Below are 231,700 nucleotides of genomic sequence, written 5' to 3'. Positions count from 1 at the left end.
TCTACCTACCCAGTTGGTTCTGGTACTCTGGAGAATCCTGATTAATACACACTCTACCCATTAGACTCCTTCCAACCCTCAGGTTCCTGCGTCCTAAAACCAGGCACCTGCTTTGTCCTTGCCCACCTCACCCCCACCACAGGAAACCAGCTCAGTCTGGGTCCCCCTCGCCTCCCTCAGCCCAAGACTAACCCTCTGACCAGCCCTGTCCCGCCTTCCAAAGTTGTGCTCGAGTCTCAACAAGAAGTAACTTCTGATTCCCCGTCTTCCTCTCATCTTGAATGCAGACACGGGCCTTGTTGGTCCCAAGTCCTAGGTGTTCCTAGCTCGACAGTTGCTTTCCTGCCCTCCTGTGAACTCCACTTCTTCCAGGCTTGGTCTTAGTTTCCCAGGATTATGATCATCTAGTACAACCGGGTGCCGTGGCACCAAAGTGCGTTATCACTACATGCGCTTGGAGCTGAGGACACCCAGGAGGCCAGGTCCACCTTTAGAATGAGCTAACACAGTGTAAGGAACTCTCAGCTTCCCCTGCTTTCCTGCTCTCCTTTTTTCCCTCCTTATTTCTTTTCCTCCCACTTTATTTTCCCAACGTCATCACATGGTGTATAGGTTTGCTATGGTCACAAGAATACCACATAATAAACTATCCCCAAACACAGCGGCTTAAAACAACAATCATTTTTTTCCCCCTTTGGCTCTGCACAAAGGCTGGGGCAGTTCTGTTATTCTAGGCTGGGGTTGGCCAGATAACTGTTTCAAGCTGTGGCAATTGCAGCAGCTTTGACTTTTCCCTGATGGTCTGAGGGCAGATGGGGTAGCTCTGACCCAAGTGGGTTCATTCTGGAGTCCAGCTTGATGGGGAAGCAGCTGCCTAGGGGAAGTTCTTTTTATGGTGATGGCAGAAACCTATAAAGCTTCTTAAGGCCTCGGCTTGGAATCAATATGCTGTCACTTCTCTTCCATTCCATTGGCCAAAGCAAGTCACACAATCAAGCCGAAAATCCGAGAGTTTAGAATTACTGTGCCCAAAATGAGGCTGTGGCAGGGTGTGGATACAGGGAGGGGTGAAGACCTGGGGCCACTGAATCTATCTGTCACACCTGGTCAGTGTTCAGTCTGTACTATTTATCCCACACGCTGGCTTGTAAATTCTCTGGGTTTTAAATGTGCACCCAGGAGCATTTAAAACTATTGTCTGCAAGGATTTCTTTAACTTGATTTCCTCAGGAGATCATTTCTAGCTGCAGAAAGTACAGAGGGCCAGGCTGCCTGTGGTACTTGAAAAAAAAAAAGAAAAACAGAAGAGCTTTTTCAGAAAAAAAAAACACACATAATCTATCAGCCCAGAGCCGGGGCTTTTAGGATCAGGGCTGGGGGCTCCATCACCATGAACTAGAAACATCGATTAGCAGATTCATTAGAATGCAGCTGCCAGGACTGAGGCCAAGGATGAGACCTCTGGGTCAGACCAAAGCTTTCAATTCATCTGCAAGACTGAAGGGAAAAGATTAATAAAAAGCTGTATACCAAGAGCAGTCCACACATTATCTCATTTAATGCTCACGACAGCCCCGTAAAGTCACTTTTTGAACCCACCGAATAGAGCACTTCCATCTGTGCAATTATAATACCTCTCCCTGGGTAATTACTTGAATGGAATTTTGTAGAGTGTGATGCAGTCCATTTCCCAGCATCACTGGAAAATTATGAAACACAGGTCAAGCCCCCTCACCTGTGGGTTATATTAAGAAGCTTGCTTAACAGAAAATCCAGTGTAATGTCACTCATTACATGCGCAGGCAGGGTCTCCAAGACAACCTGCAACCCAGAGGATGAGGCTGCTCTGTGGTTCCTCCCATTCCCTTGTTGACCTCGGTTTTGGCTCCCCAGGTACCATCCCTGGGATGCTCTGTGCCTTGGGAACAGGCAGACAACCCGCCAGCTCTCCTGGAAGAACCAGGGACCCTCAGAGCCCCCAGTTCCACGCCTTTCTCTTTCCAACTGCGTTGGTTGTCACTTGGGGCTCTCTGCCAACAGAGCAGGAGCCGCTCACTCTTCAGCTGCCTTTGGTCAACAGCTTTTGGAGACTGGGGAAGAGAGGGGTGGTGGGGACACAGGGCAGGCAGAAGGAAGCACTGGCCTGTTTCCTGCTCTTCTCCATCATTTTATCTTCTCTATTTCTCCATTTCTCATTTGGCTATAACTGGCCACCCCTTCCTTTCCTTTCACCCCACCAGGAAAGAGAAAGTAACAAGATACTGTTTTCTAGTTGAGGAAACGAGCTTCCAAAAGCTTTCCCGAGGCCACTAAGGCAGGCAGTAGAACTGAACTTGAACTTGGAGAGGTAGGAGGCTCCACCCTGCACGTCCCTGCCCTCACACCACACTTAGGTATGCTTATCACAGAGCTTCTCACAAAGATCACCTCGTGGTGGGGAGTGGGTAAAAGATTCCAATTCAGCAGGCCCGGAGAGGGACCTGTGAAAGTGAAAGTCGCTCAGTCATGTCTGACTCTTTGCAACCACACGGACTGTACAGTCCATGGAATTCTCCAGGCCAGAATACTGGAGCGGGTAGCCATTCCCTTCTCCAGAGGATCTTCCCAACCCAGGGATCGAACACAGGTCTCCTGCATTGCAGGCAGATTCTTTACCAGCTGAGCCATCAGGAAAGCCCAGAGAGGGAGCTGGGAACCTCCGTTTCCAACAAGTTCCCACGTGGTGCTGATGCTGCCGGACCATGGACTGCACTTTGAGTAGCCAGAGTATGTGTCTGAGCTTAGTTGCTCAGTCATGTCTGACTCTTTGAGACCTCATGGACTGTAGTCCGCCAAGCTCCTCTGTCCATGGGATTTTCCAGGCAAGAATATTGGAGTGGGTTGCTGTGCCCTCCTCTAGGGGATCTTCCCGACCCAAGGATCAAACCTGGGTCTCCTACACTGCAGGCAAATTCTTTACAGTCTGAACCACCAGGGAAGTCCAGAGTACAGTGCTTTACTTTAAAGAACATCTATGTGTATTATTCCTCTCTCCTTTTTATTTTTTTTAAAGCACAGAAGTTCTTTTTATTTAAGCAAGTTGATACGTATGCATTGGCAGAGACAGCTATGCAATTTACATAACATCTCCCTTGTTTTAAATGGCAACATATGTGGTTACTATATCAAAAATTCAGCAGTTTTGCTACAGAAGTTTTAAAAACCTTACCTATTTGTCTAGATTTGCATGTTTTTCAATATTTCCAGCAAAGCAAACCAGGTATTATTCCTCTTGATTCTTGCTGCAACCTGGCAGGGCTGGGAGGGCAGGAGCTAGTGCATTTATATTTTAAAGATGAGGAGGCTCAAGTCCAGAGACTTGGCATGACGTTTCTGAGGCCTCCTGGGTAGCCGGCAGCATCAAAATTGGAATCCAGGCTTCCGATTAGAAACCTGATGCCAGGTTGGCCACGCTGCTTGGCTACTAAGACCTGTGTGAAGCTGTGAATCCCAGCCTGCTGGTAAGCCCTGCGGCTGCTACAAACACATATGTGTTTGATGTCACCCATGCCCCCATCTCTAAGCTCAGCCTTGAAATTGTGGTTATTGTCCTATTATTCCTAGGTCTCACTGTTCCTGGCCTAGTGAGGTGCCCCAGTAAAGCGAAAGACTTCAGAAAAGTTGTGTGTGGTCGTGAGTGGAGAACACACATATCTCAGAGGGCAGAGATCCCAGTTTCCTGTGTGGGATCAAGTGTGCTTTGTGGGCTGTCCTTGGCAGTGGATATGGGACATATAAATTATACATTGAAATAATAGAGGCTGCTGAAATCTGCCAGAAGGTCTGTGATGGCAGAGATGGTGGACTTCTTTGCTGGGATGCCGTGAACTGTGCCAAGGGCACCCAGAGAATTCAAGAAGGGTCGGGACGTTGGGGCCAGGCATTCAACTTCTGGGCTTGCTGTCAGGAGGGAACCATGCTTTTCTCCACGGTAAAGATTGCTGGCCTTTAGCAAAGGACCAACATACCCAGAGATGCAGATCTTGGGCAGGAAAAGAAGGACAAAAAGGGTCCATTCGATGAGTGATGACTTCAGCCCCAGTGACTGTGTGAATGTTGTGGTTGGAGGGGTGAAGGTGAGAGAGTCTGAGAGCCCAGCCCATCCACTGGTCAGCTGGGGAGACAGAAGCCCATAGACAGGGGTGCCTGCCTGAGGTCACTCTGCTTGTTGTGGACAGTGCCAGGGGGGTCAGGGTAATGGCTTCTCAATTTAAGTCTCAAGTTTTTTCTGCTGTTTCACCTCTTTGCCTTTTCATGGGCCAGATCTTCTGTGACTTTTTTTTTTTTTTGGCTATGCCACAAGGCTTACAGAATGTGAATTCCCCCACCAGGGATAAACCTAGGCCCCCTGCTGTGGAAGTGCAGAGTCCTAACCATTGGACCATCAGGGAATCCTCTTGTGTGACTTTTCTTAAGCAGGACAAGGGGCTCTGGATTAAAACAGGTGACAGGACTTCCTTGGTGGTACGTGCTAAGTGGCTTTAGTCATTTCTGATTCTTTGCAACCCCAGGGACCGTAGCCCGCCAGGCTCTGTCCATGGGATTCTCCAGGCAAGAATACTGGAATGGGCTACCATGCCCCTCTCCAGGGGATCTTCCCAACCCAGGATCGAATCCGTGTCTCTGATGTCTCCTGCATTGGCAGGCAGGTTCTTTACCACTAGCACCACCTGGGAAGCCCTGGTCAGACTGTGGATAAGAATCAACCTGCTAATAAAGGGGACTCAGTTCATCACTCGAGTGAGCAGTTTCAATCCCTGGTCCCGGAAGATTCCACATGCCATGGAGTAACTAAGCTGGTACTCCACAACTACTGAAGCCCACGCACCTAGAGCCCATGCTATGCAACAAGAGAAGCCACGGCAATGAGAAGCCCGCACACCACAGTGAAGACCCAGTGCAACCAAAAAATAAATAAATTATTAAATAAAACAGCAGGGCAGCAGTCTTTAGAGACTGGGAGAGAAGAACTCATTCTGGGGGTATACATGAAAAAGAGGCAAAATCTCGGGCATCAGGGAGAGACACAGTCCAACAGGTTGTCACCTCTTTTAATCCTTGTGCAGGACTCTTTTCTTGGGCTGCTACTCAGGAGGCATTTCGATATGCCTTGCATTAGACTGTTTATTTGTTGGCCCCTCAGTTTGTCAGTCGAATGAGTGGATGAACTGTTAGCACAAGTCCTCATCTCTGCCAACAAACCTGATTTGACTTTACTGTCTGCCAGCCAGGTCCATGCCTGGTACTAATCACCAGAGACCAATGTCCTGGTCTCTGCCTTCAGTGACCATTGTTATAACATTCTTATGTAAATAACATGACTATTATTATAGCTACAGTTTCCACAGCAGTGCTATTCAAAGGGCCCACCAGCTTCTGCAAAAGGAGTTTGCACCATAACTTAAATCAACACGCTATTAACTCCACTGGGAAAAGTCTTCTTGTAAAAAAGAAACCTCATCAATAGCCTAAAACATGTACTTAGCAAAGAAGCTGAATTATCCTCTAGCATGAGGTCCTGTCTCACCATGGATCCTAATAGTAATTGTGGGTGACTGGTCTATGGGTCACAGATTGAGTGGACCTGTTCTTGAACACTTTTTCAGGCACACAACGAAACACTAGACGTGTGTATATACACACATGTATAGGGGCTTCCCTGGTGGCTCAGTCAGTAAAGAATCCATCTGCAATGCAGGAGACCAGGGTTTGATCCCTGGATCAGGAAGACCCCCTAAAGAAGGAAATAGCAACCCACTTTAATATTCCTACCTGGGAAATCCCATGGACAGAGGAGCCTGGTGGGCTAGTCCATGGGATCAGAAAGAGTTCGACTTGACTTAACAACTAAACCACCATACACATATACATTTGTACATGTGTGCATTAATTTTATTCTTTAGGTTATGTGGTAAAATTGACTTTCCCCTGCTTTTAGTGTATAGTTCTATGAATTTTGACACATGTATAGGTTCATATAACCCCCACCATAATGAACTACAGATCCATCACCCCAAATTCTCATCTGCTATCTCTTTCCAGAGACCTTCATACCCCATCCCAAGCCCCTGGCAACCACTGGAAGGCCAACATAAGAGGGGAGCTGACTCAGATCCTGCAGATGAAGGCAATATCTTAGGCCAAAGTCTGCGAGGCTGCACAGAGTAGAGCTGAGTGAGAACAACCTCCTATCATCATGCCACTTTCCTTAAGGGCAGAACGTGGAAATTCTGCTCACACCCATCTGCAAAGGATTCTAGGAATTAAGGTCTTTCTTCTGGGTGGCCCTGGTCACAAGCTTCTCCTGCAAGATAGGAGGGGTGACAATTAGTCTCTCTTATAACAGGACTTCCCATGTGGCTCAGTGGTAAAGAATCTGCCTGCCAATGCAGGAGATGAGGATTCAGTCCCTGGGTTGGAAAGATCTCCTGGAGGAGGAAATGGTAACCCACTCCAGTATTCTTGCCTGGAAAATCTCATGGCCAGAGGAGCCTGACAGGCTGCGGTCCATGGGGTTGCAAAAGAGTCGGATACGACTTAGCGACTAAACAACAACATAACAATGAAGTTCAAGAAATGTTTTGTTTCTTTGAAATTGAAAGTCACTCAGTCATGACCGACTCTTTGCGACCCCATGGACTGTATAGTTCATGGAATTCTCCATGCCAGAATGTTAGAGTGGGCAGCCTTTCCCTTCTCCAGAGGATTTTCCTAACCCAGGAATTGAACCAGGGTCTCCTGCACTTCAGGAGGATTCTTTACCAACTGAACTATCAAGGAAGCCTTTTTTCTTTATTTATTAAAAAATAGTAAATGAAGCAACTGATAAAGGATTAATCTCCAAAATATACAAGCAGCTCCTGCAGCTCAATTCCAGAAAAATAAATGACCCAATCAAAAAATGGGCCAAAGAACTAAACAGACATTTCTCCAAAGAAGACATAAAGATGGCTAACAAACATATGAAAAAATGCTCAACATCCCTCATAATCAGAGAAATGCAAATCAAAACCACAATGAGATACCATTTCACACCAGTCAGAATGGCTGCTATCCAAAAGTCTACATGCAATAAATGCTGGAGTGGGTGTGGAGAAAAGGGAACCCTCTTACACTGTTGGTGGGAATGCAAACTAGTACAGCCACAATGGAGAACAGTGTGGAGATTCCTCAAAAAACTGGAAATAGAACTGCCATATGATCCAGCAATCACACTCCTGGGCATACACACCAAGGAAACCAGAATTGAAAGAGACACATGTACTCCAGTGTTCATTGCAGCACTGTTTATGATAGCCAGGACATGGAAGCAACCTAGATGTCCATCTGCAGATGAATGGATAAGAAAGCTTTGGTACATATACACAATGGAGTATTACTCAGCCATTAAAAAGAATGCATTTGAACCAGTTCTAATGAGGTGGATGAAATTAGAGCCTATTATACAGAGTGAAGTAAGCCAGAAAGAAAAACACCAATACAATATAATAATGCATATATATGGAATTTAGAAAGATGGAAATGATAACCCTGTATACGAGACAGCAAAAGAGACGCAGATGTATAGAACAGTCTTTGGGACTCTGTGGGAGAGGGTGAGGGTGGGATGGTTTGGGAGAATGGCATTGAAACATGTATATTATCATATGTGAAATGAATCGCCAGTTCAGGGTCAATGCATGTTACAGGATGCTCGGGGCTGGTATGCGGGGATGACCCAGAGGGAGGATAAGGGGAGGAGGGAGGTGGGAGGGGGGTTCGGGAGGGGGAACTCATGTACATCTGGGGCGGATTCATGTCAGTGTATGGCAAAACCAACCAATATAATATTGTAAAATAATTAGCCTCCAATAAATATAAAAATTAAAAAAAAATAAATAAAAAAAAATAAATCGAGTCTGGCCTGGCATCGCCTTTGTCAAGGTCTAGGGCAGGCTGACTGCCTACCATGGGGCTCCCTCCAGTACACCCCGGCTCCGCTGTCCAGAGTGAGCCCTGGTGTTGATCATGGCTTCCTCTGGCCGTGCTGTTGGCCAGGGTGCCGACTCTGTTCTCTGAGGGGCACTGTGGCTCTGAGGAGGGGACAGAAGCTACCCCTTCCCAAGGACTCTGCCAAGGGGACCCATGCCCCAGCCATGGTCTTCACTGAGCATCTCCCCGGCATCTCCTCAGCCACCCTCAAAAGTTCGACGTTCTCTAGGAAACTCCAAATCCCACGGGTTCCTGACATACATTCAGGGAGTCTCAAGGTTAAGTCTTTAAAATGAGTATCAATTCTTAAACTTATCCTCACAATGATCTTCGTGTGTGTGTGTATATATATATATATTCTTCAAATCATATTTTAAAACAAAATTCAGAAGAGCCTTAGGGAGCCTGAACAACCTGTGTTATTCTACTAAACCAAACAGCGTAAGGTGTACAAGATTTAGCAAGTGTGCTTCGTCGCTCGGTCGTGTCTGACTCTTTGCAACCCCATGGACTGTAGCCCACCAGGCTCCTCTGTCCATGGAATTCTCCAGACAAGAATACTGGAGTGCGTTGCCATGCTTTCCTCCAGGGGATCTTCCCCACCCAGGGATCGAACCCAGGTCTCCCACATTGCAGGCAGATTCTTTACCGTCTGAGCCACCAGGGTCTCAAACAGGGGACTGTCAAGAAACAAATGACATAGTTAATTTGGGTAATTTCAGAAGAATTTAATAGAGGAAGCACGCAGTACTTTGGGACTAGTAACATCAGAGGACTTGGTGGGGGGATGTTGGAGAGGAGCTGTTACCAGGCGGGGCCTTTTGTAGCCTCGGGGAAGGCGCTGGGAGAAAACAATTCCCTGACAACACCCCCCCTCCCTTCCCTCTCCTCCTCCTCAGGGCTCCTCACTAGCTGAGCCCATAGGGAAGCTAGAGTCAAGGGTCCAAGTCCTGCATCCTTGGGCATCAGCCTCCATGGACAGAGCCTGAGTCTGGAGAGGCTCATGGACAGAAGGATTGACCGTATTCAGCAGAGTCAGTGATGGAGGACCGGCGTAATAGCAAGAATTGCCAAGACTTCCTCAGAGCTCCCTTTGCACCAGGAACTATTTCAAGGGCTTCTCGTAGGTTAACTCATTTGATCCTGCAGGGCAATGAGCCAAAGACACATAAAGCAAGATGAGGCTTCAGGGGCATTCCTGGCAACTTTTGATTGAAGAGATGAGGGAGGAGGTGGATTAGATCTTGTCCCAGAGGGTAGAGCGGCTTGAACAGGACATATTTATGTTGAAATGTCCAGATCAAGGCACAAAAGAGGAGCAAACACTCCTGGATCAAAACGCACAATTTATCTCATGGGCCAATACTGGGGAGTGGCATTTTGTGTGTGGCGGTAGGGAAGGGAGTAGTAGGTAGGAGGGTTTGCATGTTCAGGCAGGACTGGCATCAGGAAGAAGTCACTGCCCCACCACAGACATCCAGCTCTCTTTAATCACACTCTGCGAGAAGGTCAGGCCAGAAGAAGGAGGCCTTGAAGATCACTGATGCCAAGAGTAGCCATCATTATGAATCTTCCTGTGTGCCAGATGCGTTTATGCCCATTTCCTCTAAAAATCACCACAGTCTTGCAAAGTAGTTATTATTGTCCTTTTTTAACAGATGGGGAAACTAGGCCCAGAGAGGGTTAGTAAGTTGCCCAAGGCCACACAGCTAATAGGTGACACAGCTGAGGTTCAATTTCAAATCCAATGAGCTTCCAATCAGACTGTGTTGCCATCTATCTCTGAAACAGAAACACAAAACACATGGAAGTGTAGAAAACTGACAGAACCATGTGCGTAAATGAGGGGAGTATCCAGATTGAGGAGGAGAGGAGAGCTGAGAATATCTGGGTTTGGGACTTGCCTCGAGGGCCAGTGGTTAAGAATCTACCTTGCAATGGAAGGGACATGGATTTGATCCCTAGTCAGGGAACTAAGGAGAAGAGGGCATCAGAGGATGAGACGGCTGGACAGCATCCCTGATGCAACGAACATGAACTTGGGCACACTCCAGGAGATGGTGAGGGACAGGGAGGCCTGGTGTGCTGCTGATTTTGGGGTCCCAAGGAGTTGGACCCAACTGGAAGATGAACAACAGCAGGTAACTAAGACCCCGCAAGCCACAGCCAGAGAGTCTGGGTGTGGTAACGGAAGATCCTCCATGCCGCAACGAAGACGCCAGACAGTCAAATGAATAAACGTTTCGTTTTGTTGTTTTTTTCATTATCTGGGATCATTCTAGAAAGAAAGGAGGCCGAAACTGACCTTTGAAGGACAAGGTGGATTACCATTACTGAAGAAAAGGCAGAGTCTTCATGGTGGTGGAACAGTATAAAGGAGTGCAGGAAGGCAGGAGGGAGGGTGGTTTCCAGCACAAGCACGGGTAGTCGGCCTGGTGAGAGCAGGGGCTGAAGTGTGGAAGGACTTCACAATAGAGAATATGGGGGCCGAGACTTTGGACTGACTTCAGTGGGACTTGGGCATTAGTTCAAGTTCTTGAAGAGAAAAGTGACATGATGAAAGCCGTGATTAGGGAAGATTAAAATCCAAGGCACACAGTTTACCCCCATGGACAGGCCTTGGAATAATGCATGTAAAACAGCAATAGAAGTTAGTAAGAATAATAGTCATGACACGTGGCTTTTAAGCACAGTCCTCGTCTAAGTTTTCCCTCTAGAATTGGGTATGTTTTTTAAAAGGCTGTCATTCAAAATGTAGCTATCATATGAACTAGATGTGTTTTGTTTTGTTTTTTTCCACTTTCTGAAAATGAGTTTACCTGATACTTGTATTATTTTTATGAAAAACTACTGCCCCCAAACAAAACCTATGAGAGCGTGTATGCCCACACAGGTGGTGCTAGTGGTAAAGAACCCACCTGCCAATGCAGGGGCCATAAAAGATGCTGGTTCGATCCCTGCATCAGGAAGATCCCCTGGCAGAGGGCATGGAAACCTACTCCAGTATTCTTGCCTGGAGAATCCTATGCACAGAGGAGCCTGGCGGGCTATAGTCCATAGGGTCGCAGAGAGTCAGACACGACTGAGTGACTTAGCACACACACGTGCCCACACAGCGTGTGAAGAGCCCTGTTGTTGGACAACGGAGATGGTGGGCGCCAGCCCTGCCATCTGCCCCTGACTTGCCTGTACCCTCGGCAGGTGCTGAATAGGAGGGCCTGCTCTGAGGAGCCTCAGGCTTTGATGGTTAGCATAGGCCTGGTCTGCCAGACACTGCTTAGACCCTTAGTGGAAGAGATCCTCTTCTAAGACATGGTAAGAGCCTGGAAGCTGGCTTTGAATTCGTTTTTTGTAAAACTTCCAATCAAAGTTACGCAAACATAAATGAAATTACCCTAGGGCTCAAGGAATGAGCAAGCTAGAGAAAGACATGACCAACGGCTGAGATGGTCAGTGGCCATCTGAGATGTCTGAGTAACTTACAGTGCAAGTCCATGGTTATGGCGTACCCACCAAATGTGAAGCTCTGTGCTAGGTACAAGAGAGATGCAAAAATGACTGAGGTCAAGAGTCTGCCCTCAAGTAGAGAAGCCACAGTTGTGGGTTCTTGAGAGGCACCTTCTCTGATACACACACCTGTCCCATTGAGGAGTAGATCCCTTATTTGGGGTCTGCAGCCCTGTGTGTTTACCTTGGTCACATTGCTCACCACACTGAAAAGTTGTTTGCTAACTTATCTGTCTCTCATGCGTCGTCGCTTGGATCTTAAAAAATTGACTGTGCAGTAAAATGGGGTACGGAAATGGAAAGCCAGCCAAGGGACTGGAGGAATAATTTTGAATTATCTTGAGACTGCTTTCCTGAGAGAAGTGATTCATGGAACATCCTCTCAAAGCTCAGAAAGAAACCATGTCATGCACTTCTGGGTTCTGGTGTGACTGGAATTCTGGGAAACTGCAGCCACCTACAGGCTGAAGGATGCTCAGCCATCTGGGACAGGCTGGCTGGCGGGGGCAGGGCTACCTTGACCCTCTCACTCCCAGGGGAGAAGATGCAGCCATGTTTGCACTAGTTATTGTTCTCCTACACGGGGAGTGGCTTAGGGGGATGACAATTATCGCTGTGGGCTTCCCTGATAGCTCACTTCGATCATCACTGTAGGAATATTGCCCCTCTCTCTTCTGGTTCACTTCCACCATGGTGTCCAGGCCTGGGTATCCATGCTTGCCCAGTGAGACGGCACGGTACTTGAAAGAGGGAAAAAGACATATAATGAAAGGGTACCACTCAGCTGGTAGGCCTTTGTGGGTTGTCGGGTGAAGAATCGTATTTCCTGCTCCTTCCCTTCACACGATCTCAAGTTTTCCTTGACTTCTCTGTTCTTTCACCTGGTTCTGGAAAATATTCTTCAGGCCTCTGGACAATTATAGACTAACTGTATAGGTGATGAAAAACACAATCCCACGTTTCGTTCTCCAATGCTAAGTTCACTCTAATTATGTGGGCATAATGATGTTGACACAAGACCAGAGTGGTCACACGCATACCAGGCAGTTGTGGTTTCTTAGCAACAAACCAGAAACTGTGTTAAGTAGGTCTTGTTTGTGTATGGGTGCATGTGCTGTCAGAACTGTAGTGACTGCTGCAGGTAAATGGACATTTCGTTCATGGATCGATTTCTTCTTGAGACTCTACTGCAGTGCAGTCGCCTGACAAAGAGCCTGAAAGATAATAGTAGTCTTGAAATTGATTCACGGATCTGGAGCTAACTGTAAGAGAAAAGCATTTTACCTGTTTATGCTTGCCATTTAATGAGTGCTGTGCTTTGAGTTATAACAATTTGCCTGAAATGGCATAGAATATCCATTTGTAAGATCCACCTTAATTATTTTTCATTCTTTTTTTGAAAAAATATTTATTTATTTGGCTGCACTGGATCTTAGTTGTGGCACGTGGAAATTTTTTTTTTTTTTCAGTTGAGTCATGTGGGATCTAGTTTCCTGACCAGGGATGGAACCCTACATTGGGAACACAGAGTCTTAGCTACTGGATCACCAGGGAAGTCCCCACCTTAGTTTCTAAATCCATCAATCCCTCCCATGTCCTGTTGCTGGAGTGATCTTAAGGACATGCCTTATTTCCACTTCACCTCCTGTAATAAAGATTCAGGAAGGAGAAGACACAAGTCCCGTGTCACTTAGCTCGTGAGGGGCAGGACTAGGCTTCAGACCCAGATCAGCCCACTGGGTCATGTCTGTGGGGTTTGGGGTTTGAGACGTGAATTACTGTACTGTGAACCCTCAAAGATGGCAGCCTTTGGGATGGAACTCTAAGGAGAGTGTCTGTGAGGTATTTTATTACTCACCTGGAGCCTAGCATCAAAGGGTCATTGTTTTGCAAGGCTTCCTCCTGGATCACGATTCCCTGGGAGGAAATAAAGCCAGACTCTCGATTCCACGGTGCACATTGCCTGTTCCCTCACTGGCATTCTGGTTATTAATAGTATGGGCTGAAGAGCAAACGAGTGAGTGAGTGGTTCTAATTCCATGCATAGCCAAGGTTGATGCTTGCCATGCAAACTGAAGCAGAACATAATAGTTTCCATTACCCAACAGTCAGGAGATTATTTGACTGTAAACCACAGTGTTTTGCATGTTACCAGAGAATTATAAATTCTCCTTGTTCAAATTATTGTTCTCAGCGATTATTGTGGTGACACAGGAAGAGAGACGGTACTGCCCCGTCTTATGAAACAGCAAGCTGGCGCGAGTCAGGAATGAGCCTTAGCAGGTGCTGGGGCGAAACAGGTGCCAGCCGACTGCCTGAGGCTCTGTTTGCCAAGGCAAACGCTGTCACAGCACACAGCGTTAAAGAGCCTCATGCTGTCTTGCTGAGAAACTGTGTGCATTTGATCCCAGCTCAGTCTGTTTCACCCTGAATGTGGGCCCTTCAGATACAGGCTTACTTTTAAGGTGCTTTGAGTCTTTTGGGCCGCAGCACCTATTTATAGCTGGGTCTCCAAATTTACATGAACAAAGGCTTTGCTTCACCTCCTCCACCCAACCCGCACCTGCTGGAAGCACCTTATAGTACATTCTGCATCTCCAACTTGTACTCGGATGTGACGTCTGGAGAAGCTAGTAGATCATCAGTCATGCTCTCATTTGTGTCTATTCATTAAACATCTTTTTCCTCTTATACTACATACTCATCAATTTCTTGCCAAGTGCCAGACACACTGGGAGATATAGAAATGAATGAAGACTCACTCATGGGACCCAGTACCCTCGTCTGTGGGGCAGATTTTATCAAAGATTTTCAGGCAAAGGAAGGACCTTTACAAGTCAGCAATGCCAGCTACTTAATACTGAATATTACACATTACTGTCTTTCAAAATCTTTCCACTACTATGCCTGAAGATTTTGTTTCTCCTCAATAAATGGACAGAAGAGCCTGGTGGGCTTAGAGTCCATGGGGTTGGAAGAGTTGGACACGACTGAGTAATGGATTTTTGGTATCCCCTCTCTCCCCTATTCCTCACTGGGCTTGTCTTTCATTCCTGTCCCCCAAATGATTCAGGGAAGACCTCTGATGGCTAAAGATTTATTGAGGCAATCTCCTGAACAGGGAGCACCCACCTTAGGCATTACTTCTTGTCCTGTTTGTCCTTTTAAGGGGAAAGTGTGAGTAGTATATGGGCTTTTCAGGTGGCTCAGGGGTAAAGGATCTGTCTGCCAGTGCAGGAGCTGCATGTTCGATCCTTGGGTTGGGAAGATCCCTGGATGAGGAAATGGCACCCCACTCCAGTATTCTTGCCTGGAGAGTTCCATGGACAGAGGAGCCTGGTGGGCTGCAGTCCATGGGGTCATGAAGAGACACAACTGGGCAACTGAGCATGCATATGTAAGTTAGATCACACACTTTCTCCTCACCGCCATTTCCACATTCCTGCTTTGCCTAAGAAATGACTCTTGAGTAACTAAAATCACTTTTTGTATCAAAATGCGCATATGCTCATTACATGAAGCTGCCCTTGTTAACAGTTTGCATATCTTATTTCTCCTCTTCGGTCATAAGTTCAAGTAGGTGGGGGTTGCATCTCATTTTCACCCCTTTTGCTCCTGCTTCACTCCAAGCATGGTGTTAGGTGAGCAGAGTGAGGCTTTATAAATATTTCTATTAGATCAAATATGTTTTTTGCATGGGGTTTGAATAAAGGAGTCCTTTCCTTTTTGCAACAGAGTTGGGCATGCGGAACAGGAACCCAAACCAACTTTCAACTCTGCTTGTTGAAGGAACTGCTGAATAAATTCAAGGTTAAAAACACAGACAAGCGGGAATTCCCTGGTGGTCCAGTGGGTAGGACTGCGCTTCCACTACAGGGGGCCCAGGTTGATCTCTGATCAGGGAGCTAAGATTCTGCAAGCCGTGCCACATGGCCAACGTAAAAATTAAAAAGATTTAAAAAATAGTAAAATTAAATTAAAACATGAAATAAAAACACAGACAAGTAACAAATATGTGATGTGGCCAGATTTACACTAAAAGGGGTTGCTGCTCAGTCGCTCAGTTGTGTCTGACTCTTTGTGACCCCATGGACTGCAGCACATCAGGCTTCCCTGTCATTTTACCACTTCCCGGAGCTTGCTCAAGCTCACATTCATTGAGCTGGTGATGCCATACAACCACCTCATCCTCTGTCGTCCCCTTCTCTTCCTGTCTTCAATCTTTCCCAGCATCAGGGTATTTTCCAAGGAGTCACTTCTTTGTATCAGGTGACCAAAGTATTGGAGCTTCAGCATCAGTCCTTCCAATGAATATTCAGGACTGATTTCCTTTAGGATGGACTGGTTTGATCTCCCTGCAGTCCAAGAGACTCTCAAGAGTCTCCTCCAACACCACAGTTCAAAAGCATCAATTTTCGATGCTCAGCTTCCTTATGGTCCAACATTCACATCCATACATGACCACTGGGAAAACCATAGCTTTGACTAGATGGACCTTTGTTGGCAAAGTAATGTCTTTATTTTCTAATATGTTGTCTAGGTTGGTCATAGCTTTTCTTCCAAGGAGCAAGCATCTTTTAACATTAAAAGGGGACAGTGGAGCCATAAGCAGCTGGGTGGCACTGCTTCCCTTCACAGCTTTGAAATCCAAATTGTAAAACAAAATATTGTGCTGGCAAACAAATGCAGAACCCAACCTCAGAAACCAATAGATAAGGGAAGCTTGCCTCTGTCCACACACCGTGTTTAGTTCCTCTGCTACTAAGCATGCACCAGTGTCTCATCGAACCTCACTTACCAAACACAAGTTCAAAGAAAAAGTTAAGAATTTCAAGATGGTGACATGAGACCATGAAACCTCAAGCTGGGGGCTCTTCTGAGCACCAGGCCCTCTCTGTGCGATTGTCCAGGCTGCAGGCCTATGAAGTTGGCCCTGTCTAGCAGATATATGCATGCATGCTAAGTTGCTTCAATTGTGTCTGACTCTTTGCGACCCTGTGGACTGTAGCCTGCCAGCCTCCTCTGTCTGTGGGATTCACCAGGTAAGGATACTGGAGTGGGTTGCCATGCCCTCCTCCAGGTGAATCTTCCTGACCCAAGGATTGAACCTGCGCCTCCTGTGCCATCTGCATTGCAGGCAGGTTCTTTACCGCTGAGCCACCAGGGAAGCCATGCTAAGTACTCAAATGTTTGGTTAATGAATGTACAAATGTTACTTCTTAAGCACAGGCTTCATTAACCAAAGCTCAACTGTTGGCATTATTCTATGATCCAATGACAATGTGTGTGGGGAAATTCTCTCACACACCCACCAAATGATTCTCCTTGATTCCAGCTGTGTGTCCTACAATTCAACTCAGTTCTGATGCGATCTACCTCAAGGTAGCATCAGATTCTACAGATTAAGGACTCAGCCCCAAAACACTGCCCCCTCCATTACTTCAGATGCTAATCACAAGTCCAGGTTGTCATGAACTTCCCCAGTGTCAGGTGGTTAAGACTGTCTTCCAATGCAGGGGGTGTGGGTTCGATCCCTGGTCAGGGAACTAAAGTCCCATATGCTGCAGAGTGGGACCAGATCTTTTAAAAAAATATGGGGGAAAAACAAGTCTAGGTTGTCACCAGTGCTTCTGACCCATCAGTGATAAATCAGAGGTTCTCATGACCCCCTCTTCAGACTCGATTAATTTGCTATAGTGGCTCACGAAACTCAGAACAGTTTACTTCATTTACTGGTTTATTATAAAAGGATATGATAAAGGATACAGATGAACTGCCAGATGGAAGAGATGAGGGCGAGGGTCTTCTCTGCTCTCTCCTGGACCACTCTCTCCCATCACCTCCTCCTGTTCACCCATCTGGAAGTTCTCCAAGCCCCTTAGCATTAGGACTTTAAGGAGGCTTCCTCATAGAGGCATGACCAATGACTAACTCCATTCCCACCTTCCTCCCACTCTGGAGGACAAGGGGTGAGACTGAAAATTCTAAGCTTCTAACCAATGCTTGCTCATGCTGGTGCCCAGCCCTCATCCAGCAGCCCACCCGCAGTGTCCTCCAAAGTGCAAGAGGCGCTCCTAGTGTTTTTATCACTTAGGAAATAAACAGGGTTTTAGGAGCTCTGTGCCAGGAACCAGGAGCAGAAACCAGTGTATGTATTTTCTATTATCTCACAATTGTCTATTAATGGCGGACATAATAGAAAATTAATCTCTGTGATATTGAAAAAACTTGCTGAGCCAATCTCTTTTTCTTATGAAATTTGTTAATCAGCTGCAATACCGAGTGGATTTGAGTTTTACCAGTTCTGTCTTTTGCTTGAGAGAGGCTGTCCTCAAGAGAGAGGAAGATGGGAATTGATTTTGTTTTGCTTTCAGTTAATTTTTGTTTTTAATTAAGTTTTAAAAGAAAAGTAAGAGCACTATTCTATTTCTCTCTATGCATGTGTGTCTTGAAGAAAGGTTCAGATACACCTGACACCACTGTGTTTAAAAGTCAAAGACCCATTCACCTGTGGGTCTGTCTCCAGATGGGAGGATATGTTATCTGAAATGTACAGGCTGCTAGGATGAAAGTTGATGGACTGACAATATTAGATTTATTTTTAACTGGGCAAGGGGAGGGAAGGGGGGCATGAAAAATTCATGGTTGGGAGAAGCAAGTTCCCGCAAAGGAAAGATGAATGTTCTTGGTGTCAGACTTTGATATATTAATAACCACTCTGGTTCAGAAAAGCTCAGATGAACAGTTTGTTGAAGCAACATTACTACAATACTTTGGGGGCCCTCGAGGCCTTAGGTTTTCCGGTGTATTCATGTTTAGATGCTGCCAAGGTGAATAAATGCCATTCAGAGGTTGGAATGCATTTTTCCCAGTGGGTAGGTGGGGAGGAAGTCAAATGACAGACACCTGGACTCCTAACTTCATTTTTAACACTCCTAAATGAAGATCACTGTTGATGAAGAAACTCAAGAGAATCAGATTTACATGACATTTATGTATTCATTCAGCCAGCATTTCTTGAGCTCTATGCAAGGATGAGATGGTTGGATAGCATCACTGACTTGATTGACATGAGTTTGAGCAAACTCCGGGAGACAGTGAAGGACAGGGAAACCTGGCATGCTGCAGTCCATAGGGTAGCAAAAAATTGGACATGACTTAGCAACTCAGTTCAGTTCAATCGCACAGTTGTCTCCAACTCTTTGTGGCCCCATGGACTGCAGCACAAGTTTCCCTGTCCTTCACTGTCTCCCGGAGCTGGCTCAAACTCATGTCCGTCGAGTCAGTGATGCCATCCAACCATCTCATCTTCTGTCGTCGCCTTCTCCTCCTGCCTCAGTCTTTCCCAGCATCAGGGTCTTTTCCAAAGAGTCAGTTCTTTGCATCAAACGACCAAAGTATTGGAGCTTCAGCTTAGACATCTGTGTTTCCAGTGAAGACTCAGGACTGATTTCCTTTAGGATTGACTGGTTTGATCTCCTTGCTGACTTAACAACTGAATAACAGCAAATGCCAGGTACTGTGTTAGGTACTGGAGCCTTGAAGCAAAATTCAGCTAAGTCCTTGTCCTGGAGAAGCCCTCAGTTTATCCTGAAATGAAAATGTGGTGGATAGGATGGGGGTGGCCATGGAGGTCTCCCAGCTGCTGGTGCCTGGGGAAAATGACCATTCACATCCAGAGCGTCCGAGGAAGTTGTTCTACCCCACAGAGGCTGGTAAGCTGAGTTGTCATGGGAACAGATTAAACAGATGGAACGGGTGTGAGGGCCCCAGCTGTGAGTGTACTGTCTCCTCCTCCAGCCTGACGCTGCCTTGCTTACTGCCGAGACCATTTTCCTGGATGTTGGATTTGGCTGGAGAAGAAGAGCAGATGGAAGGGGGCTGCTGGGAAGGGGAGAGGATAGTAGAGACACTACAGATTCACACAGAAGAGCAAATAAAATTTAGCATAACACTTATGGGACCCTTATCATGTGCCAGGCATGCCTGCAGCCCCATCTCAGCTGATTCTCATCAACACTCTGGCAGTTCTCCTTCCCCCATTACAGAGGTGAGAAAACTGAGGCTCAGATGGGCTGTAGATAAACGGTAGGCAGCAGAGGTGAGATTCAAATCTGGGACTGTCTGATTCCCATGTCTGAGCTCTTAGCACCCAGCTTCAGTAGTTCTGAACTGCAGGTACAACAATGAACCTGGGGAGTGGAGGGGGAAGGGCTAAAATGCAGAGTCCTGGGCCCAGTTCCAGACCTGCTGAATCAGAATATTTGGGGGGCTGGGGCAAGGGATTAGAATATGAAGGGATCTTGGGGGTCTTGGAGATCTGAGCGGTACCTACAGAGAGGAAGTGACTTTCCCCAGGTCCCAGGGTGAGTTGGGACTAGGATCAAGATCTTCTATACTAGCTTATATGCTTGTTCTCAGTCGCTTCAGTCATGTCTGACTCTTTGTGACCCTATGGACTATAGCTGGCAAGACTCCTCTATCCGTGTAATTCTCCAGGCAAGAATACTGGAGTGGGTTGCTATGCCCTCCCCTCCAGGGGATCTTCGCGACCCAGGGATCGAACCCGCATCTCCTGTGTCTCCTGCATTACAGGCCGATTCTTTACCGCTGAGCCATCAGGACTTAAAGATGTGAAGTGGGGTGTTCAGAGGAAACCAACAGAGGATACAGTGGGCTGCCCACTGAAAGTTGTCCTTCATTTAGGATAATAAGGCTCCATCTAACCGGTGCTCCAATCAAGAAAAAGAAGAGAGAAGCCCTAACCAGTGCTTACTATATTTTCTTTCCAGCATTAATGCCTGCAAGGACAACCCATTTCCTAGCCCAGTCACCAGGGTAACCATCACCCCCACCTTGACAGTCAAGTGCCTCCGCAGGCTCTTGCACCCACATCCAGGGCCGAGAGACCCAGCCCTTTAATCAGCCTCCCGCTGCCTCTCCAGACAGTCAGCAGCGTCAGCTCCCTGTTCTCAGGGCCCATCACCCCATCCCGGGATCTGCAGACACCCTTCCCCATGCTCACACGCTGCGTTCTGCTTCCCTCGCCCACCGCCTCCCAGGAGACAAATGTGTAGTCTGCTTCTGGCGAGTATGATCACCTCTGGAGGGAGGAACCTGCCTTTGAGTTGGGGCACAACCCAACACACCCGGCCCACACATGAGAAAAGAACACCCGCTCCCAGAGGAGGAGCGCTGTGGCAGTGAACACCCTCTCACCCTCCAGAGACAGCTGAGGGAGTGGCTGGAGTTTGGAAGAGTTGGCAAAGTTGACGATCAGGCCAGTTGAGGGGCAGAGGCAGTTAGTTAATAGTGAGGAGGACCGGGTGGGGGGAAGGTAATCTGAGCACCCAAATCCTGCTGCTAATGAAACAGTTCCCTACCTGCCCAACCCCAGAGCTTTCTGTTGAGGAAATGGGACAACCCCCTCCTCCACTTCCTCATCACAGTCACCTGGAGCCTGCCCTTGCAGGTGATGATGCTGCCTGCCTGTTCAAGGACCGGCCAGAAAACTTCCATGAGGCTGGGCTGCTCATGGGGCCACGAACTCCCCCTCAGGACTTCAAAAGGATCGATTCCATCTAGCCCACCCAATGCCCTGCCTGCTAGGCTGCATGTCTCGGTCTGACCTCCATCCTCAATGACTGCAGCCCATCAATGCTTCCTACCAGCTCTATCCTGACCTGGGTGGCGGACACCCCAGCTGTCGCCCTCCTCACTGTTCCTTCCCTTATCTTCCTGCTTGGACACGTCCTAGGCCATCTGAGATTCTCTGCATCTTGGCTGTCTCATAGGCTCTGAGCCACTTCAACCCTAAGGACCAGAGATGGCTGTCCCGATGACCCTACTTTCTTGGTTCCCTGCAGCCTCACAGTTTGAAGCCTTCATAGAATTGAGACCTTCCTCCAGAGGACTTGGGGCCTGGTGCCCCCAGAAGCTGCTGAAGGAACCAGGTGAAACCATTAGAGTGCCAGGTGACACAGCCAACTGTGACCCATAGAAGGTAGACGGCTGGGGGAACTGATTCTCACAGCAGTTCCCAGGCCAGGTGTCTGCACAGCCTGTCAGGAGAAGGTCCTCTGTGACTGAACACCTACCTGGCTGTGTCTCTTTGTCAACTGGTGGCTGACTGGGCAGCACAGTGCCTGTATCTGCTTCCCTCTGTGCCCCATCTCGCTTCACTCCCCTTACTTGGGCTGCCCTAGGGCTGTACCCCCCCAAGGAAGTGTGTGCTAAGATTCAAATAGCGCAGAATTCTCATTCTATGTTATCTAGCCTAATTTCCTCACTTGACAGAGGGAGCTGAGAGCTAGAGAAGTTCAGTGATTTCCCCAAGTTCACAACTAGTTAACGGAGAAGCTCTGCCTATTTATCACTTGAACAACTAATTAAGAAGCACCTACCATGTTGCAGGGACAATTCTAGGCACTAAAGATGCAGTGGTGAACCACATGGGCAAAGTCCCTCCCTTTATAGAAGACAGCGTTTGAGTGGAGGGTTAGAGGGGAAAGGACTGTAAAAGAGATGAATAAGCAAAATACTCAGAATGCTAGACGGATGAGTGCTGGTAGTGGTGATGGTTGGGTATTATGAGCTGAACTGTGTTCTCCAAAATTCACATGTTAAGTCCTGACCCCTAATACCTCAGAACATGACTGCATTTGGAGACAGGGCTATTAAAGAGGTGACTGAGTTAAAATGAGGCCATTGGAGTGGGTTCTAGCCCAATAGATGTGTTCAGTCTCTCAGCTGTGTCCGACACTGCAACCCTATGGACTGTAGCCTGCCAGGCTCCTCTGTCCATGAGCAAGAATACTGGAGTGGGTGGCCATTTCCTACTCCAGACCCAACATGCTTGGTGTCCTTTTAAGAAGAGAAAATGTGGGCACATAAAAACACCAGGGATGCCTACACACAGAGCAAAGACCCTGTGAAGACACAGCCACCTGTAATCCTCAGGAGAAACCAAGCCTGCCAACACCTTGATCTTGGACTTCTAGCCTCTAGATGGAGAGACAGTACACTTCTGTTGTTTAAGTCACCCAGTCTGCAGTATTTTGTTGTGGTGGCCCTAACCAACCAAAACACTTTCATAAAAGGTGTGCTGAGCTGGCTTCCTTGAGAAGGTAACATTTGAGGAAAACCCTGAAGGATGCAATGGCGGGGGCAGCTTCTGAAACTCCGATGGAAGAGCATCCCAGGCTGAGGGAGCAGCAGGCTTCAGGGCTCTGACGGGCCTCACACCTCGAGTGCCCAAGGGACAGCATGGACACCAGTGCTTGCAAAAAAGCAGAGTGGGTGAGGGAGAAAATGGAAGGATGGGAGATCAGAGATGTGATGGGATGTGGGAGGACGTTCTCTGCAGGAGGTGGGGAGTTGCTGCAGAGTTTAGAGTGGTGGTTCTCAGTTGGGAAGAAGAGGGTTTGGGTCCAAATCTAGCAAGTGTCTGAAGGTATTTCCAGGGTCATAACTGACAAAGTGTGAGGAGAGGGTCAGGATCAGACAATGGCACCTAGTGGGTAGAGGCCAGGGAGGCTGCTAACGCACACGATAGCGTTTTGCTCCAGCTCCCAAATAGAGAGCTTCCCTGCGGGTCAGATGGTCAAGAATTTGCCTGCAATGTGGGAGACCCAGGTTCGATCCCTGGGTCAGGAAGATCCCCTGGAGAAGGGACTGGCAATCCACTTCGGTATTCTTGCCTGGAGAATTCCATGGACAGAGAAGCCTGGTGGGTTACAGTCCATGGGATTGTAAAGAGTTGGACACAACTGAGCGAACTGTCACTTCACTTTCCAAATAAAGAATTACCAAGAATCCCATAGTAACAAGGTTGAGAAGCCCTGGTTTAGAGCATAGTATCATACTGTGTTGCTAACGACTTCAAAAGAAGAGCAGAGATTCTCTGGAAGGCCAGTGCTTAGGATTTGGAGGTTTCACTGCTGTGACCTGGGTTCAATCCCAGGTCAGGGAACTGTTAATAAAATCCTGCAAGCTGCACGGCATGGCAGAAAAGAAAAAGAAGCAGCAAAGGCTCCATTAATCCAGGTGACTTGGCCCAGGGTGGCAGATATTCTGCTAAGCCTGGAGTGCTGCAGTTCATGGGGTGACAAAGAGGTGGATACATCTTAGCGTCTAAACAACAACAATGTCAATTTAGTGCTCCCTGCCCTATTCTCCCTGCCTCCTCCATCTTTCTCTTACCACTTTCTCAACAAACATTAACAGAAGCCTTGCTATCTGTTAATCGTTGTGCCAGGTGCTGGGCAGATTCTAACAGGTATAGCCTAGTAGGAACCTGACCTAGTTCACCCAGATCCAAGCTGGTGAGAAGGGAGCTGTTCCATGAGGCAGGTGCTGACTTGGGGATAGTCCTGTTGGGGCTATAGGTGGACCTCTGCGACCACTGTCAGCAGTTGCCATCTACTTACACATTAAAGAAATCACAGAATGAGCCCAGGGTGGGTGATAGCTCCATGTAGCTAGCTGCACAAGCCCAGAACTTGGAAATCATCCTTCATGCCTCTGTCTCCCTCCCCCTCCCCCTCTAATCCATCCCCAGCTACCTCCAAAACCTTTCTTGAATCTGTTCACATTGCTCCATCTCTATCATCATGACTCTAGTCCAAGCTCCTATCATCTCCTACTTGGTCTCTCTATTGCCACTCTTGCGGCCCTAGAATCTTTTATTCGTTAGGACAGATGGGCTATGCTGCAGTAACAGAAAACATGAATTCTCAGTGGCTTAACACAATAGAAGTTTATTTCTGACTTATGCAAAAATAGTTGAGGTGATCCTCCTCCATCAGTCTGCTCCCTGTATTTTTTCCATAGCAATTATTATAGTTTGTAGTTATCTATTTAATTATATGACTTATTGGATCAATTTCTATTGCTATCCCTAGGGTATGTACTCCTTGATGGTAGGACCTGTACCTGGCTTGCTATGAATCCCTAGACCTAGAACAACGCCTATAATATAACTATGATTAATGCTTAATATAACATATAAAGTAGAATCTTGAAATATCTTTTGAATGGTTGGATGAATGCAGTGGCTACGCTATGACTGGAAACCACATCACCTCCCATATCTAAAAAATTCTAAAATACTTCATGCATAAAACATGATATGGAATACATAGGTATATTTCAAGCCTAACAATAAAACACTCACATATCACTACCCAGTTTAAAAAATAACACATCAGCTGGGACTTCCCTGGGGGTTTAGTGGTTAAGACTGTATTTCCACTGCAGGGTGAGCTTCATCCCTGGTCTGGGAACTAAGATCCCACAAGCTGATTTTGGCGCAGCTGAAAAATTGAAACAAAAAATAAATGTGTCACTAACATCTATGTGCCCCTCCCTGATCACATCTCAGTCCCAGAGATTAACAAAAGGCTCCATTTTTTATCCATCATCTCCTTTTATTTATCAACATTTTAACTACATGGGGCTTCCTATGGTGCTAATGGTAAAGAACCCACTTACCAATGTAGGAGAAATGAGACGTGAGTTCAGCCCCAGAGTCAGGAAGATCCTCTAGAGGAGGGCATGGCAACCCACTCCAGTATTCTTGCCTGGAATCCTGTGGATAGAAGAGCCCGGAGGGCTACAGTCCATAAGGTCGCAAAGAGTCAGACAGGATTGAAGCGACTTATCATGCATGCGGTTATTACATATAGTATTGCTTTTGAATGTTATATAAATAGTATAACACTGTATGTAGTCTTTGGAAATTTGCATTTGTTGTTCAACACCTTTGTGAGATTTATTTTTGTAGAATTACATAGTTGGGGTTCATTTTTACCATCACAGTTTTCCACAGTGTAATACAATTAATTTATCCTCCTGTTAATGGGTATTTGAACTGTTACCAGGTTTTTGCAGTTGCAATTTGTACTGCTGTGAACTTTCTTGTACATATCTCTGAGCAAGTGTGTAAAGAACTCCTCTAGGGTACACAGTACATACCTTGAAGAGGTAAATTCCATTTTACAAGTCCATGCCGTGGCTTCCAAAGTGTTTACACCAATTTTCATTTCCACCAACAGTGTGCAAGAGTCCCCTCCATTCTACATCCTTCAGACACCTGATGCCGTCAGATTTTAAAATTTGTGCCTGTTCTGTGGGTGTCTACATTTGCCTTCCCCTGATTATTACTGAGGCTGGGCTTCTTTCCATAGGTTTATTAGTGAGTTGTCTTTTGCAAAATGGTTCCTCATATATTTTGCCCATGTTTCCACATAGTTGTCTTCTTACTGAGTTTTTTGGAGTTCTTAATTCTAGACAGCAATTTTTCTATGGCTATTTTATTGTAAATATCCTTTCCTGGTCTTCAGGTTTTCTTGTGCATTTTGATGAAACGAATTCTAAATTTCAAAGTAGTTAACACTTATCAATCTTTTATATCGTGCATTTTTTTTTTGTATAAGAAAACTGTCCCTGATGTCATAAAACTATTATTCTATATTTTCTTCCAAAAGTTTGAAAGATTTGTCTTTGGTATTTTACTCACCTGAAAATGATTTTGCCTATGGTCTCAATTAGAAATCTAATTTAAATAGTTTTCTCATTATCACATTATAATTACATTAGTTTCCAATGCTGCTGTAACAAATTACCACCAATCTAGTAGCCTGAAAAACACAAATTTATTATTTCACAGTTCTGGAGGTTAGAACTGGGTTTCACTGGGTTAAATTCAAGGTGTCTGTGGGGGCTGCACGCCATTTCCCCCTGGAGAATCTAGAAGCTTGTTTTTGTCTTTTCCCAACTACCCACTTGTGCTCTCTTCCACCGTCAAAGCAATGGCCAGCCAAGTTTCTCTTGCCTCACATCACTCTGACACTGACCTTCCTGCCTCTCTTTCACTTGTAAAGACTCTTATGATTACATTGGGCCTACCTGGATCATCCAAGAAAATCTTCCCACCTCAAAATCTTTAAACTAGTGACATCTTTTGGGTTTTCTAGGTGGCTCAGTGGTTAAAAAAAAAGAATCTGCCTGCCAAGCAGGAGACATGGCTTCGATCCCTGAGTCAAGAAGATACCCTGGAGAAGGAAACGGCAACCTACTCCAGTATTCTTGCTTGGGAAATCTCATGGAGAAGCCTGGCTGGCTACAGTCCATGGGGTCGTAAAGAGTTGTGCATGGTTTAGCAACTAAACAACAACATCGGTCACATATTTCAAGTCCCTTTTGTTGTGTAAGGTAACAAACACAGTCACACATTAGAAGATTAGGATATGGACGTCTTTGGGACAGTTTCATTCTTCCTCCCACAACAACTGATTCAGCACAATGTATTTAATCTTTTCTGAACCTGGGAACAGAGGAACACTGATCTGGTGGTAAAAACAATAATAATAGCAGACAATGAACGCTTGCTGTGTGCCAGGAATTTCTCTAAGGACTGTACGCATATTACTTCATTTAACTCCCACACGATTTTGTGCTAAGGACCAGTTCTATTATTTCTGTCTTTGGCTTGCCTGGTGGCTCAGCTGGTAGAGAATCCGCCTGCAATGCAGGAGAGCTGGGTTCGATCCCTGGGTTGGGAAGATCCCCTGGAGAAGGGAAAGGCTACCGACTCCAGTATTCTGGCCTGGGGAATTCCATGGACTGTAGAGTCCATGGGGTCTCAAAGAGTCGGATACCACTGAGCGACCATCACTTTCACTATTTCTGTCTCATAGATGAGTGAAGTGAGGGACAGCTCACAGCTCTTGCCCACAGCTGGAAGCGGCAGAGCCAGGACTCGAACTCAGGCAGCTGGGATCCAAAGTTCATGTACCCAACCACCATGGTGTTGTTCAAGGGACAGAATTAATAAGTAAACCTAGCTCCCCTTAGCTGCTCATGCTTAAGTCACAGAACTTCTCTGAGTCTTAGTTTCTTCATAAAATTGGAAAAGTAGTCCATCTCTTCTGTACCTCACATGGCTACTCTGAGGAAACATTAAGACAAGCTATAACAAAGCAGTTCAGATAAGGAAACGAGGGCTACAAGAGTCATTCCACTGCATGTCACTGACAGACTCGGGACTGGGACTCAGGTTTCCTGGCAAGGTGGGCTATTTCCACCACATGGTGGTAACTATAGCAGACCCAACTCTTCAGCATGAATATTTTCACTTCGCCAACCTCCTGTCCATGAAAACTGTGTCAGTGTATTCAACTGTTCATTAAGAACGGCCTCAAGTCTCAGAGGAGAAGGCAATGGCAACACGTGTCGGTACACTTGCCTGGAAAAACCCATGGACGGAAGTGCCTGGTAGGCTGCAGTCCATGGGGTTGCTAAGAGTCGGACACGACTGAGCAACTTCACTTTCACTGTTCACTTTCACACATTGGAGAAGGAAATGGCAACCCACTCCAATGTTCTTGCCTGGAGAATCCCAGGGATGGGGGAGCCTAGTGGGCTTCCGTCTATGGGGTCACACAGAGTCGGACATGACTGAAGTGACGCAGCAGCAGCAGCTGGGAAAATTGGCTTAGCATGCGCAGAAAGTAATACTGAATTCCTATTTGCAGTACATAGGAGGTGAACTCCAGATGAATTAAGACATGTCTTATGTACAAGTGTGAAACAAAAGAGGGGAAAAGCTAGTAGAATATTTTGCAACCATGAGTAGGAGAAGATCCTCAAACAAGACCCCAAAAAGATTTTCACAAAGCTGAAATGGCATGCATCTGAGTACATCAAAATAGGGACTTCCCCTACACAGTAAGAGAGCAAATATCAAGCTAAAAGGATGCAAGAAAGACTGGGAGATACTGGTAATGTCCAAGGTTGACAAGGGGCTAATATTCAGAATATATAAGAAACTTACCTGCCTCCTGAGAAATCTGTATGCAGGTCAGGAAGCAACAGTTAGAACCGGAGATGGAACAATGGACTGCTTCTAAATTGGGAAAGGAGTACGTCAAGGCTGTATATTGTCACCCTGCTTATTTCACTTATATGCACAGTACATCACGAGAAATGCCCGGGTGGATGAAGCACAAGCTGGAATCAAGATTGCCGGCAGAAGTATCAAGAACCTCAGATAGGCAGATGACGCCATCCTTATGGCAGAAAAAGAAGAGGAAATGAAGAGCCTCTTGATGAAAGTGAAAGAAGAGAGTGAAAAAGCTGGCTTAAAACTCAACATTCAGAAAACTAAGATTGGCATCTGGTCCCATCATTTCATGGCAAATAGATGGGGAAACAATGGAAGCAGTGACAGACTTTATTTTCTTGGGTTCCCAAATCACTTCAGATGGTAACTGCAGCCATGAAATTAAAAGACACTTGCTCCTTGGAAGAAAGGCTGTGACCACCCTAGACAGCATATTAAAAAGCAGTGACATTACTTTGCCAACAAAGGTCTGTCTAGTCAAAGCTATGGTTTTTCCAGTAGTCATGTATGGATGTGAGATTTAGATAAAGAAAGAAAGCTGAGCACCAAAGAACTGATGCTTTTGAACTGTGGTGTTGGAGAAGACTCTTGTGAGTCCCTTGCACTTCAAGGAGATCAAATTTGTCAATCCTAAAGGAAATCACTCTTGAATATTCATTGGAAGGACTGATGCTAAAGCCGAAGTACCAATACTTTGGCCCCGTGAAGCAAAGAACTGACTCCTTGGAAAAGACCCTGATGTTGGGAAAGATTTAAGGCAGGAGGAGAAGGGGATGACAGCAGATGAGATGGTTGGATGGCATCACCGACTGGACAGACATGAGTTTTAGCAAGCTCTGGGAGTTGGTGATGGACAGGGAAGCCTGGTGTGCTGCCATGGGGTTGCAAAGAGTCGGATACAACTGAGCAACTGAACTGAACTGAAGAAATTTTTAAAATTCATTCTGAAAAATAATAGGAAATCTAGCAGAAAAATAGGCAAAAAGTAGTTCACGGAAGGAAAAACATCTTTATAACTCTTCAGTTCAGTTCAGTCGCTCAGTCGTGTCTGACTCTCTGCGACCGCCTGAATCACAGCACGCCAGGCCTCCCTGTCCAACATATGCAAAAATAGTTAGCACTAATCATGAAAATTGGGCTTCCCTAATGGCTCAGTGGTAAAGAATCCACCTGCCAAGTAGGAGATGTGGGTTTGATCTCCAGGTCTCGAAGATCCCTTGGAGAAGGAAATGGCAACCCACTCCAGTATTCTTGCCTGGGAAATTCCATGGACAGAGGAGCTTGACGGGCTATAGTCCACGGTATCTCAAGAGTCCAACACCACTTGGAGACTAAACAAATCAAGAAAATTAAAATGTGGTACTACTCCTGTAGGACTCTTTGCAACCCCATGGACTGTAGCCTCTGTCCAGAGAATTCTCCAGGCAAAAATATTGGAATGGGTTGCCATTTCCTTTTCCAGGGGATCTTTCCAATCCAAGGATAGAGCCTGGGTCTCCTGCATTGCAGGCAGATTCTTTACCATCTGAGCCATCAGGGAAACCCTTACCAATGACAGATTAATACAAATTGGGACATAATACCAACAGTTAATGTACAAAGTGGAGAGACAGGAACCTTCCTATCTTCATTGGTGGAGTGCAAAGCCATCCTAGAGAGTACCAGAGCAGACTGAAACCAAGCATTGTAGATTCTATGAGCAAGCAACTCCATTGTTTTTCCTCTCAAGGTCCACAAGAGACACATGTAATACCCATTCCAGCATTTCTGTGATAACAAGGTACTGCTGACAACCTGTTTATTATTTAAAGACTGATAAGTAAAATGTGCTAGACTCCCAATTCAAATACTTTTAAAGGACAGAATTAAGGAACTCCTGATATAATAAGCCCCACCGATAGCTCTCTTAGACATTATGTTGAGGGAAAAACGTACAGAATGAGTTCTTATCACAACAGCATTCATGTATATTAGAAATAGATACTTAAACCAAAAGCACTCTCTTCCGAGGATATATACATGTACTGGGACACATCAAACGAGAGAGAATGCATACACGAGGCGAGTAGGGAAACAGGACCATGGAGAGGGAATGAGTGGAAAATAATAAAAAAGAGAGACAGGTCCTGCTGACTGTCGGGCGCTGAAGAGTATGATCAACAAAACTCGTCTCTGAGGTCCCCCCAAATTGCCCCAACTTCTTCCATCGCTTCCTACTCGTAGCAGAATCAAAATGCAAGCAATTCAACGTCGCTGCCCAGACTTGGGCTCTTCTCCATTAAGGACCTACCTCTCTACCTTGTCAAGCACCCGTTTCCCTGCACTCCAAGCTCTACTCTGCACTTCCTACAACCATATAGACGCCCAGGCTTCAACCCGAAATCCGCTTACTCTTATTTCTCTTGGAAAAATCCTGCTATAAAATTCAGTTTTAAGTGTCTTCAGGAGTCCTTTTTCTGACGGCTGCCCTCACTACGTTAACCCCTCTCTGACTGTATTCCCAGATCACCCGTCCCCAACAACCCAGCACACCCCAAGTTCTATGTGCTTATATTGGGTACACACCCCTCCCCCAAGGACAGATCAGAGTTACCCAGCTCGTGCGCTGGGGTGGGCGGTCCCACGGATAACCGCACCACAATTCCGGCAAGTTAACCAAGATCCCAACCCACCTTCCCCTTTGTTTCCCTCACTTATTGGTTCATCTCCGCACCGGGTCTACCGAACCCAAACCGCCTCCACCGGCAGCAGCAGGTAGGAGGCTCTGCGCATGCGCCACGGCTAGGGGCGCACTCCGTCGGGGGCGGGGCGAAGGGGCGAGGAGGGCGGTGAGGGGACGCGGCGCGGCAGTTGCGTCCGGCCCGCCGGCCGCGGGCGCCCGGGAGGGGGCGGGGCCGGCGGGGCCTCGGCCCCGCCCCCACAGCCCGCCCGCGCGCCTCGCCCCGCCCCCTCGCCCTGGCCGCCCCGCCCCCTCGGCGGCCGCGCTCCCTCTCCCGCCGCCCGCTGGCCTCCCGCCCGGCTCCAGCGGCGGAGAGCGGGAGAAAGTGTTGCTGGTGGGCGGCCGCGGGGCTGTGAGCGTTCGGCATCCCGGGACCGCTCCGGCCCGGGCGGCGAGGGGGCCCGGCGGTCCATGCATCCGCCGTCGCCCGCCGCCGCCGCGATGGATTTCAGTCAGAACAGCCTGTTCGGCTACATGGAGGACCTGCAGGAGCTCACCATCATCGAGAGGCCGGTCCGCCGGAGCCTCAAGGTGCGCCCCGGGGAGGAGGAGCTGCCCGCAGGGCGCCAGGCGGCTGGCCCCTGCCCCGGCCCCCGCCCGTTCGCGCCGCGAGGCGGCCGGGACCCTGTCAGAGCCCTGCCGCCCGCCGCCGCCCCGCTCAGTCCCCGAGGGCCGTGCTGCCCGAGCCCCACCGCTCTCGGGCCCCTTCTTCGACGCGGCTCGGCTTCCCCCAGCCTGACCCCCAGCCCTGAGGTGCGGGCGCCCGGGGCCAGCCCGCGACCCCGCAGACGCTCTGGCTTTTCCAGTGGCCCGGCCCCCTCGGGAACGGCCGCCGAGCCCCTGCGACTCGGGCCAGCCCGGCGTCCTCTCCCGCGCCGTCCCTCCCCTGCGGCCCCCTGCCCCTGGGCCCTGCGGGAGCTGCCCCTCGCAGCCGCAGCCCGCGGCCTCCCGCGGCCTCTCCTTGGGGCCCCCCTCCCCCCGCCTCAGCTCCCTGGTGCTGCTGCCGCCCGGGGTCGTGGACCTAGTCCCAGTGTCCAGTTAACACGGCCCCGACTGTCCCCGCTGCCTTTTCCAGAGATACCTCAGATCCCGTTCCGCGCCCCTCCCCCACTCCGTCCGCATCCGAGCAAGCCCAGGGCCCCCACTTCACCTCCCAACCCACCAGCACCCCTCCTGGAGTCGTCCTGCTCTCGGTCTTCAAAGCCCTCTCGACCCTTTGTCCCGATCCTGAGTCACCACGTGTCCCTTCCTTCCAGTCCCTCCAAGACTCTTAGCAGGGACCCTGCTCCCCAATCCCCTTAGGAGAGTCAGCCTCCACTAGGCACCCCCCCACACACCTGCCACTAGCTCCCCCACCCCGCAGAGGCATCTTGCTTCCCGAGGCTCCAACCCTCACTGCTGCCAAACCTAGTTGACCGACCACCGCCCCCCCACCCCCGCAATTCCTCCTTTAGCTCTTTTCACTCCCACCTGCCGCAATATCTTTGATTTCTTTCCAACCCCAGAGTTTATTCCCTTCCCTCCCCCAATCCAGATTTCGTCTTTCTCATTCTCCCTCCGCTGGCTGCAGTCTCCATCCCCCCCGCCCCTTTTAAGCATTTCCTGGGATGGAAATGCTGGCGAAACACTCTTAGATATTAGAGATGAAAACTACGTACATATTTTACATATGCACATACAATTGATTTCAGCAAGGTTCTGAAGCCAGTGTGTTTCTCAGGCTTCAGTCTAGAAGTTAGAAGAGTAAACAAAAGAAAAAAAAGGCCCCAGAGCCCCGCAAACTCCAGCACCTAAACCCCACTGTTAGAGATATCTGTGATTTGAGGGTGGCAGACCCCTTAATTAGTTTTCAAGGGTAATGCTTAATTGCGAAACTTTTTCATTAGTCTGGACTCATATAGAGTCCCTGGAGGCAAGACTTGAGCTGATGCTTGTGTGCATAATTTGTATTTTACACTTGACAGACACCAGAAGAAATAGAAAGATTGACAGTGGATGAAGACCTCAGTGATATTGAAAGGGCTGTTTATCTGCTCAGGTATTTCCTAAAGTCTTTTTGTGATAATTCCTTCTCTTTTCCTGTGGCAGCATCCACAAATAATTTCTGAAATGTCGTGTTACGGTTATGTTCAGATTTACTTAACCACTTGAACAGAGTACTTTGCATGTACAGCACTTAATTTGTCATAAATTAGATTTAGATGTGGGCTTATGAATTTCAGAACTGAAATCAAGTAAGGTACCTAACTTATAGAATATTGCTTGAAGGAGGAACAGAACAACTCATGGTTTGAGTTAAATCTCTTTAAAAAAAAATCTTGCAGCTTTGGTTGTGTTCACATAAGAGCTGATAAATCTAGATGAGACGTAAGAATATTCAGTGATTAATTTTAAGTTAATTGTAGAGTTTGAACTTTATCTGGTATTTACAGAAACAAATCCACAAATATGGTATTTCAATTTTTTTCCTCAGGATAACCTGTTTATATTGCTTTTGCTATGTGCGCTTTATAATTTTGCCTGAGAGATTTTAAAATTTAATTGAGTCTACTCTCACTTAAGGTTCATCTCATAAGCTCTACAGAACTGCTTACGCCAAATGGTTATGACAAATATTTACAAGATTTCTTTCAGCTATTTAAAAAATTGTGCTGTGGATTTAACTTTAAAAGCTAATGTGAGCATTTAATGAATATATAAAAATACTAAAGAAATAGGAATTTTCCTAAGGTATTTTGTGTACACTGTTTTAACATTTTTCTTGCACAACATTTCTTTTTCCCCTTTTGGCAACTTAGTTTTCGCTTTTGTTTTTTGGAATCAGATTTTGAAAACTGGTACTATTGACCTCCTTGGAATATTTGTTATCCTTGTTTCCTTAGTTCAGGTCTGCTTTGCCAGTTTCAGGTACTGGCAAGTTTCTTGTTCTTTTCTTGTTTTATAGATCATGTTTCTAGTCCCATGATATTCTTTGAATGACTGTTTTTTTCCCCCCCTTTTAAAAAAAAGCAACCCTCTCCTTGACTTCCATTTTCTTATTTTGACATCTTGGCTTCTGGTCTTATTTAAGTCAGAATTTTAGCATGCTTATAATTTAGACCATTCTCTTCAATAATTCTGTCACTTTAAATGTTATCGGATCTTATACTTTATGTCGATATTGTTTCCTTTCCTCTTTTGGTGATTTATCGTAGCCTGCTCTCATCATTTCTATTTATTTTATTATTTAAAAACATTTTTGTATTGGTGTATGCTGCTCCTGCTATTTTGCTTCAGTCGTGTCCAACTCTTTGCGACCCTGTAGCCCGCCAGACTCCTCTGTCTGATTCTCTGATTCTTCGCCCCATAATACTAGAATGGGTTGCCGTGCCCTCCTCCAGAGGATCTTCCTGACCCAGGCATCAAACCAACATCTCCTGTGTTGGCGGGCAGGTTCTTTACCACTAGCGCCACCTGGGAAGCCACTTATTGGAGTATAGTTGATTTACAGTGTTGCATTAGTTTCTGGTGTTATCTACCTATTTATTTTAAAATAAAATGGTTTTATTTATGTATGAATTAGCAGTATGTGTTTTTGATGTTTCATAGAGAATGCTCCATTTAACCTGTTTTGATAATTGTGTCATATTTGAAGTACTTTATTCCTTAATGATGAACATATCCAATATGGTGAACAGAAGTTGTAAGCATCTGCCTTTTCCCACAGTCCTCTTGTTTGGAACAGGCAGACAATTGGTGAAAATTGGGTAAGCTTCTTTTAGCATACAGCAGTTGATGATGTGAAGTCACTGCCTACTTACTCCTGCTGCATCCTCTCCAGATAAGCGCTGGCTTACAATTAGGAAACAGAGAGCCTTGCTCTACTTACTTGCGACAGTGGATACCTCATTCTAGGTATCTGTGACAAGGCTTCTTTTTGAGGATAGCTTATTTTCTGTTTTGCTTTTATTGTTAGAGAACCAGGTCGTCTAAGTTGTCGGTGGTTCTCGGACACAGGACATGAGTTTCACCCAATTCTAGAACTTACAAAGCCCTTACAGAGACAGATGGGGCCTCTCCTTCTTAGGCAAGAGAGTTTGGAAAGAAATCTGATACTTCTTTAGTTTCTTGTGGCTCATCTACCTTGAAGAAGGTTTGCAAGGTGACTCCAAAGGCAAACACTAGTTTGGTTGTGCATGGATCCTCCAGCCAAGTTCTTTTTTGTATTCCTGCCATCTCACTCCCTCCTGGGGGAAAGTGGGGTTTCACCTTTAGGACAGCTTCTGAAGAGGGAACACGAGGCCTGCCTGAAAGGTTCTTTCTTCCCTGGGATTCAGGGGAAGGGTGTGGGATTGTCTTATGGACGTGTTCCAAACTTTGCCTCTGTTAAAGCTGTTAAAGCCTCTTGTCTCACGTATTGAGCCTTCTATTTTAGATGTAATGTATTCCTTTTTTTCCTATTTGTACTTCCCAATGCTGTAAAATCTAATACTTTTTTTTTTCCTATGATTTTCAGGTTTATTTTTGAGTACATTACCTTTTCCTCTGTTTTAGATATTCTCTACCCAGAATTTTCCTCCTTGCTTTTGAATGTCAGATTTGTTTTTTTAGCTGTCTTATTTTTGTGTATTACATCTATTTTGTAGATTATGCTACCTTAGAATTCAGAGTCAAATGTGTAAATATCAGTAGGAAATGCTTTATATTTGTGGGGGTTCTGATAGCATTTAAACTGAACGTAGTGTCTAAAAAGGCATTATATTGGACTGCTGTCCAATGAAAACGAAATTACACTGTTCATTATCTTACCCTAAAATATGACAGATCAATTATTAATGCTGTTTTCATAATTAAATTTAGAACATTACACTATTTGAAGATTTGACACAGATGATTGTGTGGTTTTGCATAAATGGGATGCTGCTGTACCTGTCAGTGGCGTTTAGCTGTGAAGCAAAACAACTTTCCTAATAGTCACAGCTTGTGGCTTAGTCAAAATCCTATCACAGCATCTTCTAGTTCTCTCCCTTCTTTGTGAGTTTGGTGTATATTTTAGAAGTGTACTTAAAGCAGTGAATGGATTTGTAAGAGAAGGGTCCTAAGTTTGTAAACTCAGTTTCCATTGGGTAAACCTTTACTCACATATCTAATTGCCTGCCAGATAAATTTCAGATCCTTAATTTGGCATAAGTGACTCCATCTTAGCTGTGCAATGGGATGTCTCATTAGGCCTTCAGCTTTTCTTTTTAAAAGCTTGATTGAGATGTAGTTCATATGCCATTTTTAGTTGAATGGTTTTGTGTTTTCACACAGTTGTGGGTTCGTTACCACAATCAATTTTAGAACATTTTCATCATATCAAAGATAAACCCTCTACCTGTTAACAGTCATTTCCCTGTTGTGTTGGTATTTTTGCCCAGTCTTCCCAGCCTCTGGGAACCAGAAGTCTACTTTCTCTATGGATTTGTCTTTTCTGGGCATTTTATATAAATGAAATTATACAATATGTGGCCTTTTCTGACTTTTTTCCCAAGGTTTTTCCTTGTTGTAGCATGTGTCAGTACTTTTTTTCTTTTTGTTGCTGGGTAGTATTCCACCATAGGGGTATATCACGTTTTGTTTGTTCATTCATCAGCTGATGGACATGTGAGTTATTTCCACTGAGTCTTTCCTTCTTGAAGCAGTCCTGTTGCCCTGTTCGCTCTTACTCAGATACATCACGTTCATCCTTCACTGCTCTTCCCCTTCCCTGGAATACCTTTCATTATATTGACACCTCTCCAGCATCTTCCATTGCCAGGATCCAGCTGTAGTCTTGAATCTTCCATAAGACCTTTCCTGTCTGCTGAAACCACCTGGATCTCAGGCTTCTCTGAGCTCCCATATCAGTTAGTGGCTGCATACCTTGGTATTCCTTAACATAAAAGTGTGCATACGTATGCTTCAATAGACTAAGCTCTTGGAGGGCAAGCTGTGTTTTATTGTTGTTGCTGTTTTGGTTCTTTCTTATTCTTTGCTGTGATATAAGTATATACCTCTTAATGGAATAAGGTGTATTTATTTACTTATTTTAAGATGACCGAAAAATGCCTGGTGAATTCAGCAACTTTTGATTTTTTTGTTTTGTGGGCCATAGAATCAGATTTAGGGTGTATACTATTCTACCATTTACTGCCTTTGTGACCATGGGCAAGTGATTTATGGTTGTTAACTCCTAGTAAAATCTGTTAAGTGGAAAATAGTAATTCTTGTTTCACAGTGTTGTTGTATTCTGTGTAGAGCCCAGACACCAAACGGGAACCCAATTAATATGAATTTCCTTCTGTTTTCTGTACCATGTCCCTAATTCCTTGCTACTTACCTGCTCAAGATACTTTTCAGACTTTTAAAAGAGGATAGCAGTATTAATTTTGCCTTCCAGTAATCAGATAAAGTAACAGGCAAGTAAAGTGTTATCAACAGGTTTGTGATAATCTATTAGCTTCCTTTGCTAATAGTATTTTTAGATACTGTATTTTTAATAATTAATTAATTTTTTAATTTTTGGTTGCATTGGGTCTTTGCTGCTGCTCATGGGCTGTCTCTAGTTTCGTCAAATGGGACCCACTGTTTGTTGTGGTGCAGGGGCTTCTCATTGCAGTGGCTTCTCCTGTTGCAGAGCATGGGCTCCAGGCCCACAGGCTTCAGTAGTTACAGCATGCAGGCTCAGTAGTTCTGGCTCACAGGCTCTAGAGTGTGGCTCAGTAGTGGCGCACAGGCTTAGTTGCTCCGCAGCATGTGGGATCTTTGTGGACCAGGGATCGAACCCATGTCCTCTGCATTGGCAGGTTTACCTCTTTACCACTGAGCCACCGAGGAAGTCCCCTTTGCTAATAGTATTTACCAGAATCTTCACATATTATAATTGTTTTAAACTGATGATAAGATCAGCCTGTTTAAGCAATATTTGCTATTTGTATTATGCATTAAATGTGTTGATTTGTTAATGTATCTAAACTAACTTTTATGTTGCTTTCTTTTACAGTCACTTTAAAACCATCTGTCACTTTGCACTGTGAATTTTAAAACATTTTGCACTTTGCCTTTTAGGGATAGTCAAGTAAAGTACATCTTTAGTTTGGAACTTTTTCCCTTCTGCGCTCCCCTCTTTCCCTCCCACCGCCTGCCTTTTAATTAAGAAAATAGTGAGTGCTCCCCCTAGTGAAAGCACAGACTGAGAATTCTGCCAAATCTGAAAATAAAAACCTGTAAACTGTAGCTATTGCGAATCACATCCTGGGAACTCTTGCACTCAAGACTAGCAGAAGGCAGCAATGAGGTCATGAGGAAGAAAGAACTCCAGTAATTAGCTTTGCTACTGGCTTGCTTTCGTTGTTTTGTCTTTAAAAAGTACTTAGCCCATTTGCTAGGCAGATGGGAAATGTGTGAAAACCTCCTTTGTATGCTCTTATTTCTAAGACTTTCTATACCTTCACACTTCTTTTGCCTTTCCTATTGTCTCGATCTTTTCATTTTTGATCCCTTCTGCCATTTAGTACTGTTTTGGTGAGGTGGGGTGCTTATGGGATGTGTGTGTCTGTGTGAGAGACAGAAAGAGTGTGTGTGTGTGTGTGAGATGAGGGTGGAGGTGGGTCTTGAGTAGTGTGCGTTTCTCTGTGTGTGTGTGTGTGAGATGAGGGTGGAGGTGGGTCTTGAGTAGTGTGCGTGTCTCTGTGTGTGTGTGTGTGAGATGAGGGTGGAGGTAGGTCTTGAGTAGTGTGTGTGTGTGTGTGTGTGTGTGATGAGGGTGGAGGTGGGTCTTGAGTAGTGTGTGTGTGTGAGATGAGGGTGGAGGTGGGTCTTGAGTAGTGTGTGTGTGTGTGTGTGTGTGTGTGTGTGTGTGTGTGTGTGAGTGTGAGATGAGGGTGGAGGTGGGTCTTGAGTAGCCAGAATTGCTTATCCGGTTTTCTCCACTGTTGTACATGAGAGACACATCACAACTTTTAATACCTCACAATTGAGATGAATAGTTGGTAATTCCTGGAGTTGGTTAATGTGGGGAATCATAGAATTGATAAATAATTTCAGTATTTCATTTTAGTGTAAAAAATACATTTGTTTGCCAGAGTTTTGTTGTAGATCCATTGCCTTTTGAGTCAGGGTCTGCTTAACACAGTTCATAATCCTTTTTCTTGCATGAATACTTCCATAATACATTTACAGTGTCAAGGTCAGGTCTCTTTAAAGCTGAGAATTTAAAGATGCTTTTGAAGCAGTCTGAAAGTCTGTTTTAGCTTTTTATGATCTTTTTTGCTCATCTTTTTCAAGTTGTCTTGTTCTTCCTAATTCAATAACAGTTTTCTTTGGCAACTTTGAGTTTTTCTAAAACTTTCAATTTAGTTGTCATAGAAACGACTCTTCGCATTCATATGTTTATGTAATATTTAATTAAATTATGTAATTGCAGTGTCAAGTAAATTGGGATAAACTGGTCTGAGAACAAGTACAGCTGACTCTTGGTTACAGCTCACCTGGCTAGAACAGAAGCGTGTGGGTATTTCAGAAAGCAGTCTATCAGCTCTAAACTCTCAGCTTGCCTTTGCCAGGGAGGTGGAGAGTTATTGCTTAGCTGAGAGTCTTCTAACACCTTGTTGAGAGATATATGATCCCTTTTCAGAGCATGCGCTGTGATGGCCTTGCTTTATCCTTGGATACTCATAATATTCTTCTCGTCTCTGTATTGAGTTGGTCTATGGTCTGGTCTGCTCTTCTTTAACCGTTCTGCACTAAAAAACAGAAAATAATGGATTAAGAATCTCAGTTAAAGAGGTACTATCATAAACATATAGTTTGTTTTTTAAAACAAACTTTTGGAGCATATGCAGAAATGAGCTCACATCATAAAATACACAGCTTGTTATGCTTTCACAAGTTCAGAAACACCCGTATAGCCAGCATCCAGATTAAGAAACAGGATGTAACCTGTTGTCTAGTTGTGTTAGCCTAGTAGCCTGTCTTGTACCCTTGCCCAGTTTCCCCCATTCCCTGCAAAGGGTATCAACTATCTTAACGTCTAACAGCATAAGTTAGTTTGCCTGGTTTGGACTCAATATAGTAACAACCATGGAATGTACAGTTTTTGTTTAGCTACTTTTGCTCAACCTTTTAGAAAAGAGATTTGTCCATATTGTTGCATGGAGAGAGAGACGTCCATCCACACGGCTGTGTGATTTTCTGTCGTATGAACGTGCCATAGGTACTCTTGGTGCACATTTGTGTTCAGAGTTCGGCTGTTATGAATAATGCTGCTACAGACATTCTTTACAAGTCTCTTGGTGAAGATACACGTGCATTTCTTTTAGTTATGTTCACAGACCTAGGACTCCTGGTCACAGCATATGCATATGTCCCATTTAGAAGATACTGCTACACCATCTTCCCAAGTGCTAGCACAGTTTATACTGCTTCCAGCAGTACATGAGTGGTCTCACCCTATTTTTTTTAGGAAACAAAAGTGACAAACTTTTTAGTACAGAAATTTCTAGTATATCAATAATGAACTGCCTACGTAATAGCCCATATAATTATCTGTTATTCTGTATCTGATTTACTTATGTCATACAACTTTTTCTTTCCGTGTAAGAGAGTTTTCATGAATTTTTACACTTAGCTTATAATTGTGCTAGATGGCTTGGCTAGGAGACTCTTGGTTATTAGAAGGTCTTCTTTCAAGGGTGCCACCTCTAGTTGCTGTGTTTTTTAATGATTCCAAGGGTCCTATTTTTAAAAAAATCGTCCAAGTTATCCATTGTGAAAGTGATGCACAAATTTCTTGCATTTGTACATAGAAATAGGAGGCATCTTCATTTTCGCATCCTAGGATAAGCAGGATCACTGTTTCACATATTCAGAGGCATACATAATGGATTCCAGCTGTATGTCTTGCATCATCGCTGAGGCCTCATTACTTAAGTCCTTGGCAAACCTTAAACTCCCTGTTTTGGAAAAGTACTAGGTCTCTGAATCTAAGGGGTTTGGAGATTATTTCCCATCTCCTTTTGCTTATCTTTTGCTATGAGAACAACTATGGGAGGCATCTGTTTCTTTTTCTTCCTATTTACTGAAGCTTCTGAAGGCTCTCTGTGACATCAGTGGAAAGCGGAATGCTCTCATGGGATCTGCAAGAAAAGCTTAAAAATAAAGAGTAAACTATTTTCATCAATGTAAAGGTGACCAGTATAATGTCATTGGGAAGACCTAGAGCTTAATAACAGGATGCAGTTGTGAGAGATTTGAGCAGTTTTCATCTTGTTAATATAGCTGTTTTTTGATACCCTATCTAAATACCTACATGTGGGACTTCCCTGGTGGTCCAGTAGATGAGATTCTGTGCTCCCAATGCAGGAGTTCTGGGTTCAATCCCTGGTCAGGGAGCTAAATCCCACATGCCTCAACTAAAGAGTTCAAATGCCACAATGAAGACTGAAGATCCTACGTGCTGTAAGACCCAGCACAGCCAAATAAATAAATATGAAAAAATAAATATAAATAAATAAAATACCTATAGGTTTCTATGAGGAAAACATACAATAATGTAATGCTAAAACAAATGCTTGAATGAAGATTCAAATAAAGTGCAGGTTAAGTTCTGTAACTGCAGTGTACCTATATTATGGCATATATATGTGTGTATGTTATAAATGTATATATATGTTTGTGTGTGTATATATTTATTTTCACGAACAATTAGTTCATACTGACACTTGAGACATAGCTAAGTGAGGCACAAGGAGACTAAATTTTGTCCCCAAACTTATCTAATTAGTTCCCAGTAAAAATTTGGGGTTTTATTGCTTTGCTCCCAATCTTGTTGTATAGTGGTTTCTTAGTAGTCACAATATTATTTAAAGTGTTGACTCAACCAAGTGGTAAAAATCATAACTCTTAGAATTAGGGTCACATGAAGGGAATTAAGGGCTTCCCCAGTGGCTCAGTGGTAATGAGGAGTGCAGTATAGGAGGCTGGTTCGATCTCTGGGTTGGGAAGATCCCCTGTGGGAGGGCATGGCAACCCACTCCAATATTCTTGCCTGGAGAATCCCATGGATGGAGAATTCTGGCGGGCTACAGTCCATAGGATCGCCAAGAGTTGGACACAACTGAAGCAACTGAGCACGCACACATGAGTGTTTCAATGATCTTTAAATTTATACCTCTTTCAACATAGATATTTTGCTTTTTGCAATGTCTTTTGCTGACCATTGTTGGCCACCAGGTGTGAGAGGCAAGGAGAAAGTGTTCTTAGTTCTCCACAGTCACCACCTTTTCGACTTTATAATATTGGTATGTAGTAATGATGTCAGAAATAATAGCAAAATCTATTATTCTGCAGATGTGTCTTACAGTGTAATTCCCCCTCCAAATCAGAGATGCTAATAATGGAGAAGGTTTGTAATGCAACTAGCAATTACTTTAGAATCAGTTTTATGAATTTAGGTTGTTGTTGTTCAGTTCTAAGTTGTGTCCAATCTTTGCCACCCCATGGACTACTGCAGCACACCAAGCTCCCCTGTCCACCACTGTCTCCCTGAGTTTGCACAAATTCATGTCCATTGAGTTCATGATGCTTTCTAACCATCTCATCCTCTGCCTCTCCCTTTTCCTTTTGCCTTCAGTCTTTCCCAATATCAGGGACTTTTCCAATGAGTTGGCTTTTTGCATCAGTCGGCCAAATTATTGGAGTTTCAGCTTCATCATCAGTCCTTCCAATGATATTCAGGGTTGATTTCTTTTAGGACTGACTGGTTTGATCTCCTGGCTGTCTTCAGGACTCTCAAGAATCTTCTTGGGCACCACAGTTTGACAGCATCAATTCTTCAACTCTCAGCCTTCTTTATGGTCCACCTCTCACATCTGTACATGACTTCTGGAAAAAACCATAGCTTTGACCATATGGAGCTTTTTCGGTGAAGTGATGTCTCTGCTTTTTAATATGCTATTTGGATTTGTCATAGCTTTTCTTCCAGGGAGCAAGCATCTATTTTTTTCCCATGACACTCTCAAAAGATTTGTATTTCATTCAAAGAGATAGCACAACAGCAAACTGGGAATTCAAATTAAAATACAAGATATATCATCAGAGTATGGATAGAAACTTTAATTTCATGGCTGCCCTCAACCATGCACAGTGATTTTGGAGCCTAAAAAAATAAAATTTCTCACTGCTTCCAGTTTTCCCCTATTTGCTGTGAAGTGATAGGACCAGATGCCCTAATCTTAGCTTTTTTTTCTTTTAAATTAATATAGCTTAAGACATGCAATATATTTATTGAGTACTTACTTTGTATTAGGCATCTCCTGGAGCATGGTGGCATTGTACCAGCAAATACTTGTGTTCAACGAAGTATTGATACTTGTTTAAGGAAGCAGACACACTTTTCTTAAATTTTAGTGGAATAGAAGTCATCTCTAGTTAATAAGTATGTTGAGCATTGAGAAGGCAGTATGTAGTGTCAGAAATACTTTATATTAAGACAGACCAGATTTATTCTCTGAGGCTGAGACTTGCTCATTTATCTATTGAGAAACCTAGGCTAAGTTTCTTGTTTGGGTCCAAGTCTCCTAATCTAAACTGGGAATAATAAAACCTACATTGTAGGATTGTTAAGAAGATTTGGGAATGTATGCGGAGGGCACAATGCTTGGTGTAGAGTCATGTTCAGTAAAAAATAATTGTTCTTGGTCTTTTAAATAAACTGCTGGCAGTACAGAACATCCTTTACTTTGGATATATAGGAAAATTCCTCTAGAATTCATGTAGTTATAAAATCTTGTCTCCCAGATGGTGCCCCTTTGCAGTTAATCCTCCACCCTGAGCCTGGGCAACAGATGATCTGCTTTTTGTCAGTATACTTCAGTGGCGAATTCTCCTGTAAGAGAACATAGGCATATGTTTTCCTATCTCTTGGCTAATGCCTGAGAATAGAATGCTGGTCATAGAATGAGTATATATTTTTTCATTCAGTTCTATTGAGGTATCAGTTCAGTTCAGTTCAGTCGCTCAGTCGTGTCCGACTCTCCGCGACCCCATGAATTACAGCACGCCAGGCCTCCCTGTCCATCACCAACTCCCGGAGTACACTCAAACTCATGTCCACAGAGTCGGTGATGCCATCCAGCCATCTCATTCTCCGTCGTCCCCTTCTCCTCCCACCCCCAACCTTTCCCAGCATCAGAGTCTTTTCCAGTGAGTCAACTCGTCGCATGAGGTATAACTGATGTCAAATAACCGGCACATACTTCAACCATATAGTTTGATGCATTTATATACACACACACGTGTGTGTGTGTGTGTGTGTGTGTGTGTGTGTGTGTGTGTGTGTGTGTGTGTGTGTATGGGCTTCCCTTGTGGCTCAGCTGGCAAGAATCTGCCTGCAATGCGGGAGACCTGGGTTCAATCCCTGGGTTGGGAAGATCCCCTGGAGAAGGAAAGGCTACCCACTCCAGTATTCTGACCTGGAGAATTCTATGGACTGTATAGTCCATGGGGTTGCAAAGAGCTGGACACAACTGAGCGACTTTCACTTCATATATATATATACACCCATAAAAGCATCATCACCATTAAGATGATGAACACAGCTGTCATTGCTCAGTGTAGTTTTGTGCTCCTTTGTAATGTTCTTCCCCTCCCTTCTGATTCCTCCCCCCCACCCACTCCAGGCAACCACTGATCTGCCTTCTGACACTACAGATACGTTTTTAATTTATAGGATTTTATAGAAATGAATCATAGTAGCTACTTTTTCATCTGGCTTCTTTTACTCAACATAGTTTTCTCAAGTTCATTCATGCTGCTGCATGTATCATTGGGTCATTCGTTTTTATTATTGATAATTCCATTTTAAAGATATAATCCGTTTTGTTTATGCATTCATCAGTCGATGGACATTTGGATCATTTCTAGTTTGGGGGTATTACAAACTAAGTGGCTGTAAACATTCATTTACAGATCTTTGGGTGGCCATGTGCTTTCTTTCCTGTGGTGAACAGCTGGAGAGTGGAATGGCTGGGTCATATGTGTATGCTTCCATTTTTAAGAAACTGCTGAACTGTTTCCAAGTGATTGTACACTTTTACCTTTCTTCCAGTAGTGTTTGAGAGTTTGGACTGCTCAATATGTATACTTACTGACACTTGGTATGAGCAGTCTTTTTGGTTTTAGGCATTCTGGTGGTATTACCAGTGGTATAGAGTAGTGGTATTCATTATATTTATAATTTGGATTTCCCAAATGATCAGTGGACATTGAGGATCTTTACATGTATTTATGAGTCAGACACGTATATCTTGTTTGGTAAAGGTATATTTAAGTCTTTTGCCTATTTGTTGGATATGAGTGCATGCCAGTTTGCTTCAGTCATGTCCAAATCTTTGTGACCGTATGGATGGTAGTCCACCAGGCTCCTCTGTCCATGAGAGCCTCCAGGCCAGAACACTGGAGTGGGTTGTCATGCCCTTCTGCAGGGGATCTTCCCGACCCAGGGATCGAACTTGTGTCTCTTAGTTTCCTACATTGGTAGGTGGGTTCTTTACCACCAGTGCCACCTGGGAACTCCCTTTAGTTGGGTATGTGCTTTGCAAATATTTTCTGCCAGTCTGTGGCTTACTTTTTAATTTTTCTAAGTGTACCTATCTTTTAGACAGCAAAGTTTCTTTGCTTTTCTGTGGTCTAATTTAGTGATTTTTTTCATTATAGTTAGTGCTTTTTGTGTTATATTTAGGAAATCTTTGCCAAATCTGGGTCATTAAATTTTTTCCTATGCTTTCTTTCAGAAATTTTGTGGTTTTAGCTCTTGATTTTAAGTCTACGATTCACTTCCACTTCAGTTTTGTTTGTGGTATAAGATAAGTGTTGAGGTTGATTTTTTTCCCCCACGTAGCTATAGCACATGGTAGAAAAGGGGCCAGAATCAGGGGACCTGGTGTCTCTGCAGTCACATTCAGGTCACGTAAGTTCCTTAAACACCGTTTCCTCTTTACTCCAGGTGATATGATGAGTTGTTGTTGTTCAGTCTCTAAGTCGTGTCCAGCTCTTTGCCACCCCGTGAACTGCATCATGCTAGGCTTCCCTGTCCTCACTGTCTCTCTGAGTTTCCTCCAAAGGGTCCATCTTGCTTCAGCAGGTGTCTTCAGTTCTAAGAAGATAAGGAAACGATGTTGAACCTCCGTTATTTGCTCCACTAGGCGGTGCTAAGGGATCTTCACCTTGGATAGGTGAACAGTTTCAGAGCTCTTTTTAAAAGGTCATTTTTGAAGAAGAAATTCATAATTCAGGAAAGTGCCTATGTTTCATTAAGGAGTAGATATAGTAGTATTATAATGAATCTGAAAATACCATTTTTTACCAAAAACTATCAGAGTAGAACAATATTTTCTTTAAAGAGTTCTGTAGATTTGGTTTGAATATGTTTTGGGCAGAATGAGAGTTATATGGCTAGCATAAAAATATTTACATATTCAGGTGAGCAATAAGGCTGAGGAGTCTGATGGGTTTAGAATAGTCATGAAAATTCTCTTGGTTACAAGCTTCCAAGCTGCATTTGCTTGGACATACTTTTCATAATAAACATATGAACTATATTTCCTTGCGTAATGGACATTCTTGAAGGGCGAAAGGACTCACAAAAGTGCAGCCTGGGAATGTCCAGCCTGGGAGAAGGCATCTCCCCTTGTAGCTCTGATGATAGTGGGGATGGAGAGAGACAATTTACACCTATGGTTGGTATGTATGCATATCTCGCATAATTTTCCAGTTGTTTGTGGGATTTTTACAGATATCTTCCTCTTTCTAGTCTAATTCTGTAATGGTCACAGACAGCACTTTGCTTGATGTCATTTCTTTTAAATATACTGAAGTTTGTTTTTTGACCAGAGCATGGGTCAGTCTTGGTAATTATTCCATGTGTGTGAATATGTGTTCTCCTGTTGTTGGGTGTACTATTCTATCAATGTCAGTTGGTCAAGTTGGTTGATATTTTTCAGATCTTCTATATCTCTAAGAATATTTTCTATTTGTTCTACTAACTAAAAGAGTAGAATATTGAAGTCTCTAACAGTTGTCTACTCCTTTCACAGATGTCATTTTTACCAGTAGTTCGTGTATTTTGATTTTTGTAATTAGTGTATATACCGTTAAGGTTGTTATGTTTTTCATTGAAGTAATCTCATAGCTATGTAATGTTTGTCTCTATTCCTGGATATATTCCTTGTTTGAAGTCTACTTTATCTGATATTAATATACTCTTTCCAGCTTTCTTTTGGTTAATGTTTACACAGTATATCTTTTTCTACCCTTTTACTTTTTTAAAAAAAGGTTTTTAAATTTTGGAATTATTTTAGATTTCCAGAGAAGTTACAAAGATAGTTACTGTATGCCTTTTACCAGGTTTCCCTAAAACTAACATCTTTACATAGCTATGGTATATTTGTCAAAACTGAGAAATTAACGTTGGTACAACACTGTTTACTAAGTGCTAGACTTTGTTTGGATTTCACCAGTTTTTTCACTAATGTCCTTTTTTCCGGTTTCAGGATCCAGCCCAGGATATTGCGTTTAGTTGTCATAGCTCCTTAGTCTTCTCTTGGCTGTTACATATTCTTAGTCTTTTCCTTGCTTTTCGTGATCTTGATAGTTTTAAAGAGTACTAGTCAGGTATGTTGTAGAATGCCCCTCAACTTGTGTTTGTCTGATGTTTTTCTCATTGTTAGATTGGAGTTATAGACTTTTCAGAAAGAGTATCATAGAGGCATAGACATGCCTCTCTCATCCTGTCATTTCAGAGGTACATGACATCAGTATGACTTATCACTGGTGATGTTAATCCTGATCACTTGGGTTAAAGTTGTATCTGCCAGATTCCTCCACTGTTTCAGTGGTGAGAGAGGACCTTTCAGCCTTGCTCCTGATCTTAGGGTGAAAAGATTCAGTCTCTCATCATTAGGTAGGATGTTGGCTGTAAGTCTCTAATACCTGTGTGCCCTGTTGTGTCCGACTCTTTGTGATACTATAGACTGCAGCCTGCCAGGCTCCTCTTTCCATGGGATTTTTCAGGCAGAAATACTGGAGTGGGTTGCCATTTGCTCCTCCAAGGGATCTTCCTGACTCAGATATTGAACCCATGTCTCCTACATCTCTTGCTTGGCAGGCAGATTCTTTACCACTGAGCAACCTGGAAAGCCTCTAATAGATATCATTAAGTTAAGGAAGTTTTTTCTACTCCTTCCTAATTTGCTGAGAGTTTTCATCGTGAATGGGTATTAAATCTTGTTGAATTTTTTTTTTTCTGAATCTATTGATAATATACATGACTTTTCTTCTTGAGTCCTTTAATATGGTGAATTACACTGATCAGTTTTCAAATGATGAACCAGCCTTGCATTCTTGGAATGAAATCTACTTGGTAAATTTTTCTTTTTATGTTCGTAGGCTCTATTTGCTACAATGTTTTTGAGGATTTTAACATCTGTTTTAATGAGAGATAACTGGTTTGCACTTTTCTTATAATATCTTTGCCTAGTTTTTGGTTTTAGGGGAATGCTCATGAAATCACTTGGGAGGTGGTTTTCTATTTTTCTGGAAGAAGTTATCTAGAATTGGTATTATTTCTTCCTTAAATGTTAGGTAGAATTCACCCATTAAACCATCTGGGCCTGGAATTTTATTTTTGAAAGGTTTTAAACTAAAAATTCTATTTGTTTAGTAGATATACGGCCGTTGGGCTCATTTATTTCTTCTTGAGTGAGTTTTGATAGTTTTGGATACTTAACTATTTCATCTGCATTGAATTTATGGGCATCAAATTATGCTATGCTAATATTCCCTTTTAATGTTTGTGGTCCAGTAGTGATGTCCTACCTATCTTTTATTCTTGATCTTGCTAATTTGTGTTTTCTTGCTTTTTTTCTTGTTTAACATGGCTAGGAGTTTACCAGGTTTTTTTTTTTTTTTTTTATGTGGATCTTTTCAAAGAACCAGCTTTTGGTTTCATCATCATTATTATTAATGTTTTCCTGTTTTCAGTTTCATTGATTTTATTCTGTTTATTATTTCCTTCATTCTCCTTGCTTTGCAGTTAATTTTCTCTTCTTTCTCTAGTTTCTTAAAGGGAAGCTCAGATTATTGATTTTTAGAATGTTCTTCTACTCTAATGTGTGCATTTTTAATGCTGTAAATTTCCCTTTAGCTGCATCCTACAAATTTTGATATGTTGTATCTTCATTATCATTTAGTTGAAAAAAATTTTAATTTATCTCAAGATTTCTTCTTTGACTCATGAAACTCTTGAGTCATTTAGAAGTGCATAATTTCATTTCCAAATGTTTGGAGATTTTCTGCATACTTTTTTGTTAGTGATTTCTAATTTAGTTCCATTATGGTTTGAGCATGTACTTGGCCTGACTTCTGTGACCTCTGCTTTTTCCCCATTACAGCTCTGACTTCATTTCTTACTATTCTCTTCTTCACTTGCTCTGTATGCCAGCCATCCTTGCTGTTCATTAAATATACCAAGTACACATTACTTCAGCGCTTTTGCACTTGCTGTTCCTTCTGCTTTAATGTTTTCTCAGATATCTGCATCGCTAGCTCTATCATTTCCGTCAGATCTTTCCTGATTTGGGTTGCCTACTTATCTCAGATAAGTGGCACCAGCATCAATACTTACTGTCGCAGGTTTAAAAATCCAGGAATATCCCTGTTCCTCATCTCTGCTATTTAAGCTGATTAAATCTTTCATTTACTAAATAGGAACATTCACACAGCTTATTGTAGTTTACTGATAGACACATTAGTAAGAAAACATTTGTTTAGTCAAAATGGTTTTCAAATATTGGATTAGCAGAAACTTGCTGGAAGGTCAAAAATCCCAGCATTTTACTCATTTCCTTTGGTATACAGGTGGGTAAGTAGACGTGGCTTCCTTTTTTTTTTTCCTTCAAGAAAAATATTTCTTCATGTTCTAGAATGACATATTTTGTTGGTTAGCTCTATATGTAAATATGGGCTTACCTGGTGGCTCAGATGGTAGAGAATCTGCCTGCAATGTGGGAGACCTGGGTTTGATCCCTGGGTTGGGAAGGTTCTCCTGGAGGAGGGCTTGGCAACCCACTCCAGTATTCTTGGCTGGAGAATCCCCATGGACAGAGGAGCCTGGCGGGCTACAGTCCATAGGATCACAAAGAGTCGAACATGACTGAAGTGACTCAGCACAGCACATACATATATATAAAATCAGGCTTCCTAGGTGGCATCATGATAAAGAACTTGCCTGTGAACGCAGGAGACGTGGGTTCCATCTCTGGGTTGGGAAGATCCCCTGGAGAAGGAAAGTATTCTTGCCTGAAAATATCCTGTAGAGAGAGGAGCCTGGCGGGCTATAGTTTGTGGGGTTGCAAAAGAGTCGGACATGACTTAGCCACTCAATAGCGATGTATATTAGTCTCTAGACTAATTTTGTATTTCTTTTTATTCAGCAGTGAAAGCTGTGTACAGCAACTTGAGTTTTTCTTTTAATCCCTGTTGCTAAGAAACAGAGCACAGCCACTAACCAGCTGTGTGACCTTAGGAGCATCATTTAACACCTCTGAATTGTGAAGTGAGGGAGCTGAACTAGTCATGCTGCTGAGACTCTTTCTTGCTCTGTGACTCTGTAAACTTAACTGTGCTTACCCTGGTTATCAGCTTTCCTCACGTGGTTAATCAGAGAAGGCAATGGCACCCCACTCCAGTACTCTTGCCTGGAAAATCCCATGGATGGAGGAGCCTGGTGGGCTGCAGTCCATGGGGTCGCGAAGAGTCGGACATGACTGAGTGACTTCACTTTCACTTTTCACTTTCATGCATTGGAGAAGGAAATGGCAACCCACTCCAGTACTCTTGCCTGGAGAATCCCAGGGACGGGGGAGCCTGGTGGGCTGCTGTCTGTGGGGTCGCACAGAGTCGGACATGACTGAAGCGGCAGCAGCAGCATGTGGTTAGTCCATCTATTTCTCTGCTCTTTCAAAAGAAGAAAATATACGTGTGAAATTAAGTAGTTATGAAGGAATCCATGAGCGACCTTAGTTTCGTTGTTTTATTTAAATTAGATTCTTGCTTTGTAGAGGTAGTATCCTGACTGTGGCAGTGACTCTTTGGTTAACTGTGAACACTAACTAGCTGGCTAACCTTGTGGTGCTGGCGAAGACTCTTGAGAGTCCCTTGGGCTGCACGGAGATCAAGCCAGTCAATCCTAAAGGAAATCAACCCTGAATATTCATTGGAATAACTGATGCTGAAGCTGAAGCTCCAATACATTGGCTACCTGATGAGAAGAGACTATTCATTGGGAAAGATCCTGATGCTGGGAAAGATCGAGGGCAAGAGGAGAAGCGGGCAGCAGAGGATGAGGTGGGTGGATGGCATCGCTGACCCAGTGGACATCAAATGAGCAGACTCTGGAAAGATAGCAAAGGACAGGGGAGCCAGACGTGCTGCAGTCCGTGGGGTCACAGAGGCAGATGTCACTTGGTGACTAAACAGCATCAAACCTTGAACTACTTCCATAGTCTCTGTGGATGATGGTTTATTCATTGTCGCAGTGTGAGGGATTGAATTAATATGTATGGGCCCTTTTCAGCACCAATCCATCATATCCTATCATTAACGTCACGGAAAAGGATTCACTGTTTTACACAGCTTTTACAGATTGATTTTGGGTTGACCAATGAGCTTTTACATTTTACAGTGGTTTGTATTTCTCCTGATGTGGTGCCCAATTTACAGTAGCATCAGTCAGACAAGCAGACAGAGTCTATGTATATTGTGTTAGGGACTCTCCTTCTACTGAGTCTGGAAGTGTCATATTCTCCGCTTCCAGACTTTGTATCTCTCTGGCAGAATTTCCAAGCCAGTGGCTATAGCTTGGGCTTTTCTCCCTGACTTTGGGCCAGTATGTTTGCCAGGTGCCAGCACCACCACCATGTCTCTACCAGAATGCCTTGCCGGCTTTTCAAACTCAACGTGCCCAAAACAGAATTCTTTGCTGTTTATCTAAATATGCCTGTACTTGTCGCTGGAGCCTGACCATCCTTTTAAATTGTGCTGGAGGGAGACCTGGGAATAATTTTATACTCTTCCTTTTTCTCTCAGTCATTAGTTTTGTATTAAGTCCTATTGATTTTATTTCTGCAAGAAGGCACTCCTTCCTTGCCACTCTAATTCAGATACACAGAATCAGAGTGCTTTGTTTTTATTGTTTTCTATTTCCAGAGCACAGTGACTGGCAAATACTGAGAGTTCAGTAAGCCTTTGTGAAATGATTGAATAAATCCAATCAGCCTGGGACCTTGGAACACACTGTTCCTTCTACTCTCTCACTTGTCGCTGATTCCTGCTCGTCCTTCAGGGCTTGACTTTTCAGGGAAGGCCTCCTTGACCTCCATGCCAGAAGTGTTCTTGTTAGTACTGTGGCCTGTTCCTTAATGGGTCTTTGCATACTTAGCATGATTTCATTGATTTTTTTTTTTTAACCTGTTCTCCTCTGACTGTGAAGCTGTTACAGGGCAGGGTTTGTGTCTGTCTGTCTATCACCATGTTCCTGCCAGGGTTCACCTTGGAGTCCAATATGTCATAAGCACTCAGTTCTGTATTTGTTGTCTGATACTTTCTCTGGCTAGATGTAAGACATCATTAGATTGTGCTGGAGACTCCAGAATGAGTGCCTGGTCCCCAGCAGCTCTTGAATAAACACTTACTGAATTATTGAACGTATCAGCCCACCCGTCTTCTATAGGTTAAGTAATCGGGTCTACTCCCTTCCCTACGATAGCTATTTATCATCCTTTCTGCAGGTGTCAGAGATTTGGCCTTATTTTCTCTATCTCTCTGTCTTTAAAAATAGCTGTCAGTTACTATTCTGTTTCTCTCCTGGGTTCTTAGCTTCCTGGATTGGCTGATATGTAAACCTAGTTCTCTTAGCTAGTCCCTTTCCATTGCTATGTCATATATCTCTATATTTTTAAAAAGTGTTTTAAAATGGATTTTTTTACTACCATCTGTTAATGGGTACATTAAGAAGAATAAAGGGAGATATTACAATGTTTCCAGGAATCTTCCAAGTTTGTAAAGAAAGTTATTCTTGAACTCATGTTTTATGTACCTTTCAGTATTCCTGTTATAGCTCAATATTTAGGGCAGATGTTGGTAATCTTCCCTTTTACTCTTTGCAAAACACTGTAGAACAGTGATTTTCAAAAAAATCTTTTTTACCATGATTCACAAGTAAGGAATACATTTAAAAATTGTGACCTAGTATATACATATATGTGTCTGTGTGTGGGAATTAGTATATATAATTGAAACTAAATTTTAACAATTATTATCCTTCTATGTATATTAAATTAAAAACATATCAAAGTTAACATGCAATATTACCCTGTTAATACTGAAATATGGAAAAAAACCCAAATAAAGAATAAATAAACAAAAATAAGGAAAAATTTATTAATGCAGCAGGTGTGTTTGCTCCTTGATAAGTTTATTCTACCCTAGAACAAGTGAGGAAAATGCTCATCTTGTATGCTGTTGTGAGACTTGATGTGGTCTGTAAGGGAGAGAGGAAAGGTTAGAGTAATTCTAAGACATGTCTACGGAGAAGCAGAGGGCAGTTTATACCTCTGTGGTTAAAAAGTGGGAGGGGAGTCGTGAGCTCAGGTTTTCATATGTGAAATTGAAGAGCCATTCAAGAAATGCTCTCTTTATAAGTTGTGGTACTGCTGTAGTCAGAAGATTGTCTCCTTTTCACAATGTGTGATACTTTCTGCTTACTATGTAGACATGGCTTTGGGATAGTAAAAGATAGATAGTGGAAATTATCAGTAAAAGAATTTATTATACTGTGAATATTGCTAAATAATTTGTGTGCACATTTTTCTCTTGAAAAAAAAAAAATATGAGTTTGCCCAAGTTCATGTTCATTGGACTGCAAGGAGATCAAACCAGTCCATCCTAAAGGAAATCAATCCTGAATATTCATTAGAAGGACTGATGCCAAAGCTCCAATACTATGGCCACCTGACGAGAAAAACCTACTCATTAGAAAAGACCCAGATGTGAGAAAGATTGGAGGCAGGAGGAGAAGGGGACTATAGAGGACGAGACGGTTGGAGGGCATCACTGACTCAATGGGCATGAGTTTGAGCAAGCTCCAGGATATGGTGAAGGACAGGGAAGCCTGGAGTGCTACAGTGCACGGAGTTGCAAAGAGTTGGACACAACTGAGAGACTGAACAACAAATGTTCATAGCATCAGTGATGCCGTCCAGCCACCTCATCCTCTGATGCTCTCTTCTCCTTCTGCTCTCAATCTTTCCCAGCATCTGGGACTTTTCCATTGAGTCATCTATTTGCATCAGATGACCAGAATATTAGAGCTTCAGCATCAGTCCTTCCAGTGAATATTCGGGGCTTATCTTCCTTAAGATTGACTGGTTTGATTTCCTTGCTGTCCAAGGAACTTTCAGGAGGCTTCTCTAGCACCACAGTTCTAAGGCATCAGTTCTCTGACGTTCTGCCTTCTTTATGGTCCAGCTCTTATAACCGTACGTGACCACTGGGAAGACTATAACCTTCACTATACCAGCCTTTGTCGGCAGAGTAATGTCTCCGCTTTTCAACACACTGTCTAGGTTTGTCATCACTTTCCTGCCAAGAAGCAATTGTCTTTGCTATCATGGCTGCAGTCACCATCCGCAGTGATTTGGAGCCCAAGAAGAGGAAATCTGCCACTGCTTCTACCTTTACCCCTTCTGTTTGCCATGCTGTAACGGGGCCGGATTATGATCTTAGTTTTTTTAATATCTAGTCTTAAGCCGCTCTTTTACTCTCCTCCTTCACCTTCATCAAGAGGCTCTTTAGTGATTATTTAGTGATAATATCACTAAATAGTTTGCACATTTTTCTCTTGCAGAATTATCAACTTGATGACATTTTTAGGCTGCCAGTCCAACCACTTATACTGGATGAAATGATGATTATAAGTGGTATAATAGCTCGAGAGTATGGTGGAAGTCTTTCTCTAATCTTTAGTAGGATGACTTTGGGGAAGTCACATTTTTTTTTTCCCCTTAGGACTCGGTTTCCTCAACTTTCAAGTAAAAAGGGAACCTTCTTTCACTGTTGGTGGGAATGTAAATTGTTATAAATACTATGGAAAACAGTATGCAGTTTCCTTAAAAAACTAAAAATCTACTGTAAGACCCAGAAATCCAACTGCTGGGCATTTACCCCCGAGGAAATCATATTCAGAAAGACACATGCACCCCAGTAGTCATTGCAGCATTATTTACAGTAGCCAGGAGATGAAAGCAACCTGGATGCCCACTGACAGGTGAAGGAATGTAGATGTGGTACATATATTTAATATACAAAGGAGTATTACTCAGTCGTGGGAAAGAATGACACTGGGTGATTTGTAGTGATGTTTATGAACCTAGAATCTGTCATACAGAGTGAAGTCAGTCAGAAAGAGGAAAACACATATTTTATATTAAGGCATATATATGGAAGCTAGAAAAAATGGTATGGATGGACCTATTTGCAGGGCAGGAACAGAGATGCTGATGGAGAGAAGGACTTGTGGATCTGGTGGGGAAAGGAGAGGGTGGGACAATATGAACAGTGCCATGTACCATGGTACCATGTGTAAAATAGTGGGAAGCTGCTGTACAGCACTGGGAGCTCAGCTCAGTGCTCTGTGATGACCTCGCGGGGTGGGATGAAGGGTGGGAGGGAGGCTTGAGAGGGAGGGAATCTATGTATACATATAGCTGATGCATATGTTGTATGCAGAACTACTACAACATTGTAAAGCAGTTTTACTCCAATAAAAAAATATAGTAATAAATAAATATATTGCATATATATTATCAAGAATAGCATGATAGTATATATAAAGCATCTTGCCTGACACATAGGCCCTCAAACGTTAGTTTTCTTTTGCCTTTCTCTGGTGCTATTAAAAATATAATTCGTTTCTCTGTGATTCTAAGCATGATGACTGTAAACAGAGTTGAATGGTTCTCTAACTTTGCAAGCTTTTTAACCTGATGTTTTGAAGATGTAACATTATTAAGGATTCAGTTTTATAGTACAACATGAAAATACACCACATTTGAAAAATTCTTGATGTCGTGGATTGATACTTGGCATCTTCTGCTTTAGATTCTTGAGTCATCTTTGTCTTCAAAGAAAGTTTTGTCTTTCTTGGGAGTTTAATTCTCTAAGGTAATCATTTAAAAAATTTTGTTCTTTTCATTGAAACAAGCTTTAATTATTTTGGGTAAAGAAATGAATATCGACTGTGTCCAGTTTAGTTTTCTTTGGGAACTCAGAGCATGGCCTGAGTGACATCTGTTTCATTGTTACAAATCCAAACACAGTAGTAGCTGCTTATATATTGTATTTGGGGTTTTGAAATGAGAACTGCAGTGATCCTAATCTAAATGGCAGGCTCTGTACATACAAATCATTTAGGATCCTACACATAGTCAGACAGTTAGCAGAGTTACGGTTCTTAGGTTACTTTCTCCAGTGGAGACTGTGTTATGTGGTCGCCTTTGGATAGCATCTGCTCCCTCCCCCTCTTTGCTTTCCCATTGGTTTAGGATTCGGTAAACAGTGCAGATTGTCCAACTCATTCTTACCGTATGACTGGAATTTTTAGCATGTGAGTCTGTCTTCCTTTTTAGATTTTGAGCTCTCACAAAGTTGAAACAAGGAGTAAGAACAGAGAAAGACAATATTGTCAGTATCTAGATCTGTTCTAACACGCAGCTTATTCTTTGTGGGCAAGGGCATGGGTTTCATGAACTAGCACAGACAAGCCTCATTTTTGGAGACCCAAGATAATGTTTCTGAAAGTGCTTTAGGCAAATATGATATATTAAGATATATCATATTTGTGGTCCTTTTCTTGCTCTCCCACAAATTGGTTATCGTTTTGTTTGCCTCTCACATCATTGAGTACTGGCTTTTTTTTTTTTAAATTGTACGTTTTGTAAAAGTACCATTATTATGCAGTTTTATCTTTCAGTGCTACATAGCTTGTGAGCAGGAATGGGATAGAGAAAAACAGATGGATGAGTTTGGTATTAACTGAGTGCACAGATTGGAAGAGAGGCAGTGTGTGTGGTGATCAGTGCATTGCTTTTGGAGTTGTACAGTCTGGGTAGTGTTGGGCAAGTACTTTCATCATTCTAAGCCCTGATTTCCTCATCTCTGGAACGGAGCTAGGGAAAGGGAAAGTGAAAGTTGCTCGGTCATGTCCGACTCTTTGCGACCCCATGGACTATACTGTCCATGAAATTCTCCAGGTCAGAATACTAGAGTGGGTAGCCATTCCATTCTCCAGGGCATCTTCCCAACCCAGGGATTGAACCCAGGTCTTCCGCATTGCAGGTGGATTCTTTACCAGCTGAACCACCAGGGAAGCCCAAGAATACTGGAGTGGGTAGCCTATCTCTTCGCCAGTGGATCTTCCCGACCCAGCAATCGAACTGGAGTCTCCTGCATTGCAGGCAGATTCTTTACCAGCTGAGCTATGAGGGAAGCCCTCATACTTCTAATAATACATCTCAAGTAAGGTGTTTATTAGCATAATGCACAGCATACAGTATATTAGATACTATTTTTATTGTAATTAGGAGAAGAATTGAAGAAGTAAGTTTATTGGTGAGAGTGCAATTGAAGTAATAGGGAGGATCAGACTGCCAAGGAAGAAAGTGACACTAGGAGGAATATTAGAAACTGGAGAATAAGTAGGAAGTGAAGGGCTTAGAAATGTGATGAGGGTAAAAGATGGATTTAGTAATAGAAAAATAGATGAGAAGTTATGGACAGCAAAGGAGATCACAGAATTTGAGGTTCTGGAGATGGAGCATTTCTGGGTGATGTGGTCCAGCCTTTGACAATGGTTGCTGATGTGGAGACAAATTCACTTTAAATCAACAGGTATTTTTGGAGCCCTTACTTTGTGCTGGTTACTGTGCTAAGCATCGGGGAAAGTAAAATTTGAGCCAGATTCCTCCTTCAGCTGAATGAAGTTGCCCATGACAGTGGCAGGACTGGGATGACAACGAAGACTGAGAAACCTTCTATTTTACCAAAAAATGCTTGAGTGGATTGACTTATTTTTCATTGGTTTAACATATTACTATAAAAGGCTCTCTGAAATAGGTGCATTCCCTCAATGGGAATAAAATAATTAGTAGCATTAATTTAAAAGACAGCTGTCCTAAATTTGTTTATTTCACTAGGTCTTTTTTTCCCCTCCCTATCTTTCCTTTTTAGCCACTAATGTACTGCTTAGATTATTGACCCAGTTCTTTTTAGTTTCAGAGGAGTGGTTTGCAGAGTGAGTGGGATTGTGTCCTTCTTGTTTCCGAGTAGGTATCCTAGAAAAGGAACATGCCACAAAGAATAATACAGTTAGGACAGAAAAGAGGAGCTCATGTTGTAGCCAGGAGGATTGTTCCCTGTGCCTTTCAGTTGGAAGTTGTAGGCTTTGAAGTGTAGGAAGCTTATTTTATAAAAAGACAGTTAGAAGTCTAGTATTGATCAGCATTTATTTTAAAGTTGCATATTCCAAAATCACATAGCGGTAAATTGAATTTTATATTGTTGACCTAAACTTATGCTGGTTATTTCTGGGTTCCTTCCGTTCGGTGATGGTAGCACGCATGCATGCTTAGTTATGTCCGACTCCTTGCGACCCCGTGGACTGTAGCCCGCCAGGCTCCTCTGTCCATGGGATTTCCCAGGCAAGGATACTGGAGTGGGTTGCCATTTCCTCCTGCTGGTGATCTTCCCCACCCAGGGGTCGAACCGATGTCTCTTGCTTTGGCAGGCAGATACTTTACCACTGATCCATCTGGAAATCGTGATGGTAGCATAGATCCATATGTGTTTGATAGAGATTATGATAATTATAATTTAAGTGTCCTTTTTATATTTTTTCATGTTCTATTTATAGTAAGCAGTGTCACCTGCAGGTTATTATGTGCTTTTATAATAGAGTTGTCAAAGTTGAATGGCGATCTGTGTGTTCTTTCTATTACTAGGTAACATGCTCGTTTTCTTGGAAGCCCAAAGAAACTTTAAGTTCTGTAACACATCTCAGTGTTGGTTATGCTGGTTTGATTTTCTCAGGTATGCAGTGTGCTCTTTTGAATCTTTTCCAATAATTTCTTTTATTTTTTTGGTTGTTTCCTTGCTTTGTCTCTTTAGGGACTCCTATTAAAAGTATGTTGGATCTCTTATATGTCAAAAAGTTCGTATGTTGTCATATGTGAAACGAATCAGCAGTTCAGGGTCAATGCATATTACAGGATACTCGGGGCTGGTGTGCGGGGATGACCCAGAGGGAGGTGAGAGGGAGGAGGGAGGTGAGAGGGGGGTTCAGGAAGGGGAACTCATGTACACCTGGGGCGAATTCATGTCAGTGTATGGCAAAACCAACCAATATAATATTGTAAAATTAAAAAAATAAATAAAAAAATAAAATGCAAAAAAAAAAAGTTCGTTTGGATATTCCATATGCTATTATGGAAAAACCAGACTGAACCCAATATATGACTCTCAAGTCTTTTAAATATTTTTTAATTTAAAATTTTTATTCTTTTTTTTAAGAAGTAATTTTTGTATTTCCAACAAATTTGGAAAACTCAGCATTGGCCACAGGACTGGAAAAGGTCAGTTTTCATTGCAGTCCCAAAGAAAGGCCATGTCAAAGAATGTTCAAACTACCGCACGATTGCACTCAGCTCACACGCTAGTAAAGTAATGCTCAAAATTCTCCAAGCCAGGATTCAACAGTACGTAAACCATGAACTTCCAGATGTTTGAGCTGAATTTAGAAAAGGCAGAGGAACCAGAGATCAAATTGCCAGCATCTGATGGATCATAGAAAAAGCAAGAGTTCCAGAAAAACATCTACTTCTGCTTTATTGACTACGCCAAAGCCTTTGACTGTGTGAATCACAACGATCTGTGGAAAATTCTTCAAGAGATGGGAATACCAGACCATCTTTCCTGCCTGCTGAGAAATCTGTATGCAGGTCAAGAAGCAACAGTTATAACTGGACATGAAACTACAGACTGGTCCCAAATTGGCATAGGAGTACATCAAGGCTGTATATTGTCACCCTGCTTATTTTACTTATATGTAGAGTATATCACGGAGAAGGCAATGGCAAGCCACTCCAGTACTATTGCCTAGAAAATCCCATGGGTGGAGGAGCCTGGTAGGCTGCAGTCCGTGGGGTCGCTAAGGGTCGGACACGACTGAGCGACTTCACTTTGACACATTGGAGAAGGAAATGGCAACCCACTCCAGTGTTCTTGCCTGGAGAATCCCAGGGACGGGGGAGCCTGGTGGGCTTCCGTCTATGGGGTCACACAGAGTCGGACACGACTGAAGTGACTTAGCAGCAGCAGAGTATATTATGTGAAATGCTGGGCTGTAATCAAGATTGCAGGGATTAGAAATCTCAATAGCCTCAGATATGCACATGACTCCACCCTTATGGCAGAAAACGAAGAACAACTAAAGAGCCTTTTGAAGAAAGTGAAAGAGGAGAGTGAAAAAGCTGGCTTAAAACTCAGCATTCAAAAAACAAAGATCATGGCATCCAGTCCCATCACTTCATGGCAAATAGATGAGAAAACAATGGAAACAATGACAGACTTTATTTTCTTGGGCTCCCAATCTTTGCACTTGGTGATTGCAGCCATGAAATTAAAAGGCACTTGCACCTTGGAAGAAAAGCTATGACCAACCTAGATAGTATATTAAAAAGCAGAGACATTACTTTGCCAACAAAGGTCTGTCTAGTCAAAGCTGTGGTTTTTCCTGTAGTCATATATGGATGTGAGAGTTGGACTATAAAGAAAGCTGAACACCAAAGAATTGATGCTTTTGAACTGGATGTTGGAGAATACTCTTGAGAGTCCCTTGGACAGCAAGGAGATCCAACCAGTCAATCCTAAAGGAAATTGGTCCTGAATATTCATTGGAAGGACTGATGCTGAAGCTGAAACTTCAGTACTTTGGCCACCTGATGTGAAGAACTGACTCACTGGAAAATGCTCTGGTGCTGGGAAAGACTGAAGGCAAGAGGAGAAGCGGATGACAGAGGATGAGATGGTTGGATGGCATCACCAACTCGATGCACATGAGTTTGAGTAAGCTCTGGGAGTTGATGATGCACAGGGAAGCCTGGCGTGCTGCAGTCCATGGGGTTGAAAGAGTCGGACTGAGCCTCTGAACTGAACTGATCAGTAGTGTATGTGTGTCATCCCAATCTCCCAATTCCTCCTAATGTTTATGATTTTTCTTTTCTAGTATATGGAAATATAGTTGACTTGTGTATTGACCTTGTATCCTGCCACACTGCTAGACTCATTATTAGTTCTACTAGCTATTTTGTACATTACAGTTTCACCTCTTCCTTTCCAATCTGTAAGCTTTTTGTTTTTTTTTATTGCCTATTGTTCTGACTCAAACCTTTAACACAGTGTTGAATTTTAGAAGCAGTAGATTCGAACATTCTTACCTTGTTCATGATTAGTGAGAAAACATTCATTCTTACATTAAGTATGATGTCAGCCATAAGTTTTTCACTGATGCCCTTTATCCAGTTAAAGAAGTTCCCTTCTGTTTCTAATTTGTTGGTCGTTTTTTTTCTTAATTGTAGTATAGTTGCTTTACAATGTTGTGTTAATTTCTGCTGTACAACAAAGTGAATCACTTACACATTCATATATATCCACTCTTTTTTAGATTTCCTTCCTGTTTAGGTCACCACAGATCATTGAGTTCCCTGTGTTATACAGTAGGTTCTAATTAGATATCTGTTTTATCCATGGTAGTATATATCGGAGAGGGCAATGGCAAGCCACTCCAGTACTCTTGCCTGGAAAATCCCATGGATGGAGGAGCCTGGTAGGTTGCAGTCCGTGGGGTCGCTAATGACATGACTGAGCGACTTTACTTTCACTTTTCACTTTCACACATTGGAGAAGGAAATGGCAACCCACTCCAGTGTTCTTGCCTGGAGAAGCCCAGGGAGGGGGGAGCCTGGTGGGCTTCCGTCTATGGGGTCACACGGAGTCGGACACGACTGAAGTGACTTAGCAGCAGCAGCAGATGATAGTTTTAAATCATGAGTGAATGTTGGATTTGTCAGATTTCTACATCTGTTGAGGTGTTCATATGTGTTTTTAAAAAAACATTGTCACATTGATCTTTAAAAAATTTACTTTTTATTTTGAGATAATTATAAATTCAGAGACAGTTGTGAGAAATAATAGAGTTAGCCAGGTCCGCTTCACCCCCATGGCTGTTCTCTTGTTCTTTGCGCATCCCCTGCCTGACCAGTCCCTGCTTCACCTACACCCTGCTTTCACCACTGTGCTTCCGCCTGCTGCAGCCAGCGATTGTTCTAATCCTTAAGCCAGAATGGCTCCATGCCCCAGTTTTATTCAAGGGAGACATCTGCCTTTGTGATGGTGGTTAACTGAGGGGCTGTGAGGGCAGTGCCCCAGCTGCTGTTTTCCCTGGCACCTGAGGAGCCAGCCTGATGTCAGTTCCCCTCTTACTGGCAGCCTCTTTCCGGGAAAAAGCAAAGATTGCTACCATGCCCTGCCTGCCATCTGCTGTAGATGGTGGAGTATTGCTCCAGGACCCTTTGTTTCAGCCGTGAAAGATCCCCTATCCAGTAAATCGCTTATGTCTCTGTCCCTGTCTCTGAGCTGTTTCTTCTGTCTTGAGGCTGGGCAACGTCAAGATTTGTTGGCCTGTGGGGTGCCGCCCAACACTTCTGTGTTAATATTTGGAAAACTGTAGTCTGGTACACAACCAGGATATTGACATCAATACAATCAAGACAGGTAGACTTTCCACCACCCAGAATCCCGCATGTTACCCTTTAGTAGTCATGTCTTTTTCCTCCTGCCTGCCCCCCACCACAAACTCTGGAAATCACCTAATCTTTTCTTCATTTGTATAATTTTGCTGTTTCAAGAGTGTTATATAAATGGAATTATACAGTATGTAACCTTCTGGGGTTGACTAGTGTTTCATTCGCATAATTCTCCAGAAATTCATCAGGTTGTTGCATCTGTCAATATTTTTTGTTCCTTTTTATTTTTGGGTAGCATTGTGTAGGTATGGATAGACTACAGTGTGTTTAACCACTCACTCATTTAAGGATGTATAAGTTGTTGACATTTTTTTGGTTCAAATGGAGCCACTCAAAACATTTATCCACATGTTTTTGTGTGAACACTCCAATACTTTGGCCACTGGAAGACTCTGATGCTGGGAGGGATTGGGGGCGGGAGGAGACAGGGACGACAGAGAATGAGATGGATGTATGGCATCACCAACTCGATGGACATGAGTTTGAGTGAACTCCGGGAGTTGGTGATGGACAGGGAGGCCTGGCGTGCTGTGATTCATGGGGTCGCAAAGAGTCGGACACGACTGAGCGACTGAACTGAACTGAACTGAACTGAAGTTTTCGTTTCTTTGGGATAAATGCTGAAGAGTACAGTTGCTGGTTGCATGTTTCATTTTCTAAGAACCTGCCAATTTTTTTCTAGAGTGGCTATATCAGTTCGTGTTTCCACCATCAATGAATGAGTGATTTAGTGTAGTGATACTTCATTGTGGGTTTACTTTACCTTATAGTTAACAATATTGAACTTTTTCATGTGCTTATTTACAGTCTGTATATCATCTTCATTAAAAAAGTCTCTTCATTCTTTTTGCCCATTGTCTAACTGGATTGTGTGCTTTTTTTTTTTTTTTACTGTTTGAGAGTTTTTTTTAATATTCTAGATATTATTCTTTTGTCAGGCATGTAGTTTACAAATATTTCTACTCCTCTATGGCTTGTCTTTTAACTCTTAAAGTCTTTCACAGCGTAAAAGTTTTTAATTACAATAAAGTCCATTTTGTCAAATTTTCCTTTTATAGATCCTGTTTTTGATGTCAAATTTAAGCGCTCTTTGCCTAATCCTAGATTTAGAGTATTTTCTCCTGGGTTTTTAAAAAGTTCTTATAGTTTTACATTTTATAAATTCATTTTACTGTGAGACTTAGGTCAAGTCATTTTGGTTTTATTTTTATTGTAGGTTTGGGTTTTTTGTTTTGCTTTGTTTTCTGGCGTACGGGTGTCCTCTTGCTGCTCTAGCATGATTAGTTGAAAAGGCTGTCTTTCCTTCTTTCCTTCATTGAATTGCCTTTGCACCTCTGTCAAAAATCAGCTGTGCATGTTTGTGGAGTGTGTATATATGTGGAGGTTGTTTCTGGGTTTTCTCTTCTGTTTCATTGATTTATGTGTCTATTCCCCTGCCAATACCATGCCGTATTGGTTACCGTAGCAATATAATAAGTCTCAAAATTGAGTAGACAGAGTCTTTCCACATTATTCTTTTTCAAAATTGTTTTAGCTATTCTAGTTTTGTTGCCTTTCCGTATACAGTTTAGAAAAATATTGTTTACATCAAAAAATCTTGTTGAGATTTTGATGGTAACTATATTAACCCTATACACCAATTTGGGAGAATTGACATCTTTATTATGCTGAATTTCTCAATCTATGAACATAGATTGTTTTTCTTAATTACTTAGGTCTGCTTTGATTTTTTTAACATTGTGTTTTCAGCATACGAGTCCTGTAATTTTGTTAGTGTTTCATTTTTGAGGGATTGTAAATGGTATTTTGTTTTTAATTTCAGTGTTCATATGTTGAATTTTGTCAAATATTCCTTCTGCTTTGATACTTTTGGTATTTTTCTCTTTAACCTGTTAATATGATGGATTACGCTGATTTTGAATATTGAACTAGCCTTGCATTCTTGCAGTAAATCCCATTTGATCATGGTGTATAATTCTTCTTTTAATGTATTACTATGTTTTATTTTTTAATATTCTGTTAAGGATTTTTGCATCTATATTCATGAGGGATATTGTTCTCTCTGTTTGGGTATTTTAATCTTTCTAGATTTTGTTATCAGTATAGTAAGAGCTTCTTAAAGTGCTTTCAGAAAGTGTTCTTTCCCCTTCTGTTTTCTGGAAGAGAATGTGTTAGAATGGTTAACTCTTAGTTAAATGTTTGGTAGAATTCTCTAGTGAAACAATCTGAACCTTGAGATTTTTTCCAAGAGTTTTAAAATATGAATTCAATTTCCTTAATAGTTGTAGAACTATTCAAATAATGTTTTTTGTATTGGATAAGTTGTGACAGTTTGAGCTTTTTGAGGAATTGGTCTATTTTGTCTAAGGTTTCCGTTTTATGTGTGTGGAATCACTTGTAGCATTCTCATATTACCCTTTTTGATATGTTCAGGGACTATGGCAATATCTCTTGTTTTAATTGTGGCATTGGTAATTTGTGTCTTCTCTCATTTTTACTTTGTCAGTTGTGCTAAAAGTTAATCAGTGTTATTGATACTTTAAAAGAATCAAGTCTTTGTTTCATTTATTTTTTTCTGTTGTTTTCTGTTTTTATTCCTTTGCTTGCATTGTGACTATTTTGTTCTCAAGATGAAAAATTAGATTACTAATTTGAGATTTTTGGCTCTTTTCCTCTTTCCTTTCATAAAGGTATACATTTATTATTATAAATATAATAATTTTATATTTTGTATTTCATTTTCACTCAATTCATTGTATTTTTAAAAATTGTCCTCTGACACAGTTATGTAGAAGTGTGTTGTTTCATTTCCAAGAATTTGGAGAGCTTTCTGTTATGTTTTTATTATTGATTTCTAGTTTGATTTCATTGTGGTCAGAGAGAACTCTTTGTATGAGTTCAGTTTTTAACAGGACTGTTTTATGGCCCAGGATGTGGTTTTTCATGTTGTGTGTTCTTTGAGCACTTGAGAAGAATGTGTATTTTACCGTTGTTGGATGGAGAGTGTTCTATAAAAGTTAATTAGATCTTGTTGGTTGTTGTTGAGTTCTATGTCCTTGATGATTTTCTGTTTAGTTCCATCAGTTGTTGGGAGAGGAGTATGAAAGTCTCCATCTAGCTGTGTATTTGTCTAGACAGCTTCTCTTTTCAGTACTGTAGTTTTTGTTTCAAATTATTTTGTAATCATATTTGATGAATACACATTTAGAATTGCTATGTCTTCTTGGTAGATTTCCTCTTTCATCATTTTATCATCAATGTCCCTATCTATCTCTGGTGATTTTCTTTACAAGGGTGTTGACTTTATCTGACCTTAATCTGGCCACCACTGCTTTACTTTGGTTTATATTTCTGTGTTATAACATTTTCTGTCCTTTACTTTCAACTTGCTGATATTGTTATATTTGAAATTAGTTTCTTATGGCTGCATTTAGTTGAGTCAGGTCCTTTAATCCACTCTGCCAATCCCTGTCTTTTAATTGGTATAGTTAGATCATTTACCTTTAATGTAACTATTTATTTAGGGTCTTAAATCTACCACTTAATTTTTTCCTGCTTTTACTTCCATGAAATATTTTGCCTTCCTATCTATGAGGTATTAGTGATCATATATTTTCCTAATTGCAAAGTAAGTAAATAAAATTTACTGAATGTTCATATTAAATATTTGTGACATCAGTTCATGCAATGAATTATCCATTTATCCATCCTTTTAAGAGACTTTTGCTAAACCTCTACTTTGGGCGAGGCATTGTCAGATGAAACATTACATTTTCAGATATTTCTCTCCTCTTTTAGTTCTTTAGTGGTCTGTTTATTTCTTATGGTGCTGTAGTAAATCATCACAAACTGGATGGCTTAAAACAACAGAAATATATTCTCTCACAGTTCTGGAGGCTGAAAGTAGCAAGTACTTTTTTAGCAACTGCTGCTGCTGCTGCTAAGTCGCTTCATTAGCAACTAGTAGTTGCTAAAAATAGCAACTGAGTCTGAAATCAGTAGCCACTGAGTCAAAATCAAGGTGTCAGAGGGCTCTGGGGAGGAATCCGTTCTTTGTCTATTCCAGCTTCTGGTGGTTGTCAACACTCTCTGGCTTGTGGCAACATCACTCCAGTCTCTGCTTTGTGGTCAGATTGCCTCCTATTTCTGTCTTCTCTGAATGTCTCTTTTAAGGACGCTTGTTATTTGGTTTATAGTCTACTGGATAATCCATGACCAGCTCTTTATCTCAAGATCCCTTTTCAAATTAAGATAACATTCACAGTTTCCAGGATTATGGTGTAGATATATTTTATGGGGGGGGCACTATTCAACCTGGGCTTCCCAGGTGGCTCAGTGGTAAATAATCTGCCTACCAGTTCAAGGCTGTATATTGTCACCCTGCTTATGTAACTTATATGCAGAGTACATCATGAGAAACGCTAGGCTAGAAGAAGCACAAACTGGAACTGAGATTGCCAGGAGAAATATCAATAACCTCAGATATGCAGATGACACTACCCTTATGGCAGAAAGTGAAGAAAAACTAAAGAACCTCTTGATGAAAGTGAAAGGGGGGAGTGAAAAAGTTGGCTTAAAAGAAAACTAAGATCATGGCATCCAGTCCCATCACTTCATGGCAAATAGATGGGGAAACAGTGGAAACAGTAGCTGACTTTATTTTTCTGGGCTCCAAAATCACTGCAGATGGTTACTGCAGCCGTGAAATTAAAAGACGCTTACTCATTGGACTCCAGGAGTTGGTGATGGACAGGGAGGCCTGGCGTGCTGCGGTTCATGGGGTTGCAAAGAGTCGGACATGACTGAGCGATTGAGCTGAACTGAACTGAACTTCTCATTGGAAGGAAAGTTATGACCAACCTAGATAGCATATTAAAAAGCAGAGACATTACTTTGCCAACCAAGGTCCGTCTAGTCAAGGCTATGGTTTTTCCAGTGGTCATGTATGGATGTGAGAGTTGGACTATAAAGAAAGCTGAGTACCGAAGAATTGATGCTTTTGAACTGGTTGTTGGAGAAGACTCTTGAGAATCCCTTGAACTGCAAGGAGATCCAGCCAGTCCATTGTAAAGGAGATCAGTCCTGGGTGTTCATTGGAAGGACTGATGTTGAAGCTGAAACTCCAATACTTTGGCCACCTGATGTGAAGAGCTGGCTCATTGGAAAAGACCCTGATGCTGGGAAAGATTGAGGGCAAGAGGAGAAGGGGACAGCAGAGGATGAGATGGTTGGATAGCATCACCGACTCAATGGACATGAGTTTGGGTAAAACTCCAGGAGTTGATGATGGACAAGGGAGGCCTGGTGTGCTGCGGTTCATGGGGTCGCAAAGAGTTGGACACGACTGAGTGACTGAACTGAACTGAACCAGTTCAAGATACACAGGAGACTAGAGTTTGATCCCTGGGTTGGGAAGATCCTCTGGAGTAGGAAATGGCAACCCATCCCAGTATTCTTGCCTGGGAAATCCCATGGACTGAGGAGCCTGACAGGCTACAGTCTACGGGGTTGCAAAGAGTCAGACATGGCTGAGTGATTGAGCACACACACATATGCACCATTCAACCAGCTGCAAGTAGTACTTTTATATGCAATTTTATTTTCCCTTTTTTGATCTTCTCCTCACCTTGGCATGGTTCTCCTTTTTCCCCTGCTTCTCTTTGCTTCTTGAATTTTGTCTCTTAAAGTATTCACTTAGAGAGTGATGAGAATAGTGGAAAGATTGTACTGATTTATATTTTGCAGCCTACCATACTGCAACAGTGGCTCAGTGGAAAAGCATCTGCCCTCAATGCATGAGACATCGGAGACGCGTATTTGATCCCTAGATTGGGAAGATCCCCTGGAGGAGGAAATGGCAACCCACTCCAGCATTCTTGCCTGAAAAATCCTATGGACAGAGGAGCCGGGCGGGCTACAGTCTTTGGGGTCGCAGAGTCAGACACGACTGAACGACTAAACAGAGATACTGCAACAGGGAAAAGACTTTTTTTTCACAGCAGGGCAGCTTCATTTAGTCAGAATATGCTGCTTATTAGCAGAATTTACAAACCACTGAAGCAAATAAAATAAAACTTGAAAACACTCTTTAAAAAAGCCATATTAAAGTCTTTTTTTGGCTGTGCCACATGGTATATGAGATCTTAGTTCCCCAAACAGAGACTGAGCTCATGACCTCTGCAGTTGAAGCATGGAGTCTTAACCTTTGGACCACCAGGGCAGTCCCGTTGTTAAGGCCTTATATACATCTACTAACAGATAATTCCATTTGGAGAGTTAACTAAAATCATTTTTACTTAAATAAATATTATGGCATCGGTAATTAACATTCAAATTGGTATCAGTTAAGGATAGGTGGAATTTCTTTCTGAGGTGACATCACATTTAATGACATCTGTTATCAATAACCTCAGATATGCAGATGACACCACCCTTATGGCAGAAAGTGAAGAGGAACTCAAAAGCCTCTTGATGAAAGTGAAAGAGGAGAGTGAAAAGGTTGGCTTGAGCCTCAACATTCAGAAAACAGAGATCATGGCATCTGGTCCCATCACTTCATGGGAAATAGATGGGAAAACAGTGGAAACAGTATCAGACTTTATGTTTTTGGGCTCCAAAATCACTGAGGATGCTGATTGCAGCCATGAAATTAAAAGATGCTTACTCCTTAGAAGAAAAGTTATGACCAACCTTGATAATATATTAAAAAGCAGAGACATTACTTTGCCAACCAAGGTCCGTCTAGTCAAGGCTATGGTTTTTCCCGTGGTCATGTATGGATGTGAGAGTTGGACTGTGAAGAAAGCTGATTGCCGAAGAATTGATGCTTTTGAACTGTGGTGCTGGAGAAAACTTTTGAGAGTCCCTTGGACTGCAAGGAGATCCAACCAGTCCATTCTAAAGGAGATCAATCCTGGGTGTTCATTGGAAGGACTGATGCTAAAGCTGAAACGCCAATACTTTGGCCACCTCATGCGACGAGTTGACTCACTGGAGAGGACTCTGATGCTGGGAAGGATTGGGGGCGGGAGGAGAAGGGGACGACAGAGAATGAGATGGCTGGATGGCATCACCGACTCGATGGACATGAGTTTGAGTGAACTCCGGGAGTTGGTGATGGACAGGGAGGCCTGGCGTGCTGTGGTTCATGGGGTCGCAAAGAGTCGGACATGACTGAACAACTGAACTGAACTGTTATAGCTATGTTTCAAGTACTTATGCAACTTATGTTGCTTAGCTTATGTTTTAAAAACAAGTAAGTTTTTGCATGAAAATGGTTTTTCAGAAGAATTTGAAGTATTTACGCCGCTGGAGTATCACAGATTGTTTTGGTAACACCTTAGTGATCTAATGAATGCTGTATCAAAAAGGTACCATATAAACACACCCTACTGACTTTTAAGAATATAGAGTATATATATTATTAAGTTTCTGGCAACTCGGAGTCAGTGGAGCTTAGTTTCACTGTACTAGAAGAAAGTTGTATGATTCTGCTATAGCTAATTTTGTTGCTGTCCCTGCTGTTGTTATGATTATTAGTATTTTACCGTAATGAAAATTACCAAATCTATTTTTATCAAGTATAGCGAACTGCCAGGTCATAGAGAAAAATGAGGTCAGATTTCAAAGTAAGTATTTAATAATGGTCTCAATATTTTTTCAGTAAGACGTGTGTAGATAATCATGTTTTAGCATAAACATAATTAATATCTCCATATATTTGTTGTAAGAGTTACCTAATGAAGTTTCAGCTCTGACTTAATTTTTATATCTAATTGATGCTTTTAAAGTTTAAAATTGTCAGAAGTTTGGTGTTCATTATTAAAAGCAGTTGTTTTCAAGTTAATCCCTGCTTTTTACAATGTAAATTATGATCACAAATTTATAGTTACAAATCTTAAATTTGTGTTTTCTTTGTAAGTGCTGGTCAGGATATCCAGGGAACAAGCGTGATTGCGAATCTTCCGTTTCTGATGCGACAGAACCCTGCTGAGACACTTCGGAGAGTCTTGCCAAAAGTTAGAGTAAGTTGCTGTGAAATAAGATTTGAATTCATCATGTTTTCCCAGTATTACGTTGTCATTGCCAGGAGAAAGTTTCAGAGCTTTGGATGGCTGATCTTTTGTACCTAACCATTGAGTGGAGGAAGTATTATAAATATTTTGAATTATTTTGAAAATATTCAGAGAACTTAGCTGATGGAAATGGAGAAATCTAGATCTTAAACTACAAAGTTTTCTCTAATCATTTTCTCAGTAGAAACATTATGTTTTCAGTAGCTCAAAAAAATCTTGGTCTTATAAAATCATAGCAATCTTGTTTGGTATTCTGTTGACATAAGTATATTATTAATAGTATTTCTAGAACATTGATAATGCGATTTAACTGATAGTCTTAATAGTCACCTTTTGGAGACTGCTCAAGAATCATCAAATAAAGATTACATTATGGCCACTGCAGTTTTAGTTTTATATTTAATTGCTTTGTAAATTCCTTCAGATTAGTTTTCCTGCTACTAATGAGATGTTTGATCTACTAGAACTTTCTTTTCTTTATTTAATATTGATTATTAATCACAATATTAAATATTTGATGCATGCTGTTTATTATTTATTTGTACCATATGCAAAGTGTTCTGTAGTATAACTTGAATGAACACAACAGATAATGCCTTTTGGGTCCTCAGGGAGCTTATCTACTAATAAGGTCAAGGAGGTTACATAGTACTGGGGATTCTGTTTGCAAACAGTGAGTTTTATAGACTGCTTTGGCTTTCTGTTTGGATTAACTTAAAAAATTTTTTCAAAATTAATTTATATGTGTTTAAGATACTGTTATTATGTGCCCTTGGGTTTTATTTTTAGGCATATACAGCATGCTTGCAGTGATGAAGATCAGGGACATAACATGTTATTTTTATAAGATGCCCACATTTCTATGCAGGCAGTATGGATGTGTTTTGTGTATATATATATATATATATATATATATATATATTTTAACTTATTATAGAGGTGAATGGAGAAAGTGCTTTTTTTAATAGTGCATGTGATTCAAAAGCAAAGGAAGCTTTTTCATGTCTGTTTTTCTCAGCTCATTCTGTAATTTCAGTGGAATTAAGTCTACACAGTCGAGGTTTAATTTCTCATTCAGCTGAAGTGATATTAACTGATATTATCTTATAAGTGATATTAACATACTAAGCTTGTTAGTATGTCACCTGGGAATACCAGTTAAACATTTGTAGAAGGGAACAGGTGTAGATCCTCTTGACCAAGGAGTTATTATGCATAAGCAAATTAGGTTTATATCTCAAAATATTGAGCACACTGTACACTCTGCGTTGAGCAGGCTGAATCTGGGCCAAGAGAGCATGCTGCGAGTTACAAGTTTCATAAAGCACGAATGAAAGGTGAAGGATAGACAGTGGTGAGCTTTAGAGGTCTCTGAATTATTTTGAAAAAAATTGTTTGCCGAGGAGTTCACACTAAAGTTAATTAAATACTAACATCTAAAAAATTTTAATTTCATGGAAGTGTATAAAGAATATTATATAGAGCGAATTTATACAAAGAGTCAAATGTTTCTGCTGAAATTATATAACTGAGTTATAGAGGATAAGATTTCAGTAAGCTTTTAAAGATATTAAGTTTAATTCATAATACAGAAGATTAACTGAATAAATGCATATAAGGAAAATGTAAACTAATGACTATATTATACTAAGAAAATCTTTATTGCTGAATGATTTAATTAATTTCTTTAATCAACAAGCAGCCATTTATTTAGAACAGTCATCTATCTTACCCTTTACTATAAAATGTAGAAAACAGTCCCTGATTAGATTCTGTATCAGGAAGACACAGAAACTATGGAAAACAATGAAAGAACAAGCATAGGGGATTATTTAACGTGTGGTTCTGACTTTATGTAAAAATACTGATGAATTAAGCAAATGGAAAAGACTTTTTAATGGGGGCAATAATACTGACTTTAATAGAGGGTTTAATGTAAAATGTAGGCAGCTGAACATTTAAGCAACTGCACCTCGAATAATAAAACTTATGTTTATGAGCAAATCATTTAAAATCATAATGTTCAGATATTAAGATTTATTGGTACTCATAACACCTTCTTTAATTCTGTCTTGCTTCTGTGAGTGGTGACTTCCAGGTGATACAAGTATGACAAAAATCGCACAGAGCTGCTTTATTCATTTTTGCATGGCCATATTCTCTTAGCTAATTTTATAAAAAAGCAATCTTGGCAAAGTGAGAATTTAGTAATAATGGCTTCGTAAATGTTTACTGACTGCCTCCCAATGTTCTACGCTCTGAGAAGACAGAGGTGAACAAAACAAGAACTTACCCTCAAGGAAGTTTTTTTAGGGGGGCGGGAAACAGACATTGAACAAGTGGGTGAGCGTAAAAAACAGAGTAAAGTCGGGAGGGGAAGTGGGGGAATTGGGAGTGTGAGGGCACTAACTGAGCATTGGGAGGTCAAAGAAGCATCTCTGAGGAACTGAAAGCTGAAGGGATGGGACAGGAGGAACAGCCATTTGAGGAGGTGAGAACAAGTGGTCCAGGCAGAGAGAGCAGAATGGAGTTGGGGGAACTCAAAGAGGTCGTAAGTGTGGTGGAGTCCAGTGGGTAGGGGCAGGTCGTGACTTGAAGAGGTTAGAGAGATGGTCAGTGACAGAGCGTGCAAGAGTCGTTCTTGCTTCGAACAGTGGAAGGCCTTGAAGACCTGAAGCTGGGCAGGACTTTGAGAAGGACTTACCCTGTTGACATTTGGCAGTGATCATTTTGCTAATTGTGTGGAGAGCGGATTGGAGTGGGAGGAAGTTGCAGCTCTAGTCCTTGTAGTATGTGAAGCTGGCTTGGAGCAGGAGAGCGAGTTAGGATGACAGAGAATGGTGGATATATCTGAGATGTATTTATTGAGATTGACGGACCCGGTGTGGGAAAGGGAGGAATGACTTCCAGATTTCCGGATTGTTTCTGCTGGTTTTGAGTGTCTTGGTTGATGGTTTATTACATCAACAGGGAAAAATAATTTGAATACTTACTAATGCCAATCTTCTATGATTGATTTACTTTTAGAGAATTTAAAGACATGAATAGTAAATATTTTGTGTAAGAAGTTAATTGTTCTCAAGATTCTTTTTACATTTATAACAGTAGTATAAAGCAGCTTTTTAGAACTCACACTGTACCTTATCTTTACCTTGAAGAACATCAGATAAAGTGATGCAGATTTTTCTGGCCTTTTGTACTGTAAAACTTCACCAAACAAAAGTATTTTTAATTCTGTTTTTGTTTTGTTATATAGCATTTGCATTTCGTCTTTATAATAACGTATTAACTTAAAAATGGCTTTTAAAACAGGTTGCCGTTTTCAGTGTTTTAGAGACGAAGGAATTTGAGGTTAAAAATAAAATGGCAGAAAGAGAGGCAGGATTAGAACTGAACTAATCGTAGTATTTTACAATTTGCTTTCTAAATTCTATCCAAAGTGGATAATGAATGATAGTGCAATTAGATCACTCATCTCAAGGTTACTTTAAATAAGAATCCAGAAAGGAAACATTTTGACCTCCAATTAAAATTCTCTGTCTAATTCTAGATATGAGACACTTCTGAATGTACAGTTGACCTTTCAACAGCATGGGTTTGAACTGCTTGGGCCCATCTTTACTTGAACTTTTTCAGTAAATATGTACCACAGTCCTTCACGATCAGGTTGTGGTTGAATATGTGGTTACCGAATCTGGGAAACAGGGAGGGTCCACTGTCAAGTTTTGTTTAGATTTCCCACGAAGTGGAGGGTTGGCACCCCTAAACCATTTTGTTCAAGGGTCTACTGTAATTACTGTATCCATTTTTAATCCTAGGCTATCTTTTGAAAAAGAAAACAGGTTTTTTCTGTGGTCTTTGTTGATTAAGTTTGAATTCTTCCTGTGACATATTAAGTTGAGTTAATATTGGATGTTAAGATTTGACTTGAACTTCTGGTTGTCTGAAAATGAAATAATTTGTTTCACCAGCATACATTTCTAAAATACTGTGGTCCTTTATAAAACTTAAAATAGTGATATCATTAACCATGTGATATCAGTGCCTTCTTTATAAATCAAGTGCAAAAAAAAAGTCTCTGCTTGTTGAGTTATTGGATCCTGTTATTGTTTTTTCACTTATTTTGGGAACCAAAAGATATGGCGTAAAACCATCTATTAGAATATGTGCAATGTCAGGAACAGATAAAGATAGCTAGCATTTGTTGAGGTCTTAAAGATGGGTGAAGCACTCTGTCAAACGTTTTACAACTCTTTGTTGATTCTTTATCTCTTTGAATGCCCATGGCAGTTCTATATGGGTCACAACTTAGGTCAGTTAACTTTCCCAAAGTCACAAAACTAGCGAGTGGTATGATGAGGTTTGAATAAGGAGTCTGACCCCCAGGTTCTTCCTCCAACTTCTATCCATTCCGTTCCGTCGCTCAGTCGTGTCCGACTCTATGCGACCCCGTGAACTGTGGCCTACCAGGCTTCTCCATCCACGGGATTCTCCAGGCAAGAATCCTGGAGTGGGTTACCGTTTCCTTCTCCAGGGGATCTTCCCGACCCAGGGATCGAACCCAGGTCTCCCGCATTGGAGGCAGACGCTTTAACCTCTGAGCCACCAGGGAAGCCCAACTTCTATACCGCTGCCTTATTAGGCAATCATGATGTCAATAAATATGCAATATGTCAGTTTAGTTCCTACGCCTTAGTCATCTCTCCTCTGATTACTGCAGTAGCCTCTTCACTGGACCTGTTGCTCCCTTTGCTCTCCGGAGCCCATTTTGCCAGAGGGATCTTTCCTTTATGTATTTACTTAGAAACAAGTAAATACATTTATTTATTTAGGAATGAATAAATAAACTTTGACAAAAAAAACTGTATATACTCAAAGTGTACAATGCAGTGATTTAATATACATTATACATTGTGAAATATGCACCCCTATCAAATGAATTAATGTATCCATCATCTTGCATAGTTAATTTTTTTCTTCAGAGAGATCTTTTAAAGATCTTTCAGGGAGATCAATCATATCTTTTCTTCTTGAATGAAAACTACTGAAGTGGTATGGTAGGCAAAACAGTTCCTACCACATCCTGGAACTATACATGTCACTTTCTTTAGAGAAAGAGCTTTTATAGATGTGGGTAAGGATCTTGACTGAGGGAGATTATCCTGGTGGGACCTAAATGCGAGCACATGAATCCTTAGAAGAGGAACTCAGAGGGAGGTTTGACCCAGACATGGAGGAGGAGGCAGCGTGAAGACAGAGGCAGGGACTGCAGTGTTGTGGCCACCACCCAAAAAAGGCCACCAACTGCCAGAAGCTGGAAGAGGTGAGTACCTGATCCTGACTAGGGGGGAGTGTGGCCTTGCCAACAATTTGATTTTGACTGAGTGATACTGATTAGGACTAATGGCCTCCAGAACGGTGAGAGAATACATTTCTGTTGTTCTGAGCCTTTCAGTTTGTGCTAATTTATCATACCAACCACAGGAAAGTGGCTCAGTGGTAAAGAATCCACCTGCTAATTGTAGGAGATGCAGAAGACGTGGATTCGATCCCTGGGTTGGGACAATTCCTTGGAGTAGGAAATGGCAGCCCAGTATTCTTGCTTGGACAATCCCATGGACAGAGGAGCCTGGCAGCTTATAGTCCATGGGGTTGCAAGGAGTTGGACACAACTAAGCAATTGAGCATGCACACAGAGGAAAGTAATACAAGTAACTTCTCATTTCAGATAGAATAAAACTCCTTACCATTCTCTAAAATGACCCTGACTAGCTTTCTACCTCACCTACTATTCTTTTCTGTTTCTCCCATCAGGACAGAAGTCTTGTCAGTCTGATTTATCACTCTGTCCCCAGAATGTAGAACAGTACTTGGCAAAAATAGGCACTCAAAAATAATTTTAAAATGAGCATTGATTGAGCTTAATATTCTGAGACAGTAAGTGTCTACCTGAAAGATCAATGATACATTGGCCTGAACCACTAATGACATTCTTGGATGAGAAGTTAAAACAGTCTATCAGTGGAATGATACGGTGCTGTTTCTAGGGAGACCTTTTTTGCAGGGAGGAGTAGGAGAAAGATACATATTAGGGAAGAGATAAAGGAGGCTTAATCATATGAAACTTGATTATTTAAGATCAGTATATGTGGTGCCCCCATCTTTTGATTCTGAAAAGATTTATCAGTTCTACTTTTCTCATAAGTTTCTCCCAATGTGATTATTTGAGTATTTTATATCTACTGAATAAAAGTAGATTTAAAAGATTTTATTAAAAAATTTTTATAGACAACCTTTATTATGTAAATAAATATATTTGTTACTGAAAGCTTTACCTACTCTAAGTTCTGTTACAAGTGGTAAAGAAATGTGGATAACCAAGATAATAAAGAAAAGAACCCTCCCTGTGGGCCAGGCCTTTGCTCAGCAGTTTAGATACATCCTCTTAATCTTCTTAACAATTCCATGCCATATATTTATTCTCATTTGACAGTTGAGGAAATCTAGGCTGAAAAAATTCAGTTCAAATATAATATTTTGTTTAAGCATACAATTATATAATTTATTCTTACAATACACCAAGAAAAAAAGAAATAGTCTTAACTAAAGGAGTTAAAGATCACAGAGATGATACACAGTGCCTTTGCCTTTGGTTTGTACTTCAAAAATAAAAGTACCCTCTTCCTCACTGCAGGTGATGTTTTCTGAGATAAGTTAAAAGTTAAGTTCTTGAGAAAAGGGGTTTTGTAAAGGCAACACGATTCTACATAATAAGCAGAACATGATGTTCCAGACTCCCTGCAGGTCGTAAAAAGCCCACAATAGAGTAGGTCTCTACTGACAGGCTAAGCATTTAAGGACACTCTGATGTGAAGTAAGGTGAAGAAGAAAGTGAAGTTATTCCTGTAATGTCAGATTGATGGAGAAAAATCATCAGGGTCAGAATTGATCTTATGAGGAGTTTTTACAGGAAAGGAAACATAAAGATTGTGTTACTTATTCTTCCAGTTCACTAAGAAAAAAAAAAGAAGTAGCATTAACCAAAGGATTTAGAGAGCATAGACAGATGGTATAAAATGACTCTTCTCTGGTTTATAGTTCAAAAATAAAAGTACACTGACCACAATGCATTCTGAAAATAATATCTGTGTTATATCTTTTTATGTATATCCATTAAGACAAAATAGAGTAACACCATTAATTCTTTGATGATAGTAGTAAATTCAATGAAAACATTGACTGTATATATAGTTGTTTTCTGGGAATATATAAAAATTACACAAACTAGTATTCTTAATAGATCTAAAATACTGCCTTTCAGCATGATAAATTCTAGTGGAGACCAGTATTCTCACTTGAATTTCCTAGTCATTCAATCATTTGTTATTTTTATCCTGCTGAGCTAGAACCTCTGAATTTCTTAATTAGAAAATCTTTTATTTCTGTGATAATGGGACCACTATTACTACTTGAATATGGTTTCTGACTTTAGGCATTTGGATGATACAAAGGATAATTTATGGATATGTTTATCTACAGTCCTTGCAAAATTATAAAACTAAGAAGATATTTACATATTGCACCGTAATAAAGGTCTTTGTTTGATTTAAAACTGTATGGATTTACTAGCCTTTTGGCAGTGTGTTGAGATAGATATCCTAGAAAAATGTTTCCATATCAGAACATCTTGACAGTCTGGATGAGGTCTCACAAACATTCTTTTAAATGTACGGTTAAGCTTGTAAGAGAATAAGGAATATTCAGGGCTCAGAAACAAAACAGTCCCATCCACTTCTAGTTAGGTATGTGCAGGAAAGCATCATTCCTGTTCTAGCAATGATGGTTTGTGTTCACAAAATTCACATGATTGTAATTTTTCTTGAGCCCATTTGAAGTGGTCACAAAGAAACAAGTGAATTCTACTCAGAAGAGCTCTCTGAAGAGCAATGGGACACAAGGATGCTGACTTTTGACAAGAGTTTCAGAGGAAGAAGTGGCCACCAGATAAAATTGTCAGGAAAAATCAGCTAAACTGTTAAAAAGTTTTTAAAGATCGCTATCGGTTTGGAATAGCTCAGAGCTCCAGACACAAGGGAACTTGGCACTCACTTGTGGACTCTTTGCCACACGCCCCCTTGGTCAGGGTAGGAGGCTGGAGAGAACCTCCCTTGGTGATGCAGGTGTGATTGTTTGTTGATTCTTACTGGGGAACCACCCACTTCCTCACAGTGATGTGCATGGACATATAGAGAATTTCAGCAGAAAGAATCGAATGAGAATGTGTGCTTACAGGATGACCAGTTACATTGCTAGCCCTGCTCCGTGCTATGTCTGCAGCTCCTTGGCTGTAACTAAATGGGTATTTTTCAATATTGGAATGTATATCATCAATAACAGTCCCTCAAAGGTGGGAAACCATGTCTTTGCCTTTTTTCCAGTTTCTCAGAATACTTAATATCATGTTGGTACTTAATAAATAGGAGTTTCCTGGTGGCTCAGTGGTAAAGAATCCTCCTGCTTAGCAGGAAATGCAGGTTCGATCCCTGGTTTGGGAAGATCCCCTGGAGAAGGAAATGTCAACCCGCTCCAGTATTCTTACCTGGGAAATCCCATGGACAGAGGAGCCTGGTGGGCTGCCATCAGTGGGGTCACAAAGAATTGAACACCACTGAGCAACTAAATAGCAACAGCAACTTAATAAATAGCTGTGACTGAAATTAAAATTATATTATCAAAATTAGACTTTCATTGGCTTAGAGGTTAGGATAGAAGGGGAAATAACTAACTAGGGAGAAAAGAAGGCATTACTTGCTTATAGAAATGTGTCACACTTTCCAGTGCCATCTCCCCCTGTAAACAGTTTATAATTTCTTTTTTCAAAAAAAAGTGTTTAATAAAGTGGAACATTTGAAATGGTTATTTATAGCTCTTGTGTCCATTAGTTATTTCTTTGAAATGGGCACATCCTTTTTTTGCAGTGTTTTAAATTTTTATTTACTGTTCAAGTGTAAATCGTGAAATTACTGATGAGTCTGATTTATAATGTGTGAAAACTGACAGTCGTTGCAGCTCAAAGTTCAGTTTCAGAACCATGGTCTTGAAATGCACTGATCTTTTTGGTGTCCTGGTGATTATGCACGGCTGGATACTTCACTGCGTGTTTGCAGTCATCAAGGGATAGTTTCTATTGGTACCGGTGTTTCCTTTTTTGGAAAGATATCTTCTGATATTTTTTAAGTGTACCTCCTCATGAACCTTGCTGATCACTGAAACAGATTAAAAGAAGGGTAAAGCACACCCTTTTTATTCCTGTCTGCCGCCGCCTCTTTATTTTCCCCTCTCAGAATTTGATTTTTGATGCTCTCAACTAGTTCTCCCCATCCTTCATCTAAGTGTGGAACATGGCAGTCAGTGATCAAGGAATGAATGAGATACTGTAGTTAGATCGTTAAAGATATTTCAGGGTTGGCGTTCCAATTATTCATATTTAAATAAGTTGTAAAGTCTTTTATAAATAGTATAATTATATAGTAAAAAGAGTTGTTCACTATTACTGTTAGGTACTAAAAAGTCCCAAACTGTGACTCTCAGAATCCCAGATATTTTATATGTCATAGGCTTATATATAAACCTGTTTTTATATTTTATTAAATATATTAAAATATAAATAATATGAGGTTAGTATTTTAATATCTGCCCTAGGTTAGTATTTTTTATTTAACTTCTTATTATTTAATTTCAAAATAATCAGTGATGTTATCTCTAAAAATATGTAAAGATGCTTTGTAATTTTAGGATTCCTTTACCTTTAACAGCAGTCTTTACAGTAGATATGTTTATCAGTTTTATTTTAAAAACTTAGTTTCCAAATATGTGGACCCAAAATATTTGCTCTTTTGGAATAAGCCAATGATTTATTTATGCTTCTCTATGTTGTGTATTGTAAAGAAAAAGGTCTTCTGGATGCATATGATGTGGGTTTATTGGAGGCAGCAGTTTCCTTCTCTGCAAGGACTGTATTATGTTGTCTACAAAATGCTTTCTTGCAGCATTCATGCTAACTAAAGACTGAATTGAAACACAGAAGTGTCTAGTACATTTTCCTTCCTTGAGTGGGACTCATTTTTTTAAATTTGAAAGTGTACCATTCACTCACTTATAAAATGTCTTATTTCATTTTTGAGGAATTTGAGTTGGAATGCCAGCCACACGATAGTATGTAAGAGGAACAGTAGCCGGCATTAAGGCATGCACTTAAGCAATAGAGGAATTTACTTTTCAGTGTCTTCCAAGGTCCATGAGGATGCACACTTATTTACCCAGAGAGTATGGATCTCACTATGTTTGTCCAGAGGGTGTGACTCTGTGGAGGAGAAACAGGAACTGGTAAGTATCAAGTTCTTATTGTATTATGTTTCAGGAAAATATGTTTAGAAATCAATTGAATTTTAGCATTGATGAAGTCTCTTAGTCTGTGCTGGTTTCTTAACAGTGGACAGTCCCAGATGTTGAAGTCAGCACAACAAGAGAAAAACCCAAATCCTGATAAGACTTGAGGATTTTTCGAAAATTAAATGCAAAATAGTTGGGGCATATGTTGCTGCGGGAGTCAAGACTAAGTAATACAGTAAGAAGATGTGAAGTTGGAGAACTCCTCCTGTTCCTCCTTTGCATAAAGTTCGCACACATCCAAAACCCAGGACCTTAATGACTTTAAGAGGGGCAGAATCACATCTCTTGGAAGTTAAAACAGCAGACTCATGTGAACTGGAATGCATACTGTGGCCCTCACAATTTATTTAAACATTTCTTTGCAAAGTGCTTTCTGTTTCTAAATAAAAGCTGTGCCTTCTGAAATCTGTAAATGATGTATCCTGGCCACATCAAATCTTCTAGAAGTGTTTTTCAAATCCAGAATTCTTAGTTTGGAGCAAATGGCTTTTTTGGGAAACAGTATGAGAGGGGGATGTAGGAGGGTTATTTCAGAGACCAGTTGCTACTCTGCTTTACACCTTATCATCGCTTCTCTTTTTCTTTTCAGCCTGGAACTCTTAAGATACATAATGGAAAAAAACTTGTGAAATGACATGTGTGTGTGTGTGGTACAAAAGTTTAAAACAAAATGCAACAGAAATCAGCCACCCTAACATGTGATCAGTTTTCTGGGAATGAACCCCACCATGTAGGCGTCTGCCAAGTCTCTGACACTACCACCTACAGACTCAGGGTTGATGTAAGCCATGCCTTAGTAAATGGTGACGAGGAGTATAGAGTCTGCGAAGAATAATTCAATCCTTGGCTTTGGCATTAGGCCAACAAAGCTTAAGTCTTAGAGTTGCCGATGACAAGCATGCTGGCCTTGAGCAAGATGCTTGACAGCTGTGTGTCTTTGCCTGCTGCTGTGGAATGACATATGTTATCTCCTAGTCTTATGACTGGCAGTGGTCCCACCATGCTGAATTAAGGACTCTGGGTACATGGTCTAAATCACGGTTACAGAGGCACTGGGGTAGGAAAAATGGCAGGAACATCTCCATAATGACATGATAGAGAATTGAGAATATATTTCTATATTATCCATTTTTGCTTTGCCTTATATCTAATTCTCCCAATCCCTAATCTTTAGGACTTACTTCAAAATCTCTTGAAGCCACCTTTTAGGAGATGTGGACAAAGTATGTGAAGGGAGAGAGCCACAAGAGCAGGAAGTTTAGGTGAAAGGGTAAGAGATATTCAGTCATCCAGCAATTACTCACTGAATGCCTGCTGTGTGCTGTAGGAGTTGGGGATACAGTGGTCAATCAGACAAAATCAGACAAAAAATTCTGCAGTCATGATGCTTGTGTTCTAGATGTGGGAGATAGACTGTAAACAAATGACTGTGTTCTATGTTGGATAATGGTGATGATCAACCCAGTTGGGTCATGGTGAGGGCTGGGGCGGAGGGATGGCTTTCAGTTTAAAATAGGATCATCAGGGAGTGGCTCACTGAAAGGTGAGGAGAGTAGAGGCTTGAGGGAGTTCAGAGAGCCGACTGTGTGGAAATCTGGGAAAATAGGGAATTGGGAGCAGATCTTTGTAAGTCATTGAAAAGGTTTTGACTTTTCCTCTGAGTCAGTTGGAAAACCACTGGAGAGTTTTGAGCAGAAAAGTGACATGAGCTGACTTTAGAAGAATCTCTCTGGCTGCTGTAAAGAATGGATAATAGAGAGACAGTGATAGTATCAGACACTGATTAGCAGGTTATTGGAGTAATTCAGGCTGGAGATGATGGTGGTTTAGACCATCATGCTAGTGATAAAGGTGATTGATGGTCAGATTTGGGGCAGGATTGACTGCTCATATGATTATGGGAAGTAAGCAACAGAAAGGAGTTAAGGATAACTCCAGAGTTTTAGGGTTGAAAGTTGGAAGGACAGAGTTATCATGTATTGTTTACTGAGGTGGAGAAGATAGGAGGAACAGGTTTTGGCGAGAGATGGGTTCAGGTGATGAGACACCTACCAGATCCCCGAGGGTGGTGTAGAGGAGACAGTTGGATACACAGTGGTCATTATGTCAATGCTCAGTTTGCACAAGTTGGTAAGTCATAAAACTTCTGTGTAAATGATTTAAATCAAATCTTTAAGAAGATGAATCCATATCTATGTTTTATATATTAGGAAATAATGCAGAAAGACTATTTTTCCTAAGATCGCAGATATGAAACTTTGTTTTATGGATACGAGTTCCACATTGTTCTACCAAGTTTATTAGTTATAAAAATAGGCATTTAGGGGAAATTCCAGTAGTTACCGTAATTAATTAAAGTAATGCTTTTAGCTCTATCTATGTTATGCACACCTACATAGTTTTCTAGAGAAATACAGGTGAGACCTTGGTGAGGTTTATATGAAAGATAGGTTTTCTTTTGTTTTACTCTTTGATGTGTTAAACTATTCTAATGTAGACTTTGACTTTAAAAGGTGAGTGGAGATGGTTATGAATATAACTAATTTTTAAAAACATTCTTATAGTAAGAAAAATTCCTTTTTTAAAACAGTTTACTTCATAGTAATTTGTGTTCTTGTCACTTGTTTAAAGGGGAAAATACATTTTCACAATCATAAGTGTATTCCTTTTTTATAGTGAAATGCATAATATTTATTTTTTGAAGCTGAAATACAAGTAATAAAAACACATGCAATTGTCTAAGTTTTGGCATTATTGTTTTCGGTGGGGTGGCAAACTGTACAATACAAATAGGAAAACAGAAACTGAGATCTGTTAAAAATGCCAATTCTATTATCTAAAGGTGTATGTACTTTTTATGATCTTTATGCAGCAAAGCAATGGAGTGTTATAAATTATCTAAGACATTTAAAACTTTATGTGGTCTAATGAGTTAAACAATCAGGAGCAGATTAATGTAGTTTTCTTAAATAAAGTATTAAGAAGAAGTACCTATCCTTAAAGGTCATATATAGTTATTTTGTAGAATATGACTGTTTGATTTCTATGACCTTGGATTTTTAAAAAATTATAACTTCTGATCTCTCATTTATGTAATTACAAACTCTTTCTGATTATACAGGAAGCCCTGCATGTTGCAGGGGTGGAAATGCAGTTAACGGCCGCAGTGTCGTTTTTGACCATCCTCCAGGACGAATCAGTGTCGGCTCATACATATGCCCACTCCTTCCTCCAAGTCATCCTGCTGCACCTGGAGCACAGGGACGCAGGTCAGGGGCCTGGCCTGCTTCATCCTGCGTGCACTCATTGTTTCTCGCATGTGGCTGTGATGTTTGAGTCATGGAGGTCTGATGACTGTAATGAGTGAGGCCGTTCTCCCTAAGAGTTAGTTGGTCAGTGGTGTGACTAAAATTCATGATGGCTCCTTTTGGACAAACTCACAAAATTAAGTGCCGTTTGAAGCCTGAAGACCCATCTGTTCATCTTATAGTTTATGCTTTCTTCTTAGATTTGCTTCTTATACAACACATAGTATTATAGTATAAGGAAAAAGTACAACTTTGGGTTACCCCTTGATATTATTTTTAAAAATACCAATGTTTTTCAGATATTGACTAAGACAAACAGAGAAGCTACTTACAGTAGCAATAAAGATAATTATTGCTATTTTACAATTAAAGTCTGTTGTAAATATTAATGACTAAGTTGAAACTGAATTTGTGAGATAATTAACTTATGTTTTGTCTTTGTCATTCAGGTGTCAGCAACGCATGGCTGGAAACTCTTCTGTCTGTGATAGAAGTATTGCCCAAAGATACCCTAAGGCATGAGGTAAAACTTTTTTTATATAAATTTTAATATTTAAGTTACTCTAAGGTTTTTGTTTTTTGATAAAAATGGTATTTCAAAAAGAATAGAGTTATTTCCTACTCTGAAAGCAGCACATATTCATTATAGAAAACTTGAGTGGTAGAGAATATAGAAGGAAGAAAAATCATGATTCTGTACTTTGCTACCTTTAGCATTCTGATATATTTTCATTTCAGAATTTTTTCCCTGTATATGGTTCTATTTGACATGTTAGTGATCATATTGAATTTATACATGTTTTTCCTTTAGTATTATTTTCTTTATTATTTCCTCATATCACTCATTTGTAGTAGCTACAAATATTTTACTTATTTATGAAATACTTGAGCCTGTTTTCAGTGTTTTATTACCAAAGTCAGGCAATAGTGAACATCTCCATAGAGCTTCTCCTGTTTTTTTGGACAATTTCCTTAACTGTAACTTGCATAAAATGGAATTATTGGGTTAGAAGGCATTACTATTCTTAAAACTTTTGACTAGTAATATGAGAAAATGCATGTGTGCCTGGACTTTCATCAGCAATAGCATTTCAGTTAAGTTTATTTATTTATTTGGCTGTGGTGGGTTTTGGTTGTGGCATGTGGGATCTAATTCCCTGACTCTGGCCCCCTGCATTAGGAGCACAAGAGTCTTAACCACTGGGCCACCAGGGAAGTCCCAGAAGTTACAGTGTTTTGTTTACTTTAGGGCAAATATAAAAAAATTATATGGAACAAAAACAAATTTCACAATCTCTGACAATTACCTTGCTTTTTTCTTTTGAAAAATGAATGTTTCACACCTGTATGTACATATAGATCATTAGAGAATTCACCGTAAGCTTTAATTCAATTTTTTGTGTGCCTGATTATTTTTGATTGCATGATTTATTGTGCATTCTTAATAATCCAGAAAGTGTAGTGATCCAGGTGATGAACAACCATGGACCTAAAAATGTAATTGAGGTTCTGTAAAAAATATTTAGGATATTAAAATGTTCTTTGAAGAAAATAGCTGACATTAATATCAAGAATATATAAAGTTTTGTAAATTTGTTCTCTAAATCTTTTCTTTAGATTTTGAATCCACTCGTTTCCAAGGCACAACTTTCCCAAACAGTCCAGTCTCGTTTAGTTAGTTGTAAAATTTTAGGAAAATTGACCAACAAATTTGATGCCCTTGCGTGAGTATTTGTACATAATTTTTTGTCTACTTTATTAAATTGACTTAATAGGTTTAATAATTATATTTGTACTACTCCATACTGTATACAGTTTGCTGCTAAGTCACTTCAGTTGTGTCCAGCTCTGTGCGACCCTATAGACGGCAGCCCACCAGGCTCCCCCATCCCTGGGATTCTCTAGGCAAGAACACTGGAGTGGGTTGCCATTTCCTTCTCCAATGCATGAAAGTGAAAAGTGAAAGTGAAGTCACTCAGTCTTGCCTGACTCTTAGTGACCCCATGGACTGCAGCCTACCAGGCTCCTCCATTCATGGGATTTTCCAGGCAAGGGTACTGGAGTGGGTTGCCATTGCCTTCTCCTGTATACAGTTTAACTGACTCGAATTTATAGAATATAGAAATCTCTGAAATCTACTATTCAGATGCATTTCTTCTTGATTTGTCTTTTCAAAATCAGTAAGGGTAACTTTTTTTATTTCCCGCATTAGTCATTTCCATCATGTACCTAGTGTAGTTTTGAGGATAGCATGATATTATCTTATAGTCTTTAAAAATTGATAAACATGACATAAAGATAGATTTCTGCTCTTTTCCATTATTGCTATGAATTCATTATGTTGAATAATTTATCTTACTTTGAGGTTTTATGGAGATTGTTTATAATTTATTTGCTACCCTCTGCATAGATGATAAATACCAAGTGGAAAGAATGGAATGTTATGTAATTATGACGCAAGAGTGAGATATAAAATTGAAGAATATTTTGGTTGATGGCTGCTAGAATCAGATAGTCCACTTGCCTGTAGCCTTTTATCTAGCTAAGATGTTTTAGCTGCCAATTCTAAATTAACCCTTATTTTTAAAAGATTCTGTCATTATTAAAAGTAGCTGTTAACATGCAAATGTAGTCACATATATAAATATACATTGTAAACTGTTGTTGTTCAGTCACTCGGTCATGTCTGACTCTGTGAGCCCATGCACTGCAGCACTCCAGGCTTCCCTGTCCTTCAGTTTCTCCTGGAGTTTGCTTAGACTCATGTCCACTGAGTCGGTGATGCCATCCAACCATCTCATCCTCTGTTGGCCTCTTTTCCTCTTGTTCTTAGTCTTTCCCAGCATCAGGGCCTTTTGCTCTTTTCGTCAGGTGGCCAAGGTACTGAAGCTTCAGCTTTCGTGTCAGTCCTTCCAGTGAATATTCAGAGTTGATTTCCTTTAGGATTGACTGGTTTGTAAACTATAAAGCTCTATATTAAAGTACATTGTTACTAAGCTAAGGTTTTCAGGATAATTTCTTGAAATATTAATTACTCTAAAATACCTATTTGCATGTTTCTTTCTTCTCTCTCTTAGCATTAAAAGAGAAATACTTCCCTTGGTGAAATCTCTCTGTCAGGATGTAGAACATGAAGTTCGGTCTTGTATGTGTCGGCAGTTAGAAAACATAGCTCAGGGCATTGGGTAAGTATCCTTTCAATTTCTGGTCACATCTTTGTTTCTGGATTGTCAGACATGCGTATCCTGTTCCGTATTCCATGAAAACAGGCATTTATTTGAAGAACTAAACTTTTTATGATCTTTAAAAGTGATCATGGTAAGTACCTTCTGACGTGTTTGTGTTAAGAGAGATAAAAGTGAAGCTTGCTTATTTCATTCACCTTTTTGTTCCTATGTTTTACCCCCTTTTGACATCATGACAGGGTTAGATTGTAGTTACCAGCATCTAGACTGTGGATCCCTAGAAAGGCAATTGGATCAGGCTGTCCTTCGACTTCTATTCTGTATACTTCTGGCTGTGAGACAAGAGAATGATAGTCTCATAAATCGACTAGTTTGGGCAGTGTACAACTTACATCTACTTCCTGAAAAAATTCCTCACCTGTAATCCAGTATGCTGAGAGGAACTAATGAAGAGGGAAAATGTTTGCATCATATGTGTAGGTCCACAGTGATGCCTTATTTCCATTGAACTTTTTTGAAACAGCAAATGAGCAAAGAAAATGAATATTATGCTTCATAAAGAATAAATGCAAGTGGTTAATACACATATATTCAGCCTCATTGTTCAACCATGTTAGTTGTCACAGAAATACATTCACTTACGACTGAAGTGACTTAGCAGCAGCAGCAGCAGTGAGTATATATTGAGCAGCAACTGTAAGCTGTATAAGTGATGATGCAATTACCATGGATATTTCGTATATTTAAACTGTCATTCTTTTCTAGCCAGACTGCAAGCTCCCAGAGAGCAGGAGCCATATCCTCATGATTTTTCCTATTTATACAGCATGCAGCTCAGCAACTGATCCTTAATCACATTCTTACTAAAGATTTATTGATTTGATTTGTTTTCTTCTGTTGCTTATTGTGCAGGACAGAACTTAGCAAAAGTGTGGTGCTCCCTGAATTAATAGAACTTTCTAGGGATGAAGGCAGCAGTGTGAGGCTGGCAGCCTTTGAAACTTTGGTTAATCTGCTTGACATATTTGATACAGGTGAGTTTCCATAGCTTTGCTTCTGAAAGCATTTTGTTTTCCTGTTCCGTGTCACGAGTAGAGGAGGAAGCTGGCTGCAGTATAGTCAGTCTTCCTGATGAGAGTGAGGCGTCCCTTCCCCTCTCTCTTGCTGTGGTCCTTCCTCTGAGTGCTTTCTCCACTGCCACTTTCCCCCTCCTGGCACCTGGTGGTGGTGTATATTCCCTACCCCTCTCTCTTCTCTCATCAGCATGTACCTGACTAGTGTGGAGAGCTCATAAAAATTTGTGTTGGTGGGTTAGCTTTTAACTTGCTCAACTAACTGATCCTAAGACAGATCTTGACTGAAGCAATATCAATATTAGTTTCCTCTATTTTATATTTTAATGCTAGAAATCTCCTGGTCGCAAGAAGAGAAGTCTGGGCAGGGTATTTGGGTGGGAATCAGTAAGGAGGTGTTTCTTTGTGTTATGCAGATCAAGTCAACGAGATGATTAGTTGCTCTTGTGAGTGTGTGACTAGATTCTTAACGAATGTTGGACATTAGTTTTATCCGTGCAAATTGACTATTTTGGTAGGGTGTAATTTGAAAGGACAGATGTCAAGTACTCAGGTGCAAAACACTATTGTGTAATTGTAGGATTAACAATGTTTTAACTGAGCTAGGAGAATCTCTTAAAAATTATTGCCATGTGGACAACTATGTTGTGTGGATGTTCAGTTCAGTTCAGTTCAGTTCAGTCGCTCAGTCGTGTCCGACTCTCCGCGACCCCATGAATCACAGCACGCCAGGCCTCCCTGTCCATCACCAACTCCCGGAGTTCACTCAAACTCATGTCCACAAAGTCGGTGATGCCATCCAGCCATCTCATTCTCCGTCGTCCCCTTCTCCTCCCGCCCCCAACCTTTCCCAGCATCAGAGTCTTTTCCAGTGAGTCAACTCGTCTCATGAGGTGGCCAAAGTATTGGAGTTTCAGCTTTAGCATCAGTCCCTCCAATGAACATCCAGGATTGATCTCCTTTAGAATGGACTGGTTGGATCTCCTTGCAGTATAAGGGACTCTCAAGAGTCTTCTCCAACACCACAGTTCAAAAGCATCGATTCTTCGGCGATCAGCTTTCTTCACAGTCCAACTCTCACATCCATACATGACCACAGGAAAAACCATTGCCTTGACTAGACGGACCTTGGTCGGCAAAGTAATGTCTCTGCTTTTTAATATACTATCAAGGTTGGTCATAACTTTCCTTCCAAGGAGCAAGCGTCTTTTAATTTCATGGCTGCAATCAGCATCTGCAGTGATTTTGGAGCCCAAAAAAACAAAGTCTGACACTGTTTCCACTGTTTTTCCATCTATTTCCCATGAAGTGATGGGACCAGATGCCATGATCTTTGTTTTCTGAATGTTACAGAATAATAATTTAAGCCATGTGGTGCACCAGAGGACTAAACATAGCAGTACCTGAGAAGCGAATGAATGGCTGTCCGTGTCTTAGTAATGGGGCGCCCCTAGTCACCCAAGCTAGAGCCAGAGACCATCTGTGATCTGGGACCTTTCCTGCCGCACGCTCGGCTGTCACAGATCTGTCTTAGCGTGTGTTCCTGGCTGTATTTCCTGCTGTTCTTTCCTGCTTCTCGTGGCTCTGGTGCTGCAGCCCCACTTGCCATTTTCTTGGCATTCCCAATTCTTTCCACCTCCAGGCTCTCCGTGTTCTCTGTTTCCACTCTTCCCTCTATTTTCCTCCTAGCCAGCTGCTTCTCCTTTCAGTGCCCAGTTCAGATCCAGTGTTCTTGCTGACAGCTTCTAAATCCCTTTATACCAGGGGTTGGCAGACTATGGCCTGTGGGTCAAATCCCACTGCCACCCGTTTTGTAAATAGAGCTTATTGAAATGCAGCCATGCTCATTTGTTTCTATATTGTCTCTGGCTATTTTGTGCCCAAGTGACAGAGTTGAGTACTTGTGACAGATAAACTACAAAACCTAGAATATTTGCAAAAATAGTTGCAGACTTCTGCCTTATACTAACTATTTAAATAATGATCACATTGTCTTATGATATTTTGGGGGCTTGATTGCTGGTCCGAATTTCATAAGTTCAGAAACCATTTATCATTCACTTTTCTATTTCTGTTAATGTTTGTTCTCTAAGAAATTCAGTAAATGTTGGATGAATGTTACTTAGTAAAAACAATAGATACGTTGCTGAAATGTGATGATAATAATAGCAGTAATAATAATACCAATAATCCTGTTAAAATGTTACTTAGTGTTGTCAGACCCTTAGTTTTGTTGTTGTTCAGTTGCTAAGTCGTGTCTGACTCTTTGAGATGCCATGGACGGCAGCATACTCGTCTCCTCTGTCCTTCACTATCTCCCGAAAGTTTGTTCAAATTCATGTTCTTTGAGTCGGTGATGCTATCTAACCATCTCATCTTCTGCTGCCACCTTCTTCTCTTGCCTTTGATCTTTCCCAGCATCAGGGTCTTTTCCGTTGAGTCAGCTGTTCGCATAAGGTGGTCAAAGTATTGGAGCTTCAGCATCAGTCTTTCCAATGAATACTGAGGGTTGATTTCCTTTAGGATTGACTGGTTTGACCCTAATAAAGTAGTGATTCTTTTCTGAAAGTTTAAGAGAACTGTGGGAAATTCAGGGAGTATTTGAAATCAAAACTGAAATATTGTTAATATCAGAAACTTATGAGTAAGCAAACACTCAAAGAATCAAATCAGTTTTTTAAAGAGTCACATAAGAAGTAAAAGTGAAGGCATTCATTATACAGAGTGTAATATGAACTAACTTTTAAAATATATCAAAAAGAAATGATAAAATGCAGTGTGGTGTGAGTCTGCATGACTGTAAGAATGCCAGCACTAAGCGAGAACTCTGGAGTGGGCTGCTGTTTCCTTCTCCAGGGGATCTTTCCTACCCGGGGATCAAACCCGCAGCTCCTGCATTGGCAGGAGGGTTCTTTACCACTGAACCACAAGGGGAGCCCACAAACTCTTCAGCCTGACTAAAGTTCTTGATGATTTCCACTCACTTCTCACTTCCTCTTTATATCATACCTCCATCATCATTGTTGTCAGATATTTTCTGTTACTCTGAGACTAACATAGTAATTTTTCTTTCTGAAATTTGTGTGTATACAGTAATTTACACATTTGCAGTGTGGGCAACTGGATCTAAACTGTGTTTTATTCTTGTTTTTCAGATGACAGAAGTCAAACTATACTTCCCGTAGTGAAATCATTTTGTGAAAAATCTTTCAAAGCAGATGAATCAATTCTTATTTCTTTATCTTTCCATTTAGGAAAACTATGCCATGGATTATACGGTATGATATGTGCTAAAAATGTCAAGATTGCAGAGAATTTTTCCTTTTTCTTTTACCTTAGTTCCTAAACTGCAGCTCTTCAGTTGTAAAGCCTACCCTATAAGTATGTAACAGCTTAATGACTTTTTCACTGATAGAACCTATGTGAAAGAACAATGGCAGAGTGAAGTACGCATAGTCCTTTAAATTTCTGAATATCTTATCTTTTATATTAGTTGACATTTGATCATAGAAGTTTAGGTATATTAGCTATTGGTACATAGTAAGTATACCCTTATTAATTTTTTTGAATGATTAGTATATCACATGAGCAGTTCAAATTAGAATGTAGAATAATACCTATAACTCTTGGCATTTTTGAGGGTGGGATGATTTGGGAGAATGGCATTGAAACACGTATGTTGTCATATGTGAAACGAATCACTAGTTCAGGGTCGATGCATGTTATAGGATGCTTGGGGCTGGCATGCGGGGATGACCCAGAGGGAGGATAAAGGGAGGAGGGAGGTGGGAGAGGGGTTCAGGAGGGGGAACTTATGTAAACCCGGGGCAAATTCATATCAATGTATGGCAAAACCAACCAATATAATATTGTAAAATAATTTGCCTCCAATAAAAAATAAATTAACTACAAAAAAAAATAAATGTATTACTCAGTTCTCTCTTATTAAAATAATGTAAACATTAATTGTAATAATCTAGCATAGTAAAAAATATTTTTATGTGGATTGTAGGCTTTCAATAGCCTGTTGAAAAAAGTATTTCAGTATTTGTTGAGTTACTAGCTCTCTAAGATAGTATATGCATATGGAACCAGTCATTGATCAAAAGTATTTGGGTTTATTTTGCTGTCTTTCATATTTGGAGTTTTTGAGTTTTTTTCTATACCACACAGCTCCTGGGATCTTAGTTCCCCAACCAAGGATCAAACTCAGGTCCCTGGCAGTGAAAATGCCAAGTCTTAACCACTTGACCATCAGAGAATTCCCTGAGGTCCCATTTTTAAGCTCCTTCTCTGCAGACACATGTGCATGTCTTTTCTGTAGGCAACTTTAAAATATTTACCGGAAATAAATAGTAATAATCGCTGCTGTATTATTTTGGTAATTATTCGTTAGTGGTATATACTGTGGTACACGCTGCAGAAATTAATGCAGGTATAATTCCTGCATCACATAGTTTATACTATCAAAATTAAAATGAAAATATTAAAATTAACATAAGGTAAAGACCCATTAGACTTCTTCACAGTAGTTACTCTTTTCTCATTATTACTTTTACTTATGATTTCCAACCATTTGTTTAAATATCTAATTATGTTTTTATTTGTTTAAATATTCTAATTATGTTTTTACTTTACTTTGCTTTTCTCTCTTTAATTTTTGTTTTCAAATAAAATGTTGATCAAAGGTTTTACATGTGTTTTAGGAATTTTTACTCCAGATCAACACTTGAGATTTTTGGAGTTTTATAAGAAACTTTGTACATTGGGCTTGCAACAGGAAAATGGACACAATGAAAACCAGATACCACCCCAAATCTTAGAGCAGGAGAAGAAATATATTTCAGTACGGAAGAACTGTGCTTATAACTTTCCGGTAATACATTATACATTTGTAGTGGCTGCACATTTTAATTATAACTTAAAATATGTGAATAGATGACGTTGAAAAATATTGCCATATTTGACGCTTATTGTTGCTGCTGCTGCTGCTAAGTCGCTTCAGTCATGTCTGACTCTGTGCGACCCCATAGATGGCAGCCCACTAGGCTCACCCATCCCTGGGATTCTCCAGGCAAGAACACTGGAGTGGGTTGCCATTTCCTTCTCCAATGTGTGAAAGTGAAAAGTGAAGTCACTCAGTCGTGCCTGACTCTTAGTGACCCCATGGACTGCAGCCTACCAGGCTCCTCCATCCATGGGATTTTCTAGGCAAGAGTACTGGAGTGGCTTGCCATTGCCTTCTCCGTGACACTTACTAGTTAGCATTATGTCTGGTATATATTGGTGTAATTTATATTTGTCTCTATGTATATATGTTAGAATTATATGCATGTATTTGGATCTTCCAAATATGATTTCTAACTAAATTATGATTCAGAGAACATGATTTCAAGTTAAGTGAAATGATTATGATATTGTTATTGATGCATGTTTTTCTCTTCGAAACTCATCTTCTTCCACCTCCACCAGGCCATGATTGTTTTTGTTGATCCCAAAAACTTCCACATGGAACTCTATTCTACATTCTTCTGCCTTTGTCATGACCCCGAAGTACCAGTCAGATACACTATTGCTATTTGCTTTTATGAAGTAAGTCTGAAAAAGTGATAACCACTTTACATTTGTTGTTTTTTACTTACGTGTACTAGATGATTTTCTGATGTATTGTACACTTCTGTTTTCAGATTTATTAAAAGATATTGGCTCCATATCTCTTTCATATTCTAATCCTAAATTTGGAAAAATTCTCATAATTCTGTTTAGAGTGTTTGCAGAATTCATTTACATATAAATGTTACATTCATTTATCATATATTAATCCATTCATTCAGTATATCTTGTCTTAAATTATACTATCTCTTACTTTAAGCCAGACATTGTGGTATGAACATGGCTGTAGATCTGGAAGTAAAATCAGTTTTATAATGCTTTATAATGTTTATATTTAGCATTGCACCTAAACTCGAGGACTTGAGAACAAATGGAAAATTGAGAGAGTATTTATTTAAATTTATGGCTTTTACCATGCATGGTTCATATTTTGTGGGCACAGCTTATATATTCAGCTGTTATGACAACTCTTCGTAGTATCAGAGCAAAAGTGAATTTTTTTTTTTTACCTTGCTGAGAGACATGTGGGAAACTCCAGGGGATGAACTCATGCCCCCTGAAGTGGAAGTACAGAGTCTTAACCCCTGGATCACCAAGAAAGTCCCACAGTGAATTTAAATTTTATGATAAATGTAATAACTTTTTAACCCTTGAGGCTGAAATTTAGGGCATGTTTCTTGAGTGATTGTAGGAAGTACATGCGTGCCATCATTGCCATAAACATGTATAAGCTATAATCTGTCGACTTCAGGACTGTCACATAAAAATATCTGAGTGGCTTGGGACTTCCTTAATGATCCAGTGGTTAAGACTCCATGCTGCTGATGCAGGGGCATGGGTTCGTTTCCCAGTTGGGGAACTAAGGTCTCACATGCCTTGGGGTGCAGCCAAAAGATAAAATTTTAAAAAAGAAATATAAAAAATCTGAGTGGCTTATAAAATATTTATTTCCTTTATAGTAATATTCTTATTCTCAGTGAGAATATTGTATCTCCTTCCTTGAACTGTGTTCAAAGCATTGTTAGGTTAGCTAAAACTATGTTGGATATCCATAGCAGCATTAGAAATGTTGCTTTAGATTCTTGACTATTGAATGATAGTCATTGCTTGTTTTTTTCTGGTGTGAATTAAATGAATGTTCTGTGTGCAAGGCCCTGAGAAAGATTCCCTTTAAATGATATAATTAATTAAAATAATTCATTGTTGAACAATTAAGTCATCTTTGTCAATACACATACAGGAATATGCTTTTGGAGGAGGAGAAATGGCAGAGGGCACTAGCTGGCTGAGTGAACTACTTATCTCCTATGTGTATTAAGGCATTTATGCTTGGTTGCTGCCCTGCATACTTGTATTTGTCTAGATTGGTTCATGAGATGGTTGCATGAGATTAGAGTCTGAGAAAGCAATATTTATGCAATATGAGCGTTTCTACTTAAGTTTATCTTTATCTCATGCCTTTACTATTTTATTTTTATTTATGTTTTATAGTGGACATAATGTGTTAGCACCATAGAAATAGGCGTGTTGAAATATATATACAAGAATATTTCACTAATAGAAGTGAGTTTGCAAATCATTGGTTTAGCTATTTGCTGGGGGGTTAGTTTCTGTATTCACCCAGTCATAGCATGGTGGTGGGTTAAGTTGATACTTGACTCCATAAATGAATGCTTAGTGTAGGTTTGTCCTTTTAAATAATGAAAATCCACTGGTGGATTTAAATTTTCCTGACAATGTTATTACTGGATTCTGATAATTACTCTAGTATTGTCCAAGTTTATTCTTGTTTTTGAGAAAGATAGTATTTTCAAAATACTTTCAAATCAAAAACAACCTTGTAGAGCAAAGATTTTTGAAATACCTTCTTTATCAGGAGCTCCCTTTTCAATTAAAACTTACTCAACTCTAGTATGTTAAAAAAATACTTAAAGGTAAAGTGGAACCTGGTGAATCTACCATTGTAGATTTTCACCATTGCTTGTCTGGAGGGGGAAAAAAGGTGGTTCATAAAGGAACTGGATTAGTCTAGACTTAAGATTGTGCTTTCCTGGCATCAGGGAAAGATTGAGGGCAGGAGAAGGGGGCGACAAGGATGAGATGGTTGAATGACATCACCGACTCAGTGAACATGAGTTTGAGCAAACTCCCGGAGACCGTGAAGGACAGGGGAACCTGGCCTGTCTCAAAGAGATGGACACAACTTAGCGACTGAACAACAACTCCCAACTCCTTTCTTGCTGATTGAAGTCTTTGATTGGAAAAGTCTTTGAAGTTTTGCTGGCTTAGGAGTTTGCTATGTCCCTGTGTGACTGCTGGCCTTCAGCAGAACTTGTGCCCTCTGGGAGCTCTAAACCAGGATGAGTGCTCCCCTGGCTTCGCTCTCTTGAAAGACCCTGTTGGCTGCTCTAAGACTGAAATATGGACTATAGGCACTCCTAGGCTAATTACTGATTGTGATAGGAAACTTATGATTGATAAATCCATTCTTCTACACCTCCCACCCCCACCTGTGCACTTCCCTACCTGCATGTGTTCATACACTCCAGCGTGTTAGGATGCAGACTGAAAAGCTTATTAGGTGTACAAATAATTTTTGCTAGAAATCTAATTTTATATTTATGTTGTAACCAAGTCTCATTTTGGAAGTAAATCTGACAGGGATTATTTTAAAAAAATTGTTGTTGTAACCTTTATATGTCTAGTACTCTCAAATCTGAGAGACTTTATTGCTACATTTTAGGTGTCTAAACTTCTGAATTCTGGAGTATATTTAATACATAAAGAACTAATAACATTGTTGCAAGATGAATCATTGGAGGTAATATCGTCTTACTGCCGTTTTTTACTTCTTTTATATCAGGTTTGAGTATATCAATGCCTTTCTTATTTTCCTGCTTCTTGGGGTTCATGAATTCTAATAGCTCACTAGTCCCGGAAGCTTAATTGATGAATGACTGTGTCATAGACTAGAGATTGGGAAGGTCTTTTATAAAAAAATGTTAAGTTTTAAAAAATATATATGTATTTGCTATGTTATGGAAAACTTTGGAAATGCCAAAAAGTAGACAGACAAAAGAGTACTTTTAGTTTTAATCACTATTTCTATTTAATATTTTCTTGTATGTTTTCATTTTCTGTTTTTTCTATATAAAGTTTTTTTACGTTTTACACAACTGTGGTCATATGTTATATCAATTACATTTTATATCTTTTTATTTCCCTTAGCATTGTGGAGCCTCTGGAGCACTTAATTTTGATGCTTTATCTAGTGTATCCTATTCACTCAAACAACTGCTGGCTTGTCAAAGCTCAGCTCCTCAACATGAGACATCTCTGAGGGTGTCGTCTGACTTAAACTGTTTTTCAAAAGTTGGGAGGCAGTTTTAAGGATGTTGTTAGGCTGTCTCGCATCGAAACTATTTGAATAATATCAAGAGGCAGACATACTAAACTCTTTTCAAAGGTAGTTTGAGCAAGTTGATTATGTTTCTAAGACTTTGTAGCAGAAAGATGACAGAGCAGGAGACTAGAAACCCCCAAAATGCTCTTTGGTGGTAACTACCCACTATTTCTGTGTAGAAGTTGGCATGTTACTTGATCTAAGATTAGAAAAACACAGCCATCACAAGAAAGGTAATCAGTATCTCTGTTAACAGGTACTAGATGCTCTCATAGATCATCTTCCAGAGATTCTGGAACTGATGTCTACTGGTGGGGAGAGCAGTGTTCAAGAAAATAAGGTGAACCCCTATGGATCAGAAGAGCTTCTGGGTCTTGTATGGGTGACCTTACTCTGCAGTGGTGTTGAGAGGAATCAATGAAAGAATGTATGAAAAACACTGAACACAGGGCTGGCCACCTAGAAGGGCTCAGTAAAAGTCTTTTGGAGTTATGTCAGCTTGAATTTCCTCTGCCTTTCTTACCACAGTCTTTATTTACTGTCCTTGGGGTTTACTTTCATATTTTCATTTTTTATTATCATTAGTTATTATTGTAAGAATAGCAACAGTGAGGACAAAGGGTAGGAATTTAGAATATCAGAGTTTGCTGATGGTGAAATAGAATACATTTTACTTTAACTGAAAGAGCTATGAATCTGCCTCTTTCAAAATTTTGTTGCTAGGAATCATAAATTTTACTTATAGATTTTAAAAATGTATTTGATTTTACTGAATAATTACCTCCCTGTGACAACTGCAGTGCTTCCTAAGTTCGGAAATGATTAAGAGTTTTCCCTTCCCCAGTGTATTGTAAGTCTGAATAATTTGGCTGAGTGCTGCAGTTGATGTATTTAATTATCTTTGATTCTCTTGCTGTGTTTTCTTCTTCAGTTATCATCCCTGCCTGACTTGGTTCCAGCTCTCACAGCTGCTGAGCAACGAGCTGCAGCCTCCTTAAAGTGGAGAACTCATGAGAAACTGCTCCAGAAATACGCCTGTCTGCCACAAGTCATATCAAGTGATCAGATCTATTATCGTTTCTTACAAAGAATGTTCACAATCATGATGACAAATGTGAGCCCAATGCCTCTTATCTGATTTTTTCTTGAACTGGCATACATTTTGGAATTAACCAAATTCTCCACATTCTTGAAATAGAACAGCAAGCTCCGTTCACGCCCTTCTGCCTGGAGGGGTGTTGTTACCTTTGCTTCCTCGCTGGGTTCTCCTTTGGATCAGCTACCCAGCTGAAGAGAGGGATGCACAGGGGAGAGTGTCAACACACTGGCTTCAAGCTTGATACAGTGCTCCAGGGAGAGTCTGGCAGGAGTCTCAACTGCACGGTGACTCCTGCTCTGATGTGCACCTTCCATGTGTCATGGCCTCAGCTGTGCTCTCACCTCACCTTAGAGTATTCCTTAAACCCCTTCATATTAGTTTGCTTTCTTTTTCCTTTTTTGGTTTCTTTTTCTTTTACCTTGTAACAGATAAAATTTATAGGAAAAACATGGATGCCCTTCTCGGGATAACCTCAAAATTAGAGTCAAAAGCAGGGGAAAAGAAAGGCTTGTACTCAAATTTCCCCATAGAGTAAACTGTCTGCCTTTTTCCCTTAAAATTCCCAGAGGGTCATTTAACCTGCAGTTTGATTATATGTTGACTATGACATCTTACTACCATTTTTTTCAAGTATACAAAAGTTCCACATAATGTGTATGTGTTAGAAACTATTTTTTAAAAAGTACTTTGAATTCTCATTGTTCTCAAAACAAAGGGCGATAATGAAATCTAGTAGCCATCTCAAAAACCCCAAATCAGTTTTAGCTTCAAAGATTAAAAAGAAGGAAAAAATGACATTACTGGTGTCATTTATAACTTAACTATAAAACAATAGGCGTATATCTTATGCTAATACCTCTGCTTGAAGTTTATTTCGTGTATCATAGCAAAGCCTAGGGGTTGAAGATTGTTTTATAGGTGTGAAGTGAAGTCGCTCAGTCGTGTCCGACTCTTTGCGGCCCCATGGACTGTAGCCCACCAGACTCCTCCATCCATGGAATTTTCCAGACAAGAGTACTTGGAGTGGGTTGCCATTTCCTTCTCCAGGGGATCTTCCTGACCCAGGGATCGAACCCAGGTCTCCCGCCATGCAGGCAGATGCTTTACCATCTGAGCCACCAGGGAAGCCAGTGTAGTCATTATAAAAAGTGATGCTGGCAAAAATAACTTCTTATCAGAGGATAATGCATGAATGCACCACATAGAAAATTTCACATAAAGTCAAGCAGAATTTATTGATGACTTTATTCAGCAATCAGCTTCTGTTTGCTGTGTTTCATGCACTGTTCTGAGAGCTGGGGATCTGGGTGTGAACAAGACAGATTCCTGCTCTAATGGACCTTGAGTTCTAAAGAGGTGATGGTATGGGAATTGATAAAAGGTAAAATAAAATGTATTAGCAGGAGGTGATAAGTCCTATGAAGCTTGATCTTAATTGATTGTCTCAACCTAATTACTAAGTAGTCATCTTTGTGTTTATAAAGCTAATAAGTATACAAAATTATTTCATATTTTTAGCCTGTCATATCAGGAAAGAGAAATAATTTACACCATAGTGTGAACAAGATACTTTCAAGTCTGAGGGGTTTGCTTTGTTTTCTTTTACAAGGAGGTAATTCTACACTTAGATATATGATTTACCATAACACATTTTCCATGGTCAATTAAAGACACTTATATTTCATTTCAGTGTCTTCTGGAAAAATAGGTTTATATTTTTAGTTCCATATCTAGTGGTCATAATATTCATTCATTCATTACTTAATAAAATTTATGGAGTGCTTACAATGTGCTGTGTACTGTTAGAGACTGAAAAGATAAAGGATCTGTTCTCACAGAACTTTAAGTTCTGTTGGAGACTGACAACACTCACATATTGGGTTGTCAAAAATTTCATTCAGGTTTCTGTTTAAGATGTTACAAAAAAACCCAAATGAACGTTTTGGCCAACCCAGTGCATTAGACACCAGGGATGAAAAGTACAATGAAGAACTAAAACACAGCGTAGAGGGGAAGAAAGTGGTGGAGGGTATTGTGGATGTAGTGGTCAGGAAAAAGCCCTCTCTGATCAAGAGGCTTGGACCAAGTAAGGAAGTGGCCATGTGGAAGTCTGACGCACAGGTGATCCCGACAAAGGGAGGAGTAAATGCAAAGATGTGATTCAGGGTGTGCTTGGTTTTACGAGGGTCAGCAAGGAAGCCAGTGTGGCGGTTGTTAGAGATGAGCCTGGAGAGGTCTTTGGGCCCACAGCACACAGGTGCTCGAAAGCCATGATGTAGAACAGAGATTATATTCTGTTAGGCAGGGTAAGGCTTTGGAAGGTTTTGGAGTAGAGGAATGAAAAAAAATTTAAAGATGCATGAAGGCAGAGAAAATACTACAATGAACTCTCACGTACTCATCACCCTGATTAACAGTTGTTAACATTGTGCCATATTTGCCTTTTCCATTTCATTGTGCTAAAAAGTTTAAATTATAGATGTCATATTTTGTCTCTAAGCATTTCAGTATTCATCTCTAGAAAAGGACATTGTCCTGTATAATCATGTTACAATTATTACATTTGACAAAATGAACAATTATCTTTAATATCATTTAAAATTCATATCAAAGTTTACCAATTATCCCCCAAATGGGTGTGATAGTTGTTTTATTCCATATAGGATCCAAGTAAAATCTATACATAGCCTCAGGTGGATATATTTCTTCAGATCAGTTCAGTTCAGTTCAGTCGCTCAGTCGTGTCCGACTCTCCGCAACCCCATGAATCACAGCACGCCAGGCCTCCCTGTCCATCACCAACTCCCGGACTACACTCAAACTCATGTCCACAGAGTCGGTGATGCCATCCAGCCATCTCATTCTCCGTCGTCCCCTTCTCCTCCTGCCCCCAACCTTTCCCAGCATCAGAGTCTTTTCCAGTGAGTCAACTCGTCGTATGAGGTGGCCAAAGTATTGCAGTTTCAGCTTTAGCATCAGTCCCTCCAAGAACATCCAGGATTGATCTTCTTAGTTTGCTTTTAATCCAGAACAGATTCCCTCTTTGCCCTTCCTCCACTTTTTCATGACCTTGAATTGTGGAAGAGACTTAGTTGTCCTGTAGACTGTCTTCATGGATTTACTTGATTATCTCTTCTCCATATTTGTTTTAAGCTGGAGGTTTGATAAGGGCTTGCCGAGTCTTAGATCAGATGTTTTTGGCAAGGATTCTTTATCAGTGCTGCTGTGTGTTTTATGTTGTGTCACATCTGGATGCCTATCCCTTTGTAAATGAGCTCGGAGTGCTTGTGCAGGCAGGGACATCTCTGTTAGTTAACTGCGAAATTGTGTTTTCTCCCTTGTGATCTGTGTCATAATCTGAAGCTGACACTTCAACACTGAATACCCAGTTTCCCAGTAACCTTTTACCCTTCAGTTTTAGCATCCATTGATGATCCTTGCTTGAATCAGTTATTTCATTAGAACTTACAAAAGAGTGGCTTTTAAAATTCTCTTTTCTTCTACATTGTTGATACCATTCTCAGGATAAATGCTTTTTTTTTTAATCCTAAAATATATTTCCTAATGTAAAGAGAGGATAAATTCTTATTTCTTTCCCTCTGTCAATTTTCAGAGTTAACCCAGTGATGATAAATTAATTTTGTTTTTGTTTTTATCCTTTCATTTAGACTCATCTTTTATATTGAACAATGTTTTAGTCAATTTCACTCATTATTCACGTGCTCAAGTGGTCGCAGTCTCTTTAAACTGACTTTTGTTTGTTTTGATATAATTACCTTTGTCTTTGATTTCTGGCCCCAAAGATATTACCTTATACTGTGAGGTATAAAATATACATAATTTATATTATTTCTGTTTCAAGTAATTAGTGTTTGTGCATTTGGAATTCTATTCAGTTCAGTTCAGTTCAGTCGCTCAGTAGTGTCCGACTCTTTGCGACCCCATGAATCACAGCACGCCAGGCCTCCCTGTCCATCACCAACTCCCAGAGTTCACTCAAACTCATGTCCATCGAGTCGGTGATGCCATCCAGCCATCTCATTCTCTGTCGTCCCCGTCTCCTCCCACCCCCAATCCCTCCTAGCATCAGACTCTTTTCCAGTGAGTCAACTCATTGCATGAGTTGGCCAAAGTATTGGAGTTTCAGCTTTAGCATCAGTCCTTCCAATGAACACCCAGGATTGGTCTCCATATACAAAATGAAAGAAAAGAGTAACATCCTTTTATTTAAGTTCATTTATCTAACATTCTTTTTCCTTATTTCTACTGATATTTCTGTTTATGTACATTTTTAAAATTTTCTGTTCTAATTTATAGTGAATATTCTTTTTTACCTTCAACAGATTAAAAGCACTGCATGAAATGGTACTAGATAGAATGGAAATAGCTTATATAAAATATGAGAGGAGGTAATAGGCAATAAATACTCTCTGAGCAATGTATATTTTTTCAACTTGAATTTCAAGCGTCCCTATCATGATAGTCTGAATCTTCAAGAACTGAATGTTATAATATATATTTATGTAAATCAAGATAGTGAATGTGAATTTATACTGGATACAGTATACCTGGTTGAGAGATTTTTCTCTAATGCATAGTTTGAAGCCATAGTAAAGATGGATGGTTGAATTTACTTAGAATTAAGGTTCTGCCCAGTTGGTGTGACACAAATCCAAAGGATCAAAGACTTTAAAATGCTAGTAAGAATAATTGGCGTGGTGTCCCTTGGATTCTAAACTTTATCTGTGTCATGGACCAGGGATCTTAAAGAATAGTATTATGGTGGAGGAGGCAGAACTAAGTGAGAGGAATTTGACATATACCTGGTCGTAGGGTCTCTGGATTTGAGAAGTGGCACATTTTTGGCGAGGTACCTGACACAGGGTGTGTACTAGCAAATGTTTGTTGAATAAATGAGTAACATGGTCTAGAAGTCGCTGAGGTGTATTTGGGGAGAATATCACTTAAGATGAGGTGGAAAGGAGATGTAAGTCAAATATAAATCAAATCTGGATGATTTGTAAGTGGCTCTGCCGAATTACTTGAACTTTGCAGGGTGATAGATGAGTTGATTTGCCTGACTGATAGCATTTAATTATGAAGACACTTCTACACTGATTTCAGAGGCAGACAGCACTGCTTTTACTTTTAGTCGATAACATCAAATTGATGTGTGGGGTCAAATTATTTAGAGCGTATACCATTAGATTTGTTTAATTGTCTTTCTTATTTCTTTAAGAACGTCTTACCTGTCCAAAAGGCGGCTTCACGAACTCTGTGCATTTTTCTACGTTATAATCGTAAACAGGAACAGAGACATGAGGTCATTCAAAAATTAATCGAACGTAAGTAATCACTCTCTCTCTTTCGGAGAACAGAAAGTAAATAAACTGGTTGGCCTTAGTTAGATCTGGCTTATGTTATCATATTGCTATGAATAATTAGGCCAGTATTGCTAAATATTTGTATTTGAGCTTTATAGGCTAATTTCTTTTTGTTTGTTTTAGAAATTTTTTACAGGATCAGATCTTTGATGAATGAAAAATTCATCTACTCTAGGCTACCTTTCATGAATTTCTACACTTGAGAAGTTAAAATTCTTATACTTACCATTGAAAGCTCAGTTTCTATTCTGATAAATACAATTTGAAAATAAAATACAAGTAGGCTATCCATGAATCTAATAATTTGTTTTGTGTTCTTATATTAAATATTACAGAATGTGGGTTTTGTTCTCTTGAATAGACTTGATAGTACACTCAAATGTGAATCTAGTGAGCCAAGGTGGTTTATAATGTCTTAAAAAATTGTCAGTTGACAAATGCAAATTTATTTTAATTTGCTATGGCCTAAAATCAAGACAAAACCTTTTGTTAAAGAATTAATTCTTGAAGCAGTGATCGACACCTATATATACTTAGTGAACTTGTTAATTATTGAGTACTTGCTTTGACCATAGTGCCTTAATACTTTTATTAAACTGTTATTCAGCATAGACAGGTAATGGGATTTTCTGGTTATTATAGTTTACCATTTTAAATATGGATCACCACTTAAAAAATAAATTAGAGCACATAAAATTCTGTTTAAGAAAAATTTTGCTCAATATACTTTAATCTTTTTCTTTTTTTTTTTTACTGTATTTTAATTCAATTTTCAGTTTTTAGTGGTAGGACCTGCCCTTTAGAATGTTTTATTTTGAATGGAGATTATATTTGGTTTTAAACATTAAGTATTTTGCTTTTGAACATGTGTGTAATAAGGGAGAAAAAATTATCCTTTAAATATTGACCTGAATTATTTTCAGTGATACTTTTGTTTATATATGATTTTATTTCAAAGCATTTTAAGAAAACAAGGGGAAGAAAACAGTTAACTTCATTGGTCAAAGATTTTGAAGTTAAACAGACCTGCATTTGAATTCTAGCTCTGTTCCTTTAACCTCTGTGAATCTCGGTACCCTTATCTTTTAGGAAGAATAAATATATGCCCATCCTGTTGGGCTTTCAGGATTTAATGAGATAATATGTATCAGTACTTAGCACATAGCCGGTAATCAAAAAATAGTAGATATGTTCCTTTAATATTTAATAAATGCTTATGGAATTGAATGTAATATTTAATAAATTTGTTTCTGTTTTTTATGCTTTCATTAATTCAGGGGTATATAATATGATTTTTTCCCCCTTATCTCTTGTTTTTGCTAAGCAAATTGTGGGTATAAAAAATCTGTCATGGGCTTTGTGATTTTTGTCACAGGAAATTTTCTGTAGGAAACATTAAAATGCAAAACTTTTTTGTTGTTGTTTCTAGAACTGGGCCAAGGAAAAAGTTATTGGAACAGACTCCGATTTTTGGATACCTGTGAATTTATTATAGAGATCTTTTCCAAATCATTTTTCTGTAAATATTTCTTTCTACCTGCAATTGAACTGACACATGATCCAGTAGCAAATGTAAGGTATGATACTAATCCAAGAATATATTTGAAAAAATTGCATTTTTTTAATGTATCTTATTCATGAATAAGAAACTGAGCTATTCAAAAGTGTTTTCTTAGTCTTGAAAATAATCAAGAACTTGTACTCATTTTGAAATTCTTGGTAGTCTTAATTGAGCCTCAGTAGGACTTGAAAGTGTGATCTTTTAACACTGTCTCAGGCCTTTAGTTTATTGGATTGACAGCTGTAGTCACAGCCAGACTGGCAGTCTTCTCCAGCCACGTGGATACACACACTGACATCAGAAGATTGAGTAGATATGATTAACTTATCTATCTTTTAAGCCTAGAGAAAAAAATAATTCAAAGTTGGCTTGGAGAAGTCTGTCCATTTTTATAAGCCCATTTATTCAGCGAAGAAGGGCTGTTTCCAAGTCTTTTTCTTTTCTTTTTCCTTCGTTCAGCTCTCTCACAGTTTTGAAATCCAGTAAATGGTAATTGGATTTGATTAATTAACTGTGAAGTTAAATGAAACAGTCCTGAAAATGGCTTGCTTGGAAATTGGAAAAAATGAATAAATTGTATTTTGCTTTTTTTCTCCCCAAATAAGCATATTAATTTTTTTAAAAAATTAGTGGTAAAACATACATAGCATAAAATTTACCATTTAAACCATTTTGTACAATTCAGTGGCATTAAAACTACCCACACATACACACAGTGTTTGAGTTATTTGAACATTGCATACTGATTTAAAAAGAATTTTAGACTGTCAGCCGTGAGTTGTCTGTGTTTGTGCTCTGTGTCGGTGTTCCATGTTTGAGGAACTCACGTCCATAGGAGACACAGTCAGAGTCAAGACTTCCTGAACAGGACGACAGAGCTCCCTACTGAGGATTCACATGCCAGCCACGCTTCATGCTCGTTTCATGCTGTGTGACATATGTGCATCTTTTATAAACAACTGATGTGCATTGTAGCCAATATGTAATCATTTAATACTTTTTAACAGAAAGAGTTGGCCAGGTAATAAACATAGACTAATAGCATAGTTGTTGAGAAAGAAATATACCAAGAAGATTTGTCAAAAGATGTTGAAGAGTTCAGCCTGAGAATGTTATGAGCATTGTTTAGGAGGAACAAATCTAGATATTGGTTTTATTTTGTAGAGAAAATACAGAAAACATAACAGCATTGGCTTTAGTATTTTGTGCATCTTCCCTGTGCTGTATAAATGAGAGCTAAGGTTTCCTTGACTTGAGATTTAAATTAAAGTGGTTTTAAGTAGGTTGAAAGACCCTGATGGCAGTTCTTTAGAATTTATCTCTTGGTAAATAGCTAATGGATCCAACCACATTGTAAACCTTTTGCAAATTGAAGTTATGATTCTAGAAAAGCAGATTCCAATGTGATGAATTATCCCTTATCAGACAGTTCCCAAAAATTATTTGAAAGGGAATGAAATCATCTCTACTCAAGTCAGTGTGACTAGCAGCATAGCATTGACTCTAAGAGAAAGCAACCTGTCAATTCAAAAACCAAATGAAGATGACTATTGTTGCTCTGTGAGTCTTGGTGGTTTTGTTGAGTCAGAGATCGTCGTATAGCCGTGTGTCTTGGTTCTGACTCTCCCGCCTGGGAAACTGCCAGCCAAAAAAAATGGGCCCAGCAACACCACGTACTCTTGGATGCAAAAGCCTTCGCCCAGCTCTGTAGAGATGGGTGGATAGAATGGAAGCCGCCATAGGCGAGAGTGGCAGGATCGTGCGGGTTAGAAGGAGAGTGGCTGGAGCCACACGCCCTGACCTCTGTACCAGCTGCGTGTCTGGGCAACTTACAGAACCTCTCTGCGCATCAGTTTCCTTGGTACTTAATTCATGGGGATGTTCTGAGGAGTAAAACCTGAGATAGTGTACATGCAGAATTTTGCTTACCTGAAAAGTGTGGTCCTTAATTTCGAGATCTTCATAATCTCCTGGGCCCAGGATTCTCATCAAGATAAATAATTGCTAAGGCTTGGGTAGCTTCTGTTGAATGTAGGTTTTCTAGATGTGCCTTGGGTTGTAAAGAATGAAGTGTGCATGGACTGCTGATTGTTTCTGTTTTTCCTTAAGTGAATGTTTAAAATTTAAATTCACCGAGTCTGGACGATATCAAGGCTAGAAAAAGACTATTGGTATTCAGAGGAGCCTTCTCTTCAGCTGCCAGAAATGAAAACAATTTTCTTTGGGGTAATTGGGACTTCTTAACTAGAGAAAGCATCACCACCATGCTTAGCAGTATCCATGGCAAGTCCTGAATAAGTCTGAGACTATTATTGCTATGTACAGAGATGAAAATTCTAGGGAAGAAACATCTTTTGCTTTTTTGGTTAAATAAAAAGCAAATTTTCTTGTATATGAGGAATCCTTGACTGAAGCTCAGCTGAGAAAGCGTCCTGAGAACTCCAGAGGTGGGACTTAGTTGTCTCAAGCTTTGGCATAGAGATAAAAAAATAGTATCTGGAGAGTGCTGAGACAAATTAATGAGTGAATGCAGCGGTCACAAATTAGACAACAGCCCTGGCAAAGCAATAGAATTTTAGCTTAGTAAATAGAACATTTCCTGCACCACCTTTTCCTAGGAAGTTTTTTGTTTGTTCGGTTGGTAGGTTGGTGTTTTGTTTTTTTTTTTAACTCTCCTGGATTTCCTCTTACCTCTCTGGAATTCTTCAGTTTGCTTGTTGGTTCCTTATCAGCCCATCTGGACCATGGTGGTGCCATAGAAACTCTCCTTTTATCTCTCCTTCTCAAACTGCACTTGCTGCCTGGGTAATTCTCTGGGCTCCTGGTTCACATAGCATCCGTGTACTGAAGATTCCTGACAGCACATCTCCAGCATGGGCATCCACCCTGGACAGAAGACTCATCCAAACAACTGCCTATTGCATTTCCATCAACTGCATAACAGGCTCCTCAGAGTTAATCTGTCTAGTTAAGCCCCACCCTCCTCATCCACACTTGCTCTTTCTGCTGTCTTCTCCATCTCAGTAAATAACCATTTTGCCTTGTCACTTGCTCGGGTCAGAGCCTTGACCTCCTTTCTGTCATTCTGCCTTCAAGCCCTCAGCACATCCTGCTGCTTGTATAAAATACTCAGATGCAAGCCGCTTCCCACTGCCTCACTGCTGCTTCTCTGGTTCAAGAACCAGAGTGGTGGTGGTGCTGCCATCATCTTACTGGATTACTGAGTTACTGGATTCTGGCCTGGATTACTGAAAGAGCCTCCCCTATCCTATCCCTTCTGTCCTTGTCCAACTACAGTCTAATCTCAACACAGTAACCAGATGATACTTCCCAAATGTTAAGTTGAATCTTTTTACCCGACTGTGCAGAACCCTCCATGGCTTCTCATTACTCTCAAAATAAAACCAGTTTCCAATCTGTAGTCACAAGGCCCTGGATGATCTGACCTCCTATTTCCACACTGAGGCCTCTAGCTAAATTTGTTTTTACTCTGTTCTCACCACTCTAGCCAGCTTGGGCCAATTTGTTGATCTGGGGCAACTCCTAAGGCAAGCTCCCCTCATAGGGCATTTGCTCTTACTACAACAGTCTTCTCTAGGTATTCACATGGGTTAGTCCCCAATTTACTGTAAGTCTTTGCTTAAATGTCATTTTTTTCAGTGAAAGCTTCACAGAAACCTTCTCTGACCACCTGTTTGAAACTTGTAACCCCCCTCTTCTGGTACTCCTTCACCTTCTTTCCTTTCTGTATTTTTTTCTGCAGCACTTACCACCGTTTGATGGACATTTTACTCATTCGTAGGAGAAGGAAATGACAACCCACTCCAGTATTCTTGCCTGGAGAATCCCATGGGCAGAGGAGCCTGACGGGCTATACTTCGTGGGGTCGCAGAGGGTCAGCCACGACTGAGCGACTAACACTTATTCATTTGTTTATCCTCGCTCCCTACCTGTGGACTAGAATAAAAGCTCTGTGAGAGAGCAGAGAATTGTGTTGATTTTATTCACTGCAATGTCTCAGCACCCAGAGTAATGAATGCTTGACTCATCATGGGCCCTCCATAGATATTTGTTGCATAATAAACTCTCAGGCTAGCTAAAGCTTGAATTTTCTTTCAAATTCATGTGACTATTATTCCAGGTTATTAAATTCACTCACAGGTTAATGCGTTTTAATTTATTATAGAATGAAACTTTGTTACTTGTTGCCCAAAGTGAAATCTACTCTGAAGATTCCTGCAGATAAGCATCTACTTCAGCAGTTGGAAATGTGTGTGAGAAAACTCCTCTGTCAAGAAAAAGATAAAGATGTTTTGGCTATTGTAAAAAGAGTAAGTATCCCTCTTGCAATGGCATTTGTCTTTCTTTGGTTAAGATGGTCTTAATCATAGCTTTACTATTTTAACTTGATGGGCTAACAGTAGTATGTTAAATATTTAAATCGTTGCTAGAGCAGTAAGGATTTGGTGGATGTGTGCTCTAACTGGACAGGGAAGTTCCTTCTAGAAAGCACTTACCTGGTGGCTCAGCTGGTAAAGAATCCACATGCATTGTGGGAGACCTGGGTTCGATCCCCAGCTTGGGAGGATCCCCTGGAGAAGGGCATGTTAACCCATTCTCGTATTCTTGCCTGAAGAATCCCCATGGACAGAGGAACCTGGTGGACTGTAGTCCCTGGGGTCAGAAAGAGTCGGACACAACTGAGTGACTAAGCACAGAGGGTGCTGAAACATTAAGCTTTTATTATTGGTAATATAAGCTCTATGAGGGGAGAAGGCAATGGCAAGCCACTCCAGTACTCTTGCCTAGAAAATCCCATGGACGGAGGAGCCTGGTAGGCTGCAGTCCATGGGGTCGCTACAAGTCAGACGTGACTGAGGGACTTTGCTTGCTTTAAGCTCTATGAGAGCGAGCTTGCATTTTCGGTACTCTGTAAATACTTTTCAGCTAATAATGAATGTTTCACTAACCAGACTATTTGTAAGTGATTATAATTGGTAAGACTTTGTTGGTAAAGTCACATTTGATAGAAACTTAGCCTGGGACTTCCTTGGTGGTCCAGTGGCCAAGAATCCACGCTCCCAATGCAGGGGGCCTGGGTTAATTCCCTGTCAGGGAAGTACCCACATCCCACAGCTGAGACCTAGCATAGCCAGTTAGCTAGGAACTTAACCATGAAAGGGTTAGAAGGGCCTTCAGTGATCTGTTTGACTTTGCAGAAGCTCTGGACCTAGAAATGTTAGGTATCAGCTTAAGATCTTATCAGTAAATGGCAGCTCCAGGGCTAGAATGGAGACCCCTTACCCCTTTTCAACTATATAATGTTGTATTTTATAGCTTTTTTGTTAGTTTTTTTAAAGCCTGTGATCTTATATGGATTATTTGGCAGTGTTTAACAATGGGAGGGATTGGGGGCGGGAGGAGACGGGGACAACAGAGAATGAGATGCCTGGATGGCATCACCGACTTGATGGACATGAGTTTGAGTGATCTCCGGGAGTTGGTGATGGACAGGGAGGCCTGGCGTGCTGTGATTCATGGGGTTGCAAAGAGTTGGACACGACTGAGCGACTGAACTGAGCTGAACTGAACTGAACACTTAAACAGTAAACATTTGGGTTAGTGAAGTCAAACTTGAAAATACTTTGCTACTGCTACTGCTGCTAAGTCACTTCAGTCGTGTCCGACTCTGTGTGACCCCACAGACGGAAGCCCACCAGGCTCCCCCGTCCCTGGGATTCTCCAGGCAAGAACACTGGAGTGGGTTGCCATTTCCTTCTCCAATGTGTGGAAGTGGAAAGTGAAAAGTGAAAGTGAAGTCGCTCAGTCGTGTCCGACCCTTAGCGACCCCACGGACTGCAGCCTACCAGGCTCCTCCATCCATGGGATTTTCTAGGCAATAGTACTGGAGTGGCTTGCCATTGCCTTCCCTTTTTCGCCAGACATTTACCTAATGTTTTTATGAGATTAAGTCAAGTCGTTATTTCTATGAATCTGAAATTTAGGATACATAGTTTTTGAACCTTTATTTGTAGTGAGAAAAATTAATTTATTACTGTTATAAACAAGTTGGTGTCAATGATGGGGGGGGGGAAGAGAACCCTTTGATTTTATTTTCTTTTTTTCTAGGGACCCTTGTGATGTTGCATAAGAAGCTTTTTTAAAAAGTGATTTGATAACTTAGTATTAATTAGTATAATTTTATTTTACTGAAATGTAAATCCTCCTTTCATTAACTGAAATAATCAGAAATACTCAGAATTTGGACATGCATCTAAATCTAAAAACATAGATATACATACATTTGTTTTTACCAGATATTTCTGTCTTCACCATTTAATTACAGAAGTATAGGCATTGGTGTTAACTTTCAAAATAGTAAACATGAGACAATTACTTTTTAAAATAATTAGTTAATTTGGCTGCATCTGGTCTTAGTTGCCGCATGTAACATATCCCTTGTGGTGTGTGGGCTTAGTTGCCTGGCAGCGTGTGGGATCTTAGTTTCCTGACCAGAGATTGAACCTGTGTCCCCTGCATCCAAAGGTGGATTCTTTACCCCTCCCTAACCAGAGAAGTTCCAGTTAGTTAATTTTTTGAAAGTATTTATAAACTGAAGAGATAACTCAAGCTGACCCCATTAAATAGGGGCAAAATGCTATAATTAGATAGATTACTGAATGGATTATTCAGGAGTACAGTTCTTATTTTAAGAACATTGCACATGAGGAAGTCATTCTCATAAAAATTCTGTACTATAATGTTTATCAAACTGACGTATTGGTGTGGGAACCCCTCAGGAAGCTATTCAAAGCCTTGCGATAAAAATGAAATAGCTTAGTCTAGTCAGTTTTTTTAAGATGAAAAGTAATTTCATTTAAAAGGGATATTTCATGGTGTAAATTACAACATTTTCATAAATTTCAGCATAAAAATAAAACCAAATAAATACTATGTTTGCAATCGATAGCTTTGGGCATATGAATAAATGTACTTGTATCTTGACCATCAGAGTTATTCCTGTACATAAGTACTGTCTTCTGTCAGAGACAGAACCCTGGATTAGATGGGCCAGTGTTTGATTGAAATAATTTATTTCAGACAGTGTGTTCTAAAAGACATAAATTAAGAGAATGCTTTCAGAGCAAAGTATTTTCTATTCATTAGAATGTCATAAGGATCAAAAGTTTTTGTGTAAAGGAACCAAGAATATTAAATCAAATGATAGCCAGCTTCATAGCTAAAAGATTTTTTAATTTCAAAAATTATATTTCTGAACATTCAGGAAAGAGTGGCACAGGGAGTTATTAGAAATTATTAAATTGCATGTATTTAGTATCTAAAAGAATCCTGTAGACGTGCTTTTCTTAAGGTTAAAAACTTTTAAAGTTTAAATTGATCCTGCTATTAATATATGAAGTGAAGTGAAGTAGCTCAGTCGTGTCCAACTCTGCGGCCCCATGGACTGTAGCCTACCAGACTCCTCCATCCCTGGGATTTTCCAGTCAAGAGTACTGGAGTGGGTTGCCATTTCTTTCTCCAGGGGATCTTCCCCACCCAGGGATTGAAGCTGGGTCTCCCGCATTGTAGGCAGACGCTTTACCATCTGAGCCACCAGGGAAATCCTGATATTAATGTATAGTGGCTGATTAAAAATCAGCAGAGAGTTAAGAACTTTCGAGGTTTTTTAATTTAGCTTTTCACATAGTGGTGACATCTCTTCTTTGAACCTCTCTCTAGAAAAGGAGTCTTTTTGAGAAATGAGTAGTTGATTTAATTGCTGTTGAATTATTTTAAAACATTTACTTTACAGACTGTGTTAGAGTTGGACAGAATGGAAATGTCCATGGATGCTGTAAGTATACTCCCTTTACCTTGTGTGGAAAGGAATCTTTAAAAATTGGCAGAGACTCATCATTACTGTTTCACAATTTCATTTTAAACTTTAAACTTAGTTTCAGAAAAAGTTTTATGAGAAAGATTTGTTGGATCAAGAGAAAGAAAGAGAAGAACTACTTCTTTTGGAAATGGTATGTTTTCACATGCATCCACACCTACTCCTTTCTGACCAGTATTAACTGTGCTGTGTTATTAAACTTAATAAATTGTTTCAGTATCACACTACTTTTACTTTCTCTATAAATGACTAAAGAAGGGTCCTAATATTTTGAAATATGTTCTTTTATGAACTGGAAGGAAAACTACATTTGAAAGCCTTTAAAAAAATACCTTCTTGAAGTATGTTGACTTATGATTAACTGCAAATGCTTAATGTGTACAATTTGGTGAATTTTGACATATGGACATATCCATGAAGCCAGCATATAAAATACCAAACATTGCTCATCCCTCAAAAATTTTGTTGTGCCCCTTTGTGATCTACAACTAATGAATTGAATCATTTGTTAATACTTTTTGGGTCATGCTTCTCTCCATCAGCATAATTATTTTGAGATTCTTCTACATTGTTATGTATATCAAGAGGTCACTCCTTTTTATTTGTAAATAGTAAGGAAATGGCAACCCACTCCAGTGTTCTTGCCTGGAGAATCCCAGGGACAGGGGAGCCTGGTAGGCTGCCATCTATGGGGTCGCACAGAGTCGGACACGACTGAAGTGACTTAGCAGCAGCAGCCCAAACTATGGATATACCACTGTGTTTTTGCATGCACGCTAAGTCGCTTCAGTCGTGTCTTACTCTTGGTGACCCCATCTATAGCCCTCCAGGCTGCTCTGTCCATGGGATTCTCCAGGCAAGAATACTGAAGTGGATTGCCTTTCCCTTCTCCAGGTGATCTTCCGACCCAGGGATCAAACCCCCATCTCTTACATCTCCTGCATTGGCAGGCAGGTTCTTTACCACTAGTGCCACCTGGAAAGTCACTTACCATGTGTATATCCCTTCCTTAATGGACATTTGGGTTACTTCTAGCTTGGGAATATTAGTGAAGAAGTCTTTGAGTGGATGTGTACTTGGATTTCTTTGGGAAAATGACCTAGGAGTGGAATGGATGGATCATATGTTCAAGTATGCTTAACATAGAAACAGCGACTGTTTTGCAAAGTAACTGCACCATTTTACACCCCCACTGACTGTGGTGGAGAAATTCAGTTACCTCATATCCTCTGTAATGCTTGTTAGAGTGAGGGTGTAATGGTATCTCATTGCAATTTCAGATTGCATATTCCTGATGCCTAATGAGACTGAGCATCTTTGCCTTTGTGTATTGGCCATCCTTATATCTTAGTTGATGAAGTCTATTTTCAGATTTTAAAGTGGGTTGTTTCTCTTCTTATTATCAAGTTGTAAGAGTTCTTCATAAACTCTGAATACAATTCCTTTGTCAGATACACATTTTATGAATATTTTCTTGGAGTCTGTGCTTCTTTTTTCATTTACTTAATGGTGTCTTTTGAAGAACAGAAATTTTTAATATTGATCAAGTGCAACTTATATCCATGTTTTCTCTTAGCATAGTTCATGCTTTTTTTGTACCCAAGAATCCTTTGAAAGTGAAAGTGAAGTCATTCAGTCATGTCCAACTCTTTGTGACCTCATGGAGTGTAGCCCACCAGGCTCCTCCATCCATGGGATTTTCCAGGCAAGAATACTGGAGTGGGTTGCCATTTCCTTCTCCAGGGGATCTTCCCAACCCAGGGATTGAACCCAGGTCTCCTTCATTGCAGGCAGACGCTTTTACCTTTTGAGTCACCAGAGGAAGCCCTTAGTCTATCCCCAAATTATAAAGACATTTTCCTGTTTTCTTCCAGGAATTTTAGTTTTAGGTTTTACATTTAGGTCTATGAATCATTTCAAGTTAATTTTTATGTTTATTTTTTCTGTCTAAGCAATTATTCTAGCACCATTTGTGAAAAACTTTGTTTTCCCCATTGAATTGCTTTAGCACCTTTTTTTTTTTTTTAAATCAGTTGTTCATATGTATATATATGTGTGTGTGTGTCTGCTTCAGGACTCATTACTTCATTCCACTGATTTATATGTTTGTCTTTTTGGCCATTCTAAACTGCCTTAAACACTGTGTAGTAATTCTTAAAATCAGGTAGGGTCAGTTCTCAAACTTATTATTTTAAGTTGCTTTGGCCAGTTGAGGCCCTCTGCATTTTGATATAAAGTTTAGAATCAGTTTGTCAATTTTTAAAAGTCTGAAATTTTAGTTAGGATTGTGTTAATTATCATTTATCTGTAGATCAATTTGGAAAATTGCCATCTAAACATTTTGAGTCTTCTCATGATTGGTTTATTTAGTCTTTACTTTTCTTCTCGGTAGTTTTGGTACAGGGCACAGGGCATCATGGGAAATTCTGCTGAGAGGAAGGATGTTCTGACAGGTTGCTGGCTCCTTTGCTGGTTATTAGTCTTAAGTATAGAGTTCAAGGAAGTCTTTTGTTAGATTTATTTATAGTATATTATGTTTCTTGGCATTGTAGATGGAATTGTAAGTTTAAATTTTGCTTTCTAGTTTTGTGTTGCTGGAGCTTAAGAATACTGTTGATTTTTGTGTGTTAGCCTTGTATTTTGCAGACATGCTATTTTCTTATTTGTTTTAGAAGTTGGTTTTTAGATTTAATCAGACATTCTACCTGAGTCATTATGTCATCTTGAGGAAAGCTTTCTTATCTCTCCTTGCTGTTCTTTGGAACTCTACATTCAAATCAGTATATCTCTTTTTTTCTCCTTTGCCTTTCACTTCTCTTCTTTTCGCAACTATTTGTAAGGTCTCCTCAGACAACAATTTTGCCTTTTTGCTTTTGTTTTTCTTTTTTTTTTTTTGTAGTTAATTTATTTTTTATTGGAGGCAAATTATTTTACAATATTATATTGGTTGGTTTTGCCATACATTGATATGAATTTGCCCCGGGTTTACATAAGTTCCCCCTCCTGTTTTTCTTGAAGATGGTCTTGATCACTGCCTCCTGTACAGTGTTACAAACCTCCCTCTATAGTTCTTCAGGCACTCTGCACATCAGATCTAATCCCTTGAATTTATTTGTCACTTCCACTGTATAATTGTAAAGGATTTGGTTTGATTTAGGTCATACCTGAATGGTCTAGTGGTTTTCCCTGCTTTCTTTAAGTCTGAATTTTGCAATAAGGAGTTCATAATCTGAGCCACAGTCATCTCCTGGTCTTATTTTTGCTGACTGCATAGAACTTCTCCATCTTCAGCTGCAATGAATATAATCAATCTGATTTCAGTATTGACCATCTGGGGATGTCCATGTTCAGAGTCTTCTCTTGTGTTGTTGGAAGAGGGTGTTTGCTATGACCAGTGTGTTCTCTTGGCAAAGCTCTGTTAGCCTTTGCCCTGTTTCATTTTGTACTCCAAGGCCAAACTTGCTTGTTATTCCAGGTATCTCTTGACTTCCTACTTTTGCATTCCAGTCCCCTATGATGTAAAGAACATCTTTTTTTGGTGTTAGTTCTAGTTTTTTTCCCCTTCAGCCTGAAGAATGGAGTGCAAGTATTTTTAGACAGATTATCTTAGTTTTCGTTTATCTAAAATGTCTTATTTTTGCCTTCCTCTTTAAGGGATATTTTTATTGAATACTGAGTTTGCAAGCCTTTTTTCATACTGTACTTAAAAGAGTTATTTCTATCTGTGTTCTGGTCTCTCTAGTATCTGATAAAGTATCTGCTCTCATTTGAATTATTGTTCTTCTGTGTATAATGTTGTTTGTCTCTGACTACTTCCAAGGTATTTTTTTGTTTTTAGCAGTTTGATTTTGATATTTTTAGGCATAATTTGCTTCATATTTATCCTGATTTGGATTTATTGAGCTTCCCAAATCTGTAAACATGCATTATTTCCCAAATTTGGGAAGGTTTGACCTGTTGTTTGTTTAAATATATCTTCTGTCCCCTGTTGCTCACTCTTATACTTCTGGGTCAATAATTATATACGTGTTAGATCTTTTGATATCATCCCACAGGTCCATGAGGCTTTGTTCTTTCTCTTTTTTCCCCCTTAAACTCTGCTTCTCAGAGTGAATAATCTCTGTTGATCCATCTTCAGTGTCACCAATTCTTTTCCTGCCTTCTCCATTTGGCTATTGAGCCCATCCGGTGGTTTTAAGTTTCCAGTACTGTATTTTTCAGTTATAATATTCCCATTTATTTTATTATATTGTCTATTTCTCTACAAAAAATTGTGCTGTGAGATTAAAAACTTAACCTCTGAAAAGCAAATTGTGTTATTCAGCAGTCTAAAACAAAGATTAGAGCTCAGGATTGCCAGTGGTAGACGCTGTAAAGAATAAACAGGCTCTAAAAATTTTAGGACTTAATAACCTAAACCCAAGACAAAAATCAGAGAATAGAAAAAGATTCACAGATGATCCTACATTAGAGTTACCCAGCAAGGACTTCAAGATAATTGTGATTAATATGATCAGATAGTAGAGGAAAAGATAAAGCAAATGGCACTACTTCTTCAGCTCACTTAGCAATGTTTTTCAGCTTTGCATGTTTTATTTCAGTTTTAGAATTTTTATTTAATAGTTTTTTATGCAGTCCAAGTCTATGTGGAAATTTTCTGTCTTGTCTGTTTTCTCTTTGTCTTCATTTTACACTTGTTCTTGAAAAGAATGTGTATTCTCCATTGTTGACTATAGTGTTCTGTACATGCTGGTTATGTCATGTTTGTTCAGAACTTGATCTGAATTATCTTGGTTATTCTGTTGGGATAAAGAAGACTTTGAGCTTGGTAACATTTTGTTTCTTGGTCCAGGAGCTGATTATATGGGCGTGTTCATTTTGGGAAAATTTACTGAGCTGTATCCTTAGAGTTTGTGTACTTTGTCTGTGTGTATTATACTTCAATCAAAATTTAAATAATGCCTACAAATTTTTTTTCTCTCTGGCTTTTAAAAGAAGGATATTGTTTTTTTTCACTTATCAATTAGAAATGGAAAGGGCCAATAGTACCAATATTTTGCTGATGAGAATTAGGAAATGAAAGTGAAATGAAGGTGTTATTCACTCAGTAGTGTCCAACTCTTTATGACCCCATGGACTATAAACCCCAGGCTCCTCTGTCCATAGAATTCTCTAGGCAAGAGTGATATGCTGTTCCCTTCTCCAGGGGGGTCTCCCCTACCAGGGATGAAACCTGGGTCTCCCGCATTGCAGGCAGATTCTTTACCATCTGAAAGGCTCATTGCAACAGTGATGCCAAATTCATTGTTTTATCTTGACAACCCTCCAAGGGCACAATTCTGTAGATATTAAAAAAAAATATCTGAAAGAACTGTGACTTCTTCAGATACCAATTTTGAAAAAAACTTACTTCTGTTAGGTATTTTTGTGAACTGTATTTTTATATCTCTAAAACTTAGAGTAATTTCTGATTAGAACAGTTTTCTAAATCTACTTATGCTTGTTAAATAATTAATTCAACGGAAGCATACCTCCTTGCTGTACTTTAATAGTTTAGATCAGATAATGAATCCTCCTAGAAGCATTATACTTTGCGTACTCTGTTGCTTTATGTCTCACTTTTAATTGGACATTAAAGGAATGTAGTATTTTAATCACAGCTCTGCCAGTATCTTTATCTAGAGTTCTGTTGCCATTTTGTCTTCTCTGAAATTTTTGTCATCAAGAAAGGAAAGATTACATTTTTTTCCTTCCAGATTGAGTTGATGTAGTGTATTCTTGGTTATTAAAATATTCATAGCTTTGGGACTTTGAAATGGTAAATAATCATGATATATGAAACAACATAATACATAACTGTATGATCTTAATTACATAAAAGTGGATGCTTAGTTATGAAAATACACAAATGAGACCTGGGAGAACACGTCAAATGGTAAACTGCTTGTGATTGTGAATGACTTTGCTTTTTGCTTCTTGTGTTTTTTTTTTTTTTCCTATTATGCACATGTTAACTTTTTATAAGTAAATGTTATTTTAGAAACCTTAAAAAAGTAAATGTACTTATGCTTACCTTTAATGCTAAGGTACTGTTTTATTCATAGGAGCAATTAGAAAAAGAGAAGCAACAAAATGATGGAAGGCCCATGAGTGATAAAACCTTTGAAAAGAAACGTAAGTAGTTTTCCCACATCCTCACCACCAAGGTACACAATTGATGTTACATCCCAGCATTCTGAAAGACCATGCTGAGTTTTTTTTTTTAATTTTTAAAATATGTACTTGTTTATTTATTTTTTAATTGAAGGATAATTGCTTTACAGATTTTTGTTGGTTTCTGCCAAATATCAACATGAATCAGCCATAGGTATACATCTGTCCCCTCCCTCTTGAACCTCCCTATGCTAACTTTTAAATTTTATATGGAAAATCACTTTCTTTGGTTTATCAAAAGTTGTTGTCATAAATGGATGCTAACTGATAGAGATCCTCACCAATAAATAAATGGTGAGGATCAGTGCAGAGGTTCAGATCCTTCAAAGGAAAGTTTGAAGTTTAATAACAGCAGTGAGATTGTGAAAATGATCACTGAGTGACTAAGAATGAAATATTTAAATATATAAAGAATAAGATTTGGAAAAGAGTACTGCTTAATGAGAGAAAGTGGTTCATAGTCTCTGTGTTGTCTTGTGTGTATGGAGATTAATCAGAGGAAATTATAACACTTAAAACAGAGTTTGTTTTAGGTAGAGACTCCAAGACACCAACAAGTCTGCCCAAGAGCATCCCCATTTCTGTTCCTGGATCCTCTTCTGCCACCCCATCCACAAGTAAGAAACTGGTTTTTGTGTCTGCTTTTTTCCTTTTATAAATGATAATTACAAGGAAGTCACTCTATGAGATGAGATATTGTTTGCAAAGCTCTTTTTTCCTTTTACTTTGTTTGGTGCTTCTTAATGGGCTGTGAAGTAAGAAATACTCCAGTCAGGTCAAACCAAGGCAGGGAAGCCACCCGCTCAGTGTGTTCCTCACAGTGGTGGGAGCTGGAGAGGGAATGGGGTTGGGGCAGCCGAGGAGGAACTGATGAACTAAACAACTGCATTTGCCTTCTGCTTGTTACTCTAGGTAAAGAAATCAAGAAATCCAAATTGATTCGAAGCCAGTCTTTTAATAATCAAGCTTTTCATGCAAAATATGGCAACTTAGACAAATGTACTACTAGGTATGATCTGTCAGCTCTTCACATTCTGACTTAATTTTTATTTTAACACATCTTTATGTGAGATGGTTACATTATTATATAAAATTGGAATTAATTTTGAGGTTTTTCACAGGTGAATAATAAGTTACCTTCTATAAAGATTTCATATTAGGAAAAATAGTAGTCTTGCCAATTTGCATAAGAACAGTTATCCTGGAATTCTAGGAAGACTACTTACCCGATCTTGTGTAACAACATCATGAAATCTGTGTATCGTTTTATGAGGAGAGTGGTGCTGAACCGCATGTGCCACACAGCTTCTACATGGGTGTGGACATGCCCCGGTCACTGAACAGATGTGATATCCATTTGCTGTTTGTGTTCTTTCTGTCCATGAAGAAACCACTGGCCTCCTTCTTGGTAAAATGGTCACAACAGAGTTCTCCTGACTGTGGTTTTGTATCTAGTCTCCCTTTTGGCCCAGCAGACAAAATTATAAACAGTCAGGATTAGGGGAGAATCAGTATAAATTAAATGACCATGACTCATATATATTGTATACATATAGTAAATATGTAAAAAGCAAAGTAATTTTAAGGAACCGTAGATGTCTTTAAAATTATTTATCAAGAAAAAGACTATGTTATGGAAAAAATGTTTTTCTTTTTTTAAACCTTTTTTTAAAAAATTGAAAAAAAAAAAAAGCTTAATCTGGATGTGTTTCAGCTATGTTTTTGGACATTATTGGTAGAATTATTTAGATTTCCTAGCCAATAGGGTGATCTCAAGATGGGCAAAAGACAATAGAACTAAAGATGCATTATTCCTAGGAAAATTTTATCTCTATTACCTGTTTTGGCTGCGTATCAAAAGAAAAACTGTTATTCTGATATAGCAGAAGTTTAAGGAAATGCTGTTAACTTAAAGTAATTGTTGTGAAGCGTGGAATGTAAAATATAAATGAGAAATAAAAGTAGTAAGCGTGTTTCATAACAAGTAGAGGAAAGCATTAAGAAAAGGTTGGGAAAGACCAAGTGGTATTTTCTAATCTCAGTGACAGTGACTGAGACTGAAAGACACATTTTCTTGTATTTTAACTCAATCATGTTCTTTTGTAGTAAAAGTTCTACAGCAGCATATACACCTTCTGTCTCAGGTTTATCAAAGACTTCTATGATTTCACTAACTGGTAAGTAGAAATCTGAGCTCTTCAAATAATTATTAAATTTAATAAAATAGTTTTCTTTAAATGACTCATTTCTTTATTTCTAGATACAGTTTCCCCAAATTTGTGTCTTTATCAAATAGCAAAGAAATTAAACTTTCCCCTAGCAATTAAAGTGCTTGACAATACTATTTTGTTTTCACTGTGTCAAGAGTCAGAGTTTAGTACTTTTAAAAGAGGAGAAGTACAAAATGATAGGATAGGTTTTACTGCAGTCTGAAGACCTGCTCAGGCATAGACTAAAAGTTTTTGCAGTAATTTTTAAGGAAGTTAAAAACACCAAGGCTTCACTGTGGATCGTATGCAGCTAAACAGTATGACGTACTTGAAAGTTTATACTAGGGATCAGCAAACTTTTCTGTAAAGGACCACATGGTAAATATTTTGGATTCTCTTGGCCAAATTGGTTTCTGTCACAATTACTCAACTGTAGTATAGCAGCGTAAAAGCAGCCACAGACAATACATAACAAGTAGGTGTGGCTTTTCTTTGACACAGTATTGTTGTGTCTCAGGGAACAAGGAGGCCTGTAGAGGGATAGCGATCAGGGACTGGCCAGAAAGTAAAGCAATCAGAACATGTACAACATTCATCAGTTAGGTTTGCCATCTTTCGGTTCAATTCAGTTCAGTCGCTCAGTTGTGTCCGACTCTTTGCGACCCCATGAATCACAGCACGCCAGGCCTCCCTGTCCATCACCAACTCCCAGAGTTCACTCACACTCATGTCCATCGAGTCGGTGATGCCATCCAGCCATCTCATTCTCCGTCGTCCCCTTCTCCTCCCGCCCCCAATCCTTCCTAGCATCAGACTCTTTTCCAGTGAGTCAACTTGTCGCATGAGGTAGCCAAAGTATTGCAGTTTCAGCTTTAGCATCAGTCCTTCCAATGAACACCCAGGATTGATCTCCTTTAGAATGGACTGGTTGGATCTCTTTGCAGTCCAAGGGACTCTCAAGAGTCTTCTCCAGCACCACAGTTCAAAAGCATCAGTTTTTCGGCGATCAGCTTTCTTCACAGTCCAACTCTCACATCCATACATGACCACGGGAAAAACCATAGCCTTGACTAGATGGACCTTGGTTGGCAAAGTAATGTCTCTGCTTTTTAAAATACTATCTAGGTTGGTCATAACTTTCCTTCCAAGGAGCAAGCGTCTTTCAATTTCATGGCTGCAATCAGCATCTCCAGTGATTTTGGAGCCCAAAAAATAAAGTCTGACACTGTTTCCACTGTTTCCCCATCTATTTCCCATGAAGTGATGGGACCAGATGCCATGATCTTTGTTTTCTGAATGTTGAGCTTCAAGCCAACCTTTTCACTCTCCTCTTTCACTTTCATCAAGAGGCTTTTGAGTTCCTCTTCACTTTCTGCCCTAAGGGTGGTGTCATCTGCATATCTGATTCATGGTGCCCTAGGGCAATTTCTCAAAGGGTCAGACACGACTGAGCAACTGAACGGAACTGAGGGCAATTTCAATAGTAACATCAAACATTACTGACCACAGACTCCACTGTAAATATAATAACAAGGAACCAGTTGGAAATATTGCAAGAGTTATCAAAATATGATACAAAAACAAGAAGTGAGCAAATACTATTGGAAAAATGGTTCTGGTAGACTTTCTGAATGCACTGTTGTCACAAACCTTTCAATTTGTAAAAAAAAAAAAAACCAAGAAAAAAAGGCATTATCTGTTTTATCTGCAATAAAGTGAAGAGCAATAAATTGAGGGAGGCTTGTGTATGATGTGCAGATTCTAAAGTTTAACATCCATGGCCTAAAAAGCATATCTTTTGTAAGGGTAAATCATTTATTAAAATATTTGAAAAATATTGTCTTAAAATTTCAGTATTATTTTGGGGGGAGGAGAATGAAGTATTTCCTAGGTTTCTTGGTTAGAAAACTGTGCTTATTATTTATTACTTAATGAATTGCAGACTGAGGAAAACATCTCTATACAATTATATGCTCTATAATGAGAATGGGAGCAAAATATCTCTAAACAAATATATTAGGTGTTCACATGTAAATTTTATTTACTTTGGGAGTGAAAATGGGCTTCAGGATGATTGACATTTTAGATGAACCTTAAGGTGCTCTAGAATTTTGATAGGCAGAACTGGGTATGGAATACCATCCCATTCAGAGAACCTGTCAGAAGTAAAAGCTGAACTATTGGGTCTTTAGAGAATAACAGAAGCCTGTCAGGCTGGAGTGTGGAGAGGGTGTAGGGCGGATAGTGTTAAGTGAAAAATGGAAAGGTCAAAGACACAGTGTGGAAACTCAAATTAATACTTTTTACTTAACATGTACCCATCACTCATCAATTATAGCATTCCAAAGCTCTGTAGACACCACAGGCTGGAGGAAATGTAAAGGGAATTCTAGTAAGGATTCATGGAAACAAATTGCAGCATATACATTGCAGGTGGGTATGAAAATCTGTGGAAGTTTTTGGGAACAGTTTGGTCAAGTCATCAAGTATCCTAGTTTTTAAAAATATTTCCTCAAAAAATCCCATTTCTAGTGATCTGTCATGAAGTATAAAATTAAAAAACAGAAAACAGAAAAGAAGATTTGTCAGTGTGCACCCTTGATATGATGTGATGAAAATTACTGCTTTAACTCTGTCATCCTACCTCAAACCTGTAACCTTAGTCTAATTGTGAGAAAAGCATCAGACAGATTCCAGTAGAGGCACATCCTATAAAATATTTGAGCAGTATCCCTCACAACTGTTAAGGTCATCAAAAACAAGGGAAGGCTAAGAAGCTGTCCCACCAAAGGAGACCTGACAAGTAAGTGTACTGTGGTATCCTGGATGGTATCCTTAGATAGAAACAGACATTGGGTGATACTGAGGAAATATGAACACACTGTGGATTTTTGTTTATAATACCATGTTATCATTGGCTCATTGATTGTACCAAGTATAATATATGAATGTAAGGTATTAATAAAAAGGACCCTGGTTTTGGGAAAGATTTGAAGGTGGGAGGAGAAGGAAACAACAGAGGATGAGATGGTTGAATGACATCGCTGACTTGATGGACATGAGTCTGAGTAAGCTCCAGGAGTTGGTGATGGACAGGGACGCCTGGCATGCTTCAGTCCATGGGGTCGCAAAGAGTTGGACACGACTGAGTGAACTGTGGGGGTAGGTGGGAATTCTTCATACTCGTCTCAATTTTTTTATAAACCTAACACTTTAAAATATTATGTCTGAAGATAACATTTAAAATAACCTTAAAAATATTAAATGCTCAGGGATCAAATTTAGCAAAATGTTTGCAAGATACTAGCATTGCTGGAAGAAATTAGACATAAGTAAATGGAAAGTATACCTTGTTCATGGATTGGAAAACTTAATATTGTTATGATGTCAGTTGTTTTTAAATTGAGCCAGAGGTTCAATGCAATCCTGATAAAAATGTTTTTGAAAGTTACTATTTAAATACACATAACTGAGTATTTTGAAAAAGAAAAATTACCTGATACCATTTACTCCTAAAGCTTCAGTATGCAAGACTGTATGACCTACACTGACAAACATAGTTAGCTGAGTTTTAAGAAAGGTTCCATGATAAATCAATGGTGATAGAATTGTATTTTTTTTACTAAAATTTTTTGATGCTAAAACAATTGAATATCCATAATAAACCCAAAAAACTGAACCTCAATTCTTATCTAACACTATACACAAAATTAACTCAAAGTGTATTGTAAACTTAAACATAAAAGTTAAAAATGTGACATTTCTGAAGAAAATATGGAAGTAAGTCTTTGTGATTTTAGAATTGACAAAATTTCTCCAAACCATAAAAAATTAACTTACTGTACTTCATTAAAATTTAAAACTTTGACACTTTGAAATAGAGTGTTAAAAAAATAAAAGGCAGGACACAGATTGGGAGAAAATATTCATGTTACATATACCTGACAAAGGACTTGTATCTAGAATATACAAGTTGTTTTTTTTTTTCAAGTTGAAGTATAGTTGATTTACAATATTGTTAGTTTCAGGTGTACAAGCACAGTGATTCAGTTACATATATATTCTTCAGATTCTCTTCCCTTATAGATTATTACAAAATATTGAGTATAGTTCCTTGTGCTGGCTTCTCCAGTGGCTCAGCTGGTAAAGAATCTGCCTGCCAGTGCAGGAGGCTCGAGAGATGAAGGTTCAATATCTGGGTCAAGAATATTCCCTGGAGAAGGAAATGGCAACCCACTCCAGTATTCTCACCTGGAAAATTCCATGGACAGAGGAGCCTGGCTGGTTATAGTCCATGGGGTCACAAAGAGTCAGATACGACTGAGTACACATGCCTTGTGCCATTCAATAGATCCTTGTTGGCTATCCGTTTTATATATAGCAGTGTGTGTATGGTATTCCCAACCTCCTAATTTATCCCTCCTGCCACCCTCTTTATGTTTTCTATGTCTGTGAGTCCCTTTCTGTTTTGGAAATAAGTTCATTTATATCTTTTTTCTTTATTTAGATTCCGCGTGTAAGTGATATATGATATTTATTGTTCCCTGGCTTACTTCATGTAGTATGACAATCTACTATCATAGGTCCATTCAAATGCTGCTAATGGCACTACTTTATTTTTATGGTTGAGTAATATTCCATATCCCACCAAATCATCTTAACCCATTCATTTGTTGATGGACATTTAGTTTGCTTCTAATGCCTTGGCTATTACAAATAGTGTTGCAATGAACACTGGGGTGCATTTATCTTTTCATATTATGGTTTTCTCCGGGTATATGCCCAGGAGTGGATTGCAGGATCATATGGTAGCTCTATTTTTAGTTTTCAGAATATACAACAATCTTTAAAACAAATCAGGCAACTGATTTTAAAATGGGAAAAAGATTTGAACAGGCATTTCACAAGAGAAGATATACAAGTAAGTAAATAAAAAGATGGTTAAGACCAGTAACATTAGAGAAATGAAAGTTAATGCAATGAGAAAAAAAAAATCACACACAAGGAGATACCACATCACATCCACTAGTGTTTAAAAACGCTCACAGTATCAAGTGTGTGAGAATGTGGAGTAACCGTCCAGGACTCTCATACATTGCTGCTGGAAATGCAAAGTGGTATAACCACTTCAGACAGCAATTTCGCAGTTTCTTAGGAAGTCAAATATACACTGATGACATGATTCAGCAGTTCCATTCAAGACTTAACGAAAGAGAAAACACATGTCCACACAAACTTGCACACTATCATTCACAGCCGCTTTATTTGAAACAGATTATAATGGGGGTGGAAATCATGATGTCTGTCAATAGGAGAATGGACAGACAAATTTCGGCATGTCCATGCAATAGGAATGTGCTCAGTCGCTCAGTCGTGTCCTACTCTGCAACCCAATGACTGTAGCCCACCAGGCTCCTCTGTCCATGGGATTCTCTAGGCAAAAATACTGGAGTGTGATGCCATTTCCCAGTAGGAATACTGGTCAGCAATAAAAAGGATAAAGTATTGATGTATAAAATGAGGATGAATTGCAACATAATTATGCTGAATGAAAGAAGTCAGACCAAAAAAGGGTGTATACTGTCTGAGTCCATTTATATGAAATTTCGTGAAATGCAGACTAATCTGTAGTAGCAGCAGCAGGCAGGTTCGTGGCTGTCTGGCATTAGAGGGAGTGGAGGGATGATGAGGCAGGAGCAAATGTGATGGTGTGTTCGCTGTTGACTGTGGCGATGGCTTCATAGTATATACAGATTCCAGGGCCTTAAGTTTGTGCAGCCTATTGTGTATAATTTATGCCTTAGTAAAGCTGGCTTTAAAAGAAGGGAAAGTCAGCTCATGAACCTTCTTGAAGGCCCACATCCCTCTAGTGGGCTCCATCTGACTGACTGCACATTTCCTTTCAGATGACTCGTTCCGGACTCGTAACACCAGTAGTGCTCCCAGTTCCTTTTCTTCTAATACCTCCCTGCCCAGCACCTCCCGAGGGACAGGTAACTCCATTGATCCCAAGGGCAGTGGAAGTAAAGATACACAACCACGGAAGGCTACCTTGTAAGTAATCCAGTGGTGGACTGCTAATTATTTTATTCTGTTTTCATAGTGTACTTTCCTTCCCACTTAAAAAGTTTCCAAAGAATAGGAAGTGTCTGTAATGAGGAAATGCTATCAGTTAAAACGGTTGTTATCACATGCCTCTGGTTATGTTACATATTTTATATAAGATAATTTATATATGGCAAAGACGTTGTACCCTTAGGGAATTGACGAGAAACTTTAAATGGCTCCCATTAATAGCTGAGATCTATGTATTTTTCTGCAAAATATTTGCATTCCTTTAAACAACTAGCTTGGGCTTCCCTGGTGGCTCAGCAGTAAAGATCTGCCTGCAGTGCAGGAGATGTGGGTTCGATTCCTGCATTGGGAAGATCCCCTGGAGAAGGAAATGGCAACCCACTCCAGTATTCTTGCCTGGAGAGCCCCATGGACAGAGGAGTCTGGCTGGCTACAGTCTATGGGGTTGCAGAGTCAGATATGACTTAAGAGACTAAAACAACAGCAAAAACAAACAACTAGCTTAAGGTCATGATATTTAATCACCCAGTGCTCAGAAGGATGGGTGTAATGATGCCAGTTAAGAAATACTACTGCAGCATATAATCTAGAGTTGTGGGTCCAATAAGTTAGAGATTTCTACAGACATTTGTTCCTTAAAGTTATAAGGAACCCCTTCGTGGTTCCTTTTTATGCACCAGTTGTATCTTATTTGAATTGATGAAACCTTTGTTTCTCTTAAGTTAGACATGTAAGAGGGTAGTGGGGGAAAAAAATCAGCATAAGTAGAGGTCATATCCACGTAAAAGCAATTCATCCAAGATGCACAAACTATAGTTATAGATTTCCTCTTCCATATGGGACACGTGACTCTTCTCATTGGAAGAGAATTTAAAGAGGATTCAGATTTTCTTTTAAACATAGTTCACTTAATTCATGAATGAAGTGAAAATGAAAGTCGCTCAGTCATGTCCAGCTCTTTGCAACCCTACGGACTATACAGTTCACGGAATTCTCCAGGCCAGAATACTGGAGTGGGTAGCCTTTCCCTTCTCCAGGGGATCTTCCCAACCCAGGAATTGAACTGGGGTCTCTTGCCTGCATTGCAGGCGGCTTCTTTACCAACTGAGCTATCAGGGTATTCATGAATATTTTGATGAATATTTTCTAATAAAGTTTCCATCGTGCATCTTTTTGCACATCAGAAGCTCCATACTGGAGTCCCATTTAGGAACTGAACTGTATTATAATTTGTTCTAAATTTTTAATTGGCCATTGGCATATACAAATGTAGATGTATTCCAAATTCATTTAAAACTTAGAAGCATATTTATTGAATAGAGCTCAAGGAAAGAGTGTGACTACATAATAGAAAAAAAATGATAGTAAATAGAAAAAATAATATTAATGGTACAGGTACTCTGTTACTACAGAGTATCTCTTACCCGTACAATTATTGCTCTAATGACTGTACTGTGGAAGTTCCATTTAAAGTCTTGAAATAGAGGCAGGACAGGGTAATGATCTGTGGAGAGCACAGAGCTGGAGCCTCGTGCTCTGGTTCCCATGTGCAGTTCATGTCAGCACTCTGGTCCTCGCTGTGCTCCTCTGTGAAATGACAGGACAGAGTCAGTTCATCCTCTGAGGCACCTAACCTTTTGACATCCTGAAATCCTTCCTTTTGATCACTCTTGACCCTCTTCCTCTCAAAAGACTGCTCTGGAATTCTTCTGTTGAAGAACACATTTAATAATATCAGAATACAATTCATTCTCTTCTCATCTTTCTAAATGCAATAGTCATTTATTTTTAAAAGTAAAGACCATTGCAGTCTAATCTACTTATACCAGCTCTCCATTATTGGCACCAGTGGTAAAGAATCCACCTACCAATGCAGAAGACACAAGCAATGGGTAAATTCGATCCCTGGGTTGGGAAGATCCCCTGGAGGAGGAAATGGCACCCCACTCCAGTATTCCTGCCTCAAAATTCCCATGGACAGAGGCATCTGGCGGGCTACAGTCCATGTGGCTGCAAAGAGGAGGACACAGCTGAGCGACTGATCATTATTTCAGATTACTTCTTTATGTGTTCTTTCATTGTTGAGTAGGCTTTTCCTTTTTATGGACTAAATTTTATTTTGCTCAATATTTATAATATATAATTATATAATCAATTGCATATATAATTATTTAAAAAAATGAATCTAGAAACAAACTCTGCTAAACAGTCCCGTGAAGTTTGTTTTTTTTTCTGAATATTCAGAATTAGGAGGTGTGTTGGCATCACAGCTGCTTGATTAATGTGTAACTGGATCTCCAAGTCCACAACTCCCTCCATGTTGTGTGGTTCTAATTTAGACTTTCTCATGAAAGCACACTGCCACGTAACTGAAATAGGTGATCAGTATCTGTCGATATTAGTCTTGTTTCTGTGGACTCTTATCCACCATTCAGCACTATGGCATATCCAAATGAAAATCTATCCTTTTTGCTTAAAATAAGCCTGTGAAGTGGTTTCAGAAAGTGTTAATTATCTCAGTTTTGCTGCTTAAAAAAATTCTATGCAATACATTCTCCAACTTTCCATTGTCATAAAGATGATACATCTGGCATTTAAAAATATCAGTGTCTTAAAGGAAGTTTAGGAATGCATCGTATCTTAAACGTTTTACAAGGCCAGATGATTGATAATTTTAGGTTGTGTTAATTTCCGCTATGGTTACAGAAATGGAAAACAAGGAAAGTATGAATTGAATTGAATGCTGTGTTAGATGCACATAAGATTGAGTAATTAAAGGTTATTCCAAGTAAACTTTAACGTGTCATTCACTTGTCTACTTAATCACAGTTCTCATATATTAGGTTTTTTCAAAGTAGATTATATCTTTCTTTACTTTGTATTATATGGATAAACTTTTTCATGTTTTGTTTTCTTTTTTCTTCTTTTCTTCTCCTCCCCCCTTTCTTCCTTCTCTTCTTTCTTTCTTCCTTTCTGACAAAGAAAATCCAGAAAATCCAATCCTTAGGCCATCTCCTTGATGAAGGAGGCAAAACAAAGACACTGGAGATAATGTGATTGATGAACAAAAGCTAAAGCAATGACCGATGACTGGAAAAGAGAGAGATACATAATGGCAGCTGATGTTGTTAAACGTTCCATATTTGAAATTATATTCCCTAGGAGGTATAATATATATTTCTCGAACAATAATGTGGTTACAGAATTGCAATGTTATAGTAAAGTGTAATGAAAAACAACATTAGGTATGTGCTTTAACTCCTGCTACAAAAGAGATAAGTCTGCATTTATTCGTGCAGGAAACCATCTATTTCACTGTGCTAGGGTTTAGCATTTAAAAATTGTATGAAAGGCCCAAATCAACTGAAATCACCCTGCCTAGATAATCACTTGGAGGGGGACTTGGGAGTAAAAAAGACACTGCATTTTCTCACAAATCTCCAAGCCCAATAGAAAAATCACATTGAACAGGGTACAAACAGCTGTCGGAAATTATCTCAGTCCTGTGATTGTGGTGACATGATGTTGTACCTGGACATTCCGAAATTAAAATTTGGCAATGAAAATTCTACAAAGATTTCTGATTAACTTTTAGCTACAACTACCTTAAAAATAATAGATTAATGATTTCCTTTGTTACCTAGAATTTATTTTATAAATACTTTGTTTACATTTTAGATTGTATTTGTCCTTACTGAAATAGAAATGATGAATCTAGTTTGAATCAGCTGTTCTTCCAAGCTATCATGCTTAAGCTATGTCAACAGCATTTATTTGTACTAATGCTATTATTTCCATCAAAATTTGCCTGCGGAACCTATACAGTTCTTAATTTTAAAAATGTCAGTTCTTGAGATATACTGTATGAAGCTATTGTCAGCTTCTCTATTTCAAAATGCAATCAGCATATAATTATATTGATATTGAAAATATTTGGTTTTTTAAAAAAATATATTGATGTATGATAAAGATGATCTAATTTGTGAATGCATATGTGTGTGTGGTTACTTTTTATAATGTGAAATAATGAATAATGAATTTACTCAAAATAAAACATAGGTTAATGAAATACCTGTGTTTGTGAAAACAGTTTTAAATATTTTTTGCAGTTTTTATTCTGTAATTAAAGACAGTTTATTTTTAAGTAATGAACAAGAAAAGGGCACAGACATCAGCTAATATCACTCAGGGACAGCTACTCAGTATGAGGTTTCATGGTGTTTGTTTTCCCCCTTTCCTTGCCTATGGCCTCTTTTTTGGCTATTTTTAGGAGCCTGGTGGGCTGCAATCCATGGGGTCGCTAAGAGTCGGACATGACTGAGTGACTTCACTTTCACTTTTCACTTTCATGCATTGGAGAAGGAAATGGCAACCCACTCCAGTGTTCTTGCCAGGGACGGGGGAGCCTGGTGGGCTTCCATCTATGGGGTCGCACAGAGTCGGACACGACTGAAGTGACTTAGCAGCAGCAGCAGCACCAGTGATGCTTAGTATCTTTCATTGAAGGACCATCAGGTAAATGGAATTGTTCAACCATTCATTTTGACAGTAGTTAAAAGTTGATTAGGTATGAGAAGCTTGACAGTACTGGTTAGTTCATACATTCTCTGTGGATTTCACTTAACCATGTTAGTGACGTCTCCTACTGACATCACTGACGTGGAACTGAGTACCTTATGACCTAGGAGAGAGCATCGGGGGTACATAATGGATGTCAAAGCAGCAACAGTTTTTCTAGCACTTTGGTTCATAGTCAGCATTGACTCTGTTACTTTAAATAAAACGCAGAATTTTAGTTTATTTGTTCAATAATAAGTATAGCAGAGTTAGGACCTTTTCTTCAGCATGCATGCAGAAGAAGAAAGTGATTTGACAGAGAAGTCACTAATGCCTATAAATCTCAGAAGTCAGCTTCAATCTTATCTTCAGTTCAGTTCAGTTCAGTCGCTCAGTCGTGTCCGACTCTCTGCGACCCCATGAATCACAGCACGCCAGGCCTCCCTGTCCATCACCAACTCCTGGAGTTCACTCAAACTCATGTCCACAGAGGCGGTGATGCCATCCAGCCATCTCATTCTCTGTCGTCCCCTTCTCCTCCTGCCCCCAACCTTTCCTAGCATCAGAGTCTTTTCCAGTGAGTCAACTTGTCGCATGAGGTAGCCAAAGTATTGCAGTTTCAGCTTTAGCATCAGTCCTTCCAATGAACACCCAGGATTGATCTCCTTTAGAATGGACTGGGTGGATCTCCTTGCAGTCCAAGGGACTCTCAAGAGTCTTCTTCAGCACCACAGTTCAAAAGCATCAATTCTTCGGCGATCAGCTTTCTTCACAGTCCAACTCTCACATCCATACATGACCACGGGAAAAACCATAGCCTTGACTAGAGGGAAACCTTGGTTGGCAAAGTAATGTCTCTGCTTTTTAATATACTATCAAGGTTGGTCATAACTTTCCTTCCAAGGAGTAAGCTTCTTTTAATTTCATGGCTGCAATCAGCATCTCCAGTGATTTTGGAGCCCAAAAAAATAAAGTCTGACACTGTTTCCACTGTTTTTCCATCTATTTCCCATGAAGTGATGGGACCAGATGCCATGATCTTTGTTTTCTGAATGTTGAGCTTCAAGCCAACCTTTTCACTCTCCTCTTTCACTTTCATCAAGAGGCTTTTGAGTTCCTCTTCACTTTCTGCCCTAAGGGTGGTGTCATCTCCATATCTGAGGTTATTGATATTTCTTCTGGCAATCTTGATTCCAGCTTGTGCTTCTTCCAGCCCAGCATTCCTCATGATGTACTCTGCATATAAGTTAAATAAGCAAGGTGACAATATACAGCCTTGACGTAATCCTTTTCCTATTTGGAACCAGTCTGTTGTTCCATGTACAGTTCTGACTGTTGCTTCCTGACCTGCATACAGGTGTTAGGCACTAAATTATCAGTTAAGACAGTCAATCAAAGTTATGTTTAGAGGTTTTCTTTTTTTCCAAGAGAATATGATAATTTCTAAAACTGTTGAAATATTTGTTAAAATTATACTTCCAAGGACAGATGCATAGAGCAAAAAACAAGGGTGACATTTATAAATATCCATATGTACCTAAATTTCCACCGGAAAAAATGATTAATACTCTTGTAAAAGTTCTCAGTCTAACAACTTATCAGATAGTTCCTTCAAACCAGTTGTGTGACAAAGACACATCTCTCTCTAACTATTGCTGCAGAGAAATAGAGACATCTCTGTTAAATATGGAAACTTGCAGTTTTAAGGATAGGTTCTAGAACATCACTAATCAGCATTGTAAGCAAATAAACAGACCTGTAGAATCAATCTTACTGGCCAAAACAGAGAGCTAAAAAGATTTTACTTAATAGAGAAGAGCATACAGAGCTTTGCTCCCATAACCTCATCACATTTAAAATAATTTCTGTTACTTGACTTCCTGGGCTTTATAAAGATGCCTTATTCTGGAAGAGTGAGTCCATTTTACCTACAGTCAGTGGCATATGTGAAATAACTTGAAATAGAACAGTCTCTTCAGCTTGACTAGGGTTTATACCATGAAGATAAAATGAATTCAATTAATTCAATAATCTGATCTCAGTTGTGGCATGTGTGTTAGGAAGTGAGTATGAGTGTGTATGTGTCTGTGTAGGAACAGTTTTTAAAATCTGACCCTTAAATATAGTGAAGTGTTGTTAGAATATTCAGAATTTTCCCCTTCGGTTGAAACAGATTTTTTGGTAAGATCAGTTACATTTTTCCTTGATCTGCATTGTTTTCACCATGCATACATATTTAGAAAATCTAGTATCCTTGGAGCTTCTTAAACATGTGTGGGGAAATATGAATTTTTTTATCAGGAATAGGGCCATTTTCTGCCTTAAAGAGTAATGTGTTAGATATCAGTGTCCCGTGTCCTCATCCTTCTGTGCAAATATGTGCAGAGAAGGAAGAGTTTTGAGTATATGTTCTATGAATCCTTTGATAATAACAAACCTTTTTATCACTGGGTTTGGCCATATTTATTTCAGAGGGTATTGTGTTCTCTAAACACACTTTATTTCAGAGGGTGTTGTGGCTTTCTTCTCTAGATTTCATTTCTAAAAACATGAGTAATTTGAGCCCTCTTTCATTTCTCTTTCTGCTATTTTTCTACAAATGAACATCATTAATTGAATAGTAACAAGTCACTTAAGGATGTCAACTGAAGTTAGTCCTCTATTTTTGTTTCTTTCTAGGCCCTAGAGTTGCCTGGCTTACCGGTATCGGTTAGTGCATGTGGAGGGCATTCAGGAATGAACTAATATCCAGGTTTTAGAATGATAAAGAGTCAGTCTCTAGACTGTGGCTTATTATTATTATCTATTCACATTAGGTACTATTCACATAAATCTGTCAGTTGTAGTAAGAGGAATAACACAGTAAATTTAAGTATATTTAAATTGGCTAGCAAATAGATAAAAATCCAATTAGGTGGTTAGTCAACCTAGTTGACATTCCAAAAGTAGTTAACTCTATTCCTGAGTCTCTGAATTTACTCCTAAAATATTTTCTTGTCTCTATAACAGAAGACGACAGGCTCAGAAACTTTTGTTATCTTTCTTTGAACCTTGGACAAAGTCCATGCTTACATTCTATTTTATCACAACGAGTAACTGAGACGTGAACACATGCCGCCTGTTGAACTGCACCCCATGCGATGCTGTAGACAGAAGAAAGAGTGGATGGACTTGGGGCCTGGAGTCGGGAGTGGCAGGGCCCTGACTCTGCCATTGCTGTACTGGTTTTCCTTCCTCTGACATGCCCTGTGTGATTCTCCATTAGATGCTATAGGCATAGGACGTCAGGCCCACAATACTTTCAGGGACCCATGAAGATGTCTTACTTCTTGCTATAAGCAAGTCCCATGCTTTGCATTAGTATAAAGACAGATATAACCCTTTATACAAACACAGTCATAAAATATTTTATTATACACACATATGTGTGTGTATATATATATGTATATACACATATATGTATGTGTGTGTGTTTGTGTGTGTGTGTGTGTGTAAAATGGAAGAAGGAATCCACAAAGGCAAAAGGGCCTGGGGCCCATGAAAGCCTTGCATGCATCTGTGTGTGCTCAATCGCTCAGTTGTGTCTGACTCTTTGTGACCCTATGGACTGTGGCCCACCAGGCTCCTCTGGGGATTCTCCAGGCAAAAATACTGGAGTGGGTTGCCATCCCTTCCTTCAGGGGATCTTCCCAACCCAGGGATTGAACTCGAGTCTCTTAATGTCTCTTGCATTGGCAGGTGGGTTCTTTACCACTAGTGCTACCTGAGAAGCCCCAAGAAAGCCTTACTGTGGCCCTTTCTCTGGTTTCCCGTTTCTTGGCTTTGTATAAAAAAATTAAGAGATTGAACTGGAAGATCTGTAGCTCAATTAATGGCTCCATGGCGTAGACAAAGCCACATGGCGGCAGATGCTGTGATCAGGCCTGACTACAGCTATTTTTTTCTAATTTTAGTCACCAAGAAATTATTCTATAGTAGGTTAAGGTAAAACACTAATTCACACCAGGGAGCAGTAAAGGGAGTGAAGCGCATGACCCATGGAGAATGAATGTGTACTTGTCTTCTGCCCAAAGACTTCATCTTGAAATAGAGTTCTGCTGAGTCCAGATACCAAATGGTTTCAGTTAATAACATGGGCTCTTAGAAATAGGCTTAAAATACCAGCCAGCTCGTACAAACAGCTCCTTAAAATAAGCTTGAATTTCATATGCAGATCTATTTAAGAACGGCTCAGACTAGCACTTGAGGACAAGGGGGGACACCCAGTGTCAATGTCCTGTGTGGGTTCAGACACCTCGGACCCAGCATTGCTGTAACTCCAAGGACTCACGCGTGTTGTAAATCACAGGAGAGTCGGATTCACCACCCGGCCCAGAAATAGCACAGTTCTGGAGGTTTCTTCATAGATGATGAAGAGAAATGGCCGGTCCACTCTAATGATGGGAGGCATGTAATAAGCAGTGATTTCTGATAGGGTTCCTGCCATTGCCTCTGTACCTTCTTCATCCACCTCAATCATCGCTCTTTGTAAAACCTAGGAAAGGAAATATGTGGAAGACCGTTTGTGTGCCCATGGAGATGAGGGGATTCACTGAACCCCTGAACACTTTTTGTTATGGTCCTTACCCACAGGGCTGTGCTCTCGGGATGTACTGGTACAGAGCTCATCTGCAGAGAGGAATGGTCTGTGGTTGCCCTAGCAACTGCCTCAGAAGCCCCTCAAATACCAGGAGACACCAGGAACCCGATTGTGAAATTCATTCTGGCCAGGGGCCAGGGGACTGTGCGGCTGGCCAGTTCACACACACATGGATCAAATCAACAAATACTGAGCATGCACTTTGTGCTACTGAGTTTTTTAAAAATATTTATTCATTTGGCTGTACCGGGTCTTGGCTGTGGCATGCAAACCCTTAGTTGCAGCATGTGGAATCTAGTTCCCTGAGCAGGGATCGAACCCAGGACCCCTGCATTGGAGTGTGGAGTCTTAACCAGTGGACCACCAGGGAAGTCCCTGTGTTACTGATTTTTGAACTGAGCTGATATTTCTCCTGGAAGGTTTTCAAACTGTCTGGAACCCCTGAGAACTTTGACCTTCTTTCTGGCAGGCAGGGAGCAGGAGGGAGGTGGGGCAGGAATGTGGTTATTCTTCTGTAGCAGTTTCTTAGAACCTGGTACCACTCTAAGGTATCTCCTGGAGCAAGCCCCTGGGTCCCTGAAGTCTTTCTGAACTCAAGTGGCCTGGATATAGGCCACCCGTCCTGTTCGTGAGGCCCTTTTGTCCAAGAATCTCATGTGATGTGAGTAACGGACCTGTATAATTATTCTAAAAGAAGATAATGAAAACAGAGTATTAATAATAATACCTAGACATTCTCTTAAGTTCCTGGAGTGAAAATTCCCTTCCTGGAGTAAACAAAGGGAAAATATCAATAATATAGAATTTAAACGCTAAAACCGAAATACATTTCTTCAATCTTTCATGTGTTTGTAGCAGAAGTGCATGTGTTGGATGCTACAGAGGCAGAACTAGGGACAAAGAATGTAAGTCGGGGGAATTACAGGTCAAAATATATATATGAACAAAACTAAAAAACAGTTTTTGCCATTTGTGGATTGAGCTGCTTTTCAAATAAGTTCCTTATCACTGCAAACAAAAAACAAAACTGGAAGACTGTTTTGTAGGGATATATCAGAGGGGGTTTTCACAAGAGGCAGGAAGTTAGCCAGATAACCTGTGGGGTTTTCTTCCCTCTCCAAAGCAGTGGACTTCACTGGCAGTCAAATGGTTAAGATGATCCTTCCACTACAGGGAGTATGGGTTCAATTCGTGGTCAGGAAACGAAGATCCCACAGGCTGCAGAGTGCAGCTTCCCCCCCCCCCCAACCCCATCCCCAAATAAATGAATAAAATGGTAAGGTGGTGCAGTTTCATGGAATTCTAAGTGAATCTGTGAACCAATTCCATTTTGGGATAAATTTCTCCTTAAGCACTGAGAAAAAAGAGAGGGAGCTCTACATAAATTAAACAGATGTTTTAATAAAGTAGCTCCAAATTGTTCAAGCATCCAGCTTGGGCGCTGTTTCAAGTCTTTGGGAATTTTAATCTAGTTTTCTACTACAAGGCTTCCCTTGTGGCTCAGCTGGTAAAGAATCTGCCTACAATGAGGGAGACCTGGGTTCCATCCCTGGTTTGGGAAGATCCCCTGGAGAAGGGAAAGGCTACCACTCCAGTATTCTGGCCTGGAGAAATCCATGGACTGTATAGTCCATGGGGTTGCAAAGAGTCAGACACGACTGAGCGACTTTCACTTTTCTACTACAACTTGGCCTTTTATCGAGGTTCAGTGGGATGGAAAAATATTTGTTCTCTTGGACTCCGCTGAAAGAGCCTGACTTACCTTGGAAACTTTCAGATTTCTTTCAGTAACCGTGAGATCACTTAGGTCAGCCCAGGGTAAGAAGATTCTTCGGACTCCCATCTGTTTAAGCAGCTCATGCATCTTATACTTCTGGTCTAACTTGAACTTTGGAAAGAAAACTTCCATTTTTCTGTGGTACAAGTACATATAATAGGTGAACCGTAGACAAAAACCGTAGATTCTAAACACTAAAAAGGTCACTTCACCTTCCTCCAAGATTATTCCTAGTAACAAGTCTCCTTCAGTTGACTGTAGCTCACTCTGCTCTTTTGTAATGGTCTGACTCAGAGAAGAGAGTTCTGACTTATCAAATATGTTTTACTTCTGCTTCAGGAAACCAGTTTTATTTCCCAGTCAATGACTCACATTCTCTTTAGGGAAAGATGCCATACTCTCTATCCATTTCCCTATGTCTTAAAAACAACCTAAAGGAATACCTCCTGCCATGAATCCTGTGGACTCCTGGAGGATGGCTGTTTTCAGTCCCTGTTCTCCAGGCTCCCAGGATTCCAGGAGAAACAAAGGAGCAAAGGAAATTTTCAACCCCCTATTTATTTTTAGCCAGAGAAACTCTGATATTTATCTATCTGTCTCTCTCTCTCTCTCTGCCTATCTATCTAGCTATATTGGGTTGGCCAAAAAGCCCATTCAGGTCTTTCTATGCCACCTATAAAGATGTACATTGGAGTTCTTATCCTTGTTTAGAAAGACGGGTTCTGTGGCTCAAAAGTAAAAGTATGTAAACTACTAACTGGTACTAAGTTAGTCTTAAAGAAGTCCCAGTGTCTTCATCTGTGAAGTACAACCAAAATACCAATACCGATGTCACAGTGTGACCTCATCTCCAAACTGCTGCAGCCTCACCAGCCATCTCGTTGTGCCTCGAACCCCCCAGGCACACTCCTAACCCAGAACTTTCACACTTTGGCCTGTAACTCTTCTCTTTCCCAGGGCACCCTGACAGCCCTCCGTCATCTGAAGTGTTTGCTGCCTCCTTGGCCTGGATTTCCTGGTGCCCACCTGCACCTCACTAGAATGTGAGCTCCATGAGGAGGGCTAGCATTGTGCACACATCACAATGCCTGACAAGTGGGAGAGCCTTGATAAGGACTGGCCGAGTGAACAAGGAGTCACGCACTCTGATAGACGCTGACAGAGTGGAAAACGGGACAAATGCAGCCCCTGCCATCAGGGAGCCCACCGTAGGAGAGGCTGAGCTGGAGCAGGGCGACAGGAGAGCTGTACCTGCTTTCCATGTTCCTGAGCCACGTGTCCACCAGGTCTGTGGTCAAGTAGTCTTCAAGGGTGAGATGGTCACCAATCCTCCCCATGAGGACCACCAGCATGGAGGCATTCCCTCGGTAGGGCAGCTTGAGAATGTGGCAACGAAAATTCTTATCAAAAGTAGAGGCAAACTTGCCTGACCTGTACATCATGGGCACCTTGACTGCCTTGTACTTGTCCAGGTAGAAAGTGTCCATTTCGGTAAGAGCAGGGTCAAAGGGGATCAGCCATTTCCCTGAACAGGTAAGAAAGGAACTCATTATAGAAATGACCCTCTCCTAAAGCATCCTTCTTGCCAGAGTAATAAAGGGTCAGTGTTCTGTCCCCCTTTCTGCCCAACTAGGAAAGGAATCCTTATTGGATTTGTTTTGACCACAGCTCAGGAGGTCAGGAGGAAGGTATGGCAACCCACTCCAGTATTCTTGTCTGGAGAATCCCCATGGACAGAAGGGCCTGGGGGCATATAGCCCATGTGGTTGCACAAAGTTGGACATGATTGAAGCAACTTAGCATGCATGGATGCAGGCAGCCAGAATAAATTTCCCAAAGATCAGCCTTTCCCAGGCTTCTTTCCAAACTGGCAAAAAATGAATCCAGGGACTTCCCTGATTGTCCAGTGGTTCAGAATCCACCTTCCAATGCAGGGGACACAGGTTTGATCCCTGGTCCAATGCAGGGGACACAGGTTTGATCCCTGGTCCAATGCAGGGGACACAGGTTTGATCCCTGGTCCAGTGCAGGGGACACAGGAAGATCCCTGGTCCAGTGCAGGGGACACAGGAAGATCCCACATGCCGTGGGGCAACTAAGCCTGAGTGCCACAACTATGGAGCGTGACAAAACAGACCTGATGCCCGAAAATGAAGTGATGAGAGTTGCTCAGTCGTGTCCGACTCTGCGACCCCATGGACTAAACAGTCCATGGAATTCTCCAGGCCAGAATACTGGAGTGGGTAGCCTTTCCCTTCTTCAGGGGATCTTCCCAACCCAGGATTGAATCCAGGTCTTCTGCATTGCAGGCAGATTCTTTACCAGCTGAGCCACAAAGGAAGCCCATTAAACACACACACACACGAATCTACCCAAAGGCCTGCTGGAATCACACGCTGAAGCAAGGAGATGTCTCCTAACCACCTATGGCTCCCTCACTGTTCCGGACAAAACAAAGGGTGAACAAAAGTCACTCATTCCAGATGATGCCCGAAGGACCCACTTCCGTCTATACTCGCTTCCTTGTGGTTGGTTAGCTCCGACCTAGAGAGGACTTTGGGCCTAGCCACAGCCCTGTCTGCCGTAAGGGCTCTCTGACCACTCCTTTGGTGCATACAATGTGCAAACAGAGGCCACCGGGGCAGCAGTGATGACATTCCCACCCAGCCTGTGCTCAGGGAGGCTCTGAGGGGAGGGGCACCTTGTTGACAAGCAGCCACACAACTCGGAGGAGGCCGCTGGCATGCAGGCGTGCGACTCTACATACAGACCTCTGTCTGGCCTGGCTCAGTGGAAGTCCTCCTCCTGGACACTGCAAGTCCCCTAGTGTCACCCTCCTGCTACAACGGTGGCCATGCAAGGCCTGTGCTCCATGAGAAAGGCAGGATGGAAAGGACCTGGGATGGACCCCTCATCTGAGTTCAGCTTCTGCTGTTTACCATGTGGCCTTGATCTAGCCAACCTCCCTGAGTCTCACTTCTCTATAGGAGGTGGGAGAGTCTGGAGGACAAGCGACTTTGTCACTTGCCCCAGGTCACAAAATTAGCGGGTGAAGGAGCACAGATGCAACCCTAAATATCTCAGATGATCTGCTTTAAAAAAAAAATAACCTAGAAGTTTCCCCAGGTCAGAATGTCAGAGGAGAGCTGTGTAGATATGCTTGGAAAACTAGCAGTAAGCCCTGCAGGCATGTGGGGCCCCCAGAGCAGGGGCATCAAATGGACACGTTGTCTGGCACTGTGCCCCGTACATCCTACCGGTGCAATGCATCTTTCGATCTGTTTGTGAAACCTGAGAACAACATATTCCTAGGAAATCCCTTGGCATCAACCAGACACAGGCCCAGTAGCAAAGGAAGAGACAGACGAAGAGACCCACGGCTCTGGAAGAGCAGAGTGTTATCCAAGTACCTTTGAACAAGATGTAATCCGCAAGAATTAATTCGGTGTCTGGATTAATCTCATCAAAGAGTTTGGGAAGTTTCCCCTGCGTCTCTTGGTTCATGTAATGATTCATGAGCCTTCTGGCCTGGGAAGTGTTGCGAAAATTCACAGTCACACACTCCATATCTAAATACCTCTTGGAGAGATTGAGGAAGGTCTCTCTGATGTCAAAGTCCTTGTGGATGAAGGCGAAACTCCCCTGGGCCAGGCCCAGCTCTGGGTTATGGGAGAGGCTCTCTCGCAGCTGCTTGAAGAGGGCAGGCAGGCGCGGCGGTTGGGTCTGGTTCACCACGGGCTGGGTCTGGTTCCAGGCCTGCAAGAGGAGTCCCTCCAGCTGGCCTCTGCTGTGCCCCCCAGCCCCCAGAGTCAAGGCAACCATGGCCCAGGCCAGGCCGAGTGGGGAGAAGACCACGTTGCCGTCATGCTTCAGGGAGATCTTACGTAGCAGGCTGAACCCCAAGTTGGAGGCCTCCCTGGAGAGCTGCTGCCCCTCGGCCGATAGCCAGGGGGAGTCTTCCTCCCCCACCTCCTCCTCCTCCGGAGCCCACAGTTTCTCGCTGGTCTGGCTGGTCTTGTTTTGGGCCCTGGAGGTCAGCAGAGTCTCCAGCCCCACCTGGGCCTCTGGTGAGTGGGAAGCAAGGGTGGAAACCCTGGGCACCAGCCACGCCTGGGCCAGGAGGCAGGCCAGCAGGAGGCTCAGCACCGCCTGCATTGGGGCAGCGTGGAGGCCCGGTCAGGAGCAAGGCTTCCTTGGGAGAAAATAAGGCAGAGATCGTCGTTAATGTCTGATGCCCACCTCCTCCCTGGGTCCTCCAATGACCCTGCTTCTTTCCTGGGGGTCGGGGCTTATCTCCCCGAGGCAGGGCTGGGGAGACCCTGAGCAAGTAGGGTCACATTTGTCACCTGAGTCGGTGGGAGGGCAGGTGTCTTATTTCACGGAGAGAAACCTCCTCCAGTTTCCACTGGGGATCAGGCCCTCAGGCAGCTCCTGGTCTCCCCCAGCTGTCCTCACCCATCCCAGTTCCTCCCAGGGGAACGGCAGGCAGCCAAGAAGGGAGGGATGGGAGGGGATGCGGTGTGGGGCTTGGGCCTCACTGGGTGCGGGTCACAGCAGCGCCGGGAGTCGGGAGGTCTTCCCAGAACTTTCACTGTCTGCTTGCTTCATTCATTGCCCTGGATCGCTGGGCGATTTGGCAGCCTGTTCAAGCTGGGCTGTGGGGATTTGGACCCAGGGACGCCTTGGGTTGGGGACCTAGTGGGTCTGGGTGGCCACGGGGCAAGGATGAATGCTGAGTTGGCCTGATTCTGCAATAGACCCCCCCTGTGCCTCCCCTACAGCACTTGGCCCAGCCCTGGGGCCCAGTCACAGAGCTCCTCTCAGGACTTCCTGCCTTCACTCTCTCCGGAGCCCCCAAGGATAGGAATGGATGATGAACCAATTCCAACCACTCGGGCCCGGGCTAAGCTCCGCTTGGACCGTCTAACCCTCACTGTGAAGTGCGTCCTCCTGACCACGCCGAGGCTGCCTGTTCTAGTGGAGCCAGCCTTCCACCTTTGGGCAGTGGGTCTCCAAACCCCACATTCCCCACCACTGCCCCCTATCTGGCCTCCCTCTCATCCGTGGGCACAGAGCCTAGCTCCCGATCACCTGTAGTTTCCATCTGAATAAACCCCCATGGGCACATGGGGCTCCTGGTGTTGACACCACCAGAGGCGGGCTGGGAAGGTCACTGAGATGCACCCTTACTCTCTTCTGAACCCACTGCCCCAGGAGGGCTTGGGTGGTGCAGGACACACAGAGCAAGGGAGGCCACAGGCCTCACAGTTTCCATCAGCAGAGACCCTCACTCTGCGCCAGGCCACCTGAAGCAAAACGTGGCGACAGGGTGAGGTTCCTAGGCCTCTTGTTGACGCAGAGGCCTGTGTCCTCGCTGGGCCGGCTACAAGATGACCCCTGGCTCCGGGACTTAGCACATTGCTTTTGGCTTTTGCTAAACAGTGTCATAGGATCCAGGGCCTCATTCTTTCCATAACTTGAGTGGCATGACCTTACTCCGTGAAATACTCCTCTGTTTTCCGTGAGCGTTTAGGAAGCTTTGCCCAATTCTAAGTGGCAAGCTTGCACTTTAAAGGTAACTCCAGCATTAAATGTGCTGGGTAAAGACCTGCTGGAATGTACCAAACGTACCCAGGTTCATGCCTTCATTATATCACAGGCTTTAGCACCCATTTGTAAATTAATCCCACAGCAGGATACTCTTAAATTCAGAGTCACTTCTGTCTGTGATGGTACTAGCAGTAAAGAATCCACCTGCCAATGTAGGAGATGCTGGTTTGATCCCCGGGTTGGGAAGATCCCACTGAAGAAGGAGATGGCAGGATGGGTCCTCACACATTCCCACTCATCTCAGTATTCATGATCAGCAGGAAGAAAGAAGATCTCCACACACCTTAGTAACAGCCAACTACCCAGCACTTGGTGCCAACGAGGAATTGCCATAACTCTGAACCCTCATTCTCCTCCAGTGAGCTTCTGTTCAAAACAACCCTCCCAGCTTCCTCCCAGAACCTAATAAAAGCCAGGCTGGCCTTTGTCTCTTTGGGAATGCCTATGGTTTGCCACTTTGTCCCGAATTGCAGTTCCTCTGCTATTCCTGAATCTATTCATCTTCACTTCATTGTAATTGCCATTAACTTTGTTTAAGGGGCTTCCCTGGTGGCTCAGATGGTAAAGAATCTGCCTGCAATGTGGGAGACCCAGGTTCAATCCCTGGGTCAGGAAGATCCCCTGGAGAAGAAAATGGCTACTCACTGCAGTATTCTTGCCTGGAGAATCCCATAAATAGAGGAGCGTGGCAGGCTACAGTCCAGGGGGTTGCAAAGAGTCGGACACGACTGAGTGACTAACACTTTCACTTTCTAAGGGGCTTCCCAGGTGGCTCAGTGGTGAAGAATCCGCCTGCCAATGCAGGAGACACGGGTTCAATCCCTGCTCCGGGAAGATCCCATATGCCATGGAGCAAAGCCCGTGAGCCACAACTACTGAAGTCTGCCCGCCTAGAGCCCGTACTCCACAACGAGAAGCCACTGCAGTGAGAAGTCCCGGGACTGCAACTAGAGAGTAGCCCCTGGTTGCCACAACTAGAGAAAAGTCCGTGCAGCGATGAAGACCCAGCACAGCCAAAACTAAACAAATAAAATTAAAAAAAGTTTTTTTGTTTAAGGATGACACAGAGATGTGGCACCCTAAATAGAACCTGAGTAGTAAGAAATCAACAACTCACTCACCACTTCTCAGCCCTGAATGTACCCGGAGCTGCAAACCCGCCCCCAAATCTGGAAGCAGCAGGGACTCACTTGCTCGGGCAGACAGGTCTCTGGGAAGAAGGCCAGAGAACTATGTGGGGCTTGCACGGAGTGTTGTGGGCACGACATCTCAAGCCTTCAAAGCCTCTTCCGCTGGCCTCCTCTCTGCGGAGGAAGCCCCCTGTGTCTACAACAAGTCTCTTACCACCCCCACCTCCTTGCCCGCCCCATCCAGTCCAGGAACGAGGGCTCAGCGCTGCCCAGGTTGCCACCCCCTCCCCTGGGAACCCACCCAGAGAGGACGGAAGGTCTTCTCCCCCCCACTCATTAGGCAGACACTGTGAAGCCTCGCTTTAATCTACTGTTCTTACCAGTGAGTGGCCACCTGGTGCCTGGGAAGGTCCTTCATTCAGGGCAGAGACAGAAGGTTACGGCTTGTAGCCGAAAGCCTGCAGTAAATATTTGCTGTTCCAAAGGTGACCCCCCGCCAGGGGGCTGTTACTGATTAACATCCTGCTTGGAGATGGTGGCATTTCTGGGAAAGCCAAGATGGAGAGAGAGGCTTCCCATAATCTCCTGCGATCCTGCACTCCTGACTCTTGGGCAATTCCTCCCTGAGAGCATCTGCTTCTCAACCCAGGCAGCACCCCAGGGAGATCCAGCTCCTCGTGGGACATAGTTGCTGCAGGCGCTGAACACCTCGCAGGAAGGAAGGGCTGGATCCCACGGAGGCCTCCTGGGTCCCCAACTCAAAGCTGGGCGCCGTGTGAGAAGGGAAGGCAGAAATGAGTAAGACCTGCTCCCAACACCTCCCAGGGAACGTTTCAGTCCACTGGGAGAGCTGTCGTTGTTGTTTAGCTGCTAATTCGTGTCCAACTCTTTGCGACCCCATGGACTGTAGCCCACCAGGCTCCTCTGTCCATGGGGGTTCTCCAGGCAAGAATACTGGAATGGGTTACCATTTCCTTCTCCAAGGGATCTTCCCCACCCAGGGATTGAACCCACGTCTGTTCCATATCCTGCATTGGCAGGCAGATTCTTTACCACTGTGCCACCTGGGAAGCCCTCAAAGTGGGAGAGACAGACCCTTTAATCACCACCAGCCATAAAGAGCCTATTTCAAGGTCAACTCTGGTTCACCAGGTCGATGGACTTCTAAGACTAAAATCCTCAAACACTGAAAGTCAAGGCTGATGTAGACCCTTTACGAGAAAAACTCTCAGACTATTAGACTCTTTTTGATAATATAAATATTTTATGTGCCCTTTACTACTCTGAAGTGAAATTTGTAGTTAATAGAATCTACCCTCAGAATTTAAAAATAATAATTATGCTTTATAATATGGAGCGGAAAAGGAAGCCATAAGAACATAATGTTTCTTTAAGTATGAAAATGCTCTGCTGTGACTACACTAGAAGCAGCAGTGACACTGTCAGATGTGGGACCAGGTAAGCACTCTCTGCTGCACACCTGTTGCATCGGCCCTTCCACACCACGACCATGATCACTAACAGTGATGAGGTTTTCTGCAATGGTGAGTCACGCTCAGTTCCCCAAAAACAAAATATAAATCTTCCTCTGATTTATTTTCAAAGAAAATTCCATGGGAATTAAAAATTGGTGGTGGACGGGGGATGGTGTTTTTAGCTGAGCTAAAATACCTGTGGCCCTGTGAGAGTCTAGCTAGGCTCAGATCATTTATAAGTGGGTTTTCAAATGTTCCACCCACATGGAATTGCAGCGGGACATTGCAGGACAGGCCTGTGTGTTTCCAGTATACCTGGCATGTCTGGCCCGCACGCACGGACACCCAATAGCGCTGCTCCAAATAGTTGTGGAAATCAGAAGTGCCCCAGCAAGTTTCCAGAGTGTTCCTCTGGGGAAGAACCTGATCTGTTGAGAATGGCTGCCTGGAGAGGCCAAAGTGAAGGGTACAGGCAGATGAGGTTGGGCCGGGGTTCTAGGCTCAGCACAGGATCCAGCCTCTCCTTCCGGCCCCTGGAGTTCTGCAGCTGAGGGGCGGCTGGCAACCAGGAGGAGGGGGCTGCTTCCTGCTGGGGGTGAGGGGGTTTCCGCTTGGGGCAAATGCCTGGGAGGAACTAGTGAACATGGAGGGTGTGGAGCACAGCGCTCACAGGGGATTCAGAGGTGCCATAAAAGTCATCATCAAGCATTTGACCATTTGGGAGTCTCTTAAAATTTCTGCGGGAATTTCAGAAATGGATCTTTATAACGAAGGCAGCAGAATGTATTGGAAGGAGTGTAAGGGCCTCTGTCAGACACCCTGGGCTTGAATCTCAAGTCCTCTCAGTTCTTAGCTGCTGGACCTTAGGAATGTAACTTAACTTCTGTGAACGTGCTTTTCCTTCTCCATAAAGTAGCCAAAACTGTGCCCTTGACCCATGAATATCTCAGCAGCACCCAGGAACCAGGAAGTCTGTAGGCAACATTGCTTCTAAGGTGGTGGGTCCCAACCCCCAGGAAGGGTGGCCCGGAAGTTCTCCCCCTTCACCAAAGATGAGTCCTGCACTGCTCCCAGCAGGTTAAGGTCAACACTTGCCCCTGTAACTGTGAGCTCTTTCACCAGCTGTGTGGCCCTGAACAAGCTTGTTAACCTCTTCTTGCCTCAGTTTTCTGATCTGTAAAGTGGGACTCCCAGGGTTGAGCTGTTAGGACCACTGCTGCTGCTAAGTCGCTTCAGTCATGTGTCCGACTCTGTGCAACCCCATAGACGGTAGTCCACTAGGCTCCCCCATCTCTGGGATTCTCCAGGCAAGAACACTGGAGTGGGTTGCCATTTCCTTCTCCACAGTGAGGCTTAAATGAAGCAGTGCCTGTAAAGAATTTGCTACCTGGTAGGAAGAGCTAATGAATGGTATTTGTGGTATAATTTCAGAGCGAGAATGAACCTCAGTGGTAAGCCCAGATCCTGGATTTGGACTTGACAGAGGAGAAGATACCGGAGGGAAAAAAAGATCAATGTTAGTCGCTCAGTGGTGTCTGACTCTTTGTGATCCCCATGGACTGTAGCATGCCAGGCTCCTCAATCTATACGATTCTGCAGACAAGAATACTAGAGTGGGTATCCATTCCCTTCTCCACCCAGGGATCAAGCCTGGGTCTCCTGCATTTCAGGTAGATTCTTTACCCTCTGGTAAGGACACCAGGGAAGCCCAGAAAATGCACACCCGTACTCATTAAGGCCCTTCCTGCCTGTGGTGGTGCTGGAATACAGCCAGGCTACCTGACTTCCCATCTGCATTTCATTCACCAGCCTCTGCAGAGAGAGACTGGGAAACATCTGATGGGAAGGTGTGTAGTGATCAGAATCAACTCAGATGAGACAGTACCATCCTTCCTGGAACAGCTCGGTAAGCAGGCAGTACACTGCTTCTGGGAGCCATCCTGGAGGGCGAGATCCCGGGGCTTCTAAAGCAAATTTGTCCTAGGACCCAAGGAGCTGAAAAACAACCAGAGCCAGGTATTGACAGAATCAGGCTTCAGGAACCAGAGAATTGCAGTTAGTCTGCTCAGTGTGGATCAGATCAAGAGGAAAACTTGGGTAAGTGTGGGGTGCAGAGATAGAAAACAAAAAGCTTCAGAAATCCTTGTGACATGCACACATGTGGGGCAAATGGTTCACTGTTTGCCAAGTGGCCTCTCTCTCCCTTCCCCCTGGCCTTCTGACTCCCTGCTCCTGCTCCAGGCTGCCTCCACCCTGGCTCCCCCGGCTCCAGTGACACCTAACAAGATGGCAGATTCATCCTCTGTCCCCAGTGCTAGAAAGCTGATGGTCCAGGCAAGGGCACTACTGTGATCAGCGAGGTGGGGATAACTTCCAGGTTACTAGGGGCTTGCCTGGATAGCACCTGCATCTGCCTAGCATGACAAGTTAACTAACCTAGCTTTCTTTCCTTGAGATGGGCTTTCTCTTTGGTTCAGGGAAAAGGACATCTGAGTCAGAGGAACATGGTAGCAAGTTTTCCTCAGTATAAAGAAACAGATGATTAGAGAGGTCAGTAAACTTGTTCAAGAACACAGAGCTTGAATTTGAACCCAGACCTCTGGATTCCAAGGGGGCTAACCAGTACAGCCACCTAGTGTGACAACAGGTTTTCACTGAGATGGTCCTTCTACCTGGGAGGTCACGTCCTTTCCCTTTTTGTTTTGTGCTGGGGTTCAATATTCATTTGTTTCAGTTTTTAATTTAAAAAAAATCTTTAAATAATTTCAAACTTGAAAATAGCAAGAGAAGTTGCAAAGAACTTCTGTAACCCTTTACCCAAGTTCACTAATTTTATAACATTTTCCATGTTTTACCATTCTCTTCTCTTTATATATAGCAGCTTCAGGCATTGTAACCATATTAAATTTCTTGGATGTGAGAATTTGATGCTATTTACAGAAGAGAATACACTTGTTCTTGGGATGACCTTATCATCTCCAGTGGTTCATCATAAGGTGGTGTGTGTGTGCACGGACATGCATATACATGCCTTGCACCTGCTAGTAGGTGATGAAGCATATTGTCCAGCTATTATGTTGAAAAGTTCCTTGGACTAATTCTTTTTCTCCCCTTTAACGTAGTTGAATTATCTGTTTGAAATATGTTTGAATTCACTTGTTTTATTTTCACATGGTTTTAAGGGCTTTCCTCATTTGTTCATTTAAGTTTATTTTTGAAAACACAGAATATTAACATTATTCTAAAAGTCTAAACCATATAGAAAGGTCGATGAAGAGAAGTGCTATTCCTTACCCCCCAATCTCTTCTACTCCGTCTTCCTCCCTCCCTTGCAGGTAACCATTTAATTAGTTTCTAGTTTATCCTTTTTTTTTTTTTTACAAGGATCCACTGGCATTCACACTAGTAGCATATGAAAATAACTTTTTCCATACAACCAGTAGAGCGTCCTGTAAAGCTCTCACATTTTTGCCAATCTGATGAATAGGAAATGGTATCTCAATGCAGTGTTAATTTGCACTTTTTTTATCAATGAGGTTGAACATATTTTCATATGTTGAAACACCACATATCAGGGATATTAGCTCTTTATCAGTGACATATCTTGCAAGTATCATCTCTCAGATTTTCACTTCTGTTGACTTTGCTTATGAATATTTGACCAAGCCATTAAAAATATTTTATATGGTCAAATTTCTCAATCCTTTAAAAAATTTCATCTGGACTTCGAGTCATGGTAGAGAAGCCTTTCTCTCTACCTAAATTACCGGGAAATTTACCTGTGTTTTCTTTTAGTACTTATATTAGTTTAGTTCAGTCGCTCAGTCGTGTCCGACTCTGTGACCCCATGAATCACAGCACGCCAGGCCTCTCTGTCCATCACCAACTCCCGGAGTTCACTCAAACTCATGTCCACAGAGTCGGTGATGCCATCCAGCCATCTCATTCTCTGTCGTCCCCTTCTCCTCCCGCCCCCAACCTTTCCCAGCATCAGAGTCTTTTCCAGTGAGTCAACTCGTCGCATGAGGTGGCCAAAGTATTGGAGTTTCAGCTTTAGCATCAGTCCTTCCAATGAACACCCAGGACTGATCTCCTTTAGAATGGACTGGTTGGCTCTCCTTGCAGTCCAAGGGACTCTCAAGAGTCTTCTCCAGCACCACAGTTCAAAAGCATCAATTCTTTGGGTCTCAGCTTTCTTCACAGTCCAACTCTCACATCCATACATGACCACGGGAAAAACCATAGCCTTGACTAGACGGACCTTGGTTGGCAAAGTAATGTCTCTGCTTTTTAATATACTATCTAGGTTGGTCATAACTTTCCTTCCAAGGAGTAAGTGTCTTTTAATTTCATGGCTGCAATCAGCATCCGCAGTGATTTTGGAGCCCCCAAAAAATAAAGTCTGACACTGTTTCCACTGTTTTTCCATCTATTTCCCATGAAGTGATGGGACCAGATGCCATGATCTTTGTTTTCTGAATGTTTAGTACTTACATAGTTCTTCCTTATTTTTCATTTAGGTCTGATTCTTAGTTTATTCTCATGTGTGAAGAATGAGTCTAATTGTATCCTTTTCATTTTTCAAATGGCTATTCAGTTGTCCCAATACTATTTACTTAAAAGTCCTTCTTTCTCAAATATTAAACTGCCATTTGCATTTGCATTGCTGGGCTTTCTAACCCACTTCATTGGTCTGCCTGTCTGTTTGCATTTCCAGTGCCACAGGTTTGGTGACAGTGTCTGTGCCATCTGCGCTGGCGTCTGATTGGGCCGGTCCCCTATCTGCCACCCCCTGCCCCCCGCATCTTTTCTCTTTGCAGTGTGTTCCTGGCTGCTCTTGAAGGTTTATTCTTCTCTATGGACTTTGGCATCATTTTGTCTATCTCCAGGAAAAACATTTGCTGGTATTCATATTGGAATACAATTAAGTTGATAACTTAGGGAATATTGACACCTAGATGAGGTTGATATCCAGTAAGGAATATCTTTGCATTTGTTCAAGTCTAATTTTGTATCTTTCCGTTCTGTTCCGTTCAGTCACTCAGTCGTGTCCGACTCTTTGCGACCCCGTGGACTGTAGCCTACCAGGCTCCTCTGTCCATGGGATTCTCCAGGCAAGAGTACTGGAGTGGGTTACCATTTTAAGGAATATTTTATAATTTTCTCTATATAGATTCTGCACATTTCTTGTTTATTTTGAAGTGCTGTATCTTTTTGGTTATTATTGGGTTTTCTCTTCCATTATGTGTTTTAATTGGTTGTTGTTTGCGTATATGAAGGCGTTGCTTTTGCTTGTTAATTCTGTATTCTGGTATCTTGCTGAAATCTTTGAGTTTGTTTTACCATTATTTGCTTAGGTCATACAAGTACATTACATGTCATCTGCAAATAGAATTTACAATTCTATGTCTCTGCTCCCTCTCATCTAATTGCATAGTCTAGCACCCCCAATGTGAAATGGTAACGAATATAACGATTAGCCTTGAATTACTCTTGATCTTAATGGGAAGGCATTTAGTGTTTTCTTATTAAGAGGCTGACTTTACACATATATGCGTGTAAATAGAAAAATAGTACAGATAAACCTATTTGCAGGGCAGGAATGGACACACAGGCAGAGAGAACACACGTGGGCACAGAGCCGGGGGAAGGGGAGAGTGGGAAGAACTGAGAGAGTAGATGGACATATATGCACTACCATGTGACAAACAGACAGCTAGTGGAAGCTCTGAATAGCACAGGGGGCTCAGCTTGGTGCTCTGTGGTGACCCAGGGGGGCAGGATGGGGGCGGTGGGGTTGGTGGGAGGTTCAGGAGAAAGGGGATATATGTATGCATGTAGCTGATCTGCTTGTGCTCAGCTGGTAAAGAATCCACCTGTAATGTGGGAGACCTGGGCTCAGTCCCTGGGTTGGGAAGACCTCCTGGAGAAGGGAAAGGTTACCCACGCCAGTATTGTGGCCTGGAGAATTCCATGGACCGTATAGTCCAGGGGGTCACAAAGAGTCAGACACGACTGGGTGAACTTTCACATAGTTGATTCATTTGGTTGTACAGGAGAAACTAACACAACATTGTAAAGCAATTATACTCCAATAAAAAAGATGCTGATTTAGAAAGGTAGACAAATATGTATATTTAAAGAAAGTGAAAGTCGTGTCCAACTCTTTGTGACCCCATGAACTGTAGTCTGCCAGGCTCCCCTGTCCATGGAATTTTTCAGGCAAGAATACTGGAGTGGTACCATTCCCCTTTCCAGGGGATCTTCCCAACTCAGGGAACAAATCCCATGTCTCCTGTATTGCAGACAGATTCTTTACCTTCTGAGTCACCAAAGTATCCCTCAATTCCTTTCTCTCAAGACGTATGCTGCTGTTGTTCAGTCGCTCAGTCATGTCCGACTCTCTGCGATCCCAGAGACTGCAGCACACCAGACTGAAGCACACCAGGCTTTCCTGTCCTTCACCATCTCCTGGAGTTTGCTCAAAGTCATGTCCATTGAGTTGGTGGTGCCATCCAACCGTCTCGTCATCCTCTGTCGTCCCCTTCTCCTCCCACCATCAGTCTTTCCCAGCATCCCATATCTATCATCTAATTATCTGTGTATCATCTATTATCTACCTGCCTACCTATATACCTATCATCTGTATAATCCATTTATGTATCTACCCATTGGATTCTCCTTTATCTCCTTTACTGTTTTCTGCCCTGACTGTGAGAGTAAGGTCTCTTCCTCTTGCAATCTTTCTCTAGTGACCTCTACTGACAAAGCTTACTATGATGCCCAGGGCTGAATAAAAGGTCCAGACCCTGATCTAAAAGGGCCAGATCAGTTTTTGCAGAGCAGCAGTGAAGGGAGAATTCGGAGTTGAAAAGCAGTAAATCGATAGCTCTTTGTTTTAAACAGTTGCTTACACTCTAAATGTGTGTAAAATGTCTTCCCTTTGTCCACATGTGTGCTCCTTCCAGTGCTCTTCATTCTTTTGGGTCCGTCCTAGTTTCCATCTGCTGCTGCTGCTAAGTCCCTTCAGTCGTGTCCGACTCTGTGCGACCCCATAGACGGCAGCCCACCAGGCTCCCCCGTCCCTGGGATTCTCCAGGCAAGAACACTGGAGTGGGTTGCCATTTCCTTCTCCAATGTGTGAAAGTGAAAAGTGAAAGTGAAGTCGCTCAGTCATGTCCGACTCCTAGCGACCCCACAGACTGCAGCCTACCCGGCTCCTCCATCCATGGGATTTTCTAGGCAAGAGTACTGGAGTGGCTTGCCATTGCCTTCTCCGAGTTTCCATCTAGAAGCATCTTATTTCTCTGTAAAGAACTGCTTAAATTTTTTCTTTAGTAAAGGTGGTAAGCTTCCTCAGCTCTTATTTCTCTGAAAAATCCCTTTATTTTGTCTTCAATTTTGAAGGATTTTTTTTTTCGTTTTTTGCTTTTTGAGAGAGATGACATTTCCTCCCCCCCCCAGCACTTTAAATACATCTTTCTGTTGTGTTTTGACTTGATTACTTCTTTTTAACGTTTTTACTTGGAAATAATTTCAAACTGACAAAAGTTTACAAAAATACTAACGTTTCCATAGACCTTTCACGGTGCTTCCACATATCACATAACCGCAGGACAAGGATCAAAACCAGAAAATTACATCGGCACAGTATTATATTGATATTACTCAAGGCATCAGTCGTTCCCCTCTTCCCCGTCAACCACACTTGTCACCAGTAGCAATGACAGTGATTTATTACAAGAGTGGAACCTGGGGAGGATTGGGGGGCCCTCCCACCCCTCTCTGTGGGGTCTGGGTGCCCGAGTCAGATGCAGCTTGGCTCCTGGGAGTGCACCCTTAGGTCGGATTCACAACCTTGCCCAGGAAGAGGCTGCTCCACGTGAAGTCGTCGAAGATCATGATGATGAAGGGCCGGTTGAAGCGGAGGGCGAGCGGCTCGGGCGCCGTGCTCAGGCTGACCCCGGTCGGGGCGGCCGCCTCCAAGCCCTTCTCATCGACCTGCAGCGCGGCCTTATGGACCACCTGGTGGGAACAGAGCCGGCGTGGAGGATGAGCACCTGCTGCGTGGGCGGAGCTTTCTGAGCTCTGTCGCTTCAGCTCCTCCCACCCTCAGTTTTCCGGACTGGGAAGCTGAGGCTCAGAGAAGGGCGCTTACTGATTAGTCATCTATGCGGCAGCCCCCGGACTAGCGCCAGAATCTGTCCACAGGTCACGCCTAGACGGCCTCCCTAGAAAACCAGCAGGTGGAGCCCACCAACGGAGATAAAAGGACTTGGGGCTGACACTGGACTCCAGCATCCATATTGGGCGTCCTTTACTGGGTCCTGGCCTGGTTGACCGAGACCTAGTTCCCTCTTCACTCTGCCAGTAAATAGGAGGGTTTGATTTATGCCAAAGGCTGGTACCCACCCTGCAGGGGAAAGGGTCATCTGTGACTTCTCAAACATCCCTAGTTATAATCAAAATTAGAAGATATTCTCAGACCAGTAAAACTCTTGAGTGGCTTGTATCAAAAGCCTTGGACAGATCAAAACTGACTGATTAAATAACACCACCTATGGGATAGGATGGTTCCCTGGTGGCTCAGTGGTAAAGAATCTGCCTGCCAATGCAGGAGATGCAGGTTCGATCCCTGGGTGGGGAAAAGCCCCTGGAGAAGAAAATGTCAACTCACTCCAGTATTCTTGCTGGGGAAATCCCATGGAGAGGGGAGCCTAGTGGGCTCCATGGGGTTGCAAGGAGTCAGATATAACTTAGCAACTAAACCACAACAACAAGGGGACAGGACTCTCATGGATGGAGCAGCTGGGAATCAGAGGCTCAGAGCACTCTGTAATTAGGCCCATGTGGCTAGGGAGAAGCTGAGCTGAGCTAGGAACCCCTGCAGGGTGTCCTGGAAATATGAGGTTTTGAGTCATATGTTCGCCTGTTTACTGTCTTTGTGACCTTGATGAGCTATTCACTCTCCCAGAGCCAGAGATTCCTCCTCTGAGAAACCAGGGTAGCAGCCACCTTGTAAGGAGGTACAGTTTGACTGAGTCTCCACACAGGCACCGTTTAGCATATACTGTGTGCCAGGCATCGCAGCGGTCAAAGTCTGTGTGCGTGAGGGCAGGGGCTGCTGTCACTCTCCTGTCTCCTCTCTATTTTTGGTCATCCACAGGACGGTAAGATCCTGTGAGGGCAGGGCCGCGTCTGAGGCATCCCTAGTATCTAGCACAGTTGGGGGCACATAGAATGTGTTCAGTAATATTTTCTGAGTGAATGAGTGACAGAACCTAAAGCTGAGGGTTGGAGATTTGGTGTGATCTTATGCAGACCCTTCCTTTTGCTGGCAGACCTGCCGTGACGACTTTGTCTTCCGCAGAGCCCCCTCTGTGTGGCCTGGCAGAACAGGTGGGTGCTGGACCATGCTACTGCTTTGTCCCCAGCTTCCTGGGTGGCCCCAGGGAGGTCATGTTCTTGCTGAGCCTCCATTTAGCCTGTTGTAAACTGGAGGCTTGGAGAAGACCTTTCAGCCCTGGGTCTAGTGACCTGTTCATGAACGGGCTCCGTGTTGCTTATTATTGTTTGTACTGTGAATTTTGGTCGACGGGGAAGGAGGGGCTATAAAGACACTTACCTTTGACACCTTCGGCAGGGCCTCTTGGGTGATGCCTGAGAAATGTGTCCGGTTGCTGAGCAAGTCTGCAATGCCCATGTCCCCCATGATGCCCCCAAGGTCGTAGGCTCCAGAGATGGAGATCTTTGGGATGTACAGGTTCACCTGGCTGCTCGGGTAAGCAGATGGGGTTAGACTTTCCTGGGCTGGGCCTGGTCAGCCAGATTCCCATTTCCCCTGGGAAATTTTCCCTGCCTCCCTGCTGGATCTGCTCTTTGGGGACAGGGGAGGGGACAGGGGAGGGGACAGGGAAGGAGGCAGAATCTGCCTCTCCCTCAACACGCAGGCAGTTTCTTCTTTGGGCCTCTGAATTGCAAAATCCTTTCTTCTCAGCTCTTTCTTGGAGCTGATTCCACTCAATCCAGCTAAACTCCTGGACCCTGAAGGAAAGAGTCCCTAAAAAAGTCACTGTGGACAAGAGAAATAAAGGCAAAAACAAAATAGGATCAAATAAAACTTACAAGTTTTTGCACAGCAATAGAAACCATAAACAAAATGAAAAGACAACCTATGGGGTGGGAGCAAATATTTGCAAATCATGCTACCAACAAGAGCTTAATTTCCAAAATATACAAACAGCTCATACAACTCAATATCAAAAAACCAAATAACCCAATCAAAAAAATGAGCAGAAGACCTATATAGACATTTTTCCAAAAAAGACATACAGATGGCTAACAGGCACATAAAAATATGCTCAACATTGATAATTATTAGAGATATGCAAATCAAAACCACACTGAGACATCACCACACACTAGTCAGAATGGCCATCATTTAAAAAGTCTATAAATAATAAGTCTATAAATGCTAGAGAAGGCATGGAGAAAAGGAAACCTTCCTACAGTGTTGGTGGAAACATAAATTGGTCCAGCCACTATGGAAAACAGTATGGCGTTTCCTTAAAAAACTAAAAAGTTACCGTGTGATCCAGCAGTCCCACCCTGAGCATATATCCAGAGAAAACTCTTAATTTGAAAGGATAGATGTACCTCTAGGTTCACTGCAGCACTCTTTACAATAGACAGCACAACCTAAGTGTCCAACAGATGGATGGATAAAGAAGATGTGGTATATATACACAATGGAATATTAGTCAGCCAGGAAAAGGAAAGAATTAATGCCATTTTCAGCAACATGGATGGACCTAGAGAATATCATACTAAGTGAAATAAGTCAGATAGCAAAAGGCAAATACTATATGATATAATTTATATGTGGAATCTAAAAAATAATACAAATGAATTTATTTATAAGCCAGAAAGAGTCTCACAGACATAGAAAACAAACATTGTTACCAAAAGGGAGGGATAAATTAGGAGTATGGGATTAACAGATACACGCTGCCATATATAAATTAGATAAACAATAAGGATTTACTGTATAGCACAGGTGACTGTATTTATCATCTTGTAAGAATGATAAAAGGATATGTATAACTGAATCACTTTGCTGTACACCTGAAATGAACACAATATTGCTTATCAATGGTACTTTAATTTTAAAAAGAAAAAAAAAAAAGTCCTGTGGTCCCGCAAGCATCCCCTGGCAGAAACGGAGGAGGGGAGGGAACAGGCAGCTGGGAGCAGCGGTCCTGGCCATGCTGTGTGGCTTTAGCCAAGCCCCATCCCTCTCTGTGCTTGTCTGCGTCTACACCACGCAGGGGAGAGAAGATGCCCGAAACCCTGCAGTCAGTGATAAGGCACGCGCTGTCCAGTGGGGAAGGGGAGGCTGGAGAGCTTCTCTGCACTGAGCACAAGCCACCCTGGGGAGGCCTGGAGGCTGGCGACCTGGGGGACTGAGGAGGAGTCCAAGGCCAACGAGATGTGGGACTTACCTAGATGAGCAACAGCAGCAGCAGGTGAGGGAGGCAGGCCCACACCAGGCAGCTCCTGGCTCACCTTCCTGACCTCCTCTGCCTCGCCTAATCTGCGCACCCTTTCAAAGTGGCATCAGCACCTTCAGTTTCCAGACTGAGAAGCTGAAACTCAAAGAAAGGCTGAGGAATTTCTCCAAAGTCACACCCCTGGGAAGCAGCAGGACTGTGAAAAAACCAGGACTTGTTGCCTCGGAGCCCCATCACACTACCCTGAGAGCTGTCCCCATGACCTGGCGGCAGCAGGCAGGTGACAGCCGAGCAAGGGGATCTGGGGGAGGGCTCTCGCGAGACCACCATGAGTAGGGTCCAAGGGCTTCCAGTGGGAGGTGGGATATCAGTTGGGCTCTGAAGGATGCTGAGCTCAGATCCATTGGAGAGCATGGTGGGGAAGGGGCGGTGATGCTAGGAGTGGTGAGTAGTGACCACGTGAGTGTGGAGGCTAGGAGCCATGGGTGACATCTTTGGGATAAAGTAGACGCCCGATCACATATGATGTCTAAAGCAAAGTCTTACCTTGAATGTTTATTTTTTTAAAATCTAGACAAAAATGGCACATGTTACCCGTGAATGTTGTTTTAAGTATTTTAGTTTAGAGATTTTTTTTAGAGTAAAGAGAAAGGGTATCCTTTGTCTCATTTTCAATACATCAGGGTTTAGAATTTGAATCACAGAGCATTATCACCACCTGGTGGGGCTGTACCTGAATTACAGGGTCCCTTTGCGGGGTGAGGGTGAGGGAGGGATGGGGCAGTTGACCAGAAAAACTGGCAAATGGGTCCCTACTGTTGAGCAAACATATGGGGCTTCCCCAATGGCTCAAGCAGTAAAGAATCCACCTGCAATGCAGGAGACATGGGTTTGATCCTTGTGTTGGGAATATTCCCTGGAGGAGGAAATGGCAGCCCACTCCAGTATTCTTGGCAGAAAATCCCATGGACAGAGGAGCCTGGCATTCACGGGGTCACAAAGAGTCAGACATGACTGAGCACATGATGGCTGGCTGGATGGAACAAACACGGGCTCACATGCACACACCCTGAAGGGAGGGATGGTTGGATACTAAGAATGCCTTCCATGGCCCCCATGTGGCTCTGGGGATCTCTCTGGAACACAGAGCTGACCATAGCTCTCTTCCCTGAAGGAGACTTCCCTAGGACTTCCTGTCCACCCTGGAACTGGATTAACCTCTCCAGAAGCACCAGCACTTAGCAGCTCTCCAAGAAGATCATTTATAATAAAAAGAACCCCAAACCATGGCACACAAAGCCTATGTCTATAACAAAGTAGAAGAGCTTCTTTCTAGATTTTTCTGCCTGCAAAATTCCTGGATTACCAAGTTCATCTGAGAGGGATTTGGCTTATCTTAAGCTGCTGATGGTGCTCAGGTCCTGGCCTCTCTGACTTGGCTGGTGCTGTTACCTCTTCCACCTGTGACCCTGGGGTGCTTCATGCTGGCTGAACTTCTACTCAGGCTTAAGGCTCAGTTCAAAGTGAAAGCCTTCTGCTCTGCAGCCCCTTCCCCAGTTTCCTGGGGCAGAGTCCAGTTTCCCACCCTCCCCCAAGTTTTAGACATTATGCCTCTCCTTCCCTCTCTTGCTCTGACAGCGCTTACATCACTGTACCACAAATAATTCCACTAGAATCTGCTTTCTTCTCTAGAGTATATCCCTTCTGCTTAGCCTAGTGCATCGTACATAGCAGTTGCTTCTATATATGGATACTGAATGGATGGATGGATGAATGAATGACATGGTCCCTGGCCTACGAGCCTTGAGAGACTCTAGATCCAAGTGCAGCTTCCTTCTCCTGCAGCCCCTCTCCCCTTTGAGTCTGCATCCTCTCCCCCACCAGCTCTCATGCTGATTGGTTCATGCAGACAAAAGCTCCAATCTACCAAGAGTGAGGACCGTCTTCTAGAGAACATCTGCTCCCTCCTCCAAGGTGAGGATCAGGGCTGGACACAAGCTTGACTATAATTTTGATTTCCCTCTAGCTCAGGGGCTCCTGGGAAAAATGAGTTTATTATGTACTTATGTCCTTACTTTCTTGTTTACTGATTGGTTGATTGATGGAATAAGCGTTAGATCCCTCAAGTGATTTAACCATTCATAGGCTTTGTGTGTTTCCCTGATAGCTCAGTTGGTAAAGAATCCACCTGCAATGCAGGAGACCGTGCTTCAATTCCTGGGTTGGGAAGATCTGTTGGAGAAGGGATAGGCTACCCACTCCAGTATTCTTGGGATTCCCTTGTGGCTCAGCTGGTAAAGAATCCACCTGCAATGTGGGAGTCCTGGGTTCAATCCCTGGTTGGGAAGATCCCCTGGAGAAGAGAAAGGCTGCCCACTCCAGTATTCCGGCCTGGAGAATTCCATGGACTGTATAGTCCACGGGGTCGCAAAGAGTCGGACATGACTGAGCAACTTTCACTTTCAGGCTTTGCATTGGTTCCAGGGTGGGTACAGTGGTCAGTTTCATTATGTATTTTTATGGTCTCTCAGGAATCTTTAGCAGTGCTTGGTGGCATGTAAGCAAGATAATAGAATGGATCAGTGTGGGCTGGTGAACTCAGTTTAAGAAAAAGATGAAAGATGTGATAACACAGGGGGTGGCTATCAACTTCCTTGTTAAGAAGGACCTCCCTTTGTGGAAAGCCCCAGAGCATCCCCATGTCAATCAACAGGTGGATAAACAAGTGTGACTTCTAGGTCAGATAACCCAGCACACAGGGAAACAATAAGCCCTGGAAAGCAAGTCTAGGGGTAGAAGCATAGCTAGATGGATCCCTTTTCTACTCGCTCCACTTTCTGGGAACTGCAGAAACTCAGTTGGCTAAGGGCTTACCTGGAGAAGGAAATGGCAACCCACTCCAGTGTTCTTGCCTGGAGAATCCCAGGGACGGCAGAGCCTGGTGGGCTGCCGTCTGTGGGGTCGCACACAGTCGGACATGACTGAAGTGACTTAGCAGCAGTAGCAGTAGCAAGGGTTTACCTGATGGTTAGAGACTTGGACCACCTCTGAATGGTGTCCCGGCTCAGCGCGGTGATGACCGAGTCCATCTTCCCCTTGACTGGGAGCACGAAGAAGACAGTCTCGTTGCCTGTGTAGTCCAGCTGTACTAGCTGGCAGGGGAGCACCGAGTCGTTCAGGTACTTGATGGTGTTCGACTGGAACATCATGGGCACCTTCACCGTGGTCGTCTCGTTCACATAGAAGTTCTCTTCTCTGGTGCTTTCCAGGTCGAAGGAGTGTGCCCACATGGCTGGAGGGAGGAGGGAAGGGGAGGGGAGAAACAGGCCTGTGAGAGCAGGAGGAAAACACAGCTTGGGTGGCATCAGAGCACCAGGGATGGCTACCAAGCAAGTTATGCTGTGGCCTCCTCAGCCTGGAAGGTCCTCACCAGAGCTGCTCAAAGTTTGTGCTAGGATATGAAATTCTCAGAGGTGTAAAGCCTGCTCCATCCTCCTTTGGGATACACTGAGGATTAGCATGCTTTCTGAGACTGACTTCTAAAAATGGAAGGAGAGAGAAAACAGAGAATGCCAGGCCTGGAATTTGGGAGTAGGATTCAGTACACCAGACTTTGGATTTTAGAAGCACAGAAGCACAGCAGGCAGCCTGGTCACCAAGTCAGTCGTACCCATTTTCCTGCAGGCAGCTCCTCCCCTCCTGAGTGGCCCCAAGGGCCACAGCACATTTCCTAGAGACAGGATCAGGGTGAGATGAGTCCTTCAAGGTCTCAGACTCCCATCCCCACCTGGACTCATATCCCCTCCACCACATTCCACAATAGCATCATGCAGTCTGTTTGTTCCTCTTGTGATGGGGAACTCACTACTGTAATTGATGGGACTTTCCACTACTGGTCAATACTGATGGGAAGGAAGTTGCTCCTTGTGAAATTCAGTCATGTCTGACTCTTTGCGACCCCATGGACTGTAGCCCGCCAGGTTCCTCTGTCCATGAAATTCCCCAGGCAAGAATGCTGGAGCGGGTAACTGTTCCTTTCTCCGGGGGAATCTTCCCAACCCGGGGATTGAACCCGGATCTCCCACATTGAAGGTGGATTCTTTACATCTGAGCCACTGGAGTTGCTCCTTTGATGAAGCCAAAACCTGCCTGATGGTAATACCCGCCTGCTGAGCCTGTTCAGCCCTTGAGTTTATTCCAAGCAATGCCAAGTCCTCTTGGAGATGACAGGTTTTTGGATATTCAGACATGGGTTGAGTCTCACCAGGGCCTCCTTGGCTCTAGGCTGTCTCCCCAGGTCTGGAGATGAATGAGGACCCTGAGTCTAGCAGACCCCAAGTGTTCTGGCTGCCCTTGACTTCCAACCCAGAAACCCTTGTGAGGTCACTGTTTGCCAACTGAGGTTGCCTGAAGGTGGCCAGAGCATAGCTCCAAGCAGACATTCTCCATCCGTCCACCTGTGGGAGCTCTGGACCACGAGGCCAGAACTCTTGGTTCTGAGCCAGCCTCAACACCCTGAAAGAAGCCAGAGGATGCAGGGTAACACGCAATGGATGCAGATCCTGGAGATTCAGGGACTGTTCCTGGTCCATCTCTCATGACTGCGGCTGTCTCACAGCATGTGAGATAATTTATGGGCTCTCAAGCCATCCTCTGGGCTTCCCTCGTGACTCAGTGGTAAAGAATCTGCCTGCCAATGCAGGAGACATGGGTTTGATCCCTGGGTCCAGAAGATCCCCTGGAGAAAGAAATGGCAATCCACTCTATTATTCTTGCCTGGGAAATCCCATGGACAGAGCAGCCTGGCGGGCTACTGTCCATGGGGTTGCAAGAGTCAGACATGGCTTAGTGACTAAACAAAAACAAAGCAAGTCTTGACTCCTCAGAATTAAAGGGGTGTGTGTTTTGTGGCCAACTGCTCTAATTCACAGCCAAAAAAATTGTGGATGAAATATTTTTTTGGTGGTAGGTTTTTCATCCTTAAAAATTTGTTGTGTGCTTTTTACTGAGTATTTCTTTTCTAGAAGTGAGTGTATCATATATCCAGCTTGGTAGAAAACCACATTTGGAGTGCCATCTAACCTCTACTTTAAGGGATTTTTTAAATTGAAAATTCCTAAGAATTTATGAAGGGAAATTGGAGAGAGAAAGGATGAGTCCCTGGAAGATCTTTTAACAATATTTCTAATGTTCTCTGAAAAAGAGCTGTTAAGACAGTTCACTAAATAAGGAACACACCAGGAACACTGTCCATGTCCTAAGTTTAGTGATGAGAGCTGTGCCATTCTTCATTTTTGTTATTATCTTGGCTTGCTGGAAACATTTCAGAGTATCTCTCAGCTTAAGCAGGGGCTTGTTAATTAGCTTTGCTTTATCATGGAAAATCTGTGTATAATCAAGCAGCCCACACTCCGATCAATGTCTGCTCTTCCTTCAGATGTTCAAACTCTTTCTGATTTTATTACCAGGAGCTATTACTTCCTATCAACTCAGCCCCATTGTGGTCAAGAGAAGGTTTAGAAATTGTGAGAGCAAAGCCCTGTGTCAAGTGATGCCCTGTCAGCCCTGTCCCGATAGCTGTCTCTCAGACTCCCCTTAGGCTCAAGAGGGTCCTCTCTCCACCGGTGCTGCAGAACTTCTATGCAACCACATTTGAGATTCTTCCATGTGCCAAGCATTATGCAAAGGCACTAGGGTGCCCAAAGGGATAAGGATGGTCTAGTGGGATACATGGCCTGGAGAATTCATGGGAGCATCCAGAAACATTTCCAGGCAAACGTTCTGAGACTCCTTGGTCCTCCCATGGTCAGGTGTAAAGAATACCATCTTTTGATTGGGATTGCAAAAGATCCTGAATAGCCAAAGCCATATTGAGAAAAGAAGAAGTTGGAAACATCATACCTCCTGATTTCAAACTGTATTATAAAGCTGTAGTAATCAGAACTGTACGTTACAGGCATAAAAACAGACACATTGGCCAATGGAACAGAACTGAAAGCCTAAAATAACCCCTACATATATAGTCAGCTAATATATGACAAGGGAACCAAGAATACTCAAGGGGAAAAAATAATCTCTTCAATAAATGGATCTGAGAAAAGGATATTCATGTACAAAAGAGTAAAATTGAACACCTGTCTTACATCATTCACAAAATTAACTTGAAATGTGTTAAAGACTTAAACAGAAGACCTGAAACCATAAAACTCCTAGGAGAAAATTCAGGGGAAAAGAAGCTTTTTGACATTAATTTTAGCTATGATCTTTTTTTTTTTTTGGATAAGATAGCAAAAGCACAAGCAACAGAGGCAAAAATAAACCAATGGGATCACATCAAACCAAAAAGCTGCTGCATGGCAAAGGATAGAGTCAACAAAGTAAAAAGGCAACCTACAGAATGGAATTAAATATTTGCAAAACATATATTAGATACGGGAAGTGGTATCCAAAAAAATGTAAGAAACTCACCCAACTCAATATCAAAAGAGGCCTCAAATAATCAAAGTCAAAACTGAACAGAGGACTTGAATGGATATTCTTTCCCAAAGAAGATAAAATACAAATGGCCCATGGAAGCAACCTAGATGTCCATCAGCAGACGAATGGATAAGAAAGCTGTGGTACATATACACAATGGAATATCACTCAGCCATTAAAAATAATTCATTTGAATCCATTCTAATGAGGTGGATGAAACTGGAGCCTATTATACAGAGTGAAGTAAGTCAGAAAGAAAAGCACCAATAGAGTATACTAACACATATATATGGAATTTAGAAAGATGGTAACCATGACCCTGTATGTGGGACAGCAAAGGAGACACAGATGTAAAGAACAGTCTTTTGGACTCTGTGGGAGAAGACGAGGGTGGGATGATTTGAGAGAATAGCACTGAAATATGTATATTATCATATGTGAAACAGCCAGTCCAGCTTCAATGCATGCGACAGGGTGCTCAGGGCTGGTGCATTGGGATGACCCAGAGGGATGGGATGGGATGGGGAGGGAGGTGGGAGGGGTTTCAGGATGGGGAACACATGTACACCCATGGCTGATTCATGTCAATGTATGGCAAAACCACTACAATATTGTAAAGTAATTAACTTCCAATTAAAATAAATAAATTAATAATAAAAAATACAAATGGCAAAAAAGTACAAGGAAATGTGCTTAACACCACTAATCACCAGGGAAATGCAAATCAAAATCACAATGAGATATTGCATCACACCTGTCAGAATGACTATTAGTAGAAAGAAAACAAGTGCTGGTGAGGATGTGGGGAATGGATGTGCAGAACCCTCGTGCCATGTTGGTGGGAATGTAAATTGGTGCAGCCATTATGGAAAACAGTACAGAGGTTCCTCAAAAAATTAAAACTAGGACTACCGCATGATCCAGCAACTCCATTTCTAGGAATTATCAGAAGGAAATGAACAGACTATATTGAGAAATACCTGCACTCCCATGTTCATTAAAGCATTATTCACATTAGCTGTGTTTCCAAGATACAGAAACAATTTAAGTGTCCATTGATAAATGAATGAATAAAGACAGGTACATTTATATTCACACACACACACACACACACACACACTGGTTGGAATATTATTCAGCCCTAAAAAGAAGGAAATGTTGCCATTTGTGACAGCATGGGTGAATGTTGAAGACATTATGCTAAGTGAAATAAATCAGACAGAAAAAGACAAATATTGTATGCTGTCACTTATATGTAGAATCTAACAATATGGAACTTACAGAAAAAGGGAATAGAATGATGGGAGAAATGGGTGAAGGTGGTCAAAGGTACAAACTTCCAGTTGCAAAGTGACTAAGTTTCAGGAATCTAATATACAGCATGGTGACTATAGTTAATAACACTGTAGGGGCTTCCCTGATGGCTCAGATGGTAAAGAATCTGCCTGCAATGCAGGAGACCTAGGTTCGATCCTTGGGTTGGGAAGATCCCCTGGAGAAGGGAATGGCAACCCACTCCAGTATTCTTGCCTGGAGAATCCCATGGGCAGAGGTGTCCACGGGGTTGCAAAGAGTCAGACACGACTGAGTGACTAACACACTAACACTAACATAAACTTAAAAGTTGCTAAGAAAGCAGATGTTAAAATTCTCAAAACCAATACACAAGTAACGAGCCTAAAATTTGTGCTGTTTAAGCTACCAAAGTTTAGTATATCTCCAAGCTGCCTGTTCATAAAAATGATTGGGGGAGAGGGGCCTTGTTAAAAATTCAAATTCTAGAACATTGTTGCTGCAGTTTTGCTCTAGTCGATCTGGCATGGACACTGGGATCTGTCATTTTAACAGGCCTCCATGGTGATTTTTATGGACAGGCACTTTGGAGAATCTTGCTCCAAGTTGGTGAGGAGGGGCTGCAGTTTGACTGAGAGGGGTCTTGGTCAGAGCTGGCTTGGGAAGTGTATACAAGGCTGCCTGGAAGTTCCTGAGAGTGTGGGCTGTCTGTCTGTTTCTAGGCTGTAATTTCCAGTCCCTGACCAAGTACCTGACTCTCAGTCAGAACTTGGCCAATATCTGTAGACCATGAGGCACTCAGAGGGTTCACAGTTACCCGTGTGGGCCTTGAACCAACCTGCAAGAGCGTGGACAAGCTGTTCTTCTGAGTGTCATTTTGATCCTTGGTGAGGATGATATAATTCACTTTTCTAATAGGATCATGGTGAAGATGGAGACTCTTCAGACATGCATGTGCTTTGTAAGATCAAAGACTTTGCCTAAGGGTACACTCTGGGTTTTGATGACTTTAACTGAATGAGATGGGTGAGGGGTACCTTTAAAAAAGATGTAGTTGACCAGGATGAGCATGGCCGAGCTATCTGACTCCGAGAACAAGTCCACAATTTTCCCTTGTGTCTTATTCTTGATATACTCATTGATTTGTCTGCTGGCTCCTGCCCAGTCCTGAAAATCTGTGGTCAAGGCCTCCAGCTCATAGTAGTGCTTGGTGTCTGCTGAGAACGGCTCCAGAAGCTCCAGGCTGTGGTCAAGGAACAAGGCATTGCCCATGGTCATTTCCAAGGTGGTGTTTGACTCCCTGAGGAGGTGGTGCAGATGCCGGAAGGCCCGGTGGATCTCAGCTTCGGACATCTCAGTAAGGTTGAAGCCCAGGCCTTGGAGAAGCTGCTCCCGCGTGTAGCCTCTGGCACCCAGGGACAGCATAGCTAAGGCCATGGAGATGCTCACAGGGGAGACGAAGACATTCTTGCCTGGAGCTGAGGCCACTAAGTGCTTATACAGGGTAAAGGCAAAGTCAACATTGTTTGGAGCCAAGTCCCTGTGAGGGTTCCTTGTGCTCATGTCAGTGTCAGAACCCTTAGCCTGGACGGTCCCGAGCCCACTGGTAGACAGCCAGAGGAGACAGATGTACAGGGTGGGCAGCATCGTCCAGGATGGCCAGGTCCTGCAAAATCAGAAATGCTCATTAGATGATGTGGGCCTCCGAGGCAGTGGGGCATGGCGAGCAGTAGGCAGAAGCCCTAGCAAAGACCCCACTCAAGCTCCAATTTCTTCTTCTACTTTGGCTGTGTGACCTGGGGCAAGTCAGAACTCTGGGCCTCGATTTCCTCACCTGAAAGTGACCTGTGATTTTCAAATACCAAACCAGGTGCCCAAAATATTGCTTCACCAACAACAAAGTATAAAGGATTATTTTGATTTTAGGTAGGCAGAATAGATGCTCAGAAAGGTTAAATACCCACTCAATTAATACATTCAAAGTACCTAAAGAAAAAAACTATCAACCAAGAATACTCTATCCGTCAAAACTGTCCTTCAAAAGTGAAGAAGAAACTAAGACTTTTCCAGATAAACAAAAGCTGAGGGAGCTTACCACTAGACCTCTCCTATGAGAAATGCTAGAGGGTGTACTTCTGGTTAAAATGAAAGAACACCAGAAACTAAATAGATTCTGTAAGAAGAAGTAAAGTTCTCTGCAAAAGGTAAATATACGAGTAAGTATAAAAACTAGTATAATTTTGACTTGTAATTCCACTTGTTTATGTTTTCTATAAGATTTAAAAGAGTGATGTGTAAAATGTAATTATTCATGTATCTTTTTGGACACACAATGAATAAAGATGTAATTTGTGACTTATATAACTGAAAAGATATGGGAATGGAACTATATAAGAGCAGTTTTGTATGTTATTGAAGATGATCTGGCATAAAGTCAAATGAGAGTATTATAACTTTACCATATTAAATGTAATTTCCATTAAAACCTGAAAATAAATAGTTATAGAGTGTGCACAGAGAGGGGCTTCCCTGCTAGCTCAGCTGTTGAAGAATATGCCTGCGACACCAGAGACCCCAGTTCGATTCCTGGGTCAGGAAGATCTGCTGGAGAAGGAATATGCTACCCATTCGAATATTCTTGGGCTTCCCTGGTAGCTCAGATGGAAAGAATCTGTCTGCAATGTGGGAGATCTGGGTTCAGTCTCTGGGTTGGGAAGATCCCCTGAAGGAGGACATGGCAACTCACACCAGTATTCTTGCCTGCAGGATTCCATGGACAGAGAAACCTGGCGGGCTACGGTCCATAGGGTCACAAGGAGTTGGACACGACTGAGCACAGCATAGCACATGCACAGAGGGATGTGAGAAGGTAATTAAAATCCTTCCTTTGTGTTAAGGAACATAAATCTTCCCATGTAATCCGGAAAATCAACTAAACACACAAAAAATATTAGTAATGCAGGAAATAAAGGACAAAAATTCTATAAGGCATATAGCAAACAATTAGTACAACTGAGTAGTCCTCCATATGAGTAATTAATGTAAATGGATACAATTCTCCAGTCAAAAGGCAGAGATTGACAGATTTGATTTAAAAAAAGGAAACAACTATATGCTCACTACAGAAGATTCACTTCAGATCCAAAGGCACATATATGAAAACGAAAGAATGGAAAAAAGACAATCCATGTAAATAGGCACCAAAAGAGAGTACAGCTGGCAGAAGAAAGGAAACGATAAAAATTAGAGCACAGATAAATAAAGAAGTTAGAGAAAATCAATGAAGCCAAAATATAATATTATACAGTATTATAACAATATATTAGGATATAATTATAATAAAATCTAACAACAACAGACTGGTTCCAAATAGGAAAAGGTGTACGTCAAGGTTGTATATTGTCACCCTGCTTATTTAACTTATATGCAGAGTACATCATGAGGAACGCTGGGCTGGAAGAAGCACAAGCTGGAATCAAGATTGCTGGGAGAAATATCAATAACCTCAGATATGCAGATGACACTACCCTTATTGCAGAAAGTGAAGAGGAACTCAAAAGCCTCTTGATGAAAGTGAAAGAGGAGAGTGAAAAGGTTGGCTTGAAGCTCAACATTCAGAAAACAAAGATCATGGCATCTGGTCCCATCACTTCATGGGAAATAGATGGGAAAACAGTGGAAACAGTGTCAGACTTTATTTTTTGGGGCTCCAAAATCACTGCAGATGCTGATTGCAGCCATGAAATTAAAAGACGCTTACTCCTTGGAAGGAAAGTTATGACCAACCTTGATAGTATATTAAAAAGTAGAGACATTACTTTGCCAACCGAGGTCCGTCTAGTCAAGGCAACGGTTTTTCCCGTGGTCATGTGTGGATGTGAGAGTTGGACTGTGAAGAAAGCTGATCACCGAAGAATCGATGCTTTTGAACTGTGGTGCTGGAGAAGACTCTTGAGAGTCCCTTATACTGCAAGGAGATCCAACCAGTCCATTCTAGAGGAGATCAATCCTGGGTGTTCATTGGAGGGACTGATGCTAAAGCTGAAGCTGCAATACTTTGGCCATCTCATGCGACGAGTTGACTCACTGGAAAAGACTCTGATGCTGGGAAAGGTTGGGGGTGGGAGGAGAAGGGGACGACAGAGAATGAGATGGCTGGATGGCATCACCGACTCTGTGGACATGAGTTTGAGTGAACTCCGGGAGTTGGTGATGGACAGGGAGGCCTGGCGTGCTGTGATTCATGGGGTCGCGGAGAGTCGGACACGACTGAGCGACTGAACTGAACTGAACTGAACTGAACTGAATCTTCAAAAAGATTAACAAAATTGATAAGCCTTTGGCTAGAGTAAGTAAAACAAAGAGAGAGAAGTCTCAGATTACCAAAAGCAGAAATGAAAGTAGGGGCATTATTACTTATCAGTTCAGTTCAGTTCAGTTGCTCAGTTATGTCCGACTCTTCGCGACCCCATGGACTGCAGCACGCCAGGCTTCCCTGTCCATCACCAACTCCCAGAGTTTATTCAAACTCATGTCCATTCAGTCAGTGATGCCATCCAGCCATCTCTTCTTCTGTCCCTTTCTCCTCCCACCTTCAATCTTTCCCAGCATCAGGGTCTTTTCAAATGAGTCAGCTCTCTGCATCAGGTGGCCAAAGGGTTGGAGTTTCAGCTTCAACATCAGTCCTTCCAATGACCACTCAGGACTGATCTCCTTTAGGATGGACTGGTTGGATCTCCTCGCAGTATAAGGGACTCTCAAGAGTCTTCTCCAGCACCACAGTTCAAATGCAGCAAGTCTTCAGTGCTCAGCTTTCTTTATAGTCCAACTCTGACACCCATACATAAGCACTGGAAAAAACACAGCTTTGACCAGATGGACTTTTGTTGGAAAAGTAATGGCTCTGCTTTTTAAAATGCTGTCTAGGTTGGTCATAACTTTTCTTCCAAGGAGCAAGCGTCTTTTGATTTCATGGCTGCAGTCACCATCTACAGTAATGTTGGAGCCCAAAAAACTAAAGTCTGTTACTCTTTCCACTGTTTCCCCTTCTATTTGCCGTGAAGTAATGGGACCAGATGCCATGATCTTAGTTTTCTGAATGTTGAGTTTTAAGCCAACTTTTTCACTCTCCTCTTTCACTTTCATCAAGAGGCTCTTTAGTTCTTCTCCGCTTTCTACCATAAGTGTGGTGTCAGCTGCATATCTGAGGTTTTTGATATTTCTCTTGGCAATCTTGATTCTAGCTTGTGCTTCATCCAGCCCAGCATTTCTCATGATGTACTCTGCATATAAGTTAAATAAGCAGGGTGACAACTTACAGCCTTGGCATACCCCTTTCCCAATTTGGAAGCAGTCTGTTGTTCCATGTCCAGTTCTAACTGTTTCTTCCTGACCTGCATACAGATTTCTCAGGAGGCAGGTCAGGTGGTCTGGTATTCCCATCTCTTGAGAATTTTCCACAGTTTGTTGTGATCCACACAGTCAAAGGCTTTGGCATAGTCAATAAAGCAGAAGTGGATGTTTTTCTGGTACTCTCTTGCTCTTTTGATGATCCAATGGATGTTGGCAATTTGATCTCTGGTTCCTCTGCTTTTTCTAAATCCAGCTTGAACATGTGGAAGTTCATGATTCACATACTATTGAAGCCTGGCTTGGAAAACGTTGAGGATTACTTTGCTATCGTGTGAGACGAGTGCAATTGTGCAGTAATTTGATCATTCTTTGGCATTGCCTTTCTTTGGGATTGGAATGAAAACTGACCTTTTCCAGTCCTGTGGCCATTGCTGAGTTTTCCAAATTTGCTGGCATATTGAGTGCATGACTTTCACAGCATCATCTTTTACAATTTGAAATAACTCAACTGGAATTCCATCACCTTGACTAGCTTTGTTCGTAGTGATACTTCCTAAGGCTTTGCATTGACTTCGCATTCCAGGATGTCTGGCTCTAGGTGAGTGATCATACCATCATAGTTATCTGGGTCATGAAGATTTTTTTGTGTGTAGTTCTGTGTATTCTTGCCACTTCTTCTTAATATCTTCTGCTTATTTTAGGTCCATACAATTTCTTTCTTTTATTGTGCCCATCTCTGCATGAAATGTTCCCTTGGTATCTCTAATTTTCTTGAAGAGATCTCTAGTCTTTCCCATTCTATTGTTTTCCTCTATTCTTTGCATTGATCAGTGAGGAAGCCTTTCTTATCTCTCCTTGATATTCTTTGGAACTCTGCATCCAGATGCGTATATCTTTCCTTTTCTCCTTTGCCTTTCACTTCTCTTCTTTTCACAGCTATTTGTAAGGTCTCCACAGACAACCATTTTGCCTTTTTTGCATTTCTTTTTCTTGGGAATGGTCTTGATCACTGACTCCTGTACAGTATCATGAACCTCCATCCATAGTTCTTCAGGCACTCTGTCTATCAGATCTAATCCCTTGAAACTATTTGTCACTTTCACTGTATAATCATACCTTTATTGACTATGCTGAAGCCTTTGACTGTGTGAATCACAACAAACTGTGGAAAATTCTCAAGAGATGGGAATACCAGACCACCTGACCTGCCTCCTGAGAAATCTGTATGTAGGTAAAGAAGCAACAGTTAGAACTGGACATGGAGCAACAGACTGGTTTCAAATCAGGAAAGGAGTATGTCAAGGCTGTGCATTGTCACCCTGATTATTTAACTTATATGCAGAGTACATCACGAGAAGTGCTGGATTAGATGAAGAACAAGCTGGAACCAAGATTGCCAGGAGAAATATAAAAAACCTCAGATATATAGATGACACCACACTTGTGGTAGAAAGCGGAGAAGAACTAAAGAGCCTCTTGATGAAAGTGAAAGAGGAGAGTGAAAAAGTTGGCTTAAAACTCAACATTCAGAAAACTAACATCATGGCATCTGGTCCCATTCAGTTCAGTTCAGTCGCTCAGTCGTGTCCGACTCTTCGCGACCCCATGAATCACAGCACGCCAGGCCTCCCTGTCCATCATCAACTCCCGGAGTTCACTCAAACTCATGTCCACAGAGTCGGTGATGCCATCCAGCCATCTCATTCTCTGTCGTCCCCTTCTCCTCCCGCCCCCAACCTTTCCCAGCATCAGAGTCTTTTCCAGTGAATCAACTCGTCGCATGAGGTGGCCAAAGTATTGCAGTTTCAGCTTTAGCATCAGTCCTTCCAATGAACACCCAGGATTGATCTCCTCTAGAATGGACTGGTTGGATCTCCTTGCAGTATAAGGGACTCTCAAGAGTCTTCTCCAGCACCACAGTTCAAAAGCATCAATTCTTTGGCGATCAGCCTTCTTCACAATTACTTCACAGCAAATAGAAGGGGAAATAGTGGAAAGAGTGACAGACTTTAATTTTTTGGGCTCCAAAATCACTGCAGATAGTGATTGCAGCCATGAAATTAAAAGACGCTTGCTCCTTGGAAGAAAAGTTATGACCAACCTAGACAGCATATTAAAAAGCAGAGCCATTACTTTTCCAACAAATGTCCGTTTAGTCAAAACTATGGTTTTTCCAGTAGTCATGTATGGATGTGAGAGTTGGACTATAAAGAAAACTGAGCACTGAAGAATTGCTGCTTTTGAACTGTGGGGTTGGAGAGTCCCTTGGATTGCAAGGAGATCCAACAAGTCCATCCTAAAGGAAATCAGTCCTGAGTGTTCATTGGTAGGACTGATGCTGAAGCTGAAACTCCAATACTTTGACCACTTGATTTGAAGAACTGACTCATGTGAAAAAGACCCTGATGGTGGGAAAGATTGAAGGCTGGTAGGGAAGGGGATGACAGAGGATGAGATAGTTGGATGGCTCAATAGACATGAGTTTGTAAGCTCCAGGAGTTGGTGATGGACAGAGAGGCATGGTGTGCTGCAGTCCATGGGGTCACAAGGAGTTGGACATGACTGAGTGACTGAACTGAACTGAACTGATACCTGAACGGTCTAGTGCTTTTCCCTACTTTCTTGAATTTAAGTGTGAATTTGGCAATAAGGAGTTCATGATCTGAGCCACAGTCTTCTCCTGGTCTTGTATTTGCTCACTGTATAGAGCTTCACCGTCTTTGGCTGCAAAAAATATAATCAATCTGATTTCTCTATTGACCATCTGGTGATGTCCATGTGTAGAGTCTTCTCTTGTGTTGTTGGAAGAGGGTATTTGCTATGACCAGTGTGTTCTCTTGACAAAAATCTTTATTAGCCTTTGCCTTGCTTCATTCTCTATTCCAAGGTCAAATGTGCCTGTTACTCCAGGTATCTCTTGACTTCCTACTTTTGCATTCCAGTTCCCTATAATGAAAAAGAAATCTTTTTTGGATGTTAGTTCTAGAAGGTCTTGTAGGTCTTCATAGAACCATTCAACTTCAACTTTTTCAGCATTACTGCTTGGGGCATAGAATTGGATTACTGTGATATTGAATGATTTGCCTTGGAAAAAAACTGAGATCATTCTGTTGTTTTTGAGACTGCATCCAAGTACTGCATTTCAGACTCTTTTGTTGATTATAATGGCTACTCCATTTCTTCTAAGGGATTCTTGCCCACAGTAGTAGATATAATGGTCATCTGAGTTAAATTCACCCATTCCAGTCCATTTTAGTTTGCTGATTCCCAAAATGTTGATATTCACTCTTGCCATCTCCTGTTTGACCACTTCCAGTTTGCCCTGATTCATGGACCTAACATTGCAGGTTCCTGTGCAATATTGCTCTTTACAACATCAGACTTTACTTCCGTCACCAGCCACATCCACAACTGGGTGTTGTTTTTGCTTTGGCTCCATTTCTTCATTCTTTCTGGAGATATTTCTCCACTGATCCCCAGTGGCATATTGGGCACCTACTGACCTGGGATGTTCATCTTTCCGTGTCTTGTCTTTTTGCTTTTCATAATGTTCGTGGGTTCTCAAAGCACGAATACTGAAGTGGTTTGCCATTCCCTTCTCCAGTGGACCACATTTTGTCAGAACTCTCCACCATGACCCGTCTGTCTTGGGTGGCCCTACACGGCATGGCTCATAGTTTCATTGAGTTAGACAAGGCTGTGGTCCATGTGATCAGATTGGTTAGTTTTCAGTGATTGTGGTTTTCATTCTGTCTGCCCTCTGATGAGTTCAGTTCAGTTCAGTCGCTCAGTCGTGTCCGACTCTCCGCGACCCCATGAATCACAGCACGCCAGGCCTCCCTGTCCATCACCAACTCCCGGAGTACACTCAAACTCATGTCCACAGAGTCGGTGATGCCATCCAGCCATCTCATTCTCCGTCGTCCCCTTCTCCTCCCGCCCCCAACCTTTCCCAGCATCAGAGTCTTTTCCAGTGAGTCAACTCGTCGCATGAGGTGGCCAAAGTATTGCAGTTTCAGCTTTAGCATCAGTCCCTCCAATGAACATCCAGGATTGATCTCCTTCAGAATGGACTGGTTGGATCTCCTTGCAGTATAAGGGACTCTCAAGAGTCTTCTCCAACACCACAGTTCAAAAGCATCGATTCTTCAGCGATCAGCCTTCTTCACAGTCCAACTCTCACAACCATACATGACCACGGGAAAAACCATTGCCTTGACTAGACGGACCTTGGTTGGCAAAGTAATGTCTCTGCTTTTTAATATACTATCAAGGTTGGTCATAACTTTCCTTCCAAGGAGCAAGCGTCTTTTAATTTCATGGCTGCAATCAGCATCTGCAGTGATTTTGGAGCCCAAAAAAACAAAGTCTGATACTGTTTCCACTGTTTTTCCATCTATTTCCCATGAAGAGATGGGACCAGATGCCATGATCTTTGTTTTCTGAATGTTGAGCTTCAAACCAACCTTTTCACTCTCCTCTTTCACTTTCATCAAGAGGCTTTTGAGTTCCTCTTCACTTTCTGCCATAAGGGTAGTGTCATCTGCATATCTGAGGTTATTGATATTTCTCCCAGCAATCTTGATTCCAGCTTGTGCTTCTTCCAGCCCAGCGTTCCTCATGATGTACTCTGCATATAAGTTAAATAAGCAAGGTGACAATATACAACCTTGACGTACACCTTTTCCTATTTGGAACCAGTCTGTTGTTCCATGTCCAGTTCTAACTGTTGCTTCCTGACCTGCATACAGGTTTCTCAAGAGGCAGGTCAGGTGGTCTGGTATGCCCATCTCTTTCAGAATGTTCCACAGTTTATTGTGATCGACACAGTCAAAGGCTTTGGCATAGTCAATGAAGCAGAAATAGATGTTTTTCTGAAACTCTCTTGCTTTCTCCATGATCCAGCGGATGTTGGCAATTTGATCTCTGGTGCCTCTGCCTTTTCTAAAACCTGCTTGAACATCTGGGAGTTCACGGTTTACATATTGCTGAAGCCTGGCTTGGAGAATTTTGAGCATGACTTTGCTAGCGTGTGAGATGAGGGCAATTGTCCGGTAGTTTGAGCATTCTTTGGCATTGCCTTTCTTTGGGATTGGAGTGAAGACTGACCTCTTCCAGTCCTGTGGCCACTGCTGAGTTTTCCAAATCTGCTGGCATATTGAGTGCAGCACTTTCACAGCATCATCTTTCAAGACTTGTAATAGCTCAACTGGAATTCCATCACCTCCGCTAGCTTTGTTAGTAGTGATGCTTTCTAAGGCCCACTTGACTTCACATTCCAAGATGTCTGGCTCTAGGTCAGTGATCACGTTATCGTGACTATCTTGGTCGGGAAGATCTTTTTTGTACAGTTCTTCTGTGTATTCTTGCCACCTCTTCTTAATATCTTCTGCTTCTGTTATAAAAGGCTTTTGGAAGCTTCCTTATGGGAGAGACTGATTGAGGGGGAAACTGGGTCTTATTCTGATGAGCGGGGCCATGCTCAGTAAATCTTTTATCCAATTTTCTGTTGATGGGTGGGGCTATATTACCTCCCTGTTATTTGACTTGAGGCCAAACTATGGTGGAGGTAATGAAGATAATGGAGACCTCCTTCAAAAGGGCCCATGCAGGCACCGCTTCATTCAGTGCCCCCAACCCTTGCTGACCCATGCCTCCACCAAAGACTCCTGGACACTCACAGGCAAGTCTGGGTCAGTCTCTTGTGGGGTCACTGCTCCTTTCTCCTGGGTCCTGGTGTGCACAAGGTTTTGTTTGTGCCATCCAAGAGTCTGTTTCCCCAGTCCTGCGTAAGTTTTGGCAGTGGGGTTAATGGTGACCTCTTCCAAGAGGGTTTATGCCATACCCAGGTCTACTGCACCCAGAGTCCCTGGCCCTGCAGCGTCCACTGCTGACCCGTACCTCCTTGGAGACATTCAGACACAGTTCTGTCTCAGGGTTATGGTGAGCACAAGGTTTGTTACTACCTATACCACAGAAATTTTTTAAAATTATGACAATACTTTGAAAAAATTGGAAGTTACACACCAAAAAATTGGATAACCTAGATGAAATGAAAAATTTATAGAAACAAAAAAGATACCAAAATTAAATCACAAAGAAACAGAAAATCTGAATAGACCTTTAAGTAGTTAGGAAATTGAATCAGTAATTGAAAACCTCCCAACAAAGAAAATCCCAGATTACATAGCTTCAGTTTTGAATTCTACCAAACATTTAAAGAAGAATTCGCACAAATTCTCTTCAAACTTTTCCAAAATAACTGAAGAGGAGGGAACACTTCCTAACTCATTCATTGCCCTGATACCAAAGGCAGACAGAGATATTATAAGAAAAAGAAACTACAGACAAATATTGTTTATGAAGATTGATGCAAAAACCCTCAACAAAATGTTAGCAAATAGCATTCAGCAGTGTAGTAGAAGGGTTTTACACTATGTCAGTTCAGTTCAGTTCAGTCGCTCAGTCGTGTCTGACTCTCCCCGACCCCATGAATCACAGCACGCCAGGCCTCCCTGTCCATCACCAACTCCCGGAGTTCACTCAAACTCATGTCCACAGAGTCGGTGATGCCATCCAGCCATCTCATTCTCTGTCGTTCCCTTCTCCTCCCGCCCCCAACCTTTCCCAGCATCAGAGTCTTTTCCAGTGAGTCAACTCGTCTCATGAGGTGGCCAAAGTATTGCAGCTTCAGCTTTAGCGTCAGTCCCTCCAATGAACATCCAGGATTGATCTCCTTTAGAATGGACTGGTTGGATCTCCTTGCAGTATAAGGGACTCTCAAGAGTCTTCTCCAACACCACAGTTCAAAAGCATCGATTCTTCGGCGCTCAGTTTTCTTCACAGTCCAACTCTCACATCCATACATGACCACGGGAAAAACCATTGCCTTGACTAGACAGACCTTGGTTGGCAAAGTAATGTCTCTGCTTTTTAATATACTATCAAGGTTGGTCATAACTTTCCTTCCAAGGAGCAAGCGTCTTTTAATTTCATGGCAAAGGGGGATTTATTCCTGGAATGCAAGGTCAGAATGGCCATCATCAAGAAATCTACAAACAATAAATGTTGGTGAGGGTGTGGAGAAAAGGGAACCCTCCTACAGTGTTGGGGGGAATGTAAAGTGGTCCAGAGTCTATGGAGAACAGTATGGAGATTCCTTAAAAAACTAAAAATAGAGCTCCCATATGATGCAGAAATCCCATTCCTGACCATATATCCAGAGAAAACCATAATTCAAAAAGATGCATACCCCAGCATTCATTGCAGCACTATTTACAGTAGTCAGGACATGTCCTTTGACAGACGAATGGATAAAGATGTGGTCCATATATACAATGGGATATCACTCAGCCATAAAAAGACTGAAATAATGCCATTTGCTTCAACATGGATGGACCAACAGATTGCCATACTGACTGAAGTAAATCAGACACAGACAAATATCATACGATATTCCTTATATACGGAATCTAAAAAAATGGTACAAATGAACTTACATAGGATCACACATACAGAAAACACACTTATGGTTACCCGGGGGGAAAGTGAGGGAGAAGGGATAAATGGGGAGATTGGGATTAATATACATACACTACTATTATAAAATAGCTAACTAAGAAGAACCTACTGTATGGCTCAGGAAACTCTACTTAATACTTTGTAGTGAACTACATGGGAAAAGAAGCTAAAAAAAGAGTGAATACTTGTGTACATATAACTGATTCATTTTGCTGTATGGCAGAAATCAACACACCATTGTAAATCAACTATATGCTACTAAAAATTTAAAATAAATAAAAAGTAAAGGGTATACAATCCCAAAGAAAGGGAATGCCAAAGAATGCTCAAACTACTGCACAATTGCACTCATCTCACACGCTAGTAAAGTCATACTCAAAATTCTCCAAGCCAGGCTTCAGCAATATGTGAACCGTGAACTTCCAGATGTTCAAGCAGGTTTTAGAAAAGGAAGAGGAACCAGAGATCAAATTGCCAACATCCGCTGGATCATGGAGAAAGCAAGAGAGTTCCAGAAAAACATCTATTTCTGCTTCATTGACTATGCCAAAGCCTTTGACTGTGTGGATCACAATAAACTGTGGAACATTCTGAAAGAGATGGGAATCCCAGACCACCTGTCCTGCCTCTTGAGAAACCTGTATGCAGGTCAGGAAGCAACAGTTAGAACTGGACATGGAACAACAGACTGGTTCCAAATAGAAAAAGGAGTACGTCAAGGTTGTATATTGTCACCCTGTTTATTTAACTTATATGCAGAGTACATCATGAGGAACGCTGGGCTGGAAGAAGCACAAGCTGGAATCAAGATTGCCGGGAGAAATATCAATAACCTCAGATATGCAGATGACACCACCCTTATGACAGAAAGTGAAGAGGAACTCCAAAGCGTCTTGATGAAAGTGAAAGAGGAGAGTGAAAAGGTTGGCTTGAAGCTCAACATTCAGAAAACGAAGATCATGGCATCTGGTCCCATCACTTCATGGGAAATAGATGGAAAAACAGTGGAAACGGTGTCAGACTTTATTTTTTTGGGCTCCAAAATCACTGCAGATGCTGATTGCAGCCATGAAATTAAAAGACGCTTGCTCCTTGGAAGGAAAGTTATGACCAGCCTAGATAGTATATTAAAAAGCAGAGACATTACTTTGCCAACCAAGGTCCGTCTAGTCAAGGCTATGGTTTTTCCCGTGGTCATGTGTGGATGTGAGAGTTGGACTGTGAAGAAAGCTGATCGCTGAAGAATTGATGCTTTTGAACTGTGGTGCTGGAGAAGACTTTTGAGAGTCCCTTGGACTGCAAGGAGATCCAATCAGTCCATTCTAAAGGAGATCAATCCTGGGTGTTCATTGGAGGGACTGATGCTAAAGCTGAAGCTGCAATACTTTGGCCACCTCATGCGACGAGTTGACTCACTGGAAAAGAGTTTGATGCTAGGAGGGATTGGGGGTGGGAGGAGAAGGGGATGACAGAGAATGAGATGGCTGGATGGCATCACCGACTCTGTGGACATGAGTTTTAGTGAACTCCGGGAGTTGGTGATGGACAGGGAGGCCTGGCGTGCTGTGATTCATGGGGTCGCAAAGAGTCGGACACGACTGAGCGACTGAACTGAGCTTAACTGAAAGGGTATACTAATGATGAACAGCCAGATAAAGAGAGTAAGGAAAGGTCTAGAGGGGTCTTAAGCACAGGGGCTCCTGTCCCTGTGGCTTGTATGCATACCACCCTCTCACCATGTACATTCAGAAGTTCTCTGAATCCCACACCTTTGGCATGCTTATGGAAGCTTCATCACGTAGGTGGGATTGATCATGAACTTAATCTCTAACCCCTCGCCCTTTCCTGCAGAATGGGGCTGAAAGTTCCAAGTTCCAGTCATGACTTGGTCTTTCAGGTGACCAGCCCCCATCCTGAGGTCATCCAGGAGGTCACCCAGCATCTCCTCATTAGAGCAAAGGACAGTGCTGTCACCCAGGAAATGCCAAGGGGTTTTGGAGCTCTGCCTCAGGAAGCAGGGTCAAAGACCAAATATTCGAACAAAAGATGCTTCTGGTGTTCTTATCACTTAGGGAATTACAAGGGTTTTAGGAACTCGGTGCTAGGAACCAGGGGGCAGAGATCAGTATGTCTCCTGCATTGCAGGCAGATTCTTTACTGACTCAGCCACATGAGAGCCCTACAACATCAAGCTCATAGAAATCCAAGGTAGGTTAGTAGTTAACAGCACTGAGGGTGGGGAGTGGGGAGTGGGGAAATGGAGAGTTAGGGTTTAATGGGTAGAGTTTCCGTTTGTGATGATGAAAAAGTCCTGCAAATAGATGGGGGTGATGGTTACAGAACAATGTGAATGTACCTGATACCAGAGAACTGCACACTTAAACCTGGTTGAAAGGTTCAATCTTTATATATCTTACCACGATTAAAAATTAATGATAAGCCATTAAAAAGGTTTGATAAGATGATTCCAAAAAATACAGCCAAGGTCAGAATCAGTAAGCAGACACTCTATCTGCAAGGCCAGTGGTCCCAAACCCTGTGCTTTATGGAACGCCTCCGTATTCTTATAAAGGAAGGATGCTTATAGGAGAAGCAGGTCCCCCTGCACCACCCCACCTACAGGACTAGCTATGCTGGGTGGGGGCTGGGGACCCGCAGTGAAACCAGTCCCCCAGGAGAATGCATGCACACTGAGGGTGGGAGTCACTAGTCTGCTCCGGAACACACCCTGAGGCCCTTTCCTGGCCCACTGCAAACCCAGAACTTCACGAGAACCCCTCCCTGAGCCCTTCTCAACACCCCCCTGCCTGCCTCCCTCCACGTGGTGGAAATACAACTCCTGCTCCTGGCTTCTTGACTTTGATAAGAGCCTCGCCCCCTCCCTGCCCAGTTGCCTGGTTTACAGACAATCTCCATTTTCCTGGGTTTCACGGCAGACCAGGCCAGATGGAGATCTCAGCACTGTCTTTATGATCCAGGTGACCTGGGTGCACTGTTTAAACTCTGCCTGTTTCCTTGACATAAAATAGAGTTGATAACAACACCTACCCCTGGCCTGGCCCGTTCGACCGTCTACACTTCTGGGGTCTGTCCTCTTCTCCAGTTCTAGGACACAGCCCACAGTTGGGACTTGGCATCCCTCCCAGTTGCCCCTCCTCCCCCACCTGATCTTCATGCCTCCTGCTCACCTCCTGCCAACCTTTCTTTCCTCTGCAGCCAGGGCGTGTTTCCAGAATCAAGCGAATGGGCCAGTCTCCTGCAGAAAAGCTGTCAGGGACTCCCCTTGCTCCCAGACAGGGCTGATCCTCACTCACGTTGCCCAGAGTCCTGCCTCACCCCCCAACCCCAAATCTGGCCTCTTGAAATCTCAGTCATAGCAACACTGTGTCTCTTGGGGTGTCCTCCCAGCACGTACCAGACTTTCATCCCTCTGCCCGGGACAGGCCAGGGAGGTCATTCCATTCTCCAATGTTTGCAAAGCCTGGCTCTGGCCTGAGAACTGGAGACAAAGATGGGCCCGTTCCAGTCCTGCCCATGTGGCTCCACTGTCTGCATTCTGTTGGCCTGTCCCCTCCCTGTCGTGCCTGGATCCCTTCCTCACCTCCTCCAGGAAGCCCTCCTCTGTGTTTCTCTCTGTCACTGCCCCTGTAGACTGTGGTGAGATCTTTGCTTCCGTCCTGGCCATCTCCACACTCGTCTTTGGCCCCTTCTTGGGCAACGACCCGATGCAGTTCACAGCCTGGAATGGGATGGTCTTGCCCCCAGTAGAAGTTCTTCTCTCTTCCCTTCTCTTCCTGCTGTCTCTGAGATTTCATGCCTCATTCCCTCCTGTGCTAATCCCCTCCCGTGCTAATCCTCCAAGATGGGGATTAAAACTCTACCCACCTCACAAGACTGTTGTGAATATCAGTCACAGCTGTTAACAGTGCTTTCTTTAATGACCTCACTTCCTGGGTCATCCTGGGTCCATTGTATAGATGAAAAAACTGAGGCCCAGGGAGTGAGAGCTGAAATTCCAAGCCCAGCTGTCTGACTACATAGCTTATGTTCTGCCTTTCTCTAGAGTGAAAACTCAGCAACATAAAAATGCAGAGTATCAATATTATCCATGGATTTCATTTCACGTGTGTTTTCCTTGTCCCTCATTTTTGAAGTCACACGTGCAGTACACACCCACTGCATTCTCTATTTTTCTAGATGCTCTGTATAAGTCAGGCACAGTCCTAGGCCCTGTGCATTTAAACCTCGGACCGTGTGCTGATAGTTCCATTCTGTCTGCAGGATCCTTGCCCAGGTCATCCAGGGAGGAGGTGTGTGCAGCTCTGTAGGGTACAGTCTATGCTGGGTCACCGGGGCACTGCCCTCCCCTGCCTGTGCCCCCTGGCAGGGGCGTTCTATTGTGCTGATCCATCCCAGCTCTCAGACTCTATCTCAGAGGCTGTTAATGGCTGTCTGGCTGGCCTTAGGGGCATTGTGTGATAGCTGGGAATGGCTGTTAGCGCCAAGTCAACTCCTGCAAGACAGGAGCCCAGGAAAAATAAAAACCCCTGTGGGTGACCCACAGACTCTGGAAAACCCTCTCTAGGGTTGTCTCCTGTCCCTGCTGGTTGCCCTAAGGCTCCATTCCCCATTTAAAAAAAAGAAAAGGAAAATTCAAGTAAGCAAGACTCAGTCATGGCTTGGTTCTGGAGGCTGGGCGGCTGTTACTCACAGTCTGCAGTGGGCTCAGGCTGCAACTGCTGGCTTGGTCCTGCTGTCCTGGATCATGTCATGTGTACAGTAAGCCAGCGGGGCTGCTGCTGCTAAATCCTGTTGGGCAGCTTCCCAGCTGGTTAATGGTTAGAGGGGGGCCAGTGGCCTTCACCATTTGGTGGTCCCCTCCCCCCAGTCACTAACCAATGGGAGTCTTTTCCAGGAAATTTAAGTAAACACAGCAGTGCTGCAAATTAACTTTCTTCCGCATTCAATTCCCTGAGGTTTGATTTTTGAGTAGCAAAATGCGGCTGGAGATACGTCAGGGTTTGCGGTTGCCTGGGTGGCAGTGGGCGCAGAAGTCACAGGTGTCCTGACTTAGCAGGATGGTGCTCACACCTGTGAAGAACCAGGAATGAGTCCAGCCCAGAAGGTCCTACCTTCAGGGGGGCAGTTGTGTGAGGCAAAGACAGACATGGAATAAAAGCAGTGGAGTGCTTCCCGTGGATTATCTCATTCAATCCTCACGACTCGGTGAAGCGATACAGTTATTATTACTCTTCTCTAGACGAGGAAACTGAGGCGCATGGAGCTTAAGGGAGCTGCTGTTGAGATTCAAATCCAAGACCATTCAACTCTGAAACCTAGCACCTTCCCTTCCCTCTTCCCCACATTTTTATTCAACAGCTCTCTTTTGACTGCAGGTGACAGACTCAAGTCAAACAGCTTTAAAGCAGAAAAGAATTTATACCGCATCTCCTGAAGGATAATTCTGAAGTGGGAGGGCTTCAGGCCTGGCTGGATCCAGGAGTCCCAAGGTGGTCATTAAATTAATCTCTCTCTCTCTCTTTAAAAAATTCTTTCTTTGCTCCGCTTTATTCTTTCCTGCTTTAGTTTCTTTATGGTGGGGAAAAAGTGGCCACTGCAGCTGCAGGTTACTTGGTTCTAACTGGTAATCTGATATCAGAAGGAGAGAGACTCACTTTTTTTCAGTGTTTGTATCAGTCCTCCAAAGGACATGACTGCCCATCCTTGGATTGATACAATGTGCGGAAGAATACAGCATGGTGAATTGTGAGTCAGGGTACTGTGCCCTCTGCTGGACTGGTGGTGCTATTACTACCTTTCAGTGGTGTGGGGAGATGTTCCCCTGAGGCCCGCAACTCAGTGGAGTTTTGAGGGCACTTCAGTTTTACTAATAGCTATTGGCCTTTTGGAAGGAAAGTTATGACCAACCTAGATAGCATATTAAAAAGCAGAGACATTACTTTGCCAACCAAGGTCCGTCTAGTCAAGGCTATGGTTTTTCCCGTGGTCATGTATGGATGTGAGAGTTGGACTGTGAAGAAAGCTGATTGCCGAAGAATTGATGCTTTTGAACTGTGGTGCTGGAGAAAACTCTTGAGAGTCCCTTGGACTGCAAGGAGATCCAACCAGTCCATTCTAAAGGAGATCAGTCCAGGGTGTTCATTGGAAGGACTGATGCTAAAGCTGAAACTGCAATACTTTGGCCACCTCATGCGACGAGTTGACTCACTGGAAAAGACTCTGATGCTGGGAGGGATTGGGGGTGGGAGGAGACGGGGACGACAGAGAATGAGATGGCTGGATGGCATCACCGACTCGATGGACATGAGTTTGAGTGAACTCCGGGAGTTGGTGATGGACAGGGAGGCCTGGCGTGCTGTGATTCATGGGGTTGCAGAGTCGGACACGACTGAGCGACTGAACTGAACTGAACTGATTGGCCTTTTCAAGATTTTTTTATTACTTAAGCCAATTATAGAATTTATAACTAGGAATAGTTATAAATATATAACTAGAAATATATAAATATACCTAGGAATTTACTATTTTTCAAATCTCTGTCATATCAGTATTTTAAGCTTAATAGGAAACGTTAAAACCTCCACTCATAAGTGTTCATTTATTTACCTCTCTGTCCGTTGTTGGTTGATATACTTTGAGACCATTAAAACTTATGCAAATTTTGATTATTATATCATTTCTCTCTATTGTTCATTTTTCTTTTATCTTGGCTGTATGTGGCACATTTTTGTCTGAAATTCTATTTTATCTAGTAAGATTGGGTTCCCAACTTTGTTTTGGTTCACACTTGCTTGATATATTACACCTTTTCATTTACAAGCTATCTGTGCCTTCTTGTTTTAAGAGCGTTTCATATACATAACATTTTGCTGGATTTATTGTTTATTTTCTGACAGAGAAAATCTCTTTGCCTTTCAGTTGGCAAAATTAACCTATTACATTTAATTTTAATTATGGTTGTTTTAGGACTGACATACCACTTCATCTCATATTTTTATTTTAGTATATATTCTTTTTCTTTTTGTGTCTTTTACTTCTTTGTGTTGAAAAGGTTGAATTTTCTCCCATGGGTTTAAAGGATACTCATTCTATTTTTGGCCTTATGATGATCTCCCTTTACTAAAAACACCAAAAACCTCCAGCTAAGATCTTAGCAATCAAGGAGCAGAGACGAGCCATCCCTGCTGTGCCTCGTCTGAATTCCTGTCCACAGAACCCAAGAGTGTAATAAATGGCTGTTTTAAGCTACTAAATTTTTGGATAGTTTATGAGGCCATGTTACCGAGGACAGATTTTGGTTCCTGGAAATGGGTGCTTCATAACAAAAGCCTGAACATGTGGCAGTGGTTCTGGGATCAGTTGGAAAATGGGAGTTGGAAAGGCCTTCTGAAGACTGTTAGCGGATGCCTGGTGGTCCTTGATGGGAGGGCTTAAATGAAAGTGAAGATCAGGTTGTGGGAAGCTGGAGGAAGGGTGGGGGAAATGAAGTAACACTGTCATCTCTGGGAACATGAAAACAGAGAATGTAACAAATGATCTGGTGGCTGATGAGATACCCAGGCAGACTGTTGAAAGTATGCTCCAGTTTCTTCCTGCTATTTACAGTAAAATGTGAGAGGAAATAGATAAGCTTATATTTTTTTGTTTCCTATAAAAGAGCCAGGATTTTCTGGGTCAAAATAAGACATAATTTCTCCTTCATAGCCAATGATTTTACCTTTTGAGAAATGCCTGTTTTAGTAAAATGGTTTCTGTCAGATTGTCTTTTTAGTCATTGGGAGACATGCCAGTTAGATGTATCATACACTGCAAAGCAGCTTCTCTAAGTTTGTGGCCTTTTACTCTCTCTTACAGAATCTTTTGATAAACATAGTTCACAATGAAGTCCAATCCTTCTATTTATTTTTCCACAGATAGTTTATGTCCTATTTAAGAAGTCATTGCCCATTTCAATGTTGTGAAACATTTTCTTATGAAGCTTCTATTGCTTTATCTATTTATTTTTGAGTGTGGTGTGAAGAAAGGGTCAAATTTATCTTTTTCCATATGCATGCTGACACCATTTACTGATGACAGGAAGTGTGCTTTTTAAACACATCAAGGTCAAAGAAGACACGATATGTTACCTCTTGGAGGAGATTGAAGAGGCATGATGTTTGCGATGGTAGGATTTCTAAGGAGAAAGTGGTCTCCAATTCTTGTAGGGCTTTAGCAAGAAGCTCCTTGCAGGGGTTGGGGTGACTCCAGAAAGACCAATAAATCATTACTGATGACTTAATGTGGTGCCAAGGTCCTTAACTGCAGGAAACATGTACTTTGAGGGACATTAGTGGAAAAATGGACAGAAACTGGAATATGGATCGTACGTTCGAAAAAAGTATTGTACCAGTGGTAAATTTCCTGAAGCTAATAACTTAACTGAAAAAAATAATACCCCAAATTCTTAGGAAATATACATCAAAGTGTTTAAAGGTAAAAGATCATGATATATAAAATTTATAGTTTTAAAAAACTATATATGTATACACACATACATATATGCATACATGTAGATACACATGGGGTTGCTGTGAAGACTGAATGGTACCATAAACCTTGCACGGCAGAGGCACAAGGTAAGGCCTGTCAAGAGACCCACTGCTAGAACTGTTACTTTATCTCCCCTGGTATCCACTAAGTCGGAGAAGGCACTGGCACCCCACTCCAGTGCTCTTGCCTGGAAAATCCCATGGGCGGAGGAGCCTGGTAGGCTGCAGTCTATGGAGTCGCTAAGAGTCGGACACGACTGAGCAACTTCACTTTCACTTTTCACTTTCAGCATTGGAGAAGGAAATGGCAACCCACTCCAGTGTTCTTGCCTGGAGAATCCCAGGGATGGGGGAGCCTGGTGGGCTACTGTCTGTGGGGTCGCACAGAGTCGGACACGACTGAAGTGACTTAGCAGCAGCAGCAACATCCACTAAGTGCTGGATTGTGCTTAGACAGTGCCTGATTAGAAGGCTTTTTCTTTAATTATCAACCTCTTCAGTTCGGTTCAGTTCAGTCGCTCAGTCGTGTCTGACTCTTCGCGACCCCATGAATCACAGCACACGAGGCCTCCCTGTCCATCACCAACTCCCAGAGTTCACTCAAACTCATGTCCATCGAGTCGGTGATGCCATCCAGCCATCTCATTCTCTGTCTCCCCTTCTCCTCCCACCCTCAACCTTTCCCAGCATCAGAGTCTTTTCCAGTGAGTCAACTCGTCGCATGAGGTGGCCAAAGTACTGGAGTTTCAGTTTTAGCATCAGTCCTTCCAATGAACACCCAGGACTGATCTCCTTTAGAATGGACTGGTTGGATCTCCTTGCAGTCCAAGGGACTCTCAAGAGTCTTCTCCAGCACCACAGTTCAAAAGCATCAATTCTTCGGCGATCAGCTTTCTTCACAGTTCAACTCTCACATCCATACATGACCACTGGAAAAACCATAGCCTTGACTAGACGGACCTTTGATGGTAAAGTAATGTCTTTGCTTTTTAATATACTGTCTAGGTTGGTCATAACTTTCCTTCCAAGGAGTAAGCGTCTTTTAATTTCATGGCTACAATCAGCATCCGCAGTGATTTTGGAGCCCAAAAATATAAAGTCTGACACTGTTTCCACTGTTTTCCCTTAGCCCCTTATAATAGAAGAATAATTTTAAAAAGTAGAAGAACATTTTTCCAGAAGCATTGTTGAGTCAGAAGTCCGTCGGTTTACCGTGTGTTCCCTGAGCCACTGGTCTGTGCCCACCAGGCCTTGGCTAGTGGCTTCCAGGTGAGTGCAACCTGCTCCCAGATTACCAAGAGGTTCGCTTCCGTTGTTCCCCCTGGGCTAGTTGCTGCTGCACCTGGGTCTCACTCGAAAGATGTCCCCTCCTTTCAGGATTCACTCCAAATCCAGGGAGAAGCTTTTGGCTGAAGCCCTCTAAGAACAATCATCTCCTCTGAAATCGCCCTACAGATGTGTTGCTCTGAGTCCCTCTTTCCCAGCTCTGCCAACTGCAGAAGCTGTGACGGGGAGGCTTCCTCCTAACTTCTCCAGCTGTGAGGATACCTGCTATCTGGAATCAGGTCTCCAGGAAAAAAAAGACCCTTGCCTGACATGGTCACATGTGATGAGACTTGCCAGGGAGGAGACTTGGATGGCCTTTGCTGAGTCCTGGTCGGCTTTACTCAAGGGATCATGAACTGTGCTGGCAAAAAGGATGCCAGCCTGTACTTGTGGCCAGCATGGGGGTGGCGTGGGTAGGTTGGGTTAAATCGCATGCCTAGAGACTGGACCTGAGCTGACCCTTGCTGGTCCTAGGGCCTGTTGCTATTGTGGGTCAAGAAGACTTCCTGCTTTCTTCTCCTGCAAGCCTACATTGCTGGGGTCACCTGTCCTATCTGCAGGCTCAGCCTTTGGGGCCCCATCTCCACCCCCCTTCTCCTGGACAGGCAGGAACACAGTCCAGAGGCACCATTACTTTGCTAGTAAGGTTCTGCATTGACTGTTTCACCCCTTTTATTTCCTTTCTCATTTCCCTGCCATTTCCTGCTCTGCCTTGATATCACAGCCTAAAGTAAGGCACTGGGCATTGAGTCTGGTACGTAGTGAGGGTAGTAACTGGTATTTATTGAGCTGCTGCTGGGTTCCAGCTCTGGTGTTTTGTGGATACTGACCTATTTGACCCTCACATGAACTTAACCAGGCAGGTATTATTATCATCTTGGCCACCTCATGCGACGAGTTGACTCACTGGAGAAGAGTCTGATGCTGGGAGGGATTGGGGGTGGGAGGAGATGGGGACAACAGAGAATGAGATGGCTGGATGGCATCACCGACTCTATGGACATGAGTTTGAGTGAACTCCGGGAGTTGGTGATGGACAGGGAGGTCTGGTGTGCTGTGATTCATGGGGTCGCAAATAGTCGGACACGACTGAGCGACTGAACTGAACTGAACTGAACTGAGGATAACATAGCAGTCAAGAGCAGGGACTCTGGGTTTGAATCTAGACCTTAGCTGTGTCGTGTCAGGCAAGTTACTAAGCCCTCTGTGCCTCAGCTGAGAAATGGAGATCCTAGAATCACTCTAGGCTGTTGTGAAGATTGCATGTGTAGAAAGAGCACGGAACAGTGCCCGATGTATTCTAAGTGCTATATGAATGCTGAATACTGGCATACCTCATTTAATCGCACTTTGCTTTACCGCACTTTGCAGATACTGTGGTTATTTGTTTATTGGGCTGTACTGGGTCCTAGCTGCAGCACATGGAATGTAGTTTGCTGACTAGGGATTGAACCCAGGCTGCCTGCCTTGTGAGTGTGAAGTCTTAGCCACTGGACTACCAAGGAAGTCCCTCAGATATTGTGTTTTTTACAAATGAAAGGTTTGTGGCAGCCCTGTGTCCTGCAAGTCTGTCAGTGCCATTTTTCCAACAGCATTTGCTCACTTCATGTCTTTGGGTCACACTTTGGTAATTCTTGCAATATTTGAAATGTCTTCATTATTGTTATATATGTTATGGTGATTTGTGACCAGTGATCTTTGGTATTGCTATTGCAAAAAGATTTTAACTTGCTGAAGGCTCAGATGGTGGTTAATATCTTTTTGCAATAAAGTATGTTTAAATTAAGGTATGTTCACTGCCTTTTTAGACAGAATGCTATTGCATACTTAAGAGGCCACAGTATAGTGTAAACAATTGTTATATGCCTTGGGAAACAAAAAAACTATACGTGTGACTCGCTTTATTGCAATATTTGCCTTATCGCAGTGGTCTGGGACCAAACCCTCAATATCTCCAAGGTATGCCTGTTGTTGCTAGTCTCGTTTAGCAACTGGGAAACTGGAAGGGAGAAGCTCGAATGTTACCAAGTCCAAGTTCATTACTCCTTGCCATACCACAGGCCAAGGAATCAATGGACAATATGCTGGGGCAAGGAATAGTAACTTTATTTGGAAAACCAGCAGACGGAGAAGATGGTCCTAAAGAAGCATCTCCCAGAGTCAGAATTCGGCCATGTGGCTTGTTGTTGCAAACTTCTTGGTTCTGGTCAGGCTCCTAGAGGGAATGTGATACTTCTTTGTTTTTGCTCTTTTGCTTTTGCAGCTGTCCACCTCCATATCTCATGACGTTCTTATAAACCTCCAAGACAAATCTTATTTTCCATAAAAGTATTACACTTTTAAAGGTCAAGCCTGGTAAGCAGAGCCTTGAGCATGAACTATCATGCATATTTCAGGCTATAGGCAACTTTCTTTTACCAAAGGTGCAGAGCCAGCATGACTGAGCACAGGCAACAGAGCAGGGGTGTTGGAGCTAAAGGAATAGATCCAATATGGAGTCAGGTTTGTTCTCTGTTGAAAAAAGACTTCCCTAAAGTCACAGTACTAAGCAGAGGAATCAGAATCGGAGCCCACACACCTTAGCTAAAGCCCTTATTGAAGTTCCACCGCCTCCGTCTCCCCTTATTCCTTCCCCGTCTCACCCCACATCAAAACAGAAGTTACAGGTGCTCTTGTCTTAATATCGAGCAGTTCTGCAGTGCCATTCTGGGCCCAGGGGGCTGATGGGCATATTGGGTCAGGGTGTGATGGTGATGTGGATGCCCCTGTTGGTCCAGCCATCGTCTCCAGATCCGCAGTGGGGAGTAGCCTGAGAAAGTTTGAGAAACGTGGGGTCGGACAGGCAAGCTGTGCAGGTATCCTCAGGAGAAGCTAGGAGGGGCCGGGCTGAGTCCCAGCTCTGCCACTTGCTCTGTCACCAACGTGTTCTGTGAGCTTGGACAAGTCGCTTGACTTCTCTGAGGCTCACCTTCCTAGCTTCGCAGCTTCCCTGAAGACAGAGGAGGCAGGAGGTTAGAATCCAGACCCTAAGAGAGAAGGCTCTGTGACTGTCAGGCGTGTCCCCAGTATCACTCCAGCTGATTGCTGGTTGTGTGATTTAGGCACATTCTCTCCTCTCCACCAACCTCAATTTTCTGGTTCATTAAGTGACGCGAAGGGTCGTGCCCACCTTGAGAGCATTTTCCTGGTGATGAGTGAAAACAATTAATGTTATGTGTTTAACACACGGTAGTTGGTGAGTTTCTTTTGTCAACGAAAAATTAATCAATAGCCAATCTAAGAAAGAAATGGAAGATTTTATGTGGGCCAAACTGAGGATTATAAGTCAAGAGACAGCCTTTCAGAAAACTCCCGGGACTGTTCCACTTGATAGAGGTCAAGGCATGGTTGTGCAAGTTTTTGCGCCGAAGTACGTCAAAGTAACGTACTGACCTTTACATAGTCCAAGGCGGGTAGTGAGTCACTGTGACCCCTTACAGGATTGAGAAAGGAACCTTATCTCCTAAGGATTTACCTTGATGTTGACATGCTCTTCCTTTTTGTGGAGGGTAAGCATTCCTCTGTCTCCCAAGGGGATCCAGATGTAATGCAGATACACACTAAAGGGAAGGGGAGGGGTGGGTTGTGGCTTCACTGGGCAGAGAGAATTTTATCTTTAAAAATGTTCTTGTTCTGCTTTAAAGTAATTTTATTTTGTCACCTTTTTACTACTGCTCTTGCCAGGTATGGGTGTCCGTGTCATGAGGGCCTCATTTAACAGTTTGGGAAGTATAGTCTGTTATTCTAAAATCTGGAAAAGTGTGTAAGCCTGACATTATTTTTTTTTTCCTTGAATGCTTGGCAGAAGGTGCCAGAGAAATCATTTGGGCTTAGAGTTATCTTTTGGAGGAATTTTTTTATTTATGGATTTAATTTCTCTCATTGAGAGCTATTCAGATTTTCTATTTCTTCAAGCAATGTTTTTTACGAAGAAAATTTGCTCATTTAATCTAGCTTTTAAATTTATGTATATGAAGTTTTCATAACCTTGTTTTCTTTCTGCTTTAGATAAACAGTAATGGCCTATGTTTCTTTTCTTTTCCAGTTTTTTAGTTGAAGTATAGTTGATTTACAAGGTCATATTAGTTTCAGGTATACAGCATAGTGATTCAATATTTTCATAGATTATTATACTCCACTTAAATTATTGTAAAACATTGACAATATTTCCTGTGCTGTGCGATATATCCTTGTAGCTTATTTATTTTGGGCATAGTGGTTTGTGCCTCTTAATCTGATACCCCTATCTTGCAGCTCCTCTCCTTCCCTCTTGCCACTGGTACCACTAGATTGTTCTGTATATCTGTCAGTCTGGTTCTGTTTTATTGTATCCACTCATTTGTGTAATGTTTTAGGTTCCAAGTGTTGCTTATGGCATACAGTGTTTCTATTTCTCTGTTTGACTTATTTCACTGCACATCAGTTCAGTTCAGTTCAGTTCAGTCGCTCAGTCGTGTCCGACTCTCCGCGACCCCATGAATCACAGCACGCCAGGCCTCCCTATCCATCACCAACTCCCGGAGTTCACTCAAACTCATGTCCACAGAGTCGGTGATGCCATCCAGCCATCTCATTCTCTGTTGTCCCCGTCTCCTCCCGCCCCCAACCTTTCCCAGCATCAGAGTCTTTTCCAGTGAGTCAACTCGTCGCATGAGGTGGCCAAAGTATTGCAGTTTCTAGGCACCTATAAATAAGGTCCCCCCATGGAAAGGGGGGTGAGCTTCATTGGGGTGTTCCCTTCCTTTCGCTGACAGACTTTGGGAGAGAACGTTGAGCTCTTCCTGTTTACTATCATCTCTATGGTCCTATTTTCTCCTCATAACACTCCCAGTTCATCTCCTGAAGCTTATCATTGACGTTAACTATAAAATAATTGGCTGAATGGGCTTCCCAGGTGGTGCTAGTGGTAAAGAATCTGCCTGCAAATGCAGGAGACTTGGGTTCGATCCCTGGTTCAGGAAAATCCCCTGGAGGAGGGCTTGGCAACCCACTCCAATATTCTTGCCTGGAGAATCCCATGGACAGAGGAGCCTGGCGGGCTACATTCCATGGGGTTGCACAGAATTGGACATGACTGACTGTCTGAGCACAATTGGCTGAGTCTCAATCCATCCTACTGCCTTCTGCAATATTCACCCAGGCTTCTACTGCTCCTCTGAAACTGAACTTCCCATCCTTCTCCTATTTCTGGGTCCTCTTGTCCTCCACCTACACCCCCTTGCCTTTCTTTACCTCCAGAGCCAAGGACTTCTATAGTGCCTTCTAAATCTGTCCATGCTGCTGCCAATGGTAGAACTTCATTCTTTTTTTTTATAGTTGAGTCATATTTCAATATAGAAGTCCTGGCGGCTCAGCAGTAAAGAATCTGCCTGCACTGCAGGGGACATGAGTTCAATTCCTGGGTGGGGGAGACCCCTTGGAGAAGGAAATGTCTTCCCACTCCAGTATTCTTGCCGGGATCATCCCACGGACAGAGGAGCCTGGCAGGCTACAGTCCATGGGGTTGCAGAGTCAGACACTATTTCATAACTAAATCACTGCCATTGAAGGACACCTTGGTTGCTTTCAGTTTGGGCAGCTATGAATAAAGTTGCTATAAATATTTAAATGTGGGTTTTTTGTGTGGACAAAGTTTTCATATTGGCTGGGGAAATATGTAGGAGCATGATTGCTGAATCATATGATAATATCACATTCAATTTTGTAAGAAACTTATGGCTTATCTTTTCATTTTTTAACAATACCTTTTGAAGGGTAAACATTTTATGTAAGTGGAGTCCAATTTATTTTTCATCCACAGGCAAGCTGGATGGCTCATCATCCTAATTTGGAGGCAGGAGAATAATTTTTTCAAGCAATGATATCAGCTAGAAGAGGAGATGATCTGTCTTTATCTCTCTCTTTTATCTTTCTTTATTTATCTACCTATCTAGCATCCATCCATCCATCCACCCATTCATCCATCTAGGTTAACATGGAAGAAATTGCGTCCTGGTGGAAAATGTCTAGTAGATAGTGAAGGTTTGTGATTGAGGAGATGATAGAGACAGGGTTACTGGTTTGATGTCCTTGAGGGCCTGAGATAAAATATAACGAAGGGTGTAGGTGGAGGGGTGGCTTCAGCTAGGTCAGGTGCTCCATTATGACAGGGGGAAAATAGACACATGAGCAGACCCTGCAGGAGAGTGGGAAGACAGTTACCTATATTTTGCCAGCGGAAGGAAGTAAGTTCCCTTGCCTGGGGTGATTCAGGGTGGGAAGTGTCAGAGGTTTGCTGTAATGTGAAGGTATGAAGTATTTACTTAAGACAGGAAGCATGAAAGGGCTGGAATAGAGACTGATTGCTGCCAGGGATCAAGGGCTGTCTTGAGGTTCAGTGATCATGAATTTAAAACGAGATCTGTCAGCGTGTTGTGTTTTCCCCTCTAGCTACATCCAAAAGTTTGAGTGTAGCTATGAAATAGGGGTAGAATCAGAGGGTTTTGTCATGAAGACATAATAGAGGCAGACAAGGGCAAAGGAACTCAGGGTACGAATGATCATGGAACTTAAGCTGGATAAGGAGGAAGCAAGGACCTGAGGAAACGGAGGGAGGTGAAAACTAGTAGGATCCATGGATGGTACGTTCCTGGAGGTTCGGGGATTGTTGGAGCTGGGTACCAAGAGTAAACGAGCTGGAAGGAAAAGAAGCAGTGGTCAGAGGGTGGAATACTGAGCGTGTGAAGGGGTGACTGCAATGACGGTGTGCATGGGATGACTGTGAGAACAAAGTTCCCATGGATTCTTAACAACCTACAGCTGTTCCCTGGCACCAATTTGATGTCAGGCTACACCCTTCTCCCTCACAGTGATTCATCAGCACTGGGCTTCTTGCCCATTCAGCTGAAAATTCCATCTGACACACTCCCAGTAAGAACATGTATCTTGTTCGTAGTGAAATTACTCCCACTCCAGGAGTACTTGTAGTATGACAGATGCTGTGCATGCCTCCACCAACAGCTCTTTGCGGATGGGACTGTCTCCTCCCTCTCTGTATCCCTTCTGCCTTGGGACCATGCTGGGCAAAACGTCTGGTACTCAGTGGATGCTTTCTCAGATAATACACAGGGTTGAATGTCAGATGGAGATTTGGGAAGAGCTCAGTCGCTGCCCTGCAAGTCTTTTTTACAGGAGGATTCCTTCATGGGGAGTGCTGGTGCTGGGTCATCCTTTGCAGGGGCACAGCTGAGGCATGCCAATGCTTCCAAATACAGACACAAAATAATATTGTGTAGGCTTTCTTATCAAAGGGACCCTGAGAGGCTTTCCTTCTCAGCCACTTGCGGAGGGGACCTGAGACCTGGCTGGTGCCTTGTAAACCCCTGGGCCTGTTGGATGCCAATAGGCAGTGATGACAGGATGGTCCCACTCTCTTTTATATCACACAGGCTCCCAGGCGACAGTCAGAGTGGATTTTCCAAGTCCTTCCGGGGCCCCCAGGGCAAAATGCCCTCACCCAAGGTTGTCCCCTTGCTATTTCATTGAGCTGAGCGAAACCTTGCCCTAGGTGGCAAGGAAACTGGAAGGAGAAGAAAAATCCAGAAACCAACAGAGGATATGAAGCTGGTGGAAGGTCATGAGAGTGAGGTGGGTCAATAAGTCCTCCCAGGAATGTTCACACTGGGCCAATGAGTTTGACTTATAATTGTACAGTTGTTATGGATCTTGGTTTGCTAACTATGAAATGGGTCCATTAACTCAGAGTGATCTTGTGCAAAGACACTCTACTTTTGCTCATATCTTCAGTCATAAATTTCCTGTTTTTCTTCAAGAGCCCAGAGCATCTGACAGCCTGGCAGCTTCTTCTTCAAGAGCCCAGAGCATCTGACAGCCTGGCAGTCATGGCAGGAAGGAGGAGGCACACCTTCTTCCCACCTGGCTTTGACTTTAGTACAGGGTCATCATTTTCCCCATGCAGAGAAGGTGGTGGCTGCCTTCCTCAAAAAACTAATAGCAGGAGAAGCCTGTCAGCATGACACTTGTGTGTGTGGGAGTTTGGGAAAGGGTGCCCAGGCTTGTGGTGTTCTCCTCTTCTGCTCCCGTCTCATCCACAGCCAGCCATGCTCTGTGCGCTGCTTGCAAGGGACCAAGATGACCTCAAGGTTTCTGGTTTGGGCAGTGCATGGAGTCAGGACAATTTACTGAGACCTAGAGGAAAGGAGCATCACGACGAACAAAGCTAGTGGAGGTGATGGAGCATCACGACGAACAAAGCTAGTGGAGGTGATGGAATTCCAATTGAGCTATTTCAAATCCTGAAAGATGATGCTGTGAAAGTGCTGCACTCAATATGCCAGCAAATTTGGAAAACTCAGCAGTGGCCACAGGACTGGAAAAGGTCAGTCTTCATTCCAATCCCAAAGAAAGGCAATGCCAAAGAATGCTCAAACTACCGCACAATTGCACTCATTTCACACGCTAGTAAAGTCATGCTCAAAATTCTCCAAGCTAGGCTTCAGCAATATGTGAATCGTGAACTTCCAGATGTTCAAGCAGGTTTTAGAAAAGGAAGAGGCACCAGAGATCAAATTGCCAACATCCGCTGGATTATGGAGAAAGCAAGAGAGTTCCAGAAAAACATCTATTTCTGCTTCATTGACTATGCCAAGGCCTTTGACTGTGTGGATCACAATAAACTGTGGAAAATTCTGAAAGAGATGGGAATACCAGACCACCTGACCTGCCTCTTGAGAAACCTGTATGCAGGTCAGGAAGCAACAGTTAGAACTGGACATGGAAAAACAGACTGGTTCCAAATAGGAAAGGGAGTACGTCAAGGTTGTATATTGTCACCCTGCTTATTTAACTTATATGCAGAGTACATCATGAGGAACGCTGGGCTGGAAGAAGCACAAGCTGGAATCAAGATTGCTGGGAGAAATATCAATAACCTCAGATATGCAGATGACACCACCCTTATGGCAGAAAGTGAAGAGGAACTCAAAGGCCTCTTGATGAAAGTGAAAGAGGAGAGTGAAAAGGTTGGCTTGAAGCTCAACATTCAGAAAACGAAGATCATGGCGTCTGGTCCCATGACTTCTTGGGAAATAGATGGGGAAACAGTGGAAACCATGTCAGACTTTATTTTTTTGGGCTCCAAAATCACTGCGGATGCTGATTGCAGCCATGAAATTAAAAGACGCTTACTCCTTGGAAGGAAAGTTATGACCAGTCTAGATAGCATATTAAAGAGCAGGGACATTACCTTGCCAACCGAGGTCCGTCTAGTCAAGGCTATGGTTTTTCCCGTGGTCATGTATGGATGTGAGAGTTGGACTGTGAGGAAAGCTGATCGCCGAAGAATTGATGCTTTTGAACTGTGGTGCTGGAGAAGACTCTGGAGAGTCCCTTGGACTGCAAGGAGATCCAACCAGTCCATTCTAGAGGAGATCAATCCTGGGTGTTCATTGGAAGGACTTATGCTAAAGCTGAAGCTCCAATACTTTGGCCACCTCATGCGACGAGTTGACTCACTGGAAAAGACTCTGATGCTGGGAGCGATTGGAGGTAGGAAGAGACGGGGAAGACAGAGAATGAGGTGGCTGAATGGCATCACTGACTCGATGGACATGAGTTTGAGTGAACTCCGGGAGTTGGTGATGAACAGGGAGGCCTGGCGTGCTGTGGTGCATGGGGTCGCAAAGAGTCGGACACGACTGAGCGACTGAACTGAACTGAACTGAACTGAGAGGAAAGGAACAGGAAGAGGGAACTTTCTTTGGGGGTGGAGGACAGAGTGGGAAGAAATGCGTCTTTTTTTGAATTTGCTAAATATGAGGCGCTTCTTGGACATTTGGACAGAGGTGATCAGATGACTGGTAAGGAGATGGGTGTGGAGCTCATGGGAAGTGGGGCTGGACAAAAGGAGTTGAGAGTCTTCAGTGGATAGGAGGTTTGCAGGTCACTGAGGGGGCCAAGCTCACCCAAGGGAGAGTGAAGAATTAGAAAAGATGGGTGGCTGAGGAGGAGCTCCATGGAATATAAGCATTTAATGGGCTCAGTGTGTGCAAAGGAGGTGAGGTGGAAGGAGAATCAGGAAAGCCACACTGAGCCCAGACAGGAGGGTGTTGAGGAGAGGGTAACAAAACACGTAAATGTCACAAAGCTAGGTGGACACAGGGATGAGGCTCCCCTGCTAAATAAGGGACTTCTTTTGGGGAGGTAGCTTGATTAAACAATTTAGGTCATGAGCCCAGAAGCAAGACTTGTATTCGGTGGAATGGGCAGCAATTTGGGATATCTTCTGTGGGCAGGGCTGGCTTCCAGGAGATGCCACGTGGGCTCTTATACGGTCCGGAATGTGGTTTAATGCTTGGCTGTCACCACATTGAAATGTGATTTCTGAACAAGGGCCCCACACACTCATTTGCTCTGAGACCTACAAATTATGTAGCAGGTCCTGGAAGTTTGGTTGTGGCGGGAAGGAGGGAGCTGGGACTGTGGCTGGAGAAGGAACTGGAGTTTGAATGTGCAGGTGAAGGTTCTAGAAGAAAGGTTGGAGGTATGGGAGAGAGAGGAGTTAGTCAATAAATGAAGTCTTGCTGAGGCAGTAGGGAGTCTGATCTGACCTGATCACGTCTTAGACAAAAGGTGGATCAACTTTGTAATAAACTGCAACGGGATCTAAATGATCCTTGAAGGATTACTTACCATTAAAGAAAATATAACCGATAGTGTCTGGGCTCAACTCCAGGGCAAGTTTCTCAGTCTTGAAGTGAAGGGAGCTATCTGCCCCTGGCTACCTGATCCTTCTCGAAGGGGGTGAGGATGACTTCCGTGTGGTTCAATTTCTGGCATTATCAACAAACTTCTGTAAGAGTATGCTGCTTCCCTCCCTGTACAGGCTTCCCTGGTGGCTCAGAGGGTAAAAAAATCTGCCCGCAATGTGGGAGACCCGGGTTCCATCCCTGGGTTAGGGAGATTCCCCTGGAGAAGGGAATGGCTTCCCACTCTAGTATTCTTGCCTGGAGAAACCCATGGACAGAGGAGCCTGGTGGGCTACAGTGGGACAGGACCGAGTGACTCACACTTCATACTGCCTCTGGCACCAAACAGCATGCCGCTGGCATGCCCGGGGGTGGCAGGAGGGCACAGAAGAATTGACTCTAGTGCCCATGGAACCCTTTGTCTGAGATTTGGGCCAGGCTGAATCCCAGACCCTCCAGGCCCTGGGTGTATGCTGCTGACCTGGCCTGGAGACCTGGCGGGGTGAGGGGAATGGAGATACTCACCAGGGAGAAGATGGTATTCCTGCCTGGAATGTGGATATCGTCTACCAGTACAGGCTGAAGGCAAAGTGCTGAGAAGGCCGACAGGATCACTGGGGTTCATCAGTTTTCCTGGTCAGGAGTCCTTTGGTTCATCCACCCTGGCCTAACTGATACAGAGTACCCTCAACACAGCCCAGCCAGCCACACAGGACGCTCAGAACACTTCCCGCAGCTCTCCTTCTCCATCGACTGCCCAGGGTAGCTTTAGTGGGGAATTCAAAGGGAACAGTGGGTAAGGCTCCAGCTTCAAAGTCAGGCAGACTCTGACTCTGGAACTGAGTGAAGCTTGATATGAGAACATGGTGGGAAAAATGCAATAGATATTCAATAAACACATAGGTGTAGAAGAAAAGTCCTAACTACATCCTCTAGGTATGCTTAGATTTTAGTTATAATAATAATAAATTGTATTTAAAATATAATATTTACAATGTAAAGTAAAAATTCAGCCTATCCCTTCTCCAGCAGATCGTCCCAACCCAGGAATTGATCCAGGGTCTCCTGCATTGCAGGCAGATTCTTTACCAGCTGAGCTATAGCCTGTATGAATTAAACCAAAATGCCGCCGGGGATTTGAAAAAAATACCATTGTCGTATATAAAATTAATTTATTACAGATTCTTCTAGACATTTTATATGGTCTCATGCATAAACTTGCCTTTTTTCCTGCCAGTGCCATACTGTTTTAATTGTAGTAGTTTTAAAAATACATTTTAAAAGACTTTAAAATGTATATTTTTGAAAGGCAAGTCATTTGCAAGGCATCTGCTTTTCTTTTTCAAAAATCTCAACTTTTTTGTGGATTTATTCCACGTCAGATGAATTTTCCAATCAATTTACCAAATTGAAAAAATCCAGATGGGATTTCAATAAGAACTATTAATTTGAGCAAGCTCTGGAAGATGGTGAAGGACAGGGAAGCCTGGCATGCTGCAGTCCATGGGGTTGCAAAGAGTCAGACAGGACTGAGTGATTAAACGGCAACAATGAATTTGAGGGCAGATGTGTCTCCTTCTAAATATGTATCTTTTAAGCCAGGGATGTGGCATGACTCTTTAATAATTTAAGCCTTTTAAAAGTAGCTTTCCCATACCTCCCCAGGTTGTGCCCTGTTCCAAGCTCTCAGCCCACTGTTCCTGCATCATTTGGGTACAGAGTGTGCAGTGCACTGGGAACTAGAGGAAGAGGAACTGCTGTCCTGAGCTGACTAAGAAAGTTGGCCTCACTACGCTGAGGAGAAAGCGCAGACATCATATTCTGTGGGGCAAGTATGTTCCCATTCTCTCACCCATTCATCCTCCCATCCATTCATCTCCCCAACCATTCGTCCACTTCTGAAGCACTTGTGTGTGTAAGTGCTTAGTCGTTCAGTCCTGTCCGACTCTTTGTGACCCCGTGGACTGTACCCTCACCAGGCTCCTCTGTCCATGAGAGCCTTCAGGCAAGAATTCTGGCATGGGTCGCCATTCCCTTCTCCAGGGAATCTTCCCGACCCAGGGATCGAACCCAGGTCTCCTGAATTGCTGGCCGAATTTTACTGTCTGTGCCATAGGGAAACCTCTGAAGCACTTACTATATGCTTAGCCCTGGATGGGCATTGAGGGCAGATTTAGGGTAACTTTTATCACTGCCTTCATGAAGCATGCTTCATCTGAGGCCATGGACGCCTGTTCTCCACATACTTACCTCAGGAATGGGTAATGGAGTGTGGAAACCCTGAACTGACTGAAACGGTCCTGAGCTGGCAAACTTTATGAAGAAAGAACAGGATTCAGTTAGAGTTAACAAGAGTAAGCTTCCTCCACCAGACAGAGTGGGCTTCGCTGATGGCTCTGGTAAAGGACGGTAAAGAATCTGCCTGCAATGCCGGAGACCTGATGCCTGGGTTGGGAAGATGCCCTGGAGAAGAGAATAGCAGCCCACTCCAGCATTCCTGCCCAGAGAACTCTGTGGACAGGGGAGCCTGGTGGGCTACAGTGCATGGGTCGCAAAGAGTCCGCTAGAGCTGAGTGACTAACACATACCAGGCAAAGGAGAGGATCCAACATCAGTGGGGCTCCTGCAAGGATGAGGACTTGAGCTGAGTTCTGAAGGATGGGAAAGATTTGGGCTAAGCAACCTCTGAGCAGTGCCCCAAGTAGATTCAGAGTCCATTGTGGTCACCCAGTACTCCTCCGGTTTGTTATCCTTTTTTAATCCCCTTTGGCACTTCCTCAGACATATTTCTCTGTGCAAAAGCCCAAGGACCAACAGATTAATACAGAAGTAGTAATAATCATGGTAGTAATATATCCAAGGACAACAGCTAATCTTGTGTATTTGTTGACTATCTGCCAGGTGATAGAATATGTGCTATCTCCTAAAATGACCCTATGAGAAGGCATTAGACCTATCTTGCAGATGAGCCCAGAAAAGATTGAGTAACTTGTTCAAAAGCAAACAGTTTGTAGAGATTGAGGCAGGTTTGGCATGCAAAGCTTTGTGGCATCCAGATCTGTATTCTACTGTACCAGGTGACTTCTTGGAAATGGGCACATTCTGAGGTTGCTACAGAGGTAAGAGGAGAAGTGAAAGAGTAGTTTGGAGGATCAGTGTTGAAAATGAAATTGTTCATCTAGCACTGGTTTAATGGAGAAGGCAATGGCAAGCCACTCCAGTATTCTTGCCTAGAAAATCCCATGGATGGAGGAGCCTGGTAGGCTGCAGTCCATGGGGCACTAAGGGTCGGACATGACTGAGCGACTTCACTTTCACTTTTCACTTTCACACATTGGAGAAGGAAATGGCAACCCACTCCAGTGTTCTTGCCTGGAGAATCCCAGGGACAGGGGAGCCTGGTGGGCTTCCGTCTATGGGGTCACACAGAGTCAGACACGACTGAAGTGACTTAGCAGCAGCAGCAGCACTGGTTTAAAACTGATTTCTATAAAGACACATAAACACATACACAGCTAGTTTCTTCTTGTTTCAATAATGTGTTCTAGAGTTTCTTTGGATGCACTTTGTTGGGATGAAATGGCCAGAAGTTTTTATCTGATACATTAATTTCAAGTTATTGGTAAGGGCTGCCTGGGAAGACTGAGTTGAAATGGCATTTGAGAGAATTCCCTGGTGGTGGTCCAGTGGTTAGGACTCAGCACTTTCACTGCTGTGGACCTGGGTTTGATCCTGGTTGGGGAACTGAGATTCTGCAAGCCTTGATGGCATGACCAAAAAAAAAAAAAAGAGAGAGAAGTCTGAGACTCCATCTTTCTGTGTGAGAGTGCCTTAATTCATTATCCATGACTGTCTTTGGCATGAACAGAGGAAGCCAGGTTATTTAAAATAATGGAGTTACCAAAATTTAGGACACTAATGAAAATGTTGAGTATCTGTTCTGGGAGAAGGGGATATGGAGCAATAGGACAACTCAAGATGTAGGACACCAAATAGTAAAATATCCCAAATAATTATCCCATGAAAGTCTTGAAGAATGGAAAATGAAGTCAAGTTTAGCTGAGAGAGGAATCAGGCCCAGAAAACATAGGAATTGTGAGGCATTTTAGAGATCATCTAGGATAGGACAGTAAATGGTTTCCATCCAAGCTGCCATCTTGGATCCATCATGTGGATTCTGAGGCCATGCCTGAGTGGAGATGAAAATAGGGTCATGGTTGATTGGTGATGTCTGCTGTGGATGTGAGACTGGAAGGAATTGTGCATGGCCACATGTCTGCCATTTTTGGTCTAGTCCAAGTTCTCATTTTATAGATGAGGAAGCAGAGGTTAGGAGAGAGAACAGGGACTTACCAAGGGTTGCACATACCGGGGCAAAGTGAGAATCAGAATCCTCTGTCTTCCTCATGAGCCTGTAGTCTTTGTACTTCGCTGTACGCTTTCTTAGAATTACTAAGAAATCATTGCCAATTTTCACAGCGTCTAAAAGGAATAAACACCTGATACCAGCTAAGTATTGATTCTGACATCACAGGTCCTGCTGACCTTCACCTGCAACTATTTGTTTGTGGAACAAACAAGCCTTTGAGCCTGTTTATTAGTACTCATGAGGCTTATCTTATCTTGTCTCTGGGTTTTTGCTCCCATTTCTTGAGTACCTACTATGTGTTTAGAGCTTTACATGTCACTCCGTCCATACTTAATCCACCCAACAACCAGTGGATTTGTGAATGAGAAGGCTGAGTTCAAATGACTCACCCAAGATGAGGGCAACCCCAGAACCCAGACTCCAGCCACTCTTTTGCCATACCTGGCTGCTTGGGTTCCCGTGCATTTTTAAAGAATCTTGTCTTCTGTCTTTATTTGTAGAATATCATTGGGTGTCAAAAGTCAAGAGTGGCAAAAACTCTTTGTTTGTATTCCGTTGTTGGACATGAGCTGGCTTTTAAATCCTGATGAGCAATGACTTTTCTTCCTTAGGCAAACATTAGCCTGTGGTCAGTTCCCAGCGTCTCAAACTTTTCAGTAGAGAGTCTGTCTTTTAAAACACTGTCCAATGCCCTCCTTACTTGTGTCCACTCCAGGAGTTCAAGGAGATGATTGGGACACTGCCAGCCCTCAGGGTGCCTCTCTCCGTGCAGAATAGGGAAAAGCATCTGCATTAGGGCTGCTGTAACTGAGGACCACCAGCTAGGTGCCTTACACAACTGAAATTTATTGTCCCACAGTTGTGGAAGCTGGAACCTCCAGCTTGATTTCAAATCGAGCAGTTGGCAAGGTTGATTCTTTCTGAGGGCGGTGAGGGAAGGGTCTGTCCCAGGCCTTTCTCCTTGGTGTGTTGGTATAAGCGACCATGCTCACTCAGTGTGCTCTGATCTTCATATCGTATTCCCTCTCGATTCATATCTCCATGCCCACATTTCCCCTTTCTCATAAACACACCAGTCATATTGGATTAGGGCCCAGCCTAGACCTCATTTGAAGTTTCTGACCTCTATAAAGACTCTGGGCTTCCCCTATGGCTCAGTGGGCAAAGAATTCACCTGCAATGCAGAAGACACAGGAGACTTGGTTTCAATCCCTGAGTCTGGAAGATCCTCTGGAGGAGGTAGATGGCAGCCTGCTCCAATATTCTTGCCTGAAAATCCCATGGACAGAGGAGCCTGGCAGGCTACAGTCCTTGGGGTCGCAAAGAGTCAGACACGACTGAGCGACTAAACACGTACCTATGGTGCACATCAAGGCTATCTGCAAATGAAGTGCTGAGGGTCAATGTATAAATTTTGGAAGGGACACAGTTCAACCCATAATAGCATCTCTTTTTCTCGTACATAACTCACGAGGAATGGTATTCTAACCCCCGCCCCCATTTTATTATGACAATTTTGTTTATTTTTAATTGAAGGATAGTTGCTTTACAATGTTGTGTTGGTTCCCTCCATACATCAGCGTGAATCAGCCATAGGTATACACGTGTCCTCTCCCTCTTAAACCTCCCTCCCTGTGACAGTTTTAAAACATAGAGCGAAGTGGAAAAGTTTTTACAGTAGACACGTTACCATCTAGGTTCTCCCATTAACATTTTAATATGCTCATTTTATCACATGCTCTCTGGAATAATAGCATCTTTGAGCAAATGAAAGAGAACATCTTTTAACCAGGTGGATGACACCACATATCAGGGTTCACCACTTGGGAAGTGTAGCTGGGGTAGATTTCAGGCCCCACACTATCTCTGCCAGCACCCTTGTGCAGTGCCCAACCTGTACTACTGTCCTTATTGACCCCAAAGAAATCCCCTGAAAGAAACAGCTGGGAAGGAGAGTCTCTACAAAGCCCTTGGCTTTTTTTTTTTAACAAATAAGTTTGTAATTCAGAATTATTTCCAAACTAACATGGAACTCGCCCATAGCAAAATGTGTAGCCCAGGACTGGCGTGTGGTTGGCACTCAGTACAAGATGATTGAGTGAAAGACTGATTGATTGACTGAATCTACTTCCTCAAAAGCTTAGTTTATTGAGCAATGACTAGGAATCAAAAAAGTATCCAGACTCCAAAGACAGGGAGTGCCTACTAGGAAGAAATCCTTTCTAAGGAGCCCCCGGATGGGCTAAAGTTATTGAAATGGTTCAAGGTTGCAATTGCCCTGAAGGCTATTGGTTGACCATTCATGTTGCTGCTGCTGGGTTTCTCCCTCAAAATTCGGTTCTCCACCTGGTATTGCCCTGTCCCATGGGAGAAATGTCCCCCAATATATAGCCCCAGGAGATGAAAGCTTCACATTTGTGAGGGATTAAAGCAAGATCATAATCTAAGTCCAAGTGAGTATCATTGAAGATTTAGCCAACAACTTGAGCAAAACAACGTTTATCAGGGCAGTGACTTTGGGGCTTTCTGGTGCCCCCGCTGGCTGGAGAGTGAGTTAATATTAACAGGCCCAAGGTGATGTGAGCTTGCATAATCAGGGCCTGGCCACCTCCTCCCCAGCTGATGAACCTGTTTATCATCTTTGATAGTTGCACCTCGGCTGCCCTCCAGTTCAGGTCCAGGGAGGAGGCTGGTGGGCTGGGTCTCTGGACAGCAGTGTGTGGTGCTGTCCATAAAGACCAAGTCTCTTTTGTGATTCTTTTCAAAAGAGAAACCATATCGAGCCTCTGCTGAATACCCTTGTTGGGCTTCCGGTCACTCAGAACAGAAGCCAGTCCACACACACGTTTTGATGTACAACTTTTCCCCCCAAACCCCCTGCCCTCGGGAAACCAGGGTGCAGGTGCACCTCTGGACTCTTTGGCTTCTCTCTCCCTCTCCTTGTCTCTACTGGGACAGGCACCGGCCTCCTTGCTTCCCTTGAACAAGCCAGACCCATTCCTGCGCCAGGGCCTTTGCATCTCCTGTTCTCTCTGCCTGACTAATCTCTTAGATGCCCGCACAGCTTCTTCTCATGCCTGCCTTGGGTTTCAGATTCCACATTCTCAGTGAGGACTTCCCTGGCCACTCTGTTCGAGTGTGTTTCACACCCTAGCACCCCATCCCCCATCCCCTGTCTCTGCATTATTTTTTTGCTGATGAACTCATTGCCTTCTCCTATTCTGTACATGGTATTGATTTATCCAGATTATTTCCTGCATCCCCCACTGAGCTCCAGTGGATGGGGCTTTTGTCTGTCTTGTTCATAGCTGCACAGCCAGTGCTGGAACCTAGTAGATGCTCAATAAATAACCGTGAGAGAAATGAATGTGTGTTTATATTCATTCAGGAATTACACTAAAAAATCGTGCTATATACTGTTCTGTATTTTGCTTATATATATATAAGCAAATATGTATACATTTATATATATGAGCTTTCCCCATCAGCCTATGCAGAACTGGCCTTATACTTATAAAAATCTGCATGATACTCTATTTTAGGGATAACTAATTTTACATAATTAATTCCCTATTATTATGAGCATTGAAGAGTTTTTCCTCTTCTGACAATGCTGTAGTTGAAAAGAAGACAATTTTTTAAAACATTTGCTGTTTGTATATATTTCTATGGGATCAATTCCTAGTAGTGGACTTTCTGAGTCAAATTTTTTTTTTTAACTTTAGTAGACATTACAAAATTATCTTCCAAGAGGTTGCACGAATTTATATTCCCCCAATCTACTGTTTGAATATCTATTTCCTAACATGTAAATCAGCAGTGAGAATTTCTGCAAATAAATTCATATATTTATGCCAATCTGATCGGTCAGAAGTGACACTTTTTACTTGTATTTTTAAAATAATGAATGGGTTGAGAATTCTTTCGTATTTTCACTGGCCATTTGTATTTATTTTTCTGTAGTCTGCCTGCTTAAATCCTTTGCCCATTATTCTACTGGATTATTTACTGTCTCCTTATAGATTTAAAAGAGTTCTTTAAAATTAAAATGATTCTCTTTGTCATATCTAGTATGTGATTTCCCAGTTTGTTCTTTTACTTTGTTTATGGCATTTTTTGACATATATCTTTAGACTGTGTGTGTGAGTCACTCATTCGTGTCCAGCTCTTTGTGACCCCATAAACTGTGGCCCACGAGGCTCCTCTGCCTATGGAATCCTCCAGGCAAGAACACCAGGATGGGTGGCCATTCCCTTCTCCAGGGGATCTTCCTGACCCGGAGATCGAACCTGGGTCTCCCACATTGCAGGCAGATTCTTTACCATCTGAGCCATCAGGGAAGGCCCATTTTTAAACTAATTGATGTGAAATTACCATTGAAGTCATAGGATTATGAGCTGTAACTCAAAATGTCAGAAATTTCACTTTCTTCTTTAGAAAATATTGATCATACAATTATTATTATTATTACATTTAAAAATAATCTGTGCTATTTTGTTTTTAATTGTGGAAAAAAAAAAATATATATATATATAATTTACTGTCTTACCAGTTTTTTTTCATGGAATTCAAAAGAAAAGTTTATTACTTTTTATTAGTGGTGTTTATGCCCATAGTAAAGGAACCTGCTTGCAATGCTGGAGACCTGGGTTCGATCCCTGGGTTGGAAAGATCCCCTGGAGAAGGGAATGGCTACCCACTCCAGTATTCTTGCCTGGAGAATTTCATAGACTGAGGAGCCTGGTGAGCTACAGTCCATGGGGTTGCTAAGAGCTGGACATGACTGAGCTACTAACACTAACACTTATGCCCGCTTACTATAGCATAACATTTATTTTATTTATTTTTGCCATGAAAAAAATAAAAAAAATTTATATTGGAGTATAGTTGATTTACAATGTTCTGTTAGTTTCAAGTGTGAAGTGATTCAATTATACATACACATACATCTATTACTTTTGGAGATTCTATTTCCCATATGGGTTATTACAGAGTATTGAGCAGAGTTTCCTGTGCTATACAGGAAACTGTGCTATAATCCTTGTTGATTATCTATTTTATATATAATAGTGTGTATATGTTAATCCCAGCTTTTTGTGTGTTCAGTTTAATAGAATTAAGAATGTTCACATGGTTATGCAACCAATCTCCAGAACTCTTTACATTTTTCAAAACGGCAGCTTTATACTTATTAAACATCAACTCCAATTCCTTCTCCCACAGCCCCCAGCACCACTGTTCTGCCTTCCTTCTCTACAAATTCAGTTACTCTGGGTACCTCATGTAAGTGGAATCATATAGTATTTTCTCTTTTGTGACTGGTTTATTTCACTTAGCATAATGTCTTAGCTTATTCATGTTGTATCATGGATCTTCCTCCTTTTAAAGTCTGAATAATATTCCATTGTATTTGCAGACCCCATTTTGTTTATTTATTCAGCTGTTGATGGACATTTGGCTTGCTTCCACCTTTTGTCTCCTGTGAATAAGGCTGCTATGAACATGAATATACAAATATTTCCTTTAGATTGAGTTCTTTTGGATATATATTCAGAAGTGAAATTTTTGGATCATGACATGCTTGACACACTTTGTCACTCAGTTGTGTCCTGCTTTGCAAACCCATGGACTGTAACCTGTCAGGCTCCTCTGTCCATGGGATTCTCCCCGAAAGAGTCCTGGAGTGGGTAGCCCTTCCCTTCTCTGGAGGATCTTTCCAACCCAGAGATCAAACCCAGGTCTCTTGATTTTCAGGCAAATTCTTTTACCGTCTGAGCCACCAGGGAAGCTCTTGGATTATACCATTATTCAATTTTAGTTCTTTTGAGGAATTGCCACAGTGTTTCCTTAGTGGCTGCCCCATTTTGCGTTCTTTCCAACAGTGCACGTAGGTTCCAATTTCTCCACATCCTGGCCAACACTTTTTCTTTTCTTCTTCTTTCTTAAAAACTAGTCATCCTAATGGTGTGAGGTGATGTCTCGCTGTAGATTTGATTTGTAATTCTCTAATGATTAATGACATTGAACATCTTTTTATGTACTTCTTGGTCGTTTATATATTCCTAGAAAAAAATGTCTACTTAGGTTCTTGATACATTTTTAATTGGATTGTATTTTTGTTGGGTTGTTTTTTGTTATTACTGAGTTGTAAGAGTTTTTTATGTTTTTGAATATTAACCCCTGGTTAGATACGTGATTTATATGTATTTTCTCCCATTCTGTAGGTTGCCTTCTCACTTTGTTAATTATGTCCTTTGATGCATAGATGCTTTTAATTTTGATATAGTACAGTTAATCTATTTTAACTTTTGTTGCCTGTGTTTTTGGTGCCCTATCCAAGAAATCATTGGTAAATCAATGCTTGAAACATTCTTGTATGCTTTCTTCCAAGTTTCATTTAGGTTTTTGATCCAATTTATATTTATTTTTTATATATGATATAATGTAAAAGTCCAACTTATTGTTTCGCATGAGGATATCTGGTTTTCCCAATACCATTTGTTGAAAAGACTGTCCTTCCATTGAATAGTCTTAGAATCTTTGTGTTGTATCATTTAACCATATATGTGAGGGTTTATTTCTGGCCTCTCTATTCTATTTCACTGATCTGTATGTTTGCTTTGAAGCCAGCATCACACTATTTTGATTTCTGTAGCTATGACATTAGGAAATACGAAACCCATAACTTTGTTCTTCTCTTCCAAGATTGTTTTGGATGTTTGGGTTCCTTGAGATTCTATGTGAACTTTAGGATGGATTTTTCTATTTCTACTAAGATGTCTGTGAGATTTCGTTCAGTTCAGTTCAGTCGCTCAGTCGTGTCCGACTCTCCGCGACCCCATGAATCACAGCACGCCAGGCCTCCCTGTCCATCACCAACTCCCGGAGTACACTCAAACTCATGTCCACAGAGTCGGTGATGCCATCCAGCCATCTCATTCTCCGTCGTCCCCTTCTCCTCGCGCCCCCAACCTTTCCCAGCATCAGAGTCTTCTCCAGTGAGTCAACTCGTCGCATGAGGTGGCCAAAGTATTGCAGTTTCAGCTTTAGCATCAGTCCCTCCAATGAACATCCAGGATTGATCTCCTTTAGAATGGACTGGTTGGATCTCCTTGCAGTATAAGGGACTCTCAAGAGTCTTCTCCAACACCACAGTTCAAAAGCATCGATTCTTCGGCGATCAGCCTTCTTCACAGTCCAACTCTCACAACCATACATGACCACGGGAAAAACCATTGCCTTGACTAGACGGACCTTGGTTGGCAAAGTAATGTCTCTGCTTTTTAATATACTATCAAGGTTGGTCATAACTTTCCTTCCAAGGAGCAAGCGTCTTTTAATTTCATGGCTGCAATCAGCATCTGCAGTGATTTTGGAGCCCAAAAAAACAAAGTCTGACACTGTTTCCACTGTTTTTCCATCTATTTCCCATGAAGTGATGGGACCAGATGCCATGATCTTTGTTTTCTGAATGTTGAGCTTCAAACCAACCTTTTCACTCTCCTCTTTCACTTTCATCAAGAGGCTTTTGAGTTCCTCTTCACTTTCTGCCATAAGGGTAGTGTCATCTGCATATCTGAGGTTATTGATATTTCTCCCAGCAATCTTGACTCCAGCTTGTGCTTCTTCCAGCCCAGCGTTCCTCATGATGTACTCTGCATATAAGTTAAATAAGCAAGGTGACAATATACAACCTTGACGTACACCTTTTCCTATTTGGAACCAGTCTGTTGTTCCATGTCCAGTTCTAACTGTTGCTTCCTGACCTGCATACAGGTTTCTCAAGAGGCAGGTCAGGTGGTCTGGGATTCCCATCTCTTTCAGAATGTTCCACAGTTTATTGTGATCCACACAGTCAAAGGCTTTGGCATAGTCAATGAAGCAGAAATAGATGTTTTTCTGAAACTCTCTTGCTTTCTCCATGATCCAGCGGATGTTGGCAATTTGATCTCTGGTGCCTCTGCCTTTTCTAAAACCTGCTTGAACATCTGGGAGTTCACGGTTTACATATTGCTGAAGCCTGGCTTGGAGAATTTTGAGCATGACTTTGCTAGCGTGTGAGATGAGTGCAATTGTCCGGTAGTTTGAGCATTCTTTGGCATTGCCTTTCTTTGGGATTGGAATGAAGACTGACCTCTTCCAGTCCTGTGGCCACTGCTGAGTTTTCCAAATCTGCTGGCATAAAGGACAGAAATGGTATGGACCTAACAGAAGCAGAAGATATTAAGAAGAGGTGGCAAGAATACACAGAAGAACTGTACAAAAAAGATCTTCCCGACCAAGATAGTCACGATAACGTGATCACTGACCTAGAGCCAGACATCTTGGAATGTGAAGTCAAGTGGGCCTTAGAAAGCATCACTACTAACAAAGCTAGTGGAGGTGATGGAATTCCAGTTGAGCTATTACAAGTCTTGAAAGATGATGCTGTGAAAGTGCTGCACTCAATATTTCGTTAGGGATTGAATAAATTGGTATGGGTAGTATTGACATTGTAACAATATTAAGTTTTCCAATCCATGAACATGAAATGTCTTTCAATGTATTTGTTCTTCTTCAATTTTTTTTTCAGCAATGCTGTAGTTCTCAGCATACAAATCTTTTGCTTTCTTGATGAAAATTTATTCCTAGGTGTTTTATTCTTTTTGATGCTATTATGCATGGAATTGTTCTTGAAATTTCCTTTGGAAATTTAGTGTATGAAGTGCAACTGGCTTTGCCTGTTGATTTTGACTCCTGCAACTTTGCTGAATGCATTTATTAGTTTTAACAGCTTTCTGTGTGAGTGTGTGTGTAGTCTTCAGAATTTTCAGCATAAAAGATTGTGTGGTCTTCTTTTCTAACTTGGGAGTCTTTTATTTCTTTTTCTTGCTCATACCAGGTACTGTCTCCTGAGAGGTGCTCTGTCCCGTTTTCACTGACGGTCACCGGGGCCTTATGAGCAACCTGGAGGAGAGGAGGACAGAGGCTTGTCTGAGGCAGAGACGGGCTGCACCGCCCCCCACCCAGACTGGGAGCAAGGCTCGGTTTGCTGAGAGCTGCCCTGGGACTCAAGGAGGCGCTCTCTCCAGAGCATTTTAAATAGAGAACCGCAAGACTCATCACCGAATCACCATGGTGTAGTGGAATGAACACAACTTTCCGTCTCAAGAATCTGGGTTTGAATCCAGTTTTCCCTGCTAACTAACGCTGTCACTTCAAGGAGACTATTCTTGAAACCTCAATTTTCTAAACAGAAAACTCAGCGCTGTGGGATAGTATGACCCAGGGCCACTATGGTACTTCCTGTGAGGAGTTTCACTCAGGGTAGGTGCTTAATAAATGTGTGTGCATGTCCGAGAAGTATACACATATGTGTGTGTGTGTGTGTGTGTGAGTGTGTATGTGTGTGTAGAACAAGTCACACCAACTTACCCAACACCATCCCACACTCCTCTTCTGAACACTTCTCTCTCCAGAGGGTGGTCCCTTCTCCGTCCTTGAGCACCAAACTCATGCCCCTCTCATGACGTGTCCTGCCCTTCCCCCTCCCTGCAGGGGACACACAAGCATGCTCCCGAGGCCTCTGTCTGACACCCCACCTCTTCCTCACCAGCCTCCTCAGCGTCCCTGGGAAGCAGCCCACCACCTTGGGAGAGAGAAGGTTTTCTTGCACTCTATCTCCTTGGCTCCCCTCTTGTTTGTAGAACCAGGTTCTAAGCTCCTTGAGGACCAGGACTTTGGTGGGGACTTGCACACGCCTCATCCCAGCCCAGGCGCTCTGTTCACAGTCACTGAACTGCAGTTGTTTCCTTATGTGATAAGTCACTTCAGTCGTGTCCGACTCTTTGTGACCCCATGGACTGTAGCCCTCCAGGCTCCTCTGTCCATGGGATTCTCCAGGTAAGGATACTGCAGTGGGTTGCCATGCCCTTCTCCAGGGGCTCTTCCCAACCCAGGGGTTGAGCCCACGTCTCTTACATCTATTTGCATTGGCAGGCGGGTTCTTTACCACGAGCGCCACCTGGGAAGGCCTGTTGTTGTTTCCTTGGGCACCTATCTCAATCAGCTCAGTTGCTCAGTTGGGTCCAACTCTTTGTGACCCCATGAACTACAGCACGCCAGGCTTCCCTGTCCATCACCAACTTTTGGAGCCTACTCAAACTCATGTCCATCGCGTCGGTGATGCCATCCAACCGTCTCATCCTTTGTCATCCCCTTCTCCTCCTGCCGTCAATCTGTCCCAGCATCAGGGTCTTTTCCAATAAGTCAGTTCTTTGCATCAGGTGGCCAAAGTATTGGAGTTTCAGCTTCAGCATCAGTCCTTCCAATGAGTATTCAAGATTGATTTCCTTTAAGATGGACTGTTTGGATCTCCTTTTAGTCCAAGGGACTCTCAAGAGTCTTCTCCAACACCACAGTTTGAAAGCATCAATTCTTCGGTGCTTAGCTTTCTTTATAGTCCAACTCTCACATCCATACATGACCACTGGAAAAACCATAGCTTTGACTAGACGGACCTTTGTTGGCAAAGTAATGTCTCTGCTTTTTCATATGTTGTCTAGGTTGGTCATAACTTTCCTTCCAAGGAGTAAGCGTCTTTTAATTTCATGGCTGCAATCACCATCTGCAGTGATTTTGGAGCCCAGAAAAAATAAAGTCAGCTGCTGTTTCCACTGTTTCCCCATCTATTTGCCATGAAGTGATGGGACCAGATGCCATGATCTTCGTTTTCTGAATGTTGAGCTTTAAGCCAACTTTTTCACTCTCCTCTTTCACTTTCATCAAGAGGCCTTTGAGTTCCTCTTCACTTTCTGCCATAAGGGTGGTGTCATCTGCATATCTGAGGTTATTGATATTTCTGCTGGCAATCTTGATTCCACTGTGTGCTTCCTGCAGCTCAGCATTTCTCATGATGTACTTCTGCAGGTGCTGATTGCAGCCGTGAGATTAAAAGACGCTTGCTCCTTGGAAGGAAAGTTATGACCAACCTTGATAGTATATTAAAAAGCAGAGACATTACTTTGCCAACCAAGGTCCGTCTAGTCAAGGCTATGGTTTTTCCCGTGGTCATGTATGGATGTGAGAGTTGGACTATGAAGAAGGCTGATCGCGGAAGAATTGATGCTTTTGAACTGTGGTGTTGGAGAAGACTCTTGAGAGTCCCTTATACTGCAAGGAGATCCAACCAGTCCATTCTAGAGAAGATCAATCCTGGGTGTTCATTGGAGGGACTGATGCTAAAGCTGAAACTCCAATACTTTGGCCACCTCATGCGACGAGTTGACTCACTGGAAAAGACTCTGATTTTGGGAAAGGTTGGGGGCAGGAGGAGAAGGGGATGACAGAGAATGAGATGGCTGGATGGCATCACCGACTCTATGGACATGAGTTTGGGTGAACTCCAGGAGTTGGTGATGTACAGGGAGGCCTGGCGTGCTGTGATTCATGGGGTCGCGGAGAGTCAGACACGACTGAGCGTCTGAACTGAACTCTGCATATAAGTTAAATAAGCAGGGTGACAATATACAGCCTTGATGCCCTCCTTTTCCTGTTTGGAACCAGTCTGTTGTTCCATGTCCAGTTCTAACTGTTGCTTCCTGACCTGCATACAGGTTTCTCAAGAGGCAGGTCAGGTGGTGTGGTATTCCCATCTCTTTCAGAATTTTCCACAGTTTATTTTGATCCACACAGTCAAAGGCTTTGGCATAGTCAATGAAGCAGAAATAGATGTTTTTCTGGAACTCTCTTGCTTTCTCCATGATCCAGCGGATGTTGGCAATTTCATCTCTGGTTCCTCTGCCTTTTCTAAATCCAGTTTGAATATCTGAAAGTTCACAGATCATGTACTGTTGAAGCCTGGCTTGGAGAGTTTTGAGCATGACTTTACTCGTGTGTGAAATGAGTGCAATTGTGTGGTAGTTTGAGCATTCTTTGGCATTGCCTTTCTTTGGGATTGGAATGAAGACTGACCTTTTCCAGTCCTGTGGCCACTGCTGAATTTTCCAAATTTGCTGGCATATTGAGTGCAGCACAGCATCATCTTTCAGGATTTGAAATAGCTCAGCTGGAATTCCATCACCTCCACTAGTTGTGTTCGTAGTGTTACTTCCTAAGCCCACTTGATTTCACATTCTAGGATGTATGGCTCTGGGTGAGTGTGAGTGATCACACCATCAAGATTATCTTGGTCATGAAGATCTTTTTTGTACAGTTCTTCTGTGTATTCTTGCCACCTCTTCTTAGTATCTTCTACTTCTGTTAGGTCCATACCATTTCTGTCCTTTATCGAGCCCATCTTTGCATGAAATGTTCCCTTGGTATCTCTAATTTTCTTGACGAGATCTCTAGTCTTTCCCATCCTATTGTTTTCCTCTATTTCTTTGCATTGATCACTGAGGAAGGCTTTCTTATCTCTCCTTGATATTTTTTGGAACTCTGCATTCAAATGGGTATATCTTTCCTTTTCTCCTTTGCTTTTCGCTTCTCTTCTTTTCACAGCTATTTGTAAGGCCTCCTCAGACAGCCATTTTGCCTTTTTGAATTTCTTTTTCTTGGGCATGGTTTTGATCCCTGTCTCCTGTAAAATGTCAGAAAGCTCTGTCCATAGTTCATCGGACACTCTGTCTATCAGATCTAGTCCCTTAAATCTATTTCTCACTTCCACTGTATAATCATTAGGGGTTTGATTTAGGTCATACCTGAAGGGTCTGGTGGTTTTCCCCACTTTCCTCAGTTCTGTTATAAATACAGAGACATGCACTAATTTGGGGTGCACCATGGGGGTCTGACCAGATCACACTCATCTAATGATAAAAGAACCAGAAACAGCCTCAAATAGGTCCTGGAGTTTCCTGCTTGGGGCATTTGTTTTTCAGCCCCTCCAAGCAGGTTTTCCTCCTGTCCTGCCATGGACTTTCTATTCTGTACTCCACACTAGGTTGCCTCCTTTACCAAGAAGGCTGCCTCTTCCTCTAGGTTTTCCCATGACATGTGTTGGCTTTTTTTTTGCTCCAGGGACACTGGCCAGCAGGAAGGGGCTGCGTCCAGGCTGGGGAGGAAGTCCTCAAGGACAGGACTTTCATTCCTCACCCAGGGACCCTGTCCCTCTTACAAAGCCCGGTCGGGGCTTCCTGAAAGGATGCTCTGTCAGGTGGGGTAAGATTAAGCCCAGGACCTGCTTGGGCCCACCTTGCCCTCCTTGGTCCAGGCATGATGGAGCAGCTCCTGGGGCAGCGCTGGCCTGGAAATCACCATATCTGAAGGTGTTTGTGGATTCAGGCGAGGTGCTTCTTGGAGAGCCCCGTCCTCCAGCAGGTGCCTCTTACCCTGGGCTAGGCAGAAGCAGGAATGTGATGACTCAGCCCTGGTCGTTCTGCAGCAACACCCAGCAGGAGAAACACACGGTTTCATCACAGGTGGAACTTGCCTTTGACCGGATCTTCTCCTTCACATGAAAGTTTCCTGTCAGGAAGCGCTGCGCCTCGAAATTATCCTTCATTTTGCCTGGAGAGAGAGATGAAGGTGTCCATCAGCCAGGGTGGGAGAAGGTTCAGGAAAAAAGTGCTAGAACACAGACCCCGTGAGGCCGCCTGCTGAGACACTGGTCTCTGAGCCTCAGCTTTGCCATCTGTAAATTGGGGCAAAAGTGAAGCGGTCTTGTTTCCACAGGACCAACAAACTCTGGTCTTGTTTCTGATCTTAGAGGAAATGTATTCATTCAGTCTTTCATGTTTACATATGATTTTAAAAAGATTTTTCATGGACGGTCTTCATCGGGTTTGGGGAAAAGGGTTTCCTTCTAATCCTAGTTTGTTGGTGATTTTTATCATGACAAGGTGTTGAGTTTTATCAAACACTTTTTCCTGTAGTTTGTGAGATGATTATATGTTTCTTATCATTTATTCTAACAACATGGTGTTTTTAATTGTTAAAAAAGTGAAACTGTCAGGCTCTTTGCAGGGCTTTATGAAGACAGTTTGAGGCTGGGGGAAAGTACCCAGAGTTTCTATATTGCAGAGACTACATGCTATCAGTTTAGGTGGGCAGAAGGAGCATTTTTTATTTGGATTTGACATTGGTTTAATGCGTGGTCTGAGACAAATTTAAAGTAAAAATTATTGGGAGTGGTTGGAAGCTCCCTAGATCACTCTGGTCACCTCCCTGGCTTGCCCCTTGATAACTGGAGCTGTTTATTATTCAGGGAAGTCAGTCTTGTTCCCACTCCAATGGCCTTTCCCTGGACCGACATGTGAAATGCAGGTGTCTGAGCAGTGTCCCCTCTGCTTCCCATCCTGCTGAGACAGAGTGGGAGGGGTCCTCAGGGATGCCAGGGGCCAATTTTCCCATTGGTTGGGAGGAGGAGACTAAGGCTGGGGAGGGATGAAAGCCACATGAAGTCCCAAAGCAGAGCTGGGACTTGGGATGTGGTCACTCTGGCCACGGTGCTGTTCTTCCTTCAGAACAAGGAGCCGGTGGTGTGAAGGAGGCAGCCCCTGGCCTTGACTCTCACCTTCCTACCCTAGGCTATCTCCATGCACTGTTTAAACTGCCTTAGGATGTCCCCTGGAGCACACAGGTCCTGATGTCCCCATCACTCAAAGTGAGAAAGGCAGGTTGGGATTCAAGTTCAGTTAAGTACCCACTATGTGAGTGTATGTTCTTTGTAACTTGCTTTTTTCCTTCTAAAAATCTGAAAAGGGTAGAAGGAGAAAAACAAGTATCGTATATTAACACATGTGTATGAAATCTAGAAAAATGTTACAGATGAACCTATTTGCAGGGCATCCTCTGGAGAAGAGAATGGCAATCCATTCCAGTATTCTTGCCTGGAGAATCCCATGGACAAAGGAACCTGATGGGTTACAGTCCAGGGGATCACAAAGAGTCAGACACAACTGAGCGACTGACAGTACTACTACACTAACCTTTTGCGGGGCAGGAATAGAGATGCAGATGCAGAGAATGGACACGTGGACACAGTGGGGAAGGGGAGGGTGGGATGAACGGGGAAAAACTGACATATATTCACTATCATGTGTAAAGCAACTGGTGGGAAACTGCTGTCTAGCACAGGGAACTCAACTCAGAACTCTGTGATGGCCTGGATGGGTGGGTGGGGGAGAGGGAGGCTCAATGGGGAAAGGGGATGTATATACACAGATAGCTGATTCATGTTGCTGTGCAGCAGAAACGAACACTGTTAACATTGTAAAGCAGTTCTACTCCAATACATTTTTAAAGATCTGACAAGAAGGGTATTGTTATGTCCATGCTATCTATAGGAAACTAGAACCTCAAAGAGGTAAAATGACTTGCCCGGAGTCAAACAGCTCATAGTTCAGGGTGTGACCCCTGGTTTTCCAATCTCTAAAGCTGTCACTATTTCCACTATTCAAGAGCTGTCAGAGTGTCTTCTGTAAAAAACCAATTCCCTTCATCAGTTCAGTTCAGTTCAGTCAATCAGTTGAGTCTGACTCTTTGTGACCCCATGACTGCAGCATGCCAAACTTCCCTGTCCATCACCAACTCCCGGAGCTTACTCAAACTCACATCCATACAGCCGGTGATGCCATCCAGCCATCTCATCCTCTGTTGTCCCCTTCTCCTCCTGCCTTCAATCTTTCCCAGCATGAAGGTCTTTTCCAATGGGTCAGCTCTTTTTATCAGGTGGCCAAAGTATTGGAGTTTCAGCTTCAGCATCAGTCCTACCAATGAATATTCAGGACTGAATTCCTTTAGGATGGACTGGTTGGATCTCCTTGCAGTCCAAGGGACTCTCAAGAGTCTTCTCCAGCACCACAGTCCAAAAACATCAATTCTTCGGTGCTCAGCTTTGTTTATAGTCCAAATCTCACATCCATACATGACTACTGGAAAAACCATAGCTTTGACTAGACGGACCTTTGTTGACAAAGTAATGTTTTGTTTTTTAATATGCTGTCTAGATTGGTCATAGCTTTTCTTCCAAGAAGAAGCATCTTTTAATTTCATGGCTGAATCACCATCTGCAGTGATTTTGGAGCCCCCCAAAACAAAATCTCTCACTGTTTCCATTGTTTTCCCATCTATTTGCCATGAAGTGATGGGACCGGATGCCATGATCTTAGTTTTTTGAATGTTGAGCTTTAAGCCAACTTTTTCACTCTCCTCTTTCACTTTCATCAAGAGGCTCTTTAGTTCTTCTTTACTTTCTGCCATAAGGGTGGTGTCATCTGCATATCTGAGGTTATTGCTATTTCTCCCGGCAATCTTGATTCCAGCTTGTGTCTCATTCCCTTCACACTCTCTGGCAAAGTTTGTTTTTATGGCTTTCTATTTGGGGATATTGTGTGTTTTGCCTCCCTCCCTGGTAGAGATTTACAATGCACATTAGGACATTTAAGGCTCTGAAAAGTCCTGGTGAGATCATGATGATTTGATTCTTTAACCCACTGTTTCCTATTAAAAGTCTTTGAATGGTTATGTGTAGACAGTTGAATAACATATCTGTAGCTACATTCCATCCTGCATTCTCAAGGAAAATCTCAGTAACCAGCTCAGGCTAGTTATATACACAACCTTACCTTCAAAAATTATGTAGCTCACCAGAGCGAGAGCTGTGTCTTTGTCAAGCTCTTTGACCAAATCAACACTTTTTCCTTGAGTTCCTATCTCTATTTATTGGTTGATCTGTGTCTTGGCCTCTTTGCTGTTCCTGAAGTTTATGGAGAGGGTTTATGAGTGGTACAGCTTCTTGACATTGTTCAAAAAATGCATGCTTTTGCTTCATATTCTTCTTACTGAATAATATACTGCTGGTGATCAGCCGGAGCTGGTCGTCCAGCTGATTAAGGGTTTCAAGGAGACCGCCCCCCCCAAACCCTTTGTGGATATAAGCCTTAGGCACCTTCTTAAGCTTTGAGCCTATGCCATTCAGAATATGTGTGTGAGTATCATCTTTGGTTCATAGGGAGAGCATCGCAAAGGCTCTCTGATGCTCACTGGGGAGAAGATGATGTTGTCATTGGACTGATGGGCCAGTTTATGGAACAGGCTGAAGGTGAATTTGGAGAAGTGTGGGACATTGTAAGTATTAGGGCTAGATTGACACATGGTGCCAGGGACCCGACCACACAGACCTGCCAGCAGGAAGAGGCCCCACGTGAAAGAGAATGCCTTTGTCCTTCAAGACAGACAAGGGTACCTTGCCCAGGTCAGACCATACAATGAGTCCCTTGGCCACCACAGTTCGTCAAGCATCTGTGTGCCGAGCACTCTTCTATATCGGCATCATTGAAAGACTCAGAGCAAGAGCAGAGACTTTATGGCACTTGTTGTGTGTTAGTCACTCAGTTGTGTCCTACTCTGCGGCCCCATGGACTGTAGCCCGCCAGGTTCCCCTGTCCATGGGATTCTCCAGGCAAGAATACTGGAGTGGGTAGCCATTCCCTCCTCCAGGGGATCTTTCTCCCCCAGAGATCAAACCCCGGTCTCCTAAATGGCAGGCAGAGTCTTTCCAGTCTGAGCCGCCAGGGAAGCCCTTACCACACGCCAAGCTCCATTCTAGGTTCTTTGTTGTCTCACCGTGCTCTGGTAGCATTCCTACGTCGTAGGTCATGAGACAGCCCTGGGCTTACAGATGAGGAGACTGGGCTTCTAGAGGTTACGTCACTTGTCCAAGGTTCCAGATGAGTAGCAGGATCAGAATCACACCTCCAGGTCTTCCGGGACCACACTCCTGATGACTCTGTTAGCATCCACCATGACCCCGAAGTGAAGTGCTACGGCCCCTAGTTTTCAAAGAGGAAACTGGGGCTCAGGAAGTGGATGATTACTCAGGAAGCAGGCCAAATCAGGCTCAAGGATGACTGGATCTGGAACAGCCCTAGGAGGACTTCCACTGAACCCTGTTTTTTAATGGACAGAGAGGCTGCTTCTCAGAGCAGGAGGGATCTTGCCAAATGACACACAGACAGATCACAGAAGAGCTGCGAGGAACCTGTCTTCCCTGATTCCAGCCCAGATTCTCCCTAACTCCACACACTTCCTCCATCTCCCATTTTTCTTGCAACTCCTACAGCCCTCACTTTATAAGCCCCTAGAGCATGGAGCTGATGGTCCTCAGATTCTATAATGTTCTAGGCCAGGAGAAGGCTGTTGAAATAGATTACATGAGCATCCTCAACCGTGTGGCACTCATAGACATTAATTTTGTCTCATGTTTTGTTATCTTCATTTTACAGGATGTGAAAAGTGAGGTTCAGAGACAGTCATTAACGTGCTCAGGGTTACGCAGTTGGTCAAGCAGAGCTGAGACAGACAGATCTCTGTATTTCTGGTCTGGGCCTCTGTGTATAAGGGGCCATTCATGTGATAATTGTCTCCTGAAGGGGGAGCTTGGCTGCTCTAAGGGCTGGGGCCACAGGGAGTTAGGGGTCTCCAGCTCAGTACTAGTTAGGAGTTGGAAAATTCTATGCTGTGAAGCACTGTCCTGTGTATTGTTGGGTGTTTAGCAGCATCCGGATAAAACTAGATCCCATTAACCCCTCCCCAACCCTCAGGTGTGACAATCAAAAATCGTCTAGGCATTGCCCAGGGTCCCCTGGGGTCAGAGTGCCCCTGGAGGCTCCCCTGTGCAGGGAGGGAGGGTTTGGAGCATGAGACCCACTTTTCATCCTGGTTGAAGAGACTTTTCTCATTTCAGAATGGGCTTGGGTCAACTGATTCCCAACTGAATTTGCTCATTGGGGCCAAAGTGTTTAATGGACCCAGTTTGGGGTATTCTTCTTAGGTTGGGCCTTATCAAGGGATCCAACGTTCTGTTGCAACACGTTTGAGAGACCATATAAAAATCTCTTTATCTGTCACCTTTGGAGCTCAGATGCCTTTGTGGTCCTTGGGCTTCCAGCAGCCTGATGACCACGACCTTTAAGACTTACTGACAACAGCCCCTGAGTGTCAAGGCTGCTCAAACTAAACACTCACAGCCCCCAGAGAGAAGTCTTTCCTGAGCTTCCTGGGGGTAGGGGGTGGTGGGTTTTGCAAACTAAAGCTTTTAGGATCAACAAGGGGCAAGCAGATAGAAGACAGGCCCTTGAACCCAGATAAGAAAGGGGAGGAGGTGACAGAAAAGCTAGCAGGGTTATCTGAGGAGTTAATGAATACACCTCAGGCTTTCAGAGGAGGTGTTCCAAGAGCGAGATCAAGGCCAGGGTCCACCGAGCAAGAGGTGGGGGCCGGGGGCAGAGGGGGAGACCTTGGGCTGTCCTCTGAAAATCTGGGGGACAGGCTATCAAGGGGGAAGCTGAAAAGGGATATCCTTTCTCCAGTGAGATAGCTGGGTTAAAGTGGAGTGTGAAATCTACAAGGTGAGATCCACAACTCTGGCTCTGGCTGGAGTTTAAAAGAACAAGGTAAGAAAGAAGAATCTTCTCAATAAAAAATGAAACACAAAGAAAAAGAAAATAATGTTATCTATCTCAGAACACAAATGAAAACAAGCAAAAAAAGAAAATTTCCTGAGACAGAGAAACGTTTTAGAGGACATAGCATGGGAGTGGGAGCCTCTCCAAAGGGCCTCGTGCCTGCCTTCTGCAGGGGAGAGATGCAGGTGAAGACCATGGAGGCTACGGGGTTCTGTCCAAGCCTGGGGAGTGTGGGAGAAGGAGAAGTGTAACCCTGAAACAGCTCTGCCCACCAGGGTGTGTTATTATAGGGGCCTCCCGTGTGCTGGGACCTTTTTTCATTTTTCAGTTAAATATTCAGCTATATTTTCATCAAGTTGTTTGTGGCTACATTTTTTGCCTTTAACTATTTTATTACATTTACTTCCTCTACCAGATTTGGAAAACTCAGCAGTGGCCACAGGACTGGAAGAGGTCAGTCTTCATTCCAATCCCAAAGAAAGGCAATGCCAAAGAATGCTCAAACTACCGCACAATTGCACTCATCTCACACGCTAGTAAAGTCATGCTCAAAATTCTCCAAGCCAGGCTTCAGCAATATGTAAACCGTGAACTCCCAGATGTTCAAGCAGGTTTTAGAAAAGGCAGAGGCACCAGAGATCAAATTGCCAACATCCGCTGGATCATGGAGAAAGCAAGAGAGTTCCAGAAAAACATCTATTTCTGCTTCATTGACTATGCCAAAGCCTTTGACTGTGTGGATCACAATAAACTGTGGAACATTCTGAAAGAGATGGGAATCCCAGACCACCTGACCTGCCTCTTGAGAAACCTGTATGCAGGTCAGGAAGCAACAGTTAGAACTGGACATGGAACAACAGACTGGTTCCAAATAGGAAAAGGTGTACGTCAAGGTTGTATATTGTCACCTTGCTTATTTAACTTATATGCAGAGTACATCATGAGGAACGCTGGGCTGGAAGAAGCACAAGCTGGAATCAAGATTGCTGGGAGAAATATCAATAACCTCAGATATGCAGATGACACTACCCTTATGGCAGAAAGTGAAGAGGAACTCAAAAGCCTCTTGAGGAAAGTGAAAGAGGAGAGTGAAAAGGTTGGCTTGAAGCTCAACATTCAGAAAACAAAGATCATGGCATCTGGTCCCATCACTTCATGGGAAATAGATGGAAAAACAGTGGAAACAGTGTCAGACTTTGTTTTTTTGGGCTCCAAAATCACTGCAGATGCTGATTGCAGCCATGAAATTAAAAGACGCTTGCTCCTTGGAAGGAAAGTTATGACCAACCTTGATAGTATATTAAAAAGCAGAGACATTACTTTGCCAACCAAGGTCCGTCTAGTCAAGGCAATGGTTTTTCCCGTGGTCATGTATGGATGTGAGAGTTGGACTGTGAAGAAGGCTGATCGCTGAAGAATCGATGCTTTTGAACTGTGGTGTTGGAGAAGACTCTTGAGAGTCCCTTGGACTGCAAGGAGATCCCACCAGTCCATTCTAAAGGAGATCAATCCTGGATGTTCATTGGAGGGACTGATGCTAAAGCTGAAACCCCAATACTTTGGCCACCTCATGCGACGAGTTGACTCACTGGAAAAGACTCTGATGCTGGGAAAGGTTGGAGGCAGGAGGAGAAGGGGACGACGGAGAATGAGGTGGCTGGATGGCATCACCGACTCTGTGGACATGAGTTTGAGTGTACTCCGGGAGTTGGTGATGGACAGGGAGGCCTGGCGTGCTGTGATTCATGGGGTCGCGGAGAGTCGGACACGACTGAGCGACTGATCTGATCTGATCCTCTACCTCAACTTTATTGATATGTAATCGACTTAACGATATTGCGGACATTTGAAGTGTACAATGATATTTTTAATTAACATAAAGACACTTACTGTTGCTGCTGTTTAGTCACTAAGTTGTGTCCGACTCTTTTGAGACCTCGCAGACAGGAGCCTGCCAGGCTCTTCTATCCATGGGATTTTCCAGGCAAGAATACCAGAGTGGGTTGCCATTTCCTTCTTCAGGGGATCTTCCTGACCCAGGGATTTAACCCGTGCTCCTGCTTGGCAGGCAGAATCTTTACCAGTGAGCCGCCTTGGAGGCCCAACATATACACACTGCTGTATATAAAAAACTGAGTTCCCTGGTGGCTCAGTGGTAAAGAATCTGCGTACCAATGCAGGAGACAAGACACAGGTGGCATGGGTTCGACCCTGGGTCAGGAGTTCCTTTGGAGAAGGAAAGGACAACCTACTCCAGTATCCTTGCCAGGAGAATTCCATGGACAGAGGAGCCTGGTGGGCTACAGTCCCTAGGGTCACAAAGAGTCAGATACAACCAAATTGACTTAACACAGCACACATATATAAAATAGATAATCAACAAAAACCTACAGTATAGCACAGAGAACTCAGCTCAATATTCTGTAATAACCTACATAGGAAAAGACTAGAAAACCATGTCAATCCATCCTCCCCACCAACTGTGCTGGGCAGAACTGCAAAGCCTTGACTGCCTGCCTTCAAATGCTGACCCTGGCAAATCGAAGTCAAAACTGTCCATGCCTCAGTTTTCTCCTTTGTCAAGGCGGCCCAGCCTCACTCACTGTGTCAGCTCAGGACAGGCTGATGGAGAGCTACTCACACAGGAAATGGAAATCATCTCTTTCTCCGGGAGGCTTGCTGAGCTGGACTCACCCCATAGACTGTCCCATGCTGGCGCACACCCTTGCCTATTAATAGGGCAGTCTCAGGGAGCTGGGACACTCAGTGCTACGGGCCTGGTAACTGTCCCCTTTCCATCTCGGAGTAAGTAGGTCTGGGGGAGCATCTAGAGCTGAGCCAGCGAGTGCCTGATACCATCTGAGGGCCTTGCTGTTCTTCCCTGAAGTGGTCTAGTCCAGCGTAACCAGCAAGTACAAGGGAGGATGGGGTGGTGGGAGCCTTGTGACCATGTAAGAGCAAGGGATCATCCCTCCTCGAGACCCATATCCCAGAGGTGTTGGGAGGAGTGAGTAAAGTCTGCCCAGATTCTAGAACTGAGCCTGAAATGTTGACCTTCAGTAAATGCCAGCTGCTGGGTTTGTCATTGCCAAGTTCCCTAGGAAGCCTCACACTGGAAGCTGGGGTCTGTGTTCTTTGGGTTCCAAAGCCGATTTTTCCAGGCACAGAAGGGAGATAACAGGCCAAGATAGCAGGTTCCAGGGCTCAGAGGAGTCACTTGAAAGAATGACACTGGACCATCTTGATGAAGTTGGAATCTTGCAGAATATCAGGGCCTCAAGCAACCTCAATGCTCACATTTTGCTGGTGATAAAACGGAGTCTAGCAGAGGGGAGGTGACCCCCTCGGCTCCAGGATCTGTGAATAGAAGAGCTGTGAGACAAAATCAAGGGAAAGGGGCAGTTGGCCCTCAGAGGAACACTTTTGGAATCTGTAGTCTTAATTAACTTTTAATATTCACTAAGAACCAGCACTCAAAGAAACAAAACCAAAAACACGTTGCATAATCAACCAAAGATGAAACCAGTGAGTTAGCCCCATTCTGCAGGAATGGAAGCTGAGGCACACAGAGATCAAATGGCCTGCTCTGGGTTGCACGTTCATTAGAAGACTGTTTTGGGATTCCTGAATTCTTTCACTTTGTTTATACCGCCATTAGCATGTTCATCCTAATATTACTGAAAGTTACTTCAGAAATAAAGGAAATTGCATTGACAATACTGAAAATATCAAACCATCTTTCAAGGCTATTGACATCTGAGGACTAAAGAAAAAAAATCACTTTTTGAAAACCTAATGTATATTTCTTATTTGCTCTGCTTACTGCGCTGTCAAAGTCATACCATGATGCTAAAAACTTCTGATGGCTCTGATTTCTCATTATATGATGTCCTTAGATAACCAAAGTGATACCAAATAGCAAGAGAGCACCTGGCCATGGAAAGTCAGCTTTGCCTGCTGAGAGCAAATGTCCTGGGCATCATCCGCCGGTTCCACCTGGGTCAGGCTGCCCCTGTAGGACTAATCTGCTGGTACCTGTCCCACGTGACCTGGTCCTGCATCCTCCAAATTTCCTGGCAAGTACTCACCACTGCACCTGGGCTGACTTTCCCTGGCATGTACTTAGCACCCCTTTCTGGCACCTTCTAACGTGGTTCCCTCCTGAGGATTGCTTCTCAACCTTCCTTTTCAGTCTCGGCCATCACTTCAGACTTGCTTCTTAGGTGAAGAACTTCTTTGAATGCAATGTCTTGAAATCTAGCTGTATTAGTCAGGATGGGCTGGGTTACGCTGCAGTAACAAAGAAGCTCAGAACCTCAAGGACTTAAGACTGCCCAGGTGATGTCTCTACACGTCTCCTGTGAGACGGATGCAGAGGCTTCCATCAGGATGAAACAGGGAGCAAGCTGCAAGAGGCCCCAACGTCCCACTTCAGTTTTTCCAACTCTGCTTCCTTTGCTTGTTCCTTCTGTAACCGTTGCTACAGCAAACAGGAAATCAGCAGCAGCAGTCACGAGACTCTGCTACCATCTGAGTGCCTCCGATTGGCATCTTTCAAGCTTTTAAAAATAGCTTCACCTTTTCTGCCTGAGTGCCTAACCAATTGAATGAAAGGATAAAAATAAGGCCTATGGGGGACATATAGCACCTTTGTTTCTGATAAAGCTGATATTGGAACATGGAGCTTATTTCTGTGGGACAGTGGACTTCCAGAAACCCCCCCCCCCGGGCTAGATAGCTCACCCTCCTCCCAGCATTGTGAAACTGAGGCCAGGTCTCCCCCTGGTCTGATACTCAGCCTGCAGAACAACGTCTGGGCTGCCCAGCCCACCCCCACCCCCACCCCCACCCCCCAGCAAAAGAGTTGTTTCTTCCACATGGAAACTCTGCAAAGGAGGTATTCTTTTTCACCCTTTATAGGTGAGGAATGTCAGGAACAGGGAGGTTGAGGAACTCCCCCAAAGTCACACAGGCTGCTGTCTCAGAGTATCTCTTCTGTTACGTCGGAGTGAGTCTCTTCCCACCCTTGGCTGCTGGCTGTGTCCTTGTGGGGAGGGAGCTGCCTTGGTGAGAGTTCCCTTTTCTGATTTCTCCACCGAGGGGATTTCCTTTAGTTCTTCCACGCTGGGCTCAGACTTCATTGTGAAACTGTTGGGGCAGAGCCTGCCTGGGAGGGAAGCTGAGTGCTCTGCCTGCCTCGCTGAGTGTGAAGACCCGAACAAGGACAGTGGCTCAAAGGACCCGGCCTCGAAAGGAGCTCTTGGGTTGTCCTCACTATTTGCGGATGTTTGTGAACCATCTCTGACGGCTCTGGAAGGGATCTGAAGTGCACACCCACCATGTAGCCGGGCCTCTAAAGATTCTGCACTCAGTTCCCATGTGCGTGGTTTTCCCCACAGCCAGCAATGCTCCAACCCCAGCTGGTTATCCTATAATTCAGTTCTGAGCTGTGTACCTGGAGACAGCGTCAGCTCCCCCAGGTGAAGCGCTCAGTCCTGCCAGACTGCCCCAGTCCTGCATCAGACACCAGTCGCAAGTCTGGGATGTGCTTCAGACCCACATGTTATAGCGTGGAGGTTCCCATGACCTCTTTCTTTGGGTTCAGTTGATGCGATAGAGTGGCTTACAGAGCTCAGAGGAGCCTTCTGTTTACTGGATTACTGGTTGACTTAAAAAGATTTTAAGATTGCATCCAAGTACTGCATTTCGGACTCTTTTGTTGACCATGATGGCTACTCCATTTCTTCTAAGGGATTCCTGCCCACAGTAGTAGATATAATGGTCATCCGAGTTAAATTCACCCATTCCAGTCCATTTTAATTCACTGATTCCTAGAATGTCGACATTCACTCTTGCCATCTCCCGTTTGACCACTTCCAATTTGCCTTGATTCATGGACCTAACCTTCCAGGTTCCTATGCAATATTGCTCTTTACAGCACCGGACCTTGCTTCTATCACTGGTCACATCCACAGCTGGGTATTGGTTTTGCTTTTGCTCCTGCTCCATCCCTTTATTCCTTCTATAGTTATTTCTCCAGTGATCTCCAGTAGCATACTGGGCACCTACTGACCTGGGGAATTCCTCATTCAGTATCCTATCATTTTGCCCTTTGTTACTGTTCATGGGGTTCTCAAGGCAAGTATACTGAAGTGGTTTGCCATTCCCTTCTCCAGTGGACCACATTCGGCTGTGGTCCATGTGATCTTATCGACTAGTTTCCTGTGATTATGATTTCAGTGTGTCTGCCCTCTGATGCCCCCTAGCAATACCTACCGTCTTATTTGGGTTTCTCTTACCTTGGTCGTGGAAACTCTCTTCACAGCCGCTCCAGCAAAGTGCAGCCGCTGTACCTTACCTTGGACGAGGGGTATCTCCTCAAGGCCGCCCCTCCTGACCTTGAACGCGGAGTAGCTCCTCTCGGTCCTCCTGCGCCCGCGCAGCCACCGCCTGTTGGACGTGGGGTAGCTCCTCTCGGCCGCCGGCCCTGGCCTCAGGCGTCGGGTAGCTCCTCACGGCCGCACCTCTTTGCGTGGTTCGTTACTCCGGGGCCGGCGTCTCTCGCGTCGCGTCTGCGCCGCCGGGGCCAAGATTGCTGGGAGAAATATCAGTAACCTCAGATATGCAGGTGACACTACCCTTATGGCAGAAAGTGAAGAGGAACTCAAAAGCCTGTTGATGAAAGTGAAAGAGGAGAGTGAAAAGGTTGGCTTGAAGCTCAACATTCAGTAAACAAAGATCATGGCATCTGGTCCCATCACTTCATGGGAAATAGATGGAAAAACAGTGGAAACAGTGTCAGACTTTATTTTTTTGGGCTCCAAAATCACTGCAGATGCTGATTGCAGCCATGAAATTAAGACGCTTACTCCTTGGAAGGAAAGTTATGACCAACCTTGATAGTATATTAAAAAGCAGAGACATTACTTTGCCAACCAAGGTCCGTCTGGTCAAGGCAATGGTTTTTCCTGTGGTCATGTATGGATGTGAGAGTTGGACTGTGAAGAAAGCTGATCGCCGAAGAATCGATGCTTTTGAACTGTGGTGTTGGAGAAGACTCTTGAGAGTCCCTTGGACTGCAAGGAGGTCCAACCAGTCCATTCTAAAGGAGATCAATCCTGGATGTTCATTGGAGGGACTGATGCTAAAGCTGAAACTGCAATACTTTGGCCACCTCATGCGATGAGTTGACTCACTGGAAAAGACTCTGATGCTGGGAAAGGTTGGGGGCGGGAGGAGAAGGGGATGACGGAGAATGAGGTGGCTGGATGGCATCACCGACTCTG

At 42.5% G+C, this 231,700-nt stretch overlaps 3 protein-coding genes and 1 long non-coding RNA gene across 14 annotated transcripts; 1 reads left to right on the top strand and 3 right to left on the bottom strand.

The window, feature by feature from the left end:
* Positions 1 to 24,305: 24,305 nt before the first annotated feature.
* Positions 24,306 to 31,179, bottom strand: LOC129550616 (uncharacterized). The gene is made up of 4 exons (XR_008684855.2): positions 31,093 to 31,179; positions 28,352 to 28,423; positions 25,009 to 25,105; positions 24,306 to 24,830 (listed from the first exon to the last, which is right to left on the bottom strand). It is a non-coding gene; the product is annotated as an uncharacterized LOC129550616 (long non-coding RNA).
* A 229-nt stretch (positions 31,180 to 31,408) lies between these two features.
* PPP4R4 (protein phosphatase 4 regulatory subunit 4) lies at positions 31,409 to 132,709 on the top strand. 11 transcript variants are annotated; one of them, XM_055418438.2, is made up of 26 exons: positions 31,409 to 31,670; positions 33,104 to 33,177; positions 71,034 to 71,136; positions 81,481 to 81,573; positions 84,761 to 84,908; positions 85,397 to 85,470; positions 86,565 to 86,671; positions 88,025 to 88,132; positions 89,045 to 89,166; positions 92,361 to 92,483; positions 93,912 to 94,081; positions 94,678 to 94,797; positions 97,562 to 97,639; positions 98,478 to 98,561; positions 99,153 to 99,335; positions 104,560 to 104,665; positions 106,134 to 106,281; positions 110,452 to 110,596; positions 114,079 to 114,120; positions 114,221 to 114,295; positions 120,267 to 120,336; positions 120,909 to 120,992; positions 121,288 to 121,384; positions 122,482 to 122,552; positions 128,492 to 128,639; positions 131,643 to 132,709. In XM_055418438.2, exons 1-26 carry the CDS (start codon positions 31,551 to 31,553, stop codon positions 131,665 to 131,667), a joined length of 2,718 nt encoding a protein of 905 aa, XP_055274413.2. In that variant the 5' UTR covers positions 31,409 to 31,550; the 3' UTR covers positions 131,668 to 132,709. The 11 variants fall into 11 exon arrangements, with proteins under 11 accessions (XP_055274413.2, XP_055274416.2, XP_055274415.2 ...); XM_055418441.2 differs by lacking the exon at positions 81,481 to 81,573; XM_055418440.2 differs by lacking the exon at positions 98,478 to 98,561.
* A 4,850-nt stretch (positions 132,710 to 137,559) lies between these two features.
* SERPINA10 (serpin family A member 10) lies at positions 137,560 to 143,788 on the bottom strand. Its single transcript, XM_055417631.2, has 4 exons — positions 143,044 to 143,788; positions 140,885 to 141,158; positions 139,619 to 139,769; positions 137,560 to 137,751 (listed from the first exon to the last, which is right to left on the bottom strand). Exons 1-4 carry the CDS (start codon positions 143,786 to 143,788, stop codon positions 137,560 to 137,562), a joined length of 1,362 nt encoding a protein of 453 aa, XP_055273606.2.
* An 11,798-nt stretch (positions 143,789 to 155,586) lies between these two features.
* SERPINA6 (serpin family A member 6) lies at positions 155,587 to 168,811 on the bottom strand. Its single transcript, XM_055417632.2, has 4 exons — positions 168,166 to 168,811; positions 162,380 to 162,650; positions 157,474 to 157,621; positions 155,587 to 155,873 (listed from the first exon to the last, which is right to left on the bottom strand). Exons 1-4 carry the CDS (start codon positions 168,773 to 168,775, stop codon positions 155,688 to 155,690), a joined length of 1,215 nt encoding a protein of 404 aa, XP_055273607.2. The 5' UTR covers positions 168,776 to 168,811; the 3' UTR covers positions 155,587 to 155,687.
* Positions 168,812 to 231,700: the final 62,889 nt, after the last annotated feature.

The sequence above is a fragment of the Moschus berezovskii genome, chromosome 21 (genome assembly GCF_049115385.1).
Source record: "Moschus berezovskii isolate FMDL1 chromosome 21, NW_MosBer_1.0, whole genome shotgun sequence".
Classification (NCBI taxonomy): domain Eukaryota; kingdom Metazoa; phylum Chordata; class Mammalia; order Artiodactyla; family Moschidae; genus Moschus; species Moschus berezovskii.
The sequence above is the reverse complement of the archived record's forward strand: the minus strand, read 5'-3'. Positions and strand labels throughout refer to the sequence as shown.

Excerpts from the sequence above, each read along its gene's own strand:
- PPP4R4 (XM_055418438.2), top strand. The coding sequence starts at position 31,551 with ATGCATCCGCCGTCGCCCGCCGCCGCCGCGATGGATTTCAGTCAGAAC. Across the intron at positions 84,909-85,396 it reads CCTGGAGCACAGGGACGCAG|GTGTCAGCAACGCATGGCTG; the intron begins GTCAGGGGCCTG and ends TTTGTCATTCAG. Across the intron at positions 88,133-89,044 it reads AACATAGCTCAGGGCATTGG|GACAGAACTTAGCAAAAGTG; the intron begins GTAAGTATCCTT and ends CTTATTGTGCAG.
- SERPINA10 (XM_055417631.2), bottom strand. The coding sequence starts at position 143,788 with ATGCAGGCGGTGCTGAGCCTCCTGCTGGCCTGCCTCCTGGCCCAGGCG. Across the intron at positions 141,159-143,043 it reads GGATTACATCTTGTTCAAAG|GGAAATGGCTGATCCCCTTT; the intron begins GTACTTGGATAA and ends TTACCTGTTCAG. Across the intron at positions 137,752-139,618 it reads GAAATCTGAAAGTTTCCAAG|GTTTTACAAAGAGCGATGAT; the intron begins GTAAGTCAGGCT and ends TTCCTTTCCTAG.
- SERPINA6 (XM_055417632.2), bottom strand. The coding sequence starts at position 168,775 with ATGCTGCCCACCCTGTACATCTGTCTCCTCTGGCTGTCTACCAGTGGG. Across the intron at positions 162,651-168,165 it reads CAACTACATCTTTTTTAAAG|CCATGTGGGCACACTCCTTC; the intron begins GTACCCCTCACC and ends TCCTCCCTCCAG. Across the intron at positions 157,622-162,379 it reads TCCAAGTCTCTAACCATCAG|CCAGGTGAACCTGTACATCC; the intron begins GTAAACCCTTGC and ends TTACCCGAGCAG.